The 288,358-nt window shown below is 27.2% G+C and overlaps 13 protein-coding genes, 1 long non-coding RNA gene and 2 other non-coding genes across 31 annotated transcripts in view; 12 read left to right on the top strand and 4 right to left on the bottom strand.

Moving 5' to 3' along the window:
* LOC123261171 (GATA-binding factor A-like) overlaps positions 1–44,275 on the top strand; it is a 69,175-nt gene extending 24,900 nt beyond the window's left edge. For 2 of the 3 annotated variants that reach the window (XM_044722686.1, XM_044722685.1), the window contains 5 exons: positions 37,891–38,135; positions 38,657–38,901; positions 41,283–41,455; positions 42,177–42,459; positions 43,797–44,272. In XM_044722686.1, the coding sequence (XP_044578621.1) occupies positions 37,921–38,135; positions 38,657–38,901; positions 41,283–41,455; positions 42,177–42,459; positions 43,797–44,113 (1,233 nt within the window). In that variant the 5' untranslated portion in view covers positions 37,891–37,920 and the 3' untranslated portion in view covers positions 44,114–44,272. Of the gene's footprint in view, positions 1–37,890; positions 38,136–38,656; positions 38,902–41,282; positions 41,456–42,176; positions 42,460–43,796 lie in introns of all 3 variants that reach the window. The other variant, XM_044722687.1, reaches the window with a different exon arrangement.
* Positions 44,276–46,230: 1,955 nt separating this feature from the next.
* Positions 46,231–47,001, bottom strand: LOC123261259. The gene is made up of 2 exons (XM_044722825.1): positions 46,654–47,001; positions 46,231–46,591 (listed from the first exon to the last, which is right to left on the bottom strand). Exons 1-2 carry the CDS (start codon positions 46,997–46,999, stop codon positions 46,443–46,445), a joined length of 495 nt encoding a protein of 164 aa, XP_044578760.1. The 5' UTR covers positions 47,000–47,001; the 3' UTR covers positions 46,231–46,442.
* An 8,865-nt stretch (positions 47,002–55,866) lies between these two features.
* Positions 55,867–60,590, top strand: LOC123260993 (nuclear receptor subfamily 2 group E member 1). Its single transcript, XM_044722415.1, has 6 exons — positions 55,867–56,094; positions 56,170–56,310; positions 56,973–57,068; positions 59,358–59,558; positions 59,920–60,225; positions 60,323–60,590. Exons 1-6 carry the CDS (start codon positions 56,091–56,093, stop codon positions 60,553–60,555), a joined length of 981 nt encoding a protein of 326 aa, XP_044578350.1. The 5' UTR covers positions 55,867–56,090; the 3' UTR covers positions 60,556–60,590.
* Positions 60,591–61,404: 814 nt separating this feature from the next.
* Positions 61,405–74,988, top strand: LOC123260363. The gene is made up of 10 exons (XM_044721413.1): positions 61,405–61,531; positions 66,167–66,355; positions 68,436–68,678; positions 68,765–68,959; positions 71,060–71,287; positions 71,363–71,815; positions 72,958–73,288; positions 74,092–74,297; positions 74,384–74,587; positions 74,662–74,988. The coding sequence occupies exons 1-10, from the start codon at positions 61,420–61,422 to the stop codon at positions 74,895–74,897; spliced, it is 2,397 nt and encodes a 798-aa protein (XP_044577348.1). The 5' UTR covers positions 61,405–61,419; the 3' UTR covers positions 74,898–74,988.
* Positions 69,703–69,893, top strand: LOC123262334. Its single transcript, XR_006508923.1, has one exon. It is a non-coding gene; the product is annotated as a U2 spliceosomal RNA (small nuclear RNA).
* Positions 74,989–79,502: 4,514 nt separating the features above from the next.
* On the bottom strand, positions 79,503–90,042 carry LOC123260365 (rho GTPase-activating protein conundrum-like). Its single transcript, XM_044721416.1, has 6 exons — positions 89,737–90,042; positions 84,671–84,987; positions 84,355–84,596; positions 81,621–82,506; positions 80,040–80,384; positions 79,503–79,948 (listed from the first exon to the last, which is right to left on the bottom strand). Exons 2-6 carry the CDS (start codon positions 84,813–84,815, stop codon positions 79,578–79,580), a joined length of 1,989 nt encoding a protein of 662 aa, XP_044577351.1. The 5' UTR covers positions 84,816–84,987; positions 89,737–90,042; the 3' UTR covers positions 79,503–79,577.
* On the top strand, positions 83,825–83,896 carry Trnae-cuc. Its single transcript has one exon. It is a non-coding gene; the product is annotated as a tRNA-Glu (tRNA).
* Positions 90,043–95,072: 5,030 nt separating the features above from the next.
* LOC123260364 (serine/threonine-protein kinase meng-po) lies at positions 95,073–105,428 on the top strand. Of its 2 annotated transcripts, XM_044721415.1 has the most exons (7): positions 95,073–95,237; positions 95,577–95,744; positions 96,832–97,104; positions 98,689–98,950; positions 101,265–101,547; positions 101,824–102,131; positions 104,131–105,428. In XM_044721415.1, exons 3-7 carry the CDS (start codon positions 97,039–97,041, stop codon positions 105,306–105,308), a joined length of 2,097 nt encoding a protein of 698 aa, XP_044577350.1. In that variant the 5' UTR covers positions 95,073–95,237; positions 95,577–95,744; positions 96,832–97,038; the 3' UTR covers positions 105,309–105,428. The 2 variants fall into 2 exon arrangements, with proteins under 2 accessions (XP_044577350.1, XP_044577349.1); XM_044721414.1 differs by lacking the exons at positions 95,073–95,237; positions 95,577–95,744 and having other exon boundaries at positions 96,744–97,104.
* A 7,105-nt stretch (positions 105,429–112,533) lies between these two features.
* Positions 112,534–113,386, bottom strand: LOC123260451. Its single transcript, XM_044721552.1, has 2 exons — positions 112,659–113,386; positions 112,534–112,551 (listed from the first exon to the last, which is right to left on the bottom strand). The coding sequence occupies exons 1-2, from the start codon at positions 113,322–113,324 to the stop codon at positions 112,534–112,536; spliced, it is 684 nt and encodes a 227-aa protein (XP_044577487.1). The 5' UTR covers positions 113,325–113,386.
* A 4,394-nt stretch (positions 113,387–117,780) lies between these two features.
* LOC123261632 (exostosin-3) lies at positions 117,781–130,434 on the top strand. Its single transcript, XM_044723328.1, has 8 exons — positions 117,781–117,992; positions 118,109–118,333; positions 122,561–124,385; positions 124,445–124,701; positions 125,782–125,909; positions 125,991–126,267; positions 126,351–126,455; positions 129,969–130,434. Exons 2-8 carry the CDS (start codon positions 118,172–118,174, stop codon positions 130,071–130,073), a joined length of 2,859 nt encoding a protein of 952 aa, XP_044579263.1. The 5' UTR covers positions 117,781–117,992; positions 118,109–118,171; the 3' UTR covers positions 130,074–130,434.
* Positions 130,435–135,472: 5,038 nt separating this feature from the next.
* On the top strand, positions 135,473–254,519 carry LOC123261624 (regulating synaptic membrane exocytosis protein 2). 13 transcript variants are annotated; one of them, XR_006508703.1, is made up of 25 exons: positions 135,473–137,407; positions 148,579–148,783; positions 167,407–167,682; positions 172,812–173,039; positions 174,212–174,440; positions 188,871–189,087; positions 192,438–192,627; positions 196,674–196,863; positions 198,161–198,430; positions 198,589–198,612; positions 202,102–202,366; positions 206,988–207,236; positions 209,191–209,379; positions 218,991–219,020; positions 221,257–221,413; positions 221,696–221,865; positions 222,559–222,731; positions 223,993–224,230; positions 225,314–227,976; positions 231,484–231,666; positions 237,365–237,569; positions 246,431–246,645; positions 246,860–246,999; positions 248,679–249,513; positions 253,692–254,519. XR_006508703.1 is itself a non-coding variant. In XM_044723320.1 (25 exons), exons 1-25 carry the CDS (start codon positions 137,298–137,300, stop codon positions 253,692–253,694), a joined length of 6,960 nt encoding a protein of 2,319 aa, XP_044579255.1. In that variant the 5' UTR covers positions 135,474–137,297; the 3' UTR covers positions 253,695–254,519. The 13 variants fall into 13 exon arrangements, 1 of the variants encoding a protein (XP_044579255.1); XR_006508704.1 differs by having other exon boundaries at positions 174,206–174,440; positions 221,269–221,413; XR_006508702.1 differs by having other exon boundaries at positions 174,206–174,440.
* Positions 192,678–217,168, bottom strand: LOC123261631. The gene is made up of 3 exons (XR_006508715.1): positions 217,079–217,168; positions 200,052–200,056; positions 192,678–192,688 (listed from the first exon to the last, which is right to left on the bottom strand). It is a non-coding gene; the product is annotated as an uncharacterized LOC123261631 (long non-coding RNA).
* A 12,347-nt stretch (positions 254,520–266,866) lies between the features above and the next one.
* On the top strand, positions 266,867–269,631 carry LOC123261628. The gene is made up of 2 exons (XM_044723326.1): positions 266,867–267,103; positions 268,938–269,631. The coding sequence occupies exons 1-2, from the start codon at positions 267,050–267,052 to the stop codon at positions 269,571–269,573; spliced, it is 690 nt and encodes a 229-aa protein (XP_044579261.1). The 5' UTR covers positions 266,867–267,049; the 3' UTR covers positions 269,574–269,631.
* Positions 269,632–272,812: 3,181 nt separating this feature from the next.
* LOC123261627 lies at positions 272,813–276,789 on the top strand. Its single transcript, XM_044723324.1, has 2 exons — positions 272,813–272,920; positions 275,819–276,789. The coding sequence occupies exons 1-2, from the start codon at positions 272,876–272,878 to the stop codon at positions 276,728–276,730; spliced, it is 957 nt and encodes a 318-aa protein (XP_044579259.1). The 5' UTR covers positions 272,813–272,875; the 3' UTR covers positions 276,731–276,789.
* Positions 276,790–280,687: 3,898 nt separating this feature from the next.
* LOC123260448 lies at positions 280,688–281,549 on the top strand. The gene is made up of 2 exons (XM_044721548.1): positions 280,688–280,831; positions 281,061–281,549. The coding sequence occupies exons 1-2, from the start codon at positions 280,781–280,783 to the stop codon at positions 281,547–281,549; spliced, it is 540 nt and encodes a 179-aa protein (XP_044577483.1). The 5' UTR covers positions 280,688–280,780.
* Positions 281,550–284,145: 2,596 nt separating this feature from the next.
* On the top strand, positions 284,146–286,055 carry LOC123261629. Its single transcript, XM_044723327.1, has 3 exons — positions 284,146–284,336; positions 284,412–284,808; positions 286,001–286,055. The coding sequence occupies exons 1-2, from the start codon at positions 284,289–284,291 to the stop codon at positions 284,805–284,807; spliced, it is 444 nt and encodes a 147-aa protein (XP_044579262.1). The 5' UTR covers positions 284,146–284,288; the 3' UTR covers position 284,808; positions 286,001–286,055.
* The last annotated feature ends 2,303 nt before the right edge of the window (positions 286,056–288,358 follow it).

Genomic DNA, 288,358 nt, shown 5'->3' with positions numbered 1-288,358 from the left:
TTAACATATCAATAATAGTCAAATTAAAAAATATTAACTAAACTCCACTGAAAAAAGACATAAATAGAAGACATTTATTGAGAGTATGTGTGTTTCTAAAGGTTTAATAAATCTCCCAAAATCGAGCTGAATAAAATAATCTAAGTTAATGAATAAATTATTTATCACATAAACATTGGAATTAAAGCATAGCCATCTACCGACAATACTTGCCAAAGAAATATTTAGTAGGGGAGAAGGGGGTCAAATGAACCACGGGGCAATTGAACCACTCGACTTAAAAAATCGAAAAAATTGAAAAAACGCTTCATGCTCTTAGAATTAGATTCTAATATGTTAAACTTGGATATGATCAAAATTTGAAATCATTGCGATCGATAAATTTTGAAAAATTGAGATTTTCTTATTTTTAGGCATGCAAACTTTCTTTTCGGCTGGTGACAAATTGTTTAATAATATTTAAATTTTTGAATTAATTGATAAAATTTGAATTATAGTAGTTGTATATACTTATATTTTATAATCCTCAACTTTGTTTATAGTGATAGAATGGTTTATTTATTTATTATTTACTATTAATTGTTTTAAAATTATGCGGGGTCAATTGAACCAGCAGTCCCGGGGACGATTGAACCATACGGAGAAGCATGGGACATGCGCGCGCATCTTGACTCGACGTGAAAAATACTCAGGGAAATAACCTAACAATTTGATAAACTCAATTTGTAATTAAAATTATTTTTAAATCGATTTTTAATTTATTAAATATAATATATGTGTATTAAAAATGTGCAACAGTAATATTAGAAAGTAACAATTAATATGTTATTTATTAAAAGTTCGGGTTTGAGTTATAAATGTCATTGGTTCAATTGACCCCGAGCAGTGGTTCAATTGCCCCCCGAGCGGGGGTCAATTGAACCATTCGACGCGTTTGGATAAATTAATAATTTTTAAAAATTCACGTTGTTTATTAACTAATTTATGTATTGATAATGATAGTAGACTTAATAAACTATCATTCCAAGAAAAAAAAAGTTATTATTTAGTTTTAATTCGAATAGTAAAAAATTACTAAACTTTTTTTGGTTCAATTGACCCCCTTCTCCCCTACCTGCACGCAGAAAAAAATTTTGTTAAAATAACTTAAGATATGTTCTAGTAACAAATGCATTTGTTAGCATAGGGATAACAAATTATATGTTGAAATAACAAAATTTAGGTTATAGCAAGTTATTGATTTGTTATAACAACAAAACAATTTGGTTACTATAGCAAAATCTTTAAGTAGATTCGCCAAAATAATTTAGTTGGTATAACAAATTTTTTTGTTGAAACAGTAAAATTATTCTATTAAAATAACAAATAAATTTACATTAAATTTTATAATAATCCATAATTTAAAAATATGCTATAATCAGTGATATCTGATTTGGAAAATATTTTAGCAACAAATTAGTTTTGTTATTGCAATAAAATGATTTCGTTAGGACAACAAATTGATTTGGTAATTTAACAGACTGGTTTGTTAGTACAACTTGAAACATTTTGTTAATGCTACTAATGGATTTGTTACTATAACTACACTTATTTGTTACCAGAACATATTTTTCAGTTATCCCGTCTTTTGTTATTTCAACAAAATCGTTTTTATGAGTGTGTAACTAAATATTATTTGGTGGAATTAAATATTTATTTCCATGTAATAAGGCTTTGTTCTTATAAAGAAATCATTTATTAAACTGTAACAAATAATATTGATGGGTACAAAATATTTGTTTCTCCCAAATAAATGAATAAAAATTTTGTCACTAAATCAATTTAGTACTCTGTACTAAATCCTTCTATCAGTGTATTTATTTATTTTTTAAAATTCAAATCTTTGGAGATTCAATGTGATGACCGAATGATGATTGAATTGGTAGGTGTCCGGAAGAGTCTTTAGAGTTATCGTTAATTGAATGATAAAGAGTCAAGGAAGGATTCTCGTACGAGTAAAAGTAAAAAAAAATTTTGTAAGATGTATGGAGTATATGCGAAGATTCGCGTGCAAAATCCGCGGGCCGTTACTCAAGATTTATAATTACGGGTTTTTAGTCGAGTCGCGCGACTACGATTTCAGGATCGTGCGCGACCGGTTTTGAGGATCAGCAAGATCACCAACCGTATCTTCACTGCATCACACTCTCAAAACAAAGAGTTTAACAATCTTTAATAAATGGAATAACTTGGAGTAACTTATACTGCAATAAAGTCCACAACTACATATATATTCAATCATAAATAATAGTTGTTATTGAACAGCTTGTAAAACTTATTCTTATTGGGTTTTGCTTTTTGACATTCTTTATTAGTCGAGGTAAAATAATCAATGATACGATCGGTGTGTGTCGATGTTTATTGTTTAATTTAATTACTTTTTTTAGTTTTGTTTCGATGAAAGGCTGTAGTTATAATTGAGAGGTTACACGCGAATATTAAATGCATAGTAGCTTTTTTTTTTTAAGTGATATAATTCTTAAATAACTTGGAGAGAATTAAATAGAAAAAATTATAATCCAGTTATTGTAGTTTTTTTAATTTAACTGAAGTAATTAATGGTACACTGAAAAAAACAATTGAATCAAGAGAAAAATTCTTGAATCAAGTAAAATTTAAATGAACCAAGAAAAATTTCTTAATTTAAAAATTTTTTTTGTAATCGATTTTATACGGATATTAAATAGTAAAAATTATTATCTAGTTATTGTACTTTTTTTAATTTAACTTGATAGTAATTACTACTTGGTTATTAAATAAACAATTTCAATTAAAGTATCTACCAACTGTATAATTAAATTTACAATTGTTTATATTAATAACAGCTGTGAAAATTAATTTTCAAAAATATTTATAATCATCGTCAATATTATAAACGTTATTATCTAATATTAATATTGTTTATTATAATTCACTAATTGAAATTAAAATGTACAATTGTCAATTGTACTATTAACTTTATAATTTACAAAAAGATATTTATTACGAATAATTGAGAGATGATAACAGTTATTATCACAAAGTATAATAGTTATCATCTAAGCTAATTAAAATTTAATAAAAAAAATCATTATCCTCGATAGTAATCGTTACCATCCTCAATAATAACTGCTACAATTCAAATTAAAAATATTACGATACTTTATTATAGAAACTTCTGTTAAATAATTATTAATTCTAATGACAAAATTAGAAAACTAATTATTTCAACACTGGAAAATTTTGCCACTATCTTAGATGATTAACACAAGAAAATTTGTAGATGATATAATTGAATTCTCTCCGTGTAATTTGGTCTAGTCCTAATATTTTTTCAAAGTTGTTTTAGTACTTTTCAGTGAACTTACATTATAACTTTCATTGTTAATCATCATTTTTTTCGTTTAAAGTTTATTTATTGAAAATAATCAAAAATTAACAAAATGTTATTAATTTAACAAAATTAGCAAAATGGCAAAAATTTTTGATAAAACGTCGCATTAAAAATTTACAATGAATAAAAAATTAATATCACTAAAAAAATTAACCAATCTGAAACATAATAATTACTACTGCTATTAATAATTGTAGACGATATAATTTAATTATGCTTCACTAAATAATTTATGGATTAGATAATATTCAATTGATTTTCTCCAGAAAGAAATTCACTTCAAGGATTTTATTAATACTTTACAAGTTATTTTATTATCAATTATACTGAAAATTCTACATGCAAGAGGCCTTTAAATAGTTAGCCACCTAGCGGCGACTTCAGAACTAAAACTGTAGAATGTAACGCGTGATTCAAAAGATGATAAATGTCTATCTTAAAAACACAATTAATTTAACAAAATTAGCAAAAATTTTTAATAAAACTTCGCATTAAAAATTTACAATGAATAAAAAATTAATGTCAATAAAAAAATTAACCAATCTGAAACATAATAATTACTACTGTTATTAATAATTGTAGACGATATAATTTAATTATGCTTCACTAAAAAATTTATGAATTAGTTAATATTCAATTGATTTTCTCCAGAAAGAAATTCACTTCAAGGATTTTATTAATACTTTACAAGTTATTTTATTATCAACTATACTGAGAATTTTGCATGCAAGAGGCCTTTAAATAGTTAGCCACCTAGCGGCGACTTCAGAACTAAAACTGTAGAATGTAACGCGTGATTCAAAAGATGATAAATGTCTATCTTGAAAACACAATTAATTTAACAAAATTAGCAAAAATTTTTAATAAAACTTCGCATTAAAAATTTACAATGAATAAAAAATTAATGTCAATAAAAAAATTAACCAATCTGAAACATAATAATTACTACTGCTATTAATAATTGTAGACGATATAATTTAATTATGCTTCACTAAATAATTTATGGATTAGATAATATTCAATTGATTTTCTCCAGAAAGAAATTCACTTCAAGGATTTTATTAATACTTTACAAGTTATTTTATTATCAATTATACTGAAAATTCTACATGCAAGAGGCCTTTAAATAGTTAGCCACCTAGCGGCGACTTCAGAACTAAAACTGTAGAATGTAACGCGTGATTCAAAAGATGATAAATGTCTATCTTAAAAACACAATTAATTTAACAAAATTAGCAAAAATTTTTAATAAAACTTCGCATTAAAAATTTACAATGAATAAAAAATTAATGTCAATAAAAAAATTAACCAATCTGAAACATAATAATTACTACTGTTATTAATAATTGTAGACGATATAATTTAATTATGCTTCACTAAAAATTTATGAATTAGTTAATATTCAATTGATTTTCTCCAGAAAGAAATTCACTTCAAGGATTTTATTAATACTTTACAAGTTATTTTATTATCAACTATACTGAGAATTTTGCATGCAAGAGGCCTTTAAATAGTTAGCCACCTAGCGGCGACTTCAGAACTAAAACTGTAGAATGTAACGCGTGATTCAAAAGATGATAAATGTCTATCTTGAAAACACAATTAATTTAACAAAATTAGCAAAAATTTTTAATAAAACTTCGCATTAAAAATTTACAATGAATAAAAATTAATGTCAATAAAAAATTAACCAATCTGAAACATAATAATTACTACTGCTATTAATAATTGTAGACGATATAATTTAATTATGCTTCACTAAATAATTTATGGATTAGATAATATTCAATTGATTTTCTCCAGAAAGAAATTCACTTCAAGGATTTTATTAATACTTTACAAGTTATTTTATTATCAATTATACTGAAAATTCTACATGCAAGAGGCCTTTAAATAGTTAGCCACCTAGCGGCGACTTCAGAACTAAAACTGTAGAATGTAACGCGTGATTCAAAAGATGATAAATGTCTATCTTAAAAACACAATTAATTTAACAAAATTAGCAAAAATTTTTAATAAAACTTCGCATTAAAAATTTACAATGAATAAAAAATTAATGTCAATAAAAAAATTAACCAATCTGAAACATAATAATTACTACTGTTATTAATAATTGTAGACGATATAATTTAATTATGCTTCACTAAAAAATTTATGAATTAGTTAATATTCAATTGATTTTCTCCAGAAAGAAATTCACTTCAAGGATTTTATTAATACTTTACAAGTTATTTTATTATCAACTATACTGAGAATTTTGCATGCAAGAGGCCTTTAAATAGTTAGCCACCTAGCGGCGACTTCAGAACTAAAACTGTAGAATGTAACGCGTGATTCAAAAGATGATAAATGTCTATCTTGAAAACACAATTAATTTAACAAAATTAGCAAAAATTTTTAATAAAACTTCGCATTAAAAATTTACAATGAATAAAAAATTAATGTCAATAAAAAAATTAACCAATCTGAAACATAATAATTACTACTGTTATTAATAATTGTAGACGATATAATTTAATTATGCTTCACTAAAAAATTTATGGATTGGATAATATTCAATTGATTTTCTCCAGAAAGAAATTCACTTCAAGGTTTTTATTAATACTTTACAAGTTATTTTATTATCAATTATACTGAAAATTCTACATGCAAGAGGCCTTTAAATAGTTAGCCACCTAGCGGCGACTTCAGAACTAAAACTGTAGAATGTAACGCGTGATTCAAAAGATGATAAATGTCTATCTTAAAAACACAATTAGTTTAACAAAATTAGCAAAAAATTTTAATAAAACTTCGCATTAAAAATTTTCAATAAATAAAAAATTAATATTTCTTAAAAAATTAATATTATAAATTTAAAATGAACCAATCTTAAGCATAATAATTATTACCACTAATAATAATAATAATAAAATGATGACTGGAAGTTAATTGGAAAGTAAGCTCAGTAGACGAATCCCGGGGCGCGATTATTCTTTCCTCATTGATCGAGAAAGGCCGTTATCCCGAGGATTTATAGCTAGCTCCTGTTATATTCCGGCTCTCATGACCGGCGACCGGTCCTGGTATAGTGCAAGGGAGTTGTCTGCTCTCATATCATCCGCATGCATATCATATGCACACACACACACACACACACACACACACACATACACACGCACACAAACTTATAAATAACGCAATCATGTATTCCAGATCCTTTAGATCGAAAATCGATATTATCTTCAATATTTTTCAGGACAGATCTTTGAAGTTGATATTTTCCCAGCTCTTACTTCCTTGCCCCAGCTGACAAGCTTACAAGCCATAATATAACCGGCAGGACTGCATCCATGTCCTCAAGAATTAACAGACTCACCTTATTTTACCTCCGACGCGATTCGCGATTCTGATTCTTACTCTCAAGATTTAAGATCTCGGAGCCGGGGATAGAATCTAAATGAAGACCAGGTTGACGGTAGGATACTCAAGACACGCATGTACTCACTGTCTTAGCGCGTGAATTATTTCGGATTAATCAGATCATAACGAGCTGAGCAGCATCCTTGTGCATTTCTTCATATTAAGCACTTTTAAATCAAAAGAACCGGTAATTCTAGATCTAAGCTTAAAGACTGTCTTGTCGCTTACTGTTATTATAATTATTATTAATATTACTGTTATTGTTATTATTATTGTAAGGCGTCTAGGGTGAGGGAGAGCCGAGGCCAGTTAAGCAGTTAGTGTCTGCATTAAAACGGATTCGAGTAGATATGTCTGGCGGTGCAATTTTCTGGGAAATTAATTCCAATTCTAAAGCATGTAAGCGCGGATAGGTTATTGGCAGCCACACCGATAGACTTACATACATTGTACTATATATGATGTGTTTAATGCAACATTGTAAATAGTTCTTGTTTATTGATGTAATTATTGATCTTTATCGAGGTATAAATTTGCAACTTTGGTAGGCGCTAGTTTAAATTAAGGACTGTTATTTTTTAATTTATTAAATAAATTATACACGCAGTAAAACATTTTGCGTTATTGCGTCAAAAAATTTTGGGTTAAATATTTAACACTTTTTTGTTGAAATTTAACAATTTTTTTGACTAAGTGACGCAAAATTTTTTTCTGTGTAAAAATTAGAAACTTTGGATTAGTGGAATTAATAAATTTTGATTAAAAATTAAATAATTCAACTCATTATAGTACACTGAGGAAAAAAAATACTTTTTTGCTCGACGGGCAGAAAGCGTCAACTTTCAGCCTGCTGCGCTAAACGAAAGTGCCGCTTTCTGCCTTCGTCGAGCAAAAAAATAGTATACACTCCACGGGAAGTAAATAAGAAAGCCTCAGATCACATGTTTGTCAACCTCGGCTTCGCCTCGGCCGACAATTACATGTGATCTGAGACATTTCTTACTTTACTTCCCTAGGTGTGTAATATACTATTTTTGCTCGACGGGCAGAAAGCGTCAACTTTCGGTCCGCTGCGCTAAACGAAGTTGCCCCTTTCTGCCTTCGTCGAGCAAAAAAAATAGTATACACTCCACGGGAAGTAAATAAGAAAGCCTCAGATCTCATGTTTGTTGACCTCGGCTTCGCCTCGGCCAACAATTACATGTGATCTGAGACATTTCTTACTTTCCTTCCCTAGGTGTGTAATATACTATTACTCAATTAACAATTTCTTGGTTCAAGAAATTCGATGACGATCAAATGTTCTATTATTATTAATTATTAATTTCTGAAGAGAAGAGCATCAATATTTATTTTTGGATAATAGATAAACAAAAGAATAGCTTTATTTACATTAAGTAAAAATTATTTCAGTCAATTTAACAAGTTCTTGAGCTAAGAAAATTTTCAAGAACATGAATTCTCGTATCAAGAAAATTTTCTTAATAAAAGTATTTTTTTTTCTCATTGTATAATAATTTTTGTTACCTTCTACAGTAAAACTTAGTTGTTAAATTAAATGAACTAATTTAAAGCAAAATTTTTATACTATACACAGTAAAAAATTTTTCGTCATTTTATACACAAATCGTGTAAAGTATTGAATAAAAATAAAGACGAAAAATTTTTGAATCGATTAAAATTCACTAAGTAAATTTTTTTTTCTGTGTATAAATTGTACACTAAATTTTTTTGAGGCAATGACGGAAAATATTTTACTGCGTAAAAATACACGGATAAAAAATAATTGGGAAAACGATTGACCTTACAGACTATAACTTAAACTTTCAGCTATTTTAAAGCTCAAAATGCTCCAACATTTTTTTTATAATTTCTATTCGAAAATTCAAATCGAACCATGCGTTGAAAAGATACTTTAGTTTAAAAATTTAAAAACAAAAGATTCCAAAAAAATTCTTGGACTTAGCACAAAAATAAGTTGGAAAATTTTCAAGTGTTTTAAGCTTGAAAATAAAAAAAAAAAATATTTTTTCGATCTTCATCCAAGAGTTATAATTAATTTCTTTGATTGTAATTTTTTTAAAAATAAAATTTCAGCTTGAAATGAACAAATTTTGTTATTTTCAGCTTAAAAATTACAAAAAAATATTTTTTCGACCTTCATTCAAAGGTTATAATTAATTTCTGTAATTATAATATTTTTTAAAAATAAACTTTTTGAATATTCCGAAACAAGATTGAAATTTTTAAGAAAAATATTTACTTAAGAGTTATTTTTTTTCGATGTAAGAATATCACATTAATCGTTTCTTCAATAAAATAAGTAAACTAGTGAATTGCCTGAATTCAGCAAACATTTCAGTATAATATAGTGATGACACTGTTTAAGAGCCCAAATTGTTTTATCCATTTTTTAGTCATATCCTTACACATACGAAGGATCGACAAAGGAAATAAAGGAAAAGGACTCTATATACACACTGACAATCTCACATTCTCAAATATATACATGTAGATATATAAAGAAGTAAGCGGTAAGAGATAAAGTTGGAGAAAAGTAGACATGCATCCATATAATATAGAATGCAACAATATTTCAGCCGGCAAGCGAACAAGATTCGCGACAGCGGTCGGTTCGTCGAAAAAGAAATGACTATTTGCACGGTTACTAACTCGAGCTAACGCTAATGCACCAACGCGCCACGCTCGATCCTTTACTTGGACGATGTATCCGAAGTAGACGGTCACTTCTGCTTTCGTATGTATAATACCTACATTAACACATTACACACACTCATACTTACAAATCAAAGATGCGTATATTATATAAACACATAAGAGATGCGAGAATGCGTGGTTGTGTCTGCCGACGAGGTTCTGCTGAACCACTGCAGGGTGTTCTCAACCCTGAGATCTTCTCTCGTCCAGTCGCTCCAAAAGTTACTTTTTTTGGGAAAAAATAAAAACACCCAGAGGAAAAATAAAATTTTCCATTTTTGTGATCATCAAGCGGGAAATTAGGGGTTTTTTGGATCCAGGGGGTGGAAATTGATTGTGAAGAAGAATTTTAGGGTCTGAGAGCCACGGAGAAGCGGCGAGCAGAGACGTTGTTCTCCAGAGAAGTGGACATGGGGACAGAGAAGTCAAGGCGTGACACACCGGGCGACAAGGCGCGGCAAGTTTTATATTATAATTACGCCTATTCTCGATTCTCAGGTGATTCGCTACCCCAACACGCGGTCAATTGAGCGCCGGCGCCGGTTTTAAATTTACTTAACCCCGGGCTTGTTAATATAAGAGAAAAAAAATTATTCCGAAGGAGTTTGCGTCGTTTTTGCTTAATTATATGGATATATGCGGGATGGATTAATTTATAAATGCAAGAAAATTTTTGGGTTTGTTGAAGATTTTTTGGATCGAAATTTTTGTGTTTTTTAAAAGAGATATATTTATTTTATTTATTTATTTTACAATAGTGATTTATTTAAAGTATATATACACTGTAAAAAATTTGCGGAGTGAACGCGGAGTGAATGAAGAGTGAATGATTTTTAATTGATTTACTCCCAGCGAGAGTGATATTTACTCCGAGAAGGAGTTAATTTTTATTGATAATAAAATTTACTCCGCATTCACTCCCAAAATAAATGAATTTAGAAATAAATAAATTTTTGTAAAGTAAATATTTTTATAAACCCTTTTTTTATTTAATTATTGAAAATTTAATTTATTATTTTTTATTATATTTCATTTTAATTATTATTATAATGTTTTTATTTATTTTTTTTATATTTTAATGATAATTAAAAATTGTCAAAAAAAAATATGTATACATATCTATAGATATATATATATATACTAGCGGACCCAACAGACGTTGTCATGTACACACGTCTTAAATTTAGAAATTTTAGGAATGAGCTTGTATAGTCAAAAACATCATTAGTTAACAATATGCAATGGGTATTCTTCAATTATTAACATTTTCGTAAATATAAGCCCATTCTGATTTTATATTCATCAAGACCTTTCATTTGAGTACCCACATCAATTTTTCATATATTTTATATATTTATATATATTATATATATGTATATATGAAAAATATATCAAAAATGCATGTGGGTACGCAAATGAAAGGTCTTGATGAGTGTAACATCGGAATGAGCTTATATCGTTAAAAACATCATTATTTAACAAAATACATTATCATTCGTTAATTATTAACATTTTCATAAATATAAGTCCATTATGATTTTATACTCATCGAGACCTTACATTTGAGTACCCACATGAATTTTTTCATATATCTTATATATATGATATTTATAAAATATATGAAAAGTGCATGTGGGTAGTCAAGGTCAACAATAATTTATAAATAAAACATCTATTAAATAAACATTTTCTCGTGGACTGAATTGTGAATCTAAATCATTCTGGAATCTTGAGATTTTTTTTGTAGAACGAAAATTCATCCTTATTTTATTTATTTTAAAAACTCCGAACGCGGATGTTTTTCGGAGTGAAATTCGAAATCACTCCGAAATCACTCTGAAATCACTCCGCAAATAAAAACTCCGAATTCACTCCCTACGCGGAGTGATTAATTACTTCACTCCAGAACTCCGAGTGATGGGAGTGAAATTCACTCCCGATTCACTCCGGATTTTTTACAGTGTAAGAGGATTAGTATTTAATTTATCTAATAATTGTAATTTTAACAAGTAGAATAAAAGAAAAAGTTATAAGTGAATTTATAATAGCGGGCGCTAGCCCTTATTTAATACAAAATAGATTTAATATTAAAACATGAGTGTTTTAAAGGATAGCTCAAGATATAAATCAGAATATTAACAATATAAATTATATAATTCATATAAATCAAATAAATCAGCTCATTATAATCCTTAAATGGTAAAAATATTAATAGCTTTTATATAACAAGTAAAAATATAGGGGAAAAGTAACAGAAAATTTTTACAAATGGTGTATGTCCCCCCATGAAAAAAAATATATGTCGAAATACATAAAAAATATATTTTAAATATATTAAAAATCTATAAATATATCGACGTTCTAATTAGCAAATTGTCTAACTCCATTTTAGAAAATCTTTTATTTGTACGAAAAAAACAATTAGTTCAAAATTTATTATCACTTTAAAAAACCATTTAATATTATTAATATCTAATAGAGATATAATATTTAGGTTTGAATCATTCAAATAATTTATAATTGGATTATTACTACAACAAAATGTTAAAAAATTATCCTTCAAAAAAATAAGGAGTTAGACAAATTGCTAATTAGACCGTCGATATATAAAATATGTATAGTAAATATATTTTTAATAACTAACTTTTGGCTGATTTTCATATATATTTTATATATTTCAAATATATTTTAGATATATTCAAAATATATTTTTTTTATATTTTCGCTATGTATTTTAAGATATATTTTGAATATATCTAAAATATATATGAAAATCGGCCAAAAGTTAGTTATTAAAAATATATTTACTATACATATTTTTTATAGATTTTTAATATATTCAAAATATATATTTTATATATTTCGACATATATTTTTTTTTCATGTGGGTCTTAAAAAGAAAATTTATTTTTTCTGGTGTAAGAATTTAATGATTTTTGTAAAAAATTTTTGATTCAGAAAATATTTATTTTGAAAAAAAAATTTGAATTTGTTTGAATAAAAATAATATTTTTTAGTTAAAAAAAAAATAAAATTGTCTCATATTAATATATCCAATAGTAAGAAAAAATCACAGTAATAATTAAAAAAATAGTTATCGCCAGTTTGCATGTGCAAGACCATTTGGTTTTTTCTCTTGGTGTCGACGCAATACAACTTGGCTCATTTGATAGCATCACGATGATTCTACCTATTTTTTTATCCTTTACTCATACACTTACTTATAAATGTGTCCCGTACATAGTCAGACATACGAGCAACCAGTGCTAGAATATTCAAGGTTTTTAATCAGTTTCTAATTAATTAAATTAATTATGCCATTTCATCGAATATATGCCTATGAGGTTTTCCAGTGGTATTATACTAGACCACGGAATCGCTTATATTATCTTGATTTTTTTTTCCAGTTATGTTGTCGTTTGTGTAAATTGTTGCGCTGCTATTATTGATTTTTTCAATTCGCGTGTTATGATGTCATTAAACTGCTGAAGATTAATAAGATTTAGAGTAAATTAATAGCTAATAAAAGTGAAAGAAAATAAACCACTCAGAGAAGTAAAGACTTCCGGTCAGTGGATTTTTAACTTTTTGGGTTTTAAACACGACTTTCCAATAATATAAACGATCCCATCTGTTTTTCTCACTTTTTTTTTTCGTCATTATCGTTATATTAATTCATTATATGTTGTGTCTGTGTGTGTGAGAGCTTCAAATCACTTCGACAGGTATATGAATAGCCTTCTTTAATTTAAGTTGCTCACTTTTTAAGCCTAATCTTCACGCAATATCTAAATATCTGTCCTCGAATTTTCTACATAACAGCTGCTTAATGGATATATTACCAAAACATACTAAATAAAAAAACACAAGTTTGATAAAAATATTTTATGGGTAAAAACAATGTAGTTTTTAGGTAAATATTTACTGTTTTTATTAAAAAATAAAAAATAAATAAATTTAATAGAAAGAAAAATTTTTACTTGAACTTAAAAAATTAAAGATAATTTTATTAAAAAAATTTTCCGAGTCAATTTTCTTACCTCTAGAAAATGTTGAGCTTATCTAAAAAAATTTCAATCCTTGCATTAAAAAATTTTATAAATTAATTATTTAAACTTTTTTCATTAGAAAAAAATTTTTGAGTGTGATTTTAACAATTTTAAAATTGTAAATTTAATTATTGTAACTATTTTTATTCATTTATAAGCTTTATTTTTTATTTTTAATTCTTAAATGTTGTAAATTATTTTTAGAAATTTAATTTTTGAAATTTTTGAAGAAAAAATTAAAAAAAAATTTAATGATTATTTTTTTTTAATTTTATTTCACTATTTTCCTTTTCTCTTTGCAAAAAAGTGTAAATTAAATACAATTTTTATTAATTAAATAAAATAGTAACTTATTTTAAGTTAAAAAATTTCCTTCTATATCAATAATGCAGTATTTTAATGGTAATTTGATCGGATACTTAATTTAAGTAAATACATTTACTAAGACCTCGACTGAACTCGATTTTCTTACTGACGTTAATTCCGATCGTCCTCACATATAGTAGCCATAGGTCCATGCCATTAATGTTCACGATCCCGATCCCGATCAACCGTTCGTTTAATGTAAAGTAGGCGTAAGTAGGCAAACCGGGTGTCACACGGATCTTAGTGCTTTCCGTTTATATTAACATCATTTTCGTAGAGATATTTAGTATTTATTTTCGTCTAAATTACTCAAATAAATATAATTATAATTATATACATTCCTTACTTGCGAAATAATTTTTCTAAAAAATCATAAGGGTTGACAGAAATTTTTTTTTAGTTATCGACGTTCTAATTAGCAAATTGTCTCACTCTATTTTAGAAAATCTTCCATTTGTACGAAAAAACAATTAGTTAAAAATTTATTATTACTCTCAAAAACAATTTAATATCTATTAGAGGTATAGTATTTTGGTTTGGATCATTCAACCCGAGTAAAACAGAATTCCGCCGCACCACCGCCGCAACACCGCTGCACGGCTTGTTCAGCGTCGCACCACCGCTGCACTACAGCCGTGACAATTTTGGTTATTTTATAAGTGCCGTATCACCGCCGCACCACCGCCGTGACAAGTAAAGAATTTATCTATTCGCCGCACTACCGCCGCACCACAGCTGTGACGCGCCCGGGTAAAAATAAAATTATTAATTTTTACGAAAAAATAATAAATTTCGTTCGACCGCCGCACCACCGCTGCACCACCGCCGCACCATACCACTGTTTGATGGTATATACATTGAAATAATATATTCGTTGATCATTCAAATAGCTTAACTAAATTTTTTAAGTTAAGTATGGCTTGCAGTGCAGTTGGCAATATTCGAGACTTCCATGCAGATGATCCAGGTTCGAATCCCATCACAGTTCAATTTTTTAAATTCTTTCAGAGTATTTCAATAGGCGTACCGCTTCTGTGCAACCCGAGGACGAAATTAAAAATCTACATCAACAATACGACTAAAAAAATCAATAATTTCGCGGTGCTTTGGCCTGATTTAAAAAAAATTTTTTTTTTTAATATTAGGCATTCGATTAAAAGGAGGTTGATCGATAGGTCTTACATAAAGATTTCTAGTCGCATTATTTATTAATTAATTATTGCGTGATAAATTAATTATGATACCATTTTTTGTGAAATTGTAGGTATGATTTAGCATTGGTGCGGCGGTGGTGCAGCGGTGGTGCGGCGGTCGAACGAAATTTATTATTTTTCCGTAAAAAATAATAATTTCATTTTTACTCGGGAAATTATTTATAATTAGACTATTGCTACATCAAAATGTTAAAAAATTACCCCCTTAAAAATAAGGAGTTAGACCAATTGCTAATTAGACCGTCGTTATAAAATTATATTATCCAAAATTAATTAAATAATTAAGAAATTTTCAACGTAAGAAAATCGGTTACTTTAAAAATGATTTTTTCGGATCAAAAAAAATTTTTTTTTTTAATTAAAATTCAAATAGTTTTTCATATTGTATTTTATTGTTTATTCTCTTGAAAAAAAAATTATATCAAAAATTTATATTTAAAAATAAAAAATATGTTTTAAGTAGTTAATTTTTGGCTTGAAAATATATTAAGTATACATGTATTGAAAAAAAAAGTATTAAAATATTAAAAATATTTTTCTTACATATATTTCAATTATAATTAAATTATGTACAAAAATTATTAAGAATTTATATTTTTATATACTTTTTTTTCATAAGACGGTACATAATTTCCCATCATACAATAAAAAAAGAAAAATAATCAAATTTATCAAAAATTGACAGCATAAAGTAAAAATTATCTTAACTTGAGCATAAAGATTATTTATAATTTATATTGTTATTATTGATATAAAACAATGACTATCAATCGATTATTATTAAATTCACAATGAGAAAATGAAAAGTATGTTGGATCGGGAGCTCATGTTCTGTCATCAAAGCTTGCCATAAATTATTATAATGTCCTGCCGATAGATAATAAATAGTGGTTATTGCTTTAATTCTTAATGTCTCTATACATATTTCACCTTTATATTTATATTTATAATTACATTTAACACGTAAAGGATCGAGAGAGAAAAGAGAGAGGGATGAACTAGTTGGTGTATAAAAAATTCTTGTCTACTTCGAGCCTCATAAATTTAATAGTAAGTGTCTAATATTCTTATATGCTTTGGCCTAAATACAACTTTTTGATTTATTTATGTACATGTAAGATAATGTTGTTGTCATTATGATTATTATTATTATATAATATAATATAATAAATCAGCAGATTTGAATATATTTAGATTTATAACACATAAATTAATGCTAAGGGCGAGTTGTTACCTACGTTAAATTGATATAAAACCCACTTTTTAGTTTTTTTCTCACTCATAAGCAAGGATCGGGTAAATTTATATGCGTGATTACCTAAAATGGCTGGGGAAAACATTGATAATATTCATTTATTTATTTATTTGATATGTGTACCGATGTTTCACGAAAAGAGCTATCGCTTGCGCAAGATTGTTGTCAAAGGATCATGGGAAAAATTCAATAAAAATTGTTTCATATTCAATCTAAGTCGTTGGAAAAAATTCTTTAGATATAATGAATATATATCGACGGTCTAATTAGCAATTGGTTTAACTCCTTATTTTTTAAAGGGTCGTTTTTTAACTTTTTAATGCAGCAATAGTCCGATTATAAATTTTTTGAATGATCCAAAACAACACATTATACCTTTATTAGATATTAAATTGTTTTTTAAAGTGATAATAAATTTTGAACTAATTGTTTTTTTGTACAAATGGAAGATTCTCTCAAATGGAGTTACCTTCTTTACAAGCATGGAATGTGTGTTTTCCATACATGCTTGTAAATTTACGATTCTAGTAAAAAATTTTCTGTTATTTATAATTATAAAAATAATAATTATAATAAAAATTATCATTACAATAATAATAATAATAATAATATTTATAATTATAATTTCAGAAAAAAAAATTACTCAGAATAAAAATAAATTTCATAAAAAAATTTCAACAAAATAAAATTTTTTTTTTTTTGCTAATTTGACAATTTGCTAATTAGAACGTCGATATGCATATTTAAGTTTCTGTTATTTATCTTCTTTATAAAAAATACTAAGCAAATTATGTGGTGAAGTACATTGAAAAAAAACTCCTTGGTTCAAGACAAATATTTCCTTCAAAATTTCACTCTTGTTTCGAAGTATTTAGTTCAAATTAATTTAAGAAATTTATGAATAATTTATGAACATTATTTAGAAAATAAAACTTGAGGGTAAAGAGAAAAAGTTAGAAATTTAAGAATTTTAATAATTCAACAAACCGCGCACATTTTCTTTAAACAAGATAACTTTTAAATTGACAGAGAAATTAACATGATTCAAGAAAAAAATATCTTAAACCAAGAACTTAATTTTAATTTTTTAAAGAATTTCATTTGTTTCAAACTAAGAAAAAAAATTCTTGAATTAAATAAAATATATTTTTATATTATTTGAGCGTGCATAATTATACATATTGAATGTAAAAAAATGATGAATTATTATTTGATCTTCCCATTTGACATGTTAATCAATAAAAATATTAATGAAAATTTACTTCTATCTTTATATTCAATTTTTTGGAGCAAGAGAGGAATTTTCTCAAAACAACAAGATTTTCTTTACTTAAATAAATTTTCTTGGATCAAGATACGTATATTTCTTAAAGCAAGAGAATTAATTTTGTTGGAATAAGTGAAATTTCTTGTGTCAAAAAAAATTTTTTATTGCTCAAGAAAATCGGCTGCCCAATTTCAAAACACAGTAACTGACAATTTTAAGATTTTTAAAAATTTTTCTTATTAAAAAAAGTCTGCGCGCCTAATTGATAATAAATTTGATTTATGAATAGAAAATACTTGAATATAAATATTTTTAAGAAAAAATACTTGAAATTAAAGTCTAAAAGTTATGAGAAATGCAGCAATACTAAAAAAAAAGCAGGTATAAAAATTTTACAGTTACTGTGTTTTAAAATTGGGCAGCCGAAATAATGAGGAAGAAAAATATTTTCTAGGCTCATCAAGAAAGTGAATCTTTTTTTCAGTGTATTTTTTTGGCAATAAAAATTTCTTCGTTCAAGGAATTTTCTGTTTTACTCAAAATGTTCTTGATTCAAGATTTTTTCTCTTAAATAAAATTTTTTTTATCAGTATCTTATTACATTAATTCGAGATCCTGAATTTCATGAACAATTTTTGGATTTTTCTAATTTTTTACATCATAAAAAATCTGAAAATTTTTTTTTCAATTTTTCGATGATTCTTTGATATTTTTATGCTTGGTTAAAAAATCAAGAATTTTCTGTCAAATTAATAAAAATATAGCAGAAGTGAATATAGATAAATATTAAGTACAAAGTAAGTGACATAATAGGTAATAAGTCTTTCAAAACAATAATTCTGAACACGCGTTATCTGATAAAATTTGTCAGTTTTCATCTGCTTACATAACTCATACCAAACTACCGCTTCTACATATAGACCGATTTGGAATAAGATTAACAGACATATATATCAGTATAGTATATTTAAACATATCTACATACAACACGTTGTGTATTTAGGCGCGTGCCGAAAAGTTACTTTTTAAATTTAACTCCATTCCTTATTACATGTATAACTTACACTTTCAACTTACAACTCACACACACTCTCCCATCACATATCACTAAAATAGTACACACACCAACTCAGCGTGATCCCTAAATTTTGTCTCGTGTTTGCATCTTGGCTCGGATTACCACTCGTTCGCGCCTACTCGCCGACGGACACCGGATAGTCCAGTCAATGAGCTATATAATAAGCCATAAGGATCAAGTAATACATACACACATTCAGATATTATTATGATTAAATCCTACGTGTGGTGCCAATTATTCCGTTTAAATCCGGAAGCGAATAAAATAATTTTTTTTAACGATCTCCAATTTGAGGACATTAAAAATTTTATTTCCCAACAATTAGCTTGTCATAAATTTCAGTAACATAGTTCCATTATATGCAAAGTGTTTTTAGCTGTTTTTCAAAAAATTACTGACTATTAAATAATTTTTTTTTCTTGCGGCTATTAGGAATTTTATTTCCAATAAACCATTATAAACTTAAGCATGTATGTGTGTTAGTATACTGTTTGTGTACTTGGGACATGTATGTTGACAAAAAAATTTTTTTTTTTTGAGGAAGATGATGTCCTTGATCATGACTCCCGTATATGGCAAATGGACATTTATATATAAAAGATCTGAAAGGAAATACAAGTGATTCGTTGCGACCGTGAATAAACGGCTTGTAATAGGTCTCGACAATCGAGAGTGATACAAGAAACTAAATATTTTTTTTTTTTTGGACAACTAATCGCAATTTACATACGTAATGTATTATTTTGTGACATATCTAAGTCTGTGTTTAATCTATACTAATAAATGGAGAGCCAGTTTCTTTGTCCGGTTATACTGCAAAACTACTGAACCGATCGGAATAATACTTATACCATACTGATAGGAGGATTTAGTACGGAGTACTAAACTGATTTAGTAACAAGATTTTTATTCATTTATTTGGGAGAAACAAATATTTTGTACCCATCAATATTATTGGGTACAGTTTAATAAATGATTTCTTTATATGAACAAAGCCTCATTACATGCAAATAAATATTTAGTTCCACCAAATAATATTTAGTAACAGGTACTAAATATTTCTTTGGCAAGTATTGTCGATAGACAATGGCTACACGGAAAAAAGTAAACTGTAATAAATAACAGTCGATTTATAATAAGTAATGATCAACTGCTAAAAATTACCATTTTAAACTGTAAAATTGTGATTTTACTATTCACTTTATAATAATTACCATTTAAACGTTACAATTTACTCTTTACATGGAAAAAAATACTATTCCAAACAGTAATATTCGCTATGTAAATGTCTAAAATGTTAAAGAATAGTATATTGTGCCACAAGGGACGAAAGTACTACATTCTGTCCCGCGTGTGTGATTGCCACCCGAGCCGAAGGCGAGGGTGGCAAACACGCGGGTGAGGATGTAGTACTTTCGTCCCGTGTCACACATACTATTTTTTCTCCTGCCAAGCCAAAAGTTCGTGAATCTTTTAATGCAATAGCATCGTAGGTAATCATGGAAGGGGTCCAGGGGCGAAGCCCCGGCGGGGGGTTGGGGGGGGGGGGCGGAGCCCCCCCAGTCAAGAAAAAATACAATTTAAAATTATTATTTAAGTAAAGATATTAAAAAAAATAATTAGTGTTATGAAAATAACAGAATAATTTTTATTATAACTTTAAATAATCATTTTGATAAATATTAATAGTAATTATAAGCATTCATTTAATAATAATTATGGATAATCTTAATGATAATATTAGATGATAATTTTAATATAAGAATAATTTTAGTGACTTAATTTAAAATTATCATAACTAATAATTTAAAATTATTATTTAAGTAAAGATATTAAAAATTAATTTTGTGTTATAACTTCAAATATTCATATTGATAAATATTAATAGTAATTATAAGTATTCATTTCATAATAATTATGGATAATCTTAATAATAATATTAGATGATAATTTTAATATAAGAATAATTCTAGTGACTTGGTGATTTAACATATTTTATGTAAATCAACCTTTTTTTGGTACAATATGATAATTTTTGAAATTTTCAAACTATAACATTATCACTAAACATTATCATAAATCATATTATCACTAAATTACATTATTTTTATTATAATTATAGTATATTGCACTAATGACGCAACATGAAGTGCTGACGGAAAAAGTATGTGTTAAAGAGAAGAACGTACAATGCGTGAGAGCCGATGTAGGCACTATTGCGCGTGCGCGTTCATTTATTCCGAGGATAGAAACTGCTGCTTTATTCCGGCTGCAAGCGGAAGGTATTTGAACTTTCGGCTTAGGCAGGAGAAAAAAAATATAATTTGATGCGATTCTTTTCTTTATAATACATTATATTTTTACTTACAATTATTTTTATTTATTTTAAGTTAAAAAGTTAGATTACACGCTAAAATCAGTTAAAAAATTAATTTCTTTGATACCAATAAACGATTTATTGAGTACCAATAAATCATTTGTAAAATACTACTAAATATTTATTTGGTAGAACTAAATGAGCTTTAATAAATGATTTAGTACCTATTACTAAATATTTGGTAATGAAAGGTTTGTTACTAAATCATTTAGTATCTATTACTAAATCTTACTAAATAGAACTAAATCCTTCTATCAGTGCATAAGATGCAGCGTGTTTCGGAGAAGGTTTTAGTATATGATATGTTGGTGATTACTTATCCGGAGCCTATATTGTTTTGACTTGGAAATAATGAATTTTTATTGTAACTCAATTTATTCTATTCGATTGTTATTTGTTTAAAATAAATTTTTTAATTCTATTGGTTATCTTTATATACTAGGCAGATTTCTTCACTTATGAGACCTGCAATTTCTTTAACTGAGACTTTCAATGCTCATTACAATTTTTTTTTTTCAAATCAATTATTGTTTATTTTTGTAAGAAAGACACGGGAATGATATAATGATTGCACATTGAGATTTACAATGAATATTAGCTAGAATAATTATATGGATAAAAGGTGGATGCCAATTTGATAGAATTGAGAATCTGTGCAAGTCAAAACAATACTCTAATTAAATTTCAAGTCTAGATCTAAAAATGTAATTCTATAAAGCGCCCAGCGCAGCGGACGAGTAATAGCTAGTTATCGTACACAGTAATAGTATATTACACACCTGTGGCAAGAAAATGAGAAATGTCTCAGAACACATATATGTTGCCCGAGGCGAAGCCGAGGTCGACATATATGTGATCTGAGATATTTATTATTTTCCTGCCATAGGTTTGTATACTATTTTTCTGTCCGACAGAGGCGGAAAGCGGCAATTTCGTTTAGCGCAGCGGGCCGAAAGTTGCCACTTTCCGCCTGGAGGGCAGAAAAAAATTTTGCGTCAATGCGTCAAAAAATTTTGTGTTAAAAATTTTTATGTTAAATATTTAACATTTTTTTGTGTTAATTTAACATTTTTCTGTGTTAATTTAACACAATAAATTTTAAATTTAAACATAAAAGTATTAAATATTTAACACAATAAATTTTAAATTTACACATAAGTGTTAAATATTTAACACAAAATTTTTTGACGCAATGACGCAAAATTTTTTACCGTGTATAAATATGTGTGACTGTGTGTTCTATTTTTTTAATGGAGCGTTCGAGAGAAAGATTGGTAATTGTTTTGATGTGTGAAAAACTGATTAATTATGTTTGTAGTTAAATGTATGCATGCATGTGGATGGAGAGATCCAGTTTCTAATGTCTTGTGATTTTAATGGTAATTATAAGCAGGTAATAACGAGCTTTAAATCATTTACTTTGGCAGTGTAGATCTCATTGCTAACTGATAAATCAGTCACACGTGGTCTATTAATAAGCTGAACGATAAATTATAACAAATTTATTGTAAAGTATTTATGCATTGCCGGTTTTAATATTCTAAGGATATTTTAGTTTTATATCCTTTCTAGTAACCTCGTAACGATTTCACAATTTTATTTTTTTTATGGGTGTTTTAACACGTTTAGAGGGAAGGAAAATTAATTGAAGAGAAAAATTCGATAATTTATTTGTTTTATTGAGTTATAGTTGTGATGATGTAATTATTTTTATTATTTCACTAAAACACTTATTTGGTTTTGTTTAAAAAAAAAATTAATCAAGTTTTTTCTCTTAATTGAAATTAAAGTTTTGATTAAAAAAATTTTTTCTGTTAGAAAAGATTGAAATTTTCTTAAATTTTTAAAGAAAAAAATTTTTTTAACAAGTTTAATAATAAAGATCAAACATGTGCATTAATATAATATTTTAAATATTTATTTTCAGAAGATTGATAAACAAAATGCTTACTATAAAAATTTTTAATTAATTTATTTCATTATTTTTGAAAAGAATCTTTGAATTTTCTTCTTGGTAATTTTTAAATTTTATATTAAGAGTGAAATTTTAGATTCAATAAAATAGTAAGATTTTTCTTTTCTTAAAATTTAATTTAATAATAATAATAATTACAATAATAATAATAATCAAAGCTCTTGTTTTTTTTCCAAGAAAATTATTATTCAAAAATATTAATAAAAATTCAAGTAAAAAATTTAAATTATAAATTTAATATTGGAGATAAAATAAAATTGTAAGAAAATTTATCCATGGGCAATTTTACCTTGTAATGGAAGGTAATAATCATTAAAGATGATTAAGCGTGAGAAAAATTAGCAAATTAAGGATTAAACATTTTTTACGCAAAAAATTAACTGTTAAAATTTCAAAAAATAAAAAAAAAGTTATAATTTTTATTTTGAAGCAAAAAAAAATTTCACTTAAATTTTGAACATTTATGTAACATAAAAATAATATTAAAAATTTGTCACGAGCAGTTTTCTTCTAATAAAAAAAATATCTTCCCTTAAACAAAGAAGAAATGAATTAAAATGATTAATAGTAAATACCCTAAAAATTTGCCATGTCCTTCCAGAAAAAAAGTAAAAGTTGTCCTTTCGAAAAGTAACTTGCTTTGTGAAAAAATTCCGGGCAGCATTAAAGACACAATCCATTAAAAATTTCTTTACATCCATATTTATATAACACAAAGTGGTAAAAAAAATCTAAGAATGCTTAAGGATCTTTATTTCTTTCTCCTCTTACACACACATATTTATAAATTTTACCAAACATCAGGCTCCTATATACATATAAACATATATAAAGAAGTATATACATGAATATCAAAGCATCGGTGAGTGTTTGAGGCCTACAAGGAAACCCTTCTACGAGATCGGCGCCGTGGCGCCTTCGAGGTCTCCAACGGCATCCCATTGGAATATAATCTTGGCCCACACCAGTTTTAAGCTTCCATTCACCACTCGCCAAGGTATCATCTCCAAAAAAAATAATTCATACAATAAAAATAAAACTTTAAATCATTTGATCTTCAATGTTTTTAATTTTCAATTCCGCCTCTACTTTTCTCAAAAATCTTTTAGCTTTAACTGATGGAATTTGAATAATAGCCAAAAATATATATTTTATATCGGTTGATGTTGATTTTATAAATATATAAGTCTACATCTTCATCTTTATTTGTATTTATACGCACAACAAAAATAATCCATTAGTGCTATCGAGTTTTATTTTCAAGTGGAGTCCATCAGCATCTACTACCACTCGTAAGATAGATCGTCATTGTGGATCAATAAACCCATAGATCCTTTAGCTTTCTACACTGGAATACACTGACAAACCCTCGTTTGACAACTTCCATTTAATTCGATACATACATTTTATTTTCCAGCCATTATTGATAGATCCATTCCTTTTCTTTATTTCACTTGTACAGAAAGTTGTTAATTTTAATGATCGTTTGCTTTTCAACCCACACTTTTGCGCTGTAAACAATTTAAGGAGTGTTTTTCTATTGGTTTAATCCTTCTGAAGTGAAATTCACTCCGAAAATTTTATTTTTATTATTGATAAAAAAAAGTCCGCAAAGTGAATTCTGGATTTTTTTAAATAAAAATAAAAAATAAATTTATTTGTTTAAAAATTACAAAATTCGTACTTAAAAATTTTAAAATTAATATGCACAGTAAAAAATTTTGCGTCAAAAAATTTGGGTTAAATATTTAACAGATTTTTAGTGATTTAGTGATTTAAGAGAATTAACATAAAAAACATAAAATTTACACATAAAAGTGTTAAATATTTTTCTCACCTCCGGGCGGAAAGCGTCAATTTTCCTCCCGCTGCGCTAAACGAAAATGCCGCTTTCCGCCTCCGTCGAGGAGAAAAATAGTATACACACCATGGGCAGTAAATAAGAAAGCCTCAGATCACATGTTTATTGACCTCGGCTTCGCCTCGGACAACAATTACATGTGATCTGAGACATTTCTTATTTTACTGCCCTAGATGTGTAATATACTATGAAGGGTTAAATATTTAACACAAAATTTTTTGACACATTAATCCAAAATTTTTTACTGTGTTACGTTTTTTTTAAGTTTGTTAAAACAAATAAATATTAATAATTTAAAAAAATGTATCAATATTTTTTTTTTTTAATTTTTACAAGTAAAATTTTTTCTTTAATAATAATATTTTATTTTTTAAGAAATTCTAAAAATTGCCGGATAAAAATTAATTTCAGTAACATTTAAGTAATTAATTTCATTTAATTAAATGCAACCATGTAAATAATTTATTATTTTTAATTTTTTACGTTACAATTTATTAAAAAACGAAAAAATAAAATAATTTTTATGAAAATTTAGTTCAATATTCAAAAGTCAAATTTTTTGGAAAAATATGTTTGATATTTACTTTTTGAATTCTTTATTAGTAATTTAGCAAATAAAAATTGTTAAAAAAATCTTTACTCGAATTTTTTTCAGATTAAAGTTCATTTTCACTCTTCAAAAAAACTCCAGATTTACTTCCTAGGAGGAGTGTTTTATTTCTTCACTCCAGAGTATTTTAAATGACGGGAGTAAAAATTCACTCCCAATTTTTAACATTGTATAAAACAACTATAAAATAACTTGATCTCTTGTCTTCAATAAATTGCAAATCGAAAAAAAATTTGCAATCACTATTTTCATCAGAATTGATACTATTGAGAATTATCAATTGATATTGAAGAAAGAATTTTTTTTTTCTGATCCGATTTACGAACTTTTTTTTATGATGATCAAGTCATAATTATGAAGTATATCTAGCAGATGTATTGAAGATCTGGATAGTAGTTAGTAGTTACGTTCCCACAGCAACAGTTGGGTAGTTTATTGCGACAATGACGACATTTTCCAGGGTGACTCGAGTGGCGCCAAAACCAGGAGTGTCTTTGGCGCCGACGAGTCCCAGATCCCGGTTGTACTTTATAGTAATGTATGTATAATATACTGAACGATACATGTTGGCTCAATACCCCGAATTTTACCCAAACTACGCATTTTTTGAGAACACGCGAAAGATATTGAAGTAAATAAAGAAAATGCATGGTTGACTATCAAGAGATTCAAAATTGCGAGTGACAATCGTTTTTAATGACATTTTTATCTTGCACGTCTGGCTGATCTTGTCTTTTATTTACTTGAGATGCATAAAAATTTTTTATTGCGAAAAAGTCGATTACATTCGTTGTAAAATTGTTAGGCAAAGTGTAAAGTTATTCTGAAAAACCTTCAATTTTTATTTTTTTATTTATCATTGGTAAAAAATTGAATGAAGCTAAAAAATTGAGACATATAACAGATAAAATATTGATGTTCAATTTTTAATTGTATTTTTTATTATACAAAAAAATTTTTTTATTTAACCAAGCAAATTATTATTACAGCTTTTGTAATAATAATTTATAAATTATTTAATATAAATATAATGTAACGTTTATGTAAAAAATGTTTTGTAATATTAACACAAGTAGTGTATAAAAATAACACTATAGTGTGTTAAAAAAATTGTCTGTACACAGAAAAAAAAATTTACTTGAATCAAGTAAATAATTTTGAAGAATTTCATCTTCTTGACTTAAGTAGAAAACTTCTTAAACTACACGGAGAAAAAAATTTTGCTATAGGAACTCTATAGTAGTTACTTAGTTGTAAAAAGTTCCAGTAGGTTAACGTACCTATTCTTATAGTAACAATACCGTTTAGCTCCTGCAACTCTACATCGTTGAGCTCTGAGAGCTAAACGTTATTTACCTCTCACAACTCTACAGGATCGTTCTGAGACTATAACAAATTTTTAGAAGTCTGCTTATTAATTTTTTTTTACGATTTAGCATTGATAATTTAATAAATACATGCGGCAGAATGAATTTATATTGCCAACAATAATTGTATATGACAAATAAGAATAGTATTATAATAGAAATAAAATAATAATAGAACTTATATTACAAATAAAAATTATTTGTAAAATAAAAATTGGGTCGTCACAAAATTATCTTATTTTCTTAATTATATCAATAAATATTGGACACAAAATCACTACCGTATATGCACAAGAAAAGATAAATAAACGAAAACAAATTTTATCTTGTGTTAAATGGGGTCTTTTTAATGTATTCCGATAACTTATCACTTATCACAATATATATTCAATTAATAAATTAAATTAACAGTCACTGCAAATGAACCTTGGAAAACTATAAATACAAAACTGTTCTAACGAAATTCAATTTGACAAAAAAAAAAAAATCTATTTCCTTAAATAAATAAATTGGGAACTTAATTGTCCTCATATATTTTTAATAATATGGATTAGTAACAAAATAATTCTGTTTGTCATTTTAGAAGGTTATGAAATATGTCAGCGCACTCGACTACTGCGCAACGTAGAGCGCCCCCAACTATACCATTTGGCTCTGAGAACAATCCCGTAGAGCTCTGAGAGCTCAACCCGGTTGAAAATCTCCAATAAGATCCCATAAAAAGCGACAAAAGCCACTTAGAAACCAATAAAATTTATGAGTTTCTAAGTGGATTTTGTCGCTTTTGATGGGATCCTATTGGAAATTTTAAACAGGGAACAACATTGAGTTATTAGAACTAAATAACATTTTGTTACTGTAACTCTACAACCCTAGTAGAAATAATCGAGTTTTCACTGGATATAAACCAGTAACTGGCCAGTGATATCGAGTAAAAACTTGAAATCGCGCCACCTACAACTAAGTCATAAACATTAGTTACACCGACAGTGTATCTTTAATAGTCTGTGTATGTTTGTTTATTTTTTTTGTTAACCTGTACGCATCATTATTGTAATTATTATTAAAAAAACAGTATAAATCAATCAAAATTAGTGTTTATTAACGTGTAAATAATTTCCAGTATATATTTCAAAATTGATGCAGTGAAAAAAAATGACACAATATATAAACTGCGACTGTGGGCATTAAAAACAAATCTCCAATTCAAAATAATTATTTTCTTATTCTATTGTTAGATTTATTATTAGTCTATCAGACTAATGATGTTATCTATTTTATAATGTACACATAAATGAAACTTTTTTATATCATATCGTTTATTAAACATTATTTTGAATTTATTTGACAATTTATTTGACAGTTTCACTAAAGCCGCCATAATGTTTTGTTAGATCTCTAGTAAAACTGGCCAGTTACTAGACAGAAACTGGACATTACACTGGCCAGTTACTGGTTTAAGTCTAGTAAAACTGGCCAGTTACTGGCTAAAAACTTGATTTCATTTCTACTAGGGAACGAACAGTAAACTGTGTATAGTTGTGGTAACTCTACAGTTACGTTACCAGAACGAAATTTTTTTTTCCGTGTAAGAAATTTTTCTTGGTTTATGTAAATTTTATTTAATTCAAGAATTTTTCATCTTGATTCAAGACAATGAAACTCTTCAAAATTATTTTCTTGGTTCAAGAATTTTTCTCTTGATTCAAGTTAATTTTTTTTTCAGTGTAGACAGAGTATGCATAAAAATTTTACACATTAAAATGTTGGAGTGACGAAAAAAATTTTAAATTCAAACGCAATTACATAAAATTTTTTACTGTGTATATATGCAGTGTGTGCACTTTTTATAATTTGGTATGTACACATTTAATTGTGGTAATATCTTTGCTTGTAAATGTTTATAAAAAATTTAAATATTTATGGTTTAATGATAATTAAATAAATAAATAAATAAAATATTCATAATTTGATTAGTTAACTACGAAACAATAATAAAAAAAAATAAAATTATTGAGCTAGATTTTTTTTAGAATCATAAATTGAGAATGATCCGTGATAAATTTAAATGATTTATTATTTAGAAAAAAATTGGCATAGGCTCATAAAAGCTCATTTTTCCGACTTAAGGGTTGCTAAATTTTTTTTTTATAAATCAATAATATTTTACTGGCATAAAACTTATGAATCAGCGAGAGATCATTTAATAATTAATTTTATTGCATTTAATTTTTTTTATTAACGACCCAACAGTCAGAAGGCCAATGAGAGGGTCCCAAAAAATAGTTTATTTCATTAAAAACTTTGATAATTCTTAATTTAAAACTTTAAATTACCCAACACCTCATATTTACAAATATATAGTTCAGCAGAAAATTAGGTGCAAATATTTAATTCATTACAGACCGGTAAATCAAAATATTGTTAATGGTTCTCATTATAAAAATGAAAAAAACCTGATTAATGCTCACCGATCGAGACCATTAGAAAAATTTTATCACCAACGGAGATTGTTATCTTGAAGAAAGCAACAATTATGTCTGTAAAATGCATCACAGTCTGTGGTGAACAGGTATATGCATATATATAAATACGTAACTATAAAATGTAGCATAATAACAAAAAAATGAGTCGGTAAATGTACGGGTACGATATTTATTAGGTCATTATATTAGTAAGTTAATATAATATGCTATAAGTTGTAAGTAGCATAGGAAACTAAGTCATCGATTATACGGCAACACATATGTACAAGTAATATATTAGTAACATAAATGTATAATACCGGAGTTGTTTTAAGCTTGTCGCAGGTGGGACACACGATAAAACCTGCACTACTGGATTAGAGAAATCATATTATATTTTTAATCTTTGATATACCAATAAATTGGGCCGCGGGGTCAACTGAGAACTTTTTTTTTTTTTATTCAGATAACCGTAGTCTTTTTAACAAGTGTTCAGTGCGTGTTAAACATATTCGAATGATTTTTATTTTGTTTTTTTTTTTTATTAATGAATTAATGTACTTATGTTTTAGGGGTAAGTTAAATAATAATTATAACGGCTAGTAGATTTAATGAAACAATAAAAAATGTAATATAGATTGCTAATTTTTGATGAACAATTTTTTTTTATCTTAAATTAATTTGAAGGAAAAGTTTCATTTTTTTTTTACATTAAATTTTCAGCAAACATTTACAGATTTATATAAAAAAAATTTAATTTTTTTCTATCTTAATATTGGTGAGGTAATTTAAAAATTTTTTGGGGAATCACTTGTTGGGAAGTAGCCGACTATTATATTAATAAGAAAATTGATTTGATTTAAAAGAAGAATTTTAAACCAAATAAATAATTTTAAATAATTTAATCATTTTGGATCAAGCAGAAAAATTATTGAATTAAGTGTAATTTTTTTTTTAATTTATACACTGAATTAAAGCTTCGATGATTAAAATTTATTTAATAATGATTTTATCAATAATTTAATACAAATTGATATTCCGAAAATTTTAGAATTTTAAAGTTTCTTATTGAAATTTTAGAGCTTAAAATTTTATTTTAATGTTTGAAAAATTTTATCAATTTATTTTTCAAGTTTTAAAGCAGGTGGAAATTATAAAATTAAAAGAATGAAAATCTTCGCCAAGTAAAGAATTTTTTATTCAAAAAAATATTTAAATTAATTTTCAAAGTGAAATTAAATAAAGATTTCTAAATAAAAAAATTTTTGGTTAAAAAAAAATGAAATAAAAATATACAGAAGAAGGAATTATCAAAAGTTTCAAAATTTTTTTATTTTACTGTAACAATTTATTCGCTTTAGATTTCTTCTCATAAAAAAATTAATCTGATTTAAAAAGCTAAAATTCTGAAAAGTTAATAATAATTTTAAAAGTTTTATCATCTTGAATCGAGGAAAAATTCTAGAATCAAAAGATAGATAGACATTTATTTTTTTATGCCAAGGCTATAATGGCCGGATGGCAAATACAAAATTACATATTTAATAATATACAGTACAAATAACGATATACATTATTAACTTAACTACTTATTTTAATATTGATTAATTCAGTTTTAATTTTTTATTTGTAAATTTAGATTTTGATTTAACTGAGAAGATAACTTAAAATAACGTCATAGTTTACTTACAAAATTCAAACAACAATACCCTACTTTGTTGTTAACAATTTATATTTTTCGATTATTTCATACAATTTTCTAATAATCTTAAATCTTAAATGATGAACAACTATCATTATATCTTATAATGACTTACTGAATATTAGCGTACAATAACTTAAATATCTAATTTAAACAACTAGTCAAATAATCTATTTTTAAATGCTTCAAGACTAGTTGCATTTATCATTTCATTTGGTAATCCCCTACGAAAAAAATTTATAATTAGAATATAAAAAAAATATATTTCATTTTATACACAAAATATATGTGAAATATATTTGAATTATATTCAAAATATACTTGCATATATTTCAAGTATATTTCAAATATAAGCAAATTATAATCGGTTTACTGAACTTTTGGCTGTTTTTGGTATATGAGAAATATATTTCAAATAAAAGTAAAATATATTATTAATATATTTATTTTATATGATAAATATAAGTTATGAAATATAATCGGAACATATAAGAAACATACTTACTGTGTATGAAAAATACAAGCTGCAAAATATATTCAAAATATATCAGAATTATAATTTTTTTATATGAAAAGTATAATAAAAATATACGGAAATTATAGTTAGAATATATGCGTCATGAGTCGTGCACTTGATAACATATTCATTTAAATAAACATTAGTTCTGATCAGTTTCTGGTGCATCCGAAAATTTCAGACATTTAAAATTTTAATACATATTTCAAATATATAATTTTCGTATATTTTTTATATAAACAAATTATAATTCGAATATATTTTGCAGCTTATATTTTTAATATACAGTGAGTTTATTTCTTATATATTCTGATTATATTTCATTACTTACATTTATCATATAAAATAAATATATTAATAATATATTCAACTTTTATTCGAAATATATTTCTCATATACACTGATAGAAGGATTTATTTGTATTAAATAATATTTGTTAATAGCTAACAAATCATTTATTAGAGACCATTTTTTAATATTAAATAAATATTTCTTAGTATTTAAAATGATTTGTTGGTATTTAATAAATCTGATATTCATTTATTAAATATTAATAAATCTTTTTAAATACTAAGAAATATTTGTTAAGGACTAACAAATGGCTTCAAATAAATGATTTGTTAAATATTAACAAATCTTTTTAACTATAAACAAATCCTTCTATCAGTGTACCAAAACGGCCAAAAGTTCAGTAAGCCGAATATAATTTGCTTACATTTGAAATATACTTGAAATATATGCAAGTATATTTTGAATATAGTTCAAATATGTTTCAAATATATTTTGTGTATAAAATGAAATATATTTTTTTTATATTCTAATTATAAGTTTTTTTCGTGGGGGATTCTTCCCAGAGACGAATTGCAGTAACAACAAAAGATCAATTTCTTGTTTCAAAAATTCTTTTTATTTTCGTCCCTTAAGAAGGGTTTATATTTTTTCTCTCTCTCGCTCTCTATTGGACAAACGAGAGTATCTCTGTCATACTTGTACAACTTATGGAATCTTAAAACGGATTTTATGCATAAATAAATGAAAATTTTCCAAAAAAGCGCTTCGCTCTTTGATGGATAATTTAATTATCTATCGAAGAGCGAAGCGTTTTTTTCAAAATTTTATCTTATTTATGACCCGAGTCAAAATTCGAGTTCCGTTTTAACCGTAATTTTTTCCCATCTCAATTTTACGGTCAAAACAGACTTGGCGCTGTATTGATAGCTAATTTAAACTGAGCCTGGTTTCACCGTAACTAGTGGAGTTTTGTCCCATTCTACCACAATTACGGTCAAACCAGGCTTGAAATAATGATAATAATAATAATAATAATAATAATAATAATAATAATAATAATAATTAATAATAAATTAAATTTTTAAATTCTTAGGGGTCCGGGTTCAAATCAATTGAAATCCCATTTATTTATTTTTTTTTGTTTTAATCACTGCAATAATAATTATTATTATGAATAATAATTATTATTGTTATAAGAAATAAGTAATAGTAATTAATAATAATTGTCATTAACATAAAAATTTGTAATTAACAATTATTACAATTACTACTATCAAAATCGTTTATGAGCATAAAAAAATATATAAATTAATTTTGTAATAAAAAAAACAAAAATGGATGATTTCCCAAATTTGAGTCTTTTTTTTACGAACAGGGGTTATTTATTGTCCAGTTTATACATATTAAGGAGTAAGGAGATAGGAGGAAAGGATTACTTATGGTAACTTAACCTAATACGCTTCGTAAATAAATAAAAATCGCTTTGCCCTAACCGAGAACCGAACTTGGAACCTATCGCTCGTCAAGATTTACGCGCTACCCGCATCGCTACTTGCCGATTGGTAAAAGGCGAATCTCAGTAGTCTCATAAGCTTTTTAAAAGACGCGTCTTGAAATGACTAAGTTCTGAGTGGAATCTGAAAAAGAACTTTACGGAGAAATTAAATGAATAGTAATAATTATATTTATAGACATTCAAAATTGAAATTTAGTTACCCATTCTCAATTATTAATCTTATACTTCTATTTTCAATTGTAAGATTCGGTAATTGCTTATTTTCACGGGGTGTGAAATCAACATGATTAGATTATTTTCTACTTAATAGATATTTTTTTTTTTTTTAGAATAAATCTAAAATAGAAAAATTTTTCAAAATTTTTTTCAAAAATGTTAATTTTGGGATAAGAAAAATTATGAAACATTTCAATTTTTTAACTAAAAACAAGTTATGAAAAATTTCAAATTTTGGGTTAAAAAAAAGTTTTAGCAAAATATCGAAAAATCGATAATTAAAAAAATTTTTTTTTTCTACTTGTAAAATATTTTTTTTATCAGAGTAAATCTAAAATAGAAAAATTTTTTTTAATTTTTGAAAAATTTCAATTTTAGAGTAAAAAAAATATGAAAAACGTCAGTTGTTGGATTAAAAAAAAACTATGAAAAAATATCAAAAAATTAATTACTTTTAAAAAATGTGAAATTAAACAATTACCTGCGATTCTTATATATTTTAAAACTTTTTTCAGTGAAAATATGTGAACTAAGCTGAATTTAGAAAAGAATAATATTTTTTTTCCAAAATTCAAATTTTTGAAAGAAAAACCCTTCTCTGAGATTATTATTGTTATTATTATTATTATTATTAAATTTTTAATTTTTAAATGTCAACTTTTCATGTTTTTTATTAATTTAAATTTTCGCGCCTAAGAACTACAAGATGGCAAGAGAAATAATAATAATCAACAAGATGACAAATATAGTAATAATATTTATAATGATAATATTATACTCCTGGAAATTTTTACGGTCAAAACAGACCTGCGTACGCCTGTTTTAACCGTACTTATTCTCCGATACCGTCTTGTACGGTCAAAACAGACTCGATTTTTAGCGGCATATTAGACTTCAAAGAGTTGGGACATTTTTACGGTCAAAACGGGACTCGAATTTTGACTCGGGGAGCAAAACTCGTTTGAAAATCAACCATCAACCGCTCTTAAAATAAGCTAATTTTTGAATCAAAGCGCCATATGATAATTTTCTGCTACTGCATAAAAATGATTGACAGCTAATTATTCTCATTAGAAGATAACCTTATCAAAGAATGCTCAAGATAGAAAAGCTTCGCCCTTAGTGCGTCATTTCCTTCAACTTCTCAATACAAAAATGAACCGTGACATCAATCTCAATAGCTTTTAGCGGGCTATTTGATCCTTACAAATACAAACTGCTGTAGCATAGCTCAGCTCCGGTGACATTCTTCAGCGGCGATACATATTAACAATAAAAATAAATATTTTAACGAGGGAATTTAAATTTGTAACATTAGGCCAGTAACCCTGTTTTACAAACAGAGATAATGTAATTGAGGTTTTGATGTTGGAGATGAAAAATAAAAGACTTAAAGTAAAGGGGAGAAGAGTAAAAAGAATGGGTTTTGGTCCCGCCTACATGCGGCTGGCATTTGTGCCCGCGATGGCTGCTATCGCGTATCTTTAATTCACGGCAAAGCAAAAATCTACCGGATAGTATTGGAGGTGGAGACGGCTCTGCGTTCTTCGTCTTCCCAGCTGAGTAGTCGAGTCTTACATTAGTTTGAGTGTACATATATATGTCCTCATCCTCATCCTTATTCTCGTCCTTTTATCTTCTTCCTCGCTCGCTTTTTCATTATTATACAGCCGCTCGGTAACTTTGTCTCGAGACTCCTTTTTCACTTATTTCCGTCTCTTTCTTTGTATCAAGCCTCCCCCTATAGTCCCGGTTAGGTATTCTCTCCCCAATGTCGCAATAAATAACATTGGGGTGCATTTGGATTGGTCGAACGCCAACACCATGGCGGTCTTTAGTCTCCGAGACGGGATATTCTCTTCTTGGTAAACTTCAGGTCACGATTCTCCACTGAAGGATAAGCTACGAGTTTAACTCTTTATTTATATCCTTTTTAAGTCTATAAAAATCTGCATATTAAGATCACATTAATTCCATAAATAATACAGACAATAACTTGATTTTTTTGTTTGATTAATTTTTACGGTAATTATTCGCAGAAAAAACAATTTAACTCGGAAAATAAATGGGTAGGAAAATTTTTAAGAACAAATTTCAAGCTCTACAATTTTCATCCATAGAAATTTTAAGAATATTAATTTAGTTCCGAGTTATTAAACAATATTAAATAATTCAAAATTTTAATTATTTTTTTAAAGTGAAACTTCTTTATCGACGTATGAGAGAAATTTTATAGCAATGTAAAAAAAAATCGTCACGATTTTCGGTTACGCGCCATGTTTTTTTTTATCAAAGTTTAGTATAGCGACGTAAAGAATAAATCTAGTAATAGTATATTACACACCTAGGGAAGTAAAGTAAGAAATGTCTCAGATCACATGTAATTGTTGGCCGAGGCGAAGCCGAGGTCAACAAACATGTGATCTGAGGCTTTCTTATTTACTTCCCGTGGAGTGTATACTATTTTTTTGCTCGACGAAGGCAGGAAGCGGCAATTTCGTTTAGCGCAGCGGGCCGAAAGTTGACGCTTTCTGCCGTCGAGCAAAACATTATTAATTCTAAAATCAATTAAAAAAACAAATTAAATAATAATTTAAAAATAAAACAAAACATAATTAGAAAATAAAAATATGTATACGTACATCTTTTTTAATTATTCCTTTCTAATGATTTATTTATTGATTTTGAATTCTATAAAATCATTGCATGTCTACAAGATTCACTGTCATCATATAATTGTATTACTTTAAATAGATAATTCCAATTATTTACTTATAACTTGTGTAATTGAGTAATTTATTAAATATCTGCTTTGAATTATTTTTACTAAGTTATCACATGAAATATCAATATTAAAGTTCGTTATATAATTTTTGTAAACTGATTAACTAATTTTTAGATTAAATAATCGCATAGTCTAAATAATGACAACAATGGTAATTACCATGCGATCATAATTGATGAAATACAATAATTATAATAAGAGCAATGATAAAATGAATTATTCATATTATTTGTATGCAAGGCTATAATACTAAAATAGCTTTAATTTAATACGGAAAAAATTTTTTTTCTTAAGCCTTATCTAGCCAATTTCTGTGAAGTTGTAAATAGTAGAAAAATGACATGTCATAAAGAAGTTTCACTTTTTACCTGTGTACTCTGATACATACACATATTTCTTTTTTCACTCCTTTTATGAAGTACATTTTTATCATGGTAAACTTTCAAGCTTTATTTAGACACACACATTGATAATAAATTTAATTTTATTCAAGAGAAAAAATTTTGAACCAAGAACTTCATTTTTAATAATTCGATGGTTCTAATTAAAACAGAAAATTCCTTGAATGAAGAAATTTTTAGTACCAAAAGAATATTTTATTTGATTCAAGAATTTTTTTTCTTAGTTCAAGACAATTAAATAAAGTTCTTCAAAATTATCCCGTGTAAAAAAAATCGTCTTAAAAATGTCTTAAAAATGTCGTTTGTTTAAGATCTTAAGCGTGATACAATCCAAGACTATTTTAAGACTTTTTTAAGACGCTAAAAAAAATTCCAAGAGCAGATTTTTGAAATTTGGTTCTCCAATTTGTTATGAAAATTAATTTAAGACTTTTTTAAGACGCTAAAAAAAATTCCAAGAGCAGATTTTTGAAATTTGGTTTCCAAATTTCCTATAAAAATTAATTTTTAGACATTTTTTAGACGATTTTACAAGTTTTTAACTGCAAAATTTTTGAGTAAGCTCTTTTCAAATTGAATTTGAAATTATTGAAAAATTATTATCCGACAATTTTAGGACTTTTTTAAGACACTTCTTCTTAATGTTCCGGAGCTCTATCGCTATGAGTTCACCTTAAAATAGTTTTTAAAAATTTCTTTAAGACTTTTTTAAAACAGAGTATTAACAAAAAACATTAACGAAATAAAAAATAACAAATTAAAATTTTTATCAAAAAAATAAAGATTATTTTCAAAATTCAATTTCTTATCGGATGACCTGATTATTAATATTTTTACCACAAGTTCTAAGGTTTTTCTCAGCAAATTTACACAGGAATTTCACAAAAGCTTCCGTTACAATGTAACATAGTAATGGTTACTATTCTACATAAGAATAAGATCTAATCTTTTTTCTCCTTGTAATATCAACAATAATTTGCTAAATATTAGATGTTAGACTTTAAAATTTACTATAAAAATAATTAAACCTTCAATTAAAATTCCAGCAAATGATGTGGTAGCATTTCGGGAGGATAATGTTCCACGGGAGCGGAAGTGGTGGTTACGGCGCCGGAACCGACTACCAAACCCAGTCCCAACAGCAACAGCAGCAGCAACAACAACAGCAACAACAACAGCAGCAGCATACCCAGCAATTACAAGCTCCCGTGTACGTGCCATCATCTAGGCCAGCTATTCCAGCAGCCACGGCGCAGTATCACTCGTTTCCGGGTTCTGCTTCACCCGCATGGTACAAACCAACACACACAATATGACATACAACATAAACCCTTCATTTATGATAAGCGATAACTTTCTCTACAATAATAGTAAATAAATAAAAAAATAAAAATACATACTTCTAACGATAACTGATAAACGATAATTATTATTGCGATAAGTAGTTCATTTAACAACTAAATAAGACACGCATTTAGTATTTTTTTTTTGCAAATTATTCGACTGAGAGAAAATAAATTTATACAAATTAATAATCAACAATTTATTGATTTATTAAAATCACTCAAGTAAATTTTAATCTATTAAATTAATAGTATATAAATTTTTAATACAAAATTTTTTACTAAAAATTAGGATTAAAAAAAAAAAATAATAATTCGATACATTATAATCTAAAATAAAATAACTTAAGTAAATTTTAATTAATTAAATTAATAATAGGTCACTACAATTAATTGAATCTAATGAGTAATACATAATAGTTGGATCATTATGAAAAATAGTCGGATGATAAATAATTTTTATCAACAGGGAGAAAACAACTTCATGGCAGCATGGAGTAGATAGTTACGCTCATCATGCACTGACAGGACACACGGGTGGGTCAGCGGCAAGTATGGGTGCTCATAGTACTCACGGTCACCCACACGCGGCGCATCCTCACACCGGGCATCCGCATTCTACTCTTACGTCGCCATTTTATGCACAGAACGTCGCCATGATGTCGTCCTGGAGAGCTTACGATAGCGCTGGCTTTCAACGGGCTTCTCCTTACGGTAAATTGAAACTTTTGTTTTAGACTACATATAAATTTCCTGTCATTTAAAAAATTTTCTGCTTTCTTAAAAGAAATCAGTGGAATTTCACTGGTGAATCAGTGGATTTAACTGATTGAATCAGGGAACAAAATATCTGCGCCCTGGTATGTCCACTGGTTAAATCAGTCAAATCCACTGATTTATTTTAAGAGAGTGAGTGCACGGGAAAAAGAAAACTTGAAAAATTACAGGATAAAATGTAAAATCGGTCCCGTCGTAATCAAAACTAGAAAAATTACAGTTTGAAATAACATTTTTCTAAATTCAATTTTTAATTCAATATTCAGAGCTTTCAATGTAAAAATTACTCTCTAAAATAAAATTAGTGAAATTTTCACTAATTCAGGTAGTGAAAATTTTTTCACTGTAAAATTAGTGATTTTACTAGATTAATCAGTCGAGTTTTCACTACCTCAATTAGTAATTTTAAATTTCACTGATTCAAAAGTCTTTTTTATCAATTAGCAGTTACTTTGTCACTAATTCTACTAGTGGTTTTAGAATTCACTAATTACGCAGTTGTTTCTACTCGCTTGTCAGTGATTTTGTCACTGATTGTATTAATGACTTCAATCTTCACTAATTTAATAGTGACTTTTCAGAAATCGTGAATATATAATACACATGTTATATGTGATTCCTTTTTTCACTGATTTGATAGCGCTTCCACTTAAATTATTAGTGGAATCTTCACTAATTTTCGAGTATTATTTGATATCGCTAATTAATTGTTGAAAACTACGATGCAGTCAATGAATTTCTCACTAAAATTACCTAATTTTATTTTTTCCAATTTAGTCGTAAATTTCATTTTATATTAATATATTTTCACTAATTTTATTTTAGACGGTACATTCTACAATGTAATTTTTATAAAATCTGTAATAATTACAATCTGAAACTGTAATTTTTCCAGTTTTCTTTTTTCCATGGAAAAAAACTTTTTTTTAGTAGGGTCGTTAATATTTTTAGATAAAATCTAAATCAATTATTGAATCATTAAAAACAAAAATTCTCAAGTTTTCTAAGCATTTAAAAAATAGATATGCAAAAATTCTCTCTTGAGTCACGTTGATTTTTTATCACTACAAAAAAACACAAATTTTACTCTACAAATTCTTTCTATTGTTTCTTTAATAAAAATAGTTAAAATCAACTCGCTTATTACTTATTTTTGTAAACGAACCCGCATGGAAGATAATAATACAAATTCCCCCTTCAGCAGTCAAACAGATAGCTAATCTCCGTACGTAGGAAATTACATGTTATCTTATCAATTCGCGTAGTCCAAGTAGTACACTATTTTATGCTTAAGTTTTATTCTTTACCCTTCGCAATAAATATCTTCTGTAATTTTTTCACCAGCTTTTAGTCCTTCAGTCTGTTAAACTAATCAATCATCCTTCAAATTGTAATTTACAATTTTGTGCATCAATTTCACATATTCAAGTCTTACTTTTAACTTAAAAAAAAAAAAAAAAAAAAAAAAATACTAACACATTTTTTTAATGAGAAACTCTTGATCTCTTAAAATACGTGTCAAAAACAATTATGGGAAAATAATTTCTTTAAAACCCAAACAGAAGCTTGGTTAACCACAGGGGCCATGTGTACTTAAAAATACACATACATAACATAAAATATATATGTATTTATATTTATGTTGTATATTATAGACGATAGCGGTTTCTTAAAAGACTAATTCTTGAGTGTTTTCCCGGTGCATCATCGCTTCACGTGCACTTAAAAGCACAGATGATTTTCATCCGACTGAGAAGCTCCCACAACTTCTACTAGCTTACTTAAACTTTCTCATTCTTCTTATAAATTTAAATATAAAATTCATTTTATTTTACCATTACTATTTTTTAACTTGGCAGAGTCTCCGCTTGTTAAAGTTAGACTATCAAAATTACCAGATGACCGTGAAATATTGCCACCACTTTGGACGTTCGTTTTAATCGATTACACCCAATCTTCTGCGTGAGATAAATTTAAAGTATATTTTAGATAATAAAATATACAAATGATCACTCACAATAAAAAATTGAAATATTTTTTATACATTCAATTCTCTAAAAAAAATATTTTTTATTTTTATTTATAATTTCTGAGATCCAATAAATAGATGAGAAAATTATCGAGCCTTAATAAATTCTTTTAAAAAAAAAATTTTTTTGTTAATTAATTCGAGCAATAAATTTTTCCAAGATTAAAACGCTAATTAATAAAAACTTGATAATGAAGTTTAAAATATATAATATATATTTTTAAGCGGCAAATGGTAAAGCGCATAATGAATAAAATGTTTATTTATTTTTAAAATTTATGTATGCCAGATACAGCAATGGACTTTCAATTTGCCGAGGGACGTGAGTGCGTTAATTGCGGTGCTATTTCCACCCCGTTATGGCGACGCGACGGCACAGGACATTATTTATGTAATGCATGTGGATTGTATCACAAGATGAATGGAATGAACAGGCCGCTAATAAAACCATCTAAACGCCTTGTAAGTATTAAATATTATTTTTTTTTTTTAATTATTTAAATTATCTTTACTAGAATTTTTACTATTTACATTTTATTGTAATTAAAGTCGCAAAAAATAATTATAAAAATACTTAAAAAAAAATTCAAATTGCGAACTTTGATTTTTTTCAAAATTTAAATTTTTCTTTCGCATTTTATAAAATTTTATTTTTTTTTAATATTATATTTTAGAATTGAAATATTCAATAGGAAAAAAATTATGTCAATTTTTTTGTGCGTGACTAAAATCATTTAAAAGAAAAATTTTTGTGCAAAGCAATTTTTTTTTTAATTATCACGCGAATGTGTTGTCACTTTTTAAATAAATTTTATGAGAGATAGGCTGTTGATTTAACGCGAAAAGTTTTTTACGCGCTAATTAAGCGATCTGATGCATTAAACTCGAGCAATTAGACTCTCTGAAGAAATTCAGAGTAGAATTGTAAAAATCAAATAATTTTTGTGTTAATAATTATTAAAGTACACTTTCTTTTAAAAAATAATAAAAAAGATTAAAAATAAAAAATTAATAATAAAAATTTTTGAAATTTAATTAATCATTTTTTTTTTTATAATCAAAATAAAAAATATTTCAAGGATAATGAAGAGAAGTAATAATACAAAAAAACACCTTTATTTATTTTATTATTAATCTGAATAATTGATAAACATTGCGGCTCGAATAATTGTCAATGGAACAGATTTCTGAATTCCAGACTGCAACGCGACGCCTTGGTCTCTGTTGTACCAATTGTGGTACACGAACAACGACCCTTTGGAGGCGCAACAACGAAGGGGAGCCTGTTTGCAACGCCTGCGGCCTTTATTTCAAGCTCCACGGGGTAAATCGGCCCCTCGCGATGCGCAAAGACGGCATTCAGACCAGAAAAAGAAAACCAAAAAAGACCTCAGACTCGACTGCTTCGAGAACTTCTACCAACGAGCACGAAACCTCTACTTCAACTACTTCATCGCCATCTAACGGTAATTTTTTAACTTCATTTCTTCTGAAGAATTTATCCGATTTTTATGTAATCTTCTCACAAATTTGTTATTAAAATGACAAATTTACTGTAAAAAATTTGCAGAATTAATAATTTTTAATTAATTTAACCTCTTTGGACTAAAATTCACTCCAACAAAAATTTTATTTATATTACTTATTACTATATTACTATAGTACTTATATTATTAATGGAAAAAAACCTACGGAGTAAATTTTGTATTTTTTTTTATTGGATAAAAATAAAAAAAAATTTTTAATATTTAATTAAAAATTACAAAATGCCTAATGATAGATTTTTAAAATGAATATAATCTTTTTTCTTTGTTTGATAGTTAATACAAATAAATTTAAATATTCAAAAAAAAAATTTTATCACTATTTTTTTTTAATTTTGACAAGTCGTATTTTTTGATAAATTTTCTCTGTAATAATTTGTGATTTTTTTTAAATTAAAAAATCATAAAAATTGAAATAAATCGGTTAATTTTAATAACATTAAAAAGTAATTAATTTTATTTGATTAAAAATAGTAAGTTTAATAATTTATTATTTTTAACTTTTCACGTTAATTTTTATCAAAAAAACTTAAAAACAAAATAATTATAAAAATTTCAACTTTAAAATTCAAATTTTCGTAAAAATATAATTAATTTTACAAACTTGAACTTGAGATTAATTTTTTGAATTTTTTTTCGAGAAATTCGGCATATAAAACTTTTAATAATTTATTATTTTTAACTTTTCACGTTAATTTTTATCAAAAAAACTTAAAAACAAAATAATTATAAAAATTTCAACTTTAAAATTCAAATTTTCGTAAAAATATAATTAATTTTACAAACTTGAACTTGAGATTAATTTTTTGAATTTTTTTTCGAGAAATTCGGCATATAAAACTTTTAATAATTTATTATTTTTAACTTTTTACGTTAAGTTTTACCAACAAAATAATTATTATAAAAATTTAAACTTTTAAGTCAAATTTTTGTAAAAAAACAAAATTTGACTTGTAAAAAAATTGTAAAAAAAAAATTTATCAAATTTTTGTAAAAATATAATTAATATTTACAAACAAACTCAAGATAAATTATTTGAATAACTTTTTGAGTAATTCGGTATATAAAGCTTGTTTAAGCTGATTAAAATTTATTTTAATGAAAAAATTCTATACTTGAATATTTTTCGGATAAAAATTAATTTTTACTTGGCAAAAAAATTCCAGATTAATTTTCTATCCAATAAACGGGAATAAAAATTGACTCTCAATTTTTTTAATGTGAAATCAAGGATATTTTACAAAAATAACTGATTTCAGACTTGAAAAGCAGTCAACAGCACCACCAATCCGAGTCAACGAAATCTTCATCCTCAGTACCGGCCGAGCGGCCCGTTTACCTCGGCCATACCCCCTTACTAGCTACCGGTGTGATACCGACCGTGAAAACAGAGCCTCGCAGCTGCGACGGGTTGATCGGACAGCCGTACTCTTCCTATTACCAACACCCACACCAACACCAGCTGGACACACCGACCAGCGAGCATCAACACCAACAGAGTTATTACAACGCACAAGAGACTTATCATCATCAACACCACGTAGCTTCTGCCGCAAAACTTCTTGCTTCGTCTTAGAAAAATTTGATCTTAGATTTTATTAATCCACTGCGTACTCTACGTTCAATAATAATGACAATGATAATTGCAATAATAATAATAATAAACAAAATAATGATTATTATAATAAACTATTACTCAATGTGTGATATCCTAAGTTATTTTTGCACACGTTATACATTTATATATTAATTATTAATTTAAGTTTTATTATTTTCATCATTTTTTATCCGCAAGATTTATTTGTAAATATTTAAAGCGATTAGAGACAATTGATTTACGTTTACCGATATTGAAAATTTTTTTATCGTAATCAAAATAGTGTATTTTGTACATAGCTTTTTACTATTTAATTATACTTTTTTTTTACGTAATTATAAGCTACTGAAATTTATCCAGCAATCAAAGTAGAGTTTAATTAGTTTGTAAGATTTTAAAAATGATAATTATTATTATACTATCAATAAATGATAATAAATAATCCATTTTTTGTGTACTTATATACAATAAATATGTTTAAAACTATCAATTTTTTTTTTATTTTATAAGAACTTCAAATTAACCGTTTATTAATAATTATTTACGCTGTTGAGAGAATTTTTTCAAGGACATATATATTTTAAATATAAAAAAAAACTATCAGAATTTTTGTCGCTTATTATTTAAAAATTCATTTTTTATTATTCTAAATGTTCAAAAATCTTAACTTTCAAAATATACTTTAATTTCATTGTTAAATATATTGTCGATAGGTAGCGAAAAATTATTTTAATTAAACATTTTTTTGGTATTTTATTGTCAATAGTAGAAAACATACGATTTTAGTAACAAGAAATTAATTCGTTGAAAATTTTATTTTTTTATCTGAAAAAATTGAAATTTTTCTCACGGTTAATTTTTTTGTGTTAAAAAAAAAGTTTTTATGATTAAAAAAAAAATATTTTAGTTGTAACCTGAATTTTGAGCCAAAATAATTTTTTCCTTCGAAAAAATCTATAAAACTTTTTTTCAACATTTAGCAAGAAAATTACTGTGAGAAAAATGTTTATTTCTTCAATTAAAAAAATAAAATTTTTCAAAAAGTTAATTTTTTATTCCAAAACATTACTCATTTTTTTGAAAACAAATTTTTTCTTAGTTCATTTAAATTTTTGATAAAGAATTAAGAAAAATTTTGCCGTAGCATAAAAACATTTTTAGAAATAAAAAAAAAATGTGATTCTATACAGAATTAAAAAAAGAATTTTCGGAATTAAAATGTGTTAACGCTTCATTTCTGAAAATTGCACGCCTCATAGCGCGAAGCGCGTGAGGTTGTGCTTTATACTCGACTCGACTCGTCAAGATCAAGCAATTTTGTGATCTTTAAATGCCTCTATCACAACCATATTACACACTGATAGAAGGATTTGTTTATAGTTAAAAAATATATGTTAATATTTAAAAAATCATTTATTAGAAGCCAATTTTTAGACTATTTTAAGATTTAAGTCTTAAAATAATTTTTAAATTAGTCTTAAAAAAATCTTAAAAAAAAATTTAGACTATTTTAAGATGGGCTAACAGCGACAGAGCCCCGGAACATTAAAACGGAACGTCTTAAAAAAGTCTTAAAATTGTCAGATAATAATTTTAAATTCAATTTAAAAACATCTTACTCAAAAATATTGCGGTTAGAAAGTCGTAAAATCGTCTAAAAATTAATTTTCACAACAAATTCGAAAACCAAATTTTCAAAAATCTGCTCTCGGATTTTTTTTTTTTTGGCGTCTTAAAATAGTCTTGGTTTGTGTCACGTTTAAGATCTTAAACGAACGACAATTTTAAGACAATTTTAAGACGATTTTTTTTTACACGGGAACCGTACAAAGCCAAACGAACTTTTCTTATTTGTCACGAGAAAACTATGGCGCCACTTGATCAAGCTAGATTTTTTTCAGACTGCGTGCGCATATGACAAGAAAATAGAGCGCCGATATTTAAAAAAAAAAATAAAAAATACTCTATAAGAAATTACTTAATTATAATTTTTTTTTTTTTTTTAATCAATTACACGATTAATTTTTTTCTTAAAAAATGAATGAGCGTTATGAGTTGTGCACTTTTGGATTTTCCAAACTTTTTTTTATCTAGTCGTCTTCGTCTTCGTCTTCATCTTCATCTTCATCATCTGGGATATAAGCATCTTCATAAGTTTCTAACTTCTCATCAGATAACACAGGATCAAGATGCGGTCTGATATCAATATTGAAGACTTTCAGAGCAAGAATTTCGCCGTAATCTTCACCATGCTTCAGATAAATCCCGACTCCACCCAAAGGAAAACTTGGAGTAAATGAAACTGGTCTCAGATCGAACAAAGGAAGAGTGTAATTTCCTTCAGTTGAAGCCAAACTTGACACCGTGAATTTAGAAAATTGATTAGGTTTTGAAACGGGTTCATTAATCGGAGATTTTGTCGGATCACCGAGGTCACCCGGATTCGTGTACTTTGTTCAGTAAGCAAGTACCACTAATTTGATATCGCTCCAACAGACTCACAGAATATATCCTCTTACCTTTGCTGTGAATACTCAGGCAATGGAGTAGGCGTATTGCGAACGGTGAACCATTGGGATCCTTCTGGATCCGTGTCCAGTTTTCCACTCTTGTAATCGACGAAGGTAGCTCGGACTTGTATCTCAACTGGGCTGTCGAAATCGCCTTCGTCTCCATGGTTTCAGCCTGGCGCCGGTGATTGCAAGATGATACGGCAGGACGATGTCGTCCAAGTTCACTGTTTGCTGATCCCAAGCAATGAAGGTGAAATCTTTTCCTCGTGTCAGCTTTCCTCCATTTTTTAATGCAAATGATTCCTGATAAGAAACGTAACTCAAGTAGACGAAATCTTCTAATAGGATCCATTCTTTACTAAAAATTTTTTCTTAAACCATAAATATAAAATTATAGAAGATAATTTTTGATCGAATGTTTTTTATCGCATTTTTAATGCGACCTTATTGAAAAGTACTAACACTTGATTGAGCAATTGCAGCTTCTTATAGATTTTTGATTGTTTCGATAAAAAAATATGAAGTAATATTTGAGAAAAACACATGACACTAATATTTTTTAACAATACATTTTTTATTTCAGAAGTTTACAAAACAGGAATATTTCTAATCACACATAAAAATTTCAAATTTTTTACAATCAATAAAAATATTGCATGGCATAAAACAAAAGTGATCAATTTATTATTTCATTAATTACCACACGGAAAAAAGTAAACTGTAAAATTCACTCAGATTTCGGTTAATTTTTATAGTTTCAAACAGTACAGCGGACATCGGGGTGGCAAAAATATAAATATTACAGAATTTAATGTACAAAGTGTAAAAGCCACAATTTATAATTTAATATCGAAAATAAGTGATTAATAGCTGTCAATATAGTAAATAACGACTCTCTTATCTTAAAAAATTACAGTTTCAAACAGTAAAAATTGCCGTTTCAATATATAGTCCATACTATGAGGAGAAGGGGGAACTCAGATGAGGAGAAGGAGGTCTCATACTGGGAGAATTTAACATTTAAAACAGTAAAAATTTTACTCTTAAAATATATATTTTACCAGTCCAAAAAAGTCAATAATTATAGTTTGATTTTTAGCGTTCCGTTTAAAATTTACCATTTTACTTTGAAAAAATTGACGTTGCTTGTATTAGAAATTTAGCAACTGTATTTTACACTTTTTACATATAATGCGATTATTATTTAGGTACGAAACGATAAAAATCAAAGTCAAAATTATTAATTATTATTTTTTAACATTTTCGTCATTCACATAGCGAATATTACTGTTTGAAATAGTATTTTCTTTCATGTAAAGAATAAATTGTAGCATTTAAATGATAAATATTACATAGTAATTATTAAAATCACGATTTTACTGCTTGAAATGATAATTTTTAGCAGTTGATCATTACTTATTATAAATCAACTATTATTCATTACAGTTTACTTTTTTTCGTGCATATCTTCGTCCTTTTTTTCTCTTATGAAAGTCGACCGATCGATCATGTTGCTGTGATAAACCTTTTTAATAAGCTCCGCAGTCATAAAATCGCCTCTCAGAATTATTAATCCACGATGCGAATTATCAAAGTAATCAGCCATGAAGTGATTAATCGGTTCGTCACACTGCTTAGTCCCCTTCACAGCCATTTCGTAAGTTCGATCCATGTAATCACCCGATAAAAAACTTATGAAACACTGATAATCCTCGGAGAAGCTGGCTTCTTGCGATCTTCTAAGTTCTCTCTGCTTAGCTTGAATTTTAGGTTCACCAAAAATGGATACTCTTCCTTGGGTAGACAATCTGCATTCCGGTTTCAAATCCTTTACACACTGACTAAATGCCCTGTCACCGATTGTTACTAGCAACATTTTACCACGATGCATCTCGATTGTGTCGTTCAAAGACCAATTCTGGACCAAGAGGTCATCATTAGCACGCAGATAATCATCTAGAGTTGGGCAAAAGCTTGTTACAGAAGAATTTACGGAATATAACGATGAAAACACAATTTCTCCGGGATTTTTTTTTAAAAATGCTCTTATTGTTATTATTACTTCTTCGAATGTCATCTTCAAATCATGCAAATTTGTGTGAACTTTTAATTTGTTGGATTCATCAACATGAAGGCCGAATTCGAAACTTCGTATACCATTGACTAGTTGATCAGAAAGATCCGTATCTTGGGTACGATGACTAGCTATGTGGCAATTAACGGAATCGTGGGTTCCGGCTATCGCAAGATTGTTCAACTTCCGTCCGTCCCGAAAATTTGTTATATATTCACTAAGATCGGTAAAACTCTCATAATAGTATTCTCTGCATTTTTTAGAACATCCTTCGATAAGATTTACAGTGAGTAAATTTAAGATTAAAATAAATAATTCTAACTTCCACATTTTTTAACAAAAAATTGAGAAATGTGTAATCTGTATCGAGTGGCTAACTTTAACTGACAATTGAGAATTTAATCACATGAATCACGAATTATGAACAGTTACCAAAAAATAGCGCTTAATTCTTTCAGAGTGCTATTAAGTTTTTATTGACTTTTAACCAATAGACAATTTTTTCTTCAATGGCTTATTTATTAATAACTTTTTTTACGATAACAGATTCACTTTTAGGCCATTTATTGTTTTAAAAATGATAAAGAGCAGTGCAGAATATTTTTTTTTAACGACAAAATTATTTACCTGTAAAAAATTCCTCTGATTTGGCCTTATAGGGATCGATTTGGTCACATATTCGCTTATCCAGCTACTTATGCGAATAAAAAAAAATATGTGTGTGTGTATCTGAGTACACGGGTAAGAAGTGAAACTTCTTTATGACTTATAATTTTTCTACTATTTACAACTTCACAGAAATTGGGTAGATGAGGCTTAAGAAAAAAAAATTTTTCCGGATTAAATTAAAACTATTTTAGTATTATAGACATGCATACAAATAATATGAGTAATTCATATTATCATTACTCTTATTATAATTATTGTATTTCATAAATTATGATCACATCGTAATTACCATTGTTGTCATTATTTATACTCTGCCATTATTTAATCTAAAAAGTAGTTAATCAGTTTACAAAAATTACATAACGAACTTTAATATTGATATTTTATGTGATAACTTAGTAAAAATAATTCAAAGCAGATATTTAATAACTTACTCAATTACACAAGTTATGAGTAAATAATTGGAGTTATCTATTTAAAGTAATACAATTATATGATGACAGTGAATCTTGTAGACATGCAATGATTTTATAGAATTCAAAATCAATAAATCAATCATTAGAAACGAATAATTAAAAAAGATGTACGTATACGTATCGTGACGATTTTTTTTCACATTGCCATAAAATTTCTCTCATACGTCGATAAAGAAGTTTCACTTCAAAAATATTTTATTTTCAATTTTATATGTTTTCAATTATTTATACTTCAATCAAGATGAATTACATGAAAATTGGTTTAGTAATTGATTGGACTACAAATTAATGCCAGATAAGTTTCTTAATAAAGTCACAAAGAGATTTTTACTTTAGAACTTAACAACTCAAACTTGACTCTCCTTCTTCTTCTAGTGAGACAATTTAGCGACCATGCGCCATCTGTTGGAGATTTTCATAAGTACAATGAAGAGAAAAAAAATTCAAAATTAGGAAATTCATAACTAAAATTTTAAAGCAAAATACACGGAAAGAAGTAAACTGTAATAAATAACAGTCAATTAATAATAAGTAATGATTAACTGCTAAAAATTACCATTTCAAACAGTAAAATCGTGATTTTAATAATCACTATGTAATAACTATCATTTAAATGCTACAATTTATTCTTTACATGGAAGAAAATACTATTTCAAAAAGTAATATTCGCTATGTGAATGTTGAAAATTTTGAAGTATAATAATTAATAATTTTGACTTTGATATTTATCATTTCGTACCTAAAAAATAATCGCATTATATGTAAAAAGTATAGAATACAGTTGCTAAATTTCTAATACAAGCAACGTCAATATTTACAAAGTAAAATGGTAAATTTTAAAGCAACGCTAAAAATCAAACTGTAATTATTAACTTTCTTGGACTGGTAAAATATATATTTAAAGAGTAGAATTTTTACTGTTTCAAATGTTAAATTCTCCCAGTGTGAGAACTCCTTCTCCTCATCTGAGTTCCCTCTTCTCCTCATAGTACGGACTATATATTGAAACGGCAATTTTTACTGTTTGAAACTGTAATTTTTTGAGATGAGAGAGTCGTTATTTACTATAGTGACAGCTATTAATCACTTATTTTCGATATTAAATTACAAATTGTGGCTTTTACACTTTCTACATTGAGTTCTGTACACGGAAAAAAGTAAAGTGTAATAAATAATAGTCGATTTATAATAAGTAATGATCAACTGCTAAAAATTACCATTTCAAACAGTAAAATCGTGATTTTAATAATCACTATGTAATAACTATCATTTAAATGCTACAATTTATTCTTTACATGGAAGAAAATACTATTTCAAAAAGTAATATTCGCTATGTGAATGTTGAAAATTTTGAAGTATAATAATTAATAATTTTGACTTTGATATTTATCATTTCGTACCTAAAAAATAATCGCATTATATGTAAAAAGTATAGAATACAGTTGCTAAATTTCTAATACAAGCAACGTCAATATTTACAAAGTAAAATGGTAAATTTTAAAGCAACGCTAAAAATCAAACTGTAATTATTAACTTTCTTGGACTGGTAAAATATATATTTAAAGAGTAGAATTTTTACTGTTTCAAATGTTAAATTCTCCCAGTGTGAGAACTCCTTCTCCTCATCTGAGTTCCCTCTTCTCCTCATAGTACGGACTATATATTGAAACGGCAATTTTTACTGTTTGAAACTGTAATTTTTTGAGATGAGAGAGTCGTTATTTACTATAGTGACAGCTATTAATCACTTATTTTCGATATTAAATTACAAATTGTGGCTTTTACACTTTCTACATTGAGTTCTGTACACGGAAAAAAGTAAAGTGTAATAAATAATAGTCGATTTATAATAAGTAATGATCAACTGCTAAAAATTACCATTTCAAACAGTAAAATCGTGATTTTAATAATCACTATGTAATAACTATCATTTAAATGCTACAATTTATTCTTTACATGGAAGAAAATACTATTTCAAACAGTAATATTCACTATGTGAATGTCGAAAATGTTAAAGTATAATAATTAATAATTTTGACTTTGATATTTATCATTTCGTACCTAAAAAAATATCGCATTATATGTAAAAAGTATAAAATACAGTTGCTAAATTTCTAATACAAGCAACGTCAATATTTTCAAAGTAAAATGATAAATTTTAAACGCAACGCTAAAAATTAAACTATAATTTGGACTTTCTTGGATTGGTAAAATATATATTTAAAGAGTAGAATTTTTACTGTTTCAAATGTTAAATTCTCCCAGTGTAAGACCCCCTTCTCCTCATCTGAGTTCCCCCTTCTCCTCATAGTATGGACTATATATTGAAACGGCAATTTTTACTGTTTGAAACTGTAATTTTTTAAGATGAGAGAGTCGTTATTTACTATAGTGACAGCTATTAATCACTTCTTTTCGATATTAAATTACAAATTGTGGCTTTTACACTTTCTACATTAAGTTCTGTAATATTTATATTTTTGCCACCCCGATGTCCGTTGTACTGTTTGAAACTTTAAAAATTAATCGGAATCCGAGTAAATTTTACAGTTTACTTTTTTCCGTGTAGAACTCTGAAAACTTTTAAGAATTTTTAACGCATAACAATTTATAAAAAAATAAATTTCTAGGAAAATTGGTTTATTATTACATCCAAAGTACAATTCACTATACTATGGTCTACATTTCTTTTACAAACTAAAAAGTTTACATAAACTTCTAATATTATTGTAATTTTGACATAAAATTAGCTACATCTGATATTGGATCATAATGAGTTCCAACATCCCAGCCTTTTTTAGAGTAATTATAATGATTACTGTCAATAATATGGTCGATCATCTCCTGAGTTGGAAAGTCTGTCAAAAGGATGATCAGCGCCCGATGAGGATTCACAAACGTATTAGCGACTCGTACGTTCATCGGTATTGAACAATATAAGCTACCCGATCCTTTTACCGCGACCCTATATATAACTGATCCTCTACTTTCTTTTATAGCAATAATATTTACAAAGCATTTACGGTTTTCAAAAAAACTGGCGTCTTGTAGTCTCGTGAATTCAATAGCTTTCATGTCTTCTAGCGCATAATTCTTATGTAATACCTTAAAGTCTGATGATACTCGACAGCGTGAATTTAAGTTGACAACACAATTTTGAAAGGACCAATCGTTGATCGTCGCAAACAGAATTTTTCCACGATAATCTTTAATTTTGGCAATCAGTGACCAATTTTCGAGCATATTTGGCTTTAGATAATTCTTCAGTATCTCACAGACACTTTTGGAAGAGTTATATGGCATTATGTGAGCCTCATTCATCAAGACAATCAGGAATTCTTCGGGATGATCAGTAAGAAATTGGATAAAAGTATTCAAAATGTCGCCAAACATTTTATTAGCAAAGCGCATACCATCTTGAACTGCTAATTCGTCGGAATATACCCTAACAGTGATGTCAAAAACTCTTACACCGAATTCCAGTTGATCATTGATGTTCAAATTTTGATGACTTTCGATTGCAGATGATTGTGTTCCGATCAGCGCAATGTCGCTCATGTTCCTGTCATCTGGCAGGAGCTTCAAAAATTCAGCGCGAGTTGAGTGAGGCTTGAAATTGTAAGTCTTACATGCGGACCAGCAGCCATTTGTGCCAATCATGTGTAGCAGTAGAAACTGTATTAGAATTTTCCACATTTTGCATAAAAATATTTAAGAAAAATGAAATTGAAAATATTACTTTGATGTAGCAAGTGTTGTTAAACCAAATCGAAACTGACGAAGTGTTTTTAGGTAGCCGGAAATTATTATGTATATCGATATGATGTTATCATAAAAAGTTTTATGTTTGGAACTTTTGAAGATATCGAAGGTAATAACCCTCAATTTATAGAACGGAAGTCTATAAAAAGATGTTTTTAATATATTTATATAATAAGTAATATAGTTTCGTCTTACTGGAAAATTTCGTTCTTTAAAAATAATTTATTTACCAATCAAGTTTTCATATAAAATTTATAATCAATAAAAATTTTTTTGTATAGACCTTTTTTTATAATACAAAATTTAACTGTAAGAAAAAATCATCATTACTGAGAGAAAAAAAAATTTTTTTTTAAATTAGTATTGTTGGGACAAGAAATTAATTTGGTGAAAATTTTAAACAATTTTATTTCTTATTACAACATTTTTTACAAGACAAAAAATTTTTCTTACGCAGATTTATATTAATATTAAATTTAACGTATTATGTTTATAATTTAAAATTTTTAGTTTTAATTCAGATTTTGGTATTCTTTATTTTTTTTTCATTATTATTTCATAATTATATATACGTGACTGAATAAAGTAGTCAGTACTTGTCTCGGATAGCTTAACTGGTAGAGCCCTTGGCGCGTAACCGAGAGATCTGGGTTCGATTCCCAGTCTGGGCTGTCTGATTACTTTTCAATTACGGAAAAATTCCCACTGAGTAGGTCCCCCCCTTTCCCCTATCCGTTCTTTCCCAACTACCTTAAAAATTTGCTTTGATATGGCATAATCATTAATAATTCAGTATTCAAACCCTTCAAAATTCAGCTTCGAAAATTGATAATTATAATTTTTGGAATGAGTATCCGAACAAAAACAGTTTCACTGTAAAAAAATCACGCCAAGTCCACGTTCATAAGACTATTAAGAAAAAAAAATTTTATTTCTTTACAAAAAGATATGAAATAAAAAATTAAAAAATCTAAGTAACCGATATGGTTGTATATGATTTTCGGAAATTAAAAAAAATTTTGTTGTAAATTTAAAAATTAAAAGAAACAATTTTGGAATGTATTTAGTGTGCGTGGTTACGAAAAATTTCACTTTTTATGAAATTCCTAAAATCTATCTGCTAGGACTTTTAAAAAAAATTGAAGTACACAACGACATAAAACAGATTAAAAAAATTTATTATCACTAAATAACATTCGTACCAAAGAATTAAACCCTAAAATCTAATTTTATAATAAACATTTCTTAATTATATGAACATATCAACGTTCTAATTAGCAAATTGTCGAACTCTAGTTTAGAGAATCTTCCGAGAATTTATACGAAAAAACAATTGATTCAAAATTTAATATCACTTTAAAAAACCATTTAATCATTAATATCTAATAGAGGTATAATATTTTGGTTTAGATCATCTAAATAATTTATAATCGGACTATTTCTGTATCAAAATGTTAAAAAATTACCATCTAAAAAAATAAGGAGTTAGACAAATTGCTAATTAGACCTTCGATATATTACATATAAACAGTAATATTAAAATTAAAATTTATGTAAAGTTTCAAAGACATTTTATTAATGTAATCTCTAATATAAATATGTTTTTTCATCTGGCCAGTTGATTTTAATTAAATTATCTATCTACACGGAAAGAAAAATATAAGAACTATTCCCATAATTTTATGGGAACAGTTCCCAGGCAATTATAGGAACTGTTCCCATAAATTATGGGAACGACAAAAAATCGTTCAGATTTTTTCGAACGACCTTTTAATATTCAAATTAAAATTCTATGCATTTTTTTTTATTTAGTACAATAATCGATAAAAATACATCACGAGATGAAGGTTGAAAGATAAATTTTAAATACATTTTTCTTTTAGAATGCATATATTTAGTAGAAAATTTATATTCATAAATTTAAATTATTTATCGTTTCTTTGGCGATTTATTCGTTTTATTTAAATAATAGATTTCTTATATTAAAACGCTTAAGTAAGAGATTAATGTAATTAACTAATTGCATACAGCCTTTCCTCATGGTAAAACTTCTAAATGATCGTCTCATTATTTGAGGCGTTAAATTTCATTGACAAGGCAATAGTCTGTTTTAACAAATTGTCTGTTTTTAATTGTGAAAAAAAAATAATTGAGGTTCTAATTAGGCTGCACTCGGTTGTAAAATTTTGGAAAAAGAAAAAAAAACGATAGTGTAATTGTAATAAAAAATAAAATTTATCGGCACCGACAATGAAACTAAGAATTATTTATGTAAATATTATTTCACTGGGTGGAGAACATCGGAGCGATTTGTTTGACTACTCCCACCCAACCCCTTTTCACATCCACTTACCTACCCCTAAGTGGAATCACAACCTAACTGGTCATAGGAATATGTCGACATTTATTCACATTCCGATCAGGTAACAGTGTCAGAGATTTACTCCTGGTATAGTTAAATCATGGGTAAGAGAACAGCACAATTGATAATTGATATTATTTTTTTTATTGATATCTTTATGAATAATTTGAATTGCGTAGGACGCACTTTACCGAGCCCAGTGGCGTGCAAAGTTTGTGGTGATCGTTCCTACGGAAAACATTACGGTGTTTATTGTTGTGATGGTTGTTCATGTTTTTTCAAAAGGTCTGTTCGACGCGGAGTCATCTATACTTGTATAGGTAATTTTGATTTTTTATTTTATTGTAATAAAATAAAAGATTAGACTCCTTCAAAAATAAAGCTTTTGAATTTTTTGTGAAACTAGAACGAGACAATGTACTATAAATGTCAAACAGGCCATTTAAAAATTTAGAATCAAAAATTTGCATTCTAAATTACTCAGTATTATAACATGTTACTATTGAAAAATTAGCTTTTAAATATTGCTCTTTGATCCTATTATTGTTCTTATTCTCATAAATAGTACAGTACTATTGAATTTTGCAACTATATTATTTAATCATTCAAAATTATTAACTTCCTTAAAATATGATGATTTTGGTCTTCTATATTTAATATTGTTATACGTGTACTTTATTATAAAAATTATGTATATTATTGTCACTCGGCTATTTTGCCTTGACATAAAAATTGAATAAATAAATAATATAATATTAATTAATATTACAACATATATGTGCAATAATTATTTTGAAGAAAATTAAAATTGTGAGGATTGTTCTTCAGTTTTTATTTTTATGGCTATTTTGGTCTCAATATTATTTTGTATGTTGACTTTTAATAATTGAATTATGGTAGTGAATTTTTTTTTAACTTCCAAGTGAAAATTTTCTTAAAAAAAGAATTCTTAATGAAAAAAAAATTTTTTTTTTAAATTAAGCTGGCAATGGAAATTGTTCGATAGACAAAGCTAGAAGAAATTGGTGTCCGCATTGCCGGCTAAAAAAATGTTTCGCCGTAGAAATGAATATAACAGGTAAATTTTTAAAACTACAACTTATAACTAGGTTCAATATTTTCACCGTAATTTCTTAATTAAGATTCATAATAAATGATTCAAATTTTCTCTACTTACAAAAATTTTTAAGAAAAAATTATAAGAGATATTTTTTTTTTATAAAATTAAATTTTGAACAACTTTTATTATACGAAAAATATTTCCGCCTCAATTGCAAAAATTAGAAACTAATAATTATTAATTGTTACTTTGAAATTAAGGCAAAAATCCTAGCCTCACTTATAATTATAAACTATAATTAAAAATATTATTAATTCATTAGATAACAGATATAAAAAAAAATAAGGTAGTGAGATTTTGACGTTAGAGTGTTGGACTTGGACTTGAGCAAACAAGTGGCCGTGCGACGACAGACACGTGCTTGATCATACGACAAAGAAGTGTCAACAGTTATAATTGACAACCGACCACAAACTTACCTGTCAGAATCGCTGTTACGCAAATAAAATAGTTACTGTTTTCTGTAGATAAATGATAAAGCGATTTTTACTTTTTACTTTTTCATTTTTATAGTTCAAAAATTATAATACATAAAAAATTTTCTATGTAATTCTATACTACATTAAACCCAAAAGAAAAAAAAAAGTTTGGAAAATCCAAAAGTGCACGACTCATAACGCTCATTTAATTATGAAATATTAACCCTAGACTGGTCACCCTATGAGCGTGACGCCGCGCTCAATTATATTTTGTTCATTACATCTTCAATATTTACTAAAATTATTCAAAAAAATTTGAATTTGTTCCTTGAACATTTTAGAATATATTAATAATTTTTTCAAACATCTTCGAAAACGTTAAATTGCTGAAAAAAAATTTGCGGGGCTTTCCTCATCGCTTGACCAGAGTCGTAAGTAGTTTTTTGTCCGCGGCGTTGCCGTAAACACCTCTAGTCTCTGCCTGTCAAACGTGTATGAACTGGCAACACTGTACGCTCTAAAAGCATTGCGGCAAATCCCTCATCACTCGACCAAAGTCGTTAGGTCGCGTTTGTTGACCAGTCTAGGGTTAATAAAATAAAGACGTTGAAAAAAAATTTATAAAAAAGCTAAAATAACGCAAGCGCCTTTAGTGGGATAAATGTTCACAATATATATGTATAGTTATATACAGTTTTTTGGTTTTTGTTTTAATTTATTAATTTTACATTAACGACACTGAATTAATTAGCCATTCGCATTCGGTAACCTACAATTCTCTCAAAGAATTTATAAAAAAAAAATGTAACTCAATTAATGCATTTTTTCGCAAGTTACAATGTTTTCAGAGTTTCGTACATGACAGACAGGAAAATTTTTTGACCTATTTTTATGTTTTTTTCCATTTCTATTGTACTAAATGAATTTTAGTTTTTTTTTTTAACTTCCCGCTAAGAAAATTGAAAATTTTCAAAAATCGGGAAGTTATTGGTTTTACCCCGTTTTTCGAAAATCGAGTTTTCATCAGATCTCGACGTTTTAAAGTCCTAGGAAGCTTTCCTGACTATTCCCGCGAGGGTGTCACTATGTCTGTATGTATGTGTGTGTGTAAGTATGTAAACCTCTTATAACTTTTGAACGGTTGAACCGATTTCATCGCGGTTGGTGGCATTCGAAAGGGCTTCGCCAAACTTAGATTTCCTGTTAATTTGAACCTATTCTGAATGATAGATTTTGAGAAATTTGGAGAAATCTAAAAAAAAGTAGGAAAAAAAATTTTTTCTGAAGTGGTTTTTTTGGGATAACTTTTAAACGGCTCAACCGATCGATTCCAAAAACTAATCAGCTCTCAACCTTAAAAACCACGTCGATCACCGCCAATCCGGTCAAAATCGGTTGATTCGTTCGAGAGATATCGTGAACGAAAAAAAACCGAAAAAAGTGTTTTTTCAGAGTTACTCCGAAATTTCTAGTTTGACCAATTGAAACTTAGAAATTCTTTATGAGGCTTAAAAAACTGCGTAGAATGCCGCCAACCGCGTAAAAATCGGTTCATTCATTCAAAAGTTATTGCGGTATGAACATTCAAAAAATAGTGTTCTATGAAACTTCTATCAGACTTTTGAGCTCAAAGAGCTCAAAAGCATAGAAAAGGTATCTTTTTGAGCTCGGAGAGCTTAAAACAACACACAGATTGTACTTTTGAGCTCGAAGAGCTCAAAAAAGCGGCCAGGTATTAACGGAATTAGCGGGAAGTTGCAGGGATGGCCTTTAGGGTCAACCGTTTTCCTAATTTTTTTAAATGATTTTTAATTTCAATCTTTTTAAGCGGTTCAAGAAGAACGGGGACCTCGGATAAAAGTCAGACATAGAATTCCATCTGTTTGGACACAAAGAGAATCAGTTAGTAACATCATTAGCTTAAACAGTAATTTTTCCTTCGGAATAAGTGACTATAAGCACCAAGAACCTGCTCTTGCATCGAATTCTATGATATTAAGTCCTGTGGCGACCAAAATTGTAACATCTGGTAAGAAATTGAAGCTAATTTAAATTATTAAGAAGTTATACACTGATAAAAAAATTGACTCGACTCAAGAGCCAAATTCTTGAACCAAGAATTCCATTTTGAAGAAAATGATTTTCTTGAGTCAAGAGAATAAATTCTTGACTCAAGAAAAATTTCTTAGACCAAGAATAATTTCTTAGCTCAAGAATTTATTCTCTTGACTCAAGAAAATCATTTTCTTCAAAATGGTATTCCTGGTTCAAGAGTTTGGCTCTTGAGTCAAGTCAATTTTATCAGTGTACACACTTTGAAATTACTAAATCATTAATATAAATAAAAACAATAATTGGAAATAAATAAATTAAAATATTTTATGATTCAGAGGAAACACTGCAGTACGAAATAGTGGCAGAAATATTTCTGTCATCAATTCGTAACGCTCGAAAACACAAATATTTTTCAAAAATAAATCCGACGTCACAAAATACAATCCTCCGTAATAATTGGTCAGCGTTATTCATTCTTCACTTATCAACATGGCCGATAGACTTTACGACGCTAGAAATTACCAGTTCTACGGGCAATAAAAGTATAATTAGATACTTATCGTCAGCGCGATCGACTATTACTAAGTTACAGCTCGATCAAATTGAATTATCGTGTCTGGAAACTTTTACTCTCTGTTCAGGTAATAAATTTAAAAATTTATTTTTTTTTCTTGCCTTATATTATAATTTATAGAATTTTTTATATATTTTAATGAAAAAAAATTTTTATTTTTTTAGAATTCACTGAAAATCCTGAAGCGATCGAAATAATTAATATTGCAAAAAATTCAGCATTGCAATTGTTAATCACTCATTTGCAGAATCGGCTAAATTCCAACAATAGGTTAGCGGAAATTATTTTTGTTCTACCGATTTTATTCACTTGCTGTTCAAAAGAATTGTCTGCGGCATTGTTCACACCTATTATTGGCGACGTTTCACTCGAGCAGGTTATCGCTTCTATCCAATAAAAAATTTTAATTATTAATTATTAACTATAACTGTAATAAAGTAATCTTAAAAATTTTCCTGTTTTTTTTTTTTTTTTTGCGATATTATTACATACTTTAGAACTTTAAATAACCAATGTGATTTTTTTTTATTTTTTATTATTATATTTCAGTATTTAAATCAAAATTTTTATAAATAAAGTAAAAAAATAAATTTAAAATAATTTTCTTCAAATATTTTTAAGTAAAATTTAAAACAATTATTATTATCATAATAATGTATATTTTTAATTATTATTTAAATATCAAATGAAATAAAAATCACTTTAAAAATTATTTTAATAAATTTTTTTTCTTTTCTAAAAAACTTTATTCCTAATTAACGACTCAAAGATAAAAAAAATAGATTGATATTTTTGAAAAGAATTAAATACTTTTTTAAAAAAGATCTCTAAACATTTTGCGATAAATTCTTTTTTTTAAATTTACCGGTCGATTATTTCAGCCTATTCTAATTTAGCATGCTTAAAAAATTGATCTATGCTTAATAAATTTTTTATATTTAAGGTCAATAATCACTTTCAATTAAAAATTATACTAAATTGTCTTTCATTATCTAATTATGATAAAATAAGCCCTAATTTTAAATTATTTTAATTTTATCGCATTCTTTTTTTCTCAATTTCGTTAGTAATAATAATAAATACTAATTACAATGAAAAATTGTTTGATTTTTAAATAAATATTCCTGTATTGTAACCCCGATAAAATTTTTATCAACTATTGTTAAACAACAACGCTATCAGACTTTGATATCAACATAAAATTAGTAAGTGCGGATCAACTAGTTGAGTTTTGTAGTTCAATTTGTTCAGCATATTTAACATGTTCTGCAACTGTAAAAAATTTATAGTATTTTTAACTGTTATAATTGTTAATAATAGTATATTGGCGCTTACTAAAAATTTTGAATGGAAACAAGATTTTGAAAATGACTGTAAGTATTTTCTTCATAATTGAAAATTTATTTTTTAACTTATTTTATTTTATTTTGATTAAATAAACAAACCCAACAGCCTAGGGGCCATTAACAGGGTTAATAATACAACAGTTAGTATATAAGAAAAAATTTTTTGATTTGTAACAAGATAATAGCTAGCATAGTGATTTCATATTTAATAGAATATTAATATTAGTATTAATTATAAATATTCTATATTATAGATATTAATTATAAATATTAATAATGATTATAAATTTAATAGATAGATTGCTAAATGAGTAGACCATTGATGTGTTAGCAATTGCAAACCATAACAAAAAATAATTTTTTTTATATTATTATTATTTATTTCAGCCTTGAGGGCCTAGAAATAGGACTGAGTACATATAACCTTACATAAACTTAATTCTATTAAATTACATTTACTTATTTTACTTATTTCAATCCACAGATTCGGTAGAATCTGGCGCTAAGTTCCGTTCAAATCTGCTGTAAACGGAGCGCCAGACTACCGACTGTGTTTACTGTAAGCAGAACGGTATTTTGAGGTTGCAAAATTTTATTTAATTCTACGGTACTTTTTTTTCCTAAATTGTATATTATAACAGTAATTCATACTTTATTTGACTGTTATTAATTAATTATATTCACTTATAACAATTAATCTACTTGAAATTATTAAATTCAATCCGAACAAAACAGTTTCACTGTAAAAGATCGCGCCAAGTCCACCTTCATAAGACTATTAGGGAAAAAAAAAAAATTTTTTCTTTACAAAAGATACAAAATAAAAAAATCTAAGTAACCGATATGATTGTTTATGATTTTCGGAAATTAAAAAAAATCTTATTGTAAATTTAAAAATTAAATAAAAATTTTAGAACGTATTTAGTGTGCGTGGTTGCAAAATATTTTACTTTTAATGAAATTCGTAAAATCTATTTATTAGGACTTTAAAAAAATTGAAATGCACAATGATGCACACCACGTACGTTCTAAAATTTTTTTTTTAATTTTTAAATTTACAATAAGATTTTTTTTAATTTCCGAAAATCATAAACAATCATATCGGTTACTTAGATTTTTTAATTTTTTTATTTTGTATCTTTTTGTAAAGAAAAAAAAATTTTTTTTTTCCTAATAGTCTTATGAAGGTGGACTTGGCGCGATCTTTTTACAGTGAAACGGTTTTTGTTCGGATTTTAGTATTTTTTGTAATTATAATGAAAATTTACAATTGGTACCAACTTAAATCTCGCGTTGGCAGCATTTTTTACTGCAAACTATCCCCTTGAAGCTACAGCTTATGTAGATATAATTCCAGTGCATCCTGGCGGCCGTAAATGTAAGCTGTGAATTACTTTTTTTAACTGTAGTTGCATATCTATAGGAGGATTACTACACATTTTTATTTTATCTAGTCTGTGGCGCTGACCTTTCTCCATCAAAAAAAAGTCTGGATCGAAATTTCTGAGCGAGCTATAGTATGTGATGATAAAATTTAATAATTTAAAGTAAATAAATTGTTATAAGTGAATATAATTAATTAATACGGTGAAATAAATTATGAATCACTGTTATGATAAACGAATTGGGTAAAAAGTACCGTAGAATTAAATAAAATTTTGCAACCTCAAAATACCGTTCTGCTTACAGTAAACACAGTCGGTAGTCTGGCGCTCCGTTTACAGCAGATTTGAACGGAACTTGGCGCCAGATTCTACCGAATCTGTGGATCAGCACAAACTATAGCAACGCAAAAATTTCGATCCTGACTTTTTTTTCGATGGGCAAAGTGATCTGCCACAGACTAAATAATTCGAGAATGCATAGTAATCCTTCATTAGATGGGAAACTACAGTTAAAAATAGATATTTCACAGCTTGCATCTACACCCGCCAGGGTGCGCTGGAATTATTTTTACATAAACTGTAGTTTCAAGGGGATAGTTTGCTATAAAAAATGCAACCAACGCGAGATTTAATTAAGTTGGTACCAATTGTAAATTTTTATTATAATTACAAAAAATACTAAAATCCGAACAAAAACAGTTTCACTGTAAAAAAATCGCGCCAAGTCCACGTTCATAAGACTATTAAGAAAAAAAAAAAATTGTTTTTCTTTACAAAAATATATAAAATTAAAAAATTAAAAAATCCCAGTAACCGATATGATTGTTTATGATTTTCGGAAATTAAAAAAAATTTTGTTATAAATTTAAAAATTAAGAAAAAAATTTTGGAACGTACTTGGTGTGCGTCATTGTGTATTTCAATTTTTTTAAATTTTGCAACCGCGCACACTAAATACGTTCCAAACTTATTTTTTAATTTTTAAATTTGTAACAAAATTTTTTTTAATTTCGAAAATCATAAACAATCATATCGGTTACTTGGATTTTTTAATTTTTTTATTTTATATATTTTTGTAAAGAAAAAAACAAATTTTTTTTTTCTTAATAGTCTTATGAACGTGGACTTGGCGCAATTTTTTTTTACACTGAAACTGTTTGTGTTCGGATTATTTTAACTTAATACAATGAGTAGAATTCTTTCTGTTACTTCTCTATATAATTATATATTTTCATGATACATTTTTGCACTTTAACGGTTCTATCTTATTTTATATTTTATATTTTATAACTTTCTGGTATTTACACTGCCTATCTTTATTTTATCACACATAATTAAAACAATGCAAAGTTGCTTCTTTTCTTTGTTATCCTTCCATTTTCTCCTTGGCTTTCTTTCGTATGCCGCGTTTTTTTTTCTCTATTTCTTTCAATCAAGTAGCTGCTTCTTTTTTTCCTTCACTACTTAATATTTCTTCAATTGAAAGCGCTGTTCTTTGTACCTCTTCGCATTCCTTCCACCAGTGCACTATTAAATCTTGTCCCTTGCCGCAAAGCCAGCATTTCTTCTCTTTATCACTTTTCCAAGTTTATAACAAAAAATAATAGTAATTGATAAAATTGAAAAGAAAAAATAATAATATTAATAATAATAAGAATAATAATAATAATTATAAAAGTTGTAGCAATTGCACATAATTAACACTATTAAGTTGATATTTTGCCAAGTGATGCTGTTATACAGCCACTAAGTTAGTTTGACAGTACCAGGTGTAAATAATTACCGAACAAAAACAGTTTCACTGTAAAAATCGCGCCAAGTCCACGTTCATAAGACTATTGAGAAAAAAATTTTTTTCTTTACAAAAGATATAAAATAGAAAAATTAAAAAATCCAAGTAACCGATATGATTGTATATGATTTTCGCAAATTGAAAAAAATTTTGTTGTAATCTTAAAAATTAAAAAATTTTGGAACGTATTTAGTGTGCGTGGTTGCAAAATATTTTACTTTTAATGAAATTCGTAAAATCTATTTACTAGGACTTTAAAAAATTGAAATACACAATGACGCACACCAAGTATGTTCCAAAATTTTTTCTTAATTTTTAAATTTACAACAAAATTTTTTGATTTCCGTAAATGATATACAAAATCATATCGGTTGCTTGGATTTTTTAATTTTTCTATTTTATATCTTTTGTAAAGAAAAAAAATTTTTTTTCTTAATAGTCTTATGAACGTGGACTTGGCGCGATTTTTTACAGTGAAACTGTTTTTGTTCGGATTTCAGTATTTTTGTAATTATAATAAAAATTTGCAGTTGGTAATAACTTAAATCTCAAGTTGGCTGCATTTTTATAGCAAACTATCCCCTTGAAGCTACAGTTTATGTAAAAATAATTGCAACGCACCCTGGCGAGTGTAGATGCAAGCTGTGAAATTTATTTTTTTAACTGTAGTTTCCCATCTATTGGAGGATTACCATGCTTTCTCGAATTACTTAGTCTGTGGCATGTCACTTTTTACATCGAAAAAGTCAGGATCGAAATTTTGAGCTTGCTATAGTTTGTGCTGATAAAATTTAATAATTTCAAGTAAATTAATGGTTATAATTGAATATAATTAATTGATATCAGTAAAATAAAGTATGAATTACTGTTATAATATAAAATTTAGGAACAAGAAGTACCGTCGAATTAAATAAAATTTTGCAACCTTGAAATACCGTTCTGCTTACAGTAAACACACTCGGTAGTCTGGCGCTCCGTTTACAACGGATTTGAACGGAACTTGGCACCAGATTCTACCAAATCTGTGAATTTGATAATTAGTAACAAGATTATTTTGTTCAAATTAAAACAAATTATAAAAGTCATTTAAGAGCGCAAATCTTGTATCATGTAATATACGGGCCTGGTGCCCGATAAATCTGCTAGTATTGACATCACCAGTTTTAATGATCTTACAGCTAATATCACTCAAACTCTCAAATAAGATCCAAAAAAATTTATAAAAAAACTTATAAAAAACAACATACAAAAATTAGATAATAAATATCATTTTTAATTTTATAAATTTATTTTATTCATTTATTTCAAAATTGCCTTCTCAGGAAGTTTCCTTCCTCTTTTTAAGAGGTATTGTTTGATTAAATTGAATGAGTATTTGTATTTGACTATATATATGTAAAAAATAAAAAGAAAAAATTTATACAAGTATGAATATTGAAAAAATATTTAAATATTTGGAAAAATCATAAAAAAGTACAATTTCAGGTAAAGAAGAACGACAACCAGTTGTTGAATATTACAGAGAAAATATTGTACAATATTTACTATTTTCCCAACGAGTTACTTGGGACGAAGCTCGTATGATTTGTAAGAGTTATTTTTCGAGATTAGCTATACTTGACACCATGGAAAAAGCTGTTGCTGTTGCGCGGTTATTGGCAGATTCGAACATAGGTTTGAAAGAGTAGACTGATAAAAAAAATGAACTTGATTCTCTCAAGCGCTACAAAAAAATGTTGAATTTTTGGTAGATTTTACTCAAAAATTAATTATCATCAAATAAAATTCAATAATACATTAAAAAACAAAATTAATACCGCTTGGACAAGAGAAAAAATCTCAAGCCCAGAAAATAATTTTGAAGAATTTATTTTGTCTCAAACAAATAAATTCTTGACCACCATGAAAAAAAAAATATATGTTGAAATACATAAAAAATCTATAAAAAATAAATAAATATACATAAATTATGTATAGTAAGTATATTTTTAATAACTAACTTTTGGCCGATTTTTATATATATATTTCATATATTTAAAATATATTTTTTTTATGTTTTTAGCTATGTATTTTAAGATATATCTTGAATACATCTAAAATATATTTAAAATATATAAAATATATATAAAAATTGGCCAAAAGTTAGTTATTAAAAATGTATTTACTATAAATATTTTAGGTTCTATGACTGTATATCCGCGGACAAAATATCCCCGACAAAATATCCTGGACAAAATATCCTCAGACAAAATATCCTTAAGACAAAATATCCTTAGGACAAAAATCCATGGATAAAAATCCGTGGACAAAATATAAAAAATTGACATATCAAATACAAATAAATTTACACGCGGATACTCTGAATTGCAACAGTTGTTTATTGAAATTAATATTTATAGATTATTATCATTAATCATTAATACATTTAAATCATTAATATAAAATTGTTTCATAAACATGTTGTAAACTCAGAAATATATAAATAATATTGTTATTAATTGTCAACATTGATATAATAATTTTCGTAACTATAATTAGAAAACTATAATCTTATTTAATACTATCACAATTTTTAATTATATTAAGCGTTTAATCATTAATGCTGACAATTTTAAACACGAAAACTACGAATTGCAACAGTTCTTTATTTATTATACCATTAATCATTAGTACTTTTAAATAAAAATATAATATTTTTTTTATCAAATATAAACTCATAAATATCTAAATGATAGTCACTAATTGTCAACATTAATAGAAATTATTTTCGCGACTCGACGCAAGTAATTAAATTTATCAGCAGAATCATAATCAAGAATAATTATAATTTAATTATATAATATAATTAAATATAATTTAAAATTAATTTTTTCTAGATAGAAATTTTTATGAAAGTTGATTTTTTTTTAATTAGTTTGTTTTTTTAATTAATTTTATTTTAATTTGAAATTAATTTTTTTTTTAGATAGAAATTTTTTCAAATTTTATTTTAAACGCGGGTAATTATGTTGCGCCCTTTTAACATGGTTTTGTGTGTGTTTATTCGATATTAGACCAACACAAACGCGGATAATCATGTTGCGCCCTTTAACATGGTTTTGTGTGTGTTTATTCGATATTAGACCAACACAAACGCGGGTAATCGTGTTGCGCTCTTTTAACATGGTTTTTGTGTGTGTTTATTCGATAAACACCCTTAAATTATTGAGGGTCAACTTAACACATTTTAATATTAAAAGTATGATTATTAAATTAAAAATATTATTGAACTTAAGAATATTTTGTCCACGGATTTTTTATCCATGGATATTTTGTCTTAAGGATTTTTTGTCTTAAGGATATTTTGTCTAAGGATATTTTGACAAGGATATTTTGTCGGGGATATTTTGTCCGCGGATATAGAGCCCGGTTACCATATTCCATATTATATATATATATATATATATATATATATATATATATATATATATATATATATATATATATATATATATATATATATATATATATATTTTTTCATGGGAGGACTTAAATGAAATAAAATTTGAGTCAAAAACAATTTTTTACTTTAAAAACTGTTCTGCTTGATTAAAAATAATCAAATTCTTCAAAATGATATTTTTGGTTCAAGATTTTATTTCTTAAATCAAGTTAATTATTTTTATCAGTGAAAAAACAATAAAATAGAGTTAAAAAAATTACTTAATTTGTCTAAATGATTTTTTATTTATTAAAAAAATTTTGCTACTGAAAGAAATGGAAGACACTTGGCTGGGAGCCAAAAGAATAGACTTCGTATGGTACTGGATGGACAGAGATGCGGGACCGTGGAAAAATGTATTACCGACGGAATCTAATGTAGAAAATTTCCCACCCTGGAGTCGAGAACCCGTTCGACCCACAAAAGAATGCCTTGCTATTGACCGCCAACACCATCAGCATCCGAATTTTATCGACCTTGACTGTCGGCTTCAACGACCGTTCATTTGCCAAAAAAGTTGTCGCTTATTCTATGAGTATTAATGATTTTTATTTATAATTCTTTTTCAATTAAGTAATAATTGGAGCTTCTGGAATTTTTAGAGGACAGCGAAATAAACAGTCCGATTCCTTCAAAATGGGTACAAATTAATAGAAACACGTTTACGTTGTACCATGGAAAAGTGACGTGGCAAGAGGCTGCGATTTATTGCAGAACACAAGGTTCCAGATTGGCAGTTATTAAAAATTTAATTGTAACTCATATTCTTTCTAACAGTATGACGAAAACTCGCCCAGGTAAGGAATTAATACTCATAAAAATTTTTTTTTTAGTTTTAAATTGAAATTCGTTCTTTTGATCCCCAAAAAAATTATTTTTTCCAAATTATTAATTTTTTTATTAGAATAATTTATCAGAAAAAATATTATGATATAATTACTCATTTACAAGCTAGTACACAATTTTTTTTTTTTAATTTGTTAATTTTTTTAGTAAGATATTTTCATAAAAAAGGAAGATTATAATATGATTATTTGTATACAAGCTAGTACACAAAAAAAAAAAACAAAAATTTTTCGTATAAGAAAGAAAAATTTTTTTTTTCAAAAGAGGATTTTTTCATCCGACCCTCGAAAAAAATTTTTTTTTTTAAATTTATTAATTTTTTTAGTTAAATATTTTCATAAAAAATAAAGATTATAATATGATTATTTGTATACAAGCCAGTGCACAAAAAAACAAACATTTTTGGCATGAAAAAAAAAAAATTTTTTTCGAAATTTTTCCGAAAAAATGGCCTCTCGCTCTTAGTTCCGAAAGTGGTTATATTTTTACGAAAAACAGAAAGCATTGCAATGAATGGTATATTCTAATCTTTCATCAGAAGTGGGGGAAGGGGAAGGGGAAGAGGTAGTCGAGTATGCTTGACAATGAGCGGAACTTTCAGAGTTGCCGTGAGGTGCCGCACATAAAATTTTTTTGTCCGTTTGAAGACAGTTATTTCAGAATGCATAAGTTCTATTTATTTTTAAAATTAGGTATCGCTTCTCGGCCTGATGGCTAAGATCAAAGTGTAGTATCTGTTCTTATCAGCTTAATATCTGGTACGATTCTCATTGAGAATCCAGTATATTAACCTGATTTTTGAAAATTGACGGAACTAAGGGGCTTGCTCCGAGTCTGTCGTGAGTTGCCCGGCATTGCAGTGACGCCGGAGTCAGCTCGATAATTTGTATTAAACACAATTCCTTCTTAGTTCATAAATGATTTGAACATAAATCGTCTTTAAAATAAAATAAAATTTAAAAGGAGACAAAAAGTTTATTTCCATGAGAAATTTCGAAAATTTTTGAAGTGAAACTTCTTTATTGACGTATGAAAGAAATTTTTTAACAATTTAAAAAAAAATCGTCACGATTTTCGGTTACGCGCCATGTTTTTTTTTTATTAAAGTTTGGTATAGCGACGTAAAGAATAAATTTAGTAAACATAATTAATTCTAAAAACAATTAAAAAAAAACAAATTAAATAATAATTTAAAAATAAAACAAAACACAATTAGAAAATAAAAATATGCATACGTACATCTTTTTTAATTATTCCTTTCTAATGATTTATTTATTGATTTTGAATTCTATAAAATCATTGCATGTCTACAAGATTCACTGTCATCATATAATTGTATTACTTTAAATAAATAATTCCAATTATTTACTCATAACCTGTGTAATTGAGTAAGTTATTAAATATCTGCTTTGAATTATTTTTACTAAGTTATCACATGAAATATCAATATTAAAGTTCGTTATATATTTTTTGTAAACTGATTAACTAATTTTTAGATTAAATAATGGCAACAATGGTAATTACAATGCGATGATAATTGATGAAATACAATAATTATAATAAGAGCAATGATAAAATAAATTACTCATATTATTTGTATGCATGGCTATAATACTAAAATAGCTTTAATTTAATCCGGAAAAAATTTTTTTTTCTTAAGCCTCATCTAGCCAATTTCTGTGAAGTTGTAATAAGTAGTAAAAAAATTATATGTCATAAAGAAGTTTCACTTCTTACCTGTGTACTTATCTGGTACACACACATATTTTTTTTGCTTATATTAAATTGATCAAACTCTTCAAAATAGAATTATTGGTTCAAGATTTTTAGAGCAAATCTGGCCGTATATTCTCGAATTCAATAAAAAAATTTCTAAATAAGAATATTTATACTAAAAAATTTATATTAAAATAATATAAAAAATTTATATTTAATTAATTTTATTATTTTATTTTAATTTATATTAAAATAATTTTATTATTTTATTTTAATTTATAGTAAAATAATATAAAAAATTCATATTAAATTTACATTAAAAAATTTTTGTATAGATTTCGAAAGTGTGTGGATCGGAGCGTATTTCAATGACGGTAATTGGATTTGGTTATCAACCGGTTCAATTTTAAACTCGCTAACCGACGAGAGTGGATACCCACCCTGGAGATACGGCCGTCCTGAGGCGAACAGCGGATGTCTACTTCTCGACCGGCACATGGAAAAAAATTCAACGTTTCTTGAAGTTTCTTGCGATCACAAGCGCAGTTTTATTTGCGAAGAATGTAATAATATTATTTAATTAACTGTTAACCAAAGAAACTATTCCTGTTTTTTTTTTTTACCAAAATGAATTCCAGATACCGACGATGAGGAAAACGACTGGTGGGATGACCCAATCAAGTTTTCATACGACAATAACACATACGTAATATATCCACTTGAGAAAACCTGGAACGAAAGTGCTTCTCACTGCATTTCTTCAGGAAGCGTACTAGCTCAGTTGAACAATATTAACACAGTAAGCATGATAATTGAAGCGATGGGCGACCACCCTCGTGAACTATCCCACGTTTGGCTGGGAGGTCACTATAATCCGAAAACCGACGAGTGGTTCTGGAGTTCCAGCCACAAGAAAATTCCAAAAGATAAAGATGAAAGTGGATTTCCTCCTTGGACAAACATCGAAGGTGATGATGGAATTGTTTCTCAACCTTCCTCCACTTGTCTCAATTTAGACCGTGCCGATCATGTGAAGGCGCACTTCTATGGCCTGGATTGCGATAGCAAGCAACCATTTGTTTGCAAAACCAGTGAGTTTTTTTGCGAATTAATTGTTCATGCGAAAATAATTTGAGTCATTATGAATTTTTTGGAAAATTCAAATTGAGAAATGAATTTTTTTTCAATGATTTAATTTGGCATAATATAATTATAATTTTCTTTAAGAATGTAAGAAGAAAACAGTGAGCCGAATTTAATGAAATTTTTTAGCGCGAATAGCAGATTATGTAATTTTTTTGGATATAAAATTAATAAGGTAAAATATTTGGTTAAAAATAGATGACTCTATATCAGTATCTAATTGAATTATTGTGTGAGCAAAATTTTGAATTTAATTAATTATAAAAAAATATTTATTCCAAAATTTGAATTTCATATAAAATTTATAATCAAAAATTTTTTTGCACACAGAAAGAAAGGTTCACTTGAGCCAAGAAAATATTTTTCTTCATAATTATTTACTTGGGCGAAAAACAAATTTTTTTTTGACACAAGAAATTTCACTTATTCCAACAAATCAATTCTCTTGCTTCAAGAAATATGTTTCTTGATCCAAGACAATTTATTTAATTCAAGAAAATTTTCTTGTTTTGAGAAAATTTCTCTCTTGCTCCAAAAAATTGAGTTCTTGACAGAAGTAAATTTTCTTGTCTTGAGAAAATTTTTCTCTTGCTCCAAAAAATTAAATATCTTGATAGTAAATTTTCATTAATATTTCTATTGACTAACATGTCAAATGGGAAGATCAAATAATATTGAATCATTTTTTTTTCATTCAATATGTATAATTGCGCGCTAAAATAATCTAAAATGGGTATCAAATATTCAAGAGAAAAATTTTCTCAAGATGAGAAAATTTTTTTCTCAGCTGAAGTAGGTGGCGCTGCTTCCCTAAAGTATCTAAAAATCTTGATCAAATATAAAAATTTATTGTATCAAGTATTAATGATAATTTGAATTAAGAAAAAATTACTTCCACCAAGAATAGAATTTCAAGAAAAATTTTTACTTCGGCCAAGACAACTTTGGTCTTCCTTCGGGCGACCGAAAATTTACTTGAGCCAAGAATTTTGTTCTCCAGTCAAGAAATCTTTCTTTCTGTGCAAGAGTTAATTGGCTCAATGTTAAAAACTTAAAATTAAATGATAGAAAATTATTTATTTTATAACAGCTTGTGATATTCCGCCGACAATTTCCAACGGAACATGGAACTGCATCAACATATTAAATGGCCGGGAGTGCAGCTTAAGGTGCACCAAAAACTTGATGATAAATGGAGTCAACACGATCACCTGTACGTTGAACAACGGATGGATCGCGGGTGAAAATCTGATGGAGTTTCCCACTTGCTCTAATATATCTGACTACACTCGGCGCATCATACACTCCCTTGGTGAAGATATTCGAAGAAGTTCGGCTTATTATCTTTTGATGGACCATTCCGCGCAGAATATCAAATCTTCGGCTCTGAAGTTTGCTCAGAATATTTTGAAGGCTTTTCCGTATGAATTTTTATATTTAATCTAGTAGAAAATTATTCTAAGTAGCTTTTTCATTTTTATTTGATTTTTTCCAGAAAAAAATTTTTTTTTTCAATGATTGTCATTTTTTTTCTTTTTCTCTCAAATTTTAAGGTCCTTCATACATGCTCAAAAGTTTCTAGAGTAGTATTTTGTAAAAAAATTCCAGATTAAAAAATATATACAAAACAAAACAATAATCCTCTGCATAAATTAGAAAATTTACAAGAAATGTCAAAAGTTTTTTTCCAAAAATTAAAAAAAAAATATCAAAAATATCTCTAAATAATTATTGTGATTTTTTTTTTATAGAGTACATTAAAAATTAAAATTTTAAAAAATAATTGTCTTGATAAGTCAATTTTTGAAAAATTTTTGGATATTTGAAAGTAAAAAATTAATTTAATAAAATAAAAAATTAATTTAATAAAATAAAAAATTAATTTAATAAAATAAAAAATTAATTTAATAAAATAAAAAATTAATTTAATAAAATAAAAAATTAATTTAATAAAATAAAAAATTAATTTAATAAAATAAAAAATTAATTTAATAAAATAAAAAATTAATTTAATAAAATAAAAATTAATTTAATAAAATAAAAAATTAATTTAATAAAATAAAAAATTAATTTAATAAAATAAAAAATTAATTTAATAAAATAAAAAATTAATTTAATAAAATAAAAAATTAAGTTGAGAAAATAAAAAATTAATTAATTGAAAAATTGAAAAGGATTGGGTTTAAAAATAACAGACTCAAAATAATTATTATACTTTTGTTAGGGCGTCAAATCAATTGAGAACAGGAATGACGAGTTACATCACTGATCCTCCTGTTTTTCTATCTTTTAATCAGACCAACAATTGTTTGTTGGTATCTGCGTTGAAGTACTTGCAGAATAGTACCTTGAAAAATATAACCGTGGTGGCTAATATTAAGCGAATCAACAAGGATATTTCAACTTACAATGGACGCAAAATAACAATAAGTACAATAAGTTTTTAAAAAAATTTATTAAATTTTTTTCCTAAAAAAGTAGAAAAATTTGTGATGAAATAAAAAAATTTCTTCTAGTCGCTGTGATTGATTTCGATCGCGGATCACACTACGTAGACATTCTGATGCACTTCAAAGCAATAGGTCATCATATCACCATTATCGGATTGAGAGAGCACTTGAAACTGTTGCTACCACTCGCGACAATTGGGTCTGACCACCGCGCGAATTTGTTCTTATTTCAGGATAATGAGTTTGAAATGATTGTCAATGAATTGCAAAGTACGTAAATAAATCTAGATTTAAAAATTTTTTTAAAAAGAAAATATTTAAATGATTTTTATTTTTGTATTTAGAACAAAAAAAGAAACTTAAATGCGCAGACTACCCGGTAAATTCAACCGCTAATAATTTTGTGGTGGTAGAAAAAACCAATTCAGGAAATCAACCGGCTAAAAATCCAGAGCCAAGCTTGATTTCTACTTCTCCGAGTCAAATTAAGGAACAAGTACCAGCTACTGAAGAAAATCCACAGACTTCGATTACCGAAGGAACTACTACGGTTGAAAATGATTATGATCAAGAAAGATAAATTTTGAAAATTTGATTATTAATTAATATTTTGCAAAATAACTGAGTTTTTTTTTTAACAGTAAATTCTCATGAATTATGACTTCCTCTGGCATCTGTAGAAAAATTAATAAATATTGTTATACTTATAAAATTTTTAATTAAAATTTTAATGCGAAAAAAAAATTTTAATGGAAAAAAAGTTTTTTTTTTTTAAGTGAAACTTCTTTATCGACGTATGAGAGAAATTTTCTAGCAATGCAAAAAAAATCGTCACGATTTCGGTTACGCGCCATGTTTTTTTTATCAGAGTTTAGTATAGCGACGTAAAGAATAAATCTAGTAAACATTATTAATTCTAAAAACAATTAAAAAAACAAATTAAATAATAATTTAAAAATAAAACAAAACACAATTAGAAAATAAAAATATGTATACGTACATCTTTTTCAATTATTCCTTTCTAATGATTTATTTATTGATTTTGAATTCTATAAAATCATTGCATGTCTACAAGATTCACTGTCATCATATAATTGTATTACTTTAAATAGATAATTCCAATTATTTACTCATAACTTGTGTAATTGAGTAATTTATTAAATATCTGCTTTGAATTATTTTTACTAAGTTATCACATGAAATATCAATATTAAAGTTCGTTATATAATTTTTGTAAACTGATTAACTAATTTTTAGATTAAATAATGGCAAAGTCTAAATAATGACAACAATGGTAATTATGATGCGATCATAATTGATGAAATACAATAATTATAATAAGAGCAATGATATAATAAATAAATCATATTATTTGTATGCATGGCTATGATACTAAAATAGCTTTAATTTAATACGGAAAAAATTTTTAACTTCCCGCTAAGAAAATCTCAGATTTTCAAAAATCGGGAAGTTATTGGTTTTACCCCGTTTTACAAAAATCAAGTTTTCATCAGATCTCGACGTTTGAAGGTCACAGGAAGCTTCCCTGACTATCCCCGCGAGGGTGTCACTATGTCTGTATGTATGTATGTATGTGTGTGTGTGTGTGTGTGTGTGTGTGTGTGTGTGTGTGTGTGTGTGTGTGTGTGTGTGTGTGTGTGTGTGTGTGTGTGTGTGTGTGTATGTAAGTATGTAAACCTCTCATAACTTTTGAATGGCTTGACCGATTCGATCGCGGTTGGAGCCATTCGAAAGGGCTTGTCCAAACTTAGATTTTGGATATAATTTGGACTGATAGGTTTCGAGAAATCTAAAAAAAACTGTAAAAAAAAATTTTTTCAAAAGTGTTTTTTTTGGAATAACTTTTGAATGGCTTTATCGATCAACTCCAAAAACTAATCAGCTCTTAACCTTGAAAAACCATGTTGATCGCCGCTAATCCGGTCAAAATCGGTTGATTCATTCGAGAGATATCGTGCAGGAAAGAAAACCTAAAAAAGTGTTTTTTCGGAATTACTCCGAAATTTACAGTTTGATCAATTTAAACTTAAAGATTTTTCAAAAGGCTTAAAAAACTGCGTCGAATGCCGCCAACTGCGTAAAAATCGGTTCATTCATTCAAAAGTTATTGCGGTTTGAAAACTCAAAAAATAGTGTTTTATCAAACTTTTATTAGACTTCTGAGCTCGAAGAGCTCAAAAGCATAGAAATGATATCTGTTTGAGCTCGGAGAGCTCAAAACAACACATAAACTGTATTTTTGAGCTCGAAGAGCGCTCAAAAACGGCATAAGTGCAATTTTAAGCATCCAGGTATGGAATTAGCGGGAAGTTGCAGGGATGGCCTTCAGGGTCAACCGTTTTCCTAATTTTTTTTCTTAAGTCTTATCTACCCAATTTCTGTGAATTTGTAATTAGTAGAAAAATGATATGTCATAAAGAAGTTTCACTTCTTATCTGTGTACTCTGATACACACACATATTTTTTTTTGTTCTTTTAACTTAGTAAAGTTTCATGAATTATGAATTCTTCTGGCATCTGTAGAAAAACTTATAAAATTAATAAATATTGTTATAAAATTTTAATGCAAAAAAAAATTTTTTTTTTTAAATTTTAATAGAAAAAAATTTTTTTTTTTAATTTTGTCCATAAATTTTTTTTTTAATTTATATTTTAAAACATATTACACTCTTATAAATTTATTAAAAAACAATTCTGATTTTCTCAAAAAATGTATCAAGAGAAAAATTTTTTTTTTTTTGCACAAAAAATATAAATTAGAGCTTACATAAAGTGTTAAAAATAATAATAATAATAATAATAATAATAATAACATTATAATATTTATAATAATAATATTATAAATTATGCGACATAAAAATGCAAAAAAAATAAATGAAAAAATATATTTATATTGCTCTTTTTTCTTTGGCACTTTATTAAAGTAATTTTAATGTAATATTTACAATTAATGTGTTCTTATTGTAGTATGGCATGTCATATTACAAAAATCATCAAATGACATATTATTAAAATGCCTTACAAAAATTAATAAATGGCGTTTTTCGTTTTTTAGATACAACATTTTTATATAATTATTTCTTAAGTATTAATCTAATAAACTATTTCATTAATTAACTAATCAGCCACTGTTATCATCTATTAAATAACCTTGACGCTGTATATGCGTTATTAAAATATTTAAAATGATTCACAACAGGTTAATATTGAAAATGTTTGCAAAATAATTTTCTATAAATAATATTTTTCAGCACCTATAAAAATACAAATCTAAATTTACTGACATTAAAAATATTAATATTGTTATTGTTAATAATTTATTTTGAATTAATTAATCTTTTCAAGGCACCTTGATGAGTATATACAAAAATATAAAATTTTGATTTTTAATTGAGCTCAATTATAAACAGATTTTTCTATCAAAATTTATGTAATATAAAATTATTATTAATACTACATATTACATTTTATAAAAATTTTTTAAGTACGCACAATTTTACCAATAGAACAACTACAACCTATGTGAAATAATTAATAAACAATAACAATTGTTACACTATTTTCGCTGTATTAATTGCACAATAAAATAACAAAAAAAAAAAAAAACCAACTAAATTTTTTTTTTCTACAATTTAGCACAAAAAATTTTATTTTCAAGTTTTAAAATTTCTTATGAGCAATGAAATTTTTACTTTAATACTTGAAAATTTTTATGAATCACAATAATAGATAAATTTAATTTTTTTTTTTCGAAAAAAAAATTAACTTGATTAAAGAGAAAAATTAAAAAAAAAAACTTTTTTCTAGAAATAATAAATTTTATTTGATTAAAAAAACTTTTTTTTAGTGTAAAAAATTACTCAAGCAAATTTTAAACTAATTGTTGGTTTTTTTTGCTATTTTGCTCACAGTATATCTTACGAAAGGCGAGCACCATACTGAAAAAAAAAAAATTCACGATCCAAAAATAAAATTTTTAACTCAAGAAAATCATTAGTTCACGGAAAGAACAAGATGACACTGGATATCATCCCAGATTATACTCAGTAACAAAAAAAATATGTGTGTACCAAAGTCCACAGGTGGAAGTGAAACTTCTTTATGACATATTATTTTTTTACTATTTACAACTTCACAGAAATTGGGTACACAGTAAAAAATTTTACGTCATTGCGTCAAAAAATTTTGTTTTAAATATTTAACAATTTTATGTATAAATTTAAGATTTATTGTGTTAAATTAACACAAAAAAGTGTTAAATATTTAACATAAAAATTTTTAACACAAAATTTTTTGAGGCATTAACGCAAAATTTTTTATTGTGTAGATTAGGCTTAAGAAAAAAAAATTTTTCCGGATTAAATTAAAGCTATTTTAGTATTATAGCAATGCAAACAAATAATATGAGTAATTTATTTTATCATTGCTCTTATTATAATTATTGTATTTCATCAATTATGATCGCATCGTAATTACCATTGTTGTCATTATTTAGACTCTGCTATTATTTAATCTAAAAATTAGTTAATCAGTTTACAAAAATTATATAACGAACTTTAATATTGATATTTCATGTGATAACTTAGTAAAAATAATTCAAAGCAGATATTTAATAATTTACTCAATTACACAAGTTATGAGTAAATAATTGGAATTATTTATTTAAAGTAATACAATTATATGATGACAGTGAATCTTGTAGACATGCAATGATTTTATAGAATTCAAAATTAATAAATAAATCATTAGAAAGGAATAATTAAAAAATATGTACGTTTACATATTTTTATTTTCTAACTGTGTTTTGTTTTATTTTTAAATGATTATTTAATTTGTTTTTTTAATTGTTTTTAGAATTAATAATGTTTACTAGATTTATTCTTTACGTCGCTATACTAAACTCTGATAAAAAAAAACATGGCGCGTAACCGAAAATCGTGACGATTTTTTTTTTAAATTGCTATAAAATTTCTCTCATACGTCGATAAAGAAGTTTCACTTCAAAAAATTTCAGATAGTAGCTAGTATAATCCAGATTACAATGAGTATAATCTGGAATGATATCCAGTATCATCTTGTTCTTTCCGTATAATAGATTCTTGAATTTTTTTACTTATAAAAAAATAACAAAGCTCTTGAAAAAAAATTTTCCTCATTGAAAAATTTCCTTTTGAATGAAGTAAAATTTTTTTTTTCCATCGCATAAAAACAAAAGCTAAAAATATCAAAAAAGATAATATTATTTCTTCTTATATTTACGATACCTGTCCTCTTCAGATTGTCTTCTCAGTTGATTAAATAAATTGCTTGGAACATTGCATAACTTATCAACATTATTGAGGAGCGCTTCTGTTAATTGACAGCAAACAGCAGCCATGTTTACCTGAGCACTCAAATCCGAGCGATCACGTGGATAAATATACCTCGGGGGAAATAATGACGGCGCGACGATCATCGAAACGTTGTGAATTGACATTTTGTTTGAACTCTGATTATCAATGACTAATTTTAAAAATTTAAGCAGCGCTTTCAGCGTGCAGCGATGCTCCACTGGCAGCAACAACACCAATAAATTCAACGAGTACGATAAATCACTGGGACTTTTAACACCTGCAACAATTAAGATTGATCATTATTGTGATAATTATGATTAATAGCAAGATTGCGAATTCTCAAGAAAATAATTACTCAATATATTTACCGTGACTTTGATAGAACGCGTCGATGTACTCTACGGTGAGCAGAGGTTGAGGTAAATCACGCAGCAATTTTTTTAGCACCGCTGATAAATCATGGCACGGAGTACGCTGTATTAATTTGTCAGCTTCCTTAGGCTTGCTGTAGAAATCCGTCTCCAATTCTGTGCAAAGCTGCTCAACTTTTTGCTTGTTCCCGCCAACTCGGAGGATTCCCTCTTCTTTAATTCCGCGCTCGGTCAATTCCGTAAGAAGTTTTTGGAATATCAGCGGAATATTGTTTTCTTCGTTTGTCAACTGACTGTCGCGTAACAGAAGAGTTGACAATGATACGCTGAATAAATTACCAGCTGAAAGGAACGTAATTTGGGATTTTAAAAAAATGGAGAGGTTTATTAATGCACGGAGAGAATTTTATAATATGAGACAAAAAATTTTTTTTTAAAAAAATTAACATTTCTGTGACAAAAATTTCATTTGTTTGAAATTTTATTTCTTAGCTGAAAAAATAACAATTTTTCTCGCAAAAATGTTCTTTTTTACCGTATTTCCGTGCAATTACAATTGAATGCGATATCCTATCAAAATTCTGTAAATTGCGTCTGAAAGCTTATTAAATAAACTTTAATTTGCATACCTCACTATCAGTCTAGGCCAAAAATGACTTACTTTCTCAGACAAATTTAATGAAATTTTACTTTTGCATTCGTTTTATTGTAGTAAAAAATATATTTTTTTTATGCAAGAAATTTACTTCTATTTCGGCTGCCAAATGGTCTTTTTTAAATTACACTTAAAATAAATAAAATATCTATGAAAGTTGTCCAAAATTTATTGAAAAAAAATATATTATTTTATCGATACACAGAAAGAAAAATTTCTTGACTGGAGAACAAAATTCTTAGCTCAAGAAAATTTGTCGGGTGCCTGAAGGAAGACCAAAGTTGTGTTGGTCGAAGTAAAAATTTTTCTTTAAATTCTATTCTTGGTGGAAGTCATTTTTTCTTAATTCAAATTATCATAAATACTTGATACAATAAATTTTTATATTTGATCAAGATTTTTAGATACTTTAGGGAAACAGCGCCACCTACTTCAGCTAAGAAAAAAATTTTCTCACCTTGAGAAAATTTTTCTCGAGAATATTTGATACCCATTTTATATTATTTTAGCGTACAATTATACATATTGAATGAAAAAAAATGATGAAATATTATTTGATCTTCCCATTTGACATGTTAATCAATAAAAATATTAATGAAAATTAACTTCTATCTTTATATTTAATTTTTTGGAGCAAGAGAGAAATTTTCTCAAGACAAGAAAATTTACTTCTATCAAGAACTAAATTTTCTCAAAAAAAAAAGATTCTCTTGACTTAAATAAATTTTCTTGGATCAAGATACGTATTTCTTAAAGCAAGAGAATTAATTTTGTTGGAATAAGTGAAATTTCTTGTCAAAAAAAATTTTTTTTTTCAAGAAAATAATTAGGAAGAATATTTTCTTGGCTTAAGTGAATTTTTTTTCTGTGTATTTTTAAAATAAATTTTTTTCATAAGAAACTCCAAAAAGAACTCATCAAACCTTTCTGCCTCCGTTTATTGGGCTTCCTCTTAATCAGCGGCAAGTTGTATTTATCAAATACAGCAGTAAGTTCGAGCCACAACAACGACTGTAGCCTCATCAAGTCCCTCTGGGACAGGAGTTCAACCGCACTTCTGTCAAAGTCCTGATCTGCCTCATTATTCCAGTCATCGTCATCCTGGGAGGAAACGACTCCAGTCATGGACTCATTAGCTCGACACATTTGCTCGAAACTCAAATGGTCGTGCGAGGAAGTTCTGTTGAGCGGTCTGGTGATAATATGGTCCGCTGGTCTGGTTCTGTGCAAGCTGCTGTGACTTCGGGTGACACTTGCATGATTGGTGCCTCCACTGATGCCCCTTTTAAGAGTTTCCTTGCGGTCACTGATTTTATCCGTCCGTAAGTAATCATTCCCAACTTTTGCATCGAGCTTCTCAGTCCCGACTTCGCTGGGGTCGCTTCCACTTCGGTGCTGGATGATCGGTCTGGCCAAGCTTATCGTCCCCAGTCTCTGGTACGCAGTCAATTCAATTCCCTCCGAATCGCTGGCTATGTCTCCACCGTGGGACCAGTGATGCCCAGTGCGTCGGAATATTTCCTGGACTGGCAGAGGCGTTGGCGTTACTATCGACAAATTGTGATTGTGGGTGCTGATAGATGACGACTGACGATTTCCGTCTTTGAAGTCCTTTTCATCGTGGGAATTTCGGTGGAAAATCGAAACGAAACTCGGAATGTTTATACTCGTGTGATGGGGCCCGACGGCTGTATTCACTACGGTGGGCGGCGAAGGGGGGGAGGCACTCTCGGGTGTTTCTCCGGAATCGTGGACACTGTCTAATGAATCTGGTGTCGCACTACGGGATCTGGTGCCTACGCTCGATACCTGCAAAAGATTATCCTGTTAGTGATATTGAATTAAAAGTCATTGTTACGTCGTTTTATTTTTTTAAGTTTTTAAGCAGTGTAAAGTCTATCATGTAACTTTGATAAGAGTGAAATTGGTTTATCGATCGCTTAATTTGAATTCCGAGTTTTTCTAATGCTTTGGTTCTTAATAGAAAGAAAAAATACTTGTTTTGGGTAAAATAGTTCGGAAGAGAAAATAATTTTTTTGATTAGAATATGAGAAAATTTTTTGAAAATATAATAAAGTATACAAATATTTTTTTCCAAAAATTATTCAACACACAGGGTTGAAAAAAATACATTTTTTGTAAAATTTAATTATTAATTTTTTGAAAAATAATCTTTTTTTCAATGTTAGACTTAAATATGATTGAAATTTTTTAATTCTCAAAATATTTAATATTAATAATTTTTTAAATAATTCATAATATTATTATATAAAAAAAAATTCATTTTAAAAATTTTACTAACACATTTTTCAATAAACTAATAATTAAATAAATTATAGATATCAATTTTATTTTAAATGAAAAATACAGAATTTTAAATTAAAAATTTTGCAACTCAGCACTGATAGAAGGATTTGTTTATAGTTAAAAATATTTGTTAATATTTAAATAATCATTTATTAAGGACGACTTTTTAGTCCTTAACAAATATTTCTTAGTATTTAAAAAGATTTATTAATATTTAATAGATGAATATCAGATTTATTAAATACAAACAAATTATTTTAAATACTAAGAAATATTTGTTTAGTACTAAAAAGCGGTCTCTAAGAAATGATTTGTTAAATATTAACAAATATTTTTAACTCTAAACAAATCCTTTCGTCAGTGTGTTTTTATATTGTTTATTTAAATTATTACGGAAAATAATAAAGATAAAAAAAGTGTCCTGATTAGGACCATCAGGATAAAAAAAATTACTAATTTTACAAGTTAAACATACACCATCCATATAATTACAGTAAATATTGCCCTTTTTTTAATTAAGTGAAATATTTAAACTTGTTAAAAATCATTCAAAATTTTTTAACACGTGCTTTATTTTCATAAAGTATTTTTCCGGAAAAAAATTTAAACTTTTATATAAATATTCTTGTAGCAAAAATATCCAACATTGATGCTGAAAATTTAAAATAAATTTTCTTATTTCAAGTAATTTTTCGCATCACAAATCCCGTATTTATCGACTGAATCAACTCTAATGCGACTAAAAGTCACGTGTGTGCGCATCTGCTTTTACTGATTCGACTATTTTCTATTCTACAAACCACCCTCCCTTCATCAATCTCCGGTATGGTGTACTGGTTAGCATACCTGGCTCTCACCCAGGAGATCCGGGTTCGATTCCCGGTACCGGAAATTTTTTTATCATTTTTTTGAGAGCGCAAAAAATATTTTTTTAAATTATCACAAAATTGTCTTATTTCAGGCATTTTTCGTAATTACTTTTGAGTGTGCTCCAAATAGAGGGGATAGACGTCGCTAATGCTTCCCAGTGAGTTTCTAATTATACCCGACAAAAAAAGTGTCGCTTAGGTTTATCTAATGACCGCTTTTCGGTATTATAGTCTCGGATTGTCAAGCAATTCCATTGTATAAGAAAGTAAAAGTTATAATTGAAGAGAAAAAATCCGAAAGCTCCAAAACTAGAGTCATTGTGAAGTAAATAGAATTATTTTGTTACAAATGTTTGATTTAAAATAAGTAATCTTAATCCGGCGTTTCAAAATATTAAATATTAAATTTAATCATTAAATTACTCCACTTTACTTTCTAACATTCATTAGCAATTATTGGATAAATATAGAAATTATTACCTCAACATCTTTGAATACATCACGAATGTCTGGTTTACGTGCTCTAGTACGCTGATTAAATCTTTGTTTAACAGTGTGATTTAGCGACCTGACACGACGTTTTACAGCTTCAGCTTGCGCACGCGATAATGTACGCAATGCAGCACCCAATTCTTCCGGCTGAATTTCTCGTCCCGCTTTCCATGGCTCTGTTAATTCCCCTAGGCCGGCAGCTTTTAGCCATTCGGCTTCTTCTTCTCCTTCTGGAAAATTAATCACCAATTTAATTTATTCCTATAAATTTCAAGTGTTTAAATAAATTATGAAAGTGAAATACCATCATAGCTACGTGGACTAGACTCCTCATCGAGATAGTCATCAAGCATTTTAGTTTCCTCAATCATTTTTTGATAAGCCTCCCAATAGTCTTGCAAATTACTATCACCGCCGGTAAAAGTCATACTGTGCTGTGAGCGATCCATTTTTATAAACTATTTATCGTGTTGTTAATTGTATATTAATTAATTTATTGAACCATGGATTACTTTATGTAACAAACAAAAATAATGTTGATACTTTTAATCAGTCTCATCGATTGTTCCAAGATGAATAATTGTTTGTTTTCATTCAATTGTTTTCAATGACTAACTTGTTCTGAAAATTAAATAAATAAGTTTATTAGTAATTATTATTGGGGTTATTTTTATCTTAATAATACACTGTGAAAAATTTGCGATTGAGTGAAAAATTTTATTTACATTATTAAAATAAAGGGTGAATTTTTTATTTTTTTTATTGAGTATAAATAAAACAATAGTTATTTATTTAAAAATTATTAAATTATTATTTAAAGATTTAAAAATTAATATAACCTTTTTTAATTTGTATATTAAGTAAATTTTAATATTTAAAATAAATTGGATCAATTTTTTTTCGTATTTTTTAATAAATTCTCTCTATAATAATTTATTTATTAAAAAATCTTAAAAATTTCTATACGAAAGTTAATTTCAGTAAACATTAAAATAATTTTTACTTTCGACTTTTTATGTTTTAATTTATCAGTTTAAAAGTCAAATTTAAAAAAAAATCTAATTAATATTTACAAATTTAAATTTTAAATATTTGTCAAAAATTGTTTCAGTTAATTAAAATTTATTTTAGTATAAAAATTCCGTATTTAGTTTTTCGGATTAAACTCCATATTTATTCCCGATTTTTTAGTGTAATAATAAATTTCTATTTTTATAAATATTATTATTATTATTTTTAATGCAACCATTCAGTTCACCTTAGCCTACTAATGATAATGATAAAACATTTTATTACTACAATTATCGGATTAAAAAAATTGTAACTGAATTAAACTTTAACGCGATAAGAAACAACAGTATTAATTTTATTACTTTTTATCGCTTCTTTGTGTTATGAAACGGATAAAATTTTAATGAATTATTCTTTCAATACTGATTAATTTATTTGTTACAATATCTGTAAGCTTGTTTTAAAAGTTCTATTCAACTAGACTGTTTCACGCGTAATTTAAACTAAAAAAAAAATTACGTTTAAAAAAAAATTGACGACCCGTATATGGGAAAAATTACTGACATAAATACGGGCAAAATTTAATGCAAAATTATGTAAATTATCGAGAATATTAGCATTAGTCACATCAAGCGAATTTCGCCCACATTTATTACATTTTAATCTCGTGAGAATCCTTGACTTCGAGAATGAAGCTACTTTTCTGCATAAAAAATGAATTATAAATTAATACATCATAATTGTCTTCTAGACTCTGAAGAAGAGTTCTACAATTTACAATAAAATTTTTCTACACGGTCTACAGGAACTGAGTGTAATAATTTTATTGTTTTATCCCTATCCATATCCTTTTTATTGTGATAGGTAATTAAAAGGCGCGTTATTAAGGAAGAACAAACCTATTCTCACACAGCAAACTCATATTGAAAAATAAAATAATGTCTGTTTACTGTAAATCTAACAGTTATACGCAAATATTATCATTTCCTGCAGCCACTAAGCAAAGTATTCAAATGTTTGATTTTTCAGATGTTTCAGTGCAAGAATTTTTCATTAGTATAATAAATTTTAAACGCTTTAATGCTCAGAAAGTACCTGCGATGCTTCATATCCAGGAAATAAAACGCTTGCGTAAAACACTGATTGCTTTCATACTGAATGATTTTTTTTTTATCCATACTGTCAGAAAATCTTATTATTTTGTGTAAATAATAAATATTTTTAAATACAATTTTTTATATATTATTGCAAAAAAATTTTTAATTTTAAAAATAAAATATTTTATAAATTTTAAATAAATTTACTTTAACTCAAAAAATGATCATTTTTCTAAATAATACACGGAGAAAATTTTATAGTAGAGTTTATTATCTAGTTATGTTAAAATCTATTAACTGAATTCGACAGTAGTAAATATTATTTAAATAATTAAGTAAACCATCTGAATTGTAGTATTTACTATCCTGATGGTAACTGCTACTATTATGATGGTAATCAGTAATAATAACTGTTATTATTTTAATTAGTTACTACTATTATCAAAATCGTAATTCCTAATATAACCTGATGGTTATAGTTACCATCGGTAATAATAATAACTACTATCTAAGCTAGTAAAAAATATTAAAAAAATTAAGAATCTGCGTTACCGTGGATGCATTTCTGAATAAACTAAAAGCAGCTGTATTGCACAAAAAATTCGGATTAAATTCGGATTGAAATTATATTTAAATTTTTATTTGTTTAAAACAAATTTCAACGTCAAATTTTTGAAAAAAATTCGAAATTTCCAAAAAAATCAAAATTTTCAATAAATAATTTTTTTTTTTTATCTCAGGAATGTGGACAAGATAGGATCGTAATAACAAATTACATTATTATTTCTGCCGAAATAATAGCAGAAATAATAATGTAATTTGTTATTACGATCCTATCTTGTCCACATTCCTGAGATAAAAAAAAAAAAAAAAAAAATTATTTATAATAACTATGGACGATAATATTAACTATAATTTTCAATAAAATTCAAATTAAAAAAAAAAAATTAAAATTTCAAAAAAAAAAATTTTAAATCTTTAAAAAAATCAAATTTTCAAAAAAAAATTTTGAAGGGAATTTAAAATATTTCAATATTTCAAAGAAAAAAATGTACATTAGCTAAAATATCGATGTAAATAAAGGATTTAATTAAGTAAATTTATATTATTTTTTCTTTCAGAATTTTTACAATCTGAGATGATTACAGTTACCATCTTCGATTGTAACAGTTATAATTTAGAATAATTACAATTATTATTTTTGATAATAATCGTTACCATTATTAATAGTAACTATTACAATTGTCAATGATACCACCTATTATTTTGTTACTAATTTATTTTATTACCATTTTAGATAGTAGGAGTTACTATTTTTGTATAGTAGGTAGTATAATTAATTTTTCTCCGTGTATAATTCAAATTTTTAATTTTATTAAAATTTCAATTTTTATTATTTGAGAAACCCCATAAGTAATATTTTTTTCGAAATCGGGTTTATTGCATTTTTCGAATAAACATTAAATTTCAAAATTCCAAAAATGAGTTTTTTTTTGTTTTTTTTTTTTTTTTTTTTAAAAAAACTTTTGAGTAGAAAAAATTCAGTTCAATGCAAAATACTTCAATTTTAATAATTTTTGCAATATAAGTTTAAGAAAATTAAATAAAATTATTTTTTTATTGTTAGATGTAATTTCACTGACTTTAATTTTAAAAGAATGGATTATCATGTAATTAGAAACTAAATTCACTTTTAAATACTTGAATTTTAATGAAATTTACGATATTCGCTTAATAGATTAAAATTAATTTAAAAAATATGTTGTTTTATTGTTAACTCTAATTTAACTGATTTAAATTCTAAAATTAATGATAACCAAATAAAAATATATTATATTTACTGTTAAATACTTTGATTTCAATAATTTTTGCAATTTTAGTTTTATAACGTTAGATTGTGATAAATTAAAATGTTGTTTTATTCTTGACTCTCAGTTCACTAATTTAGATTTAAAAATAGATGATTTATTATAATTTTCGTTAATTGTACTTCCAATACATACTTCGTACTTTATTTTATAAATATAATAAATAATTCACGGAGAAAAATTAATATATTTTTAACTTATGGGGTTTCTCAAATAAACGATTCATTTATTGAATAAAAAATTTTTAAATATCATTCCTTAAAAAATAAATAATTTTTTTCTATTAATTTTAATCCTTAAATTAATTTTCGTCAAACTTACATAAATTCTATCTTTAAAAATAGATTTAAAATTTAAAATATCCCAGCAATATTAAATTTTTAAATGTGACACATACAACTGTCTCTCTTGCACTGACATTAGTAAAGAAAACAGTCTCCGTCGCTCTTACACAATAACAGATAACAAAACATTTGTAATAAAAAGAAAAAAAATTTTTTTTTTATTCATTAAAAACTCTTTCAAAGATTCTTTTTTTTTTCTGCTTCTGAACAAAAATTAAGATGAATCACTAAAGACTCTATTTATATTTCCAAGCAAGCAAAACTTGAATGAACTTTTTCTCCAACTATTAAAAAAAAATTTTAAGCGCTTATAATTTTTACGAACAATTAAATGCTTAAATTTCAGTGAAATTGAGCATTGACTAGTGAACAATACTGAAAAAATAACTGACGCTTAAATGATAATGATAACAAACACGATTTAGAGACAAAGATGTATTATCAAGAATGTAAAAAAGATTTTCTGGCAATTAAGATAAAGTTATCTTGCGGAATCGTACTGATAAATTGTTATTTACTGTAATAATTTTTGATTACTTCTTTAAAATAATTAATTTTTTTTTTCGTTGTTTTAAAATCAAAATCAGTAAACAAAACTATAAATTAAATATTTTATTCAGGTGGATAATTTTTTCTAAATAATTAATCATTGATCTTGAAAATCAAGTTCATTAACTGACTAATTTTTAGTTTTTAAAATAAATTTAAATATATATATATATATTTATAGTTAATTAATACAAAATTATAAAATATAAAAATTTCACTTTTGAAAACGACGATGGAAAGTAAATGGAATCTATGATCGAATCCATTGAGAATTCATTAAGAATTCTGAAAAGCGCCTACAGCTATGTAGATATTGCGATATATACCTATATACATTTACATAAAATATATACATATATATAAAAAAGCAAGTTTTGCCTCATACACTTAACTTGCGGCGCGTTAAAAGCAAAAAAAAAAAATTGATAAATGCAGCAAATATTTATTGAAACAATTAAAGAGATAAAAATAATAAAAGTATTATTTATAATAAAAACTTACCTTCACAATAAAATAACATAACGATAATAATATTAAAACTATAAATTGCACCACTTGTTTATGTTAATATGTATCGGAATTATTCTAAATATGATAGAGTAAAATATAAAAAATATTTTTACAGTACACTAAATACACAGGTGGATTTTTATGGAGTGTGTAGATTATAGACATGTATTTTTTCTTACGAATCGAGTGACACCTGTGTCTCAATCTCAATGAAATTCAGGGTTGGGTGCCATCTTGATTTCTCACTTATATGTACTATACTCGGTGTACGGTATATCGGTATACGGTATATACTCCGATCGGTTATGTACAAAGCCCCCACTCTAGGGCTCCAGGGGGTCTTTTAAAAAATACACCATTAACGGGACGCATGTAGGTATAGACACTTGTGGATGTGTCGGTACCACGCAAGGTCTTTCATAATCTTGATGTTATTTTGTAAAAGTTAACGATGTGCTTTTGGTTTATTTAAATGCAGCGCGCCTTTGGGTTTTAAGGGGAACTAATATAAGTCTTGTCGACTGTCAGTATTATCGGCGGAGTTGTTGTCGATAGGCAGTAAATGGCCTATGAAGATTAAACCCTGATAGCCATGCAGAATACAAGTTGGCTTTAGACTGGACTCCAAGTTGTGAAAAATCTACGACTCGAATCTAACGACAGTTTCATTAAACATCTTGTAGTGCAGGAGTTTGAGTGAACCTGCACTGAACTTTGAGACAATGTCTGTTAATGCGGCAGAGTACAAAAATTTTACCATTTGCATTCTACGATCGGTAAATTACCGAAAATTGATGATAGTTTGTCGGTATAAGCCTTATAGCCATCAGAGAAATTCAATCTTATGGCCAATTGTTAATAAATTACAACTACAATTATAATTGTTATTACGATCACTATTATCATTGTTATTTTTACTATTTTTATAATTATTAATAAATTATAAGAAATATATATTAATTCTGAGACCAATGTAATCAATTTTATATATTTGTACAAAATCAAATAAAAAAAATTAACAGTAAATTTATTTTTCATATTTATTTTGCGTATAAATATAACTTTGGTGCTATATTTGCCATAGGTGAAAAACTTCTTCGAATAAATGTTTTTTAACGATAGGAAAAAACATCAGGTTAAAAAATTATCTTTTTCAAATTTATCCTTTTCAATTAAAATATAAAAATTTTTATTTAATTTCATTGAGTTACTTATTTATGAGTTATAAGTAATTAATACTTCATCAAATGACTAAGAAAATCGTAGGTTCTTAATTTTATGCATTATCTTTCTTAAAAAATCATATCGAAATAATTGCCTCAAAATTTGTTGTGTTGTAGATTGAACTTTCTGAGTTAAAAACTTGATTGCTAAATATGTCTTCATATTTGTTAGTATTTTAAATGAAAATTGAAGTTTAAAATTTATACAACTTCAGCTAAAAAATTTGTTAAAAAATGTTACAGTCTAACTTGACATTATTTTTTACGCAAATCTCATTACAACTTTTAGCTAACCTTCTGCAAATAAAAACTTGTCAACAGCTTTAGTTCAGATGTCGGCGTAGGTTTATTTGAATTTCCTAACCAACTTCACTACAGATTCAATACAGGATTCTGCAGTGAGTGACTTTAAGTGAACTTTGAAACGACTTGGCTAAAATCCCGCCAGTGCAGGTTATTTTACTCAAAGCGTGGCTATCAGGGAAATCTTTTACGGTCATTGGAATAAAGGATTACTTACCTTAGTTAGAAGAAAAGATGAAAAAAAAAATTTTTTTTCAATATTTTTGAATTTTTCTAAAAAGTTAGAAAATATTTAAGGCGATTTTGAAAAAATATTTACTCTTAGGAAATTGCTTTTATAAATTAATAAATTTTATCTTTTTACTCAATTGAACTTATTAATTATTTTTCATGCAGAAATTTTAGAAGCTAGAAGAATTTTTTGAAATAAAATTTTAAAATACTTACGAAAAAAAAAAACAAATATATATGTTTAACATTTATGAAAGTATGTAGGCAAATACATAAAAAATTTTTATAAATAGATATATTTATTTTATATATTTGCGTAATTTTTTTATACACAGAAAAATAAATTTACTTGAATCTTGACTTGAGCAGAAAAATTCTTAAACTAAGAAATTTTTCTCGGTTTAAGTAAATTTTACTTAATTCAAAACAATGAAACTCTTCAAAATTATTTTCATGGCTCTAGAATTTTCTCTTGATTCAAGTTATTTTTTTTCGAACGTATATTTCATCCATATTCCTGCGATAAATGTAATTGATTATTTTTATTATAATAAACCAGTGTAAATACTTAAAAATTAAAAAAAAAATGCTATCCATTATTAAAATAAAAACGAAAAATTTTTTATATGCTTAAAAAAAAATCTTTTTTTAATTAATTGGAATTTAATGAATACATCTTACCTAAATACAAAAATTTTTATAATTAAAAAACAAATATAAATGTATGTGACATTATAAATATTAGATAAATCAGTTATTATAAAATTAAGTGGTTAGTTTAAATTCATTGTAGGTCTAAATATTATATATTTAAATAATAAATCATATGTTAAAACTACATTCAAGTGTTAAGAAATATGTTATAATTGATATAAGTATCGATATGATATATATATATGTATATGGGTGATTCTCTGTAAGGACGTCTTAAATCAGTACATGTTATGTAAGAAAAATTAATTTAGGGAAATTAATTGATTTTACATTTAAATTATTTATTGTGTTTAAGTATTCGGTCCTAGCGTGTTAGGCTAATAGACCGGGAACTTCCGAGTTTCTATTTATTGAGAATGATAGGTTTGTTGAATAATTTTAATACATATATTGTTTAAATCAAAAATTAATATCATTAGTTAAATTACAATAATTACAATTATTACACAGTGATTCAAAGTTAACTTTTTCTTTCATATAACGATTTTACGATATTATTAAATTCACAAATATTAGTTATTTAAAATGTACCTGATAAAAATGATGAACTTTGTTGATTTGACTTACTCTTTAGATTTGATTCACTTCATAATTATACTTTTAATTTTACAATCTTTTATTCGTTATTCGGTAAATTTAACACGTGGTCTATTCAGACTTATTAAAACTTTAGGTGATGTTAACACTAGGACGTCAGGACAACGAGAGAGATTTTCTTGTGAAAATTGTAAGGTGTCGAATTTTAGGGCGTTACTAATTTCCACTCATTGGGGGAACCAAATGTCCAATTATTTGTCTATTTTCTTGGGCCCTTACCCTCTCTCTTAAGTTGTTCAAAAATATCGCATGAGTCCCCTCTACTTGGGTCAGAGTGCAATATAGTTTTCTTACTTACTCTTATGTTCTATTAAACATCTATGTGTTTGTGTATACGTAAGCGCATTTACCTATAGACAAAGACAAAGGCAAAGATAAAGTACATTTGTACTGTTTAACAATAATTTATTTATTTAAATCGAATAAATAGATATGTACTTGATTCCAGCATCTCTTACGTTTTTTAAATTTAATTATTTATTTGTAGAAATACTTCTGTTTTATCATTTTATAAATTTGTTGCATTATTTTAGAATTTCATTATTTAATATTTGTTTATTTTAAATTGTTTAACTTTCAAGTTCTATTTTTTTTATCTGTTTCATATTCGTAAAGTTCATTTCTCATTTAATATTTAATTTTGATTATCTAAAAATTATTTAAAACTTGCAATATTAAAATTCATTTAGACATTTGTCTCAACACTAAAAATTCTGTACTTAAGTTACTCTAAAATCTTTTGGTTTAAAATAAATCTTCTTATCTAATATTCTTTGTCATTACTTAAGTATTTTTTTATTTTAAGTATAAGTGAGTTTGCTTACGTATAACAAAACTCCCATTTATCTATTTAATCTCTTAAATGTACCTGGGTCCAAACTAATTACGGGAAATTCCCTGAGCCTCTTACAGGAGTCGAACGAGACACTTAATGATCACACTCGAATTATATTTTACAATCGTTAAAAAATGCAATAAAATCATACTCGAATTTTTTATAATTAATAAATATGTAAAGAAAAATTCTTTACATAACAACAAAATTGTCCGACCAAATTATTTTTGATTTTATTAGAAAAAAAATTAACAAGGGCTACAAAACTATCAGCTTAATTATAATAAATAAACAGCCGAATTAATTTTTGCTTTTTAATTTTTTAATTAATTTTCAATGCTCCAAATAGAAATGTTTTTTTACTTTCGTAATAAATTTTTTTTAGTAACAAAATAACAATTTTTCCAGTGTTGAAATGATTAGTTTTAAATTAGTTTCATAGAAATATAATTATTGCATTTGTCTTCATGACAGAACTTTCAGAAAATTTCGCTTATATCGACTAAGCATTAAACAAATTTGGTATAAAAATTTAAATCTGAAATAAAAATAAATTTTCTTTTAGTTAAAAATTACTAAAATATACTGTTAGTATAAGAAAATTTTTACGAAATAAATTTATCGTGTATTTATTAACATATTTATAGATTTTTAATTCTCTAACTCTAGAGTCAATTACATATTTCTGTTCCCGACATTTCTCTTTAATATCTTGTTTATTGAAAATCAAAGTTAAAAAACTAATGTATTTTTAATTTTATTCTTTATCTTAGTATATTAAATTTTCTTTTGACCTATAATACATTTTAGTTAAGAAAAACAAAAAACATAAAACATATGTTTTTAAACAAACAAGTATGATCACAAAAATTATAAAAATAGTCGACCATTATCATTTTTTGGATTTGATTATTTTTTCCAGATATTCAAAAGATAAATTTTTCGCACTTTTACTCTAAAAAATTTTTTTTTGCTAAAACAAATTGATAAAATTATTATTAAAAAAAAGTAATAATTGTTATCTAATTTGCAATAAACATACATAATGGATTTGGACTAATGACGTAATTTAAATTCGTGGAGATCACTGCTCAGATGAATCACAACAATTCTAAAGAAATTAATAATAGAAAGTCGAAAATAAATTTTACCTATTTTTTTTTCTTCAACTTTCTTATTCTATAAATACTAGCTATTAATATATGCCTATAGAAATATACTGATACACACTGTGCGTATAGTCTTGGCCTACTGGCCCTATCGTACCTACTCGCACAAATTTAGTAAAAATAAAATAATATCATTTAAACTTTTTATCGGAAATTTTATTCGATGTATCGCTATTTATCCCGCACATTAAATTACATACATATAATGAATCTGGGCTCGCGGAACAGTGAACGTTGACGTCTAGTTGTGCAGATCGTCGTCTCGACGGTTTACAAACCGGCTCGACGCCAAAATCAGCTCAGTCGCTTTCCGGTCGATGTTTTATAAATACTGCAGACAAACGTTTCAGTGCACCGACAGCCAAAATCGTGTGATATCATCCAGATTTGTTTTATAAATATCAACATACATCGATATCCGTATTATCAGTTCAAAAAAATAAAACAAATAAATAAACACATAATTTAAAAAATTTCCAAATATTTAACACAAAAGTTTTCCAAAATAAATCTTTAAAAATTATATTTAAAGTAAAAAAAAAAATTCTCAAAATTTTGGATAATTTTGATTTTTATTAATTTGACACAAAAGGAATTTAAAATATTTTGGGAAGCAAAATCATGAACAATAGATATAAAATTGGCGTAATTTCAAAATTTTGAAATACCTTATTTTAAAATAAAATTCGGCGAGATATTTGATTTTAAATTTTGGAAATTAACGGGCCTGTTATTTTATTTTGTTTGATTGAAATTAAGATATCTTTTTGATAATTATAATTACAATAATTACAAGCGGTGATTGTATAAGTGATTGAAGGAGTAAATAGACTATTAATAATTATAAAGGTGTTTGTTGTTTTAAAAGTGTCATTGAATAATATTTCAACAACTGTATTATACATGTACTCGCTAATATTTTAAGTGGTGCGATTTTGGCAGTGATTAACTATTTTGATATGTATCGATATATATTACATATGTACATACACTGATAGAAAGATTTATTTGCTATTAATTTAATTTATTTGACAATTATTTAATTTATTAAATTTAATAAATATTTTTTAACATTCAATAAATATTTATTTTGAAGGAAAGTACATTTATTAATAATTAATCAAGATTGCTTATAAACAAAAATCATCTTAATAAATTATTTGCATTAATTATATTACAATAAAATAACGTTTATTGTAAAATACCAAATTCTATCACAGCTCATAATTATCTTTTATATTTTTAAATATTGAAAACGTTAATTTATTTCGTGAATTTAATTATTATCATGTATTTCAGCTAAAGGGTTATAAAAAGTGTCAAAAAAAAATTGCTATTTTTGCTTTTTATTTTAAATAAATATTTGTTAACAGTTAACAAATATTCATTAACCATTAATAAATATTTATAAAATATTAATAAATATTTATTAACAGTTAATAAATTCTACTTGATAAATTACTTATTAACTGTTAATAAATATTTATTAAATCCTATGATGTTAAAAAATCATTTATTAACAGTTAATAAATCATATTAAATATAAACAAATCCTTCTATCAGTGCCCGAGTCAGAATAATGAACCTACATAAGCCTACATGAACCTACATGAGCCTACAGGACAATTTTTAATTGTTTTGATCGATATTTTTATCTTTAATTGTTTTGATTGATCAATATAACCTCGCAAAATATACTTATAGCAATATTAAATAGTACAATACAAATAAATTTAAATAGTTACTAAAAATTTATTGATAAAAAAACTTAAAAATTCAATTTATAAATTGAATAATATCGATCAAAACAATTGAAAATTATTCTGTAGGCTCATGTAGGTTCATGTAGGCTCATATAGGTTCATTATTCTGACTCGGGTGTAGATTTTTATTTTAGACCGTTTAATAAACCAAAAATTTTTGCAGAAGCAAGTGGCACTTTTTTGGTTTTTTTTTTTGGAAATTGTAAAAATTTATGTGATGAATTTTTGGTAAAAAATTAATTTAATTAAAGAAGCGAGAGGACAAAGAAGAAAAAGTGATGCGTTTCTGAGAAATGGCTTGATTGTCTCAGTGATTTCCTTGATCCTGGAGAGTACGCTGCCCTTTGGCTCGTGTCCAAAAAATCATTGCCGAATAAATATGTCTTGCTCGCTTTCAGCTGACACATATTTTTTTGTTTGAACGATAAATAAACAAGTGAAGAAAAGTTTGTGGTAAAATGAGTTTGACGAAAAAAGCAATCGGCGGTTCTATTCATCGAATACGCGAATTTGAATTAGAAAAGGTAATTTTGGTTATTGATTATTGATTATTATCTTGCGATTTACTTGATGGATTTTTTGGTAGCAAACCAAGAGCTTTCCAGTTCAAATAAATGTAATCTTGGCTCAGATACTTCTTGGAATTCCCGGGGCTATAATTTTTACGTGTTTGATGTTGATGTTATTTAAGTTTTGAGTAATTTATTGAGCAATATGGTTTATTTGATTAGAAAAGTTTTGATAAAGAAAATTTAAGTACAAATTTTTATTTTATTTATTTTTTTTGAAGCTTATAAAATATTGATTTTTTATAAAATTAATTGTATTTTTCAAAAATATTTTTATTAAAGAAGGAGCTTCAATTTTAATAACATAAATTAACGGTCAAATTAAATTATATTTAAAAAAAAATATTTTAAGTATGTTCAAAAATTTTTATTGATTTAAATTCTAGCTAAAAAATAATTTCTTCGTAAAATTTTGTCTTGGAAATCGCTGAATAAATTTGAAAAAATTTTCTTTAACCTTTTTAAATGAAAAATTTTCTATAAATTAATTTTTTTATTAAAAAACATGTGTAATTTATATTTAAATCCCATTCTTCAATTTAAAAACAATTATAAAATATAATAGTAAATAAAAAACATTTTTAATAAATTAAAAAATTTTATAAAATTAATCATATTTTTATTAAAGAAGTACCTTCAATTTTAATGTCATAAATTAACGGTCCAATTAAATTGTATTTTTACAAAAATATTTTAATTGGTATGTTCAAAAATTTTTGATAAATTTTTATTGATTTAAATCCTAGCTAAAAAGTAATTTCTTCATAAAATTTTGTCTTAAAAATGGCGGAATAAATTTGATAAAATTTTCTTTGACCTTTTTGAATGAAAAATTTTCTATAAATTAATTTTTTAATTAAAAATAATGTGTTTAATTTATATTTAAATACCATTCTTCAATTGAAAAACAATTATAAAATATAATAGTAAATAAAAAAACATTTTTAATCATTTTTAAAATTTTACAATTACAACAAAAAAATTTTTAACCAAATACTTTTGAGTATTGTGATTCATAATTTATAGTTAGTTAATTTTTTTTTATGAATATTAACTTTTTTATGGTATAAAGACAATAAATTCCACTAAATGACGTGACTGTACTGATTTTCAGCAATAATTTGGAAATTTATTCCAAGTATTTCAACATTGTGACCCTATTCCTTTATTTAGATACACACTTTACGTGCAATTTACTATCTCTAGAAATAGAAGTATAACTATAACTACTACTTTTTAATTCTGTAATTTACATGTGTATAAATCACATGAATTACGGGTATAAAAACTTATAAATTAAAAATGAACGATGTATTAAAATTTAAGTTAGATCGCGAAGGAAACATTGTTTAAATTCACAATAAATAACGCGTAAAAAAGTTTTTAAATCATTCATCACTATCACGTGTATGAATGAGGGTGCGCATGTTCATCGGGTTAAAAATATACTCAAAGATTTTTTTATTTTGCTTTTCTGATAGTTCATTTTTAAAAATTATTAAAATGAATTTTTTAAAATGTCTAATTTATTTTTTTTAGGTGAATCTTGCCGAAGAGTTCGATATACTGCAAATAGTAGGAGAAGGATGGTTCGGAAAAATATTACTAACAGAACACAAGAGTACACAAACAGAAATGGCGTTAAAGGCATTACCGAAAGCATATACAGCAATTACTGATTTTTATCGAGAGTTTCATTATGGCCTTCATCTTTCAGCACATCGGAATATCATAACAACTTATGACGTTGCTTTCGAGACTGCTGGGTTTTATGTTTTCAGTCAAGAATATGCTCCACTTGGTAATAAAACATTTTTATCTTTATTTTTATCTATCTATTGCGCTTGCATTAACTCAATGTTGTGTTAACTCTTAGTAAGTACTCGAGTATTCCGATATAATGTGGAGGGAGCAGATGCTACGATTGCACTTAATAGTTCTTTTTTTTTGGACTATAAATTATTTTACCGTAAATAGACTAGGGTCTCAAATAAAAATAAAAATATTTTTTTTCATTAAGCTTATTATTTAAATTTATTAAAAAATAATGATAATTAAAAGACAACCCAAAGAAAATTGATTATCAATTTTTTTTAAATTATCACGCCGAAAAAAAATGATACTAAAATTTGAAATGAAAATTAAATTAGCCATTTAAAAATTTTTAGAAATTTTTTTATTGGAAAAATTATTACAAAAAAATAGAAAAAAAAATTTCATTAAAAAAAAATGTGCAATTTTTAAAAAAATATTTTTTAGTTCTAATTTAATAAATGAAAAAAAATTAAAAACGTCGGATAATTTTAGTATTATAAATTAGTCTTTGTTCAACAATTTTTTATTTTTTTCATCAATTAATTGTAGGGTTTTATTTATTATTTTTTATAGTAAGGGAAGGGGGGGGGGCAAAATGGGCCCTTTAAGAAAAAACTGTTGATATCCTTAGTGTTTTTCTCTGGTTTTACTTTTTTTTAGTCCCTTGCCAAGTATTTGACCTCAATTTGCTCTGTTCATTAAAAATGAAAAATTGAAAATGTGGGGCAAAATGGGCCACCTTCAGAAAATTTTTATAATATGAGTTTTTCAGCTCGTTTTACTTTTTTTGGCCTTTTACTGAGTTTATGGTATTAATTTTTTTGTGTGTATCGAAATTAAAAAATTGAGAAAAGTGGGGTAAAACGGGCCCCCTAAAAAACTTAATATGTTTCTTACTTGTTTTATATTTTGAATTTTTTTATTATGTATTCAGTATAATAATAGTAATTAAAAAAAAAAAAAAACGCGTTTTTTGAATTATTTCGACAACGGTATCTCTCAAACTAATCAACCAATTTCAGTCGCGTTAACGGCGATCAACGCGGGTTTCTAAGCTTAAAAACCGATCAGTTTTTCGAATCGATTGGTGAAGCCAATAAAAATGTATCACAAAAAAAAACAATTTTTTAGAATTTTTTTGACGATATCACACAAATGAATTAACCGATTAAAAAAAAACTAAAGGTATTCTATGCATCAGTCTTTCTAGAACAAAAAGATTATTTATCACTAACCAAACAATCGGACGTGAAATTTCAAAGATGTGTTAAAAAAATACTTTTTTTAATTTTTTAAAATTAAATATCTCTCGAACCATTCAACCGATTTTGACGTTATTGGCGGCGATTGAAGTGATTTTTTAAGCTCTAAAAATCATCTCGTTGAGTCAAAAACGATCCAGAAATAAGTGTCGGAGTTATGTAAGAAAAAAAAAACACTTTTTCCCTGATATTTTGTTCACGATACCTCACAAACGAATCGACCGATTTTGATCGCGTTGACGGCAATCGACGCAGTTTTTTAGGCCTAAGAGCTGATTAGTTTTTGAAAACGATTGATTCAGCAGATTAAAATTTATTAAAAAAAAAAAACATTTTCTGATAATTTTATTTTCGAGATTACTCAAAATCTATTGGCCCGAATTACCTTAAATATTATAAAATATTTAGGGGCAAAAAAACTCTTTCGATTGCTGTCGATTCATACACACACACACACACACACACACACACACACACACCATCGCAAAGATAGTCAGGGAAGCTTCTGTAAAATAAATAGTTTTTTAAAAAAAAATATAGTAAATAATGCTGTTATTTAAATCGTGACCTAGTTCGTACTTTACCTATATAATTTTTTCTATCATTCAAAAATTCTAGAACACGTTTAACTGAAAAATATTCTTTGGTTTTTAAAGTCTAATCAGCCCATTATACCTCCCAAACACTTTGAGAGTTGAAAGTGTTGGGGGCCCATTTTGCCCCCCTCCCTTCCCCTACTTAAAAGACATTAAATGTAAAAATTTATTTGTCTGTATGAAAAAAATTTAAATTTTGAAAATAATATTTTCAATCCACGATGGTAATTGTTACTATTTTGTATTACAAAGATTAATATTTAATATTATAGTTTAATGATAATTATCATTAATTTCTAAGTGTGTATCCACAAAAAATTTATTTTTTTAATAAGATTTAATAACTAAAATAAAAAAATTTTTTTCTTGACTTTTAAAGCTTTGGAAAACTTAAAAAAAAAAAAGTAAAATAAAATAGAGCTATGATTTTAATTGATTTCAGGCGATTTGACGTCAAATGTAACAGAAACAGGCCTTGGTGAGCTTCACACTAAAAAAGTAGCCCGTCAATTAGCCGCTGCGATTCATCATATTCACAGCCGAGAGCTAGTGCATCGAGATATAAAACTTGACAATATCCTTGTTTTCAAAAGTGACTTTTCGAGGATAAAACTTTGTGATTTCGGCGAAACACGACGAATAAATACTATTGTAAGAAGGCACAATGAGTGGCTGCCATATTCTCCTCCAGAAGTTTTGCACGTAGATCCAGATGATACTTACAAGTAATTAACATTTTTCATAAAGACAATTTGTAAAAAAATTTTCCAATATCTCCAAATATTCTATAATATAAAATTGATGATTGAACTAAAGTTAGTTTAGTATCAAAAATCTCGAATATCTCGAAAGAATGGTTACTGATTTCTTATTGGTTAGGATAAAAGCGCGCAATTTGAATTCCTAGTGATTCTTAATATGACCTGATATAAAAATTGTCCATACAAAAATAAATTTTTTTCATGGGAAGTTAAAAAAAAATTTTTTTTTTATTGTTTCAGAGCACTAACAGCCCATGACGTTTGGCAGTTCGGTATAGTATTATTTGTTTGCCTGACGGGTTGTCTACCTTGGCAGAAAGCAGCAATGGATGACAAAAGATACACACGTTACTTGAATTGGCATTCATCGACGCTAAATATTGCCAAAAAACCGAAGCTCTTTCAATTAATTAGTTCACGAGCCCAGAGAATGTTCAAAAGACTGCTAGAACCTAAATTAGAAAAGCGACCTGTTAGTGTATTGGAAGCTAATAAATATCTTGAAGATCGATGGTTGGGCAAATTGGGCGCCGAAAAATCAATGAATGGTACTAACTATTCATTAATCCTTCACCGAGAAAATTTTGAATTAATTATATGATTGTAAGATTTAAGAAAATTAATTTTTACAATCATATATTAAAAATTATTGTATAATAATTATAAATCTTAAATTATTTCAATTGAACACTGAAAATTAAATTGTAGGATATATTCTCATTTAAAATGATTAACTTATAAGAAATTAGTTACTTTTTGAAGTTTTAGAAAAAAAAATTAATCAGGTATTTTTTGAAATTTTTGTAATATATAAAAAAGATCAAAAATCAAAAATTTAAAAATATTTTTTCGAAGCTTGATTTTCTCAACACGCTTAGTGTATCTCAAAGACCTCGTTAAAAACTGGACAGTAAAAATGTTTTTAATTTTTTTTCCTTATAAATAGTATATTAATATCGATGAGATTGTAAGAGAAATCATAATCATAATTATTTATTATAATTGCAATCAGAATGCTTATAATAATTGTAAAATTGTTTTTATCAATATTATTGAATTTGTAATTAAATTTATTTTTATTATGCCATTTGACCATCAGGCTTTGGCATAAATGAATAAATAAATAAATAATCTAATCTAATTATTAATTTACTGATTTGTGCGTGAGATTTCTAATAAGTCAATTGTTTCAGTAAGAATTTATCTTACAATTTAATTTTCAGTGCTCAATTGAAATAATTTAATATTTAAAATTAATATTCAATAATTTTTAATAAATAATTTCTATATTTAACCCTTATTTATGATAAATGATACCATATACACGGAAAGAAAATTATAGGAACTATTCCTATACTATTATAGAAACTATTCCTATATCATTATGGGAACTAATCCCATAATATTATAGGAACTATTCCTATAATATTATGGGAATGGTTCCCATAATGCTATAGGAATCATTCCTATACTATTATAGGAATGGTTTCCATAATTTATGGGAACTATTCCCATAATAGTATAGGAGTGGTTCTCACAACATATAGGTTTAAATCCTACATGGAAAAAAAAAAAAAAATTGGAGCGGCTGCATGATATATTCCTGTGGAAGATACATAACTTTCATATGACAGCAACATGATTTTCATGGGGCAGGCAATAATAGTTTTTCATATATTTTATATATTTATATATATTATATATATGTATATATGAAAAATATATCAAAAATGCATGTAGGTACTCAAATGAAAGCTCTTGATGAGTGTAACATCGAGATGAGTTTATATCTTCAAAAATGTCAATAGTTTACCAGATACAAGGTCATTTCTTCATTATGTATCGAGGCACAGAGCATTTTCGAATGCAGCCTAAATTCTTATTATAAGAAATTGACTATTGGTGAGAATAATATGAAACCTTGAAAAGGCACAACTCCAAGCAAAAACCCATTTTATCACATAAATACACTGGCCACAAAATTTTCCTTATTCTCTTAATAATATAGATTATTATTATGATTATTATTATTATTATTATTTAATTATTATTGTTGTTTAAACTATTATTGCCTACAACATGAAAATCATGTGGCTGCCCCAATTTTTTTTTTTTCCGTGTATATATTATAGAAATTATTTCGAACTCATTCCGCACGAAGATTTTATCTTTATTTTATTTTGAGAATGATTTCCATAATGGTATAAGAATTATTCCTATAATATTTTAGGAATCCTTCCTATACCATTATGGGAATGGTTCCTATAATTGTATAGAAACCATTCCTATACCATTATGGGAACCATTCCCATCATTATGGGAAAATTTCCTATATTTATGGTAACAGTTCCCATAATTCATGGGAACAGTTCCTATAATTGCCTGGGAACTGTTCCCATAAAATTATGGGAAAAGTTCCCATATTTTTCTTTCCGTGTAGATAAAAAATCTTACGATCATTTTAAAATCATCCTTGATCCTATTATAAAATAAAATTTCTTCCTTGTAATCTAAAAATAAACCTACAGTATCTTCTTCTAATTTCAGGCGGAGCAGACGAAAGAGACGAATTATGCCCATCAATGTACAGCTTCCACAGTTCTCCCGAGGAAAAGAACCAATTGCTGTACACTTTAACGCGATACGGAATCGAAACAACGGTGGACAGGTCGCGAAAGAAAGACCGAATTCGTGAGTGGATTCAATCCAGCGCTATAACCGAAGAAAACGAAGACGAGGAATCAGCCATGGAAGATTTGCTTCCCGATTTGAGTAACACCGTGAATGAAAACGACACCGACGAAAACGGGAGCATGCAGGGCCGCCATTTTCCCGAAAGACGTCCGAGTATCAAGAAATCAGTGAGTCCAGAAAGGCCAATCACCAGCGAGAAGGTCAGATTTAGAAGGTCTACTAGTGACAAGACCTCTTCAAGAAACAGCCCTCACGAGTCGAGCTCCAAAAGACGTTCCAAATCCTCGCACGGACCTTCTTTGCGAAACATCGAAAGGAGGAACCCTTTTGCTCCGCAAGTTGCCGAAGAAATGCAAACTATCGCGCGATTCGCGAACTTTCCCAATGGAGATCCTAATCTTGCAGTTTCTCCTTTGGTAATTGTAAGACCCGAGAATTCAGGGCACCAATCTTCTGCTCCAAAAGCTCCTTACTCCGCGGCAATTCCTGCTAAGCTTGGTTTCAACGAACCGATTCAGGACAAGACGGTCGATTCATCAAGCAAAGAAGTCAAATCTAACAATGCAGCGAATTTGGCGATTAATTCAGCTTGGGAAGAAGTCCAATCGAAAGAATTGAGCGTGGAAATGATTCCTTACATGCAGTCGCCTCCTAAAAGTCCCCAGGTGCCGATGAGGAAGAATCGGGACCATGGAATTCAATTTCCTCTGATAAATCAGATTCCCACGATGGATTCGGCCAACAATGGACGGAATGAGAGCAACAAATTAGCGCAGCAATTGCCGCTAGTTCCAAATCCACTTACCATGTCAGTGGCTTCGCAATTAGTGATGCAGAGCTTTCACACAATTCAGGGGATCAATTCGATGCAATCGACTCCGTTGTCTGGGTCTGGAACTTCTTCGTCAGGATCTGTCTATGGAAAGGATGCTTATGAGCATTACGGCGTAGCCCAAGGCACTGTTATGGCTAAGCCTGAATACAGAAATGGACGATCTAGTGGCAGTGGAAGCAGATCTGTTAGTAATTAGGAATTAGAAGTAGAACTACATGTGGATTTATAATGTTATTACGTGGATAGGTGTAAACAATATTTTTATGGATGAATTTTTTAAAATATTTTTGGGTTATTAAATTATGTTTAAATGGGACCAGGATTGGGTTGTTTATTATTTTTATTTTGTATCCATTGCTTTTTCTCTTTTTCTACCTTTCGTGCTGTGATTACCATTTTTAGTGAATTTTAAAATGAAATCTTTGAAGAATAAATTATATTAGGTTAAGGTAAAGATATATTAGACTGTAATAATTTATGTAATTGGTCAAAAATACTTTTGGAAATATAGGAGAGTTTAAAATTTTAACTACCAGTCAAAAAATCTTTTGGTTTGGTTTGGTCATATCAGGTTACATTATAGAATCTAAATTAATTTTTAATATAATTTTTAATTTTTTTGAAACTTATAAATCTATTAACATGTTTTATAAAACAAAAATTGATTTATTAGATGATTAAATAACAAATAAGCTTTCTAATAGAGTTAAAACAAAAATTTTTATTTTATAACTTAATGTCTCGAACTCAACTCTCTTCTAAAGAAAGAATCTAACGACCATGCGCCACCTGTTGGCGGTTTTCAAAACTAATTTTGATCAAAAAATTATATATGGGCACACATGACAAAATAGAGCCTTATATGGACTATCAAGCCATATAAAACTATCAATTTTTTTAATATTGCACACCTCATAGCGCGAAGCGCGTGAGGTTGTGCTTTATACTCGATTCGTCAAGGTCAAGCAATTTTGTGATCTTTAAATGCCTCTATCACAACCATATTACACTGTGCGTCATTGTGTATTTCAATTTTTTTAAAGTCCTAGTAAATAGATTTTACGAATTTCATGAAAAGTAAAATATTTTGCAACCACGCACACTAAATACGTTCCAAAATTTTTTTCTTAATTTTTAAATTAACAACAAAATTTTTTTTAATTTCCGAAAATCATATACAATCATATCGGTTACTTGGATTTTTTAATTTTTATATTTTATATCTTTTTGTAAAGAAAAAAAAAATTTTTTTTTTCTTAATAGTCTTATAAACGTGGACTTGGCGCGATTTTTTTACAGTGAAACTGTTTTTGTTCGGTTCTCTATTAATCATAAACATCACGCGGCAATATTTTGTCTCTGATTAAAAATATCTTTTTTAAACATTATTAACCAATGTCTATTTATAAATTTTGTTTGACTCATAATTCAACCAACAAAATGGATTTTGCTACTGTTAGCTTATCGCGAGAGATTATTTCGTTACATTTGCTACTTCCAAGATAGCAGCGAACACAACATCTCTTTTAATAGTCCCTTCTGCATTTTTAAGAGCTTTTTTGGCTTCAGATTTAAATTTCTCATTATCAATAGCGTACTTCGGCGTCTGGAGTAATTCTTTCGCCTTATTAAAAGCTGCTTCCTTAGCACGCGTGCTAATTGCTGTTTTAGCGGTATTTTCATTACTCGATCCTTTTTCAAAGAATTGCTTGATTTCAGCATCTGTAGCAGATTTCGCCGCTATTTTGCACTCTTCCCCCACTTTTTCCTGAATCATTTTTACCATCACTTTCTTAGCAATTACCTTTGCTTTATTATTAATCTCCGTTGCTACTTTACGTTGAGCTAAGTCGTTAGCTTTATATTTATCAACTTCTGAAATTTTATCTTTATCGTCCTTTTCTTTCACACACTTTGCAACCCCTGTTTTCGCATTCTCTATATCTTTATCAAGAATTTTAATCTTAGGTAGTCCACTTGCAATTTCAGCCACATCTCCAGCTGAAACTTCGTCTCCCTTTTCTTCACCAAATTTTTTTACTGCGTCGGCTGAAGATTTTTCAACTAGGTCATCGAATTCTTCTTCCAGGGTCTTGTAATCAAATTGATAACTTTTTTTAAGGAGCCATACAATCCAACCGGCAAGACCGAACATAACGATCGCGCCTAAAATTATAAAACCTTGTATAATCTTATTATTCATGTTTAAATTATGTTTTCTTACTAATATACATCATAGAAAAATTTTTTTTCTTACAATATAACACCATCAAATATCTAGAAGTTATTAAGTGAAAAAAAAAAACACAGTCAATTAATTATTTGCTCTTTTAATAAGTTATATAGTAGTACCGTTACCACAAGAGTCAAATCCCAAGACCTAACCTTATTTGATTAACGTAGCGGATTTCTTTATAATAAATCGCGTTGGAGAAAGAGACAGAGATAAATTTTGAATGTTTTTTATTAACAAACGAGCTCATTAAAAAAAAAATTTTTAATGAGCATTGAAAGTTTCAGTTAAAGAAATTGCACGTCTCATAAGTGCAGAAATTTGCCTAGTATATAAACATAACCAATAGAATTAAAAAATTTATTTCAAACAAATGACAATCGAATAGAATAAATTTAGTTACAATAAAAATTCATTATTTCTAAGTCAAAAAAATATAGCTTCCGGATAAGTAATCACGGACAAAAAAAAATGGCTCTCCATTTATTAGTATTGATAGATAGATATTCTCATATTCTCGGAAACCATACTGATTGTTATTAAATATGTTCTAGATGTTATTTTCTCTCGTTGTCTTAATTTTTATAAGAATCTGAACGTCCAGTTTTGTGAAATAAAATAAACTCTGTGATTTTCCATAAAGATCAATGGTAAAGGCAAAAATATGTAAATATTAATATCTTTTTTTCAGTTTTCGGTGGACCTTCAAAAATTTCAGTGGTTAATTATTATATTATTAATAATAATTTATTTTGCACCTATATGCCAAGTTTTATCAAATTTTGAACGTCAATACTAAAACCGGTAATACTACCTTAGCTACAATTAAATAGTTAAAAAAATTCGCAAAAATTTGGAAAAAAATTTTTTTTCTTCTAATCATACGTCAAATTTAATTTCTTTGAATATTAATTGTTTGTAACCGGAAGAAGTAAATTTTTAACAACTAATCAAAATTACTGAAATATACGAATTAAAAATTCTAAATTATACTATTAGCTTATTGTCATTGCAAATAAATTTAATGTTATCGATAAAAATTGGTTAATTGTAATTTCTCAATAAGGCTAACAGTCAATAATTCTTTACCAATCAAGAAAATTATTTATAAACTTGTTTTTTTTTTTTTTTTTTGCATTTTACGTTAAATATATTCTTACAAATATTTTGTCAAAGTAACAATACTCTGTTAAATTATTTTTAATATCACCAAAGATTATTCTGATACACTGGCTGTTTGCTTGATAGCACTGTAAATAATTGTTGTTGAAATCATATCTTTCGATTTCGTAAGAGCTTGCTTAGCGTCATTTTTAATGGCCTCTTTCAAGGCATTAAATTTGTCGGCGTTAAATTCTCCCGTTTTTCTAATAGCAACTTTTTTAGCTTTCTTGATGATATTCGTTTTGTCATTTTGATCATCAAATTCTTTTTCAACGACTTTTTTCACTGCATCTTCTGTTGCCAATTTCGCTTCACTTTTACATTTTTCTTCAAGTTCTTTCCTGACCGCTTTAACCATTAGATCTTTTATGATAACTTCTGCGGCAGCTGTAATTTTATCTTGTTTTATTTTATTAGCTTTATTTTTAGCGGAATCTACTTTTCCATCAGTCGTTTTGAGATCCATAATACTCTTCTTATTCTCCGGTTTAATAACACTTTTTGCTACTGAATCTATGGAATTCGTTATATTATCTGCAGTAAAATTATCTATGCTTAATGCACGTGCAACATCATTCACTAGAACCGAATCCTTTAAAACTTCTCTTCCTTTTTCTTCAGCAAATTCTTCTACTACTTCATGAGAAGCTTGGATAACCCAGCCAATCAGTTTTCCATTAAGTTTCTCTTTTTCGTTATCGCGATAGTTTTTCGCCAGGACCCAGCAAGCCCAAATCGCAAGGACTGCTATAATCATCACGCCTGCGACAATTAAATTCCATTTCAACTTCTTATCCATTTTCAAATTATAGTTGCTTCAGTTAGCTATTTATCGGTTCCTCTTACTACTATACAGTGAAGAAAAAAAATTATTTTAGCAATATTACTGAACAATTACATTAATGTCATTTAATTGACAAATATAGAAGATAAGCTATCTATTCATTTATATCACTACTCAGCAGGATAGCAATTTAAACTCTTATAATTGTAATTTGATGAAACGATCGAGAAGACAATTATAGTATACATACGGAAAAAAGTAAACTGAAAAAGAAATTAACTTCAATCAAGAGTAAATTTCTTGAACCAAAAAAATTATTTTTAAGAAGCTCATTGTCTTAAATTAAGATTAATTCCGAAATACGGAAATTAAGATAAAAAATTCTTAAATAAAATAAAATTTACTTAAACTAAGTGAAATTTCTTAGTTTAAGAATTTTTTAACTCATACCAAGAAAATTAAATTCTTCAAAATTATTTACTGATTCAAGTTAATTTTTTTTTCTGTGTAAAATCCACTCGGGTTCCGGTTAATTTTTATAGCTTCAAACAGTAATGCGGACATCGGGGTGGCAAAAATATAAATATTACAGAACTTAATATAGAAAGTGTAAAAGCCACAATTTATAATTTAATATAAAAAATAAGTGATTAATAGCTGTCAATAAAGTAAATAACGACTCTCTTATCTTAAAAAATTACAGTTTCAAACAGTAAAAATTGCCGTTTTAATATATAGTCCAAACTATGAGGAGAAGGGGGAACTCAGATGAGGAGAAGGGGGTCTTACACTGAGAGAATTTAACATTTGAAACAGTAAAAATTCTACTCTTTAAATATATATTTTACCAATCCAAGAAAGTCCAAATTATAGTTTGATTTTTAGCGTTGCGTTTAAAATTTATCATTTTACTTTGTAAATATTGACGTTGCGTGTATTAGAAATTTAGCAACTGTATTTTATACTTTTTACATATAATAAGATTATTTTTTAGGTACGAAATGATAAATATCAAAGTCAAAATTATTAATTATTATACTTCAACATTTTCGACATTGACATAGCGAATATTACTGTTTGAAATAGTGTTTTCTTCCATGTAAAGAATAAATTGTAGCATTTAAATGATGAATATTATTTCTTTGAATTAATACTCAAGGTATTAACTTTAATTGCAATTAATACATATTTCATAAATAATAATATTACATAGTGATTATTAAAATCACGATTTTACTGTTTGAAATGGTAATTTTTAGCAGTTGATCATTACTTATTATAAATCGACTATTATTTATTACACTTTACTTTTTTCCGTGCGTATACTTGATAACTTGATAAATTTACACTTTTGATGAAAAAAAGTGCCATTCGGCCAAGCCCGACATGGATAAGTAGATTTATGTAACGAATAAAAATTTGCTTCACAGTCGAGACCATCTTTTTCTTGCTTTGCTCTCACGGAGTTCAACGAAACTATCTCTGTCGCACTCCCAACAGCAGAGCAATTGCAGATTATTATCTCTAAAAACGTTTTTTCAAAATTTCCATTCGTTTCGCTAAACAGATTGAAACTGCAATTACTGGTCTCGCCTGTTCAAGTTAAGGAAGTTCGAGCGTAACTAATGAGTCATAATAATGTTAGAATTTTTTTTTAATTTTAGTCTTTCCAGTATTCGTCAAAATTCTTTATTTCAATTTAAAATAATTTAAATAATTTAATAATTGATGATTTGTACTTATTTAATAAAGTAAAGTAATAAAATGACTTTGATATTTATTACTTGCCGGAATAAATAAACAGATTTGGCAATAGCGCGCTTGATTATACCCATAACTGAGACGTGGATGAGTGTGTGAGTTAAACATTTCTCTCTCTGTAACTATATTTCCATCCTATTCTTTTTTCTCAGCTGTTGACGCGATGTTGTCAAATCTTTATTCGAATAAATGGCTGACAATAAACGAGTTACAAATATAAAATTTGACTTTAAATATTTCAAAAATTATATCGGTAATGTATTATTATTAAATTGTTTTTATATTTTGCAATAATCCAAGTTTCTTGTGTATAGTTTTTTATCCGTTAAAGTTGGCAGGTTAATATTGAAAAAAATAATTAAAGTCTCGACAAAACGTTTGTCCGCCATAAGAGCCCGTGTATAAGGAGATAAAATATGTGATTTTTAAAATTTAATATCTAAGTAACTAAACGGTGAATCTTTTTTAAATTTTGGGATTAGATAAATGACGCATTTATATATACGTATATTTAATTTCAAAGCTCAAAGTTGGAAATTATTTTTTACATTAGATTCGCTCGAACCTCCTTAAAGCCTGTTGAAAAGCCCTCAAAAATTTCGATTTTATTTCTTGCTCCCTTAATTTTTGTGAAAAGTGTATTTTCAAACTTGACTAAAAAATTTACATAATTCCGTAAAAGAAAATTTCATAACGCCGTTTTATTTGGGCTTACATGTACAATGAATGGATGCAATACTTACCTTTACAAGTGATCATTACTTTAGAACGAAAGATCCTAAAGAATGTCCTTCGGAGTTTCTGGAATGGTATTTATGATTCAAAAAAATCCGTAGATATTAGGACTAATGGCAAATCTAATTAATATATAAATTGTTATTAGAATAAAATGAATAGGAGTTGAACACATATAAAATTATTATTAATAAACAATAATAAATTAATAAGAATATTTTAAATAATAAATTAAAGTTCTACTATATTCCACAAAAATATTTCGAAATTCAGAAGAGTCTAAAATCATTTTAAGTTCGAATTAGAATTATACTAAATCGTAAAATAATCTGTCAATATAAATTTCGAAAAAAAATTTATTTTTTTCCAATATTAATAATAATAATAATAATAATGTGTTAATGTTAAGTTAAATTGATTAAAACTTAAGAAAATTTCATTATTCTGTGACGGGAGGTGCATTTGCAACAACATTAAATTATTGAGATATACAAATTAGAAATACTAAATAATAGATACGAAAGTAAGTAGTTTATTACCGATGCAAATAAAGTTAATTGTGTCCATAGAAATGGTATCAAAATTTCATAATGTTATATAGAATAATGTTATCAATTGTAATTTCTCAATAGTTCTTACGGTCAATGCTGAAAAGTTTCCAGTAATCGGAATGATTATTCAGAGATTGTTTTTTGCTAACTGATTAAAAGTATCTTTTCGAAATATTATCAAGTTAAATGAATTCTATTTTATAACCAGTGCCTATTTTAATAAATGAGTTGTCAATTTAATAATATTCTGTTTAACTAAGGTAGGCTGAGTTTTGTCTTGATAATTTTTTCTATAACTTGATTTTTTATTTTAGTTACCTCTTGTTTAAATACTTCTTTACCGTGAGTTTTAACATACTCTTTAATTTCAGCTAACGCTGTCGTATTGATAATTTCTTCCAATTTTTTCTTAGCTGCTTCTTTAGCGGTATTGATGATTTTATCCTTGGTAGTATTGTCAACACTTGATCCTTTTTCAACTAGCTTATCGACTTCAGTGTTTGTAGCAGATTTTGCCGCTTTTTCACTTTGAGAACCTACCTTTTCCTTTATTTTTGTTTCTACTAGATTATTTATGATGAGCTTTGCTAGGTCATCATCTTTTATCGCATCTCTAACTTTAGATTGATTTTCTGTTGCCTCAATTGTATTCTTATCAACTCCCCCAATGTCAGTAGTTTTTTTGGGAAACAATCTTTGTAGAACAGTTTTTACAGTGTCTATATCAGTATCTTCAATTGGTTTATTTGTAACACTTTTGACTGTACTGAATACACCACTTGCATTATCTCTTATGATACTGCTTGATGTATTTTCAGCGAATTCATGCACTACCTTAGTTGAAGCTTCCTCAACGATTTTATTAAGATCCTTCCTCAGCTTCTCTTTACGTCCTTTCAACAGGTACCATATACCCCACATTGCAACGCTTGCTATAACGACGGTGCCCGCAATTATGAAACTCCATTTTATTTTCTGATCCATATTTCAATTATGTTTGTTTCAATAAACTATTATAATTAATTCTTCTTACTAATATATAGCAATAAAAAAAAAACTTTTTTTTTGCAATAGCTTTAAATTAAACGAATACATCACTGTTATTTTGTCAACAAATTTATTAGATAAGTTTTATGTTTACTTCTACCAGCAGGATACGAATTTAAACTTCAATACTATTGTCTTGGATATTATTTTAAAAAAATAATAATTAATTATTTTTGGGATAAATTAATTAAAAATTTAGCGAAACTTCGAAAATTTTTGTAGATAAAATTTTTTCCAAAAGAAATTTAGATCATCACTTTTAAGGACTATGCTTCTAGAAATTAATTATTTTATTGACCGTAAAACTATAGTCTCTACCCGAGTCGAAATTTAAGTCGTAGATTCAACGTTTTGAACGTTGAAATCGTAAATTCAACGTATTGGACGTTGAAATCGTAATTTGAACGTATTGAACGTTGAAATCGTAATTTGAACGCATTGAACGTTAAAAACGTAAGTTGAACGTATTCAAAGTATTGTGAGCGTAAATCAAACCATAAGGAGTGAAAATAAGTAATATTAAAACTATTCAGATAACCACTTGCTTTCAAATGGAAGTACGATAAAAATTATTTTTATAATTCTGTTAGGAGAATTTCAGTTTTTTGGTTGAAATTCTACCATCTGTTCAATGAAAATACTTAGTCCGAATTTTTTATTTGTGGAATTTTCTGTTGGGATTTTCTATAAGTGATGGAAAAATAATTTATGAACGAATTTCACGATATTCCACCCCTCAGCGGGTTGCGGGGGTGGGTATTAACAATGAAAATTTTAAATTTTCAAGCTATAGCTCCTATCGACTTCAAATTTGGTAGAAATCTTCTTTAAGTGATGTAAAAATAATTTATGAACAAATTTTACGATAGCTCACGCCACAGGGAGTTGCGGGGGTGGGTGTTAACAATGAAAACTTTTAATTTCTAAGGTGTAGCTCTTATATGCTCTAAATTTGGTAAGAACCTGCTATACGTGAGGTAGAAATGATGTAAGAGCGGATTTTATGACAACCTATTCCGAATATAGATTGCGGGGATGGGTGTTAACAATGAAAATTTTAAATTTCCAAACTATAGCTCCTATAGGTTCCAAATTTGGTAAGAATCTGTTATATGTGAGGTAGAAATGATCTAAGAGCGAATTTTATGATAACCTACTTCCAATATGATCTGCGGGGGTGGGTGTTAACAATGAAAATTTTAAATTTCTAAGTTATAGGTGCTACATACTCCCATTTTGGTAGCTATCTTTTATATGTGATGTAGAAATAATTCATAAACGAATTTTACGATATCTCACCCCGAAAAAGATTGCGGGAGCTTTAACAATGGAAAATTTCTGATTTTAAACTATAGCTCTGTAGGCTTCAAATTGGGTAGGAATTTTCTGTGAGAGATGTAGAAATAATATACAAATATACAATTTTACGCATTGGTATATGTCATTTTTTTGTAACTTTTAATTTTTACTATGGATCATATATTTTTTTTAAAACAGTTGAATCTATATTTTTTACGTTCAATACGTTCAAATTACGATTTCAACGTTCAATACGTTCAAATTACGATTTCAACGTCCAATACGTTGAACTTACGTTTTCAACGTTCAATACGTCGAATTTACGATTTGAACGTTTAAAACGTTGAATCTACGACTTAAATTTCGACTCGGGTAAGTTAGAAAAAAATTATTAATTTTTTATAGGGTAAAAAATTTTGGGAGTAAATTTTATTTTTAAATAAAACCCCGATGAACACTGATAGAATGATTTAGTTCTATTTAATAAAATTTAGTAACAGATACTAAATGATTTTGTTACAAACCTTTCATTACCAAATATTTAGTAGTAGGTACGAAATTATTTATTAAAGTCCATTTAGTTTCACCAAATAAATGTTTAGTAGTATTTAACAAATGATTTATTGGTACTCAATAAATTGTTCAATGGTATCAAAAAAATTAATTTTTTAACTAATTTTAGCGTGTAACCTAACTTTTTAACTTAAAATAAATAAAAATAATGAAAATAAATAATTTTGAGTAAAAATAAAAGGTATTATAAAGAAAAGAATCTTATTGAATTATATTTTTTTGTTTGAGACATTAATAAATTTTAAAATTAAACAAGTTCTTAACATATCAATAATAAACAAATTGAAAAATGTAAACTAAACTCCACTGAGAAAAGACATAAATAGAAGACATTTCCCGAGAAAAAATATTTATATATAATTATATATATTTATATATAAATTGGTTATATATGATTATATATGAAAAATGGCCAAATATAATCATATCTAATCATATATAATTATATATAACAATATTTAATTATATATTTATTACATCTAATTAATTATTGGGTTAATTTTATGGATATAGTATTTAATATGGTCCTACGCAATTCTCTGTAACCAATTATAATGCAAAAAAAAAATCTAGCTATTATTTTACGGCTATAATACCAGCGGTCACCCATCCAACTATTAACCCTGCTCAATGCTGCTTAACTTTAATGATCTCCATGCGTCTTGAAGTTTCTGTCTGCTGTGCTGCTGTCTTAGATGACAATGATTCTATGATCTACATAATGTATCATATGAGTTTATCATAAATACAATATAAAAATTGATTTTATAATATATTTGGATAGTCATAATTCATAACTTATTTATTTGACCGAATCTCATTATAATATAACACTTATTTAAATAATAAAATAAATAATGATTTTACTATTAGGTAGTAGCAGAGCAGACCAAAACATCTCATAGGAAATGTAACAAATTTTGTATTTCAGAATTATTTAAACGTAATTATAAACATCATTTTACACTTTTCGTGATTACCAAAAAAAAATTTTTTTTCAAAGAAAAAATTTTTATATACGTTAAGGTAGTTGTAGCGTGATAGGCATTTTAACAGAAAATTATGAAATTTTTTTTATTGAAAGATAAATATATTAATAATTCACTACCAAAATTTCAGATCAATTGACCGCAACGTTTTTGAGTAATTAATTTTTGAAATTGCATCTTTTACACGTAGCGGTATAGAGAGATGATAAAGATAGTATGAAATCTTTGGCCCACTCGAGTGGTACGGAAGATTTCATACTAACTTTACCATCTCTCTATACCTCTACGTGTAAAAGATACAATTTCGAAAATTAATTACTCAAAAACGGTGCGGTCAATTGATCTGAAATTTTGGTAGTCAATTATTAATATATTTATCTTTCAATAAAAAAAATTTCATAATTTTTTGTTGAAATGCCTATCACGCAACAACTACCTTAATTATATATAAGCATATATAATTATATATACTTATATATGGGATTATATATAATCTTGGATGGCTGTATATTGCTCCATATATAGTCATTTATAATTATATATGATTATATATGACCTCATATACAATTCCATATATAATCATGTATGGTTATATATAATTATATATGGAACTATATAATCTTGCTTGGTTTTATATTGCTCCATATGTAGTCATACATAATTATATATGATTATATATAACCTGATATACAATTCGGTATATAATCATGTATGATTATATATAATTATATATACTTATATATAATTGTATATGGAACTATATATAATCCTGCATGGCTGTATATTGCTCCATATATAGTCATATATAATTATATATAATCTTATATACAATTCCATATATAATCATGTATGATTATATATAATTATATCTCTATATATTATATATCTATATATAGATTATATATTTATATCTATAGATATTATGTACATTTTATTCCACCAGGGGCGCTTGTGCAGTACCTTCCTACTACAGCTGTTTTTTCGGCAATTAATTTTGAACGACTTAAGTTTTTTTTTTTTTTTATATTTCATAATTAAATGAGCATTATGAGTCGTGCACTTTTGGATTTTCCAAACTTTTTAAAGTTAATAACGATATCTTTTTTTTAATTAAATGATATTTTGTATCTTTTAGAGAATATTCGTATTAATTTCAATTATCCAAACCATTGCATAAAATAAGTTATGACACAAAATTTTTAATTAAATATTTATAAAAAAATTATTTACCATACTTATATTACTCCAAAATTCACTCACAATAACAAACTGTAATTTTGCTTTAAGTTCTTAGAAATTCACTAGATGGCAGCATTTTCGCTTGCTCGGTCCATCATTTAACAAACGGTCATGTGACGGTTTTGTGACCGTCCGATGACCAAAAAAAATGTCAATGGCGGGACCGCTCGCATCTCTATTCATGACTCCGTCGCTTACCATTTGGAGCAAATAATGTAAGCGTAATAGCTTTGCCACGATCGGTAAAGCGCTTTTCTATCATACTGTAATCACAAAATTCCATTTTTCCCAACCATAACAACAGTACAGTGTTCAATTTAGCAGTAAACATTATTTAACCTCACCATTGAGCAAAAAGCATTAAGAATTTAAAGTTTTTTTAACCGATGATAAATTATATCTTTTTTTGTGTGACGAAATAGAGTCAGTAAATTGTCATTTTAAATAACAATGAGGTGATTGTCGTTCCAAATTATCAATTAACAATTTTACGGTATTCTTATGAGTAAGTTAAGTCATTTTTTATTTGTTTACTAATGCGCTTCTTGTTTAATAATCGATGGATTGCAACAATAAAAATTAATTGCTAGTCACGTATTAAAGAATTTTTCCGGTTTTTAGTAATGGGCAGTTAGCAACGACATTATTAATTTTGATATTAAAATTTTGATAAATTATTATAAAATGGCTGGAGGTACATTAGAATCGGCGTCTTTATTCTACCAAAGCACTAATCGTCGAGAAATGTGCTATTGGATTTCGCACATTAAACTATCAAGGATTATTGTAATAATGCTGTTAATTTTGTTCGTTGTCTCGTTATTTGCGCACTACTACTTATCGAAGGTAAGAATTAAATTTTTATGTTCATTATTTAGTTTGTTATTAAAATTTGCAAATTTTAGATTTTTCTAGAAATATTTTGTACAGTCAACGCTCTCTGTATTTGACTCGCCCGTACAGGACCATTCTCTGTATTTGACTCGTCCTTGTCCATAAGAGCTGTGTAAAATCGTCAAATACAGAGGAAGAATGTGGTCAAATACAGAGAGCGGTCAAATACAGAGAGGTCCAATACAGATAGCGTTGACTGTAATGTTACTGACTAATTTAAGAGATAAATCAGGTGCATGATATAATAACATTCCACAGAATTGATAAAGTAAATTTTATTTCAATCAACTTAGGAATATTGGAAGTGTAAAAATTTTTTTTATCTACGCTTTTTTAGCTTTAAAACATACAAATTTTAAAAACCAAAAGGATATATATTAAAAATAATTTTAATTTCATTTTATTACTTTTCAGTTCAGGTATAAAACATTTAAAACTTCTGGCTATGAACATTGAAAATTTTTTAATGTAGAATTTTGGAACCTCAAAATATCGAGATTTGATAAGAGCTTCATATTTTCAATTAAAAATTACAAACACAATAAAATTATTAATCAATTTATACCATTATGTAATACCTTATTAAACAAAACTAGCAACTTTGCAGTCACTATGTGACTTCCGTGATTTGCGAACTATAAATAAATAAAATTTTGCTTTATTAAATAATGACTTTTGTCAAATTGCACTGTACTTTTTTAATAATTGACGTTTTTAAAGATATAAGCTCATCCCGATGGTACACTCATCAAGAGCTTTCATTTGAGTACCCATATTCATTTTTGATATATTTTTCATATATACATATATATAATATATATAAATATATGAAAAATCGATGTGGGTACTCAAATGAAAGGTCTTGGTGAGTGTAACATCGGGATGAGCTTATATCTTTAAAAATGTCAATAGTTCACAAGATACAAGGTCATTTCTTAATTTTATATCTAGAGATAGAGCATTTTAAAATGCAGCCTAAATACTTATCATAATAAATTGACTATTGGTGAGAATGATATGAAATTATGAAAAGGCACAACTTCAGGTCAAGACTTTTCCAACGATACCAAATTTAACCATAAAAACCCATTTTATCATATAAATACACTAGCCACAAAATTTAGCTTATTCTCTCAATAATATAGATGACTTTTGTCAAATGGCACTGTACTTTTTTAATAATTGACGTTTTTAAAGATATAAGCTCATCCCGATGGTACACTCATCAAGAGCTTTCATTTGAGTACCCATATTCATTTTTGATATATTTTTCATATATACATATATATTAGGGTGTGCCAAAATGTAAATTCCGTGGAGAACCTTTTAAAATTGGAATTTTGAGTTCCACTTTTAACAGCAGCTGTGTTTGGGCATTTCCTGAGATATTTCGGGATGAGAGGATTCATTTGATTATTTATAGTATTTTTAACAGGAGATTTAATTGGGCACTTCCGGCCAAATTTTGAATTTTTACCGGAAATGCCCAAACTAAGCTTCTGTTAAAAAATTCTATGAAAATCAAATACATCGTCTCACTCCAAAATATCTCAGGAAATGCCCAAACACAGCCCCTGTTAAAAGTGGAACTCAAAATTCCAATTTTAAAAGGTTCTCCACGGGAGTTACATTTTGGCAGACCCTAATCTATATATATATAGGGAAAGTGGGTTTCGTAGACCGTCAATCACGCAAAAACTACTGAACATATTGACATGGGACTAGGACCATTCGACGCGGAATGAATTGTAGATGGTTATAGGCTACTTATTTTTCGAATTCCATCAATCCTTCACCATTTATCGGCATAAAAGGAATAATTTTTTTTGCTCGACGGGCAGAAAGCGTCAACTTTCGGCCCGCTGCGCTAAACAAAGTTGCCCCTTTCTGCCTTCGTCGAGCAAAAAAATAGTATACACTCCACGGGAAGTAAATAAGAAAGCCTCAGATCACATGTTTGTTGACTTCGGCTTCGCCTCAGCCAACAATTACATGTGATCTGAGACATTTCTTACTTTACTTCCCTAGGTGTGTAATATACTATTTTTGCCCTCCGGGCGGAAAGTGGCAACTTTCGTCCCGCTGCGCTACTCTAAGTTGCCGCTTTCCGCCTTCGTCAGACAAAAAAATAGTATACACTCCTCGGGAAGTAAATAAGAAAGCCTCAGATCACATGTTTGTTGACCTCGGCTTCGCCTCGGCCAACAATTACATGTAATCTGAGACATTTCTTACTTTACTTCCCTAGGTGTGTAATATACTATTTATTACGTTACTTTTTTGAGAATTTAGTTCCATATATACCTACGCGTGGGCGAATGCGTGGGTGGAAAATATACATATATAACGAAATAGGGTTCCTTTGATAAAAGTTGACGTCAAAACTACTGAAGCTATCGGGATGGGACTGCTACCTTTCGACGCAGAATTTTTCATATATGGTTATAGGCTACTTATTTTTGGATTTTATCAACCCTTTCTCATTTTTTTTACGATTAATTTTTATATACATTTTTTCCCGCTAATAAAAACAAAAGACTCATTTTTCATTCATTTGTTTTTAATACGATTTCCTTTTGTTTTTATTACATAACCTTAATATTTGATTGATTTCACGTCATTTAAAAAAAAAGTTAAAGAAAGAAGCTAATTATGTCTGGTGAACTAAGTGTTGAAAATTTATATTTATATGCTGATCGTATGTTTGGTTATGGTAAAATTGGTTTCAAGAATTAAAATAGTTAGATATCTATGAAATCTACTGAAAATGTTGTTGTTTATCAACTAGGACTTTTTGAAACATAAAATTTAGACCCTGTCTATTGAGTTTCAATAACATTTGCTAAAAATTTCCTTGCAACAAACGTCTCTTTACCAGCGGGAAAAAAGTCATTGTAAGGTTTCCAAAACTTAACATTATATGTAGTAATTCGGTCAACGAACTTAGAATTTTACATACATGTTATTTTTGCTGATTACATAACTTATAAATTGTTCTTATTACGGGATCGAGGGAATGTTACTGATTAAAATGAATGCATTTTCCAAACACTGGGTATGTAAAAAACATGTTAAGTTTATTTTCTATGAAAAATTGATGTCGCTGAGAAAATTTTAAATGACAAAAAAATTCTTCGCACTTGAAGCTAGACAGACTTCAACTTTACTTATGAGACTTGCAATGACATTAACTAAAACTTTCAATACTCATTTGGAATCTGTGCAAGTCAAAACAATACTCTAATTAAATTTCAAGTCTAGATCTAAAAATGCAATTCTATAAAGCGCCCAGCGAAGCGGGCGGGTAACAGCTAGTATATATAATATATATAAATATATGAAAAATTGATGTGGGTACTCAAATGAAAGGTCTCGATGAAAGTAACATCGGGATGAGCGTATATATTTAAAAACGTCAATAGTTCACAAGATAAAAGGTCATTTCTTAATTATGTATCTAGAGATAGAGCATTTTCGAATGCAACCTAAATACTTATCATAATAAATTGACTATTGGTTAGAATGATATGAAACCATGAAAAGGCACAACTCCAGGTCAAGACTTTTCTAACGATACCAAATTTAACCATAAAAATCCATTTTATCATATAAATAAACTGGCCACAAAACTTTTCTTATTCTCATAATAATACAGATGATTTCACAATGTTAAATGCCCATAAGAGATATGATTTGCATGATTTGACCGGATTAAAAATGATTAGAAAATTAATCATTTCTAATCATATCGAATCATTTTGTTCAATCAGAGATATCAATAATTTCTCAAATTAAAAAAAATACTTGTAACTTTTTTCTCCAAAAGCTTCTGATTAAAACATTTAATTTTTACAGCCAAAATATCGTTTATTAAATAAATTTATTTTTCATTTTTTCAGTAAATTTTTACATTTCCAACATTCTTGAGATGATTAAAGAAAAAAAATTTTTTTATCAGTCACTTGATATAGTATTATTCAATGAAAAATCACAAGACTTGTTATTTTAAATTTGATACTTGTAGAATCGACAGTACTATAGTAAACCTTAAACCAATCACCTAAATAGAGTACCTAACACACTTCGAATCCTTTCTTCCTTTCCATACAGCTCAAAATCTTCCAAAACTCCAAAAAATCCTCGACTGATAATCCAAAATTATAACTCCCATGATTGAAGGTGGAAACAAATGCATCTGGCATGGACATGCACCGTACCAGACTAGAAGCATTCGACGACTTCACATCAATGAAAGCCTCAGACTTAAAATTCCGTATAGAAGAAATGTTGCGTATAAAAGTATCTGTGAGCAACGAACTCCGGGACCTTGAAGCAAAGCGCCAGCGCCTGCAACTCGAAGTCTCAGGATTCAACCAAAAAATCGACGACCTAAAGCAGGAATTAATCCACCAGCAAACAGACCTGGACCGCCTAAAAATGAGCCTGGTTCAAGCCCAAGCAGCCCATCGCGAGGCAATCGAACGTAACACTCCCGAATTAGCGCCTCCCCGTCGAATCTTGATAAATTCGCTTCCAACCAACCTTAAATTCACTTCTAGCGAATCCTCTTCCTGCCGGATGTTTAACTGCTTCGACCACAGCCGATGTGCCTTGACCAGCGGGTTCCCCATTTATCTCTACGACCCCGACGTCTTTTCCGTGATAAACCCTACCTGGGACATAGACGGGTTCCTAAAGACAACCATCAAACAAACCCTCGGCTACAACGCCCACCTAACTTCGAATCCCGCTGAAGCATGTATCTACATCCTCCTAATCGGCGAAGCTTTGCCTTCCAACAGCCCAGGATCCAGCCACCAAGTCTTCCCTCATCCTCTGCACGTGAAAAAGCTCCACTCGCTCCCCTACTGGGGTGGCGACGGACGGAACCACATTCTGCTGAATCTATCTCGTCGCGATCTCTCAATAAACTCCAGCAATATGTTGGACAATTCCGACACTGGGCGAGCTATAATCGTCCAGTCGACTTTCTTACGAAGCCAATACCGGCCAGGATTTGACATCATAGTCCCGCCGATCCTCGGACCTCCTGGAGGCGACGTTTGGCAGGAGTGCGCTTCCATGGTCCCAGCTCGTCGCAAGTACTTGCTTTCCTTCCAAGGTGAAATTAAGACCACCAAGTCGCTGTCATCATCCGGCTCCACCAGTAGACCAATTGACGACGCGGAGATAGACCTTGAGCGGGTTGAAGACGAGAACAACCTGGACAACTTCATCGTCCAGCACCTGAATGACATGACCACTGGAGTTACCATGGACAAGTTCTTCATCCAATTCGAGTGCATACCAGCCACTGATGACTCCGTCAGAGGAAAGCTTCTGGATTGGACGCTTTGTGGTACCGAGTCTTCCAGAAAGGAAATCCTCAAGGATTCGACGTTTGTCCTGATATTGGCACCAAGTAACTCCAGTTTTGTGACAACTTCTTCGATTCAGGCGAGGATTTATGAAGCGCTCAGGTCTGGGGCGATTCCTGTTATTCTGGGTGGTGATCAGATTTACCTCAGCTACAACGAAGTGATTGCCTGGAGACGAGCTGTGCTTTTTCTGCCCAAAGCAAGAGTCACTGAAATGCATTTCTTGCTCCGTGCAATTCCTGACAACGATTTGCTGTTCATGCGTCGGCAAGGCAGGCTCATTTGGGAGCGATACATGGCCACTGCTCAGGGTGCTGCTGACACTATTGTAGCTTCAATTCGCGATCGTCTGGGAATCCCTGCTGTTCCAGCGATCCAGTCTCCGAGTCCTAGTGTCTTTAATGAGACTTTTGTACCGATAAAGTCTGACGCGATTGTCGCGGAGCCTGAGGCTGAAGAGAGCTTAGGGCCGCTGGAGCCTCCGTATCCGTCCCCGGTTTTCAAGAGGAATTACACGATTATGCTGATCCATGGGCATGAGATTTGGAACGAGTGGGTCAATCCTTTTTATCTTTATCCGCAATTGCCCTTTGATACGGTGCTTTCCAGTGACGCTAAATTTGTTGGTAAGTTGTGGAGTATTTTGTTGGTGAAATTAGAAGTTTTTAGGGGAGAATGATTCTAGGGTCCGAAGTGGGGTTCAGGCCCATTGGCAAAGGAGCTGGTGGCGCTGGCAAGGAGTTCAGCGAATCACTCGGTGGTAACTATCCAAGAGAACAATTCACTATTGTTATACTTACCTACGAACGCGAGCAAGTTTTGATTAATTCACTGGCTCGGTTGTACGGGCTGCCTTATTTGAACAAAGTTTTGGTTGTTTGGAACAGTCCCAAGCCTCCGATCGAAGATCTCAGGTGGCCTGACATTGGCGTGCCTGTTGTTGTATGTATCTCTTTTAATTGTGGAATATTTAAGCCCAGAAAAAATTTTGGTTCGCTATGGATTTCATATAAAGTTCAAAATTTTGACTAATATTATGATGATGAATTTGCCATAAAATCATTAACTTTCTGGTAAAAATATTTTTAAAAAATCAGGGATTTTTTTTATACTTTAAATGCGGATTGAAGATTATATGGAAGCTTTTTTATATACAATAAAACTAATGAGGCTAAATTTTAATAAATTTTTCGGTAAAAATAGATGAGTTTGTACCGGCAACTAATTAAGACATTAATATAAAAGAAAAATTTTGAATAAATAGAAAAAAATGATTTTGGTAAATTCAGTTCGACTATTGAAAGATTTAAAGTAAATAAAGCGCCTGACATGTAATCAAAGAGATCTGGGTTCAATTCCCGGCTTGGTTCCGATCTCGATATTTTTTTTAAATCATTATTTTTTTTGAATGATTGAATTTTTAATTTAGAGATTATTTATTTATAACGTAGATAATTGAAATTTCTAAATTGTTAATGTTTAATAAAAAAAATTTCTTACGTATTGAATTTGATCCTCAAATTCATACTTAAAAAAAATATATAATTTGATAGAAAATTTATCATAAAAATGTAATTTTCTTACAAAAATGTTTAAAAAAATTTAATTTAATTTAATAAATTTTTTTTTATGCAATTAGAATGAAAAATATTTTTAGATTTTAACTTTTTGGTATTATTATTGCAAAGAAAATTTATTTAAAAAAAAAAACATTGTAAGAAAATTATAATGAATTTTTTTTTTAATATTATTCGGCCATATTTGTTTAAAAATATAAATTTTTCACTCGATTTTTTCACATTACTGATACGAAGAGAAATTCTTTCGATTAATTACAAATATGAAAATTTTCCATTCACAAAACTTGAACTAAAATAAAATTTTGAATCCGCATCTGACTTTAAAATTCCGTTTAATTTTTTTCATTTGAGAATTAAAATTTTATATGAAATTCAAAATCAATCAAAACTTTTTTCAGCTTTAAAAGTCCATTTTTTCTCTAAATGTTTGATTTTTTTTCAGGTGATCAAAGCCTTAAGGAACAGTTTGAACAACAGATTCCTACCGTTCGACACGATCGAAACAGAAGCAGTGTTGTCCGTGGACGACGACGCCCATCTGAGACATGATGAAATAATGTTTGGCTTTCGGTAACTAACTAACTTTCTTATTAATTAATTAAAATTTTCCATCGATCAAAATAATCAGAATCTGTGGTTCCTTCTCTTCAGGGTATGGCGGGAGCACAGAGACCGCGTTGTTGGATTCCCCGGACGCTACCACGCCTGGGATCAAAACTTCCACAACTCGTGGAACTATAACTCTAATTATTCCTGTGAATTGTCGATGGTACTGACGGGCGCAGCATTTATTCACAAGCATTACATGTATCTTTACACCAACTGGCTGCCCCAGGCGATCAGGGACAAGGTTGATGAGTACATGAACTGCGAAGATATTGCCATGAATTTTTTGGTTTCGCATCTCACGCGGAAACCTCCCGTCAAAGTAAAATATCTTCACTTATTATTATTAAATATTTAAATCTTTTCTTATTAGTTAAATTTTATTTTGTTCATTTTATATTGCAGGTAACTTCACGGTGGACGTTCAGGTGTCCAGGTTGCCCCGTTTCTTTGTCTGAAGATGATACACACTTTCAAGAACGGCATAAATGTATCAACTTCTTTGCTCAGGTATGATATCTAATAAATAGTCAATTTTTTATTTTTTTTTTTAATAAATTTTAGCTTAAAAAATTAAAAATTAAAAAATAATTTTGAAGTTTAAAATAAAAAGATTTAATAGCGAAGAATTTTTTTTTTTTTTTAATAAATTTTAGCTTAAAAAATTAAACTAAAAATTAAAAAATAATTCTGAAGTTTAAAATAAAAATATTTAATAGCGAAGTATTTTTTTTTTTTTTTTTAATAAATTTTAACTTAAAAAATTAAAAAATAATTTTGAAGTTTAAAATAAAAAGATTTAAGGTAGTTGTAGCGTGATAGGCATTTCAACAGAAAATTATGAAATTTTTTTTATTGAAAGATAAATATATTAATAATTCACTACCAAAATTTCAGATCAATTGACCGCACCGTTTTTGAGTAATTAATTTTTGAAATTGCATCTTTTACACGTAGCGGTATAGAGAGATGATAAAGTTAGTATGAAATCTTTGGCCCACTCGAGTGGTATGGAAGATTTCATACTAACTTTACCATCTCTCTATACCTCTACGTGTAAAAGATACAATTTCGAAAATTAATTACTCAAAAACGGTGCGGTCAATTGATCTGAAATTTTGGTAGTCAATTATTAATATATTTATCTTTCAATAAAAAAAATTTCATAATTTTCTGTTGAAATGCCTATCACGCTACAACTACCTTAATAGCGAAGGATTTTTTTTTTTTTTAATAAATTTTAGCTTAAAAAATTAAACTAAAAATTAAAAAATGATTTTGAAGTTTAAAATAAAAAGATTTAATAGCGAAGAATTTTTTTTTTTGTAAAAAAAAAGTTTGGTGCTTTGTAATTGATGTAAATATTTTATTAGAACATATTTGTCAAGGCAAATATGTTCTAAAGTTATTATAAGAATGATTTCGTTGAAATAAAAAAAAAAAAAAAAAAAATTACAGAAAATATTTTGTCATAATAAATAATTTTATTTATGGTAATAAATTGAAAAAAAAAAAAATGTTGAATTTACACATAAAAGTGTCAAATATTTAACACAAAATTTTTTACTGTGCTGATTTTGTTAAAATAAAAAAAATTAATTTGTTGCCGTAACTAAATTAATTTTGTTGAAATTGCTATGAGTTATTTTAACAAAATGATTCAATTAGTTCAATAAAAAAATTTGTTACACCATCTGACTAATCAATGATACTAGAACAAAATATTTTTTTTTTAATTAGGCAATAAAAATGTTTTTAATCCCAACAAAACAATTTGTTGATTCAGCTAAACTGTTTTATTTAACTAACTAAACAATTCTGCCATAATATCAACACTGTTTTATTGTTACAACATATAAAAATAAATTACTTATTATTATCTGCACCCACAACTTCGATGTTCTAATTAACAATTTTTCTAACTTAATTTTAGAGAATCTTTCACTTGTACGAAAGAACAATTAGTTGAAAATTAATTATCACTGTAAAAAACAATTTAATATTTAATAGAGGTATAATATTTTGGTTAGGATCATTCAAATAATTTATAAGCGGACTATTGCAAAAAAATTTTTCCATACAAAGCACTCGACGCTTTTTTTTGAAACAAAATTAATTTTTTGCCACTCCTTCTTTTAAACTTATTTCCTACTTTTTGCTATCAAACCGAATTTTTCTTTTTTAAACTATAATTTCTTTAAAAATTTTTAAAAATAATTAAAAACCCAGTGTTAGATTTTAATATTTTACTTAATTAAAAAAAGGACAAAATTTACGGTTATTATATAGAAGGTATGAATGACCTCTAAAATTTTTCATTATTTTTTTGAAATCTTTATGACCCTGGTCAAGACACTAAAATAAATTTATTAAATTATTCTATTGTTTTACCTAAAATTTTTTTTATCGAAAGATAAATATATTAATAATTCACCACCAAAATTTCAGATTAATTCACCGCACCGTTTTTCAGTAATTAATTTTCGATATTGCATATTTTACACGTAGAGGTATAGAGAGATGGTAAAGTTAGTATGAAATCTTCCTTACCACTCGAGTGATGCAAATAGATTTCATACTAATTTTACCATATCTCTATACCTCTACGTGTAAAAGATAACATTTTGAAAATTAATTACTCAAAAACTTCATAGCAATTATACAGAGTTTAAGATAGTCGTCACTGTATGGTTTATTTTATACATTTATCTGTTTACTTGATTTATTTGTTTATATATTATACTATTTATTATTTATTTATATTATACTCTGTGTAATTGCTATGAAGTTTGTAACTTCTTATAAGCAATAAATATTATTATTATTATACTCAAAAACGGTGCGGTGAATTAATTTGAAATTTTGGTGGTGAATTATTAATATATTTATTTTTCGATAGAAAAAATTCCATTATTTCAATTTAAAGTTTCTTGAAATATGCTTTTCGTGGAAGTATTTCCTTAATACGAGTGCGAATTTTTAAATTAATCAGGCGTTTTAGTCGGCAAAAATTACATAAATACAAATCAAGCTAATGAAAAGCATGTTAATAAAAAAAAAAAAATTTTTTTTTGTTTTTTTTTATATAAGTATTTATTATTTAGACACGAAGATTTTGTCAAATCTTTGTGATAGGGGGAGTATAAATATATATATATATATATATATATATATATATATATATATATATATATATATATATATATATATATATATATGTCTATATATATATATACATATATATATATATAGATATAGATATATATATATGTATATATATATATATATATCTATATCTATATATATATATATAGAGAGAGAGAGAGAGAGAGAGTAAAAAAATTAACTTCTTTGCTTAATCTTAACTAAAAAAAAAAAAAAAATTTTAATTATTAGATATATTCACCCGAAGATGGTATTGAGTGCTCATACCGACAATAAAAATGGTGAAAATAAATTTAATAAATAAAAATTTAATGTAAAATTTAAAATTAGTCTAACATCAATTTGAATCGGGTATAATGGTTTTGAAATATAGAACTCTTTAATTAGTAAAAACACCGATCTTCGGAAAAAATAGTAAATTTTATATATATATATATATATATATATATATATATATATATATATATATATATATATATATATATATATATATATATGTGTATATATATATATATGTGTATATATATATATATATATATATATATATATATATATATATATATATATATATATATAAAATGACAAATAATAAATTAATTACTAAGAAGAAACTAGAATAAAAATTTTTAAATTGTTATTGAAAATATACATAAAAAAAAATATAGAATATTTTGAGAAATTAAATGATAAAATGTAAATAAATTGTAGATAGATAGTAATAATTACCGTATGTGAGGTACAAATGACGAAACTAAAATATATTTTAATGAATTGTATACAACTAATTGTAAAACAAATAGCTACTTAGCGAAATAAATACATATTATTATTACTAACAATACAAATTTTGCTTCTTAGGTATTTGGATACATGCCACTACTAAATACTCAGTACCGAGCAGATTCGATTCTCTTCAAAACTCGGATATCGCACGATAAACAAAAATGTTTTAAATTCATATAAATAGTTTGTACATTAACCTTTTGTACATAAATTAATAAGTTTTATATTGATTTTGTAAATGAACGAAATTATTGATTCGCACACTTTTTTAAATTATTTATCTGTTTAATATTATAATTTATAATTATTTTTATTAGTAATTGCAATTATTTAATTGAAACTTTGAGTGCTTAATAAGAGAGCGTAACAAACAATCTATGTTATATTTAATATGCAAAAAACAATGTGATATTATTTATAATTACATTACTTCGATCGATTATTTGGAATAGAGTATAAAACTAAACTACTGTACAAATTGTTTAAATGTTAAATGTAATATTTGCTAATAATTGTAAATAAACACTTTTTATACAAATTATTTATTTACTTAATTTTGGTAATTAATTCCTTAACAAAGTTTTGGGTTATGTTCTTCCCGATGCGGGTTTGATGATATCTCTTCAGAAAATTGGTCAATTTTTTTGAAATTTGTTCATTAGTTTTTAAAATTTTTGCAGGAAAATCCTACAAAAAATCAGTAATTTAATTTCAATTGTTTATTTACGGTAAGTATTTTTAAATTAAAACCGGTAAGTTATTTTTTAATCGCCATTTTTCGTAATTTGTTTTATTTATTCGCTAAAAGGGGGCGTGTCAATAAAAGAGGCGGCTAATTTGAAAAAGTTTTTTAATCTTTAGACTATTTTTTTTTTTAAATTACCAATATTACATTTAACTCATAAGTATGACTCAAAATAAAGATAAAAATTTTTAAATCTATATTAAGTCATTTAAATTAGTTGATAATAATATTTTACCTTCTAAATATAAGCATTAAAAATAGATAATTTTATTTGAATGAATTTTTCTAAAAACGACTAGAAAAAAATGACGCACCAAGCAATTAAATCAATACCGTAGAATTACTGTAAGCCTATATCAATACTGATAACTGATAACTATAATAATAAAATTAATAAAAGAACTTATGAATAATAGTGGTGATTCGTTAATTAAATTAGCAAGTTTATGATTAAAATGAAAATTAAAAAGATTTAGAGAAAATAAAAGCAAGATATTCCTGCATTGCGGTGAAACTGGAAGTGCTATAGGACGTGCGGTCAGCGCCCTGTACTGGATCTAGCTATGCTCTTTATCTCACTCCTTTTTGTTCTCGTCTCTGCATAGATGATACAGGATTTGAATACATGCATGAAACATACCAAGAGCTCATCAAAAAGTTAAAGCCGCACCGGTGGTTTCTTCACGCGATTTTAACTTTTTTTTATATAATTTATATTCTTCCTTATAAGGTATACCTTCGCATTAATTTTGTTAATATATAAATGCTCGAACGATAGTCAATAAAAAATTTTTATTAATTACTGCGGTGACTAATCCTTCCGACTCAATGAAATTTTTGTGTATTAATAATTAATATCAGTTATTATTTTTTTTTTTTTGGTCGTATATTTGCATTTTTGCTGTTGATTCTGGGTGAAAGCTGATGATTAATGGCAACTGGAAATTTGCCAAAAAGTTTTAGTTTTTTTTTATAATAAAAAAGGTTTTACAATGAAATTGAAAAATTATTATTATTATTATTATTAAAATTTAATTTTATTAGCGACTATCAAATTAAATAAAATAAAAGAAAAAATCACTACATAAAAAGATTAAGTCTTTAATAATATTGCTGTATAAACGTCAACTTCAACAGAAGTTGAAGAGCTTCGTATGTTGGTATAAAAGGGTAGTCATCGTGTACTAGAGACTTTGCTTCAAGTGTTAAAACCTTCTCTACTTCACCTTAAAAAAAAAAAATAAATAAAATAAGCATACATCTCATCATATCTCCGTAATAATTCGACAAATTAAATTAGTAATCCAAATGAATGATTAAAAAACTAAATTTTTAATTTTCAAATTTTATTAAATAAATTCCACCTATATCCCGGGTCAAAAAATTTATTTTGTTTTAGAATAAATGAAAATTTTTAATATTTTTCATTAAATTTAATTTTATGTGTATCTATTTTATATAAGAACTAGCTATTACTCGCCCGCTCCGCTGGGCGCTTTAAATAATTGCATTTTTAGATCTAGACTTGAAATTTAATTAGAGTATTGTTTTGACTTGCACAGATTCCAAATTCTGTCGAATTGGCATGCACCCTTTATCTATATAATTATTCTAGCTAATATTCATTGTAACTTTCAATGTGCAATCATTACAAAATTCCCGTGTCTTTCTTACAAAAATTATTAATAATTGATTTGAAAAAAAAAAAATTTGTAATGAGCATTGAAAGTTTCAGTTAAAGAAATTGTAGGTCTCATAAGTGAAAAAATCTGCCTAGTATATAAACATAACTACACTGAGAGAAAAATATGGTCAACTGAACTAGGAAAATCTAGTTAAATAGCATCACCACTATTTAATTGCAGTTTTTGTACCTAACATTATTTATTATATTGAACCTCAGTAGATAGTTACTTAAACTATTTTCAGTTAAATATCAGCTTAATAGCCATCTTGATTAAGTTTAACTCAGAAAACAGAAAAAATAATTCATATAGCTTGGACCGGGAATCGAACTCGGATCTTTTGGTTACGCGCTAAGGGCTCTTCCAGTTTAGCTATCTGAGACGTCGTCCGTAAAACCTTTCAGTCACCTAATAACTTTTTGTTTAACGCGATAGCAAAAACATATTTATTAAAATATAATCGATATAACTATTTATCAATAGTTACTTGAACTAATGCATAGTTTGAGCAATTACAAAAAAGTTCAGAAAACTATATTTTCATAATTGTGATGTTATAATTCAGTTAACTATGCACTTTTCTCTCAGTGTAATAGAATTAAAAAATTTATTTTAAACAAATGACAATCGAATAGAATAAATTTAGTTACAATAAAAATTCATTATTTCTAAGTCAAAAAAATATAGGCTCCGGATTAATAATCACCAACATATCATATACTAAAACCTTCTCCAAAACACGTTGCATCTTATGGTATAAGTATTATTCCGATCGGTTCAGTAGTTTTTGCAGTATAACCGGACAAAAAAAAACGGTTCTCCATTTATTAGCATTATTATTATTATTATGCTTTACTTGTACACCTCTCGGTTTTTACAAGGCTGATTCCTCTTTTTTCTCCTAGCTCTACGCTTTTTCTATTTCTCATATTGGACCTCAGCAAGTCCCACCCGACACTTCATTTCTACTTTTAATTTTTGCGGCTGTGGACCGACTTATGCTTTCTGTACCGTATTCACCCTGAACCTCCCCTTCTCAGGCTGTTGGAACAGAATCATGGGGAAACCACAGAGAAAACCCATAATAGTACAGTCGGAGCTGGGCTAAGTCTACAGTGATTGATAAGAAACTCTTCTTTATCGACCACTGGAGCATTAGGCCCCTCTCCTAGTGTGCAGAGATCCCTCGCGCTAGCCAACGCTGACTAAAGTGGTCACCCATTCAAGTTGTTGCTTAAATGTGTGATCGCCCAAGTCAGACGTGTACCGCCCGGCTATCTCTGCCACTTCCAGAGGCTGGCAACGTAACGTAACGCACTTATTTTTAATTATAATCACTGAAAAATATTGGTGCGTGCTGGGATCGAACCCGGGTCCCACTCTTTCGAAAAGCGAGCACCAAGCCGACCAGGCCATTGCCAGCCTCTTTTTCCATTTATTAGTATACACGGAGAGAAATTTATAGGAACCTTTCCAAAAATTATGGGAATGGTTCCTATAATAAAATGATCATCATAGGTATGACTCCTATGTTCATTATGGGAACCATACCCATAGTTTATTGGAAACGTTCCTATACAATAATAGAATAGCTTCAATATATTATGGGAATAGTTCCTATAATATTATAGGAATTGTTCCTATACTATTAAAGGAATGGTTCCTATAATATTATGGGAATGACGCACATAATAATAGAAAAATGTTTATGTTCACAATAATGAAGCAATCACTTGAAAAATATAAAGTAATTATTACATATTTTTTTGCTAATAAATTTTTTTTTATAAATAAAAATTGATCTTTCACTAGAGTGAAAAAATTTCTTTTTCATAATTTTTATTCACGTGTGTATTTAATCTTAAATTGTTTATTCCTACTCAGTGATTATTGTGTTAGATAATATTGAAAAATACTGTAGCAATTATAAAGTTTCTCTAATAAAAGGAATATTTTCTTACTATACAATTAGAGGAGCCAAGTAGGTATGGAAATTTATTGTTTATTTTTACAATTTCATTTTATTTTTAAAACAAATTATTTATCTACAATACATACGTTGAATATTTATTAAATCTACCTTTTGGGTATTTAACTTTGATTGTTTATATGAACAATATTACTTATTTTATATATTTCAAATGATGTTATTGAGAAGCAAGTAAAATTATCGAAATCACTAATAATTTCAAATGCTTCAAAGTGGCCATCGAAGTCACAAGTAACTTGAATTGTAATGATAAATATCTCAATATTATTCAGCATCATCACTATAATATTATGGGAATGGTTCCCATAATATTATAGGAATGGTTCCTATAATATTATAAAAACTATTCCTCTATATTATGGGAACCATTCCTATATATTATGGGAATTATGCCGATAGTACAGTTATAATTATAGATATCGTTCCTATAATTATAGGAACCATTCCCATAATTATAGAAACATTTCCCAAAAATTATGGGTACAGTTCCCATAATTTAAGTAATCGCTCCTAAAATGGTATAGGAAAACATTTCGTTAAAATTATAGGAATGATTTCCATATTCTTCTCTCCGTGTATTAGATTACATGTATCGATTTTTTCATCTCAACTCAACAATTTATTTCATTAAAAATTCCATAAATCCATAATAATATCTTCGAAAATTTAGTATAATTTAAAAATTAAAATCTAATTAAATTTTCTCAAGTAATTTCCAAAAGTAAAATTACAATTTTATTACAAAGTAATTTAACAATTCTTGATTTTGAATTCTCAATTTTAAAAATTCAAATAATTTCCGCGAACAATCCGGAGCATGCGCTGAAAAAAATCCCTCAAATAAACTGATATCATTGGCGCCCAACCGGATCAATACCCACTATCTCATGACGTAAATACAATCCTATTACCGATTCGCCTACACATTCCCCAAATAACCACTTAATTTCTCTGCTAAAATCCAAAGTTTGTTCTCCTTACTAACCTTCCTCTCTCCAAAAAAGCTTCCCTATCCAAAAACCCAAGTCTCCGTCTTAAATAAACTAAAAACGGGCTCAAAAAAAGGGAAAATTCCCTCCGATTGAAGAGCCATCCATGAGCTTTTAGCTCCCACTCTCAAGTCGAGTCGAGTCGAACTTCCACGAAGAGAAAAATTAGTCGGTCTGTTGTAGGGCGAGCCAGTTTTCGCGCATCCCTCGTCAACCCTCAAGAAGCCTACTCACTACAAACTAACAACGGTGTATAAAACACACAACACACTAGCATACATACGAGTACCGTGGGACAGCGGGTATGACACACTTCAGTGTCTGTATTGATAACGTGATAGTCCACCGTTGCACTGAAAAATAGTTTTAATAATTGTAAAACGCAATTAACGTTAATTATCGATCGAGCATATTCGTGGAAATTAATTAATAAGTACTAGTGTAATCGGTGGTGTAATTTATAGATAGACACATCCATTGTATCTCTGTTGCCTTGAAAGCTCCGACAGAACTCAACAAAATCAATTGATTAAAGAGCTGCATTAAAACCAACAAATGCCAATGTGTAAATAGTAAAAATCAATGTGAGACATTAAATGTTAACGTTTGTTTGAGGTAAAAAAGTTATAAGGGTGGCGCTGGAATATTATTTCACACCTTAACCGAAAAAGTTAATTATAACTCACTAATAATTATTTATAATTCTAATTATATTCACAATCATAATCCACAAGTACAAGCTGAGAGATCTTCAACAAACGCCAGTAAATACTGCTTTGCAGTGATATATATGTCATGTGTGGATTTTTATATATTTTTCCGCGACATGAGTGTTGTCATTAAAGTGAAGCTACTCGAGCTAACACGACAAGATGAGTTGAATTCACAAAAGCTCACAAAGCAAAGGTCACTTTATAAAAGCTTTATGAATCGCTTGTAAGATTTTTTTCTCTGGTTGATTATTAATTGATATTATATTTAAGTGCTGTGAAAATATGAATTTGACTTTTGGAAATTTTAGGTATTATTTTCGTTTGGAGAACAGTTGATAATTCTTGAACCATTATTTGGATATGCATATGTGAGGTGCATGTATATCGGGTAATAGTAATGGCGAAACACCTGTTTCAGTACGCCAGTGACCTCTTTTCACAAGAAACAAACTTGGAATTTAATTACAAGAAATATTATTTTTATTGTCGGCTATCATGATATGGAATTATATTTTATTATCGGGGTTAGCTCGAAAAACTTTAAATAATGCGAAATAAATCTGGATCGAACAAGCCTCAGTGATCATGAGGGATGCTAATAGTGATGAAATAAATTTACATGTTGATAATTATGATAATAAAAATAATAATTATGGTGAAGACAATGACTATTGCTGGTGGTGCTGGATAACTTATTATTTGCAGTATTTTAAATCCATCCTACTGAACAACGATACTGTCGATTACAAGCACGGCTCTTTAATACGCTGTGCAGACCAAAATCACTTATTGATTTGTAATTATAATTATAATAATAGTAGTAATAGTAATAATTATTCGAGTGATAAGTTTTACCGTAAATGGAATCGCTGGAGGCGTCAAAGTGAATTTGTTACTTTATATGATAATTACGATGACAGTGACAATACCCAAGGATCTAATTTAGTGACTTTAGAATTCGGAGTTAGGTTAAATTGTACGCTGCATTGGGCACTCGGTGGCGGATGACTCGGGCAGGAGCACCTTTTTCCGTAGAATTAGACCTTTTTTGGAGGTTCGGTCATGACCAAAGTGGAAACGATGATGGTAATGATAATGATAATGATGATGAAGATGATAATGATGATGATGGTGGCACTGTGAGGAGGCTTTGTGCTTTGGGGCATTCATTGGTAACGATTACAGTGACTCGGAAAAATCGGTGCGCTTGTAGTAGTTGTTGTTTCTGTGGGTTTATGTTCGGTTTCTGTTCACCGGGATTCCCAGTGTAGGGATTGTAGTGATGGCGGACTTACCTGATATGTCACACCTCACTCCCGAGGAGAGGCGCATCATTGAAGAGGTTATGATGCGACAGAAGCAGGAAGAGGATCGGGAGAATGAAATCATGAGGTAGGTCATGGAATTTTGGGTTCTGTTTTTTGTTACGGGTATTGTTTTTTTGCATTTCGTTGGAAATTGTTTGGTAGTAGTGTTGTCAATTGTTTTTGGTTTAGAAAATTTTTTGATTTTTGATTTTGAGTTTTTTTTTTAAGTTTAACTTTGATTGACAGTTTAAAGAAAATTTTTTTTAATGATTTTGATAATTTTAAGGTAACCAATTTCAACATATGCTTCGTCGGCATTTTTAAAAAATAATTTTGGGATTTAAAGATGCGTAAAAATTATTTGATTCGATAAAAAAATATATAAAAAAAATTTTTTAATGTATTTTTATAGAAACTAAGATTATTTTTGATGATTTGGAAAGGTTTGACGGTGAAATGCATTTTTAACTAGGTCAAAAAATATTTTTGATAAATTTAGAGGATATCTTTTTGAAGAAATTTTGATAGACTGATGATTAAATTTAATTGAACGGTAACAACACATTTTAAAAATTTTTTTAAAAGCTTACTTTAAAACCCGAATATGCTTTTGGTAAAATTTAAAGACAGTTTAGTCAAGACGTATTCGGAAAACTTCAAAGCTTTAATTATTATCATCTAATTACACGGAAAAAAGTAAACTGTAAAATTTACTCGAATTCCGGTTAATTTTTATTGGTTCAAACAGTAAAGCGGATATCGGGATGGCAAAATATAAATGTTACTGAACTTAATGTAGAAAGTGTCAAAGCTACAATTTATAATTTAATATCGAAAATAAGTGATTAGTAGCTGTCACTATAGTAAATAACGACTCTCTCAATCTTAAAAAATTACTGTTTCAAACAGTAAAAATTGCTGTTTCAATATATAGTCCATACTATGAGGAAAAGGGGGTCTCACACTGAGAGAATTTAACATTTGAAACAGTAAAAATTCTACTTTTAAAATATATATTTTACGTCGAAGAAAGTCAATAATTATAGTTTGATTTTTAGCGTTGTGTTTAAAATTTACCATTTTACTATGTAAATATTGACGTTGCTAGTATTAGAAATTTAGCAACTGTATTTTATACTTTTTACATATAATGCGATTATTTTTTAGGTACGAAATAATAAATGTCAAAGTCAAAATTATTAACTATTATACTTTAACATTTTCGACATTCACATAGCGAATATTACTGTTTGAAATAGTATTTTCTTTTATGTAAAGAATAAATTGTAGTATTTAAATGATAAATATTACATAGTGATTATTAAAATCACGATTTTACTGTTTGAAATGTTAATTTTTAGCAGTTGATCATTACTTATTATAAATCGACTATTATTTATTACAGGTTTACTTTTTTCCGTGTAATTTTGAATATTAAAAAAATTTGGATGTGTGATTAGAGCTTGAATTTGATGATTAAAGCTTGAATTAAATAAACGATAATAAATAATTTTTGAAGTTTATTTTTAATATAAAATTTTGAACTCGAATATGCTTTTAGAAAAATTTTGGTCTAGACGTTTTTGGCATACTTTATAGCTTTAGAACTTAATATAAAATTATTTTAGATGATTGAAAGTATTTTAATTTTAAAATTCATAAAAACCGATTGATTTTTCCAAAAAAAACACTAAAAAAATTTGAAAAATAATTTTTTAACCAATTTCCAGATATTTTTGATAAATTTTCCGGATTAGTCAGTTCTGACCAATAAAAAAATGTGTTGAATGCTGCCAAGTTCGTAAAAATTCATCAAATTCGTCAATTTGATCAAAAAATGCCGTCGAAGAAACAATGTGTAATATTCTAATTAAAATTAAAATTTTACCATCAATAAATGATTAGAAAAAAAAAAAGATGACGCGAAATAAGAAAAAAAATCTAAAAATAGAAAAAAAGATGTAATCTATTTGGGAGGTCGAGAGTATTTCAATAGAGCTTGTGTCCTTCTGGCTGATGACGGCGAAACTTTAAATAATACTCCTGACTCCTTAGTTTTCTCCGGGCAGCGTCCTTTACATTTTCCGCTCATCCTTTCAATCAGTTCCTTTGCGATGAGGACGTCTACGTCGACAACTACCTACCTCCAGACGACGACCTTAGGGCAAACCACTCTCGGGTCTTCTTACTGATAGATCGTGCCAAGAGCTGTATTCCATCTCACTCATCTCAAATAGTTTTGGCAGCCGGCATCCGCCATACTATTTGCTTTTCTTAGTACAAAGAAACCATTATCTTCCTTGTACAGTAGAGCTTTTTTATCTACCAATCTTTCAATCTTTCCGTCACATACTATACGTGAATGTAAGTTCAAAAGAAATTTATCCATTCGCTTTAAAAACATGACTACATATGGTCTGATATCGTTTTATATAAAAAAAAAAATTTATTTGCTATAATTTTTAATTTTTTATAGAAACATTTACACATGTACATCAATTAACGTGCTATATTAATTAAAAATTGATTTAGTAGGTGATTAAACTAAAAAACAATGCCAAATAATCTCCTAAAGAAAGACAAAAAAATTGTTTTTATTTTATTACTTCCCGGGTCGAAAAATTTAAACTGATTTTAAGCTAAATGATCTGCATTTGAACTTATTGATCTGTATTTGAACTTTAAAAAACATTTTTATCGGTATTTGATCTACTAAGGTAAAAGCCCCAATTATTGACGGGGGTCTAAATATTGACACCCTAAATTATTTTTAAATATATTAAATTATCTGTAATAAGAATAACGATCAAATAAAATTTTATTAAATTCTAATTAATTAAAAAATTGAAAAAAATCACATTCAGTTCAAAATATTAAATATTAATTATTAAAAAAAAATAAAGTTAGCACCAGTTCATCAAATCAGCTTACGAGCGTCTATTTTCTTAACAACTTTGGTTAGAAAAGCATTTTTTTTAACTGCCGAGTTTAAATTAATTTTTTCATGTAATTATATGATTTATTTTTTTTTTAATTAACAGTACATGAAATATTTATAAAATTAAATAATCGAAATTAATTGTATGCTTTATAATATTTAAATAATGGGAGTCAATAACTAGTTCATAATTTTTATATAATAACTCGGCGTGTTTTGGTGTTAAATAAGTTTTAGAATAAATTGTTATATTTTTAATAATAATTAATCACTCATGGAAATTATTATTAATTAACTTTAATAATATTGATTACTTTATATCAAGTTTTGATAAATAAAAATATAATCAAATGATTCGACGCATGCGCAGTAGGGGCGTCAATAATTGGGGTTACGGTACGTCAATATTTAGATCAATCAGTTTTTTAACCCGTCAATAATTGGTGTATCCAGATCATATATTTAATTATTCAAAATTAATTAGTCAATATCACTGATTATCATTTTAAAAAAAGAAATTGATTAGTTAAAACATTACTGAAGACATTACCACAAACAAAATTCATCGATACACGGAGAGAAGAATATGGAAATCATTCCTATAATTTTAACGAAATGTTTTCTTATACCATTTTAGGAGCGATTACTTAAATTATGGGAATTGTACCCATAATTTTTGGGAAATGTTTCTATAATTATGGGAATGGTTCCTATAATTATAGGAACGATATCTATAATTATAACTGTACTATCGGCATAATTCCCATAATATATAGGAATGGTTCCCATAATATAGAGGAATAGTTTTTATAATATTATAGGAACCATTCCTATAATATTATGGGAACCATTCCCATAATATTATAGTGATGATGCTGAATAATATTGAGATATTTATCATTACAATTCAAGTTACTTGTGACTTCGATGGCCACTTTGAAGCATTTGAAATTATTAGTGATTTCGATAATTTTACTTGCTTCTCAATAACATCATTTGAAATATATAAAATAAGTAATATTGTTCATATAAACAATCAAAGTTAAATACCCAAAAGGTAGATTTAATAAATATTCAACGTATGTATTGTAGATAAATAATTTGTTTTAAAAATAAAATGAAATTGTAAAAATAAACAATAAATTTCCATATCTACTTGGCTCCTCTAATTGTATAGTGAGAAAATATCCCTTTTATTAGAGAAACTTTATAATTGCTACAGTATTTTTCAATATTATCTAACACAATAATCACTGAGTAGGAATAAACAATTTAAGATTAAGTACACACGTGAATAAAAATTATGAAAAAGAAATTTTTTCACTCTAGTGAAAGATCAATTTTTATTTATAAAAAAAAATTTATTAACAAAAAAATATGTAATAATTACTTTATATTTTTCAAGTGATTGCTTCATTATTGTGAACATAAACATTTTTCTATTATTATGTGCGTCATTCCCATAATATTATAGGAACCATTCCTTTAATAGTATAGGAACAATTCCTATAATATTATAGGAACTATTCCCATAATATATTGAAGCTATTCCATTATTGTATAGGAACGTTTCCAATAAACTATGGGTATGGTTCCCATAATGAACATAGGAGTCATACCTATGATGATCATTTTATTATAGGAACCATTCCCATAATTTTTGGAAAGGTTCCTATAAATTTCTCTCCGTGTATTTATATTTGATTGCTTAAAAAAAATGAAATAACTTTGTCTCTTATAGCGTCAATAATTGGGGCTTTTACCTTATTCAAATTATTTTTCATCTGTTTTAAGTCTAAATAACCTTTTAGTAAAATAATTGAGCAGCTATGAATATTTTATGCTGTTTCTAATCTAATAAGACTAAAAAGTTTTAAAAATTTGATCGGTTTTTAGTCTAATTAATTTGTAGATGGACTTTATGGATTGTTTTCAAATTCAATATGAAATCTTATACTGTTTTTGATCTACAATTTTCGCTCTAAATGTTCGAAGGCCAAAAGTCGACTAAGATGACGACATAATTTTTTTGACTCAAAAGTATTTCATTAAAAATTATAAGTCGCATTTATTTGAAAAAATAAATTAATTTATAATATAATCATGCGCTCTCTTGTTTTATGAACTGAACGTCGATTATAACCTTACTTCTGTCACATTAATTATATTAATTAATTTATATTAATATAATTTATATTAATATATTAACAATTAATATGATTATATATATATAATCATATTAATTAATTTGTATTAACATACGTATATAAAATAGTTCTCATCGTTTGATTATGGATCTAAATCTAGAGTTTTCTAATTATCGATATTAAACACAATGTGAATACATCAACAAGATTAAAATATTGACAAAATGATAAGATTAATATTAAAGTTTATACTTTCACGCATCATTTAATGAGCGGTATTCACTATTTGGTAGTGCGAAGAATACCGTTTGGTATACATTGCATCACGAAATAGTGAATGGTCACTATTTCAGTTTCAGAAAATGAAAAGCCGTGCCCTGTAGAGGATCTTCGAGGACATGAATAAAATAATAATAAATAAATATATTATTATTATTTTTATTATTATTATTAATATTATTATTATGAAATTCGTAAAAGGTCGGTTTTGATCTACAGGCGATGAAAAACCGACTAAAAATTATGGAACGTTTTGGTCTGTTTTTGACCTTGATGCGATCAAAACCAGCTAAATGATTGTGACAAAAAAAGTCTGATTTTGGTCTTGAAACAATAGAAAACAATTGTATTATAACATTAAAAATGATCTGAAATTGGTCTGAATATTGGGAATAGTACGGGCCAAAACAGATTAAATCCTTATATAAAATAGATACACATAATAAAATTAAATTGAATGAAAAATATTAAAATTTTCATTAATCATAAAACAGATTAAATTTTTTGACCCGGCTTAATCCTTCAGATTTAACTCATCAGTAAGGAGATGATTTAGCGATCATGCGCCACCTGTCGGATATTTTAAGTGCTATTCATAGTTTAAAAATTATATATGGGCAGATATGACCATATTAGACCCAATATGAGCATATTAAGTCATATTAGTTCCAATAAAAAAATTTTATAGAATAAATACATGTTAAAATATTAAAAAAGGTTCACTTGAGCCAAGAAAATATTTTTCTTCCTAATTATTTTCTTGAGTGAAAAAAAAATTTTTTTTACACAAGAAATTTCACTTGTTCCAACAAAATTAATTCTCTTTAAGAAATACGTATCTTGATTCAAGAAAATTTAATTAAGTCAAGAAAATCTTGTTGTTTTGAGAAAATTCAGCCTCTTGCTCCAAAAAAAATTAGTTCTTGATAGAAGTAAATTTTCTTGTCTTGAGAAAATTTCTCTCTTGCTCCAAAAAATTAAATATAAAGATAAAAGTAAATTTTCATTAATATTTTTATTGATTAACATGTCAAATAGGAAGATCAAATAATATTTCATCATTTTTTTTTCATTCAATATGTATAATTGCACGCTAAAATAATATAAAATGGGTATCAAATATTCTCGAGAAAAATTTTCTCAAGATGAGAAAATTTTTTTCTTAGCTGAAGTAGGTGGCGCTGCTTCCCCAAAGTATCTAAAAATCTTGATCAAATATAAAAATTTATTGTATCAAGTATTTATGATAATTCAAATTAAGAAAAAATGACTTCCACCAAGAATAGAATTTCTTGAAAAATTTTTACTTCGGCCACACAACTTCGGTCTTCCTTCAGGCACCTGACAAATTTTTTTGAGCCAAGAATTTTGGTCTCCAGTCAAGAAATTTTTCTTTCTATGTATATTTTTAATAACTAACTTTTGGCCAGTTTTAATATATATTAAATGTAATTAAAATACAGTAAAATATATAGAATATTTTTGTAAAATTATCAATATGATCACATAATTTTCAATGCATATTTTATATTTTTTTTAACACTTTTATCTACTTAGAAAAAAAAATGTTCTTGAATAAAGTATATAATTTTGAAGAACTTCATCTTCTTGATTTGAGTAAAAACATTTTTAAACTAAAAAATTTTTACTTGGTTTAAGTAAATTTTACTTGATTCAAGAATTTTTTGTCTTGATTCAAGACAATTACCCTCTTTATAATTATTTTCTTGTTTCAAGAATTTTCCTCTCGAATCAAGTTAATTTTTTTTTCAGTGTATACAATCTACACTTTTCATATTTTGACATTCAGTTTTTTTATAAAATTTTTTTAATGGGAAAAAATGGTCATATTAGTCCACAAATAAGCTAGTTAATAATATAAGAGCATTTTAAAAAATTTTTTCATAGAAAATGAAAATATTAATTACATAAAATAATTGAACTCAAAAATTAATCGTTTTGTTCACCGTTGGGATGACAAGACTGCTAGGATAAAGACGGAAGACGGCCTTAATGGTACTGTAGACATGACAGGGTGCCAAGATGCTGTTGCTGTCTCCTGTATCAGAAAAAAAGTGAGATGAGAGGCGATAGATAGGGAGTAAAAGAGACAGCCGGTGCTTTGCCATCGATGAAACTCAATTTGTTCAGGGGGGATAGGCAAACTGAAATAGAATTAAATCGCTGTTGTACCTTGCTGCCTTGAAATATACATTTGCCCTCCCCTCTACCTACCCACTTCTCACCCTCTTTCTTTTTTTCACCTTAACACTTAAGTGAACATGCAATTTTTGTTTTTTTTTTCTACCCGCATTTAGACTTTGATTTTCTTGAGGGAAATTTTTAATATTTGCTATTTAATACGTTTATTTTTTTTTTTTTTTTTTTTTTTTTTTTTTTTTTTATTAAGTATAGGTTTTACGTTCACTCACGGTTGATTGGATTTTAATTCAATTAATGAAATTTTTTATCAAAGAAACCTAGTGGAAATATAAAAAATCACTATTTAAATTTTTTTAAGAAAATTTAGTTATTAAATTTATTTATTCAGTTGTCAAAACTTTTTTATCTTACAATTTTATTTTTTAAAAAGCTATAAACAGACAGAGTTGCATTATAAATTATAAATTATAATTATGACTAACGTCTATTAAAAGCGTGAACTTCAGCTGGTAAATTAATGCCGAGATATCGTTCCATCAACAGAGTTGCACACAAAAATCCAAATAGAAACTATTTCCTCTCTCTTTTCGCCTTGCGCAACTCCTCCGTCTAGCATATTCGTCTCATCCCCGCCTATTCATCTTTAATCTTTTCCTTCCTGTTATAAACTACCTTCGCATCGGGGAAACTTTTGAGACTCATGATTAACCGAATTCCCGAAAGTATTTCTCTCGAAAAAAAAAATAATAATGTAAAAAAGGAAAAATTCTTTCGTAAAAATATAATTAATTCGGAATTTTAATTAATTCAAGGAATTTTAATTCAATGACTTCTTCACGGAAAAAAGTAAACTGTAATAAATAATAGTTGATTTATAATAAGTAATGATCAACTAAAAATTACCATTTCAAACAGTAAAATCGTGATTTTAATAATCACTATGTAATATTTATCATTTAAATGTTACAATTTATTATTTACATGGAAGAAAATATTATTTCAAACAGTAATATTCGCTATGTGAATGTCGAAAATGTTAAAGTATAATAATTAATAATTTTCACTTGGATATTTATCATTTCGTACCTAAAAAATAATCGCATTATATGTAAAAGTATAAAATACAGTTGCTAAATTTCTAATACAAGCAACGTCAAAATTTACAAAGTAAAATGGTAAATTTTAAACGCAACGCTAAAAATCAAACTATAATTATTGATTTTCTTGGACTGGTAAAATATATATTTTAAGAGTAGAATTTTTACTGTTTCAAATGTTAAATTCTCCCAGTGTGAGACCCCTACCCCCCTTCTCCTCATCTGAGTTCCCTCTTCTCCTCATAGTATGGACTATATATTGAAAGAGCAATTTTTACTGTTTGAAACAGTAATTTTTTAAGATGAGAGAGTCGTAATTTACTATAGTGATAGCTATTAATCACTTATTTTCGATATTAAATTATAAATTGTGGCTTTTACACTTTCTACATTGAGTTCTATACACGGAAAAAAGTAAACTGAAATAAATAATAGTCAATTTATAATAAGTAATGATCAACTGCTAAAAATTACCATTTCAAACAGTAAAATTGTGATTTTAATAGTCACTATGTAACATTTATCATTTAAATGTTACAAATTTATTCTTTACATGGAAAAAAATACTATTTCAAACAGTAATATTCGCTATGTCAATGTCGAAAACGTTGAAGTATAATAATTAATAATTTTCACTTGGATATTTATCATTTCGTACCTAAAAAATAATCGCATTTTATGTAAAAAGTATAAAATACAGTTGCTAAATTTCTAATACAAGCAACGTCAATATTTACAAAGTAAAATGGTAAATTTTAAACGCAACGCTAAAAATCAAACTATAATTATTGACTTTCTTCGACTGGTAAAATATATATTTTAAGAGTAGAATTTTTACTGTTTCAAATGTTAAATTCTCCCAGTGCGAGACTCCCCTTCTCCTCATCTAAGTTCTCCCTTCTCCTCATAGTATGGACTATATATTGAAACGGCAATTTTTACTGTTTGAAACAGTAATTTTTTAAGATTGAGAGAGTCGTAATTTACTATAGTGACAGCTATTAATCACTTATTTTCGATATTAAATTATAAATTGTGGCTTTTACACTTTCTACATTGAGTTCTGTACACGGAAAAAAGTAAACTGAAATAAATAATAGTCAATTTATAATAAGTAATGATCAACTGCTAAAAATTACCATTTCAAACAGTAAAATCGTGATTTTAATAATCGCTATGTAACATTTATCATTTAAATGTTACAATTTATTATTTATATGGAAGAAAATATTATTTCAAACAGTAATATTCGCTATGTCAATGTCGAAAATGTTAAAGTATAATAATTAATAATTTTGACTTTGATATTTATTATTTCGTACCTAATCTATAATCGCATTATATGTAAAAAGTATAAAATACAGTTGCTAAATTTCTAATACAAGCAACGTCAATATTTACAAAGTAAAATGGTAAATTTTAAACGCAACGCTAAAAATCAAACTATAATTATTGACTTTCTTCGATTGGTAAAATATATATTTTAAGAGTAGAATTTTTACTGTTTCAAATGTTAAATTCTCCCAGTGTAGGACTCCCATTTTCCTCATAGTATGGACTATATATTGAAACAGCAATTTTTACTGTTTGAAACTGTAATTTTTTATGATGAGAGAATCGTTATTTACTATAGTGACAGCTATTAATTACTTATTTTCGATATTACATTATAAATTGTGGCTTTTACACTTTCTACATTAAGATCTGTAATATTTATATTTTTGCCACTCCGATGTCCGCTTTATCCGAGTGAATTTTACAGTTTACTTTTTTCCGTGATATTTTTAAAATTTTATTTAATCTAAAATATGAAAAATGTACATGCAAGTTTATCTCTAGCATAAAAATAAAAAAAAAAAATGAGATTAAATTTTTTCCGCCATTGCACACCCAGAAATAGACACATGGAAAAAAAAAAACTCGAAAATTTAAAGTATAAAATATAAAATCGGTCCCGTCGTAATCAAAACTAGAAAAATTACAGTTTGAAATAACATTTTTCTAAATTCAATTTTTTAATTTAATATTCAGAGCTTGCAATGTAAATATTACATTTTACAATGTAATTCTTATAAAATCTGTAATAATTACAATCTGAAACTGTAATTTTTCCAGTTTTCATCACGTAGCGCCACGTTGCATTATATACTGTAATTTTTCGAGTTTTCTTTTTTCCGTGCAGTAAGTTTATGATATCGTTGTATTTCTCGTATCTACATATTTTAGTAAGCTTTTTATAAATTTGTTTTTACATTATTATGCATCTCATATTTTGTCTGCACTCAAATTTTCCTCAAAATAAATTTTATTTTTATTCTAACCTTTTTCGAAATTTAATTTTTATCTAATTACATTGTAAAAAAATGAAGCCAAAACGCACAAACAATAAAAAATATTAATAATGTGAATTTAATAAAAACTTTTTCATTAATTATAAAATTTTATTTAATTTTTACTTTTCTGAAATAAAAATAAAAATTTTTTTTAGCTTTGGATTAATATCAAAAAGTATTATTATTATACAAATACTTGTAATAAATTATAAATTTCCAGCCAAGACAGATTTATACATATTTATGCCAAGCATAAATTTATAATAAAAATGATATATTATTTGTTGCGTTGTTTGCAGACGAAAGCAAGACGAAGTGCAAATTCTAGAAGAAACGATACGTGCCCGATCTGAAAAACACAAGAAAGCAGGCATTGAGCTGGACGCGACATGTGACATATGCATGAAGACTAAGTTTGCGGATGGTGTTGGTCACATCTGCAACTACTGCAACATCCGGTGTTGTGCGCGTTGTGGTGGCAAAGTCACGCTTAGATCTAACAAGGTAATTTATTTTTCTTTTTTATATTTTTTCTGATCATCAAAAACACTAACTATTAAGGTAGTATGAGCACCAAGGCAATTTTTGATAAAAGGCTTAATTTTTTTTTTTTTTAATATGAAGTTTAAACATGTCCTCATAAATTCCGAAAATTTGAAGGAAATTACCCGATTATTTAAATAAATAATTTTTAACTTGAACAATTTAACATTGGTCTTATGGGGTAACCTCCAAACATTGATACATTTCTAAATTAATTTAATTGATACATTTTAGAATTAATCTAAAAACCAATGTCCGGTGAGCTCCTTTAAAGAGTTTCACAAATTTTTTAGTTTTAGAAATTAATTTCTTGGACTTAACTCTCTGGTATGGAGACAATTTAGCGATCATGTGCCATCTGTTGGAGATTTTCAATACTACTTGTAGCCAAAAAATTATTTATGGGTATATTAACTTATATCACGATACACAATGCTATTTTAAGCCGGAAATGGCTTGATATGGCCATTAAAAATTATATATGGACATATTAGACTATGAATGGCCATATATATGGCCATTAAGGTGATGCGTTTTGAAAAAAAATTTTTTTTTCGCTCCTCCCACAAAATATTATTTTTTATACTAAAAAAAAAAATTTCCTAAAAATTTAAACCCTTAATTTTTTTTGTACTTTTTTTAATTTCTTCAAATTTATAGTTTTTCCATTTAAAATACATCCGAAATTTAGATTTTTTTTTATTTCCTATAACTTACCGGCAATTAATGCTACTGCAATAAAATAAAGCGCAATTTGTAGACAATAAGAGATTCTTTGGAAGTTCTCACAGTTGATTTACGTCAACTTATATTTATTTTGGTAAATACACCTCACTAAATTCAAATTTCTACACAAAATAATTTTTTTTAGATAATTTAATTTTCTACAAAAAAATTCTTTTACAATAAAGCGCTAAAAAGCATTGTTTAAAAGATAAAGAGCATTTGATAAAATTTATTAAAAAAAATTAATAAAATTTACTATTTAATTAATATTTATTAAATTTTTTAAGTCTCCGTTGAATTTTTTAAAATCAAAGAAAAGAAGACTCAGATTTTCTTAAATGTTGCGAATGTATTGTAGAATCCCGTTCTTTGATCTTGTTTTCCACTGTGTACTTGGCAATAAGAAAAAAATATAAAACATTTGGAAACAGAGAGTCCTTTTGGTCCACATTTACATCAAAACACAATATGCCGTAAGGTATTTGGTATTATTGCAAAGTAATATTTCACAATGTAAAATAAAACAAAGTGAAAAAATAATGAATGATTTGTCTGAAGTCGTTTGTTCTTAATTTTGTTCTTACTTTTAAAAAAAACTCTGCCTAGTAATAATTTTCTTCTTCCAGTTCGCTAGATAAAATGATACCCACTTCTTATTCTTACTCTTATTCTTTTTCTGGCTCTTTATCTTCTCTTCTTCTACTCTCTTTTTCCCTCAGCTTATCCTGCAATGGCCTCCGTACTACTTCAGCACGTCTGACACTCACGGGCTGATCTACTTGTCCGTCTGTCTCGACTTAGACTGTGTAGTTAGCAAGATAAAAAAAAAGAAACGTAAAAATAATAATTTAACGTTAAATTCACAGCAGCCTTGACATTTTACCTATTTTCAGATTTATAATAATAAAATCTCTAAGCGAAAAATAAGTCACGGTTTATTTCTAGTATTTCATACCTTTTTTCTTCTTACTCACAGGTTTATTGATTTTATTCCCAGTTACTGTATTAAAATAAGATATTTTTATATTACGCGATTGCTAATCAATAATGTTCATGTTTTTTTTATCAAACCCTAAAATTATTCCTATTTTTTTTTTTTTTTTAATTCAAGTAAAGGAACCAAATATTAACCAAGCAGCTCAACAATTTGATTTTAAAAAATCTAGTAATTTAATTTTATATTCAGTAAGTAATTAGTAGATTTCATAGAAATCTAACTATTGCATTGGTCTTCATGACGGAACTTTTGAAAAATTTTGCTATATTTCGACTCAGCTCGTTGAGCGGACTCAGAAAATGCATATGGTTCAAAAGTTTATATACACAGAAAAAAAAAAGTCATCTTGACTCAAGAAAATCATTTTCTTCAAAATTTACTTCTTGTTTCAAGTTATTCTGCTATCTTAGTTGAAAAAATTTATTCTTGAACTAATAATGTCATATACTTATCCCAAGTAAATCTTTCTCTTGGTTTGAGAAAGTAGCGCCAACGTTGGCGACGTGATTTTTTGGAACTAAACCGAAATTTTTTAAATAAAGAATTAAATTTAAAAAAATAACCTTATGCATGATTTTTATTTTTCGTGTTCATTTAATTAGACTGTTTTGATTAATTTTTAACGTGCTGATTTCCCATTATATTACTGCTTTACAGTTAAGTGTGTAGTGACAAAAATATATGTATATACAATTATTTGCTCGACTCATACAAAGTACACGGTTAGAAATTTGTTGCGTTAATAACTCAATAACTATAAGTGATATCGACAATCAGAAAAAAGATCCTTAAAGAGGAGGAAATTTCTGAAAAAAAGTCTCGAGTCCCGGAACTCTAGCTCCATAAACAATAATTTTTATTTAATGTTGAAAATGGGTTTCCGCGCGGCTGCTGTCCTACTCGGGCCTCGATGTGCCCGCGTGTACATCAAGCAAGTTCAAAAACCAAGAGAATGATTTACTTGGATTAAGAGGTTTTTTTCTTCACTTAAGTTGGTAAGCCTGTTGGAACTAGGGAATATTTGCTTAAACCAAGATTGACCAATACAAGAAAAAAATTTACTTAACTCAAGAATATATTTTATCTTCAGTTGAATATACTTGGATCAAGTAAATATTACTTTTATTTTTATTTTTATTTTATTTCAATAAACAAACCCAACAGCCTAGGCCATTAACAGGGTTAATGATACAATCGTTAGTACATAAGAAAAATAAATTTTTGATGTATAACAAGATGACTTATAGCTAGTATAGTGATTTCATTCATTTCCACTCATAAAAATTGCTGAGTAATTATTGTTTATTACTTATTAATTATTACCTATTAAAAATTACTTATTAACTATTAATTCATAATTGCACATCTTTAACGCCACTTAGTTGCTAGTTTGCCAAGTAACGCAGTTACATAGCCATTAGGACAATTCAACATATCAAGTGCAGGTTCCCATTGATAAAAGCGATTCACTGTATTAGAGATGCGATATATTGGCGCTGCCTGAGAAAAGTTAGATTTAGCAATAGGTATGTACATTGGAGTTTGATTTCTCATACCTAAGATGACTTTTTACTTTTTACTATTTTTTACTTGACTTAAGATGACTTTTTTTTTTGTGTATGTATGTATTTATATATACGATATAATCGGCATTGTCTCTTCTCTAACTCCCGCAATTCTTTACGGATCTCAATAAAACGTAACATACTAATTCTTAGGATGATTTCTGAGGTTAAGTTCTAAGATGAGCCAAATCTGTCGATTAGTTTAGAAATGAGAGCAATTCAAAAATTTTCAAAAATCCCAAAAATTTTCACTTTCACCGTATTTCCGTGCAATAACAATTAAATGCGATACCATATTTAATTTCTGTAAATTGCATCTGAAAGCTTATTCAATAAGCTTTAATTTACATGCTTATTAATTTTTCCAAATTGAATAGTTTAGGAATGGCAGCAGTTCAAAAATTTTTGAAAATCCCAAAAATATTCTCTTTTACCGTATTTCCGTGCAAGTACAATTGAACGCGATGTCCTATCAAAATTCTGTGTATTTCATCTGAAAGCTTATTAAATAAACTTTAATTTGCATACCTCACTATCAGTCTGGGCCAAAAATTACCTACTTTCTCAGACAGATTTAATGAAATTTTACTTTTGCATTCGTTTTGATCTCATCGTTTTATTGTAATAGAAGTTGTTTATTATTATTAATATAATTTTATACAAAAAATAGTTTTTTTTTTTTATTCGAGAAATATATTTCGGCTGCCAAATGGTCTTTTTTATCCAATGAATTTTAATGTGAAAATTAATTTAAAAATCAAACTTATTAATATTGCTAGCTGTTACTCGCCCGTTTTATAGAATTGCATTTTTAGATCTAGACTTGAAATTTAATTAGAGTTTTATTTTGACTTGCACAGATTCCCAATTCTATCGAATTGGCATCCACCTTTTATCCATGTAATTATTCTAGCTAATATTCATTGTAACTTTCAATGTGCCCCGTGTAAAAATGATATGATATCATTATGAAGCTCATAATGAATATCATATTTTGGCACTAATATGAGATTCATATAGGAGCCATATCAATATTTTGGAAACCCGTAATAAGTAAAATACCTGTGAGAACGAATCTTTTTTAAATAGATTAGTAAAATTTTCATTATTTCTGTTAATCAGAGGAAATGTATAACAATTGAGAAAAACAGTATTTTTATCATGCACTATACTGTTGAACTACTTAACTTTTCTCCTTGATTTTCTTAACTTGGAAGAATATTTAGAAAAATATTGACTATCTTGGTTTAAAAAAAATTTTTAACTGAAAAATTTTTTTCGTCTTAAGATAATTATTTTTTATTTTGAAAACAATTTATATCGTCCTAAAAATTTCTTTAATTTAATTATTTTGCATTATTTCCAGTATATAGTTATGACTCAATAACTTTATATCACGATTTAAAAAGGCTAAAAATATCATTATTCAATTCAATATCATTACACTGTAAAAAAAGCGGTGTTAAAATGGACTTATTTTAACACCGCTATGTAACACCTGTGTATTAACACCGGTGTAGCGGTGCTCTTTTGCGGTATTAAAAATCCGGTGTTAAACCGGTGTAATATCGGTGTTAAACCGGTGTAATACCGGTGTAACAGTAGAATAATTTTACACCATATCGGAGTATGAATATTACATGATCCATAAAACACAATTAATATTCAATATTTATCAAAATGAGACAAGTTACATTTATTTAAGAATTTTCAATTTATAAAATTACGCAGAAATCGATTTAATGAATGTTATACAACAAGTTAAATAGTATTTACAATATTAGATGTTTAGGAACAATATAATAATTATTTTTATCGTAACCATGATGTTTCTCATAATATAATAGATGTTTTAAACATGAAAAATCTACAGCTGTGCAAAAATAAATGATCTATATGAAAATCATTTAAAAAAACGTTCAAAATTGTCGTAAAATTGTTCTAAAAATGTTTCAAATTTGTTGTAAAAACACTCTAAAACTGTCCAAAAAATGTTCCAACATTGTCTCAAAAATATCCGAAAAATGTCTCAAAAGTATTCAAAATTTGTTCACAAATAGTTAAAAAAATGTTTTAAGATTATTCAAAAAAGGTTCCACATAAGATTTAAGGACGAAATTTTAACTAAATTCTTCAAATAAATTGCATTGATTCTAAAATTATCTTAGAAGTATTCCGAAAATCTTAAAAAAAATACTTAAAAGTTATGAAATAATTACTAAAATCCACTATTTTAGAGTTTCCGATTATCTATATGATGTCCTAAAATTGTCCTTTAATAATGGTGTTAAAGTAACACGGATCAAAAATTTACACCGAGAGAATTTCACACCATTATTTCACACTACACGGCCATGTAAAGTGCTTTGGGTCCATTTTTACATCGAAATTTTTTACAGTGTATTTATTTTAATCAAAAACTTTTATCTACTTCATATTTTATTATTTTAAACTTTCTAAATTAAATATTAACTTTTTTTTTATTATTTATCTTTAATTATTAAACATAAAAAGTTTAATTATAAAAATTGTGTTACTTAAAATATTATCAACACAGGAAAATTTATAACACCGATTTAACACCGAAAAAAAATATTTACCCCGCGACCGGTGTTACTGCTACACCGATTCCGGTGTTGAATTTGACACCGGAATTTTTAACACCGTACACCGTATGGACTCACACCGGTTTTTTTTTACAGTGTATGATTTCATAATGAAATTATGTTAATATCATCATGGAGATACATAGAGATATTATCCTAACGAATTTCCAACAGTAAAAAAAAATTTTTTTCTTGAATTATGAATAAAAGGCAACAATATTATTACAATATCCTAATGAATTTGAAAAATTTTAGCCTGATTCCATCATGAGTTTACGCAAGTACTATTATGACTTCAGTATGAAATTATGCGTTTGTCACTATGGATTGGTCACGAATCCCCATGTGACCGATCCGTATAGATCAAATTTTATAATAAAACATAATCAAATTACTAGAAATTTTCTTTCTCCAACAAGAAAAATAAAAATTTTATAATCTAGTTAAAAAAAAATTTGCTTCCATAAGTATTTTACTTATTACAGGTTTCAAATGTATTGATATGGCTTTTATATGAATCTCATATTAGTGTCAAAATATGAGATTCATTATGATATTCATTATGAGCGTCATAATGATGTCATATCATTTTTACACGGGCATATCAAAGCAAATTTACATATCATATATTTTATCACTTATATACGTGACTGAATAAAGTAGTCAGTACTTGTCTCGGATAGCTTAACTGGTAGAGCCCTTGGCGCGTAACCGAGAGATCTGGGTTCGATTCCCAGTCTGGGCTGTCTGATTATTTTTTCAATTACGGAAAAATTCCCACTGAGTAGGTCCCCCCTTTCCCCTATCCGTTCTTTCCCAACTCCCTTAAAAAATTTGCTTTAATATGGCTGTATTAAAGGCCATATTAAAGCAAATTTTAAGGGAGTTAGGAAAGAACGGATAGGGGAAAGGGGGGGACCTATTCAGTGGGAATTTTTCCGTAATTGAAAAAATAATCAGACAGCCCAGACTGGGAATCGAACCCAGATCTCTCGGTTACGCGCCAAGGGATGATGCGCAATCATTATAACATTCCCGTGTCTTTCTTACAAAAATTAATAATAATTGATATGAAAAAAAAAATTTTTAATGAGCATTGAAAGTTTCAGTTAAAGAAATTGCAGGTCTTATAAGTGAAGAAATCTGCCTGGTATATAAACATAACCAATAGAATTAAAAAAATTATTTTAAACAAATGACAATCGAATAGAATAAATTTAGTTACAATAAAAATTCATTATTTCTAAGTCAAAAAAAATATAGCTTCCGGATAAGTAATCACCAACATATCATATACTAAAACCTTCTCCGAAACACGCTGTATCTGATGGTATAAGTATTATTCCGATTGGTTCAGTAGTTTTCGCAGTATAACCGGACAAAAAAAATCGGCTCTCCATTTATTAGTATAGATTATAATGCAAGTTGAAAAAATGCACATAAAATTCAATTTTTGAAGAGAGAAAAAATGTTAGTTCTTCAAGAAAATATTTACGAAGACAATAATTATTTAGGGTAAAATCAAATTTTTCTTAATATCTTGAAAGTGCGGACTTCCGCCCTCCAGAAGGGAAGAAAGCCTAATATTTATTCCATGGTGGAATTACGCGCACGCTCTCTATAACAGCGTGAGGAAAGAATTCTGTCCTACAGACCGATACACGAGACTCGTGTTTTACTACTGCGAAGCAGTAGTCGCTATCTTTGTTAATTTTACTGTTACGTATAAGCTCAAATTTGCCTGCTTCAAAATTATCAGTGTCAATTATTCTAAGCTATAAAAAAAAATCTCAACTCAAAATTAATTAACAAAAAAAAAAGAAATATTTTGATGCTAGTTGTGTATTCAAGTGGAATAAAAAAAACAAAATTTATAAGCTGCACATTAAATTATATATAGTGTGAATATAGCATACATACAACAGTTTTAAAATAAAAAATAAATACTCTGTTATTTATAATTATTATGATAAGCAATTAGAAAGCTTTGTAATAAATAATATGACATTTTTATATTACTATTGTTTGTAATCACGAAAATTAATACGTTTAATTAATAAGTTTAGAAAATTGAATTTGCGAGCCGAAGTTAAGAAAAATTTGATTTGAACCAAAAATTTTTTGATCTTTGTTAATTTTTTTGGCTTACGTAAGACTTTTTTTCTTTGTGAGGAATGTGGTGGTATTTGAAAATTACTTGATAGCCTGAAATTCATTTTTTGAAATTTTTCAAAATTTTTTAAAAATGAAATTTGAACAAATGTTTAAGTGGAGATAATTGGCAGCTCAAATCAAAGGTATGAAAAGAACTTTACATATTTATGCAATTTGAATTGAAAGATTTATATGATAAAATAAAAAATAACAAGTTTTTATGTTAATCATTATTCAAGTACATTTGTTGAAAAATGTAAACACAAAAAAATGAAATATTTTTGAAAATCGTTTTAATAAGGACTTTTTTTACTACAGTTGAAAAATTTCAGTCTAAAATAAATTAATTCGTTCTTAAATATCAAATGTATTAAGAAATAGTTTAATTATCTCAGTAAGTATGCTAAACTAGACTGCACTGATAGAAGGATTTATTTGTATTAAATAATATTTGTTAATAGTTAACAAATCATTTATTAGAGACCACTTTTTAGTATTAAATAAATATTTCTTAGTATTTAAAATGATTTGTTTGTATTTAATAAATCTGATATTCATTTATTAAATGGCTTCTAATAAATGATTTGTTAAATATTAGCAAATCTTTTTAACTATAAACAAATCCTTCTATCAGTGTGAGCTGAAATAATCAACCGATAACTTTTAAACAAAGCAATTCATCGAAAAGTGTTAAGAGACCTTTTTAAAGAGCATTTAATTTTCTTCAAAGATATGTACCTATTTTTCCTAAATATTGATTCGTTTATTAGTAACAAAATTCAAAAGTCTAAAAATCAAATCGTCAAAACAGATCAATGTTCAATGCCTGATTACATAGAAACGGCTTATCTGAAAAATTTCCAATCAAATCTCTTTTGTAAAGCGTTTAATTTTCTTAAAAAATACATCATTGAAATTTTTCCGCTTGATGGTTTCGAAGTTTGAAACGGAAAATGTGTTCATAAAAAAAATCGAAAACTGCGATGATAGACCTCTTAATATCGATATTGAAGGTGCAAACTTACACAATATTTTTTTTAATCACCTCTACACAGAGAGAAATTTATAGGAACCTTTCCAAAAATTATGGGAATGATTCCTATAATAAAATGATCATTATAGGTATCAATCCTATGCTCATTATGGGAACCATACCCATAATTTATTGGAAAAATTACTATACAATAATGGAATAGCTTCAATATATTATGGGGATGGTTCCTATAATATTATAGGAATTGTTCTTATGATATTATGGGAATGACGCACATAATAATAGAAAAATGTTTATGTTAATAATAATGGAGCAATCACATCAAAAATATAAAGTAATTATTATATATTTTTTTGCTAATACATTTTTTTTTGTAAATAAAAATTGAGCTTTCACTAGAGTGAAAAAATTTCTTTTTCATAATTTTTATTCACGTGTTTACTTAATCTTAAATTGTTTTTTTCAACTCAGTTATTATTGTATTAGATAATATTGAAAAATATTGTAGCAATTCTAAAGTTTCTCTAATAAAAGGGATATTTTCTCACTTCACAATTAGAGGAGTAAGGTAGATATGGAAATTCACTATTTATTTTAACAATTTCATTTTATTTTTAAAACAAATTATTTATTTACAATACATACGTTGAATATTTATTAAATCCACCTTTTGGGTATGTAACTTTTACTATTTATATGAACAATATTACTTATTTTACATATTTCAAATGATGTTATTGGGAAGCAAGTAAAATTATCGAAATTACTATTAATTTCAAATGCTTCAAAGTGGTCATCGAAGTCACAAATAACTTGAGTTTTAATGATAAATATCTCAATATTATTAGGCATCATTACTATAATATTATGGGAATGGTTCCCAAAATATTATAGGAATGATTCCTATAATATTATAGAAACTATTCCTATATATTATGGGAACCATTCCTATATATTATGGGAATCATGCCGATATTATAGTTATAATTATAGGAATCGTTTCTATAATTATAGGAACCATTCCCATAATTATAGTAACATTTCCCAAAAATTATGGGTACAATTCCCATAATTTGAGTAATTGCTCCTAAAATGGTATTGGAAAACATTTCATTAAAATTATAGGAATGATTTCCATATTTTTCTCTCCGTGTAATAATATTTTGGATGTATTTCATTAAAAGTAACCATTATTTTCTAAATATTAACGAAAAATAATCAATGTTACTGTAATAATTTCAAGAAACGCAAAAATTATAACTATTTTATTAGTTGGACAATTTTGGTCTACTTTAACATAGTTAAATAGTTTGCATTATATTTCAAACATATTTATTATTATTCCAAACTTGTGATATTTGATAAAAAATACCAAATACCAAATATGTCATAATTTAATTATTAAAACTTATTTTCCTATGTTACTAAAAGTTTATAATTTTACTTTTATTTGCCATAAAAATGACCATTTATTATTAAAATTTCCTCAAATAATAATTAAAATAAAAACTTGTTGATTAAATTAATCATTAAATTTTTTACTTTACTTATTAAATAAATTTTAGGTATAATTATTTTTTATTACCAATTGTGATTTATAAAAATACAAATTTTATTTACTAAATTATTCACGAGATATTAATTAAAAAAGTCTAATTATCATCGAACAAATCGAAAAATTTCTTATAATAAATTTTTCTTTTATTGTTATTACCATAAAAAATCAATAAATAGATAAAAAATAAAAATAATTGATTACACAAACAAAGAAGTCCGGCCTGGTCTATAAGGAAAAAAAAAATAAGTAATAAAAGATGGTGATATTACACGTATACAAGCCTCACATGGTTACAAGGTCGTCGGGGTTTGAGTCTGGGGTCGGTTACCAAGTTTTATGTCCTAGTAGGTTTAGCAGTCCGGTGCGTGGGGGCCTATGAATGGGGCGCGTCCCTGCGTGACGTCACTTAAAGCTTGCGCGCGGGGCACTGCCGAGCAGAGTAGAGAAAAAAATAGAATAAGAGTTACGGAGTGAAGTAAAAGAGTGGGCGAGTTGGACTCACCGATGGGAGTTCGAGGGAGATGAAAAGAGAAGAGAAAAGAGGGTAGAGGGTTAAAGTAAACGGAATAGAACATAGAATACGAGAACGGATAGAAAAGGCGGGGATGGTGGCCCGCGATGTGCGGAAGGGACCGCGGGCGACGTGACGCAACATATTGATCTTAGTTTGGATGGTATGTGCTCGTAGTCCATGCTAAGGGTGAGGGATGAATAAAATGTTTGGGACGGCTTCTAGTCACCAGTTTTTTTTTTTTTTTTTTATCCTTAAGATTGTTTATTTGGGGGTCAATTTTCCGAGATTATGAGGACTATGTTAATAAACTGGACTATTAATATTTTTGGATTAATTAATTATCACTATTTTTAGAGGCTCATGATTGCTTAACTTGTTCCGGTTTCGTTTTTCTATTAAGAAGGTCACTTTTTTACGACTGATTAGAGGAATTAGGTTTTATTTATTTTCGGAAGCAAGTGGACTGAATTTTTTGGGTGGAAATTTTTTTTTAAGGAGTTATGGACACTGTAAAAAAAACCGGTGTGAGTCCATGCGGTGTACGGTGTTAAAAATTCCGGTGTTAAATTCAACACCGAAATCGGCGTATCAGTAACACCGGTCGCGGTGTAAATTTTTTTTTTTCGGTGTTAAATCGGTGTTATAAATTTTCCGGTTTTGATAATATTTAAACTAACACATTAAAGTTTTTATAATTAAACTTTTTATGTTTAATAATTGAAAATAAATAATCAAAAAAAGTTAATATTTAATTTAGAAAGTTTAAAATAATAAAATCTATTAAACTACATAGAATTTTTTTTTAGTCTATTGCTAAAATAAATTATATTAATCCAATCCAATGATTTTCCCCAATAAAAATATAATTTACAATGGAACCCAAAGAAAAAAATAATCCTATGTAATGTCATTTGATTGAAATAAGTGTTGATATTAATAAAATAATAAATAAAATAAAATAAATATAGAAACATCTAATGATAGAGAAAAATTTTCCCTACGATCGATTCGTACCATGAATAGATATAAAAAAAAATAATCCGAGGTGGTTGGAGGAAATATACTGTCAATGTTAAGATCTGAATGTGTCACTTTCACCTCTATGATTAACACACATGGAAATATACGTGTACAGCTCATATTACAGTAGATAAATTTATAGAGTAAATAATGGATTGACGCGTATCTACACATATATACATATATGATGCGCTTTAGTGGGCGTCGGTAACTACCATCACGCTACACGTGTCATCAAGTTGCGAGAAAAGTTCTCGCTTATTATATATATATACATATATATTGATAGGCCTTAGCGCTTTTTATCTCCAAGTAATTTACGGGCAGACCTACTTTTATTTATTTTTTTTTATCTTTTTTTCACTCACTTGGTATACTTTAGTTGTCACCTTTCTTTTCCCATCAGCGTTCAGTCGCCCCTTCAAGTGAAAATTATTGATCCGACGTCACATGTCGACTGAGCAGGATGTCCAGGAAATGAGAAATTTTGGGTTGCGTGATTAATATATAAAAACATATATATTGGATTTTATTTTATTAAAGTAAAAGCCCCTATCATTGATGACAGGGTCCCGACTATTGACACCCGATTTAATTTTATTATTTCATTATTAAAATCTGTTAATAATCACAATTGTTGATAATTCATGACAATTTTACATATTTTTTAAACTAGCTGTTACTCGCCGGCTCCGCTGGGCGCTTTATAGAATTGCATTTTTAGATCTAGGCTTGAAATTTAATTAGAGTATTGTTTTGACTTGCACAGATTCCCAATTCTATCGAATTGGCATCCACTTTTTATCCATGTAATTATTTTAGCTAATATTCATTGTAACTTTCAATGTGCAATCATTATAACATTCCCGTGTCTTTCTTACAAAAATTAATAATAATTGATATGAAAAAAAAAAATTTTTAATGAGCATTGAAAGTTTCAGTTAAAGAAATTGCAGGTCTCATAAGTGAAGAAATCTGCCTAGTATGTAAACATAACCAATAGAATTAAAAAATTTATTTTAAACAAATGACAATCGAATAGAATAAATTTAGTTACAATAAAAATTCATTATTTCTAAGTCAAAAAAATATAGGTTTCGGATAAGTAATCACCAACATATCATATACTAAAATCTTCTCCGAAACACGCTGTATCTGATGGTATAAGTATTATTCCGATTGGTTCAGTAGTTTTTGCAGTATAACCGGAAAAAAAAACCGGCTCTCCATTTATTAGAATAGATTTAACTATAGTTAAATTTAATTCCAAGGCATAAACTACACAGAAAGAAAAATTTCTTGAGTGGAGAATAAAATTATTGGCTTAAGAAAATTTTCTGCCGCCTGAAGGAAGACTGAAGTTATGTTGGCTAAAATAAAAATTTTTCGAGAAATTCTATTCTTGGTGAAAGTCATTTTTTCGTAATTCAAATTATCATAAATACTTGATACAATAAATTTTTATATTTGATCAAGATTTTTAGATACTTTAGGGAAGCAGCGCCACCTACTTCAGCTGAGAAAAAAATTTTCTCACCTTGGGAAAATTTTTTTCTTGAATATTTGATACCCATTTAATATTTTTTAGCGTGCAATTATACATATTGAATGAAAAAAAATGATGAAATATTATTTGATCTTCCCTTTTGACATGTTAATCAATAAAAATATTAATGAAAATTTACTTCTATCTTTATATTTAATTTTTTGGAGCAAGAGAGAAATTTTCTCAAGACAAGAAAATTTACTTCTATCAAGAACTAAATTTTTTGGAGCAAGAGACTGAATTTTCTCAAAACAACAAAATTGTCTTGACTTAAATAAATTTTCTTGGATCAAGATACGTATTTCTTAAAGAGAATTAATTTTGTTGGAATAAGTGAAATTTCTTGTGTAAAAAAAAATTTTTTTTTCACTCAAGAAAATAATTAGAAAGAAAAATATTTTCATGGCTCAAATGAACCTTTTTTCTGTGTACGTCTGTAATTTTTTAACAATATTGTTAAGAAAGACCTTATTTTCAAATCCAGATTTCTCAATGTTTTTTTTTATGTAATTGCATTGTTTAAAATTATTTTAGATTACTTATAGTCTAAATAATTATTAAATTTATTGCTCGTTAAAGTTATTTAATTAAATTATATAGGTAAAAACAACGATTAAGGTGTCCTATAAAAAAAAAGTTGACATTATTGATTTAAAACACGATAAAAAAATTCAAATATTCATGATCACTCTTATAGTGTCAATAATAGTGGCTTTTAGCTTATATTGTTAATTAAATTAAATTAAATTAAATGATAGGCAATAAATTAATTTTTTTGGGGTTGTTTAAAATTTTTTTAACTACCGATAGCTTATTAAAAATATTTTCGAACTATTTATAAATTTTTAAGTCGTATTTTGTATAATTTGTGTATAAGAGAGGAGATTGTCAATCTATTGAAAGTTCTGCAAAGCTTCTGCAGTGCGATCGATCAAAATAATACAAGGGCTGCTCGCGTGGCATCCGTTAATCTCCAGTGATTTTTATTTATTTTTTTTTTCACTCATTGGTCATATTTTTACTTATTAATTAATTAATTAATTAATTAGAAAATCATTTAATTTTTTGTCTATTCGAGAAATTTTGTCAAAAAATATTCATGTGAAACTGATAAATTGAAGTTGAATAATAATAAAAGAAAATGAGATAAAAATAAAAAAAAAAAAAAATTAAAGCAAGCCGATGAGAAAAATAGAATAGAAAAAAAATAATAAGCAACAAAAAAAAATAAAATGAGAACATGAATAATATATTTTTTAAAAATAAGTAAAGAGAAATATATTTTAATAAAATAAATATGATATTAATATTTAAAAGTGAAATTTTTAATCTATCGCTAAGAAATCCGTAGTATAGAGTCGGGTTCTTTATTATCCCGAAATAAAAAGCAATAATTAATATCGACGGTAAAAATATGTGGCATTTATTTAATTTCTCTTGTCTACGTCTACCAAACGAATACCCTACCCTGATATTTGTCAAGTCTGAATGAAATTCCACTAGCAGACCAGCTATAAACAGTTTTAATAACAAATGTACATACTCGAAAAATAGCCAGTAATAAAAGCTATTTTTTTTTTGTTAACATGAAACCATAAAAGCTATTTGCTCTCGAGTTTAGGGACCGGATTCATAAAATAAGAGTATTTTAGTTTATGTTTGATTATTTGATAACTTGAAACCTTAAAAAGACATGCAAGTTCTTTTTTAATTGTAGACTGAAAATTCTTGATTATATTTTTTTAATGAGATAGTAATTATCAAAAAAAAAATCTTTTGTAAAAAATAAATCAAAAATTCAAAGAAAAAATTTAAACTAGTAATAATTAAAAATTTTTTTAAGTAATAAATATAAGAAAAATTCAAGTTTTGTAAATGGATGTTAAATTTTTAATTTTTAATCGACTTTTTTTGTATTTTATGTGAGTAGAAAGTTCCGACAAATGGTGGGAGTAATTGCAATAATTATACCTGAAAATGGCGTTTTGAAAGTTAAAAGCGCGGTTTTTTTTAAATCAGCATTTAAAGGTATAAAAAAATGTACTGAACTAGATTTTATAATATTTTTTGAAGTGAAACTTCTTTATCGATGTATGAGAGAAATTTTATAACAATGTAAAAAAAAAAAATCGTCACGATTTTCGGTTACGCGCCATGTTGTTTTTTTTTTATCAAAGTTTAGTATAGCGCCGTACAGAATAAATCTAGTAAACATTATTGATTCTAAAAACAATTAAAAAAACAAATTAAATAATAATTTTAAGATAAAACAAAACACAATTAGAAAATAAAAATATGTATATACGTACATCTTTTTTAATTATTCGTTTCTAATGATTTATTTATTTATTTTGAATTCTATAAAATCATTGCATGTCTACAAGATTCACTGTCATCATATAATTGTATTACTTTAAATAGATAATTCCAATTATTTACTCATAACTTGTGTAATTTATTAAATATCTGCTTTGAATTATTTTTACTAAGTTATCACATGAAATATCAATATTAACATTCCTTATATAATTTTTGTAAACTGATTAACTAATTTTTAGATTAAATAATGGCATAGTCTAAATAATGACAACAATGGTAATTATGATGCGATCATAATTGATGAAAAACAATAATTATAATAAGAGCAATGATAAAATGAATTACTCATATTATTTGTATGCATGGCTATAATACTAAAATAGCTTTAATTTAATACGGAAAAAATTTTTTTTCTTAAGCTTTATCTACCCAATTTCTGTGAAGTTGTAAATAGTAGAAAAATTATATGTCATAAAGAAGTTTCACTTCTTACCTGTGTACTCTGATACACACTCATATTTTTTTTTCTATAAGGTTCTTATAGACATTTTCAATAGTTAGTACTTCTTAAAAATTCCGACAGATGGCGTCAGCAGTAGTAGCATTGGTTATACTAGAAAATGGCGTTCTGAAAGTTAAAAGCGCGCTTTTTTTTAAAGCCAGCATTCAAAAATACAAAAAAACTTGCTGATTTTAATTTGAAACCATTTTTAATCTAAAAATCTAAACATAGAAAAAATTCTGAAGAAATCTAAAAAAATTCGAGAGTAATTTGAATGAAATAAAACTTTCTTATGTCTTCCGTTCATTTTAACTCGGCAATTTTATTTTTTTTTTTTTTTTTGCAATTTCCACCAACTGCAGCTACAGCTGTAAGACGTGAGCGTAAGACTGACTTTAACTCACGAAATGGGCCAATGGATTTACCTTAGCATTACGCCACCCATTACCAGCAAACACTTTTCTTTAGCACCAACAAGAAAGAAAGTATCGCGAGTTTGTCGAACTAAGAACAGGAGTTTTTCGGAAATGATTCGACGTTGGTGGATATTGTGACCCGAAGAAATATCGCCGGTGTTTTTCTCAAGAAGTAATACCCTCAATACAGTACTTCTTCTTCCGTTTATTTTTGTTCCTTTTATATTCTGCACGTTGGATACGTCGGTGACTTGCGACCTGGCTTACACTTACTACCTCAACTCTTGTTACTCTTACTTGAGTTGTGATCATCAATGTTTTATGGCTTCGTACGTAACCTCTTGAATATTTCAGTTTTTCAATGCGTTTTTAGAAAAAAAAATTCTTTAGACTAAATTTTCACTTCGCATTCAATAAAATTCATACGTGATAAAAACTACAACCTAATTTTTTAATTAATAAAAAATGAATGATTTTAAAATCATTGATTTCTCTCTTTTGATTCTCCTTTTAAATTGCGTTGCATCACTAATTCGCGAATTTGATGGATAGAAATTTTCGTACCGGAAATTTATTAAAAAAATCTATGGATTCTCAGCTACATCTAATTAATAGGAATATAAATTAATATGAAAAAAATTAATTGGTAAATAATTTAGATTTTTATTTCTTACATTATAAAAAATTATCGAAAAAAATTTGAATGATGACCTGGGGGTGCTGAAAATTTTGCGAAATATTATTAGATTAGGAAAAATTTGTAATGGTTTTTAAAGCTGAAACTTTTAAGATTCTAAAAATGTCGGCGAAGACATAAAAATAATCAGTGGTCTAATTTTAATTCTTAGTCAAAGTTTCAAAAACTTTTTTCGTAAACATTCTGATCTTTTAACAATGTTATTATTTTTTTTTAATCAATAAATTTAAGCTGGTGCAAAATTATATTTGAAATAATTTTTTTTAAAAAATTATTTTTGATCCAAAAACAAAAATGAAATTTTAAAGAAAACATTTTTTTTTTAATCAATCAGGTTTTGTTTTTGTGTAATTAAATTTAAAAATTTAATGAGTAATCAATAAAAAAACAAAACTATTCTGAATGAATTATTTTCTCAAGAAATTCCTTTGGAGAATTTTTATCCCGTTAGAATAAGATGTAAAAAAAGTCGTAATTTTTTTTTATTAAAAGATAAGTCTTCTAAATTAGGTCGTGAATACGTTGGTAGATATCAATACTAGTGACTGATTCCGTTGTTTTTTTACATTTCACTCCCTCTGGCACATCAACTTTTCACCCTCTTGAATATCCTTCGAACTTCAAACAATGCATGGCTTTCCGCCCATTCGAATTCAATTTTCTATTCACGTCGAATTCATGATTTTCATTCTTTTATTTTTATTCATCTTCCTATAATCTTCTTTACTTATTTAAGTTTTTTTATTTTTAACACAAAAATACAAATTTATTCTCAATCCCGCTGTTTTTTATCTTTCGTACTCGGTTATTTTCAGCCAATTTGTCATTTCATTTTCAATAAAAATTCCTTCCAACAACAATAACCATAAGTCAATTAAAAGTTGAATAACAAAAAATTTTTAAACTTAAAAAAAAAATTAAGAAGATTTTTTAGCTGAAAATTAAGTTTCTTCTCAATTGAAACTTGCAGGTGATATGGGTGTGCATAGTGTGTCGTAAAAAGCAAGAACTTCTGTCAAAAACCGGGCAGTGGATGGTGAAAACCGGGCTGGGGGCCGCGGACCAGGCGATGATGAGAAGGATGCAGGAGGACTTGCAGAATGAAGGACCACCTGGGCGTACAGAGTTGACTCAAGACAAACGCCCGAAACTAGAACGCGCCCACAGCGCCGCTGAAAAGGAAAACCTTCCATTGTTGCAACGTAGCGGAAGTGCACTTAGACGGCAGTATTCCCAACAAGAACAGGTATTATTATTGTTATTACCACCATCATATATTTTGGATTTTCCTGTTATAGTTAAGTTATACATTTATAAATAGAAGTTCAAGTTTAATTGCTTCAGCGTTTATTAGACGTTGCACTACAACTGTTACCGCTTGCCCGTGAAAAAATTTTCTAATGTCAGTTGATCTGGTAATTTATGAGCTTATATGAAAATAAAACCAGGTGTAAATTTAAATATGCAGAGAATGAAAAGAAAAATATTCTTGAACTAAGAAAACTCGTAGGAAGAAACTGATTTTATTGCTTCAAGAATTTTTTTCTTGTTTTTTAAATGGCGCTCAATAGAATTGACTTTGATTTAAATAAATGTAAATATTAATAAATTTGAAGGTAAATGAAATCCTAATATAGCTTTGAGTACTACTTGTTTGCTCTAATTAAATTACTAGTTCCAATAAAGTATAAATATTTTTAATTTATTTTAAAAGTTGCATCATTGGGAAAATTTTTTATCAATTATTTATAACGATTTTGTATTCACAGAAAAAGAAAAATATTCTTGAGCTAAAAAAAACTCGATTTTATTGCTTCAAGAATTTTTTTTCTTGGTTTTTAAATTATTGCTTCAAAATCTGGTGCTTGGTTCAAAAGTATGTTTTTAACTCAATATAATCTAATTCTCAAATTAACAAATATATTTTCTTGGGATAAATAAAAATTTAAACACCAGAAGGTGCGTCAGCAAACAACAGTCGTATTTCGGATGACATTTGCCATTTTTTTTCCGGTTAGTTGTAAGTTTTCATTCTTTACGTTAGAAGACCGTCTTCGCGTTTAATTATTATTGTAATGCATAAATAAATCCAATTTTTATTAGAACAAAATCCAATATAATTAATAGCTACTGGGTGTAGAGATTTATCCAACAAACGTATGTAATTGAAGATTTTTATTTACTAGATAACCTAAAAGTGTCTGTCGTTGATAATTTAGTCTTGAAATATTAAAGATATTAAACAATAACTAGTTTCTTATAATTGGAAAATTGCTTATGAAATAAAATGACCCTGACATCATCACAGTAAAAAATAATTTTTATAAATAAAAAAATTTATTTAATTTTATAATCAGGAATTTACATGAGTATTGTAAAAATTCAATGAATGATGATTCAAAATTTATCGATAAAAAGGTATTACATATGGCTGCCATATTAGTGAAAATTTTCAGGAAATGATGAAAGAAATATTCTATTTACAATTAAATTAACAAAGCTTGAAGCATGCACACGGAAAAATGTAAACTGTAATAAATAATAGTCGATTTATAATAAGTAATGATCAACTGCTAAACATTACCACTTCAAACAGTAAAATCGTGATTTTAATAATCACTATGTAATATTTATCATTTAAATGCTACAATTTATTCTTTACATAGAAGAAAATACTATTTCAAACAGTAATATTCGCTATGTAAATGTCGAAAATGTTAAAGTGTAATAATTAATAATTTTGACTTTGATATTTATCATTTCGTACCTAAAAAATAATCGCATTATATGTCAAAAGTATAAAATACAGTTACTAAATTTCTAATACAAGCAACGTCAATATTTACAAAGTAAAATGGTAAATTTCAAACGCAACGCTAAAAATCAAACTATAATTATTGACTTTCTCGGACTGGTAAAATATATATTTTAAGAGTAAAATTTTTACTGTTTCAAAGGTTAAATTCTCCCAGTGTGAGATCCCCTTCTCCTCATATGAGTTCCCCCTTCTCCTTATAGTATGGACTATATATTGAAACGGCAATTTTTACTGTTTGAATCTGTAATTTTTTAAGATGAGAAAGTTGTTATTTACTATAGTGACAGCTATTAATCACTTATTTTCGATATTAAATTATAAATTGTGGCTTTCACACTTTCTACATTAAGTTCTGTACACGGGAAAAAGTAAACTGTAATGAATAATAGTCGATTTATAATAAGTAATGATCAACTGTTAAAAATTACCATTTCAAACAGTAAAATCGTGATTTTACTAATCACTATGTAATATTTATCATTTAAATGCTACAATTTATTCTTTACATAGAAGAAAATACTATTTCAAACAGTAATATTCGCTATGTAAATGTCGAAAATGTTAAAGTGTAATAATTAATAATTTTGACTTTGATATTTATCATTTCGTACCTAAAAAATAATCGCATTATATGTCAAAAGTATAAAATACAGTTGCTAAATTTCTAATACAAGCAACGTCAATATTTACAAAGTAAAATGGTAAATTTTAAACGCAACACTAAAAATCAAACTATAATTATTGACTTTCTTGGACTGGTAAAATATATATTTTAAGAGTAGAATTTTTACTGTTTCAAATGTTAAATTCTCCCAGTGTGAGACCCCCTTCTCTTCATCTGAGTTTCCTCTTCTCCTCATAGTATGGACTACACGGAAAAAAGAAAACTCGAAAAATTACAGTATATAATGCAACGTGGCGTTTCGCGATGAAAACTGGAAAAATTACAGTTTCAGATTGTAATTATTACAGATTTGTAATCTTTACATTGAAAGCTCTGAATATTAAATTAAAAAATTGAATTTAGAAAAATGTTATTTCAAACTGTAATTTTTCTAGTTTTGATTACGACGGGACCGATTTTACATTTTATACTGTAATTTTTCGAGTTTTCTTTTTTCCTTGTATATATTGAAACGGCAATTTTTACTGTTTGAAACTGTTATTTCTTAAGATGAGAGAGTCGTTATTTACTGTAGTTAAAACTATTAATCACTTATTTTCGATAATGGATTATAAATTGGGCTTTTACACTTTTTACATTGTTCTGTAATATTTATATTTTTACCACCCCGATGTTTGCTTTACTGTTTGAAACTATAAAAATAACCCGAAATCCGAGTGAATTTTACAGTTTACTTTTTTCCGTGCAATAAATTATCATTATAATTTTAAATTTGACATATTACCTATAAAAAATCTGTATAAAAAATTATTACAAATTTATTTTTTTAAAATGAATTGGCAAGCTGTAAAGTGAGTTCGGAGATTATGGACGATGAACGACAAAGTTTCGATAGTTTCCGTAAAACTCCATTACATCATATTGTATCACCCACATATACAAAGGATCCAAGTTTCCGCTTCTGATAGTGGAATTTGGATAGTGTACCTCCGGCAGTCGTAACTTTGAGTGCATTATCAGTGCAAAGTATCAAGTTGTATCTTGTATCGGTATTGGCACTCGCACTTGTGCTCTTCATTCTTATATTTTAACAACTTTATTTATTCTTTTGTGGAAGCGTTATGTGGAAACTCCCCCGGGTGTTGATATTTAATAAAATAAAAGAAGCAAACTTTGATCCGTCGCCCTCCGCTCACTTACATTAGTTTCACTTTTTCCCTATATATGTATATATATATAGCTATATAGTTATATAGTTATACCTTCCAGTGAGTTTTTTGCCAGAAATATCTTCGGGGTGAACGACCACCGCCTGAAGCGACTCGGTTTCGGCAAGACTGTTTTCAATTTGATATTGAGGAAAGTAGCTTTATAGATATAGATATACGAACAATAAATGTGAACATATACATGAATGTGATGTCGAGGTGCGAAGTGTGAATCGATCATTCCGGTCGGACTAATGAAAAAGTTTCGCACACAAGAACCACAATAGTACTGAAAGCCATTAAAGTTCAATAAACAGATGCTGCTACTCGGACTGTGATAGTGATAGTGGTTGTCGTTGTACTTTTGCAGTTCAGCTATCTAGTAAATTGTAACTCATCGTGAATTTCATTTTACGAGTATTTAATCGCCGATTGTCAATTAACTGTTAGTTTTTATTCATGTTAGTAAGTGATGTATTGTAAAGAAATAAAAAAGTTTGGAAAATCTAAAAGTAATGCACGGAAAAAAGTAAACTGTAATAAATAATAGTCAATTTATAATAAGTAATGATCAACTGCTACAAATTAACATTTCAAACAGTAAAATCGTGATTTTAATAATCACTATGTAATATTTATCTCTTAAATGCTACAATTTATTCTTTACATGGAAAAAAATACTATTTCAAACAGTAATATTCGCTATGTCAATGTCGAAAATGTTAAAGTATAATAATTAATAATTTTGACTTTGATATTTATCATTTCGTACCTAAAAAATAATTGCATTATATGTAAAAAGTATAAAATACAGTTGCTAAATTTCTAATACAAGCAACGTCAATATTTACAAAGTAAAATGGTAAATTTTGAACGCAACGCTAAAAATCAAACTATAGTTATTGACTTTCTTCGACTGGTAAAATATATATTTTAAGAGTAGAATTTTTACTGTGTCAAATGTTAAATTCTCCCAGTGGATACCCCCTTCTCCTCATCTGAATTCCCTCTTCTCCTCATAGTATAAACTATATATTGAAACGGCAATTTTTACTGTTTGAAACTGTAATTTTTTAAGATGATAAAGTCGTTATTTACTATAGTGACAGCTATTAATCACTCATTTTCGATATTAAATTATAAATTGTGGCTTTTACACTTTCTACATTAAGTTCTGTAATATTTATATTTTTGCCACTCCGATGTCCGCTTTACTGTTTGAAACTATAAAAATTAACCGGAATTCGAATGAATTTTACAGTTTACTTTTTCCGTGTAGAAATTTTTTGATGAAATCGAAATATTTGTATCCATGAAAAAATTTTTTGATATGCTCATGGATAACTTTTGACTCCAAGGATAGTGTAAAAAATTTCCGACAGGGGGCACATTATCGCTAAGTTGTATCACTACAAGAGAGTTGAGTTTGAAATCTTAAGTTTATATAAAATAAAAATACTTTTTTTGACTTCTCTAAGGGGCTTATTTGACATTGCTTTTAAGATTAGATCAATCAACTACTTAACCAATTTTTGATTAATAACACATAGTAAGTTTTTTTTATCAATTTTAACGTTATGGCTTTTCAAAAAAAAAAAAAAAATCGAAAGTGTGTAAATTAGAGCTCTGCTCTTTTAAAATTTGAATCGAGTTGTAGCAAATAATAAAAATCACGTAAAAATAATCTTCGATAAATTAATGAACTTTTTAACTAAATTTGATAGATTCCAAATCGTCGATTGTCAACAAGTGACAGCGGCGTAGAAATGTCAGTATCACCTCACTCGCGTAGTCTGCCAACACCTCACGTGGTCGTGGGGTCATACCCTCAACAAACACCTCGTCACCCAGCGGCCTTTCCCGAAGACGACCCGAACATCTACCGAGGGGAGTTGGACGGTTTGATGAAACAGCACGCCCAAATGTATCAACGATCTCGCCAAATTTATCAGGTTATTTTTAATTATCAATATTAATCAAATTGTCAACAATAAAAAATCTACAACACGAAAAAAAATAAATAGTCAATGCAACATGATGCAGTCTTGGTAAATAAACATGATGAAATCATGTTGCAGCCACATGATTTGTCATGTTTCGGCTATATGACGATCATGTGGCTGCAACATGATTTGTCATGTTTCGGCTACATGACAATCATGTTGCGGTAGCATAAGAAAAATCATGTGGCAGCAACATGACTTTCATGTAGCCTTAATAGCATAAAGTTAAGCTACAACAACTTAATATTTATGGTTCAAAAAAATTATTTATTATCAAGCAACTAGATTTTTCGGATTTATAATATTGCAGTTGCAATATAGCAAACGATGTTTTTCTTGTCAGGTATGGTATAACACCGATAGCATTTGATCGTCATTATCATGCGTGGAATGTAAAAATAGTCACGCTAATTGTGCAAGGAACATTAATCTTTTACCTCTAATTGTACCTTGTCTATCGATAAAAAAAGGCTTGAATTATGTAGCAATAAGACACTTAATTTGAAAATCATAACAATTAACAATAATTTAATTACTTTTATCACAAACCAAAGTTATTGGCAATAAAAATTGTATATAATTTAAATAAACAAAGATATCGTTCACAAATTGTATGATTCGATAATTTACTCTTATTTTCATCTGCAATATTATAAATCCTAAAAAACCTAGTTACTTTCTAATAAATAATGTTTCTGAAGCATAAATATTTAGTTGTTGCAGCTTAATTTTGTGCTATTAACGCTACATGCAAATCATGTTGCTGCCACATGATTTTTCTCATGCTACCGCAACATGATTGTCATGTAGCCGAAACATGAAAATCATGTTGCTGCCACATGATTTTTCTCATACTATCGCAACATGATTGTCATGTAGCTGAAACATAACAAATCATGTGGCTGCAACATGAAAATCATGTTGCTGCCACATGATTTTTCTCATACTATCGCAACATGGTTGTCATGTAGCTGAAACATGACAAATCATGTGGCTGCAACATGATTTCATCATGTTCATTTACCAAGACTGCATCATGTTGCATTTCCTATTTATTTTTATTTTCCGTGTATAAAAAATCCGCAACTTGATAAAAAATCTTGGACTTTCTCCAGGAGCAGAATTCAAACATGCCGATGACTTACGGTCACTCGGGTGTTGACAACTCGCGAGTGCATCAATCACAGCAGCATCAAATTCACCAGGTACAAGGGAAACATCTGTCGCAAGCAATCCCACCAACTGGTCAAAATACCGGGCAATTACACCAGCAGCGCAGTTTCAGCAGCAGTGAGGAGGAACGAAGCACACCTGAGTGTGCAAGCGATGAACCTGATGAGTCGGAAAAGGGTGAGTCTTTTTTTAAAAGTTATTTTTTTGATCTGCCTTTTTTCAGTGAGTCACGGATAATTAACCCACTTGTGGTCAAACACAACTTCTACTTTGTTTTCGTCTGATATGACCATTTTTATTATTATTTATATATTAATTGAAGTTTATCGTGTCTACTAAGTGCAATCGATCTGTTATAAAGGGACAGTATGTGTTTATTGATTAATTTAAAAGGTTTGTTAGAATTTAATGAGCTTTATTATCTGTTAATAAATTATTTTTTTCATTAGACAATTGATAACTAATTTATTGATTGCGATACATTAACTGTTCATGAATATTTATTAATCATTATTCATTCAAGATTAATAAAGATTTTTTAAATGTTAAGGAATATTTGTTAAGGTCCTTGAATAAAAAATTTAGGTAAAAATTAAATTCTTTTTATAACTCTATAGCTTCAATTGGAAAATTTATTAAATTAGGTAAATTAATAATTTTCTTATAAAAAATGAAGAGAAAAAATTAATAATAAAGTAACGGATATAATAGATTAAAGAATTTTTTTTTTTTGGTAAAAATCAATAGAATAGGAACAAAAAATTATAAATGTCATTTAAGTACTTTTTACAAATAATTTTTAAATAATTGCATGACATTTTATTAAAATTAAAATTGTATAAACGTTTGTTAGAATTAATTGTAATTTAGCCCAAAACTGATCACGAAAATAGTTTTAAAATATCTTCAAAAATTTAATTTAAAGATTATAAAAATCAGTTTTATTATTATTACAATCTACCGGTACACTACAGTAAAAATAAAAGGTTCTTTGCTATAATTTTTTTGACATTATATTTGTGAATAATTATTAAAAAAATTATAATTAAATCAGGAGTTACAGAATGTCCTGCAATTACTGTTATATTCACGGTAATTTCAAATCTGAACAAAAACAGTTTCACCGTAAAAAAATCGCGCCAAGTCCACGTTCATAAGACTATTAAGAAAAAAAAATTTGTTTTTTTCTTTACAAAAAGATATAAAATAAAAAAATTTAAAAAAAACCAAGTAATCGATATAATTGTTTATGATTTTCGGAAACTAAAAAAAATTTTGTTGTAAATTTAAAAATTAAAGAAAAATTTTGTAACGTATTTAGTGTGCGCGGTTGCAAAATATTTTAGTTTTAATGAAATTCGTAAAATTTATTTGCTAGACTTTAAAAAAATTGAAATACACAATGACGCACACCAAGTACGTTCCAAAAATTTTTTTTTAATTTTTAAATTTACAACAAAATTTATTTTAATTTCCGAAAATCATAAACAATTATATCGGTTACTTGGTTTTTTTATTTTATATCTTTTTGTAAAGAAAAAAACAAATTTTTTTTTCTTAATAGTCTTATGAACGTGGACTTGGCGCGATTTTTTTACAGTGAAACTGTTTTTGTTCAGATTTTAGTATTTTTTGTAATTACAATAAAAATTTACAATTGGTACCAACTTAAATCTCGCGTTGGCTGCATTTTTTATAGCAAACTATCCTCTTGAAGCTACAGTTTATGTAAAAATAATTCCAGCGCACCCTGGCGGGTGTAGATGCAAGCTGTGAAATATCTTTTTTTAACTATAGTTTCCCATCTAATGAAGGATTACTATGCATTCTCGAATTATTTAGTCTGTGGCAGATCACTTTGCCCATCGAAAAAAAGTCAGGATCGAAATTTTTGCGTTGCTATAGTTTGTGCTGATTAAATTTAGTAATTTCAAGTAGATTAATTGTTATAAGTGAATATAATTAATTAATAACAGTAAAATAAAGTATGAATCACTGTTATAATATACAATTTAGGGAAAAAAGTACCGTAGAATTAAATAAAATTTTGCAACCTCAAAATACCGTTCTGCTTACAGTAAACACAGTCGGTAGTCTGGCGCTCCGTTGACAACGGATTTGAACGGAACTTGGCGCCAGATTCTACCGAATCTGTGGATAAAATTATATTTCAGGCTTGAAAAAATTTCTAATGTCTGTACACAATATTTTTGCACAATTAATTTCATTAAAATTTTAGAATTGTTAATGATTGAAATAAATTCATCTATGAAAGCTCAGTAGGTATTTTTAAATATCTTTTGGAAAAACCCTTAAGCATAGACTCGCAGGGCTGTAGTTATGGAATAGTGCTGACTATAGGGCAGTTTATAGTTGATTAGACACAAAACAAACGAGCCGTAATACATCCAACCACGTGCAATAACACCATAGCTGCATAGGGTATCAGAAATACCCAAGGCCTCTTGGTAATTATTTTTTTCCACGTCCATATATATCAGCTCGAAGGGTTGAGGAAAAAAAAGAACGAAATAGGAAGAAAAAAGGAGGATAAAAAAATATATATAGGGTGGAGATAAAGGTCAGATTCATTTTGTGTTTTGTAATATATAAATTACCGTTCGGTTTTTTATTAATGTCAATTGAAGACTTAAATGTACTAGCCTGACAATAATCTTGTTTAACTTTAATGTCATCGGCGAGCGTGTAATGTGTATATAAGAATTTATCAAATATATATTTATATATGTATACGGAATTTTTTCTCTGTACGCCGGACTAAGGAAGAGTGCTTACTTATTTATTTCACTTTGTTATAACTGAATTTTGTAATCTTATACGATTATTAGATTCTTAAAGACGACCAGACTATTACCGTAATAGTCTTTACTTTGTTTTATGTTTAAGAAGGATAAATTTAACTTAGTATTTTAGTCACGATGTATTTATACTTTTCGATTTTTATCAGTTTATTTTTATTTAATTATTTACACTGAAAAAAAAAATTAATTCGTTTCAGAAAAATTTTGATCCAAAAAATCATTTTTAATCAAAGTGCAAAATTCCATAAAAAATTTTTTTAAACCAAGAAAATTTTTTTATTTAAAAATTTTCCTACTTGATTCGCGGCAATTTCAAAAATTAATAAAAATTGCTTCATAATCATTATTTCAAATAATGTTTTTTAGAGCTTTATTGTAAAGGAATCTTTTTTTTTTTTAAAAATTAAATTATCTACAGAAAAATTTAGTTGTTTTTTCGTCACTTTAACCATTCCACCGGAAAATGCGAAAATCAAAATTATTTCGTAGAAAATTGACGATAGTGACGTGTATTTACCAAAATATATATAAATTGACTTCAATCAGCCGTAAGCACTTTCAAAGAATCTTTTATTGTCCACAAATTGCACTTTAGTCCATTGCAGTAGTATTAAATGCGGATAAATCATAGAAAATTGAAAAAAAAATCATAAATTTTGGATAAAAAATTAGGAAAATAGTTGACCCTAAAGGCCATACCTGCAACTTCCTGCTAATTCCATATCTATGCGCTCAAAATTACACTTATGAAGTTTTTGAGCTCTTCGAGTTCAAAAATTTAATTTATGTCTTATTTTGAGCTCTCCGAGCTCAAAAAGTAAGCTAGTATATGATTTTGAGCTCAAAAGTCTGATAGAAGCTTGATAAAACACTATTTTTTGAATTTTCAATCCGCAATAACTTCTGAATGAATGAACCGATTTTTACGCAGTTGGCAGCATTCGACGCAGTTTCTTAAATTATAATTTATAAATATATCATTTATATATGATATAATTTTAAACACTAATTGATCAGACCGAAAATTCCGGTATAATTCGAAAAAATCACTATTTTTTTCGTCAAATTAAAAAAAAATTTTTTTCGTAGTTTTTTTGAGATTTCTCAAAATCTACCGGTCTGAATCGGACCAAATTATATTCAAAATCTAAGTTTAGTCGTCCTTTCGAATAGTGCCAACCAAATTGGTCGAGCCGTTCAAAAATTTTAAGAGGTTTACATACATCTATACACACACATACATACAGACATAGTGACACCCTCGCGAGAGTAGTCAAGGAAGCTTTCTAAGACCTTAAAAAGTCGAGATCTGATGAAAACTTTTTTTTCAAAAAACGGGGTGAAAACAGTAACGAGCCGATTTTTAAAAATTTTCAATTTTCTTAGCGGGAAGTTAAAAATTGAATTAAAATTAAGGGCTCAAATCTTCAGAAAATTTTTTTTTCATGTTATATAATAATATTTTGCAAAAAAAAATTGATGTTAAATTCAAACCATTCAAAAATTCTATATACATATTTAAAAAAATTTTTTTTTCTCATAAAAATAATTTTCTTGGCCCAAGATTTTCAGTTAATTTCCATTTTTATCGCATTCAAAATTATAAAATAATACGAAAAAATCGCAGGTAGTTGGAATTAATAAATGACAAATTAAACAATCATGTTATTGTTATTATTGCGACGTTTCGACTCTTTATTGAGTCTTCATCAGGCTCATAACTAATCCATGAAAGTAGTCATACATTATTTGCTTGACTACTTTCATGTACTAGTTATGAGCTTGATGAAGACTCAATAAAGAATCGAAACGTCACAATAGTAACAATAACATGATTGTTTAATTAGTCATTTATTAATTCCAACTACCTGCGATTTTTTCGTATTATTCTCACACGGTAAAAAATTTTTCGTCAAATTTAACACAAATATTTGTGTTACTGACTATTTTTACACAAACTAATGTTAATTCAATATTCTAGTGCACTGATAGAAGGATTTATTTGTATTAAATAATATTTGTTAATAGTTAACAAATCATTTATTAGAGACCATTTTTTAGTATTAAACAAATATTTCTTAGTATTTAAAATGATTTGTTTGTATTTAATAAATCTGATTTTCATTTATTAAATATTAATAAATCTTTTTAAATACTAACAAATATTTGTTAAGGACTAACAAATGGCTTCTAATAAATGATTTGTTAAATATTAAGAAATCTTTTTAACTATAAACAAATCCTTCTATCAGTGTGTCTTAAATCAACACATGAGAATGTGAAATTTTACGCACTAGAGTGTAATATTCTACACAAAAATTTTTACACTTTACACACTGGCGAAAAATTTTTCACTGTGCAGTTAATTTTTATTTTGAGTAAATCTTCCAGCTTGATGAGTAATTTTTGAAGCCATCAGCATTACCGTAATTTCGGTCATACAAAAGCATCCAAATCTTAGAATTCCAATACGGAAGCCTAGTACAATGTTAAACCCTAAATGGTTAAAGTGACGAGGAGTAGTTGTCGGTTAAATCTGATTCCAGCCTACATCAGCCTGTACATATCGAAGATCGGGCGTATCGAGGAATGTACCGCTCGCATCATGCGGGAATTCTCGGGTTCCCTATCTTCCCTATACTATCCCGGAACGGTTGTTGCATTGATCCCGGCGATTCTCCACCACCACTTACACTGTCTCCTACGTCCTACGTCCTACGTCCTCTTTCTGTGCTCCAACAGCCTCCATTAATATATATGTACAGATCTATATATAATACCATAGCACACAAACTCCCAGTTTTCCTCCCGTCCTCTGTCCCGCAGTTCCTCTCCACTCAGCTCCCTCTTTCCCAGTTCTTGGGACGCCTACGCTATTTGCATGACGTCACGCGGCCAACACGTGGGCGAAACTCAAACATCCAATGTACATCATTCACAGTACAGAGCATAGAGTATAGACTCTAGTGTACTAGCGTATACATTCACCATTATGCATAAAGTCGGACTAGACGCTATGCTCACTCCTTCAAACATCAGCGACCCTCTACTTCTTTGCGTATCCTCTTCATTCTTTTTCTATTTTCCTAACCAGCGTATTAAATCCCTAAATAAAAGCTCCTTTACAATTTTATTATTATTATTATAAAATTTAGTTTATTTATTCAAATTTTGAATTTTTATCTTTCAATTCAAAATTATGGGTCAAATATTGAAGATATACAGAAAGAACAATTTCTTGACTGGAGAATAAAATTCTTGGCTCAAGAAAATTTGTCGGGTGCCTGAAGAAAGACCGAAGTAATGTTGGCCGAAGTAAAAATTTTTCTTGAAATTCTATTCTTGGTGGAAGTCATTTTTTCTTAATTCAAATTATCATAAATACTTGATACAATAAATTTTTATATTTGATCAAGATTTTTAGATACTTTAGGGAAGCAGCGCCACCTACTTCAGCTAAGAAAAAAATTTTCTCGAGAAAATTTTTCTCTTGAATATTTGATACCCATTTTATATTACTTTAGCGTGCAATTATACATATTGAATGAAAAAAAATGATGAAATATTATTTGATCTTCCCATTTGACATGTTAATCAATAAAAATATTAATGAAAATTTACTTTTATCTTTATATTTAATTTTTTGGAGCAAGAGAGAAATTTTCTCAAGACAAGAAAATTTACTTCTATCAAGAACTAAATTTTTTGGAGCAAGAGGCTGAATTTTCTCAAAACAACAAGATTTTCTTGACCTGAATAAATTTTCTTGGATCAAGATACGTATTTCTTAAAGCAAGAGAATTAATTTTGTTGGAATAAGTGAAATTTCTTGTCAAAAAAAAAATTTTTTTTTTCGCTCAAGAAAATAATTAGGAAGAAAAATATTTTCTTGGCTCAGAAATTTTTTTTCTGTGTAGAAAAAAATCATAGAACTTTTTTATAGAAAATTTATTTTTATTTTTGCATAAGTTAATTTATTTTTATTTTCTACAAACAAAGTCCTCATCTTTCTTCTTTTATCCAGAATTTGAATTTAAAGTTCAAATATTAAGTTATAAAATTAATCCGTAATTTTTGAAAGATTACAATTATGCTTATGGCTAAAATATTAAAAATACAGAAAAATTATATCAGGCCTTGTTAGCAGAGGATTATATTTTTTTACGGAATAAATCCTTATCAATCTTATACCTTCATATTTTTAGTTTTTAATCCATTATTTCAAAAATAAAGATTTAAAATTAATTGAAATTGAAGTTTTTAGAGTTTACATCTCAAAAAATTTTGCAACATAATTAAAAAAATTAAATACAACCTTTTACTCTCCAAAAAAATGTTTTTCTAATTTAATTTCCGAATAAAAAAAAAAGCTAGAGCGTAACCTCCGCGCATTGCGCTCAAGGCATCAAGAAAATTGATTTTTTTAGGTTTTATTTTCCTCAATAGATTTCTTCTTTTCTCGATTACCTTTTGTGCAAGTCAAAATTCAATGGAAGAATACTCCTCTATTATGCTTGTAAGTTATAAGTATGGGTATATATGTATTTATTTATGATTTATTAACGCTAGCTGGGCGAAAATAAAAGATAATATGGGGCTATGTGTAACCAGAAAATGTCAACTCAGAGAAAAGAATGCCAGAGGCACTTCCCACATGGATGTACACTAGCACAACCCCACACACACTCATATGTGCTGAAATATATACATGTGCGTATAGTTGCAATTGTAAAATAATTCTTCAGTTGAGTTTCATTTTCCAATAGTGAATGTTGGTGTTTATTTTAATAAATTGTTTATATTAAAAATTTTTAAGCGAATTTATAGGATTAGTTTGTTTATATCAGATCGATTGCACTTTTGGGTTATTAAATTGGTGGGATAATAATTACTTGAAAAATTTTGACTTTTGAAAAAATTTTAGTTGAGAAAAAAAAATTTAATTAATATTTTTTAACAATTTTAAAAAGTAAAAAAAAACTCAAATTTTCAGGTCAACTTTTCCGAATAAAAATTTTTTTTTATCAAATTTATAATTTTTTATACCAACAGATAAACAATTACTGTAATTATATTTAAAAAAAAAAAAAAAAACTATTAAGGATAAGAAAAAAAATTACCGATGTGAAAATATGGGAAGAAAGGGTGTTGTTGCTCCCATTTGTAGATGCACATATACATAAATAATATAAGAATATAATTAAATTAGACAATAGAGAAAATTAGAACTGTAGTACTAATTGTCAATGAGGTAAGTGTGCTTTTTGTTATACTTTGTAATAGGAGAAATTTATTTATTAATTATTATTTATTATTTATTCTTCACAAGATGTAGATGCTTAGGGAGATTTGTTAATTAATTAAATTTTCATTAGGGACTTACATATCTTAGATTATATATTATTTGTCTTCTATATACTGTGTACCTTGAGAGTTGCGCGTAAGTTCGCCGTTAAATAGCTTAGATGGCGACACGGGTGCGATAAAAGAGTCTGGAAGTCTGGGCGGGCAGAAATCAGCCGGGAGGTGTTACGTTTTAGTACATATATAAGAATTTCGAACGGCAAGAGGAATATAAGCATGCTGATTTATCTGTGGTGAGCCGGTGTCATCTAACTTCTAAATTAAGACCTCGGAGACTAGGATCAGAGCTTTTCTACTGTACTTTTCTCTTTACTGTTCAGAGCTATGTATGTATGTATGTATACAGGGGCGTTCACGAGCTAGTACACTTGTTCTTGTATTTAACTTCTTTGGGAAGTATTTATTGCTCTGGAATTTAGAGCCGAGCGAATAGATATAAAAGTCGGATTCAATTATTTAGCTATTGTTTACTGTCACTCTGTTATCAAGTTGTTTTTATGGATAAAGGCGGAATTTTGAAGTTTTAGTTTGAAAATCAGAGGAGATGGAAATTTATTTTCAGGTTATTGATTAGAAGGTGGGAAAAAAAATATTATTCGTAAATTTTTTAAAATTGTAAGAAAATTTTGGAATTAATACTTTTTTTTTTTTCATCAAAATTCCGGTAATAATTAAGTTTTGAAAACAAAAGAAGATAAGATCATGATTTGTTTTTTTTTTTTTTTTTTTTTAATGTTTTGACATATATATGAGATTAATGTATAAATTTTTGAAGTTTTTAAAGATATATTTAAGCTATAAAAAATGAAAATATGAGAATTTTGATAATATGTGATCATATGAAGTATACTCGGAGAAAAGTAAACTAAAATTCACTCGGATTTCGGTTAATTTTTATCGTTTCAAACAGTAAAGCGGACATCGGGGTGGCAAAAATATAAATATTACAGAACTTAATATAGAAAGTATAAAAGCCACAATTTATGATTCAATCTCGAAAATAAGTGATTAATAGCTGTCACTATAGTAAATAACGACTCTCTCATCTTAAAAAATTACAGTTTCAAACAGTAAAAATTGCCGTTTCAATATATAGTCCATACTATGAGGAGAAGAGGGAACTCAGATGAGGAGAAGAGGGTCTCACACTGGGAGAATTTAACATTTGAAACAGTAAAAATTCTACTCTTAAAATATATATTTTACCAGTCGAAGAAAGTCAATAACTATAGTTTGATTTTTAGCGTTGCGTTTAAAATTTACCATTTTACTTTGTAAATATTGACGTTGCTTGTATTAGAAATTTAGCAACTGTATTTTATACTTTTTACATATAATGCGATTATTGAAGTGAAACTTCTTTATCGACGTATGAGAGAAATTTTATAGCAATGTAAAAAAAAATCGTCACGATTTTCGGTTACGCGCCATGTTTTTTTTTTATCAAAGTTTAGTATAGCGACGTAAAGAATAAATCTAGTAAACATTATTAATTCTAAAATCAATTAAAAAAACAAATTAAATAATAATTTAAAAATAAAACAAAACATAATTAGAAAATAAAAATATGTATACGTACATCTTTTTTAATTATTCCTTTCTAATGATTTATTTATTGATTTTGAATTCTATAAAATCATTGCATGTCTACAAGATTCACTGTCATCATATAATTGTATTACTTTAAATAGATAATTTCAATTATTTACTTATAAATTGTGTAATTGAGTAATTTATTAAATATCTGCTTTGAATTATTTTTACTAAGTTATCACGTGAAATATCAATATTAAAGTTCGTTATATAATTGTAAACTGATTAACTAATTTTTAGATTAAATAATGGCAGAGTCTAAATAATGACAACAATGGTAATTACGATGCGATCATAATTGATGAAATACAATAATTATAATAAGAGCAATGATAAAATGAATTATTCATATTATTTGTATGCAAAGCTATAATACTAAAATAGCTTTAATTTAATACGGAAAAAATATTTTTTCTCTTAAGCCTTATCTAGCCAATTTCTGTGAAGTTGTAAATAGTAGATAAATGATATGTCATAAAGAAGTTTCACTTTTTACCTGTGTACTCTGATACATACACATATTTTTTTTTTTTTTAGGTACGAAATGATAAATATCAAAGTCAAAATTATTAATTATTATACTTCAACATTTTCGACATTTACATAGCGTCTATTACTGTTTAAATTAGTATTTTCTTTCATGTAAAGAATAAAGTGTAGCATCTAAATGATAAATATTACATAGTGATTATTAAAATCACGATTTTACTGTTTGAAATGGTAATTTTGAGCAACTGATCATTACATATCGACGTTCTAATTAGCAAATTGTCTAACTCCATTTTAGAGAATCTTTCATTTGTACGAAAAAAACAATTAGTTCAAAATTTATTATCACTTTAAAAAACCATTTAATATCATTAATATCTAATAGAGATATAATATTTAGGTTTGAATCATTTAAATAATTTATAATTGGATTATTGCTACATCAAAATGTTAAAAAATCACCCTCTAAAAAATAAGGAGTTAGACAAATTGCTAATTAAACCGTCGATATTAGAAATCGACTATTGTTTATTACAGTTTACTTTTTTCCGTGTAGCTTAAAAAAAAATTACTTGGCTTAAGAGTAATAATTTTGTTCGAAGAACAAAATTATTCAGAGAGAAAGTATTTTCCTGTTTCAATGATTTTTTCTCTTAAAATTCATTTTTTTAGGTTGAAATTTACTATTTTTCTTAAAATTCAAGAGAATTTCTTTTTTTTTAGTAAAGAAACTTTTTTAAATACTCTTTAAATAAATTAACTATTTTAATTACTAAACTTCAAAATCGATTTAATTATAAATTCTATCCAAACAAAATAAAAAATTTTTTATAATTCCAAATTTCATATAAGATTAAATAATAAAAAAAAATTAAAACCCGTATCATAAAAATTAGAACCTAATTACTAATTTCAAATTAGTATTCATACGCTAAAATATCTTTAAAAATTCACATACAATCATGCATTAATTTTTTTCCAATATTAAAAATTACCAAAAAAGTTTATTAGATTGATAAAATTTTTTTACCAATTACTTCCAGCTGTTTTACTTGGGATCATCTGGGGAACTCAAATATTCTCCGATTAGTAAATATACATACATACGAATGAAAGTAAATGCATAGAATAGCGGGGTAAAAAGAGATTAAAATAGCTCGGAAGAGAATAGGGACAAAAAAAGAAGTAAAGTAAACACGCGATAGAAAAAAAAATAATACGTGTGCCATGATCGTACTTTCAATTTGTCATTTTTATTGGCTCTTATCGTAGTCGCAGTTCTGGTAGTTTAGTAAACCAATGACTTTTAATAAATATAGCAATAAAACTCCCGAATAAAAGATTACGGGAATAATAAAGAGTTATTTATGGAATATTCACAAAACTAAACTGTTTTATAGCTTCGGAAACCATTAAAAAAAAAACACCATCATATTGTTTTGATTTATTCTCATGGAGTTTCTATTTAGTTTCTATTTGTACTTAAGTAGCCTGGAATTTTAGGTGAAAAGCGAGCGCCAATAGTCGCGAGCCCAAGGAGCCCCAGGAGTAAAGCTGGTGACCGAATTTACCGGCAAGCGATGCTCGACGAGAAGATGAAGAAATTTCTCGCGGTACCATTATATTAATAAATGATTTTTCATTTTTATTTTATTTATTGTGATTTATTTATCGATTTCACACATATACATATTATATATTTGATACTATATATGTCTATATCGTCGTAATCGTTTACTATCGCTCGCTGAACATAATATAATGCCTCTCTATTCATTTATTCGTACTATTATTGTTATTATTCTATATTATACTAACATATTAAATTGATACTCAATTTGTTTATTTATATTGTCGATTGTCCATCGTATATATTTATATCTCTATAAATTATTTAAATATTATGTGTACGTCTGTGTGTGCGAGTGCATGTATGTCCTATGTGCTCATTGATCATTTTTTTATAGTATTTTCAATTATTTTTATGTAAAAAAAATTACACTTAAATGGAAAACACACAGTAAGGCTCTGATTATATTTAATTATTATTTTATATATTTAATGTTTCAATTATTGTAATTAAACAAGAACACTAAGACTTCTTTGGCACACGTACACATAGATGCGATACATCTGACAAGTTCGATTTTATTATTTCTGTTACTATCTTTAATTACAAGTGTTAACTCTCATTAAAAACTCTGTTGTTACTATTGTTTCATTTATTTTATTTTATTTTTATTATTACTTTACATATTTTGGGTTGTATAAATTAATTTGCGGAAAAATTTATCGGATTTTTATTTAATTGATTTGAAAATTTTTAATTGCACGAATCATAATGCGAATTTTTTAATAATAAATAAATTATATTTAAAATTTAGAAAAAAAAAGGTAATTTATTATTACTAGCAACCTTGCAGTCACTATGTGACTGCCGTGACTTGTGAACTATAAATAAATAAAATTTTGCTTTATTAAATAATGACTTTTGTTAAATAGCACTGTACTTTTTTAACTACTGATCAAGAGCTATCATTTGAGTACCCACATGCATTTTCATATATTATATTATACATACATATATATATATAATATATATAAATATATGAAAAATTGATGTGGGTACTCAAATGAAAGGTCTTGATGAGTGTAACATCGGGATGAGCTTATATCTTTAAAAATGTCAATAGTTCACAATATACAAGGTCATTTCTTAATTATGTTAAATTGCACTGTACTTTTTTAAATATTGACATTTTTACAGATATAAGCTCATCCTGATGTTACACTCATCAAGAGCTATCATTTGATTACACACATGCATTTTCATATATTTTTCATATATACATATATATAATATATATAAATATATGAAAAATTGATGTGGGTACTCAAATGAAAGGTCTTGATGAGTGTAACATCGAAATGAGCTTATATCTTTAAAAATGTCAATAGTTCACAAGATAGCAATATCAGTTCTTAATTATTGACATTTTTAAAGATATAAGCTCATCCCGATGTTACACTCATCAAGAGCTTTCATTTGAGTACCCACATGCATTTTCGTATATTTTTCATATATACATATATGTAATATATATAAATATATGAAAAATTGATCTGGGTACTCAAATGAAAGGTCTTGATGAGTGTAACATCGGGATGAGCTTATATCTTTAAAAATGTCAACAGTTCACAAGATACAAGGTCATTTCTTAATTATGTTAAATTGCACTGTACTTTCTTAACTATTGAAAATTTTAAAGATATAAGCTCATTCTGATGTTACACCGATCAAGAGCTTTCATTTGAGTACCTATATGCATTTTCATATATTTTTCATAAATACATATATGTAATATATATAAATATATGAAAAATTGATGTGGGTACTCAAATGAAAGGTCTTGATGAGTGTAACATCGGGATGAGCTTATATTTTTAAAAATGTCAATAGTTGACGAGATACAATGTCATTTCTTAATTATCTATTAATTTATATTTTAAATTTTTCGCGATATATTATAATGCGCACGCGCAAAAAAAATATTTACAAAAATATAAAAATAAAAAAAAATTAAAAAAACTTTTTGATCTTAAAGCACTTACTATACCCTTGAAAAAAATTTTTTGACACCGCTAATTTTTTTTTTATCAGACCTGATATGACGTATATAATTTTCAAATACGTTCTTCTTCACATTATAAATCGTATATTAAAAAAATATTAAATAAAAAAAATATTTTTTAAACTAAATATTAGCTTTACAAACATAAATTCATTCATACAATTATTTAATATATTTATTTATTTATTATTTAATTAGTTAAGAAATTATTTTAAATAATTTCTTACGGAATTTTTTGTTTAGAAACAAAAAAAAATATATTTACTAGAAAATACTACAGAAAAAATTTTTACAACAGAGTTTATGAGAGTTAGTAGTAAAAACTAATTTTTTTTTTTTTTTTTATAATAACTTATAATAATGAACATACACAGCTCTACACACTTCCAGTAAACGTCGTCGGCACAGAACAGCACATTGTATGTTTTTATAACCCCATTATAAATTATCCCCCAAATATTAAATAATTTAATACATATTTTTGACTGGCATTGACTTTAACAACCTTGAAAGTGAAAATTGTCGACTGCAGATAGGACTTAGCTATGGAGGGTAGATAGAAGTATTGAATAATGGGGTTGGGTTGAAATGCAAGGGCTAGTCCCGATTATGATAATGATTATAATTATGATTAGAAAAATAAATAAATAATAAGTCGAACGTAAACAAAAGAAAGAAACAAGGAAAGATTTTTGGATCTACTGTAGGGAAGGGGTACTATCATCATGTGGGAGGCTCAGCTTCGATACCCGGTGGCTCTCGCAGACTTGGCCCTCACAATGGACATCATGTCACCGGATCTGGCACGATAACCACCGAATTTAATGGTCACCATCCACCGCGAGAGCCCCGAAAAGAAGAAAACACCCTTGTAAGACGGAGCTTCCGGAGAAGTGGGGATGAATGGCGCGCCGACAGTCGGAGGTGCGTTTTTTTTATTTTTATACTTTAGTTCCTTTAGTTCCTTTAGTTATTTTATTACTTATATTTATTATCGGTTTTTTTTATTTAATTTCTTCAGCGAGGTTTCACAAGGACATTGTTCTCTGTTTTAAACATTTTTTTTTAATTTAAAAGATAAAAAATTACCCGAAAAATAATTTTGTGATCTGTCAGTTTTTAAATAATTTACAAAAAAAAAAAAAAAATTCAATGTAATTTTTTCAATATTAATTTTTTATAGAATGATATTCATCGATTAATATGATTTATTAAATGAAAATTGGTTTAGTAATTGCTTAAACAAAAAAACAATGTTAGGTAAGCTCAATAAAAATTTTATAATTATAATTATAATTAATATTTATATAATTTATATAATATTTATATAATAAATTATAATTTATATTTAAAAACTTAAATCTCTAGTAGCGAGAAAATTTATGGCCATACGCCATCTGTTGGAGGTTTTTAAAACTACTTTTGGTTGAAAAATTATGTGTAGGTATATATGACCATATTTAATCAAAAAATGGGAATATATGGCCATAGATGAAAATTTGATGTGACCTGCACAGAAAGAAAAATTTCTTGACTGGAAAACAAAGTTCTTGGCTCAAGAAAATTTGTCGGGTGCCTGAAGGAAGACCGAAGGTGTTGGCTGAAGTAAAAATTTTTCGAGAAATTCTATTCTTGGTGGAAGTCATTTTTTCTTAGTTCAAATTATCATAAATACTTGATACAATAAATTTTTATATTTGATTAAGATTTTTAGATACTTTAGGGAAGCTGCGCCACCTACTTCAGCTGAGAAAAAAATTTTCTCACTTTGAGAAAATTTTTCTCGAGAATATTTGATACCTTTTTTATATTATTTTAGCGTGCAATTATACATATTGAATGAAAAAAAATGATGAAATATTATTTGATCTTCCCTTTTGACATGTTAATCAATAAAAATATTAATGAAAATTTACTTTTATCTTTATATTTAATTTTTTGGAGCAAGAGAGAAATTTTCTCAAGACAAGAAAATTTACTTCTATCAAGAACTAAATTTTCTGGAGCAAGAGGCTAAATTTTCTCAAAACAACAAGATTTTCTTGACTTAAATAAATTTTCTTGGATCAAGATACGTATTTCTTAAAGCAAGAGAATTAATTTTGTTGGAATAAGTGAAATTTCTTGTCAAAAAAAAATTTTTTTTTCGCTTATGAAAATAATTAGGAAGAAAAATATTCTCTTGGTTCAAGTGAACCTTTTTTTCTGTGTAGCTTTATACGGCCATATCAAGCCTGGTATCGTCATAAATGACCATATATAAATTTTTGGCTGAACTTAGTGTTTAAAACCTCCAACAGGTGGCACATGGCCACTAAATTGTCTCCCTACTAGAGTTCTAAAAATAAAAAATAATTCTTTTGACTTTCCTACAGAGCTTATCTGATATTAATTTTTAATTTTTATTTCAATGGTTGCTTAATATGACATATTAATTTACGGATAATTTTATACGGATATATATGGTCTAATATTGCCATATATAAATATTTAAGAAAATTTTTTTAAGGGTCATAAAAAAGTAGAGGAATTAATTCCAATTAAATTTGAATTAATCTTTTAAAATATCAAAATAATTGAGGTTTTATTGTTTATTTAATTGACCTATTCATTCTCTCTCATTTCTCCTTTTCACTTGTATTTCCGAACGTTAAATTGCTTTATTAATTTAATAACACTTGGTACTTAAATACAAATACCTGAATAACGACGTTATACGCTTATTGCATTCATAAATGTTATTAACTATTCAAATGGAATGGAAGGAATACAAGTTCTTTGTGTTATAAATAAAGCAAGAGTCTCTTTGACGGATTTCAGTGAATTTGTCCGATAAGAGAACTTCAAGATTATGAATTTCTACTGTTTGTTTATTCAAAGTTGTCCTCGAGTTCATTAGCACACAAAACCATTTTTTTAATTTAATGCAAGTATAAATTAATTTTAAAAACAAGAGAATGATGTCTTGAGAAATTTAATTGGAGAAATTTTAAATGGGAATTTATTATCGAGGGAAAAGAAAATTTATTGATTGTAGGGATGGAAAATAATTTGATAGAACTTTCATTTTCATTTTATTGTATTATCACTTTCATGCATCATTAGTTTATTATTTTGTGTTTTAATATTTAAATTAATAGAATTTGGGTATTTAAAAAATTTTTAATAACTCAAAAAAAAAAAAAATTAATTTAATTCAAGAGAAAAAATTTTGAATTAGAAAACTAATTTTATTTACTTTTAGAGTCAATTTTTATTAATATACGCTTCACAATATTATATTAGTAAGGATAGATGTAATTAAAAAATTTAATAAAATTTTAATTATTTATATTTTGGTCATAAAAATTCAAAAGTTGAATTTTTTATCATTATTTTTATTGATAAAAAAATTAAGTTTTAAATTTGAGACTAAACATCTCGAATTTTAAAAAGAAATTATAAATTTAAAATAAAAAATATTTTTATTTAATTGAAAAAAAAAAAATGTGAAGCTTTTAATTTTCTGAGAAAAAAATGGGACAAAAAATGTCATTAAAAAAATTTAATAAAATTAAAATTTTTTATATTTTGTTCATAAAAATTCAAAAGTTCAATTTTATCATTATTTTTACTGATAAAAAAATGAAATTTTAAATTTGAGACTAAACATTTCGAATCTTAAAAATAAATAATACATTTTTTTATTTAATTAATTGAAAAAAAAATGTAAAGCTTTCAATTTTCTGAGAAAAAAATGGGACTTAAAAAATGTCATTAAAAATTTTAATAAAATTTAAACTATTTTTATTTTGGTGATAAAAATTCAAAAGTTGAATTTTTTTATCATTATTTTTATTGATAAAATAATTGTTTTAAATTTGAGACTAAACATTTCAAATCTTTAAAAAAATAATAAATTTACAATCAAAAATTTTTTTATTTAATTAATTTAATAAAAAATTTAAAAAATTTCAACTATTTATATTTTAGTCATAAAAATTCAAATTTTTTTATCATTATTTTTATAGATAAAAAAATTAAGTTTTATATTTGAGACTAAACATCTCGAATCTTAAGAAGAAATAATAAATTTAAAGTAATTATTTTTTTTATTTTATTAAGTGAAAAAAAAATGTGCTTTTAATTTTCTGAAAAAAAATGGGACTTAAAAACTTTTAAAAGTCTGAAAAAAATAACCTGAAATTATTGAAAAATTTATTGAAAAATTTATTGAAATAAAAAAACACAAAATAATAAACCGTAGCATAAATCATAAAAATCACACCCATCAGGTTCACTGAGAGAAGGGGGAAAAAGACAGTGCGGTTTGACGGTGGGACCAATGTTGCCGGCGAACAAGAGGATTGGTCTTGGGAGGCTGACCGACAGGGTAGTCAAGATAGCGCCACCAAAGATTCCGGTATAGACACCTCGAGTACCTTCACGAGCAGTGAAGACAGCAACCGAGGTGACTTACCCAAGGTACGGCTTCGCCAGCCGGTTTCACTTTCATATTGCATACCTATTACGTATCGATTGCATTCTTCATACCTGCATAAGCGGTAATAAGTTATAACCGAATGTTCCAAGAGACATTCATTTTCACAATTATAAATAATATTGTAGTGAGCGAGCATTTTATTTTTTTTTTAATTTATTTTCGAGTTGCATCATTCTCCGCCAGACAACGAATTAAAAAAATGGTGGCGTAAAATTTACTTTTACTAATATCAATTTAATAATTCGTAGATGAGGCCGTTCACATACAAGCCGATAATTAATAAACTATTTATAGACGCATCAGTATCCAACAAGTTGAAATTATTTGTATCGGAATCACGTCTCAGTTATAACTTTTTTAACGATCAATGAGATTAAAAAGACTTAAATGGTTGCAATATCAAAAGTTTCGTGTTGTTTTTTTTATTTATTTTCTCCAGCGAGATTAAATTTTTTTATCGCACTCCATTTGAAATCACCGAATGAATTTATCAGTTTATATAGGAAAAAAAAAATGTTTTTAAATAAATAGAGTGCTTTTTTCATACACAGGCGTTATTAAAGATTACAACTTTTCTATAACAATTGTAAATACTTTGGGTACACAGATGCGATCTATTGTGTCCATAAATAAAGTTTATAATGCGGCTTATTTGATACAGATTTTTATTTTTATATTAATATTCCAGTGGGTTTTTACTGAAAATTTAATACTCTTTTTTTTAATCAAACAATTTTTATTATTTCAAAAATTCTTAAGAAGGTTCGAGCGAATCTAATGTAAAAAATAATTTTCAACTTTGAGCTTTGAAATCAAGTATACGTATAAACAAATACGTAATTTATCTAATCCCAAAATTTAAAAAAGATTCACCGTTTAGTTACTTAGATATTAAATTTTAAAAATCACATATTTTATCTCCTTATACACGGGGTCTTATGGCGGACAAACGTTTTGTCGAGACTTTAATTATTTTTTTCAATATTAACCTCCCAGCTTTAACGGATAAAAAACTATACACAAGAAACTTGGATTATTGCAAAATATAAAAACAATTTAATAATAATACATTACCGATATAATTTTTGAAATATTTAAAGTCAAATTTTATGTTTGTAACTCGTTTATCGTCAGCCATTTATTCGAATAAAGATTTGACAACATCGCGTCAACAGCTGAGAAAAAAGAAAAGGATGGAAATATAGTTACAGAGAGAGAAATGTTTAACTCACACACTCATCCACGTCTCTGTTATGGGTATAATCAAGCGCGCTATTGCCAAATCTGTTTATTTATTCCGGCAAGTAATAAATACCAAAGTCATTTTATTACTTTACTTTATTAAATAAGTAAAAATCATAAATTATTAAATTGTTTAAATTATTTTAAATTAAAATAAAGAATTTTGACGAATATTGGAAAGACTAAAATTTAAAAAAATTTTTACATTATTTTCACTAATTAGTTACGCTCGAACTTCCTTAATCTCATTCTCTTTAAATTAACTTTTAATTTTTGGTACAAAAAAAAAAATTATTTTTTCAAAATATAAAAAAAAAAATTTATTTTAAAAAGTATTTATAGTAAATATGTAAAAATAATTTTTGATATCAATTTTAGAGTTAAAAATAAAAAAAATAAAATTATTCTTAATTTAGCAGTTAAAATTAATTAAAAATAAGAATATTGGGAAAACTAAAATTAAAAAAAAATTTTAACATTATTTTGACTAATTAGTTACGCTCGAACTTCCTTAAAATAAAATTTAATGTTTCATCGATGAATGCCACAAAAAATTTTTTTAAAACAGGGGTTGGATAAAAATATTAATTTTTAGCTTTGAAAAATGATTAAGTGCTAAGAATATTTACTTAAAAATGTAATTATAAATTTCCAAATTTTTTTTTTCAATTGAACTTGTTCTATAATGCACTTTTATAGATTTATTATTAGAAAAAAAAAATAAGTATACAGAAAAAAAAAATAACTTGGTTCAAATAAAGATTTTGAATTTTTACAATACTCATGTAAGTTCCTGATTATAAAATTAAATAAATTTTTTTATTTATAAAAATTATTTTTTACAAATATTGTAGATTACATGTAGTTACAATTAAACACTGTAGATTATTTTTCTTATACAAAAATAATTTTCCTGTGATGATGTCAGGATCATTTTTTTTCATAAGCAATTTTCTAATTATAAGAAACTAGTTATTGTTTAATATCTTTAATATTTCAAGACTAAATTATCAACGACAGACATTTTTAGGTTGTCTAGTAAATAAAAATCTTTAATTACATACGTTTGTTGGATAAATTTCTACACCCAGTAGTTATTAATTATATTGGATTTTGTTCTAATAAAAATTGGATTTATTTATGCATTACAATAATAATTAAACGCAAAGACGGTCTTCTAACGTAAAGAATGAAAACTTACAACTAACCGGAAAAAAAATGGCAAGTGTCATCCGAAATACGGCTGTTGTTTGCTGACGCGCCTTCTGGTGTTTAAATTTTTATTTATCCCAAGAAAATATATTTGTTAATTTGAGAATTAGATTATATTGAGTTAAAAACATACTTTTGAACCAAGCACCAGATTTTGAAGCAATAATTTAAAAACCAAGAAAAAAAATTCTTGAAGCAATAAAATCGAGTTTTTTTTAGCTCAAGAATATTTTTCTTTTTCTGTGAATACAAAATCGTTATAAATAATTGATAAAAAATTTTCCCAATGATGCAACTTTTAAAATAAATTAAAAATTTTTATACTTTATTGGAACTAGTAATTTAATTAGAGCAAACAAGTAGTACTCAAAGCTATATTAGCATTTTATTTACCTTTAAATTTATTAATATTTACATTTATTTAAATCAAAGTCAATTCTATTGAGCGCAAGCTTATTAATTTAAATTAATTAAATTAAAATACAGCGAATAAATATTAAGATTCTGAAGGATAAAAATTAATTAAAAAAAAAATAATAGCAATAAATAAATAAGAAATGGGTTAAATACAAATGAAGTATTATTATTATATTAATATTATATAGAATGTACATTGTAATGGAAGAAAAATTGTTCTACGATAAGTCCATGTAGTTAAACTTGTTTTATTTTACTGAAGTTAGTTTTATTGCTGACCCTGTTAAACTTTTTGGCAAGAACCTAAAAGTGATTTGAAAACTCCGCACATCCCACATACATTTACACGTATACACACTTTCTTCAAGACGTACGTGGGAGCTAAGGATAAACGCGTTCCAAGAAAAAACCACTGCAGTGTAATAAAATTACTGTAAAAAGTAAAATTATGTTTCACTATTTTATATTTTAAACTCCACAACGTCAATACCGAAATGCGTTTGTTAAAACACTGGCAATAATTACAAATAATAAAAAAATTAGCGACCCCATCCCTTAAGTAGATCCACCTAGGGACAATTTTTTTTAAATTTACCCAATTAATAATTAGGCTACTTTATTTATTTTTTTTTGCCGAGTTTAACACAGTATAATTTTTTCCACACACACTTTTATTAACATCGCTTTAAAATCAATAATAATAATAATTACAAAGAAAAAATACTTGTAAATATATATCTTAAATTACACAAAAAAAAAAGTAATTTTCGCATGAAAAAATTTATCTTTGTCCTCTCAATATTAATTTATTACGTGAATTTATAAATTTAATTGCTTGTGTGTGTTGTTTGCAATGCTTTTTATGTTTACTGTCTTTTTAACTATCAATAAAATTCGCTAATGTGTATTTATAGAACTTATAAAATTAAGTAAATAAATTAGTGGTATTTTAACACACTTGTAAAATAAAAATTTAAATTTATATACTGCTAATAATTTACTTACAATAATTGTTATTGTTTTTATTTATTAATTATTGTATGTAACGCAATTGCAAGCACGTTGATATTTATTTAGAGATTAATTTAAAAGACAAAGCAAAAAGCAATGAGGTTTTATCATCTTGTGCTAATGAATTTTTTACGGGGGTTCCTAGCAATCTCAGGCGAGCAGCGACGGCCAGAAAATAATAGTCCACATGATTCTCCGTAAATCCGCTGGACCTGGAAGTATATTGGGCCTTAAAGTTGCCGGCGGACAATTATTGGATGACGGTAGAATAGGTGCTGTGATTGAAAAAGTCAAAGAGGGCACACCCGCGGCTGTTGATGGTCAATTGAGACCAGGTAAATTTATATTTTACTATTTTTATTATCTTTGGTGGTAATTAAATATTATTTATTTTATTAATAGAGATAATGCTAGAAAAATTAACAGATGATTATACAATTTATCATTAAAAATTATGTAGGGTAAAATGGGTTTTTTTAGTTTAATTAAAAATTTTAAATATTAATTGAAAGAAGTTTAAATATTATGAAGTAATAAAATACTGTAAGAAATTTTTGCGTAAAAATGGACCCCGAAAATGCTTCACGGTGTAAAATTTTAATCCATGTATTTTTAACACGGTGTAATCCATTTTATTACACCATTTTGGATTATTTAATTTATATAAATTAATTATAGCACAATAAACTGGTGTGCTATAATCAATTACATCATTAAATAAATAAATAAAAAATTGATAAAATTAAAATGAATTCAAAAAAAATATTATTTTTCGAGTATTTAATTTTTAATGCTGACAAAAAAAAATTTTTTTCAAAATTAAAATTTTTCCGTACACTGAAAAAAAAAATTAACTTAATTCAAGATAAAAATTCTTGAACCAAGAATATTATTTTGAAGAGAGTAATTGTCTTGAATCAAGACGAAAAATTCTTGAAACAAATAAAATTTCCTTAAATCAAGAATTTTTCTACTCGAATCAAGAATATTAAGTTCTTCAAAATTATATACTTGATTCAAGAACATTTTTTTTCTGTGTATGAAAATAATTGAATTTTTGAAAAAGAATTTTCATCGTCTTTATTTTATTTTAATTTTATTTATTGAATATTTATTTATGTAATTGAATTTAGCTCAAAAGTTTGAGCAGATATATAAAAGAGCGACTAATATTAAATAAATCGAAACGGTGTAACTAAATTAATCACACTATGTTAAAAGTAGACGCATTAAAATTTTAGACTATAAAAATTGTACACCATCATTTCACACCGTGTAATATTCTCGGGATTTTACACCAAAATTTTTTACAGTGTAGTAGTAATAAAATATTTAAAAAGTTTATTACAAAAAAATTAGAATCAAGTTTTAAAAAAGTAAAATTTTGTAAAAAAAATATAATTAATATTTACAAACTTAAAATAGAAATAAATTATTTGAAGTATTTTGTAATAATTTTAGCTATGAAAATTATTATTATTGTTATTGTTATATTTGAAATAGTTAATTTAAAATACTAATTTTTAATATATTAAAAAAAATTTCAATTCAATATTATTTTTATTACTCTCAATTCGATTATTCCGTTAAATAAATAATAATTATAAAACAATTTTTTATATGACTAAACAGGGGACGAAGTGATCGATTGGAACGGGCACTGCCTGCAAGGGAAAAGTTCCCAAGAAGTAGCGAACATAATCGCGGAGTCGCGGGACGAAAATCAAGTGGAACTAATTGTCGGGAAAAACCACCCCGACGCAACAAATAATTCAATAACCTGTAGTAATTTACCCTCTGCAACAACGACGTCAATGGTACCACAGAGACGCATCGCTGCGCAAGCCCAGTGGCGGCAAACCCACGAAACCATGCCTATTTTGCAGCAGCCTCATCACAGAGGTAAATACTTTATGCCTATATTCCTAACCTCCCTTTCTCCATTAGTCACACTTTTACAATTTAATTAACACTACCACAAAAATTATCCAAATGAAATTAACAAAATTACTCCAATTTCACTCAACATTTATCAGCTTATATAATTTTTGGCATTACAGGTCTTAAGAAATGTATATTATGGGGTAGGCGTTTTATATAAACATTTAAATGTTCCGTGCGTTTTTTTTTCTAATTTTACACCCCGACTTTCTCCTGTTTGTTGTCCGCAAATAAAACCAAATGATAAATATTATATTATTAAGGATTTTTATTATTTTTACCGATAATAATAAAATAAGTAGAATTGATTATTAATAACTAGTGTAATAAATAAAAAAAAATTCGAAATATTTAAATGAATGGTAGACTAGTGGAAAAGTAGAGTAGCGCAAGTGCACCCGCTAAATCACAATCTTTAATCTAGTCTTATGGGAGCAACAACTCTTGCTTTTAAATGTAAAAATAAAATAAAATAAAATAACCAGCACCCAAATAAAAAATAAAAAAGTAATTACCATTACACCCGCTTCTCTCCTTATTTATAAAACGGTTTTCGACCGTTTCCATCGCAAGTATCTCTTACCTCCTTTTTTAAACCAGTTTCACTTACCACGTCCCCTTGCATTGGTGTACAGTGTCTTTGTAAATCTTAGACAGTCCCTTTTTTATATACATATATATTTTTTCGATTTTCAATTCACTGTCTCACGTCGTAACGATCGACCCCCGTGTTTATCTGTTTCTCGTATCGTATCGTTTCGTATTATATTGTAAGCTACTAAATAAACTCTCGACGATTGGCTTTTTTTTGTTTTTTTTTTTCTTTTCACAGGTACGACAGTTTGTGATTAAACTTTGATTTGAATGCTAATCTAAGGAGTTTTTTTTCTTTTTTTTTTGGCGATGAAACCTGGTGAATGTTTGATGTTATTGGTCTTATGTTTACTCCGATTTAATTGTAAATTATAATTATTAAGGTGGGCAGAAATTTTTTGTAGATTTTTTTGAAAATTAATTTTAAAAAAAAATTTTTTTTTTGTTTAATAATTAATCAAATTTTTAATAATTTAATTTTTTTCTAAGAAATTCTTGAAAATTTTTTCATGAATATTATTTCAGCTAAGAAAATTTTTTTATCTAAGAAAATCAATTTTTGAGTTGTAATTAAAATTTAATAACGAGTAGAGAAATTTTTTAAGAAAGTTCGAGCGTAATTAATGAGTCAAAATTTTTAACTTCCCGCTAAGAAAATTGAAAATTTTTAAAAATCGGGAAGTTATTGGTTTTACCCCGTTCTGCGAAAATCGAGTTTTTATCAGATCTCGGCGCCATTAAATTTCGTGAAAATTTGAATCGATTCGATTAGCTAGATTTTGAGAAATCTCAAAAATAAAATTTTCAAAAAATCGTTTTTTTGGAATAACTTCTAAACGGCTTCACGAATTAATTCCAAGAACTAATCAGCTCTTAAGCTTAAAAAACCACGTCGATTGCCACCAGTTACATCAAAATCGGTTAATTCGTTCGAGAGTTATCGAAAACGAAAAATTTCGAAAAAAGTGTTTTTTTCACATAACTTCACGATTTCTTTTTTGATTGTTTTTGACTAAACAAAATAATTACTAGAGCTAAAAAAATCACATCGATCGCTACCAAGAACGTGAAAATTGGTTGATTGGTTCGTGAGTTATCGATGTCGAAAAAATTCGGAAAAAGTGAATTTTTCAAATTTCTCTAAAATTTCCGGTTCGATCAGTTTGTGTTCAAAAGTATATCATAGATTCTGAAAAACTGCGTGGAATACTGCCAGCCACGTGAAAATCGATTCATTCATTTAGAAATTATTGCAGTTTGAAAATTCAAAAAATACTGTTTTATTAAACTTCTACCAGACTTTTGAGCTCGGAGAGCTCAAAGCATACAAAAGCTATTTCTTTGAGCTCGAAGAGCTCAAAATAACACACAAATTGTATTTTGAGCTCGAAGAGCTCAGAAACGTCATAAGGGCAATTTCAAGCGTTTAGGTAACAAATTGGCGGAAGTTGCAGGGATGGCCTTTAGGGACAACCGTTTTCCGGATTTTTTTTAATTTAAGTTTTTCCAATATTCGTCAAAATTCTTATTTTTAATTAATTTTAACTGCTAAATTAAGAGTAATTTTATTTTTTTAATTTTTAACTCTAAAATTGATATCAAAAATTATTTTTACATATTTACTATAAATACTTTTTAAAATTAATTTTTTTTTTTTATATTTTGAAAAAATAATTTTTTTTTGTACCAAAAATTAAAAATTAATTCAAAGAGAAGATTAAAGAAGCTCGAGCGTAACTAATGAGTCAAAATAATGTAAAAATTTTTTTAAATTTTAGTCTTCCCAATATTCGTCAAAATTCTTTATTTTAATTTAAAATAATTTAAACAATTTAATAATTTATGATTTTTACTTATTTAATAAAGTAAAGTAATAAAATGACTTTGATATTTATTACTTGCCGGAATAAATAAACAGATTTGGCAATAGCGCGCTTGATTATACCCATAACAGAGACGTGGATGAGTGTGTGAGTTAAACATTTCTCTCTCTGTAACTATATTTCCATCCTTTTCATTTTTCTCAGCTGTTGACGCGATGTTGTCAAATCTTTATTCGAATAAATGGCTGACGATAAACGAGTTACAAACATAAAATTTGACTTTAAATATTTCAAAAATTATATCGGTAATGTATTATTATTAAATTGTTTTTATATTTTGCAATAATCCAAGTTTCTTGTGTATAGTTTTTTATCCGTTAAAGTTGGGAGGTTAATATTGAAAAAAATAATTAAAGTCTCGACAAAACGTTTGTCCGCCATAAGACCCCGTGTATAAGGAGATAAATTATGTGATTTTTAAAATTTAATATCTAAGTAACTAAACGGTGAATCTTTTTTAAATTTTGGGATTAGATAAATTACGCATTTATTTATACGTATACTTAATTTCAAAGCTCAAAGTTGGAAATTATTTTTTACATTAGATTCGCTCGAACCTCTTTAAGTTCGAGAAAATTGAAAATATAATTTTATATACATTTTTTTTTTAAATTTACAATCTACTTAACTCATAAATTTTTAATTTTAAGATTTTGTAATTGATCAATTTTTAAGCTTAATTTAATTTTATAAGAAAAAAAAATAAAAATTATTATTTTTATGATTTGAAAAATTGGTACTAAATATTTAAATTATAAAATTGAAATTTTAAGGTTAAAAAATTTTTTTAATTAACTGATTAATTATATTCATTAAAAACTAATAAAAAATGGTTAATAATAAATATCCATTGAAAAAAAAAACAAGCCTACAAAATATTTCTACTCTACTTATTCAATATAAATGTATATATTCAAATAATTAAAATCGATTTATTTATTTTTCAGCATTATCTGTATTGTAAAATTTCTCCTAAATTTTTGGATTCAATTCAATAAAATTTCAGAACTAAAAATTGAACTGAATCACAATTTCTAAAAATATTATAATTATAAAATAATAACATAAAAAATTGTAATTTTTAATATTGAAATATTATTACCATAAATGTATGTGCAAAAAGCGATTATTAAAAAACAACGACTGTATTTGTAGAATTATACGATGTGAGGAGAGAAAAACCATCAGTGCTAGTAACATCACCGGGATCACCGGATCTACACGGGCAGAGTCGTAACAGACATCCCCGTTATCCAACGACAATAGCGAATGTTGGTGGCAAGTTACAAGTTAAGTTAGATTTCAATCCAGCGTGTAACAGACTGAGTGTTACCGTTTTTCGTGCTACTGAATTAACGCCGAGGAGTAATGGGCAACCACGAAATCCTTACGCCAAAGTTTATCTTCTTCCTGACAGAAAGTAAGTGACATTTAAATTATTACACTCTTCACCTCTATTTTTATTGCAGTTGCTATTGGTATTACTCATATCTTTGTCTTGATCTTGCCCTTTTTTTTTGGTCGTTTTGGCAGTGGTCCACTTTTGCAAATATTACGTCCAACAGTGAAATAATAACATTAATAATAATAATAATTATTACTAGCAACCTTGCAATCACTATGTGACTGCCGTGACTTGTGAAATATAAATAAATAAAATTTTAATTTATTAAATAATGAATTTTGTTAAATTGCACTGTACTTTTTTAACTATTGAAGTTTTTAAAGATATAAGCTCATCCCGATGTTACACTCATCAAGAGCTTTCATTTGAGTACCCACATGCATTTTCATATATTTTTCATATATACATATATATAATATATATAAATATATGAAATATTGATGTGGGTACTCAAATGAAAGGTCTTGATGAGTGTAACATTGAGATGAGCTTATATCTATAAAAATTTCAATAGTTCACAAGATACAATGTCATTTCTTAATTATGTTAAATTGCAATGTACTATCTTAACTATTGACGTATTTAAACAGATAAGCTCATCCCGATGTTACACTCATCAAGAGCTTTCATTTGAGTACCCACATGCATTTTCATATATTTTTCATATATACATATATATAATATATATAAATATATGAAATATTGATGTGGGTACTCAAATGAAAGGTCTTAATAAGTGTAACATTGAGATGAGCTTATATCTATAAAAATTTCAATAGTTCACAAGATACAATGTCATTTCTTAATTATGTTAAATGGCAATGTACTATCTTAACTATTGACGTATTTAAAGAGATAAGCTCATCCCGATGTTACACTCATCAAGAGCTTTCATTTGAGTACCCACATGCATTTTCATATATTTTTCATATATACATATATATAATATATATAAATATATGAAATATTGATGTGGGTACTCAAATGAAAGGTTTTGATGAGTGTAACATCAGGATGAGCTTATATCTTTAAAAATGGCAATAGTTCACAAGATACAAGGACATTTCTTAATTATGTTAAATTGCACTATACTTTCTTAACTATTGACAATTCTAAAGATATAAGCTCATCTCGATGTTACACTCATCAAGAGCTTTCATTTGAGTACCCACATACATTTTCATATATACATATATATATAATATATATAAATATATGAAATATTGATGTGGGTACTTAAATGAAAGGTCTTGATGAGTGTAACATCGGGATAAGTTTATATCTTTAAAAATGTCAATAGTTCACAAGAAACAAGGTCATTTCCTAATTATGTATCTAGAGATAGATAATATATTACAGATTAATTCTATAACTTGATATTTTAACTTTAAACTAAAATTCTGGATAAGAAAACGATGGAGTAAAATTGATACGGAACTTTTTAGTAAAAAACAAAATTTTCTATAAAAAAAATTTGATGTAATTTTTTTGTATCTTCAATATTTAACCCATAATTTCAAATTGAAAGATAAAAATTCACAATATGAATAAATAAATCTATTTTGAATTTAACAACAACAACAATAAATAAAATTTTAATAATGAAATGAAAGACATAATGACAATAAGTACACGGCGTCGAAAATGAGCGACAAATTGAAGAGCAAGAAAATTTTTGGCTGTAGTGCCAAATTTACTGTTACAATCTAGTATCGTTGGACTGGTGTACTGCAATGGAATATTACTAATGGCGCCATAATAAACTTTATTGCTCTTACCAACTTTATTACGAATCCATCTATTAACATCATGTTAATTATGTATAACTCGTATTTATAGTTCACGATAATTGGTGAAACTTCTTCGGATATTCGGATGAATTATTGTCGGAAAGTTTTATTACTTATTAACTTTAATTAACATTTTATTTAGCTTATAACACTCCAATATTTGATTCTTTATGCTAAGTTAAATTTTCAATTAAGCTCAATTAATATTTACAGACGATAAGTCCAATTTATTTGCGAATAATATTTTCTGTATAATTTTTATATTAAAATAATATTAATATATAAATAGTCAATTTATCAGATATTTTGCTGACTTATAAAAATTATGCTTACGCTTATCATTGTTAGTATATTTTATAACTATCCTTCTAATACTTTTTCTTGCAGAAAATCAACGAATTTAAAATCTAAAATTCAAGATCAGAGATTTAGTTTTTTAATGCGGATAAAATAGATTTTACTGTGAGAAATTCATATATATTATCTCCGTTAAGCTTCAAAATCGCATATTTATACCCTTAGCTAGGTCAGGAGCTTCGGCAAAATACTCTGCTACACAGTTTTAATTATTTACGGCGTCTAATGGAGTCAGATGAGCCCTCAGAATCAGCGAAACCACGATTGTTGGCTGAGTACACGGCTTAATCCCTGCGAAAAGCCCTCGGTACATTAAATCTAACCAATCAAGAGTTCCTTCATTGATCGTGTAACAAACATTCATTTACATTACATAATTACCTTTGAAATAGTTGTGGAAAATAAACTCCCACCTCTAACGATCAATAACTATACAGACAGTACAAAGTACGAAAATAAATATTAACATGTGATTATTATTAGCTATTAGATGTATTAATCGATTAAATTGTTTTGTTATAAAGCGGAATAGAGTTTTAATAAGCTTTTAACAAAGTTTTCATGTTTACTGACAGGACAGTATGTTTGAGTTGTCAAATCATTTAACAGATTGATTAACATATGCCACCGTTAGAGTACATCGAAATCCATCGTGCATTAAATATAAGCCCAAACGGATATACCTGTCAGTCACAAAACTTTAACTACTTTAATTATTCTACTATAAGTTTTATACCGCTCAAGTTTACTTGTTGTTATCTTTTTTTTTATTCAGTTATTATTATTATTATTATTATTATTATTATTATTATTATTATCTATATTATTAAGAGAATAAGCAAAATTTTGTGGCCAGTGTATTTATAAGATAAAATAGGTTTAATTAAGAAATGACTTTGTATCTCGTGAACTATTGACATTTTTAAAGATATAAGCTCATTCTGATGATACACTCATCAAGACCTTTCATTTGAGTACCCACATTAATTTTTCATATATTTATATATATTATATATATGTATATATGAAAAATATATGAAAGTGCATGTGGGTACTCAAATGAAAGCTCTTGATGAGTGTAACATCAAAATGAGCTTATATCTTTAAATACGTCAATAGTTAAGAAAGTACAGTGCATTTTAACAAATATCTAGTGAATTATTGACATTTTTAAAGATATAAGCTCATTCCGATGATACACTCATCAAGACCTTTCATTTGAGTACCCACATCAATTTTTCATATATTTATATATATTATATATATGTATATATAAAAAATATATGAAAGTGCATGTGGGTACTCAAATGAAAGCTCTTGATGAGTGTAACATCAAAATGAGCTTATATCTTTAAATACGTCAATAGTTAAGAAAGTACAGTGCATTTTAACAAATATCTAGTCATTTATTGAAATTTTTAAAGATATAAGCTCATCCCGATGATACACTCATCAAGACCTTTCATTTGAGTACCCACATCAATTTTTTATATATTTATATATATTATATATATGTATATATAAAAAATATATGAAAGTGCATGTGGGTACTCAAATGAAAGCTCTTGATGAGTGTAACATCAAAATGAGCTTATATTTTTAAAAACGTGAACAGTTAAAAAAATACAGTGCAATTTACCAAAATTTATTATTTAATAAAGTAAAATTTTATTATTTATAGTTCACAAGTCATGGCAGTCACATCGTGACTGCAAAGTTGCTAGTTATTATTATTATTATTATTATTACTATTATAAATTAAAAATTAGTTTATTTATTCAAATTTCGAATTTTTAAAATTCAACTCAAAATTTTGGGTCAAATATTGAAGATACAAAAAAATCACTTCAGACTTATTTTATATAGTTAATTTTATTTTCCATAAAAAAGGTCCTTGTCAATTTTACATCTCTTTTCTGATTTCCAGAATTTGAATTTAAAGTTCAAATATTTACTGACATAATTTATCCGTAGTTTTCAAAAGTTTTAAAGCTATTTGTGACTAAAATATTAAAGATACAGAAAAATCATAGGTCTTTCTGGTAGAAACTCAAATTTTCTACCAAAAGGTCCTTATCAATTTTACTATATCTTTCATCCTTAAACGATAGTTTGAAAAATAAAGGCTTAATGTCACCGCCGAATACAATTATTAACTTTCTAATTTATTATCATTATTGTTATCCTTTATTTGACACATTTTAAAATGAGTTTACATTTTCTTGAACAATCTGAGGGATGAAGAATAAAAAATTTTTAAGTAAAAAGTTTAGAGTAACCTACATAGCTTTGTTAAATAATAAACTACTTAAAAATAAATCTTCTTGATAACTTGAATCAGATAACAGGCAACACATTTTTCTTTAAAAAAAAAAAATAAAATAATTAGATAACTTTTTATCTCATTTAAAAATTTTTTTTCTTACTGTTTAAATTACTTGTGGCTTATGACAAATAACAAAAATTAAATATTGATGTTTTAATTGCAGCGAAATGTCTAAGAGACGAACGAAAACCTTGGCAAACACAAACGACCCCAAGTGGAACGAAACATTCGACTACAACATAAGAAAGTCGGAACTGAAACGCAAGTGGTTAGAGGTGTCAGTGTGGGATTTTACAATTCACGAGGCCAATGACTTTTTAGGAGAGGCCATTTTAGAGCTCAACAATTTAAACGAAAAATCACCGTGGCTGTGGCAGAATTTGGTACCGCATGAAGAACGTCGACCAATTGGGTAAGTTTTATTATTTTCAAAAGATTTTACCTATTGTGTATTTTCAAAATTGGCAAATTAAAATTTTAGCCTGAATCCTGACAATATAAAATTTTTAACTATTTAGTACTCGAGATAATTATTAATATTAATTAATAAAATTAATAATTATTAAAATTAATATCAAAGCTTGCAATTTTTAAGAGTATTTTCCAGTTGAAGCATGTAAAACTCTTTGCCTTCTCAACTATTTCTTAATACATTAAAAAAATTACTCGACAAAAATTAAAAAATTAAATTTAAACAGTACAGAAGAATTCTCCAGATTTTAATACGTTATTTTTACATTTTATTTTGACACACGTGGTCATATAAAAAAATTATTTCCCGGGATATTAATATCAATAAGCGAAGTTTTTTTATTTACAGGCGGAAAGAAATTTTCTTAAAAATTAACTGTAATCGTGAAATATAATGCGATCCTTAATTTATTACTATTTTTTAAATAAAAATTACGAAAAAATTTGTTAAAAATTATCTCACTTACCGACAAATAATTAGGCCGTGCCATTTGTCCCATAATTATCGTGAATTCAACAATTGTATTTCTTAGCTGAAGAAATAAAAATTTAATTTTCTTGTTGGAAAATATTGGAAAAATCTAAAAGTGCACGCCTCATAATCTCACTCTCCACAATAAAATTAATTAAAATAAAATACTTTTGCATAGATATAGATATACAAACAACTAGTGGATTTTTAGTTTATTGCTAATTATAAATAAACTACATTGAATTAGACTATGATCTTCGAAAGGATTTAGTTTTAAATCATACTAAAGCGTATAAAAAATAAATGGACTTGATCAGTTAAGTTTTTCGGCAGTTATCGTGACTACACCAGTTTTCATACATACAATTGACAGCCTGCACGGAAAGAACAATAAGTCACTGTACATCCTCGTATAGTATACTCCGTGATATCTATAGTGAAAAAAATTTCAGACTATAGTCAATATCCTTCAAAGTATATTAAATTATTTTTGGACTGTACTCCGTGAAGTCTCCAATTTAATCGATCAATTTTTCTGGTTATGTTGCGTAAGATTTCACGGGATATAATCTGAAAAATTATTTCGTGTAAATTGAATTATACTCGGTTAAAATTTGGATTATGCCCACGGTGACTCCGCCATTTTTTTTTCTAGCGCCTGCGCGTAAAGTGCTGTTTATAATTTGTGCGTTATAGTCAATCAGCATATTGGACATTAATTAAAATATAATCAGTGAATTATATGAGTGTGTGACTATTTATATATTTTGATATGTAAAAATATTTTTTTCTTAGCCTAACATTTTTAAGTTCGAAAAGTCTAAGAAAAGAAAAAAAATTTTTTAACCCCAAATTATCGGAAAAATTGTGCTTTAATGCTCTTTAAATGTTTTTGATGTATGTAATAATTATTTAAAACAATATTTGACTAACCTAATATTTAAAATACATGATAGATATGATAATGCTGTGCGCAGGCGCTAGAAAAAAAATTGGTGAAGTCACCGTGGGCATAATCCAAATTTCAACAGAGTATAATTAAATTTACACGAAATAATTTTTCAGATTATATCCCGTGAAGTTTTACGCGATATAACCAGAAAAATTAATCGATTAAATCGGAGACTTCACTGAGTACAGTCCAAAAATAATTTAGTATACTTTGAAGGATATTGACTATAGTTTGAAATTTTTTTTCACTACAAATACCACGGAGTATACTATACGAGGATGTACAGTGGGTTATTGTTCTTTCCGTGTGTTAAGCACTTAAACTATTTTAATTAAAAAAAAAAAAAGTGTATACCAACGTAATTGGTCTTTTTGGGAACGCGCCATATATAGCCTCAGACTGGTGACGTCACTTGAGATCTCTTGTCATCCGATTCCACTATCGATTGACACAAAATATAATAAATTACAGACAATATCACGAGCCATACGATGACATAGCGATAACTCCAGTTGATTACCATCTTAGTCCACCCTCGACGGTATCCCGTCTGAGTGATTCGGATACGTCGGAGTACGACATCACCGATTGCGACATACCACGGGATCAGAGACGAACCGCAGATGGTGCCAGCATCAGCAGCCTCGGCAGTTCATCTAGGTAAGTTTTTTCATTTTTCCACTCACCACACTCCGATCAGATATTTTTTTTTTATTTTTAATTAAAATAACAATTTACGATAAACCTCTTTGGTTTCTATTTAAACGTGCTTAAAATGTCCCACCCGTGAATGATCGTTGCTTAAGTCGCGTGTTAATTATCATTATCATTATTCCTTTTTTATTTTCTACATACTTTACATGACATTGCATGACTTTCGTCCTAATTCGACGATTTTATTTTTACATCTTTTTTTTTTTTTTTTTCATTAATTATAAACTACTTGTTTTATATAATTCACTTGCCGTTTTTAATCTATTTTTAATCTATTCTCACCGCAATAATACCGCAATATTTTTTTTTCTTTTTCTTACGCTCCTATATTAATAATTATTTCATTGAAATTATTTTTATAAATTAATTTATTTAAAATTTTTAATTATGTATAAATATTTCAAAAAATTTTAATTAATAATTCTCAGATCTGTAAATTTTTAAATATTTAAGAAATTATTTTGCTACATAATTACAATTATAGCTTATCGATTTAAAATTTTTTTTTTCTTCAAATTTTCATTTTAAAATTCTATGATAATTTTTTTTAATAGAAAAAAAATTTATTTTGAAAGTTATTACTCAATTTTAAAATTGAACCGATTTTTATTTTAATAAAAATTTATTAATTTAAATAGTAAACTTTAAAATTTCCTTCTATCACTTCTGTCTGACTTTAGATAGTGTTTAACTCCTTGAAAAAATGTTCTTGTCTTTAGAGATTAAAATTTCTGGCTCGACTAATTTATTCCATAAAATAACAGATTTTTCTCTTTATGATGACATTTATTGATTGATACAAATATTTTATTTCAACATAATTTCTGAAATCATTGAAACAAATCGGGTAATAAAATAATTATTTAATAAAATTGATAACTTATTTAAGGTGTCTGACTATTTAAGTTTGTACTACTTGAATAATTTTCGATTATCCACATACATATTAAATGAAAAAATCATCAATAATTCTACATTTTCTCGATATTTTATTTATAACTTGACATCGTTAAGAGCTGATGAATAAATTAGGGTCATTCCATATCAAATCAACCAATAATAGGAATTATCCTCTTTTAATTAGGAAAAAAATATGACTAAAAGTTTTCTTCTACTTTAGAACAAAATTTCTTTCTGAAGAAAGAAAAGTTAAAAAATAAGATGAAAAAAATTTTTTTTCTTAAAAATGAATTTGGAAAATAAAAAAATTTTTGCCTCAAAAATTTTCCAAAAAAAATTTTTTTTAGATTATAAAATATCCTTAAATTTTAAAGAGAGTTTTTTTTTAGTTTAAATACAAATTTTCAAATTTTTATACACGGAAAAAAGTAAACCGTAAAAAATAATATTCGATTTATAAAAGGTAATAATCAACAAAAATTTTTTTTCTTAAAAATGAATTTGGAAAATAAAAAAATTTTCCAAAAAAAATTTTTTTTAGATTATAAAATATCATTTAATTTTAAAGAGAGTTTTTTTTTTAGTTTAAATACAAATTTTCAAATTTTTATACACGGAAAAAAGTAAACCGTAAAAAATAATATTCGATTTTTAAAAAGTAATAATCAAATGCTAAAAATACCATTTCAATTAGTAAAATCGTGATTTTAATAATCACTGTGTAATATTTATCATTTAAATGCTACAATTTATTCTTTACATGGAAGAAAATACTATTTCAAATAGTAATATTCGCTATGTGAATGTTGAAAATGTTAAAGTATAATAATTAATAATTTTGACTTTGATGTTTATCATTTTGCAACGCTAAAAATCAAACTGTAATTATTGACTTTCTTGGACTGGTAAAATATATATTTTAAGAGTAGAATTTTTACTGTTTCAAATGTTAAATTCTCCCAGTGTGGGACCCCCTTCTCCTCATCTGAGTTCCCCCTTCTCCTCATGGTATGGACTATATATTGAAACGGCAATTTTTACTGTTTGAAACTGTAATTTTTTAAGATGAGAGAGTCGTTATTTACTATAGTGACAACTATTAATCACTTATTTTCGGAATTAAATAATAAATTGTGGCTTTTATATTTTCTACATTAAGGGGGGAAATACGTGTAGAAGGCCGTTTTCATGCTGATTTTCATTAATTTTTTTAAGGTGTAAGAAATTAATATTATTTATTGAAACTATCACTTTATTTTATAAATATATTTATGAGTATTTTTTCGTATTAAACAACAATATAAGTTAACAAATAGCGGAGATATCAGCTGATACACATCGTAGGTTGTCATCCGACTTAGCAGTCTGTGTGCAGTATGGAAGACACAATTTTTATTTGAAATCAATGGCATAGAAAAATTACTTCATTTATATGTGTATCTTCCATATGAACCTCAATTCCACAAAAAAAAAACTAAAAATTTGCATTTTTTAGAGGGTTGTGAAATTAAGCCGAGATTTTTTATCACTTTTCATACATTGTTTATTAAAAAAAAAATAGTTTAAATCAAAATATCGCTTTCGATTGAGGTTCATATTCAAGATAATTGTATAAAGAAAATTATAAGCCATATCGCAAGATGATTGGTTTAAAACTCTTTGAGCTAGACTGCACACAGTTTTGAAAAAACTCGTTTCGAGAAAAACGCGTTTGAAAAAAAAGTGACAGAAAAAGTTAATGTAAAATAGTATTAAAGTAATTACTAAATCGCTCATAACTTTTGAACGAATAGAAATTTTGACTTGAAATTTTCAATCTATATTTTTGAATAGTTTTACAAGCGATTTATAAAAAAAAAAAAAAAATTGAATTTTTTTAAGCCTGTACACGTATTTCCCCCCTTAAGTTTTGTAATATTTATATTTTTGCCGCCCCGATGTCCGCTTTACTGTTTGAAACTATAAAAATTAACCGGATCCGAATTTTTTAATATATTTAAAATTATAATTGATAAAAAATCAATGAAACAGTAGTTCATTCATCGACAAAAGGCGATTAATGTACAACAAAAATAAAAAATAATAAAAAAAAGAACAGAATCAATCAAAAATAGTCGAAGAATGAAAAGTAAAACTTGACTTATCTCTTAATTACGATGACAGCTAGGTAAATGGAGGTTTTATTTTTTAATGAAGGAAAAAAGTTGGGGAGAGATGCAGGAGGAGGATTTGAGGGTTGTAGGTAGATGTGGAGGCATAAAATATGTATGGAAACTCTTGAGGGGGTCGAGGGGGAGGGGGCACAGAACTGAGAGTTATAAAACTGGGCAACAAGCCAATTGACATGCCAGTTGGCCTGGGAGCGCCGTTCGATGCGGAACTATTCTTTTATTTTTCGTCGTTATTTTCTTTTTTTATTGTTATCTTTTTTTAAACTTTTTTTTATAATCGTTATGCTTGAATTTGAATATTGAAAAGTATGACGACCGATCGTTACTAGTGAGTGCTTGATACTAAAAAGTTTGTGTACTTTTTGTTTGTATATGGTTTTTAATTCGTCTGCTGTCTCAATTTACCTTTATTTGATTTTATTTTATTTTATTTATTTTATTATGCGCTTTTTTGTGTAGAAATTCTCATTCATATTCATTAATAAAGTTTTACTTTATCTCTTTTAATCAGTGACCGGCAATGAATTATTTAATTATCAATTACTGATAAAACTTTTATTATCAATCGTCAATTCGTCCGTCGACTTTTAATGAAAAGGAAATTGCTGATAAATTTTTATGTTTATTATTTTTTAATTGAGAAAATTTTCTATAAAATACAAACAAACAATAGTCATTTTTTCTGTAAACATAAATAAAATTATACAATTGAAGTATAGTAAAATTATAAGGCCAATATTGAAGTGACGAAAAAAATTATTGTGAAAGTTTAGTTAGGACTGTTCAACTTTTAATTTACAAGAATTTTTTTCGATTGCTAAAATTTTTTACAAAAATAAGTATAATTATTATTTTACTTCTTTAAATATTTTTTTATTTATATTTATTACTCACTCAGATTCATAGAAAAATAGGTATTTTAGTCTAAAGTTGATGCAAAAATAACTCAAAATTTTTTTGCTCGGCAATTCTAAACAATTATTTTTTTTTTTAATCAATAAGAATTGTAACAATTATATTTTTTTTATTTATTAATAGAATTAAAGGCTCATGAGTTATTTTTGCTACATAAAATTTTTCAATTAAGGTATCGGCGAGTAATAAGACCTAGTTAAGAGATATTTATAATGAAAAGAAAACTATTGATAAATTTTGATGTTAATAATTTTTTAATTAAGAACATTTTCCACAAAATATAAGCAAATAATGGTCATTTTTATTGTAAGCAAAAACAAAATAAAAAATTTCAAGTGTAGTAGAATTATAAAGCCTATGAGTTTAGCATCAGACTGAGTCAAAAAAATCGACTGATTTTTTTTCTAAAGATATACAAAAAATATCATTCAAAGTGATGAAAAAAAACATTGTGAAAGTTCGCGCCTTCAATATCGATATTAAGAAGTCTATCATCGCAATTTTCGATTTTTTTTATGAACACATCTTCTGTTTCAAACTTCGAAAGCATCAAGCGACAAAATTTCAATGATGCATACTTTTTAAGGAAATTAAACGCTTTACAAAAGAGGATTGATTGAAAATTTTTGTCAGACAAGCCGTTTCTATGTAATCAGGCATTGAACGTTGATCTGTCTTGACGATTTAATTTTTAGACTTTTAAATTTTGTTACTAATAAACGAGTCAATAATTAGGAAAAATAGGTACTTATCTTTGAAAAAAATTAAATGCTCTTTAGAAAGGTCTCTTAACACTTTTCGATAAATTGCTTTGTTTAAAAGTTATCGGTTGATTATTTCGACTCAGTCTAGTTTAGCAGACTTACTTAAATAATTAAACTAATTTTAATATATTTGATATTTAAGAACGAATTAATTTATTTAAGACCAAAATTTTTTAACTATAGTAAAAAAAGGCCGAATTATAATTATTTTTATAAATATTTAATTTCTTTGTTTATGATTAGAGTAAACATTTTTTGATTGTACTTTAAAGAAAATTAATAATTAATAACATAAAAACTTATTAATCAAATTGGATATTTTTTATTATTGTCTTAAATTTCGATAATATTTATTTTAAAAAAAGGCGACTCTATATTATTTATTTCCCTTTAAAAAGTAAAATTTCAATAGTCAAGTATTAAATAATTAGTAAACTATAAAAATAATTTAATAAAAAAAATATTTTTAATTAAATACATCATATACAATAAATAAAATAAATTTTGAATGATAACTTACACATTTTAATAAAAATCAAAATTTCTAATTAAAAAAAAATATTCTTCAAGATTAAACAATTTATCAAATTACTTAATCAAAATAAAATTATTAAAACACAAAAAACACCAATTTATATTTAACACCCGACAATAAAACAATTACCGCTAGTTATTAAACACTAATGAGCCCTTAATTGTCGCCAGAGTCTCGACCGATGTCATTACACTTGATTGTTTAGTAACGCTGTGAGCTCACAAGCTCGGTGACTTTCTATTATACGAAATAATTATAATTATCAATTGATTTTCTCATTTAATGATTCATGACTTCATAAATTAATTAATAAATTAATAAATAAATAAACCACGTAAAAAAATTTCTTATATCAAACATAAAATATCACCCTAAATATTTTTAAATAGCAGGTATATAAATAACCGGTTAATATTAAATCAATATTCCCGACTCATCTTTTCTCCACTTTATAAATTATTTTTATACTCACTTAATATCATTATTATTATTTACGTGTGTACAGAACATTCTCGAATCAATAATTATGCACGCCTACGTATTAAAGACGCCTATATTTTATTTAAGTATGCATGGATCTATTTCTATATTTATATTTATAAATTACCATTATTAAATATATTATTTATAAATACCATAAACTCTCATTATTCTGCTCCGCTCATTAAATATTTTTATAACTTATTATTCTCATTATTTATTTGTTAAATCTACACGGAAAAAAGTAGACTGTAATAAATAACAGTCGATTTATAATAAGTAATGACCAACTGCTAAAAATTACCATTTCAAACAGTAAAATCGTGATTTCACTATTCACTTTATAATATTTACCATTTAAACGTTACAATTTACTGTTTACATGGAAAAAAATACTATTTCAAACAGTAATATTCGCTGTGTGAATGTCTAAAATGTTAAAGTATAATAATTAACAATTCAGACTTTGATATTTATCATTTCTTACCTAAAAAATTAGGAAAACGGTTGACCCTGAAGGCCATCCCTGCAACTTCCTGCTAATTCCATACTTAGGCGCTTAAAATTGCACCAATGACGTTTTTGAGCTCTTCGAGCTCAAAAATCCAATTTATGGGTTATTTTGAGCTCTCCGAGCTCAAAGAGATTGCTTTCCTATCTTTTAAAGTTCTTCGAGCTCAAAAGTCTGATAGAGATTTGATAAGACACTATTTTTTGAATTTTTAAACCACAATAACTTTTGAATGAATAAACCAATTTTTACGTGGTTAGAAGCATTCGACGCAGTTTTTCAAGCCTCACAAAGAATCTTAAATTTTGAATTGATCGCGCTAGGAATTTTGGAGTTATTCCGAAAAAACACTTTTTTCGGTTTTCTTTCGTTCACGATATCTCTCGAATGAATCAACCGATTTTGACCGGACTGGTGGTGATCGACGTGGTTTTTGATGAGGTTAAGAGCTGATTAGTTTTTGGAATTGAACCTTTAAGCCGTTTAAAAGTTATTCCAAAAAACCACATTTGAAAAAAATTTTTTTTTCAGTTTTTTGAAGATTTATCAAAATCTATTGATCTGAATCGGTCCAAATAGTTTTCAAAATCTAAGTTTGGTCAAGCTCTTTCGAATGGCACCAACCGCGATGAAATCGGTCAAGCCGTTCAAAAGTTATAAGCGGTTCACATACTTTCACACACACACACACACGCACACACACACACACACATACATACAGACACCGTGACAACCTCGCGGGGATAGTCAGGGAAGCTTCCTATGACCTTCAAACGTCGAGATCTGATGAAAACTCGATTTTTGCAAAACGGGGTGAAAACAATAACTTCCCGATTTTTGAAAATCTTCGATTTTCTTAGCGGGAAGTTAAAAATGATCTTATGATGTGTAAAAAGTATAAAATAAAGTTAGTAAATTTCTAATACAAGCAACGTCAATATTTACAAAGTAAAATGGTAAATTTTCCTCCATGGAAATAATATATATTTTTGATATATTAAAAATATATGTCATTTTATATTTTGAATACAAATAAAATATATTTATTTTATACGTGAAATATATTTTTATATATTTCACGTATATTTCAAATATATTCTAATTACAGTTTTGGCCGTTTTTTGCATATAAAAAATATATTTCTGATATAAGAAAAATATACGCAAAATATATTTTTTTTGTATAATAAATATAAATGTCGAATATATAAAAAATATAATCAGAATGTATTTCAAGTATAAGCAGCTTTATATAATAAAAATATTTTCCAGACTATATTTTTTATATATTTTAAATATAATTAAAATATACGTAAAATATACTTGAAGTCTATAGGACAAAATTGATAATCCGAGATTTTGAACTGTACAAGAAACTGGCCTAGTTTAAAGTTTTCCGGAACAAACATTGTAACCATGCACTTGCAAATGTTCTCAAGTTAACAAAATCCAAAATCTCGGGGTGTCAATTTTGTTCTATAGACTTTAAGTATATTTTACGTATATTTAAAATATATAAAAAATATAGTCTGGAAAATATTTTTATTATATAAAGCTGCTCATATTTAAAATACATTCTGAGTATATTTTTTATATATTCGACATTTATATTTATCATACAAAAAAAAAAAAATATTTTGCGTATATTTTTCTTATATCAGAAATATATTTTTTATATACAAAAAACGGCCAAAAGTACTGTAATTAGAATATATTTGAAATATACGTGAAATATATTTTTATATATTTCACGTATATAATCAATATATTTTATTTGTATTCAAAATATAAAATGACATATATTTTTAATATATCCAAAATATATATTATTTCCATGGGGGTTAAACGCAACGCTAAAAATCAAACTGTAATTATTGACTAGCTTGGACTGGTAAAATTTACACGGAAAAAAAAATTTCGTTCTGGTAACGTAACTGTAGAGTTACCACAACTATACACAGTTTACTGTTCGTTGTAGAGTTACAGTAACAAAATGTTATTTAGTTCTGATAACTCAATGTTGTTGAGCTCTCAGAGCTCTACGGGATTGTTCTCAGAGCCAAACGGTATAGTTGGGAGCGCTCTACGTTGCGCAGTAATCCAGTGCGCTGACATATTTCATAACCTTCTAAAATGACAAACAGAATTATTTTGTTACTCATCCATATTATTAAAGATATATGAGGACAATTAAGTTCCCAATTTATTTATTTAAGGAAATAGATTTTTTATTTGTCAAATTGAATTTCGTTAGAACAGTTTTGTATTTATGGTTTTGCAAGGTTCATTTGCAGTGACTGTTAATTTAATTTATTAATTGAATATATATTGTGATAAGTGATAAGTTATCGGAATACATTAAAAAGATCCCATTTAACACAAAATAAAATTTGTTTTCGTTTATTTATCTTTTCTTGTGTATATACGGTAGTGATTTTATGTCCAATATTTATTGATATAATTAAGAAAATAAGATAATTTTGTGACGACCCAATTTTTATTGTACAAATAATTTTTATTTGTAATATAAGTTCTATTATTATTTTATTTCTATTATAATACTATTCTTATTTGTCATATACAATTATTGTTGGCAATATAAATTCATTCTGCCGCATGTATTTATTAAATTATCAATGCTAAATCATAAAAAAAAATTATTAAGCAGACTTCTAAAAATTTGTTATAGTCTCAGAACGGTCCTGTAGAGTTGTGAGAGGTAAATAACGTTTAGCTCTCAGAGCTCAACGATGTAGAGTTGCAGGAGCCAAACGGTATTGTTACTATAACAATACGTTAACCTACTGGAACTTTTTACAACTAACTAACTACTATAGAGTTTTTATAGCAAAATTTTTTTCTCCGTGTATATTTTAAAAGTATAATTTTTACTGTTTCAAATGTTAAATTCTCCCAGAGCGGGACCCCCTTCTCTTTCATCTAAGTTCCCCTTCTCTTCATAATATCGACTATATATTGAAATGGCAATTTTTACTGTTTGAAATTGTAATTTTTTAAGATAAAAGAGTCGTTATTTACTATGGTGACAGCTACTAATCACTTATTTTGGATATTAAATTATAAATTGTGACTTTTATACTTTCTACATTAAGTTCTGTAATATTTATATTTTTGCCACCCCGATGTCCGCTTTACTGTTTGAAACTATAAAAATTAACCGGAATCCGAGTGAATATTACAGTTTACTTTTTTCCGTGTATCTACTACCCTACTACGGAATTTAATTTTTAATATTGTGTGTTTCTTGTTATTATTTTTTAGGTTTCATAATATGCCGTCAAATTATAAGCGGTACGGCTCTTTTTTATTCTATTTAAACTCTTTACTCATTCACTACTGCATTAATAACTTCACTCAATTCCACACTTTCTATTCATTTTGGTCTCAGTCTACTTATTTACTTATTTCATTTTTTTTTTTATAAATTAACCGCATTGTACAGTAAAATTATTTTTAAAACTAAATAAAAAAATTTCTTTTTTTATTAAAAAAAAAAAAAAAGAATTTTTTTTTAAGTCTCACCGAGACTTTAAGTTCATTTGAGCACGGAAAATTAGGTCGAAGGTCATTGGTATGATTACTCTTCGATCATGAAAGTGTACTATGTATACAAAAAGTTTTTCGGAGCTTAAACAGCATTATTGTACGTTGGCTTCTTTGCATATTAATGAAATAATCATTACAATATTACATGCTGCTTTTAGTAAATTAAATTGCTATCAACATTAATTTAGAACACAATTTTAGAATATTTATTTTAAGTGGTTAATTTTCGAAGCAAAATTTTATTTATTAAAAATAATCGACTAAAAAATTGCGGTTTTAAATTTTATGCAAAAAAATTATTAAAAAAAAATATTAGCTTGATTTAAAAAAAAAAAATATTAATTTTCTTATTCAGTTTCAAATCAAGCTTCAAAATAATTTTGATCGATGAAAATCGATTTAAAAATAATGTTTTATTATATATTTTATCGATGGAAAAAAATTTACGCTTATATATACTTTGGTGAGAATTTTCTACGAGCGAGAGCGCGTAGCCACCTAGTGGTGAAACCAAGCACTAACTTCTAATAAAAAATATTAATTTTCTTATTCAAATTCAGATCAAGCTTCAAAATAATTTTGATCGATAAAAATCGATTAAAAATTAATATTTTATATATTTTATCGATGGAAAAAAATTTACGCTTATATATACTTTGTTGAGAATTTTCTGCTAGCGAGAGCGCGTAGCCACCTAGTGGTGAAACCAAGCAATAACTTTAAAAAAAAAAATATTAATTTTCTTATTTAGATTCAGATCAAGCTTTAAAATAATTTTATTAGAAGTTAGTGCTTGGTTTCACCGCTAGGTGGCTACGCGCTCTCACTAGCAGAAAATTCTCACCAAAGTATATATAAGCGTAAATTTTTTTCCATTCTAAAATACATAATAAACCATTATTTTTAAATCAATTTTCATAATTTAAAAATTTCTAGTAATTTTTTTCAATGTCTAATTTTTTTTTAAATAAAAAAATTATTATAATTATTAAATTTGAATTATACTTTTTAAATTATTGATTTAGCGTAAATAAAATTTAAATTTCAACACATAAAATTTGCTTTTGTCAATAAATAGCTCATACGCGATTATAAATGACCATATGTGGTGACACGCAACCATTAATGACGATAAATATAACAGATTATTTTGCTTCGAAAATTAAATGGACAATTTGATACAATTTTCCCGAATTTATCAAAAATTCTCATTGATTAAAAACAAATTTACATCATCAATTGTAATTAATGAATTTATTTGAACAAATAACCGCGGTTGAAATAAATCTGCGGTTTATCATTAAAATTACATAGTCGGCTGTCGTATCAGTCTGGACCGGCATTAACCCCGTAAATGTTAATATTTAATAGCGCAATAAAATAAATACTCACAGAAATGGAATTACAGTCATTAATTAACACATCAGTTGTGCATTAATTATTAATAAACACTCCTTGTACACTGAGAAAAAAAATCCTTTTACTTAATTAACAATTTCTTGGTTCAAGAAATTTGTTGACGATCAAATATTCTATTATTATTAATTATTAATTTCTGAAGAGAAGAACATCAATATTTATCTTCGGATAATAAATAAACAATAGAATAGCTTTATTTAAATTAAGTAAAAATTCTTTCAATCAATTTAACAATTTCTTGAGCTAAGAATATATATTCTTGAAAATTTTCAAGAACATAAATTCTTGTATCAAGAAAATTTTCTTAATAAAAGTATTTTTTTTTCTCAGTGTACTCAATAAGACATAATTGAAATCTGACTTTCTGAAAATTGTATTAAGTGCAAAAGTCCACTTAGAATTAGAAAAAATTTAAAAATTGAGACTTAAATAAATTAAAATATAATAAAAAAGCTTACAACTAGTTATTAAGGTATATCACAAAAGCACACGCTTCATAAATAATATCCCCCCTCACGCTGTACACTAATAAATGCATAAAAACGAACGCATGCTGGTACAGCCACTATTCTAGCCCGCCACCGGAGAGAGAGTATGGAAGTCTGGACAATGAACACCGCAGTCGGCGGGACATGTCGTCGACGGGTAGTAAGAGAGCTGCATTGATGATTTCACGCGACCAGCCAGTCTCTATATCTGGCTATCCACAATGGAGAAAAGTGAGTAGAAATCATTATTTTTGCACAGAAAAAAAAATTAATTTGGATCAAGAGAAAAATTTTTGAACCAAGAAAATAATTTTGAAGAGTTTCATTATCTTGGATCAAGAAAAAAAATTCTTGACTCAAGTAAAATTTACTTAAACCAACAAAGATTTTTCTACTTGAATAAAGATGATGACATTCTCCAAAATTATTTTCTTGATTCAAATAAATTTTTTTTGTGTGCTAATGATTAATTCATTAATTTTTATGAAAACTGACATTTGTTTTTGTAATCAGGACGAACCAACAGCCAGAAGTATGATAGGTCATAGGTCTCACAGTGCAGCGCCTATGGACTCGCCTTACCTGCGTTATCGAGGAAGATCACAAAGTCCGACCGGCCATCGTTCGTTATCGCCGCCTGATCACAGATCGATACCTTACACCCACGGATACATGCCTACAAGGTGACAAAAGTAGCTTCTAACATTGAGAGTAATTTGTTGTTTGATAAAAAGATAATTTTTACAAAAAAAAAAATTAAAGTTTATTTTATTTTAAAAATTGATTTGATGTTTCTGTTACACTGAAAAAAAAGTACTGCTCTTGAGAACATTTTTCTGTCACAAGAATATATATCGACGTTCTAATTAGTAAATTGTCTCATTCCATTTTAGAAAATCTTCCATTTGTACGAAAAAAACAATTATTTTAAAATTTATTATCACTTTAAAAACTATTCAATACCATTAATATCTAATAAAGCTATCATATTTTGGTTTTAATCATTCAAATAATTTATAATTGGACTATTGCTACATCAAAATGTTAAAAAAACACCCTCTAAATAAAAGAAAGACAAATTGCTAATAAGACCGTCAATATTCTTGATAATTTTCAGGAATATATTTTCTTGTCTCAAGGATTGATCGAATTAATCGAATTATTTTTTGTTTAATTCAAGTGAACCTATTCATTTGTTAATCTATCAAAATTAATGCCAATATTTTATTATCATGATAGATATTGATATTCTTTTGTCAAAAAACTAAAATTTATTTCAAACGATTCTTGAGCCAAGAAATTTTTTTCTGGACAAAAATTTTTTTTTTCTCAATGTAACTTTGGATATACTTAGGTAATTATTTTAATATTTCCAGATTTGGGTCGAGATCAGCGACCGCAACGCCAACGGGATCACCTAAAAAACGGCAGTTACCACAAACGCCGTTGTTAAAAGAACGGATGATGACGCAGGATGATGAAAGACATCGATTAATGAGATATCCACACAGACTTGTTCATACTACTTATCGAAGCACGGGGATAGGAGGTAATTTATTCTTTTTTAATCACCAATATATCAATATTAAACAATTTTTCTTGCGAAAGTTCAATTATTATTAGTAACAACCCCAAATTAAAAAAAAATATATCTATAATGCAGATTTATTCCAGAATATATCCAAGTAAGAAAATCTAAATATATGTCACACAAATGTATGCTTTATGTATTGTTATTAGTATGAAAAGTTTTCGGTAGATGGCGCAGGCTTGCAAAAATTTCTCGCTAGCGAAAAGTTGCCTCAGGTATTATAACATTTATTAAAAAATTGTTTTACAATTCCTGAGTCATATTCCGGAATATATTTGGGATAAATCCGCATCATAAATACTTTATGTTTTGTAGTACCAAAAGCTTTCGATAGGTGGCGTATGTTTGCGAAAATTTCTCGCTACTAAAGAGTTGCCTCAGATGTTATATCATTTTAATGAAGAAAGAATATTTCAGTCTTAGTTTCAAAGTCATATATGCTATACATATTTTTATTAATACGAAAAATTTTCGATAGATAACGCAGGCTTGCAAATATTTCACGCTACCAAAGAGTTGCCTCAGACATTATAAATATCAATTAAGAAAAAATTGTTTTACAATATCTGGGTCATATATTTTACACATATATGAAACATATATATGAATTTGTTCTTGGATATATTCTAAGATATCTTTGCGATAAATTCTTATTATAAATACATAATATTTTTTTTAGTGGCAAGAGTTTTCGATAGATGGCGTAGGCTTGCAAAAATTTCTCGCTACTAAAGAGTTGCCTCAGACATTATAGATATCAATTAAGAAAAAATTATTTTGCAATATCTGTGTCATTTATTTTACACATGTATGAAACATATATATATAGATTTGCTGGATATATTCTGAGATATCTTTGCGATAAATTCTTAATATTTTCTTAGTAACAAGAGCTTTCGATAGATGGCGTAGGTTTGCAAAAATTTCTCGCTACCAAAGAATTGCTTCAGATTTTATAGGTTTTAATCACAAAAGAATGTATCCGTTCTTTTCTAAGTCATGTATGCTTCATACGTCTAAATTAGCCTACTTGGATATAGTTTGGGATATATTTTTAAATAAATCCGAAGGATAATTTTTTTTTTTTTTATGAATGAATGATTTTTCCATTACATTCTTCACTTTATAATGAATCATAAATTATAACCGATCATTTCGATGAAAAATATGTTCAGCTTGCCAAAGACTAACTAATCCCGTTTTCCATAATCCCATAAAGGCTGGGAAAGACATTACAGCGGACGATCAGACTCGGATCTGCTGTCATCAATAGGTCACGATCCACCATCTCTACCCCACGCCCACCGACTCCACCACAGAACACGTCGCGGGCACCTAAGCCCCGACAAAGACGTCCTCGGGGACTTCGGGGACTCCGACATGGAGAGCATTATTTCTGTCGCGAGTAGCGCTTTTAGCACTCAGTCAGAACGACCCCGCGGATCCCGGGCATTGATGTGAGTATTACTACCTATTGATAATCAAGCTTTCAATATCTTAAACGAATAATCATTATTTATTATGATGATGATCGGTACTACAATCAGTGAAGCCCCTAAATAATTCGGCTTACTACTAATTACTAATAATGATAATGATAAGCTAAATTAATCCCTATTAAATGGACATTGTTTAAAATTGTTCTGAGGAATGACCCCGTAGTGCACTTCCGTTCCTCCTGCTTAACTACATGACTCATTAATCATTACATTACATTACATACGATTACATTAGACACTTTAGCACACTGGAAATATATTTATGAGCTGCTTATGATCTTTTAGGAAATTAATTAAATATTTACAGTAAAAAAATTTTAGCTGCTTAATTAAGAATAATTTTACTTCTTTAATTTTTGAATTTAAAATTGATATTAAAAATTATTTTTATACATGTACTATAAATGCTTTTTAGAATAAATTTTTTTTTTTTTAATATTTTGAAAAAATAATTTTTTTGTATACCAAAAATTAACAGTTAATTTAAAGAGAAGGAAATTTATATAAGTTTTAGAGAATAGTATTTTTAGATAAAAAAAATAAATGTATACGAATTTCAAAATGAAGAACCAATTTTTTTTTGTTTTTCAAGATAATATTGTATTAATTATTCTTACCAATAAACGAATTTAAAAAAAGAAAAAAAAAAATGTAAAAAATTCATTGAAAAATTAGCTTGCAAAAAATTCAATTTTTGTATTGCAGCATAGATGTAATTATCTCAAAAATAAATAAAATTTCAAAATAATTTTATAAATAAAAGAACAACAGTTTGTGCAGCTTATAAAATTTTTCCAGTGAAGCCCCTTAGTTATAAAATCCATCACAAAATAAAAATAATAAATTAGCTGATTACTTAGCTTGTTAGTTAGTTAATTAGTTAGTTATCAAACAATAGGAGTAAAATTAGCATTATTAGCAGGTAGCAGTGTGATGCACACCAATGTCCATTTAATGCCTCCATAACTGCAAAATTAAGCGTTAAAATTGAAGTCATTACACAATGAAGAATGACTACTGAATAGAAAAAATTGTTTGCAGACCGACAGTTAAAAACATATTGGTACCCAGTGTCATATCCCATTTGCCTTTACCACCCTTATTTATTAGGCGCACTAGGCGTAAGCACAAAATAAAGCAACCTATCAGCAACATAATCACTACAACTAATAATAACAACAACAATAGCATCACCAACAAAAACAAAGCTAGTAATAACAATCTTAACAATAAAAACAACCGCATTAGCATAAGTAAAGAATGTAATCATTATCATCCAATTAGTTATAGTATTAAGACCTGGAAACCCCCATCAAATAAGTATCATAATCCCGCCACATTCATATCTGATACCACCACAGTAAAACCTAAAACCACGACCAATACCTCAACCCTAACCCAAAATCATCTCCTCGTACGGAGCAAATCCGCAGTTGTACGCTCGATGCACAGAAAACCGCGTGTGCCTATCGTGAGATCGCAGACTGTCGACGACAACCTATTCCGGTACAATATCAGCCCCAGCAACGCTACCAGCAGCACCAGTAACTTTATCAAAGACTTTTGCATCGAAAAGCCTTCTAATTCCGCCGATAACATCTGCTGCTACTATGATTACGATAGTGGGGCCAGAAATCGGCCCTACTTTCGTTACACCTCCAAGTATCCGAACCACGATGACTTCTTCGTCGATCTAAGAGGCAGATCCAAAGTAACTCAAGTGCCTAGGCGTGCCAAAAGTGTCGAATACGAGTCAGTCTCCAGCAACATCTTCAGCGACGACAGCCTTAGAACCGCTCGACGGAAAGTAAAGCGAAATCTAACTGTCACTGGAGACAAACTGCCGTACATGAACGACCAGAGCAAGTCTTACTACGATTCAACTGGCGACAGCTCCAAGGCCTCTGAAAGTGTCGTTGATTCTGATCAAGACTTCAACAACGATTTACGCGTAAGATATAACGCGCGATACACGTCCGATCTCTATTCGGTGTACCTAGACGAGCACAATGATGACAATTTGGATAATGATCACCAAATTGACAGTATCATCGACGCCGTAGAAGCTAGCAGTGAGTACGAAAGACACTTGTACAAAAGACGCCTGGATAGCCAGTTGAGTCGAGCTAAATCCGATGACAATCATTACGGGATTGACAATGAGCACATTTACTGCAGCATTGACAGCAATCCCGAGTGTCATTACGCAAGCGTTAATGATTATGATAGTAGTAGATTAGGAACTAAAGTGCCAAATAATTATTGTGATAAGTTAGTTACTAATGATGAGTATTCTCGTGATAGTTCTGATGATCGGTTGCGTCCAGCCAGAAGAACCAAAAGCACTGATTCGTATTTAGAAGATAGTTATGATTATCATCATGGTAGCTACGAAGACTGCCGTGGTAGATCGCGTAGTTTTGCCGGAAGAACCGAAAGGGAGCCCTTTATTTCCTTCGAAGCTGCTTATGAGGAATTCGCCCCTCATGAGCGGAAGAATGTTAAAGTTTTGGAGAAAGCGGAGTCCTCACCCACTCTGCATGAAGATGACCAGTCGATGGCCGAGTGGGAAGTCTCCCAGTCGAGGAGATTGTCCAGAAGGAGGCGTAACAGCAGTTGTCCAGAAGCTCGCGATATCAGGAACCTTGAAAGTCCTTTGACCGAGGCGGTTAGCATGAACTTCTTCATGGGTTCGGATGATGACTTTGGATCGACGGAGACAGTTGTGGCTCCGGATTATCGGAAGGACTCGAGAAAGGAAGGGAGTTCTGGAGGAAAGATCAGGAGAAATGACGATGATCGTCATCGTGAAGAGTATTTCAGAGGTCCTGTTAGGACTGATCGCTCCGGGTCGTACCCTGGACCAGCTAGACGTGGGTTTGATGATGAGCTTGAGTCCTCGAGGAACCGCAAGACCAGTTGTCCAGAGTGCAGGGACTTGTGGCGCGAGCATCGGTACACTGTCGCCTATCCAGATGGTAGGAAATCCTCTCGCGGTTCTGCTGATGGTGATTGGTCAAGGGAGTTCTGTCCAGACTGCCCCCCAGAACGGGCGAAGATGCCCCGGGAAGGAGCAAGAGATCTTGGGAAGAGCAAGAAGAGCGATAGGCGATTGGCTGGTGATGAACGCGAACAAAGTGGCAGCAAAAGGAATGTCGCGATAAGTGACACGCTCGAGTACTACGAGTACTCGATGGAAAGCGAGAGCCAGTGCAGCGAAAATTGCGGATTTGGCCCGTATGACTTATCACTTAGGCCCCGAAACCGAGCACCCCGCCCCGGTAACGCTAATTCAAATATCTTTGATTCCCAAACCGCTACCTCCGACACTGATAAAAATCACCCACGGGTCAACGATCGTCGTTATGATACCGTTCCACGACGCAAACGCCGTGATTCGTCCGTTATCAATGCCAATGATGCTGCCAATGATGACACTGGTACGTCCTTGAAATCTGGTTATAAATTGACTGACCATCTCTCCAAATCGTCCGTTGATTCCGTCCGAATCAATTCCAATGATCGTACTGCAAATTCTGATAATCTTCCACGAAAACGCAGTGGTGATTACAACAGTCCTGGTGGCTCCTACGAGAAGAACACCAGGCATCAGGTCACCGGTAATGGCCACAATGGGCATCCCAAGAGAGGACAGTTCAGTAGGAGTCTCAGTAATGCTGACGGACCGCCTGATGAAAAAGTTGGTGAGTATGTTTTTCGTTTTTATTTGTTAGGTGCTAAAAGGGTTGATTGGTGGAAGATTTGACGATCTTAGGGAGTTTATCTTGTCAATTCAAGCATCAGGTATTTAATTACGAATGTATGCTTTCTGAGTAAGTGATAATTTATTTATTTTAAAGTTTTTTATCTCAATAAAAATTGTCATGGTTAAAAATTTATGGATAGAAGTTTTTGAAACTGTGATCAAGGATTAAAATTAGACAACTAATCATATTTATGTCTTCGCCGGCATTTTTAGAATCTTCAAAGTCTCAGCTTTAAAACCTATTGCAGTTTTTTTAAATTATAATATTTTTTCGCAATGTTTTCAGCGCCCCCAAGTAATTTTCCATACATTTCTTTCATATCAACACACACGAACTTCGAATCTTAAAAAATTACCTATTTGTCCGTACAAAATAGTTGTAATGTTGTATGAAATCTCTTTATAATACAATACTCTACACGAAAAAAGAAAACAGGAATAATTACAGTATACAATGTACAATCGATCCCGTCGTAATCAAAACTAGAAAAATTACAGTTCAAAATAATATTTTTCTAAATTCAAATTTTGAATGTTAATTTTCAGAGCTTTCAACGTAAATACTAGATTCTACACTGATAGAAGGATTTCTTAACATTTAAGAAGATTTCTTTGTATTTAAGAAATTATTTCTTAAACATTACTTTTTAGTATTTAAAAAATATTTCTTAGTATTTAAGAATTGTTTCTTAATATTCATAGTATTTTTTAGTATTTAAGAAATATTTCTTAAATACTAAGAAATCCTTCTACCAGTTTACTCGGAAAAAAGTAAACTGTAAAATTCACTCGGATCCCGGTTAATTTTTATTATTTCAAACAGTAAAGCGGACATTGGGGTGGCAAAAATATAAATATTACAGAACTTAATGTAGAAAGTGTAAAAGCCACAATTTATAATTTAATATCGAAAATAAGTGATTAATAGATGTCACTATAGTAAATAACGACTTTCTCATCTTAAAAAATTACAGTGTCAAACAGTAAATTGCCGTTTTAATATATAGTCCATACTATGAGAAGAAAGTGGTCTCATACTGGGAGAATTGAACATTTGAAACAGTAAAAATTCTACTCTTAAAATATATATTTTACCAGTTCAAGAAAGTCAACAATTATAGTTTGATTTTTAGCGTTGCGTTTAAAATTTACCATTTTACTTTGTAAATATTGACGTTGCTTGTATTAAAAATTTATCAACTTTATTTTATACTTTTTACATATAATGCGATTATTTTTTAGGTACGAAATGATAAATATCAAAGTCAAAATTATTAATTATTATACTTTAACATTTTCGACATTCACATAGCGAACATTACTGTTTGAAATAGTATTTTTTTTCATGTAAAGAATAAATTGTCGCATTTAAATGATGAATATTATATAGTGATTATTAAAGTCACGATTTTACTGTTTGAAATGGTAATTTTTAGCAGTTGATCATTACTTATTATAAATTGACTGTTATTTATTACAGTTTACTTTTTTCCGTGTACACGGAAAAAAGTAAACTGTAAAATTCACTCGGATTCCGGTTAATTTTTATTGTTTCAAACAGTAAAGCGGACATCGGGGTGGCAAAAATATAAATATTACAGAACTTAATACAGAAAGCGTAAAAGCCACAATTTATAATTTAATATCGAAAATAAGTGATTAATAGCTGTCACTATAGTAAATAACGACTTTCTCATCTTAAAAAATTACAGATTCAAACAGTAAAAATTGCCGTTTCAATATATAGTCCATACTATGAGGAGAAGGGGGAACTCAGATGAGGAGAAGGGGGTCTCACACTGGGAGATTTTAACATTTGAAACAGTAAAAATTCTACTCTTAAAATATATATTTTACCAGTTCAAGAAAGTCAATAATTATAGTTTGATTTTTAGCGTTGCGTTTAAAATTTACCATTTTACTTTGTAAATATTGACGTTGCTTGTATTAAAAATTTATCAACTTTATTTTATACTTTTTACATATAATGCGATTATTTTTTAGGTACGAAATGATAAATATCAAAGTCAAAATTATTAATTATTATACTTTAACATTTTCGACATTGACATAGCGAACATTACTGTTTGAAATAGTATTTTTTTTCATGTAAAGAATAAATTGTCGCATTTAAATGATGAATATTATATAGTGATTATTAAAGTCACGATTTTACTGTTTGAATATTTCTTAAATACTAAGAAATCCTTCTATCAGTTTACTCAGAAAAAAGTAAACTGTAAAATTCACTCGGATTCCGGTTAATTTTTATTGTTTCAAACAGTAAAGCGGACATCGGGGTGGCAAAAATATAAATATTACAGAACCTAATACAGAAAGCGTAAAAGCCACAATTTATAATTTAATATCGAAAATAAGTGATTAATAGCTGTCACTATAGTAAATAACGACTTTCTCATCTTAAAAAATTACAGATTCAAACAGTAAAAATTGCCGTTTCAATATATAGTCCATACTATGAGGAGAAGGGGGAACTTAGATGAGGAGAAGGGGGGTCTCACACTGGGAGAATTTAACATTTGAAACAGTAAAAATTCTACTCTTAAAATATATATTTTACCAGTTCAAGAAAGTCAATAATTATAGTTTGATTTTTAGCGTTGCGTTTAAAATTTACCATTTTACTTTGTAAATATTGACGTTGCTTGTATTAAAAATTTATCAACTTTATTTTATACTTTTTACATATAATGCGATTATTTTTTAGGTACGAAATGATAAATATCAAAGTCAAAATTATTAATTATTATACTTTAACATTTTCGACATTGACATAGCGAACATTACTGTTTGAAATAGTATTTTTTTTCATGTAAAGAATAAATTGTCGCATTTAAATGATGAATATTATATAGTGATTATTAAAGTCACGATTTTACTGTTTGAAATGGTAATTTTTAGCAGTTGATCATTACTTATTATAAATCGACAGTTTACTTTTTTCCGTGAATCATCTTTATCTAAAAATCTTGATCTACCCGCGATGCAAAGCAGCGTACAGGATAGGTCCACTTAAATCGATCTGCTGATGAAAGGAGGTGTGATACGATGAAGAAGACAGAGGAAAAAGGCAGCTCATTTAGAGATACATAATATAAGACATTGTCTTAACTTTAGTGTGACTATACTATACTAAAACTTATTGTTCGGTAAAATTCAGTCTTTTCACACGGTTATTTACCTACACATTGACACTCGCTTTATAATTTCGGCGAATAGGTGTGAATGTGTAGACGTGTGCTAGTAAAATAAAGAGTGTGTGTACTTTGGCGAGAACCCAATTTATGTTCAAGGTCAACTTGTCGTTGTTATCGCTGTGCTTTAAATAAAAGTTCAACGATGGCGTCTTTTATATGTAACTTAACTGTATATTTTATTTTTAATAATAATAATAATAAAAACTGATAAAAATAATCCTTTAAAGCTGACGGAAGTTTGAGTGACACCGCGGTGAGTCTCCACGTGGAAGAAGCAGCCCGCAGAGCAAGGAAAAGTTCTCCAGGTAGCAAAAGCGGAAGCGGGAGCAGCAGCGGCGGCGGAAGTGCCGTGCAATACCAAGCCGGCTTAGGAAAAAAGAGTAATAGCACTAGCCAGCTCTCCGCGACAGGTAACCATTAATATTATTTATCATTCAATTTCAATTACACATTTTTTAACTTCTACATATACATACTTTTCGTTTTTTATTTCAACTGGTTATTATTATTCTATTTTATTATATTATATTAGTCATTGTCGTATCACTTGGTAGAGTTTATATTTTCAGTCATTGTATTTCGAGTGTCACATTGTCATTGTACTTGATTTATCAATCATTACAGATAAATAGATCAGTTTAGATACGTAGTGAATTAATAGACAATGCACTTTCTACTTTTTTTTATTTCATTTATAAAACGGATCAGAAAATTTAGTTTAATTATTTTTGTGTTTATTGAAGATTTTAAAGTTGTCAATTTTTTTTTTATTTTTAATGGCTTAATTTCAATTTGATTACAATAAAAATTTTTCAAATCACATCAAAGTTTTTCTGATATTAATCAAACTTAATATTCTTGTAAATTCATTTTTTTTTTAATTTATCTACTATTTTTTTATCTTTGAGCTTTTAATAGAGTAGAAGTACCGTTTATGGACACTGTATCGTTTATGGCCATTTATTGTTCAAATAAACGATAGAAATAAATTTATATTAATAAATCATTACAAACTCAATTTATTTTAATATAAATTTTTCAAAATTCAACAAAAATATGGTTATAATGGCCAAAAACGGTGCTAAGGTGGCCAAAAAAGGTACTTCTATCTTATTCGATCCAAAAAACTGATAAAAAATTAGTATGATTCAAAATTTTGAACTTAAAAAATTATTTTGAATTCTTAGGTCATCTTAACTGAAGTAGAAAAATTTTTTAACCCCGTATAATTGATTTAAATCAAGAAAAAAATTCTTAGTTGAAGAATTTTTTAGTTCAATTTAAGAAAATTTAATTCTCCATAAAGTTCAATTTTTTTTCTTTGAATAAAATTATTTTTTAAATCATTATACTTTTGAAAACATTGAAAAGCTCTTAAAAAATGGCGATTTTTTAAAATTTTGAATGTGTAAAAAATTAAATAGAATCGTTTGTTTTATAAAGTAAATTTGGTAGAGTTATTTGGTAATAATTAGCCTTTAAATACAAAAATTATTTAAATTTTGATATTTTGTTTTCTTTGAATAAAATTATTTTTTAAATCATTATACTCGTGATAACATTGAAAAGCTCTTAAAAAATGCCGATTTTTTCAAATTTTAAATGTATAAAAAATTAAATAGAATTGTTTGTTATACAAAGTAAATTTGGTAGAGTTATTTGGTAATAATTAGCCTTTAAACACAAAAATTATTTAGATTTTGTTTTCTTTTAAAATATAAAAAAAAATGAATTATAAAGAAATTAACAAATCAATATAAATTTTTTTCTCCAAAAAAATATTAACCCCCGCGAAGAATAAAAGAAAGTGCATTGTGATAGTATTAATCGCTTATAAAACATTAAAATTATTTTTCTACAACAATCCACTTCATTATCGTAAACCGGGAAAATAAACATTAAAAATCGGCACTAAACACATTATCCGACCTTAATCATCGCTGGAATTAATCATCGGCGAAACTGCACTTCCACAACAATAAATCATCCGTATAAAAATCATATCGACACAAAATATAAATTAAAAAAAATAAATAAATCGATCGATTAATGGGCCGATCGATTGGATTTGATTTTCCGCCTGTGGAAATAAAAAATTGAATTTATAAAAACAAAAAAACCATAACGTGCCTATTGGTGATACATGCGTGGGCGAGGAAGGCCGCAAAAGGAGACTTGGTTTCGGGAAAAAGGGCAAGTCCTCATTCACTGTACATAGAAGCGAAGAAGTGTTACCAGAGGACACTACTAGCGGCAGAAGCGGGAGGCAGCCTAGTTCTGCTAGCAGCGATGGCGAGGGCAGCGGCGATGGCGACAGGTCCGACATTTTGTAAAAACTAGAAAAATTCAAATAGAAAGTTTGTTTTATTTTTTCTACAGGAAAAATCGCTAAAAAATAGATTTTTATTTTTACAGGATTTTTATTTGAATTTTTAAAACCTTCGACGAATGTCCGGGACGTTTAATTAATTAATTAATTAATCAAGAAAACATAACAAAGATACGCATTAATATAAACGCACGATTAGTTTAAAAAATTTATTAGTTTTTTAAAAAGGTTCATTGATGAAATTATGGTTAATTATATAATAGTTGTTTTATTAGTGCATATTTATCGTAGATCGCGTGATTTAGTGTATTAATTAGATGGCGTTAATTAATTACTTAATACTTATATCATTAATTGGTTAATTTTATTTTTTTCTAATTTATTAGATTAATTGTTCAATTGATACTAAAAAATTGAGACTGTTTAGTTTTAATTTTAATGTGAACGCTCGTGAAGAATGTTCATTGTGCTTTTTTTTTTTTTTTTTTTTTTTTTTTAATTAATAGATATTTTTTTAAATGAAATGAAAATTAGATAATTAAATCAACAGTACGGTAGGTAAATTTATTTTTGGAATTTTATCAAGACTACACGGAGAAAAAAATTTTGCTATAGGAACTCTATAGTAGTTAGTTAGTTGTAAAAAGTTCCAGTAGGTTAACGTATTCTTATAGTAACAATACCGTTTGGCTCCTGCAACTCTGCATCGTTGAGCTCTGAGAGCTAAACGTTATTTACCTCTCACAACTCTACAGGATCGTTCTGAGACTATAACAAATTTTTAGAAGTCTGCTTAATAATTTTTTTTTACGATTTAGCATTGATAATTTAATAAATACATGCGGCAGAATGAATTTATATTGCCAACAATAATTGTATATGACAAATAAGAATAGTATTATAATAGAAATAAAATAATACTAGAACTTATATTACAAATAAAAATTATTTGTACAATAAAAATTGGGTCGTCACAAAATTATCTTATTTTCTTAATTATATCAATAAATATTGGACACAAAATCACTACCGTATATGCACAAGAAAAGATAAATAAACGAAAACAAATTTTATCTTGTGTTAAATGGAGTCTTTTTAATGTATTCCGATAATTTATCACTTATCACAATATATATTCAATTAATAAATTAAATTAATAGTCACTGCAAATGAACCTTGCAAAACCATAAATACAAAACTGTTCTAACGAAATTCAATTTGACAAATAAAAAATCTATTTCCTTAAATGAATAAATTGGGAACTTAATTGTCCTCATATAAGGTAAAAGCCCCAATAGATGATCATGTACCAGTATATGATCACTCCATGTATTTGTATACCTATATTTGTGAATATAGATATACAGATACATGGAGTGATCATATACTGGTACGTGATCATCTATTGGGGCTTTTACCTTATTTTTAATAATATGGATTAGTAACAAAATAATTCTGTTTGTCATTTTAGAAGGTTATGAAATATGTCAGCGCACTCGACTACTGCGCAACGTAGAGCGCTCCCAACTATACCGTTTGGCTCTGAGAACAATCCTGTAGAGCTCTGAGAGCTCAACAACATTGAGTTATCAGAACTAAAAAACATTTTGTTACTGTAACTCTACAACGAACAGTAAACTGTGTATAGTTGTGGTAACTCTACAGTTACGTTACCAGAACGAAATTTTTTTTTCCGTGTATATTTAGAAAATCTGAGCAATTAAAATAAAATTAGGGGTGGAAAATTTTTTTAAAGAAAAATGATCTATTAATCGAGGTCTACTGTAGAATATTCTTGTAACAATTAATTTATTGGTAAATTAGCTGATAGCTGATTGACTTTGCGTCTGTTAGAGTGCAATTAGAGTGCAATTATAATAGCCGTCGCTTAGTTACGCGCTTTTAAATATGTACATACATGCTCATTATTATTTACTACACTTTAATATACACTTTGATTTTTATATTAATATTGTTGTTAATTTTATTCTGATAGAATGTATATTTATATTTATATTACACATATATATTTGGTGAGAGTAATTATTTCTGTAAGCGTATCACGTAAGTGTATTTATGTCTATATGTGCATTCGACTCCACGTTTTACATATTTTTATTTTTGTATCGTACATGTTGATAGACACAATTATTTATGTGACATTGATCACGATTAATGTGATTATTTAAATCACAATTTGAAGTATTTTTATATTGTATCGATATTTATTGCTTTTTAGAGTAATAAAACTATGAAAATTATAAACAGAATAATAGTATATTACACACCTAGGGAAGTAAAGTAAGAAATGTCTCAGATTACATGTAATTGTCAGCCGAGGCGAAGCCGAGGTTGACAAACATGTGATCTGAGGCTTTCTTATTTACTTCCCTTGGAGTGTATACTATTTTTTTGCTCGACGAAGGCAGGAAGCGGCACTTTCGTTTAGCGCAGCGGGCCGAAAGTTGACGCTTTCTGCCCGTCGAGCAAAAAAAAAAATTACTTAAACTAAGTAAATAATTTTTTTGATTTTAGTCAAAAAAATTCTTTTTTTGGTTTGAGTAAATTTTACTTGATTCAATTTTTAGAATTATTTTTTTGGTTCAAAAATTTTTTTCTTTATTCAAGTTAATTTTTTTTTGTGCAAAAGTAATTATAGCATTGGATAATACAAAAATAAGTCTAAAAAATTTTTAAATTAAAAAAGAAATTATTGAAATATTTCATTTGATTTTTAAATTTTATACATGCAATTTTTTTATATTTATCAAGAGATTTTTAGTTTTTTCACAAAAAAAAAAATTTTTTTATAGTGTTTTGTTTAGTAAATTTAATAATTTAAGCTTTTTTGTATCCATAAAAAAATTTGAGATAGTTTAAAAAATGTTTTTAAAGTATAAAAAATATTCAGAGAAAGAATAGACTCAATCTGTAATTATTTTCCGAGCGCGATGTTTTTAGCTCGAGTATTAAGCGTGTGCAAAGTAGTAATTTTCTAACGCGCAGCTACGACTCTTACTGAAAACATCGCGCTCGATAAATAATTGCATTTTATACTTGTAAATTTACGAATTATTACTTTAAAAATAAATTTTAATAGTCATAAAATGTAAAATTTTAATTTTTAATAATTTATTTATCATGATTAATTTTTTTTTAATTTTCATTTATTTTTTTACTAACTAAAATCACTTTTTTTATTTCAAGACAATTTATTTTTTAATTATTAATTAAATTAATGAATTATCAATAGATAAAAAAAAATATTTATTGTAAAATTTCATTTTAAGGCTTGATTAAATATAAAAAATCACAAATGTTTAATAAGAAATATTCATTACAAAAATTAATAAGTTAAAAAAAAATTCACTATTTTTGTCCTCACACATAATAATAATTTATGTAAATACTCTTATAAAAAATTGCCAACTAATCAGCACTTTACCAACAAAATTCCCAAAACACAATTCAAACCTCGTCAAAAAAAAAAAAATACTGGAGTGTAAAAATGATTCTGGCAGGTAAAATAAAAAATGATAAATCCATCGGAAGTCCAGACGACTGATGAGATAAATGGATGGATATCAACATTGTATTGTTTTGTATGGCTGGCGTGTGTGATAGAGAATGGGAGGGAATGATATGATGTTAAATAATAATGATAATAATAATAATTATAAAATACAAGAACAATATTTAGGGAAATTATAGGAGTGGAGGTTTAAAATAAAAGCATACGAAATAGTTAGCGGTATTTCTTGTTTGGTTTAAAAACGCAGAGTGCATCAGCGTGGTCGGATCCAACTTGGACTCAAGGAGCTCTGGTATTGTTACCCGTAAGCGGAACAGCACCCCCAGCAGCTTTCAGAGGTCCCAGGAGGTCGTGCCGATGTACCAAAGGCTTGGTGCCACCAAACAACCGGGTTCGGTGGCCAGCGACACCGCCGGATCCCTCAACTCGATCTCGAGTTCTGAAGCAAGTTCGTAAGTAATGCCTAAACAAATCTTCGAGGCGTGTTCTCAATAAATATGGAAATGTTTATGATTTTTATACACATATTTTGTTATCGAGAGGTTGCAATTGTAATTGCTTAGACGCTGGAAAATTTTAAAGTTTAATTGTGGGGTAAATACTCGAGATACGGAAAAATTTTATCGGAGATTATTTTTAGCAAATTTAACTTCTATAAAAAAGAATTTTTATGAATTTTTTGGATCTCTTGTTTAGACAGAATTTTTAATTGAAAACACTGAGAAAAAAAATACTTTTAATAAGAAAATTTTCTTGATACAAGAATTCATGTTCTTGAAAATTTTCAAGAATATATATTCTTAGCTCAAGAACTTGTTAAATTGATTGAAATAATTTTTACTTAATTTAAATAAAACTATTCTCTTGTATATCATCCAAAGATAAATATTGATGCTCTTCTCTTCAGAAATTAATAATTGACTAGCAACCTTGCAGTCACTATGTGACTGCCGTAACTTGTGAACTATAAATAATAAAAATTTTGATATATTAAATAATGACTTTTGTTAAATTGCACTGTACTTTCTTAAATACTGACGTTTTAAAAAATATAAGCTCATTCCGATGTTACACTCATCAAGAGATTTCATTGGAGTACCCACATGCATTTTTATATATTTTTCATATATACATATATATAATATATATAAATATATAAGAAATTGATGAGGGTACTCAAATGAAAGATCTTGATGAGTGTAACATCGAGATGAGCTTATATCTTTATAAATGTCAATATTTCACGAGATACAAGGTCATTTCTTAAATATGTAATATATATAATATACATTTTAAAGATATAAGCTCATCCTGATGTTACACTCATCAAGAGCTTTCATTTGAGTACCCACATGCATTTTTGACATATTTTTCATATATACATATATATAATATATATAAATATATAAAAAATTGATGTGGGTACTCAAATGAAAGGTCTTGATAAGTGTAACATCGAGATGAGCTTATATCTTTATAAATGTCAATAGTTCACGAGATACAAGGTCATTTCTTAAATTTGTAATATATATAATATACATTTTAAAGATATAAGCTAATCCTGATGTTACACTCATCAAGAGCTTTCATTTGAGTACCCACATACATTTTTTAAATATTTTTCATATATACATATATATAATATATATAAATATATAAAAAATTGATGTGGGTATTCAAATGAAAGGTCTTGATGAGTGTAACATCGAGATGAGCTTATATCTTTATAAATGTCAATAGTTCACGAGATGCAAGGTCATTTCTTAAATTTGTAATATATATAATATACATTTTAAAGATATAAGCTAATCCTGATGTTACACTCATTAAGAGCTTTCATTTGAGTACCCACATGCATTTTTGATATATTTTTCATACATACATATATATAATATATATAAATATATAAAAAATTGATGTGGGTACTCAAATGAAAGGTCTTGATAAGTGTAACATCGGGATGAGCTTATATCTTTAAAAATTTCAATAGTTTACGAGATACAAGGTCATTTCTTAAATATGTAATATATCATAGAATATTTGATCGTCATCGAATTTCTTGAACCAAGAAATTGTTAATTGAGTAAAAGTATTTTTTTTCTCAGTGAAGTAGAAAATTTTTTTCAGAAGTCAAAATAAATAATTTTGGTAAAAAAAATTTTTAAAAATCTAATTGTTAATTTTTTCACTCTAGAAAAATTAACGGAAGCTATTGAGATAATCTAAGTCTTCATTAGCGTGATAAAAATTTGAATTTGTAAAATAAAAAATTGTTTTTAACATTTAAAATGATGAAAAATCAATTTTTGTTACAATTGCAGCACTCTTATAAATATACGTGTACATAAATTATTTATGACCATGAAACTATCAACACTTGAATGTATTAATTATATATAATATAGGTAATTATCTAATAATATACGACTGTTCGACGAGACGAACGCGTCCCTCTCATTCTCTATCTCTACTTTCACCTACTCACTTATTAGTATTATTATCATTATTATTATTATCATTATTATTAATATTAATCAATACTTTATTGTTACAATTACAATTATAATTATTATTACTATTTGTTTGTTGTGTGTTTTATTCTTTTATTCGTTTACATGTTTATGACTCCCGATGTTAATGAGTTTTGTTTAATAAATATTATTTTTATTTATTGTACCACATTATACAAATCTGTAATTTATTATGTGAGAGTGTGTCTATTTATGTGGCTCCTTTGTTCGTTTTTCATTTTTTTAGAAAAAAATTGCGATATGGTATTGTTTAATTTTTGTATTTAATCCTTTTTCATTTAAAAAAATTTTTTTTCCAAATAATTAATTTAAATAAAAATAAAAATTTTTTATAAAATTTCAGAATAATTTTTTTTCTGACTAAAAATAATTTACTTAAATTATTGCTATTATTTGTCAAAAATATAAACATATCGCTATTTATTTCTTAACTTGTGTATCCGTTTATTAATTATTTAAATTAATGTTCTATTTTACACATGAGTAACTACACATTGAAAACTTTCAACATAATAATTAGTATTTAACACATTATCCTCGTAATTAATAATTAAAAAAGTTTATTTTTGTTCAGTTGTAAATTCAAAACTTTATTGGCGCTATTACGTCGATAAATTTAAACAAACGACGATGATTAATATTATAAATAAATTACTGGTTTAAAAAATTTTTATTTTAAATATACTTTACAGAGAAAGAAATTTTCTTTAAAATTCTTTGTTAAATTCATGAAATAAATTATTGAATTGAACTCTAATCGTGAGACGATCTTTAAACTTTTAAGGTTTTTGTCCGTAAAACTTGCCGGGCTCTTCCGTAAAATTAAAAAAATTTAATACATGAAGAATTATTATTTTAAACTTTATGTTTTTAATTTTTTAAAATTACATTTTTTATTTAATAAAATTAAATGTTTATTTAATTTTTGAGATTTTATTTATTTTTTTGGTTAGTTAACTTTACAAAATAAATAAAATAATAGCTAATCATATCAAAAAATTACAAATGTCATTATGAGGGTCCAAATTTTTGCGGCAATTTTAAAATAAATTGTTAAAATTTTTAATACTACAGCGAAAATATTGGTACTATAAAAAAACTTATTGAATAAAACTTCAAAATTTAATTTTGCGAAAAAATGGTCGTTCATAATTAAAGGTTAAAATTTTTTGATAATTATGAATCTTATTTTTGAAATTACAGCGAAAATATTGATTTAAAAAAAACTTATAAACATTTTTTTTATAAAATTCAATTTTGAAATTTTGTTTAAACAATTTTTTTATCGGACGAATATTTTCCTCTTAATATAAAAAATTTGTGCTATTTATAATAAATTGTTATTTTAAACTTTCGGCAAAAATTTTAGCACTAATAATTATTAATTCCTTTTAATTTTAAAAGAAAATTTCTTTAAGTTATTAGAAAATTACTCAAACACACTTTACAAAAATTTAGTTTCTTCAAATCACGACCAATATCAAACTAATAAACAAAATGAATATTTTTGAATTTGAATCTGTATATAAACAATTGTTTGTTAACTGCCTGATCCCTTTTCCCCCAAAGTTATCTACGTTATTATATATTATTTACAACAAGAACAAAGTTTACTAATATATGTTACTGTGGTTTGGCTTAATGCTTGTTTACAATGCAAATGTTGCGACTTGCACCACTATGGATCTTTTAATGCACCAATTAAATGTTATTCTATATGTTACACATCCCCGATTAGAAAGTCACGTCTCTAATACCAAAAAAATATTTTTGAAATTAGCTCTCAAAATTTTTACATTTTTGAAATTGTTTTCATAATATTCTACACTTTTTGGTATTAGAGAAGTGAAAAATGACATGACTGTGTCTTTCTTTAGGACCAAAAACAAATGCTTAAAAATCATTAAACAAATACAAAATACTCTCATGCAACCCTTAATTATGATTTTGAAAAATTTTATTATTTTATTATTTTCAACTATGGAAAAAAAATTTTATAAATTATAACTAGGGCCAAAATGGTTTCCGCAATTTTAAAATAAATGGTTCAAATATTTATTATTACGGCGAAAATTTTGGTCTTATAAAAAATTTATTAAATGAAAGTTGTTTGAAATTTAACTGTCTGAAAAAATGTTTCTTACGATTTTTTTAAAAAAACCCAATATAATATTTTCGCTGTGATTCCAAAATTAATATTCGCAATCAAAAGTTCAAATTTTTTGATGATTATTAATCTTACTTTTGAAATTACCGTGAAATTATTGATCCTAAGAAAAAAACATAAGGGAAATATTTTTTATAAAAATGAATTTTGAACGAATTTTGTTTCAAGAAATTTTTTATACACAGAAAGAAAAATTTCTTGGCTGGAGAACGAAATTCTCGGCTCAAAAAAATTTTCGGGTGCCTGAAGGAAGACCGAAGTTGTGTTGGTCGAAGTAAAAATTTTTCTTTAAATTCTATTCTTGGTGGAAGTCATTTTTTCTTAATTCAAATTATCATAAATACTTGATACAATAAATTTTTATATTTGATCAAGATTTTTAGATACTTTAGGGAAACAGCGCCACCTACTTCAGCTGAGAAAAAAATTTTCTCACCTTGAGAAAATTTTTCTCTTGAATATTTGATACCCATTTTATATTACTTTAGCGTGCAATTATACATATTAAATGAAAAAAAATGATGAAATATTATTTGATCTTCCCGTTTGACATGTTAATCAATAAAAATATCAATGAAAATTAACTTCTATCTTTATATTTAATTTTTTGGAGCAAGAGAGAAATTTTCTCAAGACAAGAAAATTTACTTCTATCAAAAACTAAATTTTTTGGAGCTCGAGACTGAATTTTCTCAAAACAACAAGATTTTCTTGACTTAAATAAATTTTCTGGATCGAGATACCTATTTCTTAAAGCAAGAGTTAATTTTGTTGGAATAAGTGAAATTTCTTGTCAAAAAAAATTTTTTTTTCGCTCAAGAAAATAATTAGAAAGAAAAATATTTTCTTGGCTCAAGTGAATCTTTTTTTCTGAGTAGGACCAATACTTTTTCCATGATATCAAAAATTTGAACCATACATAATGAATTGTTATTTGGAATTTGCGGTAAAAATCTTGGCGCTAATGATAACTAAGGGTTGAAAAATTTTCTCTGTTATTTTATTGGTAAAAAAAAAAAAATGACTGTAAAAAACACTCCCACAACCGCTACGCGCAAATGAAACATTTCCAAAACCCAAAAATCAAACACTTATTTACTGTATACTGTGTAACGCACTTTATACTAATTTTATTATTGTAAATAAATCACTTTTGTATTGAATTTTATTTAAATGAAATTTGTTACTAAACTAAGTGAATAATTATCAACGTACATCGTAGCTAAAAAATTGCCTAGTGTAGATAAAATTTTAATAGGAAACTATATTTATAATATATAACCATAGCATAGTTGTGTGATTTGTGGATACGAAAATGAAAGTAGCGATGAAAAAAAATTTGTGTAAAATATTGTACTTGTATTTTAAAAGTTCACTAACCTATTTCTGTAAAAAAAAATGTTTTAACTAGGACTAGTTTTTTTTTCACGTAAATTTTTTTATTTTTCGGTTCAAATATCTTGTAATTGTACTTTAATTGAGAAGAACGGTGAACAGTTGAGTAAGTTTAGAAATTTATTTATTTTACTCAATATATTATTATTTAACCTTATACTAATACAAATATATTAAAATTAAATGGCATGGAGTTCAAAATCAGCTGATCGTCACGCCAGCCGCCATATTGCGAGTTCCGCGCCTGCGCAATAAAGCGCACATGGCCGCCGTAGTAACGAACAGCTGATTTAACATACAATTTAACAATAAATCATTTTTCTATCTGTATATTTACTATTAATTATTGATTATGCGTGAGGAATGATTTTTGCATGACTAAGGCTTGGTATGTTTTTTATAAATAAATTATTACTAAGCAGCCTTTCTTTATTTATGTATTTCTTTTTTACTATACGTAATTTTTATATATATCAAGTACTAAGTAATGGATGCCATACTTTTTTCATAATTAACCTGCTAATTATCTACAACACTAATTTTGGATTAAATATTTTCATTTATTTTTTTGGAATTTTTTTTCACTTGTAAAAAAAAATGTTTCTTTTAATTTCATATAATTTTATGAAATTTTTAGATAAAAAATAAATTTGAAGAAAGTACACGGAAAAAAGTAAACTGTAATAAATAATAGTCGATTTATAATAATTAATGATCAACTGCTAAAAATTACCATTTCAATTAGTAAAATCGTGATTTTAATAATTACTATGTAATATTTATCATTTAAATGCTACTATTCATTCTTTATATGAAAGAAAATACTATTTCAAACAGTAATACTCACTATGTGAATGTCGAAAATGTTAAAGTATAATAATTAATAATTTTGACTTTGATATTGATCATTTCGTACCTAAAAAATAATCGCATTATATGTCAAAAGTATAAATACAGTTGCTAAATTTCTAGTACAAGCAACGTCAATACTTACAAAGTAAAATGGTAAATTTTAAACGCAACGCTAAAAATCAAACTATAATTATTGACTTTCTTGGACTGGTAAAATATATATTTTAAGAGTATAATTTTTACTGTTTCAAATGATAAATTCTCCCAGTGTGAGACCCTTTTCTCCTCATCTGAGTTCCCCCTTCTCCTCATAGTATGGACTATATATTGAAACGGTAATTTTTACTGCTTGAAACTGTAATTTTTTAAGACGAGAGAGTCGTTATTTACTATAGTGACAGCTATTCATCACCTATTTTCAATATTAAATTATAAATTGTGGCTTTTACACTTTCTACATCAAGTTCTGTACACGAAAAAAAGTAAACTGTAATAAATAATAGTCAATTTACAATAAGTAATGATCAACTGCTAAAAATTACCATTTCAAACAGTAAAATCGTGATTTTACTAATCACTATGTAATATTTATCATATAAATGCTACAATTTATACTTGACATGGAAGAAAATACTATTTCAAACAGTAATACTCACTATGTGAATGTCGAAAATGTTAAAGTATAATAATTAATAATTTTGACTTTGATATTTATCATTTCGTATCTAAAAAGTAATCGCATTATATGTAAAAAGTATAAATACAGTTGCTACATTTCTAGTACAAGCAACGTCAATATTTACAAAGTAAAATGGTCAATTTTAAACGCAACGCTAAAAATCAAACTATAATTATTGACTTTCTTCGACTGGTAAAATATATATTTTAAGAGTATAATTTTTACTATTTCAAATGATAAATTCTCCCAGTGTGAGACCCTTTTCTCCTCATCTGAGCTCCCCCTTCTCCTCATAGTATGGACTATATATTGAAACGGTAATTTTTACTGCTTGAAACTGTAATTTTTTAAGATGAGAGAGTCGTTATTTACTATAGTGACAGCTATTAATCACTTATTTTCAATATTAAATTATAAATTGTGGCTTTTACGCTTTCTACGTTAAGTTATTCTGTAATATTGATATTTTTGCCACTCCGATGTCCACTTTACTGTTTAAAACTATAAAAATTAACCGGAATCGAGTGAATTTTACAGTTTACTTTTTTCCGTGTACACGGAAAAGAGTAAATTGTAATAAATAATAGTCGATTTATAATAATTAATGATCAACTGCTAAAAATTACCATTTCAATTAGTAAAATCGTGATTTTAATAATTACTATGTAATATTTATCATTTAAATGCTACTATTTATTCTTTACATGAAAGAAAATACTATTTCAAACAGTAATACTCACTATGTGAATGTCGAAAATGTTAAAGTATAATAATTAATAATTTTGACTTTGATATTTATCATTTCGCACCTAAAAAATAATCGCATTATATGTAAAAAGTATAAAATATAGTTGCTAAATTTCTAATGCAAGCAACGTCAATATTTACAAAGTAAAATGGTAAATTTTAAAAGCAACGCTAAAAATCAAACTAATTATTGACTTTCTTGGACTGGTAAAATATATATTTTAAGAGTAGAATTTTTACTGTTTCAAATGTTAAATTCTTCCAGTGTGAGACCCCCTTCTCCTCACCTGAGTTCCCCCTTCTCCTCATAGTATGGACTATATATTGAAACGGTAATTTTTACTGTTTGAAACTGTAATTCTTTAAGATGAGAGAGTCGTTATTTACTATAGTGACAGCTATTAATCACTTATTTTCGATATTAAATTATAAATTGTGGCTTTTACACTTTCTACATTAAATTCTGTAATATTTATATTTTTACCACCCCGATGTCCGCTTTACTGTTTGAAACTACAAAAATTAACCGGAATCCAAGTGAATTTTACAGTTTACTTTTTTCCGTGTAAAAAAAATTTTATTCTATAAAATTAAAAAAAATTCCAAAAATTTTCTACTACTTACTAATAAACCTAAAACCAATTCTCTAACAAAAAACTCTTATGATTCCAATATAATACTTACTACTATTATCAAAAATCCTTTCAAAGCTTTCGTCGAAGGTCCAAAAAAAAATTTATTATTTATTAAAATTTCCTCTTTTGTAAACTATTATTTCTCGTCACTCGACTAGTAGAAGTACTTTACTCAAAAAGTACCTCCTATCGTAAGCGAATTTTCCTATTGATTAATAAAATAAAATAAAATGTAATTACTAAAAGTAAGATCAAATTAAAATAAACTAATCGGAATTTTTTTATTTTTTAACAACGGAAACAATAGTTGGTCTCCGTGTTTGAGATCGACGGGCGAAGGAGGGCAACTCAGTGAATTTATCGACGGCCTTGGACCGGGTCAATTAGTTGGCAGACAAGTACTCGGAGCATCTTCACTTGGTGACATACAGTTGGCCCTGAATTATACCAAGGGCTATTTAGAAGTCGAAGTTGTTAGGGCAAGAGATCTCCAGCCGAAACCAGGCAGTAAAGTACTTCCAGGTATATTTTTAATTCTATTTCTTCTTCAAATTCTTATTTAATATCCTCTTACATTACCTTTCTTTAAATATTTAACACCTTCCTGCTTTCTCGTAGTCATCAAAAATTTTTGTGTCGATTTTAGTTACTTTTGATCCATCAATACTTGATCACAATTTTGTGAGTTTAGTTTTAGTCAACACGAAAGCTTATGGGTTTTTTATCTTTCTTTCAGCTCCTTATGTTAAAGTTTACTTGGTGAACGGTAAAAAATGTATAGCCAAAGCGAAAACGACCACAGCGAGGAAAACATTAGAGCCTTTTTATCAGCAGCCTCTAGCTTTTAGAGAAAATTTCCAAGGTTGCATTTTGCAGGTAATTATATCTTAGAAAATTTTGCTACCAAAAATCTTCTCTAATCTTGAGAAGCTCAAAAGTTTACGATTTAAAAAATTTTCAAATAATGATATTCTAAATTTTTTATTTAATTTATTCTATTTTTATAGCTCTTTAAGAAAAAAAAATATTTCAATGACCGGAAAAAATGACATCGTAAATTTTTTAACTTAAAATGAAAAAAAAAGTCACCAAAATATTCAATTTTCATATTTTTTATCATAAATTCGCCGTGAAGAAGAACAATTTGAAAAAAGATCAATTTTTCGATTTTTACACTCAAAAATAGGTGCACAGAACGAAAAATTTCTTGACTGGAGAATAAAATTCTTGGCTCAAGAAAATTTTCGAGTGCTTGCAAGAAGACCGAAGTTGTGTTGGTCGAAGTAAAAATTTTTCTTTAAATTCTATTCTTGGTGGAAGTCATTTTTTCTTAATTCAAATTATCATAAATACTTGATACAATAAATTTTTATATTTGATCAAGATTTTTAGATACTTTAGGGAAGCAGCGCCACCTACTTCAGCTGAGAAAAAAATTTTCTCACCATGAAAAAATTTTTCTCTTGAATATTTGATACCCATTTTATATTATTTTAGCTTGCAATTATACATATTGAATGAAAAAAAATGATGAAATATTATTTGATCTTCCCATTTGACATGTTAATCAATAAAATTATTAATGAAAATTAACTTCTATCTTTATATTTAATTTTTTGGAGCAAGAGAGAAATTTTCTCAAGACAAGAAAATTTACTTCTATCAAGAACTAAATTTTTTGGAGCTTCGAGGCTGAATTTTCTCAAAAATACAAGATTTTCTTGACTCAAATAAATTTTCTTGGATCAAGATACGTATTTCTTAAAGCAAGAAAATAAATTTTGTTGGAATAAGTGAAATTTCTTGTCAAAAAAAATTTTTTTTTCGCTCAAGAAAATAATTAGGAAGAAAAATATTTTCTTAGCTCAAGTGAACCTTTTTTCTGTGTATTAAAATCTGGTTCAAATCATCAAAACAAAAATTGTTAAAATAATAGTTGTAGAATTTTTCAAATCCAAAAATTTTTATTTACTTATATTTAATTCCATATGTAGAAAAAAAAATTCAAAAAAAAATTTGGTCTTTTAATTTGATTTTTTTATTAAAAAAAATTACTTCCATTATTAAGCAAAAAAAAATTTGAACTTTTGACTTTGGACAAAAAAAAATATTTTTTAAATTTTTTCTTTAAGTTTTTACACTGTTAAAAAATCTTAATATATTCTGAATATTTTTAAATTCTAACAAAGTCCAAAAATCAAAAGATCAAAAATTGCTTTGAGTAAACACTTGTCAATTTTTGGTCAAAAAAAATTTTTTTTTCGCTCAAGAAAATAATTAGGAAGAAAAACATTTTCTTGACTCTAGTGAACCTTTTTTCTGTGTGGAGCCCGACTTTTGCGAAATTACCATGGAATTTTTTTTCTCAAAAAAAATTATTTTTAATTTAAAAATGTCACCTAACTTAATTTTCATTTTTTCTTCAATTTAATAGCGAATAAAAAAAATTTTAAATATCTTAACTTTCAAATTTTTAGAAAAAATTACCAAATTTGAACCTTTTAAATTTTGTTTCCTTAAATATTTTCTATCAAAAATATTTTAATAAATTGCAGGTGACAGTGTGGGGTGACTACGGTCGCTTAGAAGGTAGAAAAGTATTCATGGGCGTCGCACAGATAATGCTAGACGATCTGAATCTCAATGAAATGGTGTTCGGATGGTACAAACTCTTCGGCACCACGTCCCTGGTCAGTGGTCCTCCATCAGTAGTTTTGTCCCGTCGATCTTCGGCCAACTCTTTGGATTCACTAAAACTCTAATTAACATATAATACTGAATAAATTGACACATACCACACAACAATTACACTACCAACTATCATAAAACTTCCAAACTTAATATAATAATAGACGTTTTTTATCAAAGATAATTTTAAAAAAAGAAATCTAATATCAGTAAATATATGAATGAAGCTTTATACAAATGTCACGTTAATGTTTTAAAATAATTAAACAAATATATATAAAAATATAAATATATATTTGCCTTAGGCTGCTTGATAACTAAACTGTTGAATGTTGAATTAAAATTTAATTTTTAATATTGAAGTTATTAATTAAAATAATTAAAAAGTTGATAGAAGAGGGCGGCTCTGAATACGGTTAAGTGAAACTATTTTGTAGTAAATCATTTTTAAATTGTATCACTGAATGCGTTTGAGGTTGACGAATTTTATTGATACGTTAATTATTTATTTATTTATTGTATATTATTAACATAATACTTCATTAGAATATAAATATATATTTTTTATTTATAAACAAGTTCAACACTAAAGCACATCACATATCATGTCAGATACTAATGTCGACTAGAACAACTAGTCTTTTAATAAATAATGTAGACGTAGCGGCCATGTATCAGGATGAACGCCAGATCTAGCTTTAGGTACGCACAGATCGTTGGCATCGTTCGTAGTCTGTAACATAAATATATATATATATTTTTTTTAGTTTTACACTAGTAATTTTACTGTTAATTTATGATATTAATTTCATAAATTTTTTAAGAAAAAATTATTTAAGTTTCTTGAGTGGTTTTTTGATCAATTTTTGGTAAATTAATAATAACTAGTGACTTGTAAACTATAAATAATCAAAATTTTGCTTTATTAAATAATGACTTTTGTTAAATTGCACTTTACTTTCTTAAATATTGACATTTTTAAAGATATAAGCTCATCCTGATGTTACACTCGTCAAGAGCTTTCATTTGAGTACCCACATGCATTTTTATATATTTTTCATATATACATATATATAATATATATATAAATATATAAAAAATTGATGTGGGTACTCAAATGAAAGGTCTCGATGAGTGTAACATCGGAATGAGCTTATATTCTTAAAAATGTCAATAGTTTACAAGGTACATGGTCAGTTCTTAATTATGCATCTTATATATTGTTAAATTGCACTGTAATTTCTTAAATATTGATGTTTTTGAAGATATAAGCTCATCCTGATGTTACACTCATCAAGAGCTTTCATTTGAGTACCCACATGCATTTTGATATATTTCTCATATATACATGTATATAATATATAATATATATAAAAAATATGAAAAATTGATGTGGGTACTCAAATGAAAGGTCTCGATGAGTGGTAACATCGGGATGAGCTTATATTCTTAAAAATGTCAATAGTTTACAAGATATATGATCATTTCTTAATTATCTATCTTATGAATTGTTAAATTACTCTGTAATTTCTTAAATATTGACGTTTTTAAAGATATAAGCTCATCCCGATGTTACACCCATCAAGAGCTTTTATTTGAGTACCCACATGCATTTTGATATATTTCTCATATATACATATATATAATATATAATATATATAAAAAATATGAAAAATTGATGTGGGTACTCAAATGAAAGGTCTCGATGAGTGGTAACATCGGGATGAGCTTATATTCTTAAAAATGTCAATAGTTTACAAGATATATGATCATTTCTTAATTATCTATCTTATGAATTGTTAAATTACTCTGTAATTTCTTAAATATTGACGTTTTTAAAGATATAAGCTCATCCCGATGTTACACCCATCAAGAGCTTTCATTTGAGTACCCACATGCATTTTTGATATATTTTTCATATATACATATATAATATATATAAATATATGAAAAATTGATGTGGGTACTCAAATGGAAGGTCTTTATGAGTGTAACATCGGGATGAGCTTATATTCTTAAAAATGTCAATAGTTCACAAGATACAAGGTCGTTTCTTAATTATGTATCTAGAAATAGAGCATTTTCGAATGCAGCCTAAATACTTATCATAATAAATTGAAAAGGCGCAAATTTAAATCAAGATTTTTGCAATGGCACTTGATTTCACTAAAAAAAAACCGATTTTATCAGATGACTATCCTAGACACAAAATTTTTCTTATTCTTTCAATAATATAGATAATAATCCAATTTTTTCTAATTTATAAATTTTTATCATTATTATTATTTATTCTTAAAATAAAAAGCAAAAATTGACAATTTAAACAAAATTTTATCTTGAAAATTACTTAAGAAACTTTTTATTAATGAAAAAAAATAAAAATTTTTATAAATTTTATAAAACTTAATAAATTAACGAACAAAACTAGTGTAAAATTATATCCTACGCATTTAATAATTTGTATTTAATTTTAAACGCTTAACCACCTGACAATTGTGTAAAAAACAACTCTCAATATTTATTTGTTTTTGATAATTTATTTAGTTTTAGAAATTTAAAAATTTTGAGACTGAGTGAATTTTTTTAAACGGATTAATGATTTGTTTGCAAAGTAATTAGTTTAACTATTGAGCTGAAAGCAACACCTAAAATAATTAGATTGGTTACTATATTACTATAAATTATAAATAATTTAGATGACACCTGTTACAATTTATGAAAAAAAATGTTTATTGAAACAGTTGGTTGTGTGCACGGTACCCAGACGTTGATTTGGTAATTAGTGTTTTTGTTGAGCTATAGATTAGGACTGTTTAACTTTTAATTTACAAGAATTTTTTTCTACTGCTACAATTTTTTACAATAATAAGTATAATTATTATTTTACTTCTTTAGGTATTATTTTATTTATATTTATTACTCACTCAGTTTCATAGTAAAATAGGTATTTTAGTCTAAAGTTGATGCAAAAATAACTCAAAATTTTTTTGCTCGACAATTCTAAACAATTATTTTTTTTTTAATCAATAAGAATTGTAACAATTATATTTTTTTTATTTATTAATAGAATTAAAGGCTCATGAGTTATTTTTGCTACATAAAATTTTTCAATTAAGGTATCGGCGAGTAATAAGACCTAGTTAAGAGATATTTGTAATGAAAAGAAAACTATTGATAAATTTTGATGTTAATAATTTTTTAATTAAGAACATTTTCCACAAAATATAAACAAATAATGGTCATTTTTATTGTAAGCAAAAACAAAATAAAAAATTTCAAGTGTAGTAGAATTATAAAGCCTATGAGTTTAGCATCAGACTGAGCCAAAAAAATCGACTGATTTTTTTTCTAAAGATATACAAAAAATATCATTCAAAGTGATGATAAAAAATATTGTGAAAGTTCGCGCCTTCAATATCGATATTAAGAAGTCTATCATCGCAATTTTTGATTTTTTTTATGAACACATCTTCTGTTTCAAACTTCGAAAGCATCAAGCGACAAAATTTCAATGATGCATACTTTTTAAGGAAATTAAACGCTTTACAAAAGAGGATTGATTGAAAATTTTTGTCAGACAAGCCGTTTCTATGTAATCAGGCATTGAACATTGATCTGTCTTGACGATTTAATTTTTAGACTTTTGAATTTTGTTACTAATAAACGAGTCAATAATTAGGAAAAATAGGTACTTATCTTTGAAGAAAATTAAATGCTCTTGAAAAAGGTCTCTTAACACTTTTCGATAAATTGCTTTGTTTAAAAGTTATCGGTTGATTATTTCGACTCAGTCTAGTTTAGCAGACTTACTTAAATAATTAAACTATTCTTAATATATTTGATATTTAAGAACGAATTAATTTATTTTGGACAAAAATTTTTCAACTATAGTAAAAAATGGCCTAATTATAACGATTTTCAAAAATACTAAATTTCTTTGGTTATGGTAAAAGTAAACATTTTATGTTTGTACTTTGAAGAAAATGTCCTTGAATAGTGATTTTTTTAATTTTATTATAAATATCTACCTTAGAGACAGGATAAAAATTTTTCGTTAAAAAATGAATTTTTTTTATTCAAGAATAAATTTAGAAGTACAAAAATTCTAAATTTTTTTATTAAACAAAAAAAATTTAGTTTAAAAAATTTTTTCTCTTGCACTGATAGAAAGATTTGTTTATATTTAATAAGCTTTATTAACTATTAATAAATGATTTTTTAACATCATAGGATTTAATAAAAATTTATTAACAGTTAATAAATTATTTATTAAATGTCAATAAGTAATTTATTAAGTACAATTTATTAACTGTTAATAAATATTTGTTAACTATTAATAAATACTTATTAACTATTAATAAATATTTATTGAATATTAAAAAATATTTATTAAAATTTAATAAATTAAAAAATTGTTTTCAAATAAATTAAATTATTAATAGTTAATAAATCCTTCTATCAGTGTGAAAAAAATTCAAGTTTTATTTCGGTATAGGTTTTATTATCTGCAGGTACCTTACAAAAAAATAATGCATGGATTTTGTATGTTTTAAATTCCCTAAATACTTACATAAATAATTAATAAAATTATAAATCATAAATTTTTGAATTACCATCGCACAAAGTAACAATTCGTTTGCATTTCCCACGTAGTTACTTTTTTTATCAAATAAAAATTAAAACATCAATCTCACTAATTCGAGAGGTAAGTTCCAAACCGTATTCGGAGTCCTCACACCTCCCCCCTTGCCCGTAAAGCCAATTTTTTTCGGTACTTGTTCGAAAATTGCCCTTTCCGTTCTATTAATCTGTAAATAAAACCCCATGACCAAAAAAGTAATTATTTTTTATAATTCTAATGATTAAATGATTGTTTGCAGTGAAATCAATGGAACTCGAGTGTACGTCACATCGATATAAACGCAAATATGGTGTACTCAACAATTCCATCTATAAATTAAATTACACAGGAATAAATAAATAATTAAAACTGATAAAATAGACTTAATAAAGTTAAGTGAGTGATTTATTAATTTATAAGTGACTAGTGCGCTAAAAAGGCATTTAATCATAATATATTAATATTATCAATCGGTTATCACAAAAGTGACTAAAATATAATAATAATAATAATAAAATTAAAGCGTAAAGTTTTTTTTTTATTGCGACAGCTCGCGAAATACAGAATTATTATTAAGTGTATACTTAATTGGTATATTGTTAGAAAAATTAATAATAATAATAATGAAATCGAAGATAAATCCATTAACGAATTATCAACAAATGAGTAATAGATGTAATTGTAAATAATAATTATTAAATATTTAAAATTAAAATGTCCAACAGAAGTTTTCAATTCTCAAATAAAAACTTAACTATAATAAAGATAAATTAGCTTGAAATAATTATAATAAAATGTTAGTAATTAATTGAATAATTGAAAATTTTTATATTTTAAAAATTAATCTTTTTTTAATAAATTTGCTGGGTGATTGAATAAGAATATCAATTCAATTAGTGTTATCTAATCAAATCATAATAATTTTAGTAAGTCATCTTTTTTTTTGTGTATCTATTGTAAATAATTTTACGAACTTATGTTATGAATTTGTGTGGACACTAATTGTGTGGAATATTGGAATATTTAGGTGATAATTATGATTGATGATATTTACGAGTTTTGAGAAAGATTATGATGATTTAGAAGGGGAAGAAAGGAGAAAATTGAGGAATGGATAGAAAAAATTTGTCAAAATTTAAACAAAAAATTATGACAATAATTATATATTTAAATTTGTTTATTTTTGTCTTGTAGTTGGTTAAATTTTTTAAATTTTTATTATTGAGAGGATGTTCCTTTGAGGAATTTTTTTTTTGGGGAAAAAATACATTTTTTTAGGTAGAAAAAATTATTTTATAAAAAAAAATTTTTTTGAAAAAATTATTTTATAATTTTTTTTGAAAAAATTATTTTATAAATTTTTTTGAAAAATTTATTTTATAAAAAAAAAATTGTGAAAAAATTAAAAAAAAAAAAAAACATTTTTTTGAAAAAATTATTTTATAAAATAAAATTTTTCAAAAAAAATTTTTGTTATCGGGCCAAGATATTTTTAAATGTTTAAACTTGAAATTTTGAGTGAAATATTGAAAAATCACAAGACAATTTTTGTAGAAAATTAAATTTTCTAAAAAAAAAGTCTTAAAGCAATTTGTTAAAAATATTTATAAAAAATAAGTTTCAAAATTAATAAATGCAAAAATTAGGATTCTTTAATTTTGAAAAATCAAAGGAGCGTCTTCTTGAATCGCTTGATAATTAAATTAGTTGAAGCTAAGTTTAATTATTTAATGAATTGTAAGGAATAAAATCAGAATAATTTAAAATTTTTAAAGTGATTTATATAATTGAATGAATTAAAAAAGAGATAATTCGATAAATTTTTGAAGTAAGGTGAAAATGTTTGAAATCGATGTGCCCGATAGAGGATAGAAGTATGCTACCATATCTAAATGTGCTTGAAAATATAAATACAAACCTTAAACACGGAGGATTTTTTACTCGATAAATAAATACTGAATGTAGAATCGTTTTAATTAATAAAACTTAAAAAAACTAAATTAAAAGAACAAGTTGTAAGTATTGTGAAAAGACATAATGAGATATGTAGCGAAGTATAAGTTATTAATAATGTAATACTTAAAGTAACTAACGATTTACTATTAAGCAGACTTTTTAATTATAAAATATTAAATTTTTTGCAAAATGAACGCGTGGGAGTATAAATAGTCACAAGGGGGTTATAAATATGAAAATAATGAACGTATATACAATAAGTTTAAAGTATACAATATGAAATATAATGTAACATTATATACATAGAAATTGATCATCAATACACGAGACTATTGATTAATATTATTGTATTAATGATTCAAATTAAATCGTTAAATCATCTGCCAATTTTCACGTTTTTCATTTCTTATCTGACGAAATATTTTCCTTCCGTTTATTATTGTTGTTTATTTATTTTTTATAAGAAATATTCAATCACCTTATAAGTATAAAAAATTTTTTAATCATTTTAAATTAATGGGATCCATTGATAAAATAAAAAAAAAGAAATCTGAATCTATATGATTGATAATTATCATATATGGTTTGATATGATTTAAAACCATCCATCTGATCTTATCTGGTATATAAGTCAAAATTTTCTTGTTTGTTGTCGTATATGATTTTTTTGTTACTCGGAAAAAGTAAACTGTAATAAATAATAGTCGATTTATTGAGTAATGATCAACTGCTAAAAATTACCATTACAAACAGTAAAATCGTGATTTTAATAATCACTATGTAATATTTATCATTTAAATGCTACTATTTATTCTTTACATGGAAGAAAATACTATTTCAAACAGTAATATTCGCTATGTGAATCTCAAAAATGTTAAAGTATAATAATTAATAATTTTGACTTTGATATTTATCATTTCATACCTAAAAAATAATCGCATTATAAGTAAAAAGTATAAAATACAGTTGCTAAATTTCTAATAGAAGCAACGTCAATATTTACAAAGTAAAATGGTAAATTTTAAACGCAACGCTAAAAATCAAACTACACGGAGAAAAATTAATTACACTACCTACTATACAAAAATAGTAACTCCTACTATCTAAAATGGTAATAAAATAAATTAGTAACAAAATAATAGGCGGTATCATTGACAATTGTAATAGTTACTATTAATAATGGTAACGATTACTATTGAAAATAATAATTGTAATTATTATACATTATAACTGTTACAATCAAAGATGGTAACTGTAACCATCTCAGATTGTAAAAATTCTGAAAGAAAAAATAATATAAATTTATTTAATTAAATCCTTTATTTACATCGATATTTTAGCTAATGTACATTTTTTTCTTTGAAATATTAAAATATTTTAAATTCCCTTCAAAATTTTTTTTTGAAAATTTGATTTTTTTTATTTAAAAATTTTTTTTTAATTTTAATTTGAATTTTATTGAAAATTTTGATTTTTTTGGAAATTTCAAATTCTTTTTGAAAAATTTGGCGTTAAAACTTGTTTTAGACAAATAAAAATTTATAAATATAATTTCAATCCGAATTTAATTCCGATTTTTTGTGCACTACACTGCACTACAGCTGCTTTTAGTTTATTCAGAAATGCATCTACGGTAACGCAGATTCTTAATTTTTTTAATATTTTTTACTAGCTTAAATAGTAGTTATTATTATTACTGATGGTAACTGCAACCATCAGGTTATATTAGGAATTACGATTTTGATAATAGTAGTAACTAATTAAAATAATAACAGTTATTATTACTGATTACCATCATAATAGTAGTAGTTACCATCAGGATGGTAAATACTACAATTCAGATGGTTTATTTAACTATTTAAATAATATTTACTACTATTGAATTCAGCTAATAAATTTTATCATAACTAGATAATAAACTCACTATAAAATTTTCTCCGTGTATAATTATTGACTTTCTTGGACTAGTAAAATATATATTTTAAGAGTAGAATTTTTACTGTTTCAAATGTTTAATTCTTCTAGTGTGAGACCCCCTTCTCCTCATCTGAGTTCCCCCTTCTCTTCATAGTATGGACTATATATTGAAACGGCAATTTTTACTGTTTGAAACTGTAATTTTTTAAGATGAGAGAGTCGTTATTTACTATAGTGACAGCTATTAATCACTTATTTTCGATATTAAATTATAAATTGTGGCTTTTACACTTTCTACATTAAGTTCTGTACACGGAAAAAAGTAAACCGTAATAAGTAATAGTCGATTTATAATAAGTAACGATCAACTGCTAAAAATTATCATTTCAAACAGTAAAATCGTAATTTTAATAATCACTATGTAATATTTATCATTTAAATGCTACTATTTATTCTTTACATGGAAGAAAATACTATTTCAAACAGTAATATTCGCTATGTCAATGTCGAAAATGTTAAAGTATAATTAATTAATAATTTTGACTTTGATATCTATCATTTCGTACCTAAAAAATAATTACATTATATGTAAAAAGTATAAAATACAGTTGCTAAATTTCTAATACAAGCAACGTTAATATTTACAAAGTAAAGTGGTAAATTTTGAACGCAACGCTAAAAATCAAACTATAATTATTGACTTTCTTGGACTGGTAAAATATATATTTTAAGAGTAGAATTTTTACTGTGTCAAATGTTAAATTCTCCCAGTGGATACCCCCTTCTCCTCATCTGAATTCCCTCTTCTCCTCATAGTATAAACTATATATTGAAACGGCAATTTTTACTGTTTGAAACTGTAATTTTTTAAGATGAGAGAGTCGTTATTTACTATAGTGACAGCTATTAATCACTCATTTTCGATATTAAATTATAAATTGTGGCTTTTACACTTTGTACATTGTTCTGTAATATTTATATTTTTGCCAACTCGATGTCCACTTTACTGTTTGAAACTATAAAAATTAACCGGAATCCGAGTGAATTTTAGAGTTTACTTTTTCCGTGTACAATAAAATTATATATAATTCATATATTGACACTGTTATATACTAAAATTTTTATCTGAACTCATGATTCACTACTTCGTCATATATGGTTTCGGACGCTGTTAAAACAATTTATGATTTATACGTTAATAATATTGTTCAGATCAATAAAGTCTGATTTTATCTGAAGTGTAGTTAAAAAGTTTCTAAATTCATCTGTTCTCATGTATGATTTTTTCTTCCATAAAAATTATATATCGACACTGTTCTGTAGTAAAATTTTTATCTGACTTTATATAATTCAAAATTTCATCATATATGGTTTATGTAATCGACGTTTGACAAAACAATATATGATGAATATAATAACTATTTCAATATTCATGATATTTATCTGATTTTGTCTGTTAATTTTCATCAGATAATCACATATATAATTGTATATGATAAAAATTTTAAACAATCAATATAAGATTAACAGAAAATTGTCAATTGATATTTCCTCACACTTAGAGTTTTTATGATTTAATTTGATATGATTTAATATGATTATATTTTATGGTAGATCATATATAATCACATTTTTTTTCATATGATTTTAAAGTATATAATATGATCATATATGGATTCATAAAACTTTTGAATTTTAAATTTTGTATTATAAAGTGATTGGAAATTTTTCCACAAAATTCCGAAAGATTTTATATTTTAATTTATCTTTTTAAATTCTATTAATTATAAAAAAATTATTACTAAAGTAAATATTAAAAAAAAAAAAAAAAAAAAAACGTGAATTGGCTACAATGCTTAAAAACATAAAATATTGCATATCCTATTAAAAAGTAGATCTTTGATATATAAAAATAAATACATATAAAAGATAAAATTGCAACACTTAGTAGATGCGATAAGTAAAAAAAAAAGTGATTGAAAAAATAAAAACAATAAAAAATTTTTTTAGACTTTTCTACGAAGAAATGTATTTGTATCCGTGGCTATTATCACCGGCAAAGTAATTAAAGTATAGATAAAAATAATTAAAATTAAAAAATTAAAAAATGAATTAGTGTATGTAACGAAAATTCCATTTATCATATTTATTTAATGTAAAAATAATTATAAAAAAAAAAAACTTTTCAACTATTGGCTTTAAAAAGTAAATTTAAATGAAGTCACTTAAAAATTTAAAGACTGCCCACTTTTATAATAATTATAATTATGAAAATAATTTATTTATAGAATTCAAAAAGTCGGTAAATGTGAAGAAAAAAAAATAATATTTAATTTATTAAATTAAAGATAATGAAATTATTAATATAATATCTGAGAAGAAAAGTTTGTAACTAAAATGATAATTTAACAAAACTATTAATAATTTCTTACCCTTGCCTTGACGGTTTGTAAATATATGCATGCTCAATTCAATAATTAACGCTGGTGAATCATGGATACATTAAACTTTTATTAAGAAATAATGTATTAAAAAAAACTACATTAAATTAATGTATAATTATTTTGAAAATTACAAACTTAATTTAATTAATTTATCAATCAAGTAAAGTAATTTCTGACTTTGTACTTTATAGTTAGAGAATAAAAAAATAATAATAATAATCATAATCATATTAATAATTCTGGACTGCTAGAATATGATAAATTGGATGTTGTATATAAATGAGAATACCAATTCAGCTTAAATTGGATGGAAAATATTGTAATTTTTTTATCAAATACATTTTAATAACTGCGACAGGTTATATGGTTTTGTATGAATCAGATAGTTCGATAAATTGACCAAAGTAAAATCGTTTGAATGATAAAAAATTTTTTTTAATAGACAACTCGATTTTTTTACGATACTTTGAGTGTATCGACGGTCTAATTAGCAATTTGTCTTACTTTATTTTTTAGAGGGTGATTTTTTAACATTATGACGTAGCCATAATCGAATTATAAATTATTTGAATGATTCGAACCTAAATATTAAATCTCTATTAGATAATAATGATATTAAATGGTTTTTTAAAGTGATAATAAATTTTGAACTAATTGTTTTTTTCGTATAAATAGAAGATTCTCTAAAATGGAGTTAGACAATTTGCTAAGGGGGCGTCCATTAATTACGTGAGGTGTTCTAGGGGGGGAGTGGATCATGCTAAATCTTACCAAATCTCACTTAGGGGGAAGGGGGGATCTTAACAAATATCACGTAATTTTTTCTCTAGCAGAAAACAGTGCACAGAAAAAAAGATTTCTTGACTGAAGAATAAAATTCTTGGCTCAAGTAAATTTTCAGGTGCCCGAAGGAAGACCGAAGTTGTCTTGGCCGAAGCAAAAATTTTTCTTGAAATTCTATTCTTGGTGGAAGTAATTTTTCTTAATTCAAATTATTATAAATACTTGATACAATAAATTTTTATATTTGATCAAGATTTTTAGATACTTTAGGGAAGCAGCGCCACCTACTTCAGCTGAGAAAAAAATTTTCTCACCTTGAAAAAATTTTTCTCTTGAATATTTGATACCCATTTTAGATTATTTTAGCACGCAATTGTACATATTGAATGAAAGAAAATGGTTCAATATTATTTGATCTTCCCATTTGACATATTTGTCAATAAAAATATTAATGAAAATTTATTATCGAGATATTTAATTTTTTGGAGCAAGAGAAAAATTTTCTCAAGACAAGAAAATTTACTTCTGTCAAGAACTTGATTTTTTTGGAACAAGAGAAAAATTTTCTCAAAACAAGAAAATTTTCTTGATTCAAATAAATTGTCTTGGATCAAGATACGTATTTCTTGAAGCAAGAGAATTAATTTTGTTGGGATAAGTGAAATTTCTTGTGTCAAAAAAAAATTTTTTTTTCGCCCAAGAGAATAATTAGCAAGAAAAATATTTTCTTGGTTCAAGTGAACCATTCTTTCTGTGTGTAAAATTGCGTGAAAAGTATTTCTATAATAAAATATGGCCAAATTTGACACAATAGTGTTTGTCGTATTCGTCTGAACCCTGCAGAGCAGCAAAGTAGCGCTCGATTGTTTAATTTGATTATTGATCGATAGGATTCACTAATTTTTTAGGTATAGATTTCTTTAGAAATCTATCGGTGATAGCCGGTCTCATGTCGTAATTTTAATACAATTTTGTCCTAATATGTTTAATTATCTTCAATTTAAACTATTGTTCGTCGACTTTTAATACTTTTTTCAATTTATTTCGTAGTTGAGAAAATTCAAAAATCAATAATAAATTAAATTTTAGCTTTTATCATCAAATGACTTTTATATGTAAAAAATCCTATTTTTTAGGTAGATGTCTTTAAATATCTATTTGCTGTAGTCAGTCTCATATCGTTATTTGCAAAAATATAATAAAAAATAAATTTTAGGATATTACGGCCTTTTATTAACGTGTTTTTTTCAATATTCAAACAAGAAATCTACCTATCCATGTCGGGTGTAGCCGAATGGCACTTTTTTTCTCAATAATCCAACCCGTTTACAGCCAAAACATAAATTTTGAATAATCTCGCGTGAGATTAGGGGAGGGGGGAGGGAGTTGAGGAAAATCTTACGAAATCTTATCAAGGGGGGAGGGGGGGTTAAAAAATTCTCAAAAATGCCTCACGTAATTTATGGACGCGCCCTAATTAGAACGTCGGTATGTGATTTTATTTACACAGAAAGAAAAATTTCTTGACTGGAGAAAAAAATTCTTGGCTGAAGAAAATTTTCGGGTGCCTGAAGGAAGACCGAAGTTGTATTGGCCGAAGTAAAAATTTTTCTTGAAATTTTATTCTTGGTGGAAGTCATTTTTTCTTAATTCAAATTATCATAAATACTTGATAAAATAAATTTTTATATTTGATCAAGATTTTTAGATACTTTAGGGAAGCAGCGCCACCTACTTCAGCTGAGAAAAAAATTTTCTCACCTTGAGAAAAAAATTTTCTCACCTTGAGAAAAAAATTTTCTCACCTTGAGAAAATTTTTCTCCTGAATATTTGATACCCATTTTATATTATTTTAGCGTGCAATTATACATATTGAATGAAAAAAAATGATGAAATATTATTTGATCTTCCCATTTGACATGTTAATCAATAAAAATATTTATGAAAATTTACTTCTATCTTTATATTTAATTTTTTGGAGCAAGAGAGAAATTTTCTCAAGACAAGAAAATTTACTTCTATCAAGAACTAAATTTTTTGGAGCAAGAGGCTTAATTTTCTCAGAACAAAAAGATTTTCTTGCCTTAAATAAATTTTCTTAGATCAATATACGTATTTCTTAAAGCAAGATAATTAATTTTGTTGGAATAAGTGAAATTTCTTGTCAAAAAAAATTTTTTTTTCGCTCAAGAAAATAATTAAGAAGAAAAATATTTTCTTGGCTCAAGTGAGCCTTCACAGTAAAAATTTTGCGTTATTGTGTCAAAAATTTTGTGTTAAAAATTTTATGTTAAATATTTAACACTTTTTGTGTTAATTTAACATTTTCTGTGTTAATTTAACACAATTAATGTTAAATTTACACATAAAAGTGTTAAATATTTAACACAAAAATTTTAACACAAAATTTTTGACGCAATGACGTAAAATTTTTACTGTGTTTTTTCTGTGTAGCAAATTGTCCAACTCCATTTTAGAGAATCTTCCATTTGTACGAAAAAATAATTAGATAAAAATTAATTATCACTTTAAAAAACCATTTAATATCTGCTAAAGGTATAATATTTTGGTTTGGATCATTCAAATAATTTATAATTGGTTTATTGCTACATCAAAATATTAAAACATCACCCTCTAAAAAATAAGGAGTTAAATTGCTAATTAGACCGTCGATATGATAGATTTTTGAGAAAAAAATTTAATAATTATTCATTTTTCCTAAATATTCATTTATCATTCTTTAATCTACTAGATAAAATTTCTTTTGAGTTAGATATTCTTCCCATTTGGAAATATATAATAATTTGGAAATATCACATACGTATCTTCGAAGATACGAATATCAATTATCTATAACTTTAAAATTTGTTTCGTGTCTATTTTTTCCGATTATCGTATTTTCACATGCATCAAAGTTTTTCTTTCTCAAAGTTTTTTTTATAAATAATTAACACTATAAGAGTCAATAAAAATTAAAAAAAAATCATTTAATCTGTCGCAGCAACTGCAATGTACTCTATAAATAAATCAGAAATTACAATATTTTTTTAAAATCACTCTTTGTTTTTCCATCAAAATAGAAATATAAAATATGTTCTTTCCACTAGAATCTTGAGACCTTTTAAATTAACCAAAAAACAACAAATGTAACAAAAAAACAAAAAAAAAAAAACAATTACATTGATGCCAACGATGAATTATTTACCATGCAATCGATCCAGTATTTAATAAAAATTACGTGGTTAAAAATAGTGTGATTGTAAAATACCACCGAGTCTTCGAATAACAAAGTTTAAAAATAAAAAACTAAAACAACCATGGAATGAATCGTTAAGAAATTGATAATTATTGTTATTGAAATCATTCCAAAAACAGTATAGAAAAGTTACTCGAGTTTACACGTGATAATCGAAAAAAATAAATAATAATAATAATTATTATTATTAAATAAAAAAAAGCTTCGTACATTTCTAATTTGTCAATGGTGATATAGATACGTGATTATGATTGATAATAAAAATAATCATGATAATATTAAATATGGGCGTGTTAATAACAACAATTGTATTTCATTGAAAATGCGTGAATGTGACCATGTTGTGTTAATAAAAAATAAAAAAAAAAGCAGAAAAAAAATTGAATAATGTTGAACCATAAATCACTAAAAATAAATAAAATCTCAGCTGTATGATTAGAAAAAAAATTGTATTAATAAAGAGTCATCGTAAAACTATGTATTGATAAATAATAATAATAAAACTGATGATGATATTGATAAAGATAATAACAATAATGTTGTATTACAATTACATAAAATAAGTTATCTTTGATGATATGAGTTTTTTGTAGTTTATTTGCTTATGATTTATGATAAATGGATTAAAAAAAATGGAGTCGTTAATTATGAATAATATGTCGGTGTAATTAACAAAAAAAAAAAAAATTATTTAAATACATACTGGGAACAAGAACGACAAAGTTTGTCGAGACTGTACATATGAGATTGTATGAGTGATCCGACCAACTGAGAATCATAAATTTACTGTTGTTGAATATATGTGTTGATTTATATGTAATATAATTATTAAAATATATATTGATATATTGATGTATATTTTAAGCGAGTACATAGCTTTATGATGACTCTGTGTAAAATAATAATATTGATAACAATAATAATAACATAAAAAAATAATAATAATATTAATATTAATAATAAAAATAATGATAATTATTATAATGCGTTAGTGACTGTATCCAACTATTAAATACACCAGATAAAGGACACCCCCAAAGCCGACATGGCGTGTGACAATAAAGTGATTCAAATGATCTGTTTTTTTTATTTTATCCATAAAATTCCTTTATGATGTCGTGCTGCTGATTCAAAAAGCGGAAATTTTAGTTTTTTTTTACTGAAAAATAATTTTTTGCTTTACATTCAGGGAAAAAAGTAAACTGTAAAATTCACTCGGATTCCGGTTAGTTTTTATAGTTTCAAACAGTAAAGCGGACATCGGGGTGGCCAAAATATAAATATTACAGAACAATGTACAAAGTGTAAAAGCCACAATTTATAATTTAATATCGAAAATAAGTGATTAATAGCTGTCACTATAGTAAATAACGACTCTCTCATCTTAAAAAATTACAGTTTCAAACAGTAAAAATTGCCGTTTCAATATATAGTCCACACTATGAGGAGAAGGGGGTCTCACACTGGGAGAATTTAACATTTGACACAGTAAAAATTCTACTCTTAAAATATATATTTTACCAGTCGAAGAAAGTCAATAACTATAGTTTGATTTTTAGCGTTGCGTTCAAAATTTACCATTTTACTTTGTAAATATTGACGTTGCTTGTATTAGAAATTTAGCAACTGTATTTTATACTTTTTTACATATAATGCGATTATTTTTTAGGTACGAAATGTTAGATATCAAAGTCAAAATTATTAATTAATTATTATACTTTAACATTTTTGACATTGACAAAGCGAATATTACTGTTTGAAATAGTATTTTCTTCCATGTAAAGAATAAATTGTAGCATTTAAATGATAAATATTACATAATGATTATTAAAATCACGATTTTACTGTTTGAAATGGTAATTTTCAGCAATTTATCATAACTTATTACAAATAAACTGTTAATTATTACAGTTTACTTTTTTCCATGTACAGAACTTAATGTAGAAAGTGTAAAAGTCACAATTTATTGTTTAATATCGAAAATAAGTGATTAATAGCTGTCACTATAGTAAATAACGACTCTCTCATCTTGAAAAATTACCGTTTCAAACAGTAAAAATTGCCGTTTCAATATATAGCCCATACTATGAAGAGAAGGGGGAACTCAGATGAGGAGAAGGGGGTCTCACACTGGGAGAATTTAACATTTGACACAGTAAAAATTCTACTCTTAAAATATATATTTTACCAGTCCAAGAAAGTCAATAATTATAGTTTGATTTTTAGCGTTGCGTTCAAAATTTACCATTTTACTTTGTAAATATTGACGTTGCTTGTATTAGAAATTTAGCAACTGTATTTTATACTTTTTACATATAATGCGATTATTTTTTAGGTACGAAATGATAAATATCAAAGTCAAAATTATTAATTATTATACTTTAACATTTTCGTCATTCACATAGCGAATATTACTGTTTGAAATAGTATTTTCTTTCATTTAAAGAATAAATTGTAGCATTTAAATGATAAATATTACATAATGATTATTAAAATCACGATTTTACTGTTTGAAATGGTAATTTTTAGCAGTTGATCATTACTTATTATAATTCGACTATTATTTATTACAGTTTACTTTTTTCCGTGTATTTTTGATTAAAAAAATTTTTTTTTAAACCAAAAGAGCGTAAGGAAATTTTTTTAAAAATTAAATTTTTATAAAAGTTGAATTCTAAGTAAACTGTCATAAAAGCATAAGAAAAGATTACCGAAATTGAAGCAAGAATGTTGAAATTTGTCCATCAAAATAAATAACCTAATAAACGCCGAATTAGCCGGAAGCTATAAGTAAGTATACGTGCTTATCATAAAAATCGAGAATGAACCAATCACTTGGAGTATAATAATACTGATTAGTCAGAACAATTAACGACTGGTTGCAACGACGATAGTAAATTAGAACTCATCAAAAATAGATCGAAAAAAAATAATAGAAGGTCGTCTATAAAAAATAAGACGACAAATATAATAATTTATATCTCCGAAAATATTGATAACTTTCATCGACTGATAACATTATATCTCTAATGAATATGTAATTATCAATGAATAATATGCCTATTATAATCCATGAGACTTTAATAATAATACTTAAATAAACGTTACACAAGTGTTGGCCACATACATTATTTTATTTTTTGGCGTCTATGACGTAAAAGTGTCATATATAAGTGTAGGTTGCTTCAAGCTATCCAGTCAATTGATAATTGTCAATTATACCTAACGCATCGTATCCAAGTGGAAAGTTATTAGTTGCGATGATCGCTATTGCTATTATTTGTCTAGCAGTTATTGCTAGTACCTCTTCTCAGGTAGGAATTCACACCTTCATTTTTTATTATTAATATTCGTTCATTTTAAGCAAGTTGTCGCCAGTAAAAAACTTAAAAATTTTATTGTAATATTAAACCTCCGAAAGAAATGGAATTAAAAAAGGAGCGAGCGAAAAAAATTGAATTTCGCGCTTCAGACGCAACCACTAGTAATTGGTTAGGTCGACAAGGAGAGTCGAATACCTTAGATGTCTCTGCCGTTTCACTATTTTTTGGTTGTTATTATTATTTTAGTTATTCTCCGTTAGATGGACGTGGCTAGAGAAAATTTATGTCGCACAAATTTCGGAAATCAACGGCACTTTTTATATTTATGTTATTCGATGTCGAATTTTCGGGTTAAAGTTTTATTAATTACAATTAAACACGACGGATTTAAACTGTCATTTTTTCAAGGGTTCTTTATCGGGAAATTATTGACCTTTTAGAAAAATAACTAGCTCGATTAATAATTTTAGTGGATAGTTATCGCGCTTACAAAGATTCGAACGGTCAATTGACAGCATAGAATTTTTGGGATAAATATTTAAAAAAATTTTTTTATAAATAAGTTTGTCCAAATTATTTATGCGAAGTTTCAACTCGGATCGTTTCGCTTAAAATTAAAATCTAAGCATTAAAATCTAAAATTATTACCTTAAAAGTTTAATAATTTTTCTTGATATTTTTTACCTATCATATGCTATTTTTTTACCTAAAAAATGATAAACATTGAAGTTGGAATTATTAATAATTATACTTAAGCTTTTTGGAGGTTTACATAATTTTTATTGCTGTTTTTAATGCTATTTTTTTGTACACAGAAAAAAAAGGTTCTCTTGAATCAAGAAAATATTTTTCTTTCTAATTATTTTCTTGAGCGAAAAAAAATTTTTTTTTGACAAGAAATTTCACTTATTCCAACAAAATTAATTCTCTTGCTTTAAGAAATACGTATATTGATCTAAGAAAATTTATTTAAGGCAAGAAAATCTTGTTGTTTTGAGAAAATTCAGCCTTCTGCTCCAAAAAATTTAGTTCTTGATAGAAGTTAATTTTCTTGTCTTGAAAAAATTTCTCTCTTGCTCCAAAAAATTAAATAGAAAGATAGAAGTAAATTTTCATTAATATTTTAATTGATTAACATGTCAAATGGGAAGATCAAATAATATTTCATCATTTCTTTTTCATTCAATATGTATAATTGCACGCTAAAATAATATAAAATGGGTATCAAATATTCAGGAGAAAAATTTTCTCAAGGTGAGAAAATTTTTTTCTCAGCTGAAGTAGGTGGCGCTGCTTCCCTAAAGTATCTAAAAATCTTGATCAAATATAAAAATTTATTGTATCAAGTATTTATGATAATTTGAATTAAGAAAAAATGACCTCCACCAAGAATAGAATTTCAAGAAAAATTATTACTTCGGCCAACACAACTTCGGTCTTCCTTCACGCACCTGAAAATTTTCTTGAACCAAGAATTTTGTTCTCCAGTCAAGAAATTTTTCTTTTTGTGTACATAAAATTTAAATTGAAACATTTGAATAATAAATATCATAAATTCACAATAAGAATAATAAATTCATTCTTTGAAATAGAATTTTCCTTGATATCTATAAGGTCTGAGCGAACTCTTTGGTAGCGAGAAATTTTCGCCACCTATCGGAAGCTCTTGGTACTAAAAATAAATGAAGCGTATACGACACAAATATCCAGATTTTCCCATTTGTATATTTCATATATTTTATTTCGTGGAAGTTTATTATTTATTATAAATCGACTATGTTTTATTATGATTTAGATTTTTCTATAATTATAATTTTTATTGTAGCAAATATCTCAAAATTCAGGATACAATGGACCAGCTGTAAGTATTATCAACTCCCCGGAATTCAAAAGATACTTAACAATGAAGGGATTGAAACCATTGGACAGTTTCAACCCTGATGATAGTCCAAGCCAAGAAAAACCCAACCCAGCTCAAATTTTAGAGAGCTTACAAAAAAGTTTTAACGCTTCCCGAGACGAACTGTATGAATCCGTCGATAATTACTTAGTGGGAATAGTAAGGGAATTTAAGGAATATATTATTAATTTCCTGGGAAATATCGGCTCGTTTGTGGAGCAAAATCAGTATGAATTAGGCAACAATACAATCAAAGCAGTCGATCAAGCACTTCAAGCTAAATATGCTTCTTTTGTCTCTGATTTGATGCTTGCTACTGACAACGCTGTCGAGGATTACAACACAAAAGTTGCGGCTATCACTCAGAAATTGGAACGTAAATTGGCGGAGTTGAACGAAAGAGCAGAGGCCGCTTTAGGAGGAGGAAATAATGGTGCCACGCCTGTTTTGGACACTCAAAAACCGACAAATAATAGACCCAGCACGTTTACTGATTTTAATGATAGCAAGATAAATTTGCATAGTGAAGGCGAAAGTAAACTGCGTTTACCTGATATATAATTTTGCTGTCGATAAATGTTCTTTAAGGTTTATTGACAATAAATTTTACGCTTGATTTTAATGAATGAGTATTTTTTAAATTATTCATTACTAAAATTTATTATTAATAAAATTTACACTCCAAGTGGTCTCTCATTCTCAGAGAAGTACAGAGTAGCGCTCAAAAATATTTTGACAAATATATTTAATGGTTTAATCTATACTAATAAATGGAGAGCCGGTTTTTTTGTACGGTTATACTGCTAAAACTACTGAACCAATCAGAATAATGATTATACCATAAGATGCAGCGTGTTTCAGAGAAGGTTTTAGTATATGATATGTTGGTGATTACTTATCCGGAAGCTATATTTTTTTGACTTAAAAATAATGAATTTTTAATGTAACTAAATTTATTCTATTCGATTGTCATTTGTTTAAAATAAATTTTTTAATTCTATTGGTTATGTTTTATATACTAGGCGGATTCCTTCACTTATGAGACCTGCAATTTCTTTAACTGAAACGTTCAATGCTCATTAAAAATTTTTTTTTTCATATCAATTATTATTGATTTTTGTAAGAAAGACACGGGAATGTTATAATGATTGCACATTGAAAGTTACAATGAATATTAGCTAGAATAATTACATGGATAAAAGGTAGATGCCAATTCGATAGAATTAGGAATCTGTGCAAGTCAAAACAATACTCTAATTAAATTTCAAGCCTAGAGATAAAAATGCAATTCTATAAAGTGCCCAGCGGAGCGGGCGAGTAACAGCTAGTTAAAAATAAATATCAGACACAATAATCATTTATTTATTTTTTTAAGGAGGTACTGTACAAAATCCAGAAAGGAACAGTTTTTTTTATTCTCTCTGTATAATTACAAACAAGGGGGTGGTTAATATCGTGAAGTTCTTTTGAATATGAATTGAAATTATTTTTAACAGCAGGAGGACTCAAAGTAGCCTCCTCCTCTTCTGGCTCAAAATGAACTTGATAATTATTTTTGATGATGAAATTTTTCGGGTTCTCAGAAGTGTCGCGATGTTCCATTGCTTTCCTCTCTTCATCAGCGAAAGTTGTCTTTTTGATAAGGGATTTATTTTGATGAGTTGCATTGAAGGGCGACAATTTTACGCTTCTTATTGATGGTACTTCATCATGGACAATATTTTTTGGATCGACTATTTCTTGTAAACTTCCCATAACACGGTATATTAACGACTTTACTTTGTTGCTAGAAACATTGTTATTAGTCACATTGTCATTTAGTTTCTTAAAATCCGAAAGGGCTTCATCAATGCTGCTGATAACTGGATCTTCATCAGTGCTCGGTGGCGTTGTCACGATTGATAAAGAAAACACCTATTCAATTAATTATTTACTAATTAGCTTGTTTTAATGATTTTTATGTACACAGTAAAAAATTTTTCGTCATTGTGTAAGGTGTAAAAATTTTTGTGTAGAATATTACACTCTAGTGTGTAAAATTTCACACTCTCAGGTGTTGATTCAACACACTAGAATGTGGATTTAAGGAGGTACTGTGCAATATCGCTTTTTTTACAATACTCTTCAATTTTTGAATACGCGTACTTTTAAGTGTCCTCTACACGAATAAATTTTTTTTAATAGTCCTTGCGGTGCTAATTTTTGAAATATTTGCAATTAAAAATCGTACATTTAACATGTATTCCCTATTCAGACCGTAGTTAGAGTGAACATTTTTTTGAATAACAACCGTACTTTTCTTAGGATTTTTTTTAAAAACTGAGAATATTTAATTGAAGTTATAACAAGTATTTTTTATAAAAAATAACACAAACGAGCGGTATTTATTTTTTTATAAGAAATGTTTGAAGTTAGTGACTTTCGATATTTTACGTGAGTGCAAGTAAGTCAACGATTGTTTGTAAAGAAAGGCAGCACTAGTGCGTGAGAAAGAAACCAATAGCCGTAACCTATTGGTGTCTTTTTCTTGCCGCAATACCTCCTTAACAGCTTTTGAATAATTTACAAAATAGTGTCAAAGTGGTCCTTGTTTGTAACAAAAGAAAGTTTAATTTTTTAAATATTAGGAAAATAGTGGCTCTAAAGTTTTTTAAAATTGTTGAAAAAAACTACTGTATAATGTTGTTAAAATACTTTTGAGCGCTACTGTATTTTTTTTTTTAAGTCGGCAAAGTTTAAGCCGCTACAAAATCTATATTAGAAAAAAAAAATTCCCTGAAAATTTAAATTTTGATTACTTTTTTTTTAATTAAAAAAATTTATTATTTGAAATAAATAAAAAATTTAGGATTTTATATCAATTTTCTATAAATTAAAGGCATTTAATTTTACTGTAAGAAATATAACTATTCAGAAGTATTTACAACTGATGAACATTATTTTATTTATTTTAGCAAATAAAAATCAAATTTTTTCTTCGAATTTTCCGACGGAACGGTTAATGTGAAAAAAAAAACTGAACTAAAGTTTTTTTTTAAGAAATTTAATTTAAAAATTAATTCTACTTACCGCTTAATCGATATTTGTCAAGTTTTTTTATAAAATGCTATATATATAATTGATAACATTAATCAAATTATGTTTGTTTTACTATCTTTATTTCGGAGACAATGAAAGACATTACTAATTTGAAACAACAATGTTATCATTAACGAACTATAATTATAGTAACGCGAGTTTGGATTTTAATGACTTTGTTTTTTAACAAAAAGTTTTAATGATCTGCTGTGTACTAAAATTTTAAAACACTTAATGACACATAATTACCTGAAAAAAAAATAATTATCATAGTTATTAGTTTTTATTAGAGACATATCAGCGCTAGAATAAATTTTTATTTGAAGGTCATAAAAAATTTTTTTTCAACTAAATTTTTACTAAAAAAATTTGCTGTAAAAATTTTGAAATAAATAATTATTCATATTTTAAATAAAAATATTAAATAAGGCATAAAATACATTCTTCTTATTCTTAAAAATAAGATGAACAGTTGTGATCATAAATCAACATGCATCAATATGTTAAATAATTTTCTGTAAAAAATATAAGGAAACTTTTGTTATCAGTTACAATTTTTCTAACATTTAAATTATATTTCTTGTATGAAAAAATTCAGATTAAAAATCACGTGAGTATTTATCTCACGTCTTCCCGCGACCCTACGACCATCCTCACCCATAATAATTCACAGTTCCCCCACCTTCGTTGATACTTCCGTAAACTGGAGATAAATTGAGTCGCTGAGAAATATTAACTCTATAAATTGTAAACACCGAGAAGCATTCACAAAGTTAAGAAGCACAATGAAGATTTTCTTCCTTTGTTTTTTTGCCGCTTTGGCATGTCAAGTAAGTTTCATATCGTTTTAATTAGAAAATTATTTTTCATTTTTTAGAAGGGTATTATTTTAAAATTTTAGTATTTTAGACATAAACAATATGCATGCACTAGAAATTTGCACTTTTAAATAAAAAAATTTTAATTCACTTTTTTATCATCACTGGAGAATTTTTCAAAATTAAATTATATAATTTGCTGATTAAAACGTCAATTTACGTTGCATTTATTTATTAAAAAAAAAATTTACATATCGTATAAAAATTTTCTGATGTACAATTTTTCAATCTATTATTTTCTATAAAAATGTGCATAAAAAAAGTGTAAAAAATATATTAACATTAATATATATATTAATGTGTATAAAAAAAATTTAACACAAATATTTGTGTTACACTGTAAAAAATCCGGAGTGAATTTCACTCCCATTTTACTCCCATCACTGGGAGTTCCGGAGTGAAGTAATTAATCACTCCGCGTACACTGATAGAAGGATTTATTTGTATTAAAAAAATATTTGTTAATAGTTAACAAATCATTTATTAGAGATCATTTTTTAGTATCAAACAAATATTTCTTAGTGTTTAAAATGATTTGTTTGTATTTAATAAATCAGATATTCATTTATTAAATATTAATAAATCTTTTTAAATACTAAGAAATATTTGTTAAGGACTAAAAAGTGGTCTCTAATAAATGATTTGTTAAATATTAACAAATATTTTTAACTATAAACAAATCCTTCTATCAGTGTAGGGAGTGAATCCAGAGTTTTTATTTGCAGAGTGATTTCAGAGTGATTTCGGAGTGATTTCAAATTTCACTCCGAAAAACATCCGCGTTCGGAGTTTTTAAACTAAATAAAATGAGGATGAATTTTCGTTTTACAAAAAAATATCAAAATTAATCTTTATATATATATTTCTTCTGTGCGTGTGTTTGTCACTGAACTCCTCCTAAACGGCTGGACCGATTTTAATGAAATTTTTTGTGTGTCTTCCGGTGGATTCCAGAATGGTTTAGATTCACAATTCAGTCCACGAGAAAATGTTTATTTAATAGATTTTTTATTTATAAATTGTTGTTGACCTTGACTACCCACATGCACTTTTCATATATTTTATAAATATCATATATATAAGATATATGAAAAAATTCATGTGGGTACTCAAATGAAAGGTCTCGATGAGTATAGAATCATAATGGACTTATACTTATGAAAATGTTAATAATTAACGAATGATAATGTATTTTGTTAACTAATGATGTTTTTAACGATGTAAGCTCATTCCGATGTTATACTCATCAAGAGCTTTCAGTTGAGTACCCACATGCATTTTTGATATATTTTTCATATATACATATATATATATATATATATATATATATATATATATATATATATATATATAAATACATAAAATATATGAAAAATTGATGTGGGTACTCAAGACATAGGTCTTGTTGAGTGTAACATCGGGATGAGCTTATATCTTTAAAAATATCATTAGTTGACAAGATACAATGTCATTTCTTAATTATTGAAGTTTTGAAAGATATAAGCTCATCCTGATCTTACACTCATCGAGTTCTTTCATTTGAGTACCCACATAACATTTTTTATATATTTTGTATATATGGTATTTGTGAAATATATAAATATATAAAATATGTCAAAAATGCATGTGGCTACTCAAATGAAAGCTCTTGATGAGTATAAAATCAGAATGGGCTTATATTTACGAAAATGTTAATTATTGAAGAATGCCCATTGCATATTGTTAACTAATGATGTTTTTAACTATACAAGCTCATTCCTAAAATTTCTAAATTTAAGACGTGTGTACATGACAACGTTTGTCGGGTCCGTTAGTATATATATATATATATATATATATATATATATATATATCTACATGGTTTTTTTAGACAATTTTTAATTATAATTAATTTATAATAAAAAATAAATAAAAACATTATAATAATAATTAAAATGAAATATTATTAAAAATAATAAATTAAATTTTTAATAATTAAATATAAAAAAGGTTCATAAAAATATTTTCTTTACAAAATTTATTTATTTCTAAATTCATTTATTTTGGGAGTGAATGCGGAGTGAATTTTATTATTAATAAAAATTAACTCCTTCTCGGAGTAAATATCACTCCCGCTGGGAGTGAATCAATTAAAAATCATTCACTCTTCATTCACTCCGCGTTCACTCCGCAAATTTTTTACAGTGTTTTTACTGACTGTTTTTACACAAACTAATGTTAAGGAGGTATTGCGGCAAGAAAAATACACCAATAGGTTACGGCTATTGGTTTCTTTCTCACGCACTAGTGCTGCCTTTCTTTACAAACTATCGTTCACTTACTTGCACTCACGTAAAATATCGAAAGTCACTAACTTCAAACATTTCTTATAAAAAAATAAATACCGCTCGTTTGTGTTATTTTTGATAAAAAATACTTGTTATAACTTCAATTAAATATTCTCAGTTTTAAAAAAAAATCCTAAGAAAAGTACGATTGTTATTCAATAAAATGCTCACTCTAACTACGGTCTGAATAGGGAATACATGTTAAATGTATGATTTTTAATTGCTAATATTTCGAAAATTAGCACCACAAGGACTATTAAAAAAAATTTATTCGTGTAGAGGACACTTAAAAGTACGCGTATTCAAAAATTGAAGAATATTGTAAAAAAAGCGATATTGCACAGTACCTCCTTAAATCCACATTCTAGTGTGTTGAATCAACACCTGAGAGTGTGAAATTTTACACACTAGAGTGTAATATTCTACACAAAAATTTTTACACTTTACACAATGACGAAAAATTTTTTACTGTATACATAAAAATCATTAAAACAAGCTAATTAGTAAATAATTAATTGAATAGGTGTTTTCTTTATCAATCGTGACAACGTCACCGAGCACTGATGAAGATCCAGTTATCAGCAGCATTGATGAAGCCCTTTCGGATTTGAAGAAACTAAATGACAATGTGACTAATAACAATGTTTCTAGCAACAAAGTAAAGTCGTTAATATACCGTGTTATGGGAAGTTTACAAGAAATAGTCGATCCAAAAAATATTGTCCATGATGAAGTACCATCAACAAGAAGCGTAAAATTGTCGCCCTTCAATGCAACTCATCAAAATAAATCCCTTATCAAAAAGACAACTTTCGCTGATGAAGAGAGGAAAGCAATGGAACATCGCGACACTTCTGCGAACCCGAAAAATTTCATCATCAAAAATAATTATCAAGTTCATTTTGAGCCAGAAGAGGAGGCTACTTTGAGCCCTCCTGCTGTTAAAAATAATTTCAATTCATATTCAAAAGAGCTTCACGATATTAACCACCCCCTTGTTCGTAATTATATAGAGGGAATAAAAGAAACTGTTCGTCCTAAGAAAACTCTGAAGCCTCTTCCCAAATATACTGTCGAGTTTATTAAGTCTCGTCATCCTGTTACCGAACGTTCGAGAGATTTTGATAGCTATGCCTATGATCAAGCCGATCGAACTGATACAGCCGATCGAATTGTTACAGCCAATCGAGCTGGTGCTAATGCAGCCCATCAAGCCGATCAATACGATCAATTATCCCAGTACATAAAAAAATTATCCTGGCTAAAAAATCAAATTGATCTGCTGGAAAAAGGATTTTTCCTTGATGCCACATTTGATCAAGAAATACCTGAAAAATATTTTAGATTTTTTAATCCGCAGCAGCAGCAATATTTGCAGGAATTGAGATTGCTGGACCAGCAGGAAATGCAGCTGCCCAGAGATGACGATTTCTGATCGAATTTTAGAAAAAGACGTATTGTATTTTGAAAATAAATAAATTGAAGATTAATTTTTAAAAATTTATTGTCATTTTTGCAATTTTTGTATGGATTAATTTTTTAATGAATTTTATTTGTAATAAATGTATTTATTAATAAATCCTAAAAATTGTCATATGTCACTAGATTTTAGTAACATTAGAGTAATTAATTTCATTTAATTAAACGTAGTAAGGTTAATCATTTAATATTTTTCATTTTTTTCATTATAATTGATCAATAAAACTTAAAAACAAAAAAATTTTTGTGAAAATTCGGTTCAATATTTCAAAGAATTTTAATGCCAAAAGGGCTTAAAAAAAAATTTTTTTTTGCCATTCTTTCTAGGATCGCTCGAAACGTAAAGATCTACAGAAAAAAATTTTTTGACGTACTAACGCCAAAAGGGCGTATCTTAAGATATACGCCCTTTTGGCTTTAGGAAATTATTGGTCTAAAGCCAAAAGAGCGTATAAAAAACAATCAGGATTTTTTCAAAATTTCGAAAAACAGTCTTCAAAAATGTCCGGAGAAGGACTTTTTTAAAAAGTCAACATTTTCGATGGTAGTAACTTCAAATTTTCATCATCTTGGACAGACCAATGATTAAACAAGCATATGAATTAAAAATTTTTTCGGGTACTAGAATGTTCATATTTTTTATAAATTTCTTTTTTTTCAGACGAAAATGTAAAAGATGTACGTAGAGAAGGTGCAGGAATTGTACCCCAATAAACTTTCCGTATTTTGATATTAGTTTTTTCTAGTATTTTTTAACTTCGGATTATTATAATAATTTCTTGCCCGCTATAGCTGCAATAAATGATATATTTTTGTTTAATTGTATGCTTTTAGCGCGAGCGTAGGTATGCTCTACTCGCCTAAAAATTCAAACCACCGATTCCGTTGCGTAAAATTGGAGTTAAAATCCATAATATGTCTGTATAGAATGAAAAACACCTTAACGGAAGTTAAAAATTATACGCCCTTTTGGTTTTAGATCACTAAATTTTCAGTGTTCTAAAGCCAAAAGGGCGTATAACTTGAGACATACGCCCTTTTGGCTTTGGAAATTTTATTTTCATTTTTAGGCTTAGAACATGTTTACAAAACGATTGGCACCAAAAAAAAAAAATTATACGCCCTTTTGGTTTTGCAAAGCCTGTTTCTCTGTTATAGATTTTTAATACATTTAAAATATAATTTTATATTTTCTTTCTATGGGGATTGTTTAAATTTGAGCTTTTAATATTTATATTCAACCCTTTGAGACTTCTGGGCGTTTCCTTCACTCTTGGTGAAACGCCCTCTTCTACATTTACTTTACACGCTCCCTACTCCGGTGCCCGAGGGTCACTTAGGGCCAAATCAGCGTTAAAGGATTAAAGGTCATAAATCGAAAATTTCCATTTTAATTTTAAATAACACGAAAAAAATTTTTTAAACTTTTGAAATTTATTATTTATTTTACAAGCAACTTACCAGCTAACGCAACATGTAGTAGTACATTAGAAAATTGCACATTTTAAAAAAAAAGTCTCTTTTTTTTATTTTAGTTTATTTAACAGTCGCAAAAACAGCATAGTTATGAGCGAAAAATATAATTTTTCAAAAAAATTTCCAGCTCAAAGTTTGATGTATCCTAAATTGTAAGTTTTTTTTTTTATTTTCGGCAAATTAGCGTTTAATTAACTACTAAAACAAGTTTCCAATATCGTCGGACCCTCAGTATACGAGGTCACGAAAGACGGTAAAACTTTCGTCGCGCACATTAAAGACTTGAAACCCTTTCATGAAGGAAATCCCCCGAAAGCTGACCATGGAAATCCTAACCGTGAACAAATTGACCGCGAAAACCCTGAACCGGATTTAGATGAAACCCTGGGACCGCGCCGTGTAACCCGAGCTATGGCCAAAAAGGCAAAATTAGTTTCTGCCGCCGGAGAACCGGGTTGAAAACGGAACGCCAGAAAACTGATAGAATTAAGTTGCAAATTCAGACTGGGTTAGATTGAAAACGTTGTTCAATTTTACCACCGAAGTAGCCTATCACGTAGTTTCTTAAAATCGAAATGTCTGTACGGGGTTATGAGTCAAATCACGTCAAACAAATGCCAAAGTTCTCATAGAAAATGTTAAAGTCTCATTTTGTTTTAAAAGTAACGTCAAAACTGGTCTTGCTAACGGTCTAGTCACTAGTTTTATTTTATTTAATATTTAGATTGTATAAAATGGACTACCAATTCACCGAAGAGGAGGAAATATGGTTGTTGGAGGAGATGCTGCGCAGACCACTTCACGTCGTCCTCAGCCACCTACCTGAGCCAACCACGTCCTCGAGCCCTAGCTCCGGAAAAGACACAACGGCTGTCCACGAGCCCTATGATCCGGCCAATCCCGGCTTCGAAAGACTGGATCGACTGCCAGCCAAGTCGATCACTTCTGGGACCACAACAGTAAAACAGACCCACCACGGCCCGTTTAAACGAAGGAGGCCCAAGACGCTGATCAGGCCAATCACGGCCAGCTTGCTAAAACTGGCCAGAAGGCCAGAAACCAAGGTTGACAAGAGGGCCGCCGACGTTGTCGACCCGGGCTCACGTCAAAAACGCAGTCCCCAGTCGATCGCTGCACCAACGAAACCTGCCGTGGCTGAACCAATCATCGATCCAGTTGCTGAAGTTGCTGAATTGGCTGAACCAGATATCAAACCAGTTGTCGTCCCTGATGTTGAACCGGTTGATCCGGTTATGCCTGCTGACGAACCTGGTGTTCCGATGGAAGTCGATGATGATGAACTTGGGGTACCGACCAAGGAGGATCCTGCTGCCGAAACCGCCGATGAACCAGTGAGACCTGCCGATGTCGTCGTACCTGCTGCGGAACCTGCAAATGAGAAGAAGGGATGCGACACTTTCCATCCGGGCCCACGTCCGAGACGCAGTCCCCAACAAAAAGGGCCAATTAGTCACGCAGCGGTACTGCAAAAGAAGATCTCGTTGAAAGTACCTCCAAGGCCCAGGACAGTAGCAGCCGCGGCGAAGAAATCGACGCAGCCAGATGACACGGACCAGCATAACGAGTGGGTCTGTCCGGAGTTTCCACGATTGGAGGACTACCCACAATCGTTCTCAGATAAACCGGGGGATTTGTTCACTGGGCCTCGAAAGATACAGACGCTGCTAGACCGAGTGAACGCTACCCTGACACCCCTGGAGAACGTACAAAGCCGCCTGTTTCTACCAGGACAGAAGAGCAAGCGGTCGTTCAACGCGTACGACCAGCAAGGCCGGATCTAGAAGGCCACACAGACCCGCAACCAGCTGACCCCAGTATTGAAGCTGACCGCCTACCGACTGGAGGACTGGGCAAAGAAATTCACCCCGAGGCATGAAGAAAAGTGGTAAACAGGTTCACCACTTTTCTTTCCGAAGAAAGAGGGGTATGACCTAGCCTGGGCGCAAGAGTGAGAAAGGGCGACAGAGCAAGAAGGGCCAGGCGGGAATAGAGCTCGGAGTACGCGACACGGAGGGGGAAGCGAAGACGGAATACCTACTCTTCTACTTTTATATTTGCCTAATACTTGTCGGGCCGATTTTCGACTGTGATTTATTTATTTAACGGTTTAAATAGTATCCTAAATTGTAAGTTTTTTTTTTATTTTCGGCAAATTAGCGTTTAATTAACTACTAAAACAAGTTTTTAGAAATAAAATTTGTTTTAACTATTCAAATCCTTTTTTTTTCGTTCATTTTTATTTCCAAAAGAAAAATACTAAAGTAAACTTGTAAAACGTCTCTGACGACTTAGTAATTAACGATAATTACTAAATTATAAAAATAGGTTTTTTTTTCTTTGTCATTCTCAATTATATTGATATCTAACGAAAAAAAAACAAAAAAGAACGTCAGTACTAGAACATTAAATTAATAGATATCATAAATTTTTATTTTTCATCTGTCATTACAAAAAAAAAAAAAAAAAAACAATAGTTTTTATTGACTAAGTTCTGAATAACGTTGCTACTATGAATGTATTACTAATTTGTCTGATTGTTATTGTGGTTCCAACAATACAAGTAAGTTTTCTTTTTAAACCAAAATTTTTACTAAAAAACACTCTCTTAAAATGAGTCACTAAAATTTCATTAATTTATTTTAAGAGAGTAGTGTTGAGCAGAAAAAATATGGCGTAGATTAAAGTTGAATAAATAATAATTGTTATTATTTATTCCGCTTTTTATAAATCACAGATCTTATAAAATAAAAAAAAGTTTTTTCTTAAATTAGAAAAAATTTCTTTACTAGATATTTGGCAATCCACTTCCTCAAAAAAATGAAACTCTCGCATCGTATCCCTTGATCAAGGATCCAATGAAACGGCAGATGTCAAACCTGATTGGAGATTTGGTGTTAGTTGTAAACATCTTATCTCAAGCGAGGAAAGTCAACGTAGAAGCTGCTGTCAAGACTATTAGTGACGTCGTTAATAGACACTTGGAGATAATGACTCATAATCTAACAAGCTATCATCAATATCAACCCACAACTTTTGATGATACTCCGAGTTACAGTTTTACAACTAACAGTTTTGTAACTCCACCAATCACTGTCAATAAAACCGAAGCCCCGCAGAAATTTGAAACGGACCTTGATTTTATTCTACAAGGCTCTAAACTCGAGAACGCTATTGCTACTTTTTTGAATTACCTCCAAAATAGCACTCTTTACTCTGCACCGAATATGTTCGAAGTCGCTTCAAAGGACCCCAGCATTAAATATTCAAAAATTGGATAAATTTCCTTACTAATCATATTTAAGATTTATTATTAATATTTTTTGTAAAATTGAATTTTTTTGTAATAATTTTTGTCAAATGTATTATATTATAACATATTACGTTTTTAATAAATCTTTGATGAAATTAAATGAGAATTAAATTTTAAGAATTTCTATCTAACATTTCGGATAATTTGCACTGAAAAAAAAAAGTTTTTGTTTAATTCAAGTGAACCTATTCGTTTGTTAATCTATCAAAATTAAAGCCAACATTTTATTATCAAAATAGATATTGATATTCTTTTGTCAAAAAACCAAAATTTATTTTAAACGATTCTTGAGCCGAGAAATTTTTTTTTCTCAGTGTGGCGTTTCAATTTTAAATTTTTTTTAATCAAATCATAAAAATTTATTTTTTGTTACACTCACTTGGTAAGTTTAACTTTTGATCATTGGATTGCGTTTTCAAAGCTACTGATTTTTAAAGACTCTATACTTCACTGGCAATTTTTTACGGCCTAGGCCGTAAAATATAAATCCCATTCTTATTCCCTGTACTGTTCTTATATAACCGACCAGAATTGAGAAGAACTATAAAAAGAAAAATCACATTCTAGCTTATTATTTGAAGATTTTGAGTAGCTTATTAATTTAGTTACACGGAGAAAAAAATTTTGCTATAGGAACTCTATAGTAGTTAGTTAGTTGTAAAAAGTTCCAGTAGGTTAACGTATTCTTATAGTAACAATACCGTTTGGCTCCTGCAACTCTACATCGTTGAGCTCTGAGAGCTAAACGTTATTTACCTCTCACAACTCTACAGGATCGTTCTGAGACTATAGCAAATTTTTGGCAGTCTGCTTAGTAATTTTTTTTACGATTTAGCATTGATAATTTAATGAATAAATGCGGCAGAATGAATTTATATTGCTAACAATAATTGTATATGACAAATAAGAATAGTATTATAATAGAAATAAAATAATAATAGAACTTATATTACAAATAAAAATTATTTGTAAAATAAAAATATGGTAGTCACAAAATTATCTTATTTTTTTAATTATATCAATGAATATTGGACATAAAATCACTACCGTATATGCACAAGAAAAGATAAATAAACGAAAACAAATTTTATTTTGTGTTAAACGGGGTCTTTTTAATATATTCCGATAACTTATTACTTATCACAATATATTCAACTGATAAATTAAATTAACAGTCACTGCAAATGAACCTTGAAAAACCATAAATACAAAACTGTTCGAACGAAATTTAATTTCACAAAAAAAAAACCTATTTCCTTAAATAAATAAATTGGGAACTTAATTGTCCTCATATATTTTTAATAATATGGATGAGTAACAAAATAATTCTGTTTGTCATTTTAGAAGGTTATGAAATATGTCAGCGCACTCGACTACTGCGCAACGTAGAGCGCTCCCAACTATACCGTTTGGCTCTGAGAACAATCCCGTAGAGCTCTGAGAGCTCAACAACATTGAGTTATCAGAACTAAATAACATTTTGTTACTGTAACTCTACAACGAACAGTGAACTGTGTCTAGTTGTGGTAACTCTACAGTTACGTTACCAGAACGAAATTTTTTTTCCGTGTACTAATCATTGAAAAAAAAATTAATTTGAATCAAGAGAAATATTTTTGAACCAAAAAAATAATTTTTCATATAACCTGCATTGAAAATGTGAGTTTCAATGCCTGTTGAGCCAACCGAAACTAGACAATTTCAGACCAATGCGACTGTGCCGGGCAGGTATCAATTATTTTTTCCCGGCGGACAGAAAATGACGATTTTCTGTCCGCGAGGTGAAGTTGCAGCTTTATTTTCAATCCTATCAATTATTTGTTTATTTTTAGTATATTACACATATAGGGCAGTAAAATAAGAAATGTCTCAGATCACATGTAATTGTTGTCCGAGGCGAAGCCGAGGTCAATAAACATGTGATCTGAGGCTTTCTTATTTACTGCCCGTGGTGTGTATACTATTTTTCTCCTCGACGGAGGCGGAAAGCGGCATTTTCGTTTAGCGCAGCGGGAGGAAAATTGACGCTTTCCGCCCGGAGGTGAGAAAATACCTTTATAATTGTCATTCTAACCGTTAACTGTATTGACATATCATAATTCTGTTATTAAGCATAAATAAGAATGATAAAAGAAAACTTGTCAATTTACGAATAATGTTTGGTAAAAAATAAACTATTACTTTCTATTTTATTATAAGTTTCATAATAAAATGGTATTTTCGCTGTTCGTCTGAAACTATCTAGTTCTGGTTGGCTCCAGACATTGAAACTAGCATTTTTAATGCAACTTATATGAAAAATATAATGTGTGACGCGGGATGAAACACGATTTCAGACCGAGTGATGCCAGCCCTCGCTTCGCTCGGGCAGGCAACTTCACTCTGGTCTGAAATCGTTTTGTTTCATCCCTAGTCACACAATATACTATTTATAACGCAGATATCTTTGTTAAAAATAATCCAAAATGGTGTCGTATTATTAATAAAAGAATTTATAAAAATAATGTCAATTTTAACGACCTAATCATTTTTATCGTTGACGTCATTGAATGAAATGCGTCTGTAGAATATTTTTAATACCTCGACGAAGCCTAATTACTTTAAAAATTAAAGTTCTTAAGTTGTGTTTCTATACATGCAGCAGTTAGACGTTTAAAAAAAAAGAAATATAAATTTATTATTATTCGAAACAAAAAAAATTGTGACCATGAAAATTTTACTGTGTTGTATTTTGGCTGTTATTTCCGTTTCGCAGGTAAGTTTTTATAAATTATTTTTATATTTTAACCTTATAGGCCGAATTTTTATTTAAAAAAATTTTTTTTAGCAGGCAATGGTCCCACTCGAACCGCAACATCCTCGATCTAGTGGGTACATTGACCAAAATAGCGCACCTAATCAGAAAACCAGTGTACCGAGTGACAAATCAGATCAACCCGTGGGAGAAAAATTTTCAAATATGCTCCAAGATTTGACTTTGTACTTAAAATTCTTGGAGGGAGAGTCTAATATTGATGTACTTTCGGCACTATCTGTAGTGAATGATCTGATTGAAATTCATTCAAGTAGAATTTTGAGTTCTATGGGCAATAACTTGGATACTGAAAGCAAAAATAGAAAAAACAGAGCAAGGTTGCCGAAAGTTGAAAAAGATAATAATTTTATTCCGGGTGAAACTGAGTTGACTGATACTGTTAGTAATCTTCTTGGAAGTTATATAGAATAGGGTGAGAAGAAATAATTATAATTGCTAAGTTGTGTGTACATCGATTGTTAATAATAATTATTATTATTGCAATAATAAATAAACTATTGAATTTTTTAAAGGAAATTTGAATTTTAAATTATTATTTGGCGCTAAATTATAATAATAGGGTTTATTATTAATTTCATCCGACATAAATTTTTTTTGAGATTTCATTTTAAAAATTCGACAAATAAATTTTGCAAGTCATTAAAAACAAAGATTATTTTTAAAAAATAATTTTGAGAAATAAGAATCAAGCCAGGAGTCGAACCTGGGTCTCTACGATTATATGTAAGGTGCTCTACCATTTAAACTATCATAAAATTAATTTTAATTTCATTGAGTTAAATTTAATTGTCACCTAAATAAATGATGAGAAAGATACTTATTAACTTTAAGGTGTATAATTAAAATTTGTTAAATGGCTTAAGCTGGCTTAATATAATAATCCTTTATTAAAAAGTTGATGTGACGTTTTCATTGTTGTCGCTTTTCGTTGCTATGGTGATCACTTTGGCAATGGTTACTATAACAACGGTTACCATGACAACGGTTACTATGACAATGATAACCATAGCAACGGTTACCATAGCAACTGTCACCCTGGCAACGGTTACTATGGCAACGGTTAAATATTAAAGAGTTAAATTTATAAAAATATTGATTATTAAATTGTCGATAACAAACATTTCGACGGAAGCACGCAAAGTGCGTTTGATTTTCTAGTAATATTACAATATATGTATCGAGCTGATAATGTAGCTTCATTATTCTTATAATTATTTACCTTAATTTTTGTTTTATTCTTATTACAAGTATATTTACCAATCATTGAGAATTTACCTTAAATTCATTTATTATCTATCATATCATTACTTACTTTTATCAGTTGTTTTTACTACACTAGTATCAATCATTGTTTAACTAAACTTAATAGAATGTTCTTAAGACCGTTATGAACACGATCGTTTTAAACTTATAAGCGTTGTTGAGTATTAAATTAATATATTTAATTCTTCAAAAATAAATAAAATGTTAACTAAATTTTTATGTTTAATTTATTTTTCCGTCGTTTGTAATTTTCAGGTAAGCTTTAAAATATTTTTAAACTCTTATTAAATGAATATTTGACCTTGAATCACAAAAAATTAATTTTTCAATTAATACAGCAGGTTTTCGCGGAAAAAATTTCGAATGTAACCAATTTAATCGCTCTTACATCAGTCATAGAAGAAAAAACTCACCAATTGAATTCTTCAAAATTAACTTTTGAATACGACAAATATATCGACAATGAATTCTACGATTTTGAAAATTCGATTCTCAACCAACTTCCTATTACAGTTCGGTCAAATTATGATGTCGAAGATAATTCTGATGAAAAATATCCCAAAGCAGACTTAACTATGTTAGATGTACCTGCGATCACTCCAAGTTTCAAACTTTACAAAGATCAATCCGGAAAATTAAAGGAAAGAAAGCCTATAGACATTGTTAGGCAGAGCACAACTAAAAGTCCAGCGGAAAAAGTTGTTAATATTTCAAAAATTAATAGTGGTTCTGTTAATTGTAGTCACTTTTTTGTTACTGTATTTTGTGGTATGATTACGAGTTGTTCTTTTAAATTTTTTCGACGTATTTTAATATAATAAATTTTTATAGAAAAAAAAAATTTATGTATTTTTTTTTTATTCAAAATTTATAGAATTTCCTAGTGTTTAAAGTTGAATGAAAAAAAAGGTTGTACGGTAAAAAATTTGTGTTAAAAATTTTTGTATCAAATACTTAACACTTTAATCAAATCAAATACTTAACACTTTAATTACTTTAAAGGGATGAATAATAGATTCTGGGTTTTTATTTAAATTTAATAAAAAGATTTATTCATTAATATTTATTTTGTTATCTAAAGAATTTTTCTTTACATATTTATTAATTATAAAAAATTCGAGTATGATTTTATTGCATTTTTTAACGATTGTAAAATATAATTCGAGTGTGATCATTAAGTGTCTCGTTCGACTCCTGTAAGAGGCCCAGGGAATTTCCCGTAATTAGTTTGGGCCCAGGTACATTTAAGAGATTAAATAGATAAATGGGAGTTTTGTTATACGTAAGCAAACTCACTTATACTTAAAATAAAAAAATACTTAAGTAATGACAAAGAATATTAGATAAGAAGATTTATTTTAAACCAAAAGATTTTAGAGTAACTTAAGTACAGAATTTTGAGTGTTGAGACAAATATAATAATAATATAATAATAGTTTCTTTATTTAGCTTTAAGCTACAAATATATACAATATAAAAATAAAAAATTTTATAAAAGATCTTAGATCTTTTATTACAGATCAACACTTGCTTCCCGTCTACATTTTAAATTTTTCCTTCTCTTATTTCTTCTCTTAACAATTTTTTAAAATTTACTAAATTTCTTGCATTTTTTGTGTCTATATTTAACTTGTTAAATAATGAAAAACCATACACATTTATTGTTTTTTGAGCACTCACAGTTCTTGTTCTTTGTACTAGTAGTCTATTTTTATATCTTGTATTATAATTATGTTCATTATCAACAATAGTTCTATTTAAATATTCTGGTAACAGATTATTTTTCATCTTAAATGTCTAAATGAATTTTAATATTGCAAGTTTTAAATAATTTTTAGATAATCAAAATTAAATATTAAATGAGAAATGAACTTTACGAATATGAAACAGATAAAAAAAATAGAACTTGAAAGTTAAACAATTTAAAATAAACAAATATTAAATAATGAAATTCTAAAATAATGCAACACATTTATAAAATGATAAAACAGAAGTATTTCTACAAATAAATAATTAAATTCAAAAAACGTAAGAGATGCTAGAATCAAGTACATATCTATTTATTCGATTTAAATAAATAAATTATTGTTAAACAGTACAAATGTACTTTATCTTTGCCTTTGTCTCTTTCTTGGTTTAAGAATTCAGGAAAATTTTTTCAAGTTGAATAATCTTGTAGGCCTGAAGATCTTACTTTTTAAATTAAATATCTCACAAGCGCACCAAATGATTTTGAAGAAATTGGCGGCCTCTGACTCAGTTTTCTAAGCATTCATAGTTAAATTATGCCATCAAAAATAATTCGAGAATAAATTCGATGTTATTTGAAAAACATACTTTTTTAAAATAATTAGTGAACTGTTTGATTAAAGAACTGTTTAGATTTTGGAATTGATCGTTACATCTGTTTAAAAGCTGTTAAAAGAAAAAAGTTATTTTAAATTTATGAGGAAGTCTAAGATTCGCTGAACCTTATCGAATGACGCGATTGTCGTTCAAATCAGTGGAGTTGCTCAAAAGTTATGAGAGGTTTACACACACACACACACACACACACACACACATACCCTGATAGAAATCCTCGTAGGAATATTAAGAGCTACTTCCTAAAACCTTAAAAATGTGGAGATCAGATTAGAACTTGATTTTCGAAAACTGGCATGGAACCAATGACTTCCCGATTTTTTTTTTTTTTAATT

This window comes from Cotesia glomerata, linkage group LG3, assembly GCF_020080835.1.
Source record: "Cotesia glomerata isolate CgM1 linkage group LG3, MPM_Cglom_v2.3, whole genome shotgun sequence".
NCBI lineage: Eukaryota > Metazoa > Arthropoda > Insecta > Hymenoptera > Braconidae > Cotesia > Cotesia glomerata.
This window is presented reverse-complemented; position numbering and strand designations above follow the sequence as displayed.

Coding starts and splice junctions, on each gene's coding strand:
- LOC123261628 (XM_044723326.1), top strand. CDS start 267,050: ATGATCGCTATTGCTATTATTTGTCTAGCAGTTATTGCTAGTACCTCT. Junction 267,104..268,937: donor TTGCTAGTACCTCTTCTCAG/GTAGGAATTCAC, acceptor TTTTTATTGTAG/CAAATATCTCAAAATTCAGG.
- LOC123261627 (XM_044723324.1), top strand. CDS start 272,876: ATGAAGATTTTCTTCCTTTGTTTTTTTGCCGCTTTGGCATGTCAA. Junction 272,921..275,818: donor TTGCCGCTTTGGCATGTCAA/GTAAGTTTCATA, acceptor TTAATTGAATAG/GTGTTTTCTTTATCAATCGT.
- LOC123260365 (XM_044721416.1), bottom strand. CDS start 84,815: ATGGATCGCTCACAGCACAGTATGACTTTTACCGGCGGTGATAGTAAT. Junction 82,507..84,354: donor ATGTATTCAAAGATGTTGAG/GTAATAATTTCT, acceptor AATCTTTTGCAG/GTATCGAGCGTAGGCACCAG. Junction 79,949..80,039: donor CGCGTTCTATCAAAGTCACG/GTAAATATATTG, acceptor TAATTGTTGCAG/GTGTTAAAAGTCCCAGTGAT.
- LOC123260363 (XM_044721413.1), top strand. CDS start 61,420: ATGTTCTGCAACTGTAAAAAATTTATAGTATTTTTAACTGTTATAATT. Junction 61,532..66,166: donor ACAAGATTTTGAAAATGACT/GTAAGTATTTTC, acceptor GTACAATTTCAG/GTAAAGAAGAACGACAACCA. Junction 66,356..68,435: donor ATTGGCAGATTCGAACATAG/GTTTGAAAGAGT, acceptor TGCTACTGAAAG/AAATGGAAGACACTTGGCTG.
- LOC123261632 (XM_044723328.1), top strand. CDS start 118,172: ATGGCTGGAGGTACATTAGAATCGGCGTCTTTATTCTACCAAAGCACT. Junction 126,268..126,350: donor CGCGGAAACCTCCCGTCAAA/GTAAAATATCTT, acceptor TTTATATTGCAG/GTAACTTCACGGTGGACGTT. Junction 126,456..129,968: donor GTATCAACTTCTTTGCTCAG/GTATGATATCTA, acceptor TTTGCTTCTTAG/GTATTTGGATACATGCCACT.
- LOC123261624 (XM_044723320.1), top strand. CDS start 137,298: ATGGCGGACTTACCTGATATGTCACACCTCACTCCCGAGGAGAGGCGC. Junction 219,021..221,256: donor ATGCCGTCAAATTATAAGCG/GTACGGCTCTTT, acceptor ATGCTGGTACAG/CCACTATTCTAGCCCGCCAC. Junction 224,231..225,313: donor CGCGGATCCCGGGCATTGAT/GTGAGTATTACT, acceptor AATTGTTTGCAG/ACCGACAGTTAAAAACATAT.
- LOC123260451 (XM_044721552.1), bottom strand. CDS start 113,324: ATGGATCAGAAAATAAAATGGAGTTTCATAATTGCGGGCACCGTCGTT.
- LOC123261629 (XM_044723327.1), top strand. CDS start 284,289: ATGAAAATTTTACTGTGTTGTATTTTGGCTGTTATTTCCGTTTCGCAG. Junction 284,337..284,411: donor CTGTTATTTCCGTTTCGCAG/GTAAGTTTTTAT, acceptor TTTTTTTAGCAG/GCAATGGTCCCACTCGAACC.
- LOC123260448 (XM_044721548.1), top strand. CDS start 280,781: ATGAATGTATTACTAATTTGTCTGATTGTTATTGTGGTTCCAACAATA. Junction 280,832..281,060: donor TTGTGGTTCCAACAATACAA/GTAAGTTTTCTT, acceptor TTTCTTTACTAG/ATATTTGGCAATCCACTTCC.
- LOC123260993 (XM_044722415.1), top strand. Junction 56,311..56,972: donor AGTCATCTATACTTGTATAG/GTAATTTTGATT, acceptor TTTTAAATTAAG/CTGGCAATGGAAATTGTTCG. Junction 60,226..60,322: donor AACTTTTACTCTCTGTTCAG/GTAATAAATTTA, acceptor TTATTTTTTTAG/AATTCACTGAAAATCCTGAA.
- LOC123260364 (XM_044721415.1), top strand. CDS start 97,039: ATGAGTTTGACGAAAAAAGCAATCGGCGGTTCTATTCATCGAATACGC. Junction 98,951..101,264: donor TCAAGAATATGCTCCACTTG/GTAATAAAACAT, acceptor AATTGATTTCAG/GCGATTTGACGTCAAATGTA. Junction 101,548..101,823: donor GATCCAGATGATACTTACAA/GTAATTAACATT, acceptor TTATTGTTTCAG/AGCACTAACAGCCCATGACG.
- LOC123261259 (XM_044722825.1), bottom strand. CDS start 46,999: ATGGATCCTATTAGAAGATTTCGTCTACTTGAGTTACGTTTCTTATCA. Junction 46,592..46,653: donor CCTGAGTATTCACAGCAAAG/GTAAGAGGATAT, acceptor ACTTGCTTACTG/AACAAAGTACACGAATCCGG.